The 288358-nt window shown below is 38.2% G+C and overlaps 3 protein-coding genes and 1 pseudogene across 5 annotated transcripts; 1 reads left to right on the top strand and 3 right to left on the bottom strand.

Annotated features, from left to right (window-relative positions):
• LOC110257894 (gamma-taxilin-like) lies at positions 18132-66015 on the bottom strand. 3 transcript variants are annotated; one of them, XM_021080891.1, is made up of 10 exons: positions 65827-66015; positions 57465-57768; positions 55339-55430; positions 33517-33687; positions 31617-31811; positions 29572-29691; positions 28558-28632; positions 25960-26052; positions 23991-24086; positions 18132-23041 (listed from the first exon to the last, which is right to left on the bottom strand). In XM_021080891.1, exons 2-10 carry the CDS (start codon positions 57751-57753, stop codon positions 22739-22741), a joined length of 1434 nt encoding a protein of 477 aa, XP_020936550.1. In that variant the 5' UTR covers positions 57754-57768; positions 65827-66015; the 3' UTR covers positions 18132-22738. The 3 variants fall into 3 exon arrangements, with proteins under 3 accessions (XP_020936550.1, XP_020936551.1, XP_020936552.1); XM_021080892.1 differs by lacking the exon at positions 65827-66015 and adding an exon at positions 65446-65675; XM_021080893.1 differs by lacking the exon at positions 65827-66015 and adding an exon at positions 64955-65439.
• Positions 133004-200030, top strand: LOC110257970 (BCL-6 corepressor-like). Its single transcript, XM_021080977.1, has 13 exons — positions 133004-133025; positions 133115-133400; positions 177493-180271; positions 181649-181823; positions 185492-185743; positions 186173-186490; positions 187116-187444; positions 187792-188046; positions 190941-191107; positions 193625-193770; positions 197684-197761; positions 197968-198124; positions 199739-200030. The coding sequence occupies exons 1-13, from the start codon at positions 133004-133006 to the stop codon at positions 200028-200030; spliced, it is 5256 nt and encodes a 1751-aa protein (XP_020936636.1).
• LOC110257969 lies at positions 203805-216060 on the bottom strand (annotated as a pseudogene).
• LOC110257883 (lysine-specific demethylase 5D-like) lies at positions 224753-274323 on the bottom strand. Its single transcript, XM_021080883.1, is given in 30 exon segments — positions 224753-225611; positions 225721-225920; positions 226042-226120; positions 226396-226511; positions 226514-226762; positions 226765-226993; positions 227100-227237; positions 227400-227579; positions 228006-228144; positions 228959-229317; positions 229764-229860; positions 231285-231432; positions 231578-231702; positions 231786-231967; positions 232222-232416; positions 232534-232653; positions 237279-237441; positions 237537-237718; positions 262484-262642; positions 262756-262875; positions 263253-263411; positions 264724-264881; positions 265015-265138; positions 269408-269539; positions 270706-270876; positions 271316-271438; positions 272429-272494; positions 272496-272507; positions 273612-273780; positions 273905-274323. Coding segments are annotated over 29 exon segments (4629 nt in total). The 5' UTR covers positions 273762-273780; positions 273905-274323; the 3' UTR covers positions 224753-225257.

Raw genomic sequence — 288358 nt, 5'->3', positions numbered from 1 at the left:
GATATAATACCCAAAAAGATACCCTAAAATGGGGGAGAAAACTTTCACTCAAATCTAGAAAGCACAGAGAATCTGATTAGCATAAACCCAAGGTGGAACACACTGAAATGCATATAATCAGTCTGACGAAAGTATAGGGAGGGAGAATAATATTAAGAGCAATGAGGGAAAAGAAACAGATAATATACTTGGGTAAGCCCTCCCCCATATTAGCTGATTTTCAAGCAGATAATCTGCAAGCCAGAAAGTGGTAGAATGATACATTTTTTTCAACTGATGAAAAAGAAAAAAAAATATACAACAAAGAATACCCTACCTTAGAGTTCTCTTGTGGCACAGTCTGGTAAGGATCTGACATTATCAATGCAGAATTTTGGGTCGATGCTGTGGCATGGAATCTTGTCCCGGGAACTTCTATATGAAAAGGGTATGGCTGAAGGAAAAAAAAAGGAATAAAATATCCTTAGAGAATCTTTCATTCACACTAGATAGAGAAATTAAAACCATTACAGATAAGCCAAAGTAAGAATTCAGCACCATCAAACCACCTTTATTATAAATGCTATAAGAACTTCTCTAGGAGGAAAAGAAAAGGCCACAACTAGAAAAGAAAGTAAATTAGAAATGAGAAAAATCACCAATAAGTGGAAATGGATGGTGAAGCAGACAATCACCCACATACAAATAGGAAATCAAAATAGCAATTTAAGAGGAAAGAGTATAATTGCAGGATATTGGAAATATAATTGAAGTTAAGAGAATAATAACTGAAAACAATCTTGTGTATGTATATATATTTATGTTCTCATATACCAAAACCTCATGGAAACCACAAAAAAAAAAAAAAATCCCTATACTTCAAACAAAAAGAAAAGCACTCCAAAAACAACATGAAAAATAGTCATTGAATCACAAGAAGAAAGGGGAAAAAAAAAGGGAATGGAAAAAACAAAGACCTACAAAAACAAATCCAAAATAACTAACAAAATGATAATAAGAACGTGTATGTTGATAATTATATTAAGTGTAAATATATTAAATGCTTCAACTAAAAGACATGCCCTGGCTGAATGGATATGAAAACATAACCTATATATATTCTGTCTACAAGAGATGTATGTCAGATCTAGGGACAGGTACAGACTAAAAGTTGGGGGATGGGCAAAGTTATTCTATACAGTTGGGGAAAAAAACGAAAGCTAGAGTAGCAATAGTCATGTCAGGCAAAATACATTTAGAATAAAGACTACTCGCATTCCTTTGTGGCTCAGTGGGTTAAGAATGCAAGACAGTGTCTGTGAGGATTTGGATTGGATACCTGGCCTCATTTAGTGGGTTAAGGATCTGGGATTGTGGCCAGCTGTGCCATAGGTTACAGGTGTGGCTCAGATCCAATATGGCTGTGGTTCTCAAATAGGCAGAAACTGCTGCTCTGATTTAACTCCTAGCCTGGGAATTTTCATATGCCACAGGTATGGCCCTAATAATAATAATAACTAGTATTATTATGAATAATTAAAGACTGTTACAAGAGACAGAGATGGATACTACCTAATGATCAATCTAAGAAAATACAACAGTTTAGGTATATAAGGTAAATGGTACAGCCATAAGGGAGGAATAAACAGTAATACAATAACATCAAGGGAATTTAACACCACACTTACAGCAGTGGACAGGTCTTCCAAAGAGAAGAACAATAAGGAAACAGGCATGTAAAAATACATGATACCAGATGGACTTAACTGACATTTATAGAACACTTTATCCAAAAGCAGCAGGATACACTTTATTCTCAATTGCAATATTCTCCAGAATATATCATGTCTTGGGCCACAAAACAAGCCTGGATGATATTAAGGACATTGAAATCAGTTTATGTACCCCTTTCTGACCACAACACTATGGGATTAGAAATCATTCAACCACAAAAAAAAAAAAACCCACAAACAAAAACAAAAAAATGCATTAAGTTCCCATCATGGCTTAGCAGAAGCATATCTGATTAGTATCCATGAAGATGAAGGTTTGATCTCTGGCCTCATTCAGTAGAGTAAGTGTCCACATCATTTTGGCTGTGGTATAGGTCACAGACAGGGCTTGGATCTGGTGTTGCTGTGGGTGTGGTATAGGCCAGGAACTGCAGCTGTGTTTGGACCCCTAATCTTAACCTGGGAATCTCCATGTGCTGCAGGTGCAGCCCTAAAACGACAAAACAAAGAAATAAAATGTGGCTGTGAAGCAATATGCTACATCACTGAAGAAATGAAAGAGGAAATAAAAAATTACCTGGATAAAAATAATAATGAAAACAGGATAAACAAAAGCTATGAGACACATAAAAAGCAGTTCTAAGAAGGAAGTTTATAGCCATACAAGCTTAGCTTAGGAAACAAGAAAAAGCCTAAGTCAACATTTTAAACTGAACTTAACGCAACCAAGAAAGAACAAATAAAACCCAAAGGAAACAGAGATAAAGAAAACAATAGAAAAGATCAATGAAACGAAAAGCTAGTTCTTTGAAAATATTACCAAAATTGATAAACTTCTGGTAAGACTAATCAAGAAAATAAAGGAGTTGAGAAGACTCACATCAATACAATTAGAAGTAAAAAAGGAGAGGTTACTCTGGACATCACAGGGGAAAAAAAAGTGTCATTAAGAGACTAAGGAGTTCCAGTCATGACTCAGTGGGTAACAAACCTGAGTAGCATCCATGAGGACATGGGTTTGACACTTGGCATCTCTCAGTGGGTTAAGGATCCAGTGTTGCCATGAGCTGTGGTGTAGGTCACAGATGCGGCTCAGATCCCACCTTACTCTGGCTCTGGCATAAGCCAACAGCTACATATCCGATTTGATCCCTAGACTGGGAACCTCCACATGCTACAGATGTGGCCCTAAAGAAGACAAAAAAAAAAAAAAAGACTATTACAAGAAATTATGTTGATAAAATGATTACTTGGAAGAAACGGAGAATTTTTTTTTTTTATGTCTTTTTAGGGCCGCAGCTGCAGCATAAGGAAGTACTCAGGCTAGGAGTTGAATCAGAGCTGTAGCTACTGGCCTACACCACAGCCATGACAATGCCAGATCAGAGCTTAGTCTGCAATCTACTACAGAGCTCACAGCAACACTGGACCCTTAACCCACTGAGCAAGGCCAGGGATCGAACCTGTGTCCTCATGGATACTAGTCAGATTTGTTTCTGTTGAGCCACAATGGGAACTCCCTGGACAAATACTTAAAAGATCCAAATTTCCAAAACTGAACCAGAAAGAAATAGAAAGTAGGAACAAACCAATCACAAATAATGAGATTGAAATCATGAGTTAAAAGCTTTCAACACAGGGAGGAGAGAAGATGTTGAAATAGTTGGACATGAGGCTCACCTTCTCCTAAATATACTTTGGGAACGCATCTACCTTTTGAACTGTTCACACAGAAAATTTGGTCAATGTTGACAAAAGACCTCAGACTCTGATTGAGCAATAAAAACTTCATGAAACAAACAAAAGAATAAAGAAAGGTAATGAGAAAGTGGGATGGGACCTGTTCCCTGAGGATGGAGCTGGAAAGAGGAAAAGCTCCTGCAACCTGGGGAAGGCAGGGGAGTAAGTGGGATAGATGGGCAATTTGGGGTTCATAGATGCAAATGATTATATTTAGAATGGATGAGCAGCAAAGTTCTATTGTACAGACCAGAAAATATTATCCAGTTTCTTGGGATAGAAGAGAATGGAAGAGAGTATGACAAAAAGAATGAGTGAGTGTGTGTGTGTGTGTGTGTGTGTGTGTGTGTGTGTGTGTACATGACTGGGTCACTATGGGGTTCAGCAGAAATTGAAACAACACTGTGGATCAATTATACTCTAATAAAGATGTTTTAAAAAGTTTAAAAAGCAGTTAAATTAATAAGATGGAATATCATTAATCCATTAAAAGAAGTTCTGCTATTTGGAGCAATGTGAATGGACGTAGAAAATATTATGCTTGGTGAAATAAGTCAGACAGAGAAAGGCAAATACTGTATACTACCTATGTGTTTATAATCTCTAAAATAATACACATGATTGTGTATGCAAAACAGATTCATGGGTACAGAAAAAAAAAAAAACTTCTTGTTACCAAAGGAAAAAGAGGTTGTTGGGGGGATAAATTAGGGATTAAGAGATTGAAATGACTAGGTATAAATAGATAAGGAATAAGAATATTCTGTATAGCATAGGGAATTATATCCATTATCTTATAAGTATCTTGTAATAACATATAATGGATTATCATATGCAAAATACTGAATCACTATGCTGTATACTTGAAATGAATATAATATTTAAATCAACAATACTTTAACAAATTAAATAAATAAATTTTTTAAATAAAAAAATAAAATCTTCCAAAAAGCAAAAGCCCAGTACTAGATGGCTTCATAGGTGAATTATATCACATTTAAAAAAAGAGTTAGCACCTATCTTCTGAAACATTTCCAAAAATTTGCAAAGGTAGGGAACACTCCCAAGCTCACCTATGAGACCACCATTACCCTGATACCAAAACAAGACAAAGACAGCATGCAAAGAAAGAAAATTTACGGGACAATATGACTGATGAACATAGAAACAACCGTCCTCAACAAGATGCTGGCAAACTGGGTGCAACAATACATTAGAAGACTCATACACCATATTCAAAAGGGAGTCATCCCAGAAGTGAAAAGATTCTTCAGTATTCACAAATCAGTCTATGTGATACACCACATTAACAAACTGAAGAGTAAAAAAGCATAATCAATGTCAATACATGCAGAAAAAAACTCTTGACAAAATTCAATACCCATTTATGATTAAAAAAAAAGAAAAAAAAAAACCTCTTCACAAGGTGGGCATAGAGGGAACCAACCTCTACATAACAAAAGCCATATATGACAAAACCACCACTAACATTATTCTACAAAGTGAAAAGCAGAATGCATTTCCTTTAAGATCCCGAACAAGGCTAGGATAGCCATTCTCACTACACTTATTCAACATAATTTTGAAAGTACTAACCATGGCAATCATGGAAGAAAAAGAAATAAAAGGAGCCCAAACTGGAGAAGAATGAAAACAGCCGCTATTGCCAGATGACATGATACTGTAACACACAAAATCCTGAAGAGGCTATCAGAACACTTTAAGAGCTCATCAATGGGAGTTCCCGTTTTTTTTTTTGTTTTTTTTTTTTTGTCTTTTTGTCATTTCTTGGGCCGCTCCTGTGGCACATGGAGGTTCCCAGGCTAGGGACTGAATCGGAGCTGTAGCTGCCGGCTTATGCCAGAGCCACAGCAATACGGGAACCTAGCCGTGTCTGCAACCTACACCACAGCTCACAGCAACGCTGGATTGTTACCCCACTGAGCAAGGGCAGGGATCGAACCCGCAACCTCATGGTTCCTAGTCGGATTCGTTAACCACTCGCCACAACGGGAACTCCAGAACTCCCATTTTAATTTTAAATGATTAAATACCCAAATAGATATTTCCCAAATGAAAACATACAAAGGCCAATAAATGTGAAAGATTCAGTTAGACCTAAGCACATTAAAAAAATAAAAGATTTAAGTTATTGGAGTAGAAAATAAAAGTGGAGCATTCTTACAGTACTTATAGAATTATAACAGATTGTGAGGACTTGATATACACAGAAGCTACCAAAAGTGACCAGCAAAATGGAAAATTTGAACACACTTATGATTGTATTAGCAACAAAAACCTTTGAACACAGAAACTCCCCAGTTAAGATTGCTGAAAATTTTACACATGCATTTTTTTCCTAGTTCTTCTGAAATTCTTTCCAAAAAAATGGAATAGGATTACCCACTTTCTAACTCATTCTACTGAGCCAAGTTCAATAGCTCTGCCAAATAAATAATTCATAAGTAAGAAAATTACTAAAATAGAAGTAAAATCATGGAAAAATCCAGTAGCACACTGAAAATTTTAATCAGCATTATCAAGTGAGTTTATACAGTTTCAAGAGTGGATCAACATATTATCAAAAATTTAACTTACCACGTTAATATAAGGAGAAAAAGAGTGGGAAAAGTAAGCAGAGGAAGAATCTGACAAAATACAACACCGTGTAGTGATGAAATGCTTTTGTTTTTCTGATCAAGAGGAATAATAAGACTAGTATTCTACTTTTCCCAATTCTGTTCAACACTGTACTAGAAATTTTAACTATAGAAATAACGAAGAATAGAAAAATCACTTAATTTTCAAAGATTAACATCATTTAATGATGTATACATAAAAAATGCTAATTCTTTTTTAATTAGAGCAAATAAGTTCATCAAAAACAGGATATAAGGGAGTTCCTGTTGTGGCACAGTGGGAACAAATTCAACTAGTATCCATGAGGATTTGGATTCTATCCCTGGCTTCACTCATTGGGTTGGGGATCTGGTGTTGCGGTGAGCTGTGGTGTAGGTCACAAGCATGGCTTAGATCCTGTGTTGCTATGGCTGTGCTGTAGGCCAGCAGCTATAGGTCAGGTTCAACCCCTGGCCTGGGAACTTATGCCTCAGGTGCAGCCCTAAAAAGAAAAGAAAAGAAGAAGAAAAAAAAAAGGATATAAGGTCAGCATGAAACAACCACTTACTTTTCTACGTACCAATAATGAAAACCCCAGAAAAATCATTAAAGGGTAAATTCCAACTAAGTTCAAGAGCATAAAAAATATTGATTTGATGTGTGTGCATGTCTCATATCTTGAGCAAAGTTTTAGTGTACTTTTATTATTTTATTTCCTGTTCCTTTTTTGTCTCATTTTATCCGTAAGGAAAATGATAGTTGTGCAAGGAGAATTGAATTTATTTTTCCAAAGTACAAGATGATGTAAGAGTCTCCTAATCTAAAGGTGGAAATGGAGAAGAAATATGTGGTATTTTGGAGGTTGTTAGGTAATCAATTTAGAATTGCTTCAAGTTAAACTTTGACCGCTGTTTTTTCTTTCCTTTGAGGTGATATTCACATAACGTTAAGTTAAAATTATAATTAATGTTTAAATTTAAGTGGGATTTAATAGATTCACCATATTATACAAATAACATCTATATTTAGTTCTGCAATATTGTCATCACCTCAACATTAAATTCTGTGCTTATGAAGATGTCACACATTCCATCTCCTCATCTCCCCTGGAAAATATCAATATGACTTGGGTCACTAACATTATGTCCAATTCAGGTATTTGTGTTTCAAAACTATTTAATTATAGTGAGGCCAACGGATTAGGGTATAGTTGCCATTGAAAAGATAGTTTGTTATACTCACAGATCCCAAAAGAAGGCACACAATGAGGGTGCCACATGAGGGAGCACCAAGACCGGTCAAGAGTCAGGAGTGGCGGAAGGTGGGCTGGAGCCTTCACTGTATTTCTGTATAAAGGGACAGGTGAAACAGTGTAAATAGGCTTAGGTTTGCCTAATTTCAACAGCTTCCATGGGCTCTGGAGCATATGGGCATATTCTTAGATGCTCCTAAACCCCAGGGTATTTAGAGTACAGAGGTAGTGACCCAGAGTGTGAGAAGTTTTTGAGTAAGTGAGCTCTGGATTTCTTATTTCAGTGTCTTAAGAACTAGCTTACCCTGGGAGGAATAATCTCTCCAGCATCAGAAAACTCAAGATGTCAAATTATCAAAGCTGAAAAAGTAAAGATTTATTATATAATTTGAAATAAATAGAATCATGTAACTTTCCTAATGCAGCTTCTCTGACAGAATAATCTATAGAGGGGGTGCTCATTGATCAGCAGGTATTTTTCCTACGGAAGTGTTATGTTTCATCATCCCAGAAAAAATTCAGAAATGAGACAGAAATTGGGAAAGTAAAGAGAGGGTTTATTTAAATGAGAAATACACCGCTTAAAAACAGGGAGGCAAAGAGATGAGCAGAGGCCCTGTGTTTTTTGGTATGTCAGTTATGCATGGAATACAAATGGATGGGCAGAATATTCATTGAGAAGGAGAGGCTTTGGGGTCATATTCCCAGATTTTCATTCCAGCTCCATTTCCTAGAGGGAGGAAGGGTTTTTTATCTTATTCAGCTTTGATCAGATGTGTCATGGGATCGGTGTATGGTGGGTACTTCTTATCTACAAGGGTATCTACTCATTTTATTGTAATGAGGCCGTAAGAGAAATAGGTTACATTTAGATATTGGAAATTTTCATCTTTATCTTTCTTTGTCTCTTAGGCACTTATCCCCACCCCACCTCCCCAAAAAGTGTGGTTTCCTGTCAATCTAGAGGTTCCTACTTTTCTTTGTCTGCCCTCAATCCCACAGTTTACATGATGCGTGGTTTTCTGCCACCTGGCCCCATGCCCTAACCCTTTTCTAGCCATCTGCCTGCCATAATAATATTAGTACCTTACTCTTACATCTGAATAGTGCATCACTATGGCTAAGTCAGAATGTGCTTAATCACTTATTTGATGAAATGAGACCTCTCTCTTTTTGTCTCCTGTGAGCAGTGATGTGAACATGTGTGTACATGCATGTGTACCTTTTCCAGTTTTCTTGATTGTAGAGTTGAATTATTCTATCATAAAATTCTAAAATTTTTTTCCGATCATTCTAAAAATAATTAACTCAAACATTTTGAGAAGTAATTGCTATACTCACTCTATAAGTTTAAAACATACAAGATAGGTTTATTTGTATTATAAAATGATTATCACAATAAATCCACATCCATTTTCTCATATATATATATATATATATATATATATATATATATACAATAAGAAGAAAAGAAAGAAAAAAAGAAAAAAGTCTTCATGATGAAAACTTTCAAGAGTTACTCTCTTAATAACCTTCCAATATACCATTGTCATTATATATCTGCATATAGTCATTGTGTGGTATCCTATACCCCTAGTGCTTACTTATATTAAACTAGAAGTTTGTACCTTTTTATCACGTTCCTCCTATTCCTTTTGGTCCCTATCTCTGACTCTAGCATTCACATATCTGATTCTCTTCTTTTCTTTTCTTTTTATGGGCTCACTTGTGGCCTATGGACATTGTTGGGGCTAGGGGTTGAATCAGAGCTGCTACTGCTGGCCTGTGCCACAGCCATAGCAACTCAGGATCCAAGCCACATCTACTATGTATGCTGTAGCTTGTGGCAATGCTGGATCCTTAACCCACTGGGAGAGGCCAAATATTGAACCCACATCCTCACTAATGCTATGTTGGGTTCCTAACTCACTGAGCAACAACAAGAGCTCTAATATCTGTCTTTATTAGTTTTTTTGTTTTAATATATGAGAAATATCACAGAGTATTTATCTTGTCTTACTTATTTCACCAAGTGTAATGAGTTCAAGTTCTACCCAATTTGCCAGAAATGGTAGGATTGCCTCCTTTTACAGCTAAATAATATTCCATATATATGTAGTCCATTGTGCATTATATATTCTATGTATTTTTATATATCTGTTGTATTATATACAGTATGATCTATCATATCACATATTCACATAAACAATATATATTGTTTATGTAAACCACATATTCATTTTTATTATGTTGTATTAGAGGATAGTCGATTTACACTGTTGTATCAATTTCTGCTGTACAGCATACTGACCCAGTCATATACATATATATTCATTTTTTTCTTATAATATCCTCCATCATATTCTATTTGAAGAGATTGGATACAGTTTGTTGTGCTGTACAGTAGGACCTCATTGATTATCTACTGTAATGTATACTTTGCATGTACCAACCCCAACTCTCCCTCCATCCCTCTGCTGCCCTCTATCCTTGGTGACAAGTCTGTTCTCTCTGTCTGTAAGTCTGTTTCTGTTTTGTAGATAGGTTTGTTTATGCCATATTTTAGATTCCACATATAAGTGATATCATATCGTATTTGTCTTTCTATTTCTGACTTGCATCATTTAGTCTGAGAATCTCGGGTTGCATCCATGTTGCTGCAAATGACATTATTTTGAACTTTTTATGGTTAAGTATTATTCCATTGTCTGTGTGTGTGTGTCTGTGTGTGTGTGTCTGTGTGAGTCTGTGTGCATGCACGTGTGTGCGTGTGTGTGGTATGTATGAGTTCTTAATGCATTCATCTGTTGATGGTCATTTAGGTTATTTCCATGTCTTGGCTATTTTGAGCAGTGCTGCCATTAATATATGGGTGCATGCATTTTTTTTGAATGAAAGGTTTGTTCAGATGTATGCTCAAGAGTGTGATTGCTGGATCATATACAGTTTATCAGTCCTTACCTTTAGTTTTTGTGGAACCTCCATACTGTTTTCCATGATTGTTCCCATTTAACATCCCTAACAGCAATGAAGAACATTTCGCTTTTCTCCACAATCTCTCCAGCAGTTATTCTTTGTAGACTTGTTAAGGATGGCCATACAGATACATGTGAAGTGGTACCCCATTGTAGTTTTGATTTGCATTTCTCTAATAATTAATGATGTTAAGTGTTTTTTCATATGCATACTGGCCCTCCCCATATCTTCTTTGGGGAAATGTCTATTTAGTTATTCTGTCATTTTTGATGAGTTTTTTTTAGGTGTTTTGTTTCGTTTTGTTTGGTTTGGTTTGGTTTGGTTTGTTTTGTTGGTGGCTGAGTTCTATGAGTTGCATGTAGATTTCAGATTAAGCCCTTATCAGTTGCATTCTTTGCAAAGATTTTCTCCCAATCTGTAATTTGCCATTTCTTTAAAAATGATTTCCTTTGCTTTGCAAAAAAATTTTGAGTTTCATTAGGTCTTGTTATTTTATGTTTGTTTTTATTGTCATGACGCTAGGAGATGGATCAAATAACATCCTGGTGTGATTTGTGGCAAAGAGCGTTCTGCCTATGTTTTCTTCCATGAGTTTTATGGTATCTGGCCTTATGCTGATCTTTAATCCATTTTGAGTTTTCTTTTGTGTGTAGCGTTAGAGTGTTCTAATTTTGTTCTTTTACATGTAGCTGTCCAGTTGTCCCAGCACCTCTTATTGAAGACACTCTTTTTCTTCCACTGTATGTTCTTGCTGCCTTTGTCATAGGTCAGTTGACCATAGGTGCTTGGGTTTATTCTTGGACATTTTATCCTGTTCCATTTATCTTTATTTCAGTTGTTGTACCAGTACCATACTGTTTTTGATGACTATTGTTTTGCAATATACTCTATAAAGTCAAGGAGCCTGATTCTTCCAGTTCTGGTTTCTTTTTTAATTTTGTTTTGTCTATTTGGGGGTCTTTTGTGTTTCTGTACAATTTTAAAATATTTTCTTCTAGTTCTGTCAGAATATCACTGGTAATTTCTTAGGGGTTGCATTGAATATGTAGCTTGTCTTTTGTGTGGGTAATATAGTCATTTTGACAATACGGGTTCTTCCAATCAAAGAGTATGGTAAATCTTTCCATCTAGGTCATCTTTGATTTCTTTCATCAGCACCTTATAGATGTCAGAATACAGGTCTTTTGTATCCTTAAGTAGGTTTATTCCTAGGTATTTTATTTTTTGATGCAGTAGTAAATGAGATGATTTCCCTAATTTCTTTTTCTTATTTTCGTTGTCAGTATATAGAAGTGCATTCTATTTCTGTGCATTAATTTTGTATCCTGTGACTTTGCCAAATTCATGGATGAGCTCTAACAGTTTTCTGGTAGTGTCTTTAGGATATTCCATGTGGGTTTATCATGGAATTTGCAAGCAGTGATAGTTTTACTTCTTTTCCAATTTCAATTCCTGTTCTTTTTCTTCTCTGATTGCCATGTATAGGACTCCCTAAAAAAAACCATGTTGAAAGGTAGTGGTGAAAATGGACTTCCTTGTCTTGGTCCTAATCTTAGTAGAAATGCTTTCAGGTTTCCACCATTGAGAATGGTGTTAGCTGTGTGTTTCCATATATGGCTATTATATTGAGGTACATTCCCTCTATGCCTACTTTCTGTTGAATTTTTTTTTAATCAGAAATCGATTTTGAATTTTGTCAAAAGCTTTTTCCATGCCTGTTGAGATGATCATATATTTTTCATTTTTCAATTCCTACATATGGTGTAACATAGTCTTTGATTTGTAGAAACTGAAGGATCCTCACACCCCTGGGATAAATCCCACTTGAAAATAGAGTATGATCCTTTTAATATATATGTTGAATTTGGGTTGCTAATAGTTTGTTGAGGGTTTTTGCTTCTATGTTCATCAACAAACAGAAATGAACTGTAATCTTATTTTTTTGTGGTATCTTTTTCTGCTTTTGAAGGTGATGGAGGCCTCATAAAACAGCTTGAAAGTGTTCCTCTGCAATTTTTTGGAAGAGTTTCAGAAGAATAAGTGTTAACTCTAAATGATTGGTAGAATTCATCTGGGATGCCATCAGGTCCCAGAATTTTGTTGTTAAGAGGTTTTTTGAATAACATTTTTAATGTCAGCATTCATGATTAGTCTCTCTGTATTTCTGTTTCTTCCTGGTTCAGTCTTGGGAGGTGGTACCTTTCTAAGAATCTGTCCATTTCTTCTAGCTTGTCTATTTTATTGAAATATAGTTGCTTATAATAGTCTCTTGTGATCTTTGTTTTTCTTGGGTGTCAGATGTAATTTCTCCCTTTTCATTTCTAATTTCATTTATTTCAGCCCTTTCCCTTCTTTTTTCTTGATGAACCTGACTAAAGTTTTATAGCTTTCTTGATATTTCCTAATAATTTTTGGTTTGAGTGATCTCTATTTTTTTCTGTCTTGAGTTCATTTATTTCTGTGCTAATCTTTATGATTTATTTCCTTGTACTGACTTTGGGCTTTGTGCGTTCTTCCTTCCCTAGGTGTTTTAGGTATAAGTTTAGGTTGTTTACTTGAGATTTTTCTTGTTTCTTGAAATAAGATTGTATGTCTTTAAACTTCCCTCTCAGGACAGCTTTTGCTGTGTCCCATAGGTTTGAGTCTGTAATATCTTCACTGTCACTTTTTTCCTAAGAATCTTTGGATTTAAGGATTCCTTCAGTTATCCATTTGCAGTTTAGTAGCATTTTGTTTAGCTTCCTGGAGTTTGTGGATTTTGCTCTTTATTTCTTGTAGTTGATTTCTAGTCTCATAGAATCAGTGTCAGAGAAAATGACTGAAATAATTTCAAATTTTTTTTATTTTATTATCAAGCCTTGAGCTGTGGCCCAAGATGTGATCTATCCTAGAGAATGTTGCATGGACACTTGAGAAGAATGTATATATCTACTACTTGGGAATGGAATGTTCTATCAATATCAGTTAAGTCTATCTGGTCAAGGGTGTCATTTAAGGCCTTTCTTTGCTGATTTTCTGTCTGGATGATCTGTCCATTGATATGAGTAGGGTGTTAAATTCCCAACTGCTATTTCATTACTACCCATTTCTCTTCATATGGCTGTTAGCAGTTGTCTTACATATTATGGGGCTCTCTGTTGGGTGCATGTATATTTAAAATTGTTATATGTTCTTTTTTGGTTTGATCCTTTGGTCATTATGCAGGCTTCTTCTTTGTCTCTTTTTGCCCTTCTTTAAGTCTATGTTATCCGATATGTGTATTACTATGCCTATTTCCCTTTGATATACATTTGCATGCCATACTTTTCTACACCCTCACCTTCAGTCTGTATGTTTACTTTGGTTTGAGGTAGATGTCTTGTAAACACCATATATATGGGTCCTGTTTTTGTATCCACTCTTCCAGTCTGTATCTTTCAATTGGAGAATGTAATCCATTTACATTCGATGTAATTATGGATAAATATACACTTACTGCCATTCCTTTAAGTGTTTTGGATTTTTCTTTGGGGTCTTTCTCCTTCCCTTCTTCTTGTGTTGCCTGCTTGTGTGATTTGCTGTCTTTTTTAGTCTGTGTTTGGATTGCTTTTCCTTTTTTATGTGTGTGTCCATCATCATTTTTTTGCTTTGTAGTTCCTCCCATTAGGTATTGACATAATCATCAGTATGTGTACAGAAATATTTTTGGTTGCTGGCTTCTTAATTTCAAATGCATTTTTAATATTCTGCATTTGTCCTGTCCTCTTCAAATACTTGCTGGTTTTGTTATCATATTTTAAGAGGGTGAATGTCTAGTTTTATATTGTCTTTGCCTTTACCAGTGGGCTGTCTCATTTATAACCTTCTTGTTTCAAATTTCAGCTTTTTATTTTCTGCCTAGAGGAGTTCCTTTAAGTATTATTGTAGAGCTAGTTTGGAGGTGCTGAATTCTATTAGCCTGTGCTGGCCTGGAAAGCTTTTTATCTCTCCATCAAATCGAGTGAGAACCTTGCTGGCTAGAGTATCTTGGTTATAGGTTTCTCCCCTTCAGCACCTTAAATATATCTTGCCACTCTCTTCTAAGTTGCAGAGTTTCTGGTGGAAAAAAAAAATCAGCTGGTACCCTTATGGGGTTCCTTTTTTATGTTATTTGTTGCTTTTCCCTTGTGGCTTTTAATGTTTTTTCTTTGTATTTAATTTTTGTCAGTTTGATAAGTCTGTGTCCTGCTGTGTTTTCCCCTGGGAATATCATTATGTGATTTTCTGTGCCTCCTTAACTTGAGTCTCCTCAAATATTAAGGAAATTTTTGGCTATCACCTCTTTAAATATTTTTCTGACATTTTCTCTCTCCCTTTTCCTTCTGAAACCAGTATTATGCAGATGTTTATGTTTTAGTTATCCCAGGGGTCTGTTAGACACTCTTCAGTTTGTTGTTTGTTTTCTTTTTTCTTTATTCTTTTCTGTGGCAGTGATTTCCACCATGGGCTGTCTTCCACCTCATTTATCCATTCTTCTGCCTCAGCTTTCCTGCTATTTATTCCTTCGAGTATTCTTTTTTTTTCAGATACTGTGCTATTCATGTTACTTTTCTTGTTTTTAAATCCTCTCACTCTTCGTTAAAATTTTCTTTTAACTTATCTGTATTTCCATTCATGTTCCAATTATCTTGGATTATCTTTATTATCATTATTCTGAAGCTTTTTCCGGTAGATTACCTATCTTCATTTAATTGTTTTTGTGTGTTGGACTTTTTCTTTCTCATTTCATATTGTCCAACTTTCAATGTTTATTGTCACCTTTCCAGCAGGTGTATAGGACCAGCAGCTGCTGAGCAACCCTGAGTATCAGGAGTGGCTGCGTCTCATATTTACCCAGAGCACGTGATGGGAGCTGCAGTACCTTTCCTGACCTAGGTGGCTGCTGGGGATGGGCTCTCTGAGGAAGGTTTTTCAGTTCATGGGGTTACATTTGTAACAGGAGGGCAGCAGTGGCTCATGTGGCCTCTCCTGCTACCAGGTATCTCTAGGGACAATTTCCTGTGGCTGGCAATGTCAGCACCTGCTCCTGCAGTCTCTCCCTTTTCTGGGGAGGCTCTCAGGACTACTCTCTGTAGATGTGAGGGCTGTCACCATTCTGCAGGCACTTCCTTTGTTTGGCCACTCTAGCGAGCACAATTTCTAGCCCCAAGAATGGGGGCTGCTCCCTAACTGTTGCTAAAAACCTCTCTCTGTAACTGTGGAATGTGTGTCTTTCCCAAGTTTCCTCCTCCTGTCAGGCCACTGGTAGAAGTGCTCTTTTTAGCTGATTGGAGTGGAACATGAACCAATAGGCCTCTGGCAGCTCCTTTGAGCAGCCATGCAATGTGTGCTCCTCCATCAGCCACCTACTGCGACACTGGAAGGAGCTACTGAGCTTGTGCTATTAGTCTTTGTAGCCCTAGGGTGATGACTATTCCTCAGCTGTGGCTAGGCACCTGCTGCTCCAGATGTGACTCCTAGATCTGGAGCAGCTGGTCTCTTGCAACCTGGGAGTTCACACAGGGAATAAGACTGTAGTGGTGAATCCCTCAGTTTGCTTCCTGTACCCCCAGTGTGTGTGTCTGCACTCACTACATCTGTGAATGCAATCTCCCTAGACTCTAGTCCCTCCAGGCTGTTTCTGTGCAGCCAATCCCAACTTTCCCACATACCAAGCCCCAGCTTTCTGAGTCGGATCTCCAGAGCCAGAATGTCATTTCCTGACCACTGTTCATATCAGCCTGTTTGTCAAATGCAGGACAGTAGCATTGACTTCTTATAGAGGACTGTTTCTGTTTTAACTGCTTCACACCAATTGTTGTGTTACCCTACACTAGTAGAGTTCCTCCTCTGTCCTGGCTGTTCTCCTTGTCATTTGGGGCTGGTGTGTGTGTGTGGAGACTATCCAGGTTTCAGATTTTCTTTGTACCTAGCTCCCTCCTAAGGGTGCAGGTCCTGTCCCACTTCATTTCTTATTTTCTCTTTTTCTTTTGTCCTACCCTGTTTTGTGAAGATTTTCTTGTTTTATCCAAGTCCTGGCCTTGTTTTTGTCATTGTTCAGCAATTTTCTGTGAGAATAATTCCACATGTAGATGCAATCTCAATGTATTTGTGGGACTAGATGAGACTCACACCCTACAACTTTGTCACTTTCTCCTTTCCTCTAACCACATATTATGCATGTATTATGACAGACTCTTAGGTAATTTCATGACTTGTCTATTGTAAATAAAGCTGCAAAGGTGGTGCAGAAATCTTTTTGAGTTAGTGTTCTCATTTTCTTAGGATATATTCCCTAAAGTGAAATATCAGGATCCTATGTTGCATAATATTTTGAGGATCTTCCATAATGTGTTCCATAGAAGCTACAACAATTTACAAGCCCATCAAGCATGCACAAGTGTTCCTTTTTCTCCACCTACTCATCATCAGCATTTGCTCTTACTTTTTTTTTTTTTTTTTTTTTGGTCTTTTCATCTTATTGGGGCCACACCCGAGGCATATGGAGGTTCCCAGGCCAGGGGTCTAATTGGAGCTGTTGCCACCAGCCTACACCAGAGCCATAGCAGCAAAGGATCCAAGCCGCGTCTTCAATCTACACCACAGCTCATGGCAACACCAGATCCTTAACCCACTGAGCAAGGCCAGGGATCGAACCTGAAACCTCATGGTTCCTAGTTGGATTCGTTAACCACTACACCACGACGGCAACTCCCCTCTTGCCTTTTTATACTGACCATTCTAACAGGTGAGGTGATATCTCACTCTTAATTTACACTTTCCTAGTAACTAGTAATCTTGAGCATTTTTCATGTTATCACACACACACACACACACACACACACAAACACACACACACACACAGACTCTCTTAGGTCTTTCCCCATTTTTCATTTAGGGTGTTTTTGCTATTGAGTTCTTTATATTTTGGGATTAAAAACCCCTAATCAGACAAGTTATATGTTTTGCAAGCTTTTTCTTTTTTCCATTTCATTTGCTGTCTGTCACTTTACAAGTGTTGGGCTCATGGTGGTTATCTTACCATACAGAAGTTTTTAGTTTTATGTAGTCTGACTTGCTTTTTGTTGATTTTTTTGCTTGTGCTTTAAGTGTCATATCCAAAATGCTTACTACCAAGGTTCATGTAAAGTAGTTGCAGCTGCAGTTTTTCGTTTGAGGATTTCTACAGTGTCAGGTCTATACTTAGGTCTTTAATTAATTTTAAGTTATTTTTTGTAAGTAGTGTAAGATATTGGTCAAGTTTTATTCTTTACATGTCCATACCCAGTTATTCCAGCACCAGTTATTAGAGGGCCCATCTTTATGTACCAGGGGTTCTTGGCTCTCTTGTCAAATGTCTGTTAATCATAGATACTTGGGCTGATTTCTTCACCTTCAATTCTGTCCCATTAGCCCATTTTTGTTTCTATACCAGTACTGTGGTATAAGTTTTATGACCATGTATTTTCATAGAATAGCTTAAAATCTGAAAGTATGGTACCTCATTCTTTGTCCTAGTTTAAAGATTTCTTTGGGCTTTTAAGTCATTTGTCAGTCCATACGAACTTTAGAAGTACTTTTCTACTCCTGTAAAAATTGCCTGTTGAATTTTGAACAGGAATGCATTGAACCTAGAAACGGCTTTTGGTAATATTGGCATTTTTACAGATAATAATTCTTCTTAGCCATAACAAGAAGATACCTTTCCATCTGGCTTCACTGATTTTTTCTTTTCATTAATGTCTCCTAGTTGTCAACACAAGAGATTTCTCTCCTCCTTTGCTAAATTTCTGAAAGAAATTAGCAGTGTACACACATGATGTTTTGTATGTTAATTTTTACCGCTAAACTCTACAAAATTATGATTATCAGGTTTTTTTTTTTTTCTGGTTGAATCATTAAGATTTCTGTATGTAAACCCTTGTCCCTTGCAATTACTGTTTTACTCCTTGCTTCCAATTATGATATTTTTAATTTCTGTTTCTTGCCTGATTGCTATGGTCAGGACTTCCAACACTGCTGAATGGATGTGGTGAGAATGGGCATTTTTGACTTGTTTCTAATATTTGAGGATTTTCCAGCCTTTCACCATTGAATGATGCTAGATGTTCATTTGTCCTGTATGACATTTATTAGGCTGAGGTGTTTTTTTTTGTCTCTGATTTGTTGAGGCTTTTGTAAGAAATCATGAATTTTATCAAATGCCCTTTCTGTATCTATTAAATGATAAAACCTTTTCTCTTACCCTGTTAAAAATCTATCACATTGATTGAGTCATGTGGATACAAGGATCCACTTGATCATGGTAATGATCATTTCAAGGTGCTGGTGAATTTGATTTACTAGTTTGCTGAGAATTTTTGCATCTATATTCACCAGGGATACGCTCTATACTTTTCTATTAGCTTTCTTACTAGGCCAAGTCTGGCACTGTCAAATGAGTATGGGAGTATTCCTTCCTCTTCAAAGTTTTAGAAGATTTTCAGATACATTTAGTGGTAAATTTTCTTTAAATATTTGATAAAATTCCACCATCAAAGACATTTGATCCTGGACTTTTCTTCATTGGGAAAATTTTATTACTAATTTCATCTCTGTCTCTTCAGAGTTTCTGTTTCATCCTGATTCAGTCTAAGTGGTATGTTTCTAAGAATTATTCCATTTTTTCCTAAACTGTTCATTTTCTTAGTTTAAAGTTGTTCACAGTAGCCTATTGTGATCCTTTGTATTTCTATGATATAAATTATGTTTCATTTCCATGTATAATTTTGTTAATTTCAGTCCTCTTTTTTTTTCTTGGTCAGTCTAGCTAACAAATGATGTGTCAATTCGATTTACCTTTTCAAAGAAGAAACTCAGTTTGGTTTTTCTGCCGTGTTGCATTTTGTTTTAATCTTTATTATGTCCTTCCTTTTGCTGACTTTGGGCTCAATTTGTTTTTTTCCTAGTTCCTTAAGGCATAAAGATAGTTAATTCTATTTTTTCTTGCTTCTTAAGGCAATCCCCCCCCCAAAAAAAAACAAAAAACAAACAAACAAAAAGCATTATGGCATGTTTTACCAAGAACCTCCCAATTAGAACTGCTTTTGCTGCATCCCATAAGTTCTGGTATGTTGTTTTACAGTTCTGCTTGTCTCTAGAAACTTTAAAATTTTCCTTTTAATTTCATTTTTGAACCATTGGTCTTGGGGGCAGAGGATTGTTTAATTTCTATGTGTTCCTGGTTTGTCCAGTTTCCTCTTATTACAGATTTATACTATCATATCATTGTGCTATGTCTTAAAGAAGATCTTTGGTATTACCTTAGTCTTGTATTTGCAAAGAAGACTGTTTTGTTGCTTAACATATTGTCTCAAAAATGTGCCACGTGCTCTTCAGAAAAATGTGCACCCTGCTGCTCTTGGATAGAATGTTCTATATGTCTTAATAGACATGTCTCGAAAGAAGGTATACAATAAGTTAGGTACAGAAAATGAAGATATCATTTCAGGATATGCAAATGAAATTCATGAAATACCTCTTGATTTTCCCATATTTTTATTGTTGTCTTTTTGTTGTTGAGTTGTAAGAATGCTCTCATATATACTGCTTAGTATATCCTCTTGAGACATATGATTTAGAAATGTTTTCTCTCATTTTATAATTACCTTTTCATTTTCTAGAAAATATTCTTCAATGTAAAAAGTTTGTAATTGTTTATCGTTTCAATAGAGAAGCTGATTCTTGGATTTTCCACAACATTATTCTTGCTCTCTACTCTATTGTTAATGCCTTAACTGGATGAACCGGTACTTAACTAGATGCATCAGGTTGTTCAACAAAAATATAAGGTTTGCTTAAATGAACTTTTGCTTATCAACAACCAATTTAATGAAAAGACCCAGAAATTCCATATACAAAGTATCCTTTTCTAAGTCACCTAAGAATAGAGAAATTCATAGTCCTTGCAGTTTTTTAAAGCCTCGGGAGAAGTTACACTATAGACATTTTCCAGAACACCTATTTTAAAATAAAAATAAAAATAAATAAATAATGCTAACTAAACTCTGGCTGAATAAAATGACTTCTGCCAACCAATCAGGGGGTGGTCTCTTTCATATCCTTTTTATTTATACTGTGCAGTAATTACGTATGTTCCCAAGTCCTGAGAAATCCACCTCTTACAATTTTTTGAACCTGATTTATCGCTTAGCAAGTCCATTAAGTGTAAAGAATAAACAGAGACTATTAAATTACTTATTATTCATTTACTCAACCATAACAAGAGTAGATAATATAAGATTCACATTTATGAAAAATCTACAAAATGTCTTTGAAAAGCAAAATATGACTGCCACCTTAATGTATTTATCTTCAGAAAAACACGTGAGCTGTAAAAATAAAGCAGTGTATTTAGCACTACATCATTTATAGTTTGAAAGAGGTAGATATTTCTATAAACCTGAGAAATGAACTAACCAACTCAAATAAGGTAGTTTCATTAGTAAGTAAAAAATACTGGTCTTGTAATCACAAAATATCTTCCTACCCATCTGAAAATAAAATGGTAGGTTACCCTATATCCTCGTTTTTTTCTATATCATGGATATAGCCTGACACTATGGATTTTATAATTCTAGAAGATCCACAACATGGTGCAACAAGCACAGTTTAACTCATTACAACATTTAAACTTTCTCCTGGTGCACCAAAGTGTCTTGAAAACAGGGTTGAGAAACAAGGGTCAGATAATAACAATTAGCCAGAGAAAAAATTCTGAAGGAAAACCAACTTCATCCCAAACAGAATCCAGATATTTGAGTATCTATATCACTTAACACAATATCTACTATACCAGGTACACCCAAAAGGGTAACTAAATGCTGCCATCCAGTTCACTTTCGGCCCAAGATTTACTTTCTACATCAAACAAGAGCCACAAGAAGTGCAGTGGGTCACAGAACCACTTTCACAAATGTTAAGAGTTTAACTGCAGGAGGGTTCTGGTGAAATATGATCACAATTTTAAGGCAAATTCTTATTTCTGACATCTTTATTTCTCCTTGGAAGAGGGCCCACTATTTCATTTAGTAACTAAAAGAAATACTTATAAAAAAAGTTGTTGGGGTTTTGGTTGATTTTGCTAGTTCTGGCAGTGTAATCAGTCAAACTTCATGTATGTTCTTTTCCCTCCAATGTTTGGATTCTTGATCATCAAGGTCAGTGATAGAAGTGGAAGTTTATGAGGATCATATAATGTGGGCTCTCTTTTGTATTAGGTAATTCAATTTCCAAGTCATTTTAGATCATAAACACTACAGGGACATATAACGATTATTCAGCTTTTAGACACTGAACTAACAAAGGAAAGTAACAAAAATCAAATTTCAGAAATTTCCCCATTCCAAATGTAGAGATCTAAATACCACTTTTTAATATTCAAACATCAGTTCCAACCTGAAACTAAAGCAATACAAATAGCTTTAGTCATATAAATATTCAGCCTACTAGACCAATGACTTGTCTGCATATAATGCTTTCTTTACAAATGACATCTTCATATACATACATATACCATCGCAACTTTTGAGGGAGTCAAAACTTGGCAGTTATGTCAGTTTGTCAAGTGATGAAAATATTATCAAAAACTAATCTGAATCAAATATGCTGTGTTTTCTTTACTTTTTATTTAATTTTTTTTTTCTTTTTTTAGTCTTTTTGTCTTTTCTAGGGCCACTCCCTCAGCATATGGAGGTTCCCAGGCTAGGGGTCAAATCGGAGCTGTAGCCACCAGCCTACACCAGAGCCACAGCCACAGGATCGATCCAAGCTGTGTCTGCAACCTACACCAGCACTCACGGCAATGCTGAGCTTAACCCAGCTTAACCCAGTGAGCGATGCCAGGGATCAAACGTGCAACCTCATGGATTTGTTAACCACTGAACCATGAGGGGAACTCCTGCTGTGCTTTCTTTATATCCCATACTTAACTTGTCATTTAAATGAGCTACTAGACAAAACTAATCAGCTTTATATTTTCTCTTTTATAGTAAAGAACTACAGTTTAAATTTGTTTTGTTTTTACATGGAGGAGCCATTATGAGACCAAGTCTCAATTTAATTCTGCTAATCATATGCAAGAATAAGAAACAGAAACTGAGCAGACAAGCAGATACATTAAAATAACAAGGCAATGAACACATGCATTGCAATGAAGGAAAAATAAAGCAAGTGTAAAATACAGCCATGGAAAATGCATACAGTAAAACAACACAAGACTGCTAAGCAGCCCCCTGTACCATCTGGTCCAATAGCTAAGAAAATACAGATATGGTAGAAAAAGTATGAAAATTTTCATCACAAAAGGAACAGTAACTACTTCAGAAAAGTTATACACAAAATAGAGTTCTCAATATAGTGATCACACTTGAACTTAGTCAACTAAATTAATATCCACAAGAGATTATGTGGAAAGGGTATTCTGAGCTGCATTTTGGTCACTTGTTCCTTTAGACTCAGCGTCCAGGTTGCCTCCTGGGGCTCTTTTAGATGGGGCGGTCAATGCTTTCTGAGCCTCAAAAGCAGTGCAGGGCTGTATCACAGGTGTTGTCAAATCTAAATCTGCTGCTTTTACGGATACTTGCTCTTTCAAGACTTCCACCTTATCATTAAGCTCATTTCTTTCCACCTGAAGAGCTCTGCACAGCTTCTCTAACCGTTCCAGTTTTATCTGAAAGGCCTTGTACTCTTTATCACAAATAGTTTTCTGAGGAAAAAAAAAAGGCAAAATTTATGGAAACTTTCTGTAAATAAATTCAAGTTAGATTACTGTATCTGTAACTAACTGGAGCAAATCTGTAAACCACTTTTTAATCATTACTATATTTAAATGTATTTAAAATATTTACAGTTATTCCAGAACAATGCAAGAATTAAGTTGTCTTTTCATACTTTTTAGGGCAAGCAAAGTTCTTTTCTTAGCTTTGTATTAAGTTGACTTAGTAAAGTATTACGGAAATTTAGGATCTTAATTTGACATATTAAGAGACTATATTAAAATTTTTATTTCTATATGTTTTTCTTTCCTTCCACCATTTTTGAGTGCTAAAACTTTCTCCTGTGAAATATTATAAACCATTCTTTATCAAGTAAAGTAAGAAATTTAGTCATCGCAAATGGAATACATTTCAGATTTATTTACAGCAAAACAGACAAATAGTACCACACTTAACTGTGGGAAATAATAAGTCGAGATAGAAAAGCAGCAGTTATAAGGATGTGATCTCTCCAAAATAAGTAAATATTAATAAACAAACAAACAAACAAACAGCTGTGTTCCCCCCACCTAAAAAGCAGGGTTCTCATGTTCCAGCTTTCCAACCAGCACATCAGCATTACCTAAATACTTATCAGAAAAAAAAATTCTTGGGCCACACCCCAGGTCTAATTAATCAAAACTGCAAGAGAGGAGCACATAACCAGGTTTAACAAATGTTAATAAAGAAAAGCTGAAGTTTACCATAGAAAAAAGCAAAACTTAGACATTTCACAGCGATCTACAACACAAACCTGAGCCAACCAAATAAGGAAAAAAGTTTAAACACCTCTCTGAGGACAATCTAAAAGCCTCAGTTACTAACCAAACCCCCACAAGTTGTAGCCTGCCTTAATACTGAAGTAAATGAGCACTGCTATTCAGTCTTATAAAACCTCACCTCTTCAGCCATTTGAAGAAGTATTTTATTATTATTTTCCCATTTGGTACGCCATACTGTCACTTCTTTTTCCAGTTTTTTAGTTTTCCTTGTCATCTGTTAACCAAAATAGTCACAAATTTAAATTCTAAATTGCCTGACTCACCACAAAAACATTTTATAATATTCTTCCCCTCTGTTAACACTACACTTGCCTCCAGCATCTCATAGCTTTATTATGTTTTTATAAAAGTGACTATGCCAGGCTGCTGCTAGCAGAGCTAACAGAAGCCCCTGTGGTAGAGCAGTAAGAGTGAAAGTTGAGAGATGCATATTATAAGAAAAACAAATTTGAGCTCCTCAGTTTCAGAAAAACTGGCAGCACATGTAAACTTCAGTTACCACATTCTGAATTCTCTCAAGGCTGGAATACAATTCATCCCAAGTGGAGATAGCAAAAGAAGAGTTGTAGGGGAAAAAAAAAAAGAAGAAAAAGAAGGCCATGTTGTTCAGTTTTCTGTAGAGGTTGTTATAATACATTAATTAATCGTATCCTTGGAAGGATAGAGAGTATTAGCCCCAAACAGATTATCCCATGCTGCAAAATCCCAGTTTTCAGAAATTCAGAGTAAGATTCAGGTATGCTGGTCAATCAGCCTTGTTTCTAATACCACATTATTGTTGGTAGGCATGTCAGCTCTGTTGCACCGAGTCAGACACTGCTGAGGGAAACAAGGATAAGACAGAGCCAACGGCCTGTGCCACAGATAATTACCCCAAATACCACAACAAAGAGTGAGACAAGGCTGTGAGGCTGAGAGCAGTTCCATAGTGATCTTTACAGCTGCCAGCAGAGAGAAATGTGTTCCAAACCAGAAGACTCTACAGGAGGAAGCAATGTGAAGTCCCTCTCTTGAACTCCACAGGTACTGGAGTCCAACTAACATTTTCAGTGTGTACCTTGACTGCAGCCTAAACTGAGAGGACTGGCAGGCAGAACCAATCTGCTGCCCACTGAATTCTCCACATTACCGGGGCTTAAAAACCTGAGGCGGTAAACAGCGCACTTAACATGGCCAAGCACTGCTTGAAATACTTCTGTTACTTTCATTTTTAAAAAGAAAAGAAAAGAAAGACATAGGAAGGTTACATAATTTGTCCATGGTCTACAAAAATGATACAAGTTTAAATTTGACAACTACTGTGAATGTAAGATTTTAAAATATTCAGATTATAACTACAATGACTACTATCTATCAAATACTTATTACAAAATACCAAGGCCTACAATTACTATTGTCCATTGACCAGGTTTTAAAAAAAATTTCCCAATTTTAAAGTGGACATGCCAAGCTAAATAGCTTTCCCCAGGGAATATACACATAGGAAGGAACAAATCTCAGTTCCAGGTCCCATGTTCCAAACCAAGGTGCTCCCTTATTTTTGGGAAAGAGGCAGATAATCATACACTTTAAAATTGCCCTTGACCCATATTCTGAACTGGAATGATCCAAAACATTTCCATGCCAAATTTTAACTACTAAATTTTATAATGATGTTTCTCTGTATTGTATGCATAAAGACCAAATTTAAAAGACTGAAAACATTCTGGGCAAGACCAAGGTCCCTCACAATTAATAAGTTTCAACCAAAATACATTATTGCTTTCCTTGGCCTAGAGTTTTAATAATTTACAAACATTTGGTGAAAGTACTGGGAGTGATCATCTGAAGTGATACTTTTTTAAAGAAATCTACTTTAAGATTTAAGATTAAGAAGTCTACTTCTATTTGACTTTAGTACAAAAATTTTCTTTTGACAATAGTAGACTTCTGAGAGTATCAAGATCATTAGCAACTTCTGGTGATTTCAGAGCAAAATTCAATAATAGTGTGCTCAGACCAATGTAAACTACATCCAAATAATAATTATGTTTTCAACAACCTTTTGTAAATTTACTAGTGACATTCTACTAGAAATTTGTAAATACCTTTTCCATTTCCTGTCTGAAGGTTGTAAAAAGTTCATTGCTTTTTGCCATGGTGGTCTGGAATTCTTCAAATTTATCCATATAAAGAGAAAGCTATAGAAAAAAGTACCAAATACTGAGTTCCAAGCAAGGAATATAAAATGGCAAGGACTATTCAAATAACATGATATGGCTAAACATCAGTTATTAGTTTTAAACAAAAAATAACGGCAAATGCATATTAAATTTCTGAGTAACAGAAATGTTGAAAATTCTTGTAACCCACGAAATGCATTGAGGCTTATGACCTCTTTATATATGAAAAACTGTCCTTGGAAAAAGATTATTCTTTTAGAGTACTACCTGCATGCTTACTAGCTTGATGTCAAAGTCTATGTCCTTCCTTAACCTAGACAGGAAAATAAAAGCCAGAGAATAGTTCATCTGAAGGAAAAATAATATAGTGGGAGGTAAGAAAAAGAACATTTAAAGGAGACAGAAATACCACTTTTTATTTGAACTCCTACCCTCAAGACTTTTCAGTCTAGTTGGGAAAATAACGGTGACAAGCCCCAAAAGAACAAAGAATGCTGTCACCTCTTCCTCCCCAAACAACACAAGTTTGGTTGGGGAGGAGGGCACTGGAAGAACACAGCAGCATCCACAACAGAAAGCTTCATATAGGTGAGCCCTCAGAGAGGCCTCAAGGATCAGACAGAATTATTTCATTTCAACAAGAAGAGAACTCTTTAGAAACCATATGAGGAAATAGACGCCCAGAAGAATAAAGTGTTTTGCCAAAGAAAGGTAGGAAAGAATGAAAGACAGAGGGCAAGAAATAGCATTAAGTGATAGAGCTCCACCTGCATTAGCGCTGCATTAGAAATATTCAATAGGAGTTCCCGTCGTGGCGCAGTGGTTAACGAATCCGACTAGGAACCAGGAGGTTGCGGGTTCGGTCCCTGCCCTTGCTCAGTGGGTTAACGATCCGGCGTTGCCGTGAGCTGTGGTGTAGGTTGCAGACGCGGCTCGGATCCCGCGTTGCTGTGGCTCTGGCGTAGGCCGGTGGCTACAGCTCCGTTTGGACCCCTAGCCTGGGAACCTCCATATGCCGTGGGAGCGGCCCAAGAAATAGCAACAACAATAACAACAACAACAAAAGACAAAAAAAAAAAAAAAAAAAAAAAGAAATATTCAATAGGTCCATGTGAACAGGATGGAGAGAGAGTAGGACTCCTGAGGCAGATCAGAAGTTCTGGCAGTTTTAGCATGGTCTATTTTTAATGAAAATGGACTACCCAAGTGGAGGCTCCGACATGAGAGTTCAGTGATGGTCAATACTGAGTCAAGAGCAAATGTTAACTACCACATACCTGGGTTTCGGTGCTTGGATTACAGACGAGTAATTAAGACACACTATGAAACACTTTGAAATCAACAAATGCTGGAAACTGACATGGTGAGGATGATACCATGACACCAAAACTTGGGAAGCACACCAACATATAAGGAGCAGGAAAAGAAAGAGGTGGCAGCAAAGGAAACAACTAATGATTACAAATGAAGGCTCCTGCATAAGTGATGATAGAAACTGCACTGATAACATTACAACAGAATCAGGGCTTGCCCATGAGCTTGAAAAATAGGTCCTCTGACGATTTACTACTGGAGCAATTATCAACGACTCCCACCTTAAAGAACATTTTCCAAAGCAAATACAGAATTTTTTACACTCTCCACATCAGTTGTCTTATCTACTTAAATGGAGCACTGATTAGACAGAACTAATAAGCTAGAAGCATGCTAGCACGATCATAACTTACAGTGGAAAATTCAACACACCTCTTTGATTTGATTCCTCTTCAATTTTCACTGTAAGTTAGTCTGGCTTTACAAATATCACTATAAAATACTGCCAAAGAAAAGCAGCACTCAAGAGGGTTGCACATGAACATGCATGCCACTCTTAATGTTTTAAAACAGGTAATATCATTTTCAGCACAATGTAACCTAGTTAACGTAAAAGAGCATTAGTAAACATTCAGATATGGGAAGTGCAATCTTTCCTGTATCATTTCTTTAAACCAGGGTGAAGCATTTGCTCCCTGTATTCCACATAAACTAACCAAACTAAGGATTGGAATAGGACAACATAAGAGAGATAAAGTGAAAAATGGGGAAAATCCAAACAAAAAAATAAATAAATATATAAAAAATAATAATAATTAAAAACAAGGGAAAATCCCAATTCTTTTTAAAAAGTACAAACACACTACCTTATGTAGAAGTGGACCTACAGCTACCCATAAAATAAAATATGTGCTTTCCGATTGCTTTATTTTCCCCATAGAACAAATTCAAAATATAGCGGAGCAAAATATCCAAGATAGTATGAAGGAGACACTGAAAGCAGCCTGAGCAGCCAGTCATCCCAGTTTGCCTAAAACTGAAGAGTTTCTTGGGACATGGTACTTCCAGAGATAAAACTGAGAAAAGTTCTAGACAAAACATGGTTAAGTTGGTCACCCTAACTGAATGAGGACAAAAGATCCATTCAGTTCTGGTTCTAGCTGGGAACCAGGAGACTCACAAATTTGCTAACCTCTGCCGTCAAGTTACCTGCTGTCTTAATTGCACTTCTTGCTGTTTCATTTCTTCACATTTGTACCTTGATTCTGTTGCTTCTTTTAACAGCTAGAAAACAGAAACATTCTGGCAGAATACTAATAATAATATTACACATATGACTAAAATGTCAAATGACCAGATATGAGGGTTTTAGCCTTTCATCATTTTAGGAAGAATCATGGATCGATGGCTAAAGAAAAAATTGAAAATGGGTCTATGCTATAAAAAAAAATGCATCTCTCTAAACCGTACACTTGAACTAGTTAGGAATTGTTCACATCATGAGAAAAACAGAGGAATACTCATGGTATGAGTATGTCAGGGCTTATGCTAGTCGAGTAAAATCCAGGATGGAACAGTCCACATTATTATAATCACTTCTCAGTTTATTAATTTAAGTTTAGCATATATAACTATATATTTGCGTATGATAAGCATGATATTTCACTATGTTCACAATTACTGACAACCAAAATAGTATATGCAGATTTGGGCAACTGTGCTGTATGATTATCAGAAAATTATACCAGAGTGATTAAAAAAATAGTTTACCTATCTTCAAGTTACTTATTTATAACAGAGAATGTAGGAGACCAAGACCCATATTTGAAAAACTTGGTATGAAATTTAATTGCTCTAAACTCTTAAGGCCTAACTTGCCAATAACTGGCACAAATTTTCAACCTTGTCATGACCACTACCTAAAAATCAAGATAACATTCCATACATAGAAAAATGAAATATGTGCAAGTATTTCCACCATACCTATGTGGTGTAATTGTTCCAACATCTTTTCAATATGAAAATTTCATCAGATATAACCATATATATTCTAACATTTCTCAGTCTAGAAAGTAAAGGAACAAACTGTGTGCCCCAAGAGCTATGTAAATTGTCAACTAAGTTTAAGACCTTTAAGTGGCTTTGGTAACAATTTTGACCACACACACACACACACACACACACACACACACACACGTATGTATATCTTAAAATAGAACTTACAAAGTCTCTTTCTCGTTGATGTTTTTCATCAGCTTCCTTTATGAGTTGTGTTGTTTGCTGAAGCTTGGCATCTACAAGCTGTTGTTGTAGTTCCTTATGTTTGAACACTTTATCAACGTGCTATGTGGAAAACAAAATTTCTTACATTATTTAAGGAAAAAGGAGACTCACTGGTGAGGAGACGTAACACAAGTTACAGTTAACCTCCCTGCAGTACTGAGTTTTTTCCCTGCTGTTCCTAGAAATACTGTGATAGGTAAGAGAAGAAGTCATTATTGTTTCCAAACTAAACTGTTAAGTGGTATTTATGTACAATAAAGTCATCAGAACAAACTTCTCAGATGGAGAAATGGTAACTCTTTTAGTTATAACATTCCATGACATAGGAAGAAAGACTGCTTGACCTAATGAACATTTGAGGATTGTACCAGATCTTTCAGCTATACATATTTTGATAGTAAATTTTATTCTTACCCAAAGGAAGAGAAAATTCTGTAAGACCTAAAACTAAATGATGTACAAGTAATATGATTTGAACACACACGTTCTAAATTGGCAGCATTAAGAGACAGGTAGACTGTCATTCTTAAAAACTACAAAATAAATTTAAAGACTCTTTTACAAAATGATGACACGATAAAAATACATCTAAGAAAAAAGAAAATTCACTGTGTAGGCCTAAAAAGTCTTGTCAATAAACACAATGCAAGGAGAGAAAAAAAGAGAGCGGGAAACCTACACATTATAAACACTTGAGACATAACAACCAATAAACTGTATAAACTCTGTTTAGTCCCAATTCAAGCAATCTTATAAAATTGAGGACAAAGAAATATGAACAGTGATAAAGTATCTGATTAGGTAGCTGTTGTTAAATTTTTAGTTATGAAAATTAAATTGTGTGCTGCCTCGAAGAGCCCTGTCTTTAGAGAAATGCAAACAGCAGAATGGAATCATAGATTTGCTTAAACAAAGATAAAATAAGAGTTAACTAGACACAAAAGTAAGTAACTGCTTAAGATAAGTGATGTATTCTAGTTTTGTTTCAAACTATGGAAGTTCGAAAACTGGTAAAAGATGGAATGGCATGGTTTGGAAAATACTCAAAACCTTAAAAATATTTTCAAACACTATACACAACACTGAAGTTGAAACAATCCAAAACCTGAACTGAAAACTGGACACATGCCACAATGGTGTTTTTGTTTGTGTTTGTTTGTTTGTTTGTTTTGGGGGGTAAAATATGTACAAAGTTTACGATCTTTAACCATTTCAATTGCACACAATCTTTTTTCTTAGCAATTTTAATCCATATAAACGGTACATAATACATTATTTTTCTCTTTTCACTAGCTTAAAGGACCTTATAGGCAGGCCATGTACCCTCTAGAAGACCCAAAGCCTTTATCCTATATGTTTGACCACTGAAAGTAATGAAAACTGAATGAGCAGGTTATCACCAATTTACTTTTAAGTATCACCCAACTTCCAGACTAACCTGCAAAGTTACTGAAAGGATAGATTTTTCAGCCACATATCATTCCTATAAGATTTTCACTTCTCTGGCTACGTAGCACCAACCAGACTGACAGACGGGTTATTTTCTTGTCCCCAAAACAGCACAGGAGGCAGAAAAAAATGGTACTGGACATTGTGCACATTATTATAGAACCCTGAGATACTGAGTATTTGTGTGCCAAATATTTAATTACTGTTATGTGAAACATGGGAAAAATAATCTGTATGCTAAAATCACATTCTTCCAGTATCATACGGGAAAGAAGTAATACTTAACACGTCTCCTAGGAATTAACTCACATATCCAAATCCACTGCCTCCCAGGATATCAAGCGATGATCCCAATTAGTCCTAAGTTCACATGGTTCCTAATCTTTTCCTAACAAATGCTGAACTTCTTTTACACCTACGCAGAAGTTCGAAAATTGTACTGTGACAAAAGCTTTAAATTTGCATGAAGTGGCAAAAGGTTTGTCTAAATAACAAAATATCTAAACATTAAAAAAAAAAAAAAAAAAAGCCTTTACCTCCTCCCTCAGTGCATACTGTTCAATGAGCTTCTTCAGTTTCTCTCCCAGTTCAATGTTTTCCTGGCGGAGTTTGGCATTGTGGACATCGTGTTCTTGTAGTTGTCCCTGGATTTCACTCAAAGTAAACTGGAAATGTGCAGTTGCTTCTTTACGTCTTTCTTCTTCTTCTCTTGCCTGCTGCATATTTTCTTCCTTATTACCCAAAATAATTTTTGTTAATAGTGTAAAATTACATATAGCTAAAATGCTCAAAATAAGATGGTGCTGCTAAATGGGTTCATATAAATCGGTCCAAAATGCTGCTCATAACCACAATGTATTCTCCTTTCTGGTCCATGACCAGAAATCTTTCACTGAAAATCAAGCAGATTTTCCAAAGTAGACAGAGAAATCAGAGAGAAGTGAACTGCCCTGCTTTACATAAAGTATTATTTGACCATCCAGATATTTACTCTGCTAATGTACAGTCATTACTGTCGCCACAGAGTTAGATTTGTCCATAGTCTTTTCCCAAATATGCTTTGCACTGGTTAGGCTCAGCCTCTTCTTGGATCAGCATGAAGAGATATAGCCCATCTAGCAGCTTACTTCCCCTTCCCCTCCCCACTGTACAGCAAGGGGATCCAGTTATCCTTACACATATACATTACAATTACATTTTCTTTCCCCACCCTTTGTTCTGTTGCAATATGAGTATCTAGACATAGTTCTCAATGCTACTCAGCAGGATCTCCTTGTAAATCTATTCTAAACTGTGTCTGATAAGCCCAAGTTCTTGATTCCTCCCACTTCCTCCCTCTCACATCTGGCAGCCACAGGCCTATTCTCCAGCAGCTTACTTTTTGAGTCACATCTTCCATTCCCTGGATGGTAAGGGATAAATGGAATTTTTATCTTTGAAGTCTTGCTTACAACTGTTTCTAGGATACAAATGCAAACATAGCTCTACCTAAACAATAACTAGTCCATGCTGACTCATTATTAAAAGAAAAAAAAATCTATTACTATCCAAATCTAAGGTTTCAAAAGAAAAAGAGGGGAAAAATACACACAGTAAGTGAGGATTCATTTCATGAACTATCCTATATTCTAGATCCTTTGGAGTTTCCAACAGAGAGGTAATCAGAGATCATCCATGCTCAATCAAAATCATTCTTCACTGTACCACCTCATCTACTGTTAAAGATAGATATGGTCCCATCACAGAAGGTGGATTCTTTCTAGAGCCTCATCTGTCCTTCTCCTACTAATACAAATTTTGACACCTGCTCCCTCTGCCTTTACTATCAGCTCAGGTTTAAGTACTACTCTAAGGTATTTATCAACTGAATACCTGAAAATATACAGAGAGAAGTGAACTATCCAATTGGCATCCATACAGAGCAACCTGTTTCTCTGTCAAACTCAATCTGACTAAAATCCATAGTTCCTTTATTCTGACCAAGTACTTCATTCCCTATCCAAGGAAGATGTGGCAATCAACTATATTGAAGATCTGAGGAATATACAGCAACCTTGAACTTCCTAAGCAGGGGTAAATTTGACATAAAACATCAATACCTTCTAGATACCCTGTGATCAAGTATGAGGTACATTAAGGAGCTCTTTCTTGACCCCAAACCAAATGTTGCATGGAAAGAGTTTGATTTACAGTGATGCCACACACAGTATGAGCACAAGTAAATAAAAAGGAACGCAGTTTATCTCTGAGCAAATTGCTCTCTGCTCAGGAATCTCATCTATGAGAGCAACTATACTCAGGGTTACCAACCAGCAGCCATTTTGCAACTAACTCCCACTAAAGCAAATGATTTTAAGGGCTTACTTTAAATAGCTACATGGAGAGTATAAAATCAGCCTAAGTCCCACCTTAGAACAAAAAAATAAACCAACTCACCTTTAACGTCTTGTTGTGACGCTGAAGTTCCCTGCAAAGAGACTCAAGTTTGCTTCTTGCCAAGATGGCCTTGCTGTGTTCACTCTGCAACTGTACCTTTTCTTTCACAATCTGGGCTTGCTTCTTCTGCAGAATTTTCACTTGCTTCTGAACGTTCCTGCTCTCCTCCAGCTAAAATTAATAAGTACTTCACATTTAGAAGTGCGGTGAAAACACTTACTCCATTACAGTTGTGACAACCCTACAATCAGAAAACCTTTTCTGCTATCCTCTTATTCAGTTGTGATAGAAAAGTATGCAAATAATTTAAGCAGAAAGCCAAATTTCTATATTTCTATAGCCAAAAATATATATACCTCTTAGGAAAGCTTATGAATAAACATCATCTAGTTTTACTTTCATTTTTTCCTGCCTGTTAATAGTTTACCTGCAGCATATGGAAGTTCCAAGTCCAGGGGGTTGAATCGGAGCTGCAGCTGCCAGCTTATACCACAACCACAGCAACGCCAGATCCTCAATCCACTGACTGAGGCCAGGGATCGAACCCACATCCCCACAGACACTATTGTCACCTTCTTAACCTGCTGAGCCACACAACAGGAGCTCCTGGTTTTGCTTTTCTGTAAGAACCCTCAAAAGGTACTTTGCAGAAGCAGGCAACACTCAAAAGTCTCTTGTGAGCGACGAATGCAATTTTAAAGCTAGCTCAAATTCTTCTATTTTATACTAACGAATTAAAATCTTAGGCTTGGTGACATTTCAATAAATATTTGAAGAAGAATAAATGTTCACACTTTGAACACTTCAAAATAAAAAATGACACGTCCAAGAAAACTATCAAGCTTCCTTCAGGCAAAATATTGACAGCTGTTAAAAACCACCTTTACTTAAATTTGCTTTGATCTCTTACAATGAATTTATGAGCAGAGACCACTTAAAATTACCTACAGTTTCTGCCAATTACCTGTAACTAAACCTCTTTCTTTCCCTACTCCAAAGTTTTCAAATACCAGAGGGTGAGTAAAAGCACTACCATGCCTCTTGCAATTACACTTTTAAGTGCTAACAGTAATAATGGAAATAGTGGTATTGCAGCTCAGAATCCTGAACTATTGCACCAAAGGGGATATATTATGCTCAACTGATGAGGGGCCCATACACTGAAATAATAAACACTAAAGACTGAAAAAGTTGAACAGGAGACTTGAGAAAATGGTCATCAATGCAATAAAATTAATATACTTGATGCAGACACTGACAGATTTATGGTTTCTCTATCCTCTAAGAAACAAAAGGCACAGTCCTGTGCTGCAGACAGAGGTAAAGAGAAGTTGAGGATTAATATTTAACAAAAAGGGTACCTAAGGCCGTGCTACTTTTATGATCGTGACTGTGGATAAAGAGATACTGAAATGAACAAACCGCAATGAAGACCCAGTTTCATTTTCATCTGCCTAGCTTCATATTTAGGTACCTAGAGTCGGCATTATGCCAGGCAGGTGGAATGAACAAAGGGGATGGAGGTATTTTCAAAGAGACTGATATCACAGCAAATGAAACTTAATGGGGAAAAAAAAAAAAAAAAAAAACAGGCATAAATACAGAAGGTAGCATGGGCAAAGACAAAGTAGAAGGTAATATAGTGGTGGTTATAGCAGTCACAGAAAACAAATGCAGAGGGAATCCTTCAATAAGTGTGCTGGGCCAATGGTCAAGAGTATAAATCAAATACCTGTACTTGTGACTTAGGGTCCTCTGTTTCATAAGGTAATCAGAGCAAAGTGTAGCCAGGATGGTGCAATGTATCAGGTAGTCAAGGGACAAGAAATCAGGCTTACCTGAAGTGATATGAAGTAAGATGCACAGTGGACAAAACCAGGAATCTGTCTCTGCACTGTCTGAACTGACAAAAAGTAACAGAACTACTTTGGAACTTGGAAGTCTATTGAAAGGCTTGCAACTTTCAGGTAAATTCTTGGTTGGTAAACTGTGATTAATTTTAGTTCAATGAAACCAATAGCACTGTCGGCACTACTTACTCTTGCATGTTGTAGCTCCATGACAAGTGGTCATACTAAAATTCCTGGACTGGTTTACATGAGCCATGGTAGGCAATAAAGACTCACACCTCCATATGCCAGGGATCTGTGTTCTGATTTCAGATTTACAGATACATGTGACTAAGAAGGGACAGAGACAGCAGTGGGCCACCAATATTCCCATGCCTTCATGTGAAGATGAGTGTTAAGTAAACAAAATGAAATAATTTTGTTATTTTCCCCTTCATTTACCCTTTTTTATCCCCTTTGGAGAGCCAGACATTTAAGCAATAGAACATTCAAAAACAACCCACCTAGTGAGATTTAGAAAATTACCATGCAAGTCCGGGATCAAAGATGACCTGAGAAGACCTTAAGTCTGCATCTCAGGCTGATTGCTGAGCAACAGACATTCTACAACAGTAACAAAACAAAGTAAAACAAAAATAACAAACTGTGGTAAAAGGAGAGACTCTAATATCCAGAGTTACCACAGTATAAATCATCAACCAAAGAAAAAAAAAAATACAAAGCAATAAAAAAGTATAGCCTATTCAAAGGAAAAAGAGCAATCAACCAAACTACCCCAGAAGAAGACCAGATGGTACAATTACCAAAGACTTTAAAATACAGTATTTAAAATAAATGAAAATTTATAAAAAGATGTGGACAAAGTCAGGGAAAAAACACAAGTAAAATGAAAAGACAAAGCAAAATCATGAAAAGGAACCAAAAGAAAAAATTCTGGAGTTAAAAAAACTACAACTGGGAGTTCCCCTCGTGGCGCAGTCATTAACGAATCCAACTAGGAACCATGAGGCTGCGGGTTCAGTCTCTGGCCCCACTCAGTGGGTTAAGTATCCGGGATTGCCGTGAGCTGTGGTGTAGGTCGAAGACGTGGCTCGGATCCCGCATTGTTGTGGCTCTGGTGTAGGCCAGTGGCTACAGCTCCGATTCAACCCCTAGCCTGGGAACCGCCATATGCCATAGGAGCAGCCCTAGAAGAAGCAAAAAGACAAAAAAAAAAAAAAAAAAAAACTACAACTGAAATGAGAAATTGACTAGAAGGGTTCAAAATCTGATTTGGGCACACAGAATAAAGAATCAGGAAAACTGCGGAACAATAGAAATGATTAACTTAGGGAAATAGAAATAGATTAAGGAACAATCTAAGACCCCAGGGATCTGTGGAACACCTTCAAACGAACCAACACAGGCATTGAAGAAGACCAAGAACAGAAGAGATAGAACGGCAGAAACATTATCTGAAGAAGTAATGGTCAAAAAAACCCGACCAAATTAAAACTTGGTTCCAAGATATGAAGGCACAAGTCCCAAACTCCAAGGACAATAAACTTATGACACTCACGCTGAGACACACTGTAATAAAACTTCCAATACCAAAAACAAAAAGATCCTGAAAGCAACAAGAGGGAAAACAACTCATCAAATACAAAGGACCCTCATTAAAATAATCAGCAAATTTCTCAGCATTAATATTGGAGGATATAGCCAGCAGCTTTTAGAATGCTAGAGGAGGAAAAACACACCTTTAAGTGAGAATCTTATATCTGGCAAAAGTGCCCTTTGAAAATAAGACATTAAGCCATTCTCAAGGTAAACAAAAGTTAAAGGACGCTATGACTACTACAATACCTGTCCTACAAGAAATGCTGAAGGGATTCCTACAGGGTGAAGTGAAGGAACACTAGATAATACGTCAATGTAATATGAATAAACATCTCCATTAAAGATAAATACATGGACAACTATAAAAACCAGATTTACTCTAATTGTAGTTTGGACTCAACCTGTACTTCCATGTGAATTAAGAGATAATGCTTTGGGCACATTTTTTTTTCCCCTGCACCTAAGGCATATGCAAATTCCTGAGCTAGGGCTCAAATCCAAGCCACAGCTGTGACCTGCGCCGCAGCTTCAGCAACATCAGATCCTTACCCCACTGCACCACAGTTGGAACTCCACGACACATCATTTAATAATTTAAAGTAGGTGGTGACAGAGCTCCAGAGGGGAATTCTTGTATACTTTGCTTAACAGTGTGAATAACCTCACAATGTTAAATACAACTGTCCTGGTAAACCCCCCCCCCCCCCCACACACACACCGGCTACAGAATACATTATGAATGAAATAAGGGAATTAAAATGTTTTACTACAAAAAAAAAAAAAAAAAACCCACAACTAAACACAAAAGAGCGATACAGAAAACAGTAAAGTAGTAAAAGTCAGTCTTTCTTATTAATAGTTTATTTTAATGTAAGTGGATGAAACTCTCATAACAAAATGAGAAACTGGCAGAATGGGCTAAAAACATGATCCAGGGAGTTCCCATCGTGGCGCAGCGGAAACAAATCTGACTAGGAACCATGAGGTTGCGGGTTTGATCCCCGGCCTCACTCAGTGGGTTAAGGATCTGGTGTTGCCTTGATCTGTGGTGTAGGTCACAAACGTTGCTCGGATCTGGCATTGCTGTGGCTCTGGCAAAAGCCAGTAGCAACAGCTCTAATTAGAACCCTAGTCTGGGAACCGCCATGTGCCGCGGGTGCAACACTTAAAAAAAAGGACAAAAACAAAAATAATAATAATAATAATAATCATACAAACATGATACACTTTTATCTAAAGTTAAGAGTTAGTAGAAAGCCTTTATCAGAATGAAGGTCTTCTGGCTGGTGCCAGTGCCTTTACTCTGCAGCATTAGGGTTCTCGTTCAAGATGGAGACAAAGAAGAATGCCAACTTCACCTCCTCCAACGGACGCACTGGATCTACAATTACATACTGGAACTTCTGGCACCCCAACTTTTTAAGATTTTCTTCTGAGAGAGTAATTCATAAAACTTTAAGATTTGAATGTCAATGGGGCTTACATCCAAGAGACCACCTTTTGGAACAGGAAAATGGTTCCTAAAGACCTCACATAGATGACTAACCAACCTGAGGGTCCAACCAGCTCAGGGTCAGCAGACAGAAAAGCCCAATTTATCTGGGAGAGAGCGCTATAAAGGTTATATTCATGGCTGTGAGCTGAGGTGGAGACTTCTTAATAAACACACATCTAAGTGCTATTATAATCTTTTCCAGAGACCTTGGGGGTGGGTGCTATCTTTTTTGTTCTTCCTCTGCAGCATTCAGAGTGCTTGGAACCCCCTGAGGGGAACTGTAAATATGGGCCTGGGGCCCTTGTTTTTATTTCTGGTGCCATATTTGTATGACTATTGTCCCTAGAAGACACCTACTGACACTCCTTGAAACACACTTGCTGGCACCGGAACTTAAGTCTGAGGGTTTGGCATACATCCACCTAGGGCCCACTGAGATGCCCTAAAGGGATGAGGCCTGTGAACCTACCTTTTTGTCCTCTCTCTCTGCTTTGCATATGTTCACCAGTATCTCCCAAAGGGGAGACCACCTAGTCTTATTTTTGTGTCTGTCACCCAAAGCATGACCCATTACTGTCTAGCCCTTGAAACCAGTAGGGCTGATACTCATGAGTCCTGCGGGGCTGTTACTAGTGGAGAAATTGTTCTTGTTGGCTAATTCCCTAACCTGAGCACATCAAAGAGACAACCGCCTAACTAAATACAATCTATCTCCCTGTGAAACAGACCTAAGAGCGTATCTTCAAAGCTCTAGCCAGGAATATACACCTAAGGGCCGACTACAATCCTCTCCAGAGACATGGGAGGGTAGCAGGCACCATCATCATGATTTCCCTGACACAGCCCAAAATCTTGTGTACACATCTGGTGTCCCAGTTTTTGTGGATGTTGCCCAGCCAAACCACCCCTTGGTGGCCAGCGGAACTTATGTTCAAAGGATGGATTGAAAAAAGGAAAAAGAGTTCTTAGCCAGCTATCATCACAGGGCTCAGGGCTTCATGCACAAAGGGCACACAGAAACACCCATGTCCAATCTTCTGAAAGATGTGTATCTGCATGCATTCAAAGCTGCTACCTGAGGGTCTGGCTTCCAATCACCCTGATTCTAGGTGAGGACTGAAATCCAAAACTTTTGAGAAGACGACAGATTTTGGCACATCTCAACTACTGAGAGCCACTCAGAATAATGTAGGCTAGGTTTGGTTTTGAAATCTTTCAGTTCATTGCTATTTTGTAAGTTCTAACATAACAACAGGGAAACTTGGGTGGTTGGGAAGGTAAATTACAAGGTTAGGAGTGATAATATATGCACTACATGTAAAATAGATAGATAGCAAGGACCTACTGTCTAGCACAGGTAAATCCACTCAATATTGTGTAATAATCCATGCAGGAAAAGAATCTGCAAAAGAATGAATAAGTGTATATGTATAACTGATTCCCTTTGTGGCACACCTGAATCTAACACAGCACAGTAAGTCAACTATATTCTAATAAAATTTTTTAATGAACAAATAAAAATAAATGTTTAAAAATTTCTTGAAAAAAGTAATGTAGGCCATTTGGACAATTACAAACATTTGAGAGACAACCAAGAGCTGAGGAAGAGTTGAATGACAGCGTTTATCTCCTACATGAAGCCATTTATTCAACAGTAGGAGAGTTGGTCGCACATAAACCAACACAGAGTCAAGAAAAGTGAAGAAAGAGAGGAACACATTCCAAATACAAAAAAAAAAGAAAGAAAAGCCTTCAGATAATAAACCTTACTGAAATAAACATAATTAATTTACCTGGTAAAATGTTTAAAATAACACTTATAGAGATGCTTACTGAGCTCTGGAAAAAAAAGGATAAATGAAATGAAAATTTCAACAGAGGTTAAAAAAAATCTAAATAAGTATCAGAGAGAAAACACAGCTGAAAAATACAGTAATTAAAACATAATAGAAAGGTCAGCAGCAAATTCAACGAGAGGAAAGGATAACTGAACTCAAACAGAGGTATTGGATTCCAAAAAAAACCAAAAAGTTCTTTGGGGCCTACAAGGAAATACAGCTACCTTTAAGGACACAGACTTGAAAATGAAGGAATGAAAAAAGATAATACATGAAAATGGAAACCAAAAGAAATCTAGAGCAGCTATTTTATATCAGAGGAAAAAAAAACAGACTTTAAAGCAAACTGTTTTAAGTGACAAGAGGGTTATCATGTAATGATTAAGCAGTCAATCCAACTGAAAATACAGTATATGCAATATTTATGCATCCAAATTAGAAGCAACTAAATATAAAAAGGAAATATTGAGAGACCTAAAGGGATAAATAGGAATAAAATAATAGTAAGAAATTTTAATACTCCATTTTCATCAACAGGCAGATCATCAAGACATGATAAGGAAAAAAAAGACTTAAAACATTGGATGGAAAATCCTCAACAGACATCTACCAAACATTCTAAGCAAAGCTGCAGAACCAAAGTTCTCCAACTGCACCTAGAACACTCCCCAAGATAGATCATACAATGAAGTGTAAAACAAGTCATGATAAATTCCAGGTATGATAATCATGACACACGATACTATATGAGGTATCTTTTACAAACACTATGTTATGAAGTTGGAAATCAATGATAAGAAGAAAATTCTCCAATGTGTGGAAATCAGACCCAATGTACAGAACAACCAATGGGTCAATGAAAAAATCAAAGGAGAAATTAAAAAAAAAAATCTTGGGACAAACGAAAATGTAAAAACATTCCGACACTTATCAAATGCAGGAAAAACGCCTGTCGAGGGATCGTCACAAGAAAAGATTCCATTGTATGTATGCACCGCATCTTCTTTATCCATTTAGGTTGTTTCCATTTTCTGGTTATTGTAAACAGTGCTGCAGTGAACACTGGGCTGCATGTATCTTTTCAAATTACAGTTTTATCTGCATATATGCCCAGGAGTGGGACTGCTAAATTATATGGCAGTTTTCTTTTTACTTGTTTAAGGACCCTCCATACTGTTTTCCACAGTGGCTGCACCAATTTATATTCCCACCAACAGTGTTAAGAGGGATTCCCTTTTCTCCAAACCCTCTCTAGCACTTACAGTTTAGAGACTTTCTAATGATGGAATAAACTCACAGACATCAAAAGCAAACCTGGGGTTACAGAGGGGAAAGAAATCATGATGTGGAGGGAGGACTGGGAGGATGGGAGTAACTTAAACACAGTACTGTATAGAACAGATGGGACCCTACTGAAAAGTGCAGGACACCCAATCGAGTTTGTAATAACCTACGTGCAAAAAAAAAAAAGAAAGTATATAAAATACTGCCAATTAAGTTTGCTGTATACATGAAACTAATACCACTGTAAGTCAATTATACTCCAATAACTATTTTTTAAAAATAGGGAAAATTTCAAATAAACAAACTAACATTATACCTCAAGGAACTAGGGGAAAATAAAGCCCGGAAAGTAGGAACAAGAAGGAAGATCAGAGTGGAGAGTGGAAATTGGAAATGGAAACCAAAAAGACTACAGAAAATTTCAATAAAATGATTTTTTTTAACAGATAAATAGAACTGAAAAAGGTTTAGCATGACTCACCATGAAAAAAAATCACAACTCATATAATCAAAACTGGAAATGAAAGAGTAGACTTTACAAGTAATATCATATAAATATAATGGCTTACCAGAGACTACCATGAACAATTATACGACAGTATTGGACAATCTAGAATAAATGGTTAAATTCATAAGAATATTCAACCTAAAAGGAGATCCATTTAAAAAAATCAATCTGACTACATCGATTACAAGTAAGAAAACTGAATCAGTAATGAAAATCATCCAAAGGTTTTAACTCCACAAATAATTAGACTATACACTTGTCTGTTTTATTTAATTTAGCATTGAAGTTCTCATGCTATCCATACGAATGGCCAGATTTAATCCCTGATTGGTGATCAAGACTGAATATTTTGTTGTGTATATCTGTATGGAAAATACTATATTTATATATAAAAATATATTTTATTATTTATATATAAAAATATAATTTTATAAAAATATATATTTCCCACATCTTTTTTTAAACCTAATTTTATCAATGTACACATAAGGTGTCTCACATCTTGGCTATTATCAATAATGCTCCTGTGAACACTTAACTTTTCAAATCAGAATTTGCATTTTCTTTGGAGAAAAACCCAGAAGAAAAATGTTTGGTCATATGGTAAACTTGCTTTTAATTTTGTCAATGCCCCTCCGCAATGTATTTACACTCCCATCAACAGTGCACAAGGGTTCCTTTGTCAACATCCTCATTGGTATTTGCTATCTCATGTCTTGACAGCCACACTAATAAATGATGACTAACAGACAGATCAAAACATCTCTCCTCTCAGGAGTTCCTATTATGGCTCAATGGTAACAAAGCTGACTAGATCCATGAGGAGTCAGGTTCAACCCCTGGCCCTGCTTAGTGCATTAAGGATCCAGGCCTTGCCATGAGCAGAGGTGTAAGTCACAGATATGGCTCGGATCCTGTGTTTCTGGGGCTGTGGCAGTAGTGTACCTAGAGCTGCTGGCCTGTGGACTTCCATAGGCCAAGTGTACAGACCTTTTAAAAAAAAAAAAAAAAAAGAAGTTTCCTTTTATTCTTTCATATGTGGCTGTCCAGTTTTTCTCAAGACAGTTTATGGAGAAGACTGTCCTTTCTCGATCATATACTTTTGGGTTTTTAAACATTAAGTAACCATATATGCATATGTTTATTTCTGGGCTCTTTAATCAAATTCACTGATTTACATGCCTAGTTTTATGACAAAACCATACCATTGGATTACTACAGCTTTGTAATTTTATTTGAAATTAGGGAGCAAGATATCTCTAGCATGTTTTTTTTTCTTTTCGAGTTTGATTTAACTACTCAAGGTCTTTTGTGGTTACAGAAAAAAATAGGACTGTTTATTTCTGTAAAAAAAATGCTACTGGTATTTTCATAGTGATTCTATTTTATTTTATTTTATTTTTTACATGAACACTTTATTCATTAAACCGAAAATGAGAAACAATCACAATATCCATCAATCAGTGTCATAGTGATTTTAAACAACCTGTAGGCAGAGCAAGATGGTGGAGGAGTAAGAAATCATGCTCAACCTCTCCCACAAACACATCAAAAAAACCAACAAACAAAAAAACGTATCTACATGTAAAACGACTCACACAGAACATAACTGAATGCTGGCAGAAGAACTTAAACCTCCAAAAAAGGGCAAGAAACTCCAGACATAACTGAGTAGAACAAAAGAAAAAAGAGAGGGAGAGAAAAGGAATCAGGATGGCGTTAGCATTCCAGAGAGGGAGCTGTGAAGGAGAAAAGGAACACACACCCTTGGAAGCCACCTAATGGACAGAAAGATCCGTCGAGCCAGAGGGACCTCAAAGTTGCTGAGAAAAGCACAGCAGTTGGACCGAGAATGGAAAAGTAAGGTGACAGCCGCTTAGATCATCTGAACCACCAGCCCAGAAACCACAACTTTGGGTTGGGTGCTGAGCATTGAGACTTAGACTCTGGAGGCCAGTCCCCAGGAAAGGGCTGGGGTTGGCAATGTGGTGACAGCCTAAGGGGATAAGAAGCAGTGCACCATGGGCAGGGGAGCAGTACACCACAGGCTTGGGAGTAGGACACCACAGCAGAGGGAACCCTGTAGATGATTAGCACACATAGGAGAGGCAAGGTGCCATGGTTGGGGAGGGAGAGAGGAGGAGGGACAGACCGCCATAGGCAACTCCTTGCACCAGAGCATGCACAACTCCATGCCAGGCACCTCTAGTGTGGGCTAAGGGAATCAGGGGGCAAAGTGTGACAATGTGCCCACCAAACACCATACACTGTTGTTCTCACTCCCCTGGGAACACACCGGACCTGCACCTGCCACTGCCAAAAGCTCTGGCTGGCACCCAGACACTTGGTCACTCCCCTTTCCCAAGACCATGAAACTAGGAGCAGCAGGTGCAGCACCTCTTGTGTGGTCTAAGTGGGGCAGGGGGCTTCCTGTGTGGCAAACCACCAGAGTTATCACTGACTCCAGAGGTGGGCGTGGCCTACCGCAACAGGGAATACCTGAACAATAATCACCTGCAGCCCCAACCACCTCAGAGGGCACCACTGAGAAGGACATTATGACAGAACACCACCTGTTATTGCTTTTGCTACCCTGGGAGCACACCCACCTTACTGCTGCCACTACCAAATGCTCTTGGCAAAGCCCAGACACTTGATCACTGTCCCTTCCCAGGAACCTGCAACTAAGTGGGAGCTAAACAGGATGAGATGCTTCTTTGCATGGCAGTTATCTCTGGCTCCAGAGGTGGGAGTGGCCTGCCACCATTAGGGGTCCATGAACAGACACCACTTGAAGCCTCATTCACATCCAAGTCACCACACAGGAGAGTTTTGTGACCAAACACCACATGTTGGTGCTCTCACCCCTAGAAAACACACCAGCCATCCTGAAGGCTCAAGGCAGTACCAATATGCCAGATCTCTGTCACTTCCCAGAATTCTGCAGCTAGGAAGGGTCTGTGCAGCATCTCCTATGTGGGCTAAGGGGGATGGGTTGCTTCTTGCAAGGTCTAAAGGTGGTGGAAGCAAACCACCACAGTTATCACTGATGCTAGAAATGGTCATGGCCCGTTTCCGATGGGGGTCCCTGACAGGCACCCCCTGAGGTTCCAATCACCTCACAGGAGGGCACTGCAATCAAAACTCACACACCCTGCTGCTTATACTGCCTAATGCTCTGGTCACCTTGCAGATTCTCCTAGGGCTCATTCCACTTCCCAGGGCCCAGCAACTAGGAATTAGCCAGTGCCACCTTCCTGCAGGTCCTTGCTGCTGATGAGAGCCCAATGAGCAGGCATTGACTGCTGGCCCTACGCACTGCCGCCTTCTCTCTGAAAACACACAGAGCATCCTGGGGATAGCAGCCTGCTCACACCCAAGAAAGAAACAGCAAATATTCAAACTCCCACACCAGAAATAAACAGTAACCCCCACAAAATACAAAGGGATACTCTTGTAGAAACATCCTTACAAGACTACAGTTTGGCTTCCTCAAACTCACAGAAAAGAAAAAAACAAAAGCAAGATAAAGAAGCTCAGAAACCATTCCCAGTTAAAGGAACAAGAGAACTCACCTAAAGCAGTCAACAATGAAGCAGACCTCTGCAGTCTGACAGGCTTTGAGTTCACAAGGGAGATAGTGACAGTACTGAAGGAATTAAAGAGAGGATCTGAACAGTAATGCAGATTCCCTCAGAAAGGAACTAGAAAATATAAGGAGGAACCCAGAAAACCTAGAAAATTCATTTGCAGAGATACAAACTGAGCTAAAGGCAATAAAGACCAGAATGAATAATGTAGAAGAATGAATTATTGATGTGAAAGATAGAATAATGGAAATCACCCAATCAGGACAGCAGACAGGAATCTAAATGAAAAAGCATGAAATCAATATGAGAGACCTATGGGATGATATAAAGTGCACGATAGGAATTCCAGAAAGAGAAAAAAAAGAAAAAGGGATGGAAAATATATTTGAAGAAATTATCGCTGGAAACTCTCCAAATCTAAAGGATACTGAGTTCAAGATACAGGAAGCACAGAGGACCCCAAACAAGTAGAACCCAAACAGGCCCATGCCAAGACATATTTAAAAAAATGGCAAAAGTTCAAGATAAAGAGAAGATTCTAAAAGCAACAAGAGAAAAGCAAAGCATTAAATATAAGGGAACCCCATAGGGTTATCCAATGATTTTTCTACAGAAACACTACAGGCCAGAAGGGAGTAGCAGGATATATTTCAAATGCTGAAAAGAAAAAATCTTCAACCTAGAATATTGTATCCAGCAAGAATATCATTTAAAATAAAGGGGAAATAAAGAATTTCTCCAGCAAACAAAAGCTAAAGGAGTACCACACTACTAAACCCTTTCTAAAAGAAAACTGCTTCTCTAAATTAAAAAAAAAAAAAAAAAAAAAGCAGAAGAAGAAGAACTAGGGTGGAGGAAATCACAATTAGAAAGCAGTGAAATAAATAGGCCAGCATACAGATCTGAACATGAAAATGTTAAAAAAAAAAAAAATCAAAATCATACAATTTGGGGAAGAAAAGTTAAGAGAATATAGATTTTTTTTTTTTTTTAATTTGAATGATGTGTTTGAACCTATATGACTACCAGGCTAAAGCAAGCAGATATACAGAAGGGGTAACATGCTTAAAAACCAGGGCAACCACAAATCAAAACTGAACATTACCTTTACAAAACTGAAAAGTACTCAAGCAAAAGATAAATGGAAACCATCCCACCAAAAAAAAAAAAAGAAAGAAGAAAAGGGAAACAGAGAATCAACTGGAAAACAAGGTTTAAAATGGCAATAAATAAACACCCATCAATAATCATCTTTAGAGAGTTCCCGTCGGGGCGCAGTGGTTAATGAACCTGATTAGGAACCAGGAGTTTGCAGGTTCGATCCCTGGCCATGTTCAATGGGTTAAGGATCTGGCGTTGCTGTGAGCTGTGGTGTAGGTTGCAGACATGGCTTGGATCTGGCGTTGCTGTGACTCTGGCATAGGCCGGCAGTTCCAACTCCGAATGGACCCCTTGCCTGGGAACCTCCATGTGCCAGGGGAGTGGCCCTAGAAAAAAGCAAAAAGACCAAAAAAAAAAAAAAAAAAAAAAAATCTTAAATGTCAAAGGACTGAATGCTCCAATCAAAGACACACATTGGCAGGTTGGATAAAAAAGCAAAAACATTCAATCTGCTGCCTACAAGAGACTCACCTTAGGGCAAAGGCATATATAGATTGAAAGTGATGGGTTCGAAAAGATACTTCATGCCAAAGGACAAGAGAGGAAAGCAGGAGTTGCAATACTCATATCAGATCAAATAGACATTAAAACTGAGGCCATAAAGAAAGACAAAGTAGAACACTATTTAATGGTAAAATTGTCCATTCAAGAAGAGGATAGTACAATTGTCAGTATACATGCCCCTAATATAGGAGCACCCAATTTCCTACAGCAATTACTAACAGACATAAAAGCAGAAATAGATGGGAATACAACAACAGTAGGAGAATTTAACAACCCACTCACATCAATGGACAGATCCTCTAGAAAGAGAATCAACAAGGCAAGAGAGCTCCTAAAGGACAAAATAGAAAAGTTAGACCTAATCGACATTTTCAGAACACTGCATCCAAAAAAATCAGAATATACACTCTTCGCGAGAGCACATGGAACATTCTCAGGGATAGATCACATGATGGGGCATCAATCTAACCTCAACAAATTTAAGAGTATAGAAATGATTCATGTCATCATCTTCTATCACGACAATCATGAAACCAGAAATCAACCACAGAAAAATATGAAAAAAAAACCACACACCATGGAGACTAACCAATGTGCTATTAAAAAACCAATTGGTCAATGAGGAAATCCAAAAGGAAATCAAAAAATACCTCAAGCCGCACTCCTGAGGAATAGCTGCTCAGCACCACCAGCCGCTGGAGGAGCCCCCACAGCCCAGACAAGGCTAGAACAAGCTTGGCAAGGCCGTGAAAAGATCTGCCTAATTCTCGGACAGTCCTTCTGAGTCGGGCTGCCTTGGGGAAGAGCCTCTTGGGTTCTCAGTGACCCAGACAGCTAGCTGCTCCAGTGCTGGGGCAGGGGCCGAACTCCCATGGAACAGCTGCCCAGCACCACCAGCCCCCTGCAAGAACCCCACAGCCCAAAAACACCAGAGAAAGCTCTGCCAGGCCATATGAAATCTGCTCCCATCGTGGTGTGGACCTCCCAGTCCTGTGTGCCCTCAGGAAGTCCTCCTTTGCTTCAGAGAGACCCCCTCAGCACCACCAACACTCCAGAAAATCCACACTGCCTCAAAAAAGACTGACCAACAACACCAGCCCTCAGGAAACATTCCATAGCAGTGACAAGGCAAACACTGCCCGGCCACAGAGAGTACAACTCCCCCAGGAAAAAGAAAACAGCAAGCAAGATGAAGAAGCTGAGAAACCACCCCCAGTCAAACCAACAGGAGAACTCACCTAAAACAGACAACAATGAAACAGATCTTGGCAGTCTGACAGACCTGGAGTTCAAAAGAGAAATAGTGAAAATACTGAAGGAATTAAGACAAGATAGGAACAGTAATGCAGATACCCTCAGAAAGGAACTAGAAAATATAAGGAGGAGCCAAGAAAAACTAGAACATTCATTGGCAGAGATACAAACTGAGCTAAGGGCAGTAAAAACCAGAATGAATAATGCAGAAGAACGAATCAGTGATATAGAAGACAGAATAATGGAAATCACCCAATCAGGTCAGCAGACAGAAAACCAAATCAAAAAACAGGAAAGCAATATAAGAGACCTTTATGGGATAACATAAAGCGGGCTAATCTTTGCATAATAGGAATTCCAGAAGGAGTAGAAAAAGATAAGGGGATGGAAAATATATTTGAAGAAATTATCGATGGAAACTTCCCAAATCTAAAGGATACTGAGTTCAGGATACAGGAAGCACAGAGGGCCCCAAACAGGTTGAACCCAAATAGACCCACACCAAGACACATCATAATAAAAATGGCAAAAGTTAGTAATAAAGAGAGGATCCTAAAGGCAGAAAGAGAAAAGCAGAATGTTCCCTACAAGGGAACCCCCATAAGGTTATCAGCTGATTTCTCTAAAGAAACTCTACAGGCCAGGAGGGAATGGCAAGAGATATTTAAAGTGCTCAAAGGAAAAACTATGCAACCTAGAATACTCTATCCAGCAAGAATATCATTTAAAATAGAAGGGGAAATAAATATTTTTTTCCAACAAACAAAAGCTAAAAGAATACAGCAATACAAACCCAGGCTAGAAGACATATTGAAAGGGTTTTTTCCTAAACCAAAAAGAAAGGAAGGAAAGAAAGGAAGGATAAAAAAATGAAAGAAGAAGAGGAGGAAGTACTAGGATTGAGGAAACCACAATCAGAGAGAAGCCACACAAATAAGCCAGCATACAGATTTAATCATGAACTTCTTTCAAAAAAAATAAAATTAAAAAGAAAAAAAAAAAAGAAGTCATCAAAATCATAAAATGTGGGCAAGGGATATGAGGAGATACATTCTCTTTTTTAAAATGTTTTTCTTTTCTTTCTTTTTTTTTTGATATGTGTTTCTCTTCTTAATTTTAGTATAGTAATGAAGTGTTTGAACTTACAGGACCATCAGGCTAAAACACACAATTATGGGAAGGGGTTAGCATACTTAAAAAACAGGGCAACCACAAGCCAAAACCAAATATTGCATTTGCAAAAAAGGAAAAAAAATACACTCAAGCAGATAATAACTGGAGACCATCCAACCAAAAAAAAGAAAGGAAGAATGAAGAACCATAGAATCAACTGGAACACGAGGTTCAAAATGGAAATAAATAATCACCTATCAATTATCAATTTAAATGTCAATGGACCAAATGCCCCAATCAAAAGACACAGAGTGACTGAGTGGATAAAAAGGCAAAAATCTTCAATATGCTGCCTACAAGAAACTCACCTTAGGACAAAAGATACATATAGATTGAAAGTGAAAGGGTGGGGACAAATATTTCACGCCAATAGACATGACAGAAAAGCAGGAGTCGCAACACTCATATCAGACAAAATAGACTTTAAAACAAAAGACATAAAGAAAGACAAAGAAGGACACTATTTAATGATTAAGGGATCCATCCAAGGAGAGGATGTTACTATCATCAACATATATGCCCCAAACATAGGAGCACCCAGATACAGACAACAAATATTAACAGACATAAAGGGAGATATTGATGAAAATACAATCATAGTAGGAGACCTAAAAACCCCCCTCACATCAATGGACAGATCCTCTAGATAGAAAACCAATAAAGCAACAGAGATCCTAAAGGAAACAATAGAAAAGTTAGACTTCATTGATATCTTCAGGACACTACATCCAAAAAAATCAGAATACACATTCTTCTCAAATGCTCATGGAACATTCTCAAGAATCGACCACATATTGGGACACAAAGCGAATCTCAATAAATTTAGGAGCATGGAAAGCATCTCAAGTATCTTCTCTGACCACAACACCATGAAATTAGAAATCAACCACAGCAAAAGAAATGAGAGAAAAACCTACCACATGGAGACTAAACAACATGCTACTAAAAAACCAATGGGTCAATGAGGAAATCAAGAAGGAACTTAAAAAACCCACCTGGAGACAAATGATAATGAAGACACAACCTCTCAAAATCTATGGGATGCTGCGAAAGAAGTGCGCAGAGGGAAATTTATAGCGATACAGGCCTTCCACAAACAATAAGAAAGAGCCCACACGCACAACTTAACCGTCCACCTTAACGAATTAGAAAAAGAAGAGCAAAAAAGACCTAGAGTCAGCAGAAGGAAGGAAATTATAAAGATCAAAGAAGAAATCAATAAAATAGAGACAAAAAACGAAACAGAAAATTAATGAACCCAAGAGCTGGTTCTTTGAAAAGGTAAATAAAATTGACAAACCCCTGGCCAAACTCACTAAAAAGAGGAGAGAAAGAACCCAAATAAACAAAAGTATAAATGAAAAAGGAGAAATCACAACGGATACAGCAGAAATACAAAAAACCATAAGAGAATACTATGAACAACTGTATGGCAACAAGTTTGACAATCTGGAAGAAATGGACCGTTTTCTAGAATCTTACAGCCTGCCAAAACTGAATCAAGAAGAAACAGACCAACTGAACAGACCCATCACTAGAAATGAAATTGAAGAGGTCATAAAATCACTCCCTACAAATAAAAGTCCAGGACCAGATGGCTTCACAGGTGAATTCTATCAAACATATAAAGAGGAATTGGTGCCCATCCTCCTTAAACTCTTTCAAAAGGTTGAAGAAGAAGGAATACTCCCAAAGACATTCTATGATGCCACCATCACCCTCATTCCAAAACCAAACAGAAATACCACCAAATTGAAAACTCTCTGCCAATATCCTAGATGAATATAAATGAAAAATTCTCAACAAAATCTTAGCCAACCGAATCCAACAACATATCAAAAAACTCATACACCATGACCAGGTAGGGTTCAACCCAGGTTCTCAAGGATGGTTCCACATACGCAAATCAATCAACGTCATACACCACATTAACAAAAGAAAGGTCAAAAATCATATGATCCTCTCAATAGATGCAGAAAAAGCATTTGACAAAGTCCAACATCCATTCATGATCATGACCCTCACCAAAGTGGGTATAGAGGGAACATTCCTGAACATAAACAAAGCCATTTATGACAAACCCACAGCCAATGTAATACTCAATGGGGAAAAATGGGAAGCCTTCTCACTCCAATCTGGAACAAGACAGGGATGCCCACCCTCACCACTGCTCTTCAACATACTTTTGGAAGTCCTAGCCACCAGCAATTAGACACACAAAAGAAATAAAAGGCATCCATATGGGAAGAGAAGAGAAATAAAACTGTCATTGTACGGAAATGACATAATACTATACATAGAAAACCCTAAGGACTCAACCCAAAAACTGCTTGAACTGATTAATAAATTCAGCAAAGAAGCAGGCTATAAGATTAACATGCAGAAGTCAGCCGCATTTCTGTCTACCAACAATAAAATATTAGAAAATGTATACAAAAACACAATACTTTTCAAACTGCACCTCAAAAAATCAAATACCTGTAATCAAAGAAATCAAAGAAGATGTAAAGAAATGGAAAGATATACCATGTTCCTGGATTGGAAAAATCAATACTGTAAAAATGGCCATACTACCCAAGGCAATCTACAGATTCAATGCAATCCCTATCAAATTCCCCAGGACATTCTTCACAGAACAAGAACAAACAATCAATCCACAATAGACCCAGAATCGCCAAAGCAATCCTGAGAAACAAAAACCAAGCAGGAGGCATAATTCTCCCAGACTTCAGGCAATATTACAAAGCCACAGTCATCAAAACAGTGTGGTACTGGTATCGAAACACACAGACAGACCAATGGAACAGAATAGAGAACCCGAAAAAAACCCTGACACCTATGGCCAATTAATCTTTGACAAGGGAGGCAAGAACATAAACTGGGAAAAAGAAAGTCTATTCAGCAAGCATTGCTGGGAAACCTGGATAGCTGCATGCAAAGCAATGAAACTAGAACACACCCTCACACCATGCACAAAAATAAACTCCAAATGGCTGAAAGACTTAAATAGAGGACAAGACACCATCAAATTCCAGAAGAAAACACAGGCAAAACACTCTCTGACATCAACATCATGAATATTTTCTCAGGTCAGTCTCCCAAAGCAATAGACGTAAGAGCAAAAATAAACCCATGGGACCTAATCAAACTGACAAGCTTGTGCACAGCAAAGGAAACCCAAAAGAAAACAAAACGACAACTGACAGAATGGGAGAAAATAGTTTCAAACAATGCAAGGATAAGGGCTTAATCTCTAGAATATATAAACAACTTATACAACCCAACAGCAAAAAAGCCAAACATCCAATGGAAAAATGGGCAAAAGACCTGAATAGACTGTTCTCCAAGGAAGATATACAGATGGCCAGCAAACACATGAAGAAAGCCTCAACATCGCTGATCATAAGAGAAAAGCAAATCAAAACTACCAGGAGAGACCACCTCACATCACTCAGAATGGCCATCATTAATAAATCCACAAATAGCAAGTGCTGGAGGGGCTGTGGAGAAAAGGGAACCCTCCTGCATTGTTGGCTGGAATACAAACTGGTACAGCCACTATGGAGAACAGTTTGGAGACACCTTAGAAATCTGTGCATAGAACTTCCATATGACCCTGCAATCCCACTCTTGGGCACATATCCAGACAAAACTCTCCTTAAAAGAGACACATGCACCCGCAGGTTCATTGCAGCACTATTCACAATAGCCAGGACATGGAAACAACCCAAATGTCCATTGACAGAGGACTGGATTCAGAAGATGTGGTATATATACACAAAGGAATACTACTCAGCCATGAAGAAGAATGACATAATGCCATTTGCAGCAACATGGAACTAGAGACTCTTATACTGAGTGGAATGCGCCAGAAAGAGAAAGACAAATACCGTATGATTTCACTTACAACTGCAATCAAATATACAGCACAAATCAACATCCCCACAGAAAAGAAAATCATGGTCCTGGAGAATAGACTTGTGGCTGCCTGGCGGGGAGAGGGAAGGAGTGGGAGGGATGGGGAGCTTGGGGTTATTGGCTATAACTTGGAATGGATTTTCAATGAGATCCTGCTGAGTAGCATCAAGAACTATGTCTAGATACTTATAACACAATAAAGGGTGGGAAAAAAAATGTATATTTGTAAGTATATCTTGGCCCCCATGCCGTACACCTGAAAAATAAATTAATTAATAAAAATACCTAAATAAATAAATAAAACATAACTTGATTCTTGTTTCTCAAAGTCTAATTCCTGAACCAGCAGCTTTGGCTATCACCTGGGAATCTGCAGAATACCATCTATCTTAGTCCCCCTCCCATTCTCACTTAAAATCTAATTGCAAACTCTCTTTTGCATCTCCTGACTTAAAATCTGTAATTTGGTAAGACGCCTACACGATATGCATTGATTTGAGACAGACTGCCCTAGACCACTATGCTATTTGATTTCTTTCTTCCCTCATCTTCTCATGGCTGGCTGCTGCTGTCACATTAGCAAACAAACCTAACCTTCTATTCTGCTGTTTTTCTAAGCCGAATTTCATTCTTTACTTAATTTTTTTCCCGTTTTCTTTTTCTCACTTAATTTCTATCATGTGACTATATTATTGGTGAGTTTGACATCCAGTGGAAGCTTTCCTTTCTTGAGCCCAGCAATGCAACGATTGCTGCCATCTCTGCATGCAGACAGCTCAAGGTCACTTTCATAGATACTCCTGTTTCTCAGAGTATCAGAAGCCTGATAAGTGGGGGACATGTGTATGGAAGGAAGAAACAGCAGTATGTTCCAGCTTTGTTCTTAGAACCACTTATTGACAAAACACAGTAATGTTTATGGTGCATAACAGTTGCTTTAATAACAAATGAAAGTGATACTTTATATATATGCTTCAGAAAATGCAAGAATTTTGGCATTTACATTATAGCCAACTACTCTGAAAATTTTTCCACAACTGTTCTTCCAAGGGTTCTATGAGTTTTCCATTGTTCACTTTTAAAAGGACAGCAGGGGTCCCATGCTGAGAGTACTTCATAATTCAAAAAAAAAAAAAAAAAAAGACAGCTACTTGAAACAACATTGGTTAGAAAACAAAATCTTCCGTGAGTCAGTTTCTCTGGAAGGTAGAAAAGGGAACAATGTTTGGCATATAGCAGATGTTCAGTAAATATTTCCTGAAAAATAGCACTGTTCTCATGTAACTCCCAATTTCAATCAAAATGTATAAGCTTTAATCTTAAGGATTCCTTTTATGACTTGAACTTCTGAATTTAAACATAGAAATCACTCCCTCCCAACTGTGAGGCTGCTGAACATAAAAACAAAAATGCTCATCTACAAATGCTGGGGTTGATTTAGGAAATCAATTTGACATCTCAGAAAACACTGTAATGGTTCCACATAGCGTTTCACACTATTAGGCCATACATTCAACACAAGGCCCAATAAATGTAATTTTCCCTTCAAGTGTGCAATAAAATATAATTTTACATGTAAACTGTATCATAAAAATATTTTTAAACATTTTGCCATACTATATGTGGGCCTTGCTCCCTTAATACTCACGAGATCTGCGTATTTCTTACAAAGAGCAGCCAGCTTCTCCTCTGGAGTTGAAAGTGTGTTTAAGGCTTGCATTAATAATAATACTTCTTTTCCTGGTGAATAATTAAAAAAAAAAGTAGCAAAAAGATGGCATTAATTCAACCTGTAAATTCTACAGAAAACTGATATTGATATTTAGAATATAATTTAAGGCTGTAGTGAGAGACAGCAAGTCACCTGCTATTTCAAGAAGCCATATAGTTAAAGTTGTAGAAACTCTTTTCAATACTTTTTTTTTTTTTTTTGCCTTTTGCCTTTTCTAGGGCTGCTTCCCGCGGCATATGGAAGTTCCCAGGCTAGGGGTCAAATCAGAGCTGTAGCCACTGACTGACACCACATCCACAGCAATGCGGGATCCCAGCTGCATCTGCAACCTACACCACAGCTCACAGCAATGCTGGATCCCTAACCCACTGAGCAAGGCCAGGGATGGAATCCACAACCTCAAGTTCCTAGTCGGATTCATTAACCACTGAGCCACGACGAGAACTCCTTCAATACTTTTTATTAGCTGCAACATCACCCAAATTTCTTCACTTACCAACAGTGCTAGCTGTTACCTATTTAGCACTTAAACAGTAACAAGAACACTTTTGAAGGTTTAGAATTCTTAACTAAACCACTGATTTCAAGACCTTTTACAAAGGGTAGAATGTTTTTCAAGTATTCCTCCTCACCAAGTGAAAACATACAGCAAAGCTCAAAAAGCATTCACACAGTACACACTGTCTATCTAAAATGCACGGGGTGACACATAACATTACCTACAACCAAAGAGGTATGATTGTTTCCTCATTATTCGCTGAGCATATTCTGCATGTTAACCAAATTTAGTGGCAGGAAAAAAAGACAAAGTAGCTCTTCCCTTGCAAGAAGGAGTTTCAGAACAGAATAACTTTGGCAGAGAAAGCAGATGACTAAGACAGGAAGTATGAATGACACTTTAAAGTAAGAAATATTGTTGTATTTCTTACCCTGAGATTACTTTTTATTTTCTAAAATGTTAACTCTCATATACAGAATATTTGACTTAAAACTGTGATGAGAACTTTGATATTTGACATACTTTACAGAACTTCTATGGGAATGAAAGAGAAGAAACAGGCCAACATCAAAAAGAATAACTTTGTTATCTACTAAAACTTCTCCTTCAGTTCAGGATGATACAGAAAAGGGGGAAATATAATGATTAAATGAATAGAAGTAACAGTGACGTAAACTTCAATTTGTGAAGATTTTAAACAACAACTTTAAACAATTTTAACCCAGAGCTACATTTTATGTATTAGTGCTGTGACTATTGATTCTGAAGATATTTGTCAGTTTGTAAGGAATTATAAATACTTTTCATACCCCTATAAATTTTATTAAGTTTAAAAAAGTAGTGAAAAGTGGTTTAAGAAAGAAAATTTCAAGTTGTAGGCTTATGCAGAAATCACTCAAATCAAATATGGTAAACGTTAGGTACAATAGGAATGAAAAATCAAGTGGCAACCAGGAAAGTGAAATAAGAGTTTCAGGTTTCAGCCATGAAATTTAACATATCACATTCTTACTCCTAATTGTCAAACTAACTAAGGGAGATAAAACATGTTCTAAAGATCAATCTTATTAACCTACTTTCTAAACTACAAATAAATACTTATACATATTATGTATATATTATTATATATTATATATAATTCTGAAACTTCAGAGAATAGTCTTCAATAAGCTGAGCTAACACATAGTTTTCACTGTACTTATTAGTCAGACTACCTTAAATGATCAAACAATAAGGCAAATCAAATACCACTTCTGCCAAACTGGCCACAATTCTTTTCTAGAAAACAGTTCTTAATTATTCAGAGAGAAAGAACCAAGGCATCCAAAACCAACCACTTATTTCTGCTGTTTTCACTTCCTGCATATAACTGCAGCAGGGAGGCATAGTGACCTGACCAAAGAAACTAGGTGTTATTAGCTAAACATGTACCTCAACACTGGGCATGCTCCATAATTACCTGTACTGCAGAAACAAACAAACAAAAACACAAGTTAAACAAGCAGCATGTGAAAATGTCCAACCCCTAAGCAGAGAGTATTACCTAAGGTTTTTTCTTCATTTCTGTGGCCCTCTGAATCTTGCTGACAATCAGAAGAATTTGCTCCAGCTTCTGGCCCTTGGGATTCCTCTCTTGATTCTTGTGTGCAGAATACTGGGCTCAGCAAATTCCTGTTCTTTGCTATAAAGCTACTGCTTTCATCTTCTTCCAGTGATTTCTTGTTAGTTGTGCTACCATAATTCGAGTCATGTTGTTGAGGAGTATCATTCAATTGGGAGTTATGCAACAAATCTACTTTTACTCCTAGTCTGCAAATGCTAGAGTCTTCCATTGTGCCAACCACAAGCTAGAGGAAAAGAGCAGAAAAAAATAGGAAAAAAAGGAGTTATACCAAATGCAATCAAGGGAGGAAAACATATGCAGTAGGTAAAAATTCAGTTTTCCATCCCACTTTGCTCATGTTTAAATCAGTTTTTACTTTTTGGACATGGTACAATCATTTGACAGTATTATTCTTTTCCCTTTCATAGTAGTTTATAAAACAGCAATAATTCTTAGAATCAAAGGGGGGGGAGAGGACTACTTTAACAATGGAAATGGAAAAATCCAAGGCTATATCCCTCCAATAACTAATATGCTGGCAAAATCTATCAGAGTCAACTGCTGCAGAACTATGGTACCTACTAAAAGTTAAAGAAAGAAAATTAAAAATCATAGCCCAAGTGAAGGCTTAGTGACTACACAAAAGTTGGAGAGCACAGTCAGATTTTAGACTTCCTTTGTTTGTTTGTTTGTTTGTTTCAGGGTTACACCTGAGGCATGTGGAAGTTCCCAGGCTCGGGGTCGAATCAAAGTTGCAGCTGCTGGCCTATGCCACAGCCAGAACATCAGAAGTGAGCCTCACATTCAACCTACACTGCAGCTCACAACAATGCCCAATCTTTAACACACTGAGGGGGGGAAGGGATTGCATCTGCACTCTCATGGATACCAACTGGGTTCTTAGCCTGCAGAGCCTTAAACTTCTTGTCTACCATTCTCCATGCTATAAGGACAGCAGCCCAGACTCTAAGTGAAGGCTACTGGTTCCAGAGGGAACAATACAGACATTATTTACAAGGATTATGGTCTCATTCAACCTCTTGGGCAGCTCCTTGATAAACCTGTACCCGAGTACATTTCACTCTTGGGGAAGTTGTCTCAGGGACTGGGGCAGCTTCCAGTGTAGCTTTAAATAAAAATATACAAGGCACAAGTATTAATTTCAACAGCCTGAGGTCAAGAACAAAAACCAGCAAAAAGCAGCAGAGAAAAATCTGAGTAGACAGAAAGTGACAGAAGAGAGAACACAGGAATTTAAAAGCTCCCACATTGGACCAATCTTACTATCTCTGCCTGGTCTTCATTCAGCCACTCTGGCCTTCAAGCAAAAGTAAACGCTAGGGTAAGGCTGTAAACAGCCTAGATAAGTAGTGTAAGCTATTCGAAAGTAAAAGAAACAACATGTCTTGCTTACTAATGTGGACTTTCTCTTTCTTTCTTTTTGCAACCCACTTATTTTTCCCTGGATTCCCTGAGTGTTTTAGCCACCTTACACAGAAGTTGGCCAAGATCTCCCCAGCCACAAGTGGAACCGCAGGCCATACACACCCATCCTAGTTTCCTGGGGTTCAGCGGAGAATAGAGGGACTCAAAATTTGGCATACAAGCCACTTATTTTGGGGGAAGGTTCACAACAGTTCAAGGAAGCTAAGATCAATTATTAGCTCTGAGCTGACTCCTATTATTATCCAAATTCTAAATCCAAGCTCTATACCCAAATGTATTGTACAAATGACTATACATATACTGGTTACACATAAAATGCCGTATGCTTCTCCTTAAGCCATCCCACAAGTCCCAGTGGAAATTCTCCTATTTGGGAAAGCCAAAAGTAAGAGTAACATTGGTGAGTACCCTCTGTGGCTCAGAGGAAACATATCTGACCAGCATTCATGAGGATTCAGGTTTGATCCCTGGTGCTGCTCAGTGGGTTAAGGATCCGGAGTTGCCCTGAGCTTTGGTGTAGGTGAGAGATGGGGCTGAGATCCCGTGTTGCTATCGCCAGAGTGTAGGCTGGCATCTGCAGCTACAGCTACAATTTGACCCCTAGCCTGGGAACCTCCATATGCCACAGGTGCAGCCCTAAAAAGACATAACCAACAAACAAAAACAAATAAGAGTAGCTTTGGAACTCACAAACCCTAAAGATGCCTTCATGTCACAAGTCTCTGTGTGACTCATGCCATTGTATCCTCTGAACTGGTGTGTCAAGTGATCAGTTTCTGGATATCTGCTGTCCAAAAATGATACACATTTTACCAAAACAGCCATTAGCAAGGAGGTGATGGTCAAGGTTCTTACAACATTCCTATTCACACTTCCTGTCAGCCACAGGCATCTGGCATTAGGACTGCTTCTCAAAAATCCAGTTAGGAAAGAATCCTGGCATTAACTCCCACACTTCACCTCATCTACACAACTAGGAAAGGCAGGCCGGGCCACTGAATGCAGCTCTTTCCATTGTAGCAACATGGACACAACTGGAGATCCTCATACTAAGTGAAGTAAGTCAGAAAGAGAAAGACAAATACCATATAACACTTATATCTGGAATCTAAAATACGGCACAAATGAAAAAAAAACAAACACTTGTGATTGCCAAGCAGAGCAGGGGGAGGAGGGGAAGGGAGTGGGATGGACTAGGAATCTGGGGTTAGTAGATGTAAACTATTGCATTGGAGTGGCTGAACAATGAGATCCTGCTATACCACACAGGGAAATATATCTGGTCACTTATGATGGAACGTGAGAAAAATAATGTATATGTATGTATGTATGACTCAGTCACTTTGCTCTACAGCAGAAATTGGCAGAACATTGTAAATCAACTATAATTTAAGAAAGTTTTTAAAAAATATCAGATATACAAGACAGATAATAACTTTGGAGTTAAAAGAGCCTAACCTTTGAATACACCACTTACCACTTACAGAGTGGCTGTGAGTAGGGGTCAGTCTTTTAGTTCATCTGTAAAGCTACCTTAGAGAGTTATAAGATTAGATGAGACTATAAACTGCTGGCCCATAAGAGGACAGTTATAATAATTCCTGAATGAGCACATTCTATAAAATGCATGCTACATTAGTTTTCTATGACTGCTATTAAACACTTACCACAAACCTAATGGATTAAAAATTTATATTTATATCTTACAGTTCCAAAGGTCAGAAGCCCAAATGGGTCAGTAGTGCTGTGTTCCCTTTGGAGGCTCTAAGAGAGAATCTCTTTCTTTGCCTTTTCCAGGTTTACAGACAACTGCATGCTCTAGCTTGTCACCTCCTCTCCATCTTCAGAGTGTGCAGCATAACATCTTCAGATCTCTCTGTCCCTACTCACTGACTCTGGTCCTTCTACTTTTCTTTTGTAAGGACCCTTGTGATTATTCTCTGCTCACCTGGATAATCCAGGACAATGTCCCCATCTCAAGATCCTATGTAATCACCAATGAGATTACATAGGATTACATTTGCCACACAGGGTAACACAGTCACAGGTTTCAGAGATCAGGACATGAGCAAATTGCCAGGGGTGGGAGTGGGGAGAGATCACATGCTTTTTTTTTTTTTTTTTTTTTTTTGCCATTTCTAGGGCCGCTCCCATGGCATATGCAGGTTCTCAGGCTAGGGGTCAAATCAGAGCTGTGGCCGCCGGCCTATGCCAGAGCCACAGCAACACGGGATCTGAGCGCATCTGCAACCTACACCACAGCTCACAGCAATGCTGGATCCTTAACCCACTGAGCAAGGGCAGGGATCGAACCTGCAACCTCATGGTTCCTGGTCAGATTCATTAACCACTGAGCCATGACGGGAACTCCTTGCTTTATTTTTTCTACCACACATGTTATTACATTAACATGGTCCACACTTCAATTCTTAAAGAAGAAATCATCTTCCAAACTACTGGTATAGCTTCATGAACTATTCCCCACTAAATGATTCTACCTTATAGGAACAGGAAATCAAGTATCACTTTAGCAAGTAAGTATTACTAATGGCTGATTAAAGGGCAAAAGTGGGGAGAGAGAGGGTTACTGTGAGGACACTTTAGGAAAACTACTTGGGATTCAAACCAACACACAAGACAATAAATATTAACTGAATTATTCGGTAACACACATAGACAGCAGAGATCATTTGGAACATCTTTTCCAACAAGTCCAAGAATTTATGGAAGTTCACAAAAAATAAATTCAACTGGGAAGTGAACTTAATGTTAAAAACAGAATCTCAGGGTCTGAATGAAACTTAAAGATCACCTAGTACTCTCCTGAAAATGCCACAAATGGGAAAATTTTAAACATAGTTGATGGTCAATATTAATTTTTTTTAATACTTTAGGTATGTCAAATACTATCACATTCATTATATTACCTCAAAGTAAATCATTAGGAGCAAAGGAAAAGGAACTGGTGTGAAGGAAGAAAAAGGAAGCAAAGGACTTTATCTAGGACATTAATGCGAATCTTATTTTACATAAACAAAACTGTCCACGTAACTTGCCCTATCAATTACACAATCATGTTAATTATAAATAAATATTTCTCCAGGAGCTATTCCTTTAGACAAGTTTTTAATCTTTATCAGATGTGTTTTTTAATCTATGACAAAGCAGGCAAGGAAATACAAAGGAGAAAAGATAGTCTTGTCAATAACGGATAGGAATTACAAATCAACAGCTATTTGTAAAACTCCGATATTAGCACATTTTCTAACACCATATACACATATAAATTTAAAATGGATTAAAGACCTAAAAGTAAGACCAGAAACCACAAAATTCCTTGAACACGCCTGTACACTTCGTGACATAAACCCTAATGAGATATGTATACATGTGTGTGTATGTATGTGTATATACACATATACATACATATATACATATATATACACATATACACATATACATACATATATACACATATACATACATATATACATATATATACACATATATATACACGTATATGTATACATATATATATATATATATATATCGTTTTTTTTTTTTTGGTCTGTCACCTAAAGCAAAGGAAGCAAAAGCAAAATTAAACAATGGGACCTAATTAAAACTTTAAAATTTCTGCACAGCAACAAAACAAAAGGACAGCCTACTGGATGGGAGAAAATATTTGCAAATTTCATGACTGGTAAGGGATCAACATTCAAGATAGACACTCCCATCATGGCTCAGCAGAAACGGATCTGACTAGTAACCTTAAGTGCGCAGGTTCAATCCCGGCCTCACTTAGTAGGTTAAGGATCCAGCCTTGCCCTGAGCTGCGGTGTATGTTGCATATGCAGCTCGGATCCTGTGTTGCTATGGTTGTGGCATAGGCCAGCAGCTGTACCTCCAATTTGACCCCTAGCCTGGGAACCTCCATATGCCATGGGCGTGGCCCTAGAAAGACCAAAAAAAGAAAAAAGAAAAAATTCAAGATATATGACCAGCTCATACAACCCAACATAAATAAAACAAACAACCCAACTAAAAGATAGGCAAAAGATCTGAATAGACATTTCCTAAGGACCTACAGAGCAAGAGGCACTTGTTTAATCATCAGAGAAATGCAAATTAAAACCACAATGAGGTATCACCACACACCTATCTGAATGGCTATCATCAAATAAACCACAAATAAATCCCTGGCCAACGGCACAGGCAGAAAAATTTTAAAAAAGCAAAAAGAAGTTTCCTAAAAAAGACTGCAAAGAAAAAATATTGACAAGAACATGAAAAGAGAATACTTCTAGATACTGTTGGTGGAGTGCAGCCACTATAGAAAATGATATGGCGGTTTCTCAAAAACTAAAAATTGAACTATCACATGACTCAACCACTCTACTCCTAAGAATATATTTGAAAAAAAAAATACTAACTCAAAAATATATATGCACCCCAATTTTCACAGCAGCATTGTTTACAACAGCCAAAATATAAAGTTGCCTTGTACACACACAATGCAATATTGTTCAGTGATTAAAAAAAGAAATATTGCCATTTGCAGCACTACAGACAGGCTTAGAAAGTATTAAAAGTGAAATGAACCACAGAAACACATGCTGTATATCATTTATAGGTGGAATCTAAATTAAGTACAAGGATGTACTGTACAGCACAGGGAATACAGTCAATATTTTATAATTACAAATGGAGTATAACTTTTAAAAATTGAAAACCACTATGCTGTACACCCTAATCTTACATAATATTGTATATAACTATAACTAAACTTTTCAAAAAAAATTTTTAAAGGAGAAAATAGTAAGATAGAAACCTCCAGCAACCACATCTGCAGTGAAGCAACAATTAAGTTGGCAAAAATCAATGTTCTTCAAACTCTAGAAAATCGTTAAAGCCAACAACCAAACAGTTACTTAAAGAAGAACATTCTAAGTTTTTAATTCACCTGCCTACAATACCCCAACCTCAACACAGAAGCAGCTATCATTTCTCATGCAGCTTGCTGGTGCAAGAATGGGTAAGAGACCTTGTTCGTAAGATTTCTGACAGTGGGCTTTGACCTATATAGCAGCTAACAACAAAAACACAAAAAAATACAAACAAAAATAAATAGAATTAAAATTAAAGAGAAACAGGCTGTTCTGAATTAAGAGAACCAAATAAAACATCTCCTTGACTAAAACAGTGACTGAAGAGTCACATTCCTCTTAACTTCCTAAATAATTTAAAAATAAAAGAATCATACAGTACATTATTTTTGCTTCCTAAAAAAAAAAAGAGAGAGAGAGAAGCAAAGCTTAGCTCAGGTGCCATAAAAGCACAAGCAAAGAAAAGAGGAATGTAAACTGAGTTCACACAAATGAGATGGTAGAAAAACTATGACTATTCATATCCAGCTATTAAGCAGAATCCATTCCTTAAAGGGTCTAATATTTACCTTTTAACTTAATCATTTAAAAAGCTGGTTAACATTTTTGTTCTTAATTCAACAACATTCCCCATCCCAGGAAATATAAACAGAACTTATGTTCTAAACTGCAGTGGTGCTTTTTTTTTTTTTTTTTTTTTAAATCACAGCTGTCCCTACGTGAGTATATGAAGCCATAATTTTGATTTGATAGAGTAAGAGGCATCCAGTTTTTTGTTTGTTTTAAACCCCCAGATACCGGAACTTTCTTCCAGAAATCATAGAGAAAAAGAAAGCTGTGAAGCATTAACACCTTCATACAGAAAAGTCACAATATCTGACGTCACAAACAGGTCAAAAAAAGTTCATTCTTGAGACTTTGCTCATACGTAAACTGGACCTTTTGAAGCTTACCTTACAGGTTAAAAAAAATATTTTATAGCTTCATACAGAAGTGAACCCTTCAATATGTTCAAAAGAACATAGAAAGAAAAAGGGTTTCTACTATGCCAGGCCCTCTGCCTGCAATTTCAACTTCAGGGCTCCCAAAACCATATACCTGTATGGATCCAGGTCGTTGTGTAAACTTTGTAATTCTACAAACTCGGCCCAGAACAAGTGGGATTTTTGCATTCTGAAGGAGATCTCGATTCTCTGCAACCAGTTAGACAAGGAAAAGCACTTTAAGCAAGACAAGTAAAGGCAGCGTTTGGGAGGAGCTCAAGCAAAAACCAAAGTCAAAGAAAAGAGGAAGGAAGATGGTTTAAAAAACAAAAAAGAAATAGACAAGTTGATGCCTAGGCATCAACTCCGCATCCCGATTGCCGAGCTTTGCTGTGGTTGGTGATGCTGAGTGGAAGCTCCAGAACCAGGCAGCTCCTAGAGGTCCGCCACTGCTACCCACTAAGAGCCCGGGGGCGAGCAGCAAAGGAAGGTATGGGAAAGGGAGGTGCATCTCAGCCTTAGTCCGCAAGCCATTATCTAACTACGCAAGAGTCCTGCCTGCTCAGCCCTAACTCACACAGCAGAGCAACCTGTATGTACACTCACCAAAACCGAAGAGGACGAGTCTTCGTCCCCAGTCTACCGAGGGTGGCGCCCCACGCAGCGAGCACTGGGACCTCGGAGGCTGGTAGAGAAGACTTCAGGCTCCCGCGAACCCCTAGGCGCCCCGTGCACGTGGTTGTCATGCCTAGGGCACTAAGGCATCCCACCCACTGGATCATAGACATGATTACCCTTCCTACGCCGTCTATTCCCCCAAGCCACGCAACCCAAACCCCACTTCCCCTCCATCACTTTATTCGAATACGGACCTCCTCCTCCCACATAAACTATACCTCCCCCACTGTCGTCACCCCCCTCAGCCCCCGGAGAAAACGCCGAATGTCTGTCCCTCGATTAAAGTAACCGAAGAGTGAACAGGCAAACCTGTACAGGTTATACTTTCCCTCACGCTCCGCCGCCGCCACCGCCACCAGAGCCTAGTGTCAACTCTGATTTGCTTTGGGTTGCGTAAGCGTCCTTCCAGCCCGGCCTCAACCATTTGCTGAGCGCCGGCTAAGCTACTTCCACCCCGCGCTGGCTACTCGCGTCGCCAAAATGTGACGAAAGCATTCAAATCCGCCAGTATGACCCGCAAGACGGAAGCTTGGAAGCTAACAAGTCCCAGAGCCAATCGCTGAAGTAGCGCTCTCCACGTGACGGGATCTGCGCAGAGAGGTCAAGAGAGATGGGGGTGGGGAGCATCGGAGGTTGGTACAGGCTTCCGGACCAAAAGGCAAAGAAAAATATCCCCGCCCTCCCACCCCTACCTAGGCTCCTCCCCGTGAGTTTGCGCAGGAGTGGATAATGAACCACCCTGTCACAAACTGTTCAATGATAGTTTACCGGCCAGGTTTGGGTTGAAGGCAGAGGGTAGCATTCTGAGAACAGGAGAGTATGATGGTGGTTGTGCTTTGCAGTTTGATGGGACTTGTAGTTTTCTATAGGCGATTTACTACTCTATGCCCGAGAGCTTTTATAAAGCATTCTACTGTTTAAAAAGGCAAAATTCAGGATCAGGTGAGAATAGTTGTACGTCCTGTTTTGCTCTTCTTCGTATGTCTTTTTAGTGGCCTTATCTCTTATTGTTCTTAAATTACCAGGGCAGTGCAGGTATACCTTGTTTTATTGTGCTTCACAGATATTTCATCTTTTTACAAATTGAAGGTTTGTGGCATTCTTGCACCCGACAAATTATTGGCACTGTTTTCCAACATAATTTGCTCTCATCTTGCCTTCTGTGATTTAAAAAAAAGTAATAATAAACAGAAACCTCAATTAAGTGGAATTACAGACTGCAAAGGAAAGCCCTCACATCTTGAGACCACACCAAAAGCCAAGTGGGAAGAAGGGAGTCCTCTTTCCTAGCGAATAGGCAACCATGAATGAAAACCTATGGACTGTTTCCCAACTTGTTTTTCCTCTCTGTAAAAGTGTCCTCCTCCTGCTATGGAGCCACTCGTGTCTCACCCATGATTGCGATTGTGAATAGCAATTCTTCACTAATGTGTGCTGAAGAAATAATGGGGTTCGACTTGCATCAGGTGAATACTCAACCAATTTCAATGTTTCTATTTTTTTTTGTGATTATCAGTGGTCAATTAGCTTTGATATTACTACTACAACTTGGTGCATACAATTATTAGCATAATTTAGCAGAAAAAAATTTTAATTAATGATCATACATTGAGTTTTAGATGTAATGGAACTGGACACTTAAGCCACAATATAGAGTAAATAAATTTAATCACAATGGGAAACAAACAAAAAATGTCTGTGACTTCCTTTAGTGCTAGCCTTACTATATTTCAATGATTTGGAATAAAACTAGCAGGATCTCTGAGGTACGTATGTACTTTGCAAAAAGCAAAAGAGTATTGGCTTTCAGAATTTGAGTTTTCTGGCTGCAACACCTGTGCAGAATTCTGCCCCTTCACCAGAACTTTGACCATTGTTTAACTGTTCAGAGATACTGTGCTTTGGGTCCAAACACTGTTCACTTTGGTTGACCTGCCTGTTGTTTACTGTAACTTTGCAGAATTCATTTATTAGCTGATGTTCCTGTTCCTTATTATCTTCTATATACAGGAGTATGTCTTGCAAATAGCAGTACTTCATCCTTTGCAAATCTGGATGCTTCCTATTACTGTTTCTCCAGAATTAGATCCTCACCTGCAGAGGCTTTTGGAGGAATGCTTCCAATGAAATAACTCTAGCCTAACTTTCCAAGGAAAAAGTAACACAACCATGATAAGAAACTAAAGGAATGACTATTTAGGCCTTTGTTAAAGCTAAGTTCTCAAGACTCTTGCTGGGTGAAGGAGCCATCAGTAAAGACATTAACAAAACTCCTTTCCCCCAACCTCCTCCCCACCACCTTTCTAGCACTGGCAGTCAGGAAATAAATTACCGGAACCCCTTACTGCCTGGTGCCAAAACAGCAGGGATATATATACCATTAAAGCAACTCCTTTGTGGGCCCCACCTTGGGCTCCTTTCTGTTCAGAACCAGGGATCTGCAGTAAAACCCCAGTTCTCATTCTAAGATAGGGACAACTAGTTTCAAGATATTTACACTTACTGATTTCCTTTATATCCACGCCCCTTGCACATACACACAAACTGTGTGTGGCACCTAGGAAAAGTGGGAGAAAGGCCACAGTGTCCTCCTCCACAGGTTTAGCATGAATGCTGACTCCCAGTGGCCAGCAACTGGATCAAATTCAAACACGTCACTTAAAGCCTCATCTTCAGCATCCTGCTTCTCTGGTCCTGGAGGGTTTGCCAAAACATTATATCCAGCCGTATCATCTGGTTCTAATGAAGAAAGAGAGAAAAGAGTCAGTAGGCTCTATCAAAATTCCAACTGTCAATAATTAAACAATTCTGAATAAAAATAGATAATTTCCTGATGATCCCTGCTTACAGCACCCACAACCCATCACCCCCTCACACATACTAGGAAGAAGTGTTCTGTAACTCATTCACTTTGCAAGGAAATGGAAAAGGTCAATGTTTCTCACCACATACAGAGCTTCCATAGAACTCCCAAGGGCCATTAAGTTCAGCATCATTGTGTCTCTGTAGGTTGTTTAAATAATCCAGAGAGGGAGAAATTAAAAGATTTTTTAACTTTTAATATTTTTAAAATTTTTTCATTAAAGTTTAGTTGATTTAGAATGTTATGACAATGTCTACTGTACAGCAAAGTAACCCAGTCATACAAATAAATACATACATTCTTTTTCTTGTATTATCTTCCATCATGATCTATCCGAGGAGATTGGACAGAGTTCCCTGTGCTGTACAATAGGACCTCATAGCTTATCTATTCTAAATGTAATAGTTTGCATCTAGTAACCTTAAAATCCCCATCCATCCCACTCCCTCCCCCTCCCATTTGGCAAACACAAGTCAGTTCTCTATGTCTATTTATTAATTCCTCCCTCTGTTGTAGCTCTTTATTCTATAAAATTCAAATAAGCAGATGAGCAAAGGCACACAAAACTGTACTTTTCGTGGGAAAACTGGTCTTTCAGGACTCCACAATACTGGGTGTCCTGTGGCTCCTTGCATTCTTCTACAATCAGGGTGATGTACTGAGATCCAGGACCACACAATTGAGTTTCCATGCAGACCTAAAAATATCTTTAAATTTACTGGGAAGGGTAATATTTACTGATGAGACATTCAGACCTCCCTGTTCCCATTCATTTCCAATGAGAATTATATCTATCATGGGGGATTCCAGGATCCATACCAGGACAAATCCTGCTCTCCCTTCAGGAATTAACTCCCTTACATATCCATAAAACTCTTGCAGCAGGCCAGCAAGTCTGTGTGCAAGAATGTTTTAAAATTGGTCTCCCTGCAAAATATTAACATTTGAAAGATATAGCCCCTGAATTTCCAGGCTATGCAAGTAACTGCCTAAGAATGTGTGCTGGCTCATCAAAGTACAATTGGAATTTTAAGTAAAGAGATCTCAGAAAAGGATGCAATAGTTCATGTCATTGACCTACATGGCAACCAGAGGCAGAAGGGAGCTAGTTTCATGTGGCTTCCAACCAAGTTCATCAAGGAAAACTAGCTTCCTGAAACTTTATTATGAAGAGTCACCTAATATATATAGCATATATAAAATGAGAATAAAACCTTTATCCTGTGTTTCTGGTGTTTCTTTCCTGTGTTACCTTTTTTTTTTTTTTTAATTAAAGTGTTCTCTCTGTGAGTCTGTTTCTGTTTTGTAGATAGTTTCACTTACACCTATTTTTTATTCCACATATGAGATATATGGTATTTATCTTTCTCTTTCTGCATTACTTCTCCTAATATGAGAATTTCTAGTTGTATCCATGTTGCTACAAATAGTATTATATCTTTCCTTTTTATGGCTGAGTAATATTCCATTGTACATATGTATCACATTTTCTTCATCCAGACCTTTAGGTTGACCTTTAGGTTGTTTCTGTGTCTTAACTATTGTGAGTAGTGATGCAATGAACACAGTGGTGCGTGTATCTTTTTGAATGAAAGTTTTGTCTGGATACATGACCAGGTGTGGGATTACTGAATCATGCAGTGGTTCTGTATTTAATTTTCTGAGGAACTTCTATACTGTTTTCCACCAACAGTGTAAGAGTGTTCCCTTTTTTCCACACCCTTTTCAGAATTTGTTATTTGTTGCCTTATTAATGATGCCCACTCTAACTGCTGTGAGTAGCTCATTGTAGTTCTGATTTGCATTTCTCTAATAATTAGTGATTGCAAGCATTTTTTTTCATGTTCCTACTGGCTATCCATATGGCTTCTTTGAATAAATGTCTGTTAAATCTTCTGCCCTTTTTTTGATTGGGTTGTTTGTTTTTGTTGTTTGTATATTCTAGAGATTAAGAATGTATCAGTTGCATTGTTTAAAAAGATGTTCCCTTATTCTGTGGGCTTTTTGTTTTTCTATTGTTTCCTTTCCTGTGCAAAAACTTTTGAGTTTATTTAGATACCCTTGGTTTATTTTTGTTTTTATTATCATTATTCTAGGAGATGGATCAAACAAGCTGTTGCTGTGTTTTACGCCAAAGAGTGTTCCCCCTATGTTTTCTTCTAGGAGTTTCATAGTATAAGGCATTATATTTAGACCTTTAATCCATTTTTAGTTTACTTTTGGGTATGGTGTTAAAAAGTGTTCTAATTTCATTCTTTTATATGTAGGTGTCCAGTTTTCCCAACACCACTTGTTGAAAAGACTATTTCCTCCACTGTATGTTTTTACCCTATTGTTGTAGATTGGTTGACCATAGGTCCTTGGGCTTATTTATTTCCATCCTATTCCATTTATCTTTATTTCTTTTTTGTTCCAGTACCATACTGTTTTGAATACTGTATCTGTGTAGTTTAGTCTGAAGTCGGGAGCCTGATGCCTCCATTTGCATTTTTCTTTTGCTATGTTGTTCTGGCTGTTCAGGGTCCTTTCTGTTTCCAAACAAATTTTAATATTTTTTCTAGTTATGTGAAGAATGTAATTGGTAATTTGATGGGAACTGCATTGAATGTGTAGATTGCTTTAGGCAATATAGTCATTTAGAAAATTTGGATTCCTCAAATCCAAGAGTATTGTAAATATTTCCATCTGTTTGTGTCACCTTTGATTTCTTTCTTCAATGTCAAAATTTTCAGAGTACAAATTTTTACCTCTCTTTTTATTTATTTATTTTTTATTTTTTGTCTTTTTAGGGTCGCACCCACAGCATATTGAGGTTCCCAGGTTAGGGGTCCATTTGGATCTCCAGCTGCCAGCCTACACCACAGCCACAGGAATGCATGATCCAAGCTGTGTCTGTGACCCAAACCACAGGTCACAAAAATGCCAGACCCTTAACCCACTGAGTAAGACCAGGGATCAAACCCACATCTTCATGGATACTAGTCAAGTTTGTTTCCACTGAGCCATGATGCCAGGTTTTTAATCTCTTTTTATGTAGGTTGATTCTGAGGAATTTTCTTCTTTTTGATGTGATAGTAAATGGGATGGTTTCATTAATTTATCTTTCTAATCTCTCATTGTTAATATATAGAAGTGCAAAAGACTTCTGTGTATTAATTTTGTATCCTACAACTTCACCAAATTCACTGATAAACTCTTAACAGTTTTTTGATAATGTATTTAGGATTTTCTAGGTGTATTTTCATATCATCTATGAACAGTGATAATTTTACTTCTTTTCCAATTTGGATTAATTGACTAATTTTTATTGCTTTTCTTTCTCTGATTGTCATGGTAGGACTTCCAAAACTATGTTCAATAACAGTGGTGAAAGTGGACATCCTTTTCTTGTTCCTATTCTTAGCAGAAATGAGTTCAGTTTTTCACCATTGAGAATGATGTAAGTTATAAGTTTGTCATATATGCCTTTTTACTGTATTGAAGTATGCTTGTGCTATGCACAATTTCTGGAGGGTTTTTTTATATATCAGAAATGGGTGTTAGAGTTTGTTAAAAGCTTTTTCTGCATCTATTGAGATGATCATATGGTTTTTATTCTTCTGTTTATTGATTTGGTGTATCACAGTGATTGATCTGCAGACATTGAAGAAAACTTGCATTCCTGGTATAAAACACAGTTGATCACAGTATATAATCATTTTAATATAGAGTTGGATTTAATTTACTAATATTTTCTTGAGGACTTTTGCATCAATTTTCATCAATGATATTGGCCTGTAATTTTATTTTTTGTGGTATCTTTGATTTTGGGATAGGATGTTGGTGGCCTTATAGAATAAGGTTTGGAGTGTTCCTCTGCAATTTTCTGGAAGAGTTTCCAAGTGATAAGTATTAATTATTCTCTAAATGTTTAATATTTTCCTGTGAAGCCATTAGGTCCTGTAGCTTTGGGGGATTTTTATGGAAGTTTTTAATTATTATTTCAATTTCAAGTCTTGTGATTGGTCTATTTATATTTTCTATTACTTCCTGTTTCAGTTTAGTTGGTGGTACTTTTATGAAAATCTGTTTCTTCTATGTTTTCCATTTTCTTGACATATACTTGCTTGTAGTATTCTCTTGTGATCCTTTGCATTTCTGTGGTGTCAGTTGTATCTTCTCCTTTTTCATTTTTAACTTTATTGGTTTCAGCCCTTTCCCTTTTTTTCTTGAAGAATCTGGCTAAATATTTGTCTATTTTATTGATCTTTTCAAAGAACCAAATTTTAGTTTCATGAATCTTGATTTTCTTTGTCTCTATTTCATTTATTTCTGTTCTGATAGTGATGATTTCTTTCCTTCTACTAATTTTGGGCTTTGTCTGTTCTTCCTGCTCTAGATGTTTTAGGTGTAAGGTTACCTTGTTGATTTGAGTGTTGTCTTAGTTCCTGAGATAACTTGTATTGCTATAAACTTCCTTCTCAGAATTTCTTTCACTTTGTCCCATGAGATTTGGATTTTGCTGTCTTCATTGTCATTTGTCTCTAAGTATCTTTTGATGTCCTTTTGATTTCTTCAGTGATCCATTGTTTGTTTAGTAGCATATTGTTAGGCTTCCAGGAGTTTATGTTTTTTGCTGTTTGTTTCTTATGTTTGCTTTCTAGTATAATAGCCTTGTGTTCAGAGACAATGCTTGAAAGAATTCCAGTTTTTTAAAAATTCAGCAAGGCTTTGTTGTGGTCCAAGATATGATTTATCTTAGAGAATGTTTCATGTACAGTGGAGAGGAATTATATTCTGCTGCTTTGGGATGTTAAGTTCCATAAATATCAGTTAAATCTATCTATTCTAATGTGTCACTAAAGGACTGTGTTACCTTAGTGATATACTGTCTGGATGATCTGTCCATTGCTGTAACTGGGATGTTAAATTCCCCCACCATTATTGTATTACTATCCATATCTCCTATTCTGGAGAAATTATCTTATTCGTATACATATATATATGAATATATATACTGATTTGTATATATAAATCACCATATTCATTTATATATATTATATATTATTTTTTCATATTTATGTATATAAAATGGGAGCATATAAATTTACAGTTGTTCTATCTTCTTCCTGTAGTGATCCTTTGAAATTCAGTAGTGTCCTTCCTTGACTCTTGTGACTTTATTTTAAAAATTATTTTGGGAGTTCCCGTCGTGGCGCAGTGGTTAATAAATCCGACTAGGAACCATGAGGTTTTGGGTTCGATCCCTGCCCTTGCTCAGTGGGTTAACGATCCGGCATTGCCGTGAGCTGTGGTGTAGGCCGCAGACGCAATCGGATCCCGTGTTGCTGTGGCTCTGGTGTAGGCCGGCAGCGACAGCTCCGATTCAATCCCTAGCCTGGGAACCTCCATATGCCGCGGGAGTGGCCCAAGAAATAGCAAAAAGACAAAATAAAAATAAAAATTAAAAAAAAACTATTTTGACTGATATGACTATATTAGTACTTCTTTCCTTTGATCCCCTTTTGCATGTAATATCTTTTTCCATCCCTTGGCATTCAGTATGTATGTAGGTATTTTGTAAATAGTGTGTACATAGGTCTTGTTTTTGTATCCATTCAGCTAATCTGTGTCTTTCATTTGGAGCATTTAACATTTACATTTAATGTAATTATGGATGAGTATGTATTTACTGCTATTTTCTTAATTGTTTTAGTTTTTTTTTTTTTTTGGTCTTTCTTTTTTCATCCCCTCCTCAATTGTTGTCTTCTTTTGTGATTTGCTAACTACCAGTAGTGTTGTATTTGGCTTGCTTTTCCTTTTTTATGCGTCTGTCCTTTGTTTTTTTGGTTTATCGTTCCCATTAGATGTTGATAGAACCATCTGTATGTGTACAGAAGTATTTTTGGTTGCTGGTCTCTTAATTTCATGTTCATTTTCAATGTTCTGCATCTGTCCTCTTCTCATGCTTACTAGTTTTGATATATATTTGTCAGTTGGTGAATTCCTACTTTTATGTTATTTTTGTCTTTAGTAGTGAGCTTTCTCACTTGCAATTTTTCTAACTCTGGCCTTTTTTTTTTCTGCCTAGAGGATTTCCTTTAGTAGTTGTTGTAAAGCTAGTTTGGAGGTACTGAATTCTCTTACATTTTGCTTCTCTGGAAAACTTTTGATCTCTCCATCAAATCTGAGTAAGAGCTTTACTGTGTAGAGTATTCCTCCCTTCTTTCACTTTAAATATATCTTGACACTCCCTTCTATCTTGCAGAGTTTCTGCTAAAAAAAAAAAAAAAAAAAAAAGCAGTTGATATCTCTAGCAGATTTCCCTTTTGTGTTATTTGTTGCTTTCCCCTTGTGGCTTCTAATGCTTTTTCTTTACATTTCATTTGTGTCAGTTTGATTAGTATGTCTTGCTGTGTTTCTCCTAGGGTGTATCCTGTATGTGATTCTCTGTGTTTCCTCAACTTGAGTGAGTTTTTCCTTTCCCATATTAGGGAAGCTTTGGGCTATAATCTCTTCACATATTCTCTGTGGCCCTTTCTCTGTCTCTTCTCCCTCTGGAACCCCAATGATGTTAATGTTAGTAAGTTTAATGTTGTCCCAGAAGTCCCTCAGATTCTCCTTAGTCTTTTTCATTCTTTTTTCTTTATGCTTTTCTGTGGTAGTGATTTCCACCACTCTGTCTGCATTTTTCTGCCTCAGGTATCCTGCTATTGATTCCTTGTAGTGTATTTTTTTATTTCAGATATTCTATTTATCATAGTTTCCTTGGTCTTTAAATCCTCTAGTTCTTTGTTAAACAATTCTTGTAACTTCTTGATGTGTGTCTCAATTCTCTTTCTGATCTCTGGATTTGAGCTTTATTACCATCATTTTGATTTTTTTTTTCAGGTAGATTGCCTATTTCCTCATCATTTAGTTGTTTTTGAGGGGTTTTGTCTCATTCCTTGTTCCTATTTCTTTGTAATTTCATATTATCTAACTTGGTCTATGTTTATCATCATCTTAAGGTGTGAAGATGCAGCAGCTCAAGTCCAATCCTGGAGTTTCTGGGGTGGGTGGCTGCTCACATGTACCCAGAGCACACAATGGGAGCAGTAGTATCACAATACTTCTCCAAGAGCAGGGTGGCTGCTCAGGATGGTATCTGTGAAGGAGGTGGTGTTGGTTCATGGTTCACATGATTGCACTTCTAGCAAAGGGGGCAGCAGTGGCTCCTGCAACTCCTTCTGTTATTGGGCAGTTCTAAGGACCAATTTCTGTAGCTGCCATTGTCAGCATTTGCTCTTACAGTCTGTCCCTTTGTGAGGGAGGCACTAGAGACTGCTCCCTGTAGCCAAGGGGATAGATGCTTTTCCCTCACGCCTTCATTTGCTGGGCAGTTTGTGGGGTAGCTGTCAGGACAAGTGCTGTTCCTGAAGTCATTCCCTTTCTTTGGTGGGTTCAGGAGAACTCTTTCTGTAGTTCCAAGGGGGTGGTGGGCTCCTTCATAGTTATTGCCAGGCAGCACTCTGTAGCAATGGGGGTGTGCATTGTTTCCCCAGTCACTCCCTTGCCTGATCTCTCAAGGGAGAACTCTCTGCAGTCCCAGAGGCTCTGCTGTTCCTTGGTCCTTCCCTTTGCTGGGCAGTTTGTGAGACAGATATTTGTAGGCATGGGTTTAAATGCCATTCCCTGCCACTTGCATGAATTCCCTCTGTAGCTGCAGGGTACATGCCAGTCCCTCTGCTAGACTGCTTTCAGGACTACTTTCTGTAGCTCTAAGTGTGGGGGGGTCACTCCTCAGCTGTTGCTAGGCAGCAGCAGCTCCAGGAATGGCTCCTGGAGCTAGAGCAAGTGGTGTCCTTCAACCTGAGAGTGTGTGCAGGTTACAAGGCTCTAGTGGTGTATCCCACTCCGTCCCTCCAGCACCCCAAAATGCCTCCTGGCCTCCAAGCCCAATTTGATTTTCTCAGCTTATACCCTCAAATGTGATCTCCCTAGACTTTAGTCCCTTCAGGCTGTTTCCACACAGCCAACCTATTTTTTTTTTCCCCAGGTATTCAGCCCCATCTCTCTCTGAGTCTCATATTCAGAGCTGGAGTTTCAGTTCCCAACCCCTGCTTCTAGCAGCATATGGGATTGGGAAGTGCAAGGCTATAGCACAAGACCCCTTCTGAAGGATTATTTCCATTTTAACTGCTTCACACCAATTACTGTGTTCTCCTCCAGCACTCTGGAATTCCTTCTCTGTGCCCACTGATCTCCTTACTGGTGGGATACTGCCCAGGGTTAAGGATTTTTTTCTATTTCTACCTCCATCCTGGAGATGTAGGTCCCATCCTGATTCCTTTCTCATTTTCCTTCTCTCTCTTTTTTCTTCTTTCTTTTGTCCTACCAAGTTTCATAAAGTTTTTCTTGCTCTGTCAGAATCCTGAGGTCTTTTGCCAGCATTCAGTACATTTTCTGTGAGAATAATTCCATACGTAGATGCATTGTCCAAGTATTTTGAGGGGAAGATAAGCTTCATGTCCTACAATGGCCTTCATCTTTTCATCCCCGCTTCAATGGTCTTTTCAATTGACTTTTTTTTTCTCTTTTTGGTCTTTTTAGGGCCACACCAGGGAATATGGAGTTTCCCAGGCTAGAATTCGAATCGGAGCTGTAGCCACTGGCCTGCACCACAGCCACAGGAACACTGGATCTGAGCAGTGTCTGAAACCTCCACCACAGCTCACAGCAACTCTGGATCTTTAACCCACTGAGCAAGGCCAGGGATGGAATCCTCATCCTCATGGGTACTAGTCATTTTGTTTAACCACTGATCCACAATGGGAATGCCTCAATTGACTTTTTAGTCTCTATTTCACTTACTTTTGCTCAGATATTTGTAATTTACTTTCTTCTATTAATTTGGAGGTTTGTTTATTCTTATTTTTTAGTTTCCTGAGGTGTAAAATTAGATCCTTCATTTGCGATCTTTCTTGTATTTTCATGTAGGGATTTATTACTATGAACTTGTGTCTTTCAAATGCTTCTGCTGCATTTCAAAAATTATTGTATGCATTTTAATTTTAATTTGCCTTAAGATATTTTGCTTTCTCTTGATTTTTTTCTTTGATTCATTATTCATTCAGTAGCATATTGCTTAGTCTCCACATATTTGTGGGGGTTTTTTGTTTGTTTGTTTGTTTGTTATAATTAACTTCTATTTTCATAACACTGTGGTTGGAAAATATGCTTGAAGCTATTTTCATCTTCTGAATTAGGACTTATTTTGGGACCTAACATATCATCATCTATCTTGGAAAATGAACCACAGTTCCTTAAAAAGAATTTGCTGATTTTGGATAACTATTCTATAAATATCTGTCCAATGTGTCATGTAAGTCATTTTCATGTCTCCTTATTGAGTGAAGCATTAAAATTCCCTGCTATTAATCTATAGCTATTTCCCCTTTAGATCTGTATTTGCTTCATATATTTAGTGCTCCTATATGGGGCTCACAAATATTTAGAAATGTAACATCCTCTAATTTGATTGACTTTTATAATTATATAATAACCTTCTTTGTCTCATTATCATTTGCTCTAAAGCCTAGTTTGTCTGATCTAATTGTAGCTATTCCAAATTTTTTTTTTTTTTTTGGTTTCCATTTGCATGGATCCTAACCTTTACTTTCAGTCTACGTGTCCTGAAACTGAAGGAAGCCCTTTATAGCCTGCATATAGTGGGTCTTATTTTTTAATCCATTTAACCACACTATGCTTTTCATTAGAAAATTGGTCCACTTATACTTAAAGTAATTATTGATAGAATATTTACTGCCCTTTTTTTCTGGCTGTGTTGTCATTCCTTTGTTCCTTTTTTCCTCCCTTTCTCTATCCTTTGTGATTTAATGATTTTTCTCTAGTGTAATGCTTAGATTCCTTTTTATTTTACTTTTGTGTATTCATTACAGGTTTTTGTTTTGTAATTACCATGAGATATACATAAAAAGCATATATTTATGCCTATTTTAAGTTAATAACAACTTTCATTCAAATAAATATTCTCTACATTTTTCCTCCAAACTTGTTTTTTTTTTTTTTTGGCAGCTCTCTTGGAGGACATGGAAGTTCCGGGGAGGTGTTGAACCCACACAGAGCAGTGACACCATATCCTTAACCAACTAGGCCACCAGGGAACTATGTCATATTTTATTTTTTTGGTGTCACAATTTATACCAATTTATTTTGTGTATCCAAATTACTATTATGGTTGTTTTGATTACATTTGTCTTTTACACTTCATACTAGATTTTATAAGTGATTAACATACCTCAAGCACATCAGTAGATTACTCTCAAGGCAGATTTTTCTTGATCAGTGCATCCTTGGTTCCCATAAACTTTGACTATTTACCAGAGCTTGTATGAGGTTAATTTATCAGTTTTCTGCTTTTTAAAAATATTAACATTTAAAAATAACGTGGAGCTTCCAATTCCAGTGTTCTATTTTCTTTCATTCTCTTTGGCATCAATTAATCTCAAGACCAAACTATTGGCCAAAGTGTTTGCTTCTCTCCTATAAGTCTGCTTGCCTGAAACTCAACTTTCATGCACAAACCATTTAAACTAAGCTGTAACTGAACCCACTATTTTAGCTAATTCTCATATCAAACAAATATTTCCCCTAGCAATACCAGATAGAAATTAACAAGAGACCACCCCTGGAGCTTAGAGCTGTCTAGAATTAGTCAAACTAGCTAATTCTAAACAATTGTTTTGCTTTCTCTTGCCTTTTCTACATAAACTCAATAAAAATTCTCTGCCTTCCCATTGATCCTATGTTTTGTCTCCTAACCTTTGTGATATTTACCCTGGCTTACCAAGTCTCTTTATATTAATATAAATAATAAGTTCTTTCAGTGACATTAATTTCTCTTTATGTTGTCACTCAGTCACATCTGTGAGTTAAATTCCTATAAGCACAAATGAGACAGACATTCACCATTCTGATTATTTCATTTTTAAGTATTTATTTTTTAATTATTTTGGCCAAGCCTGCAGCATGTGGAAGTTCCTGGGTCAGAGACCAGACCCACACCATAACAGTGACAATACCAGATACTTAACCCACTGTGCCAGAAAGGAATTCTTTCTCATGCACTTTAAAATTCAGTTTTTTAAGTGTATAAAGAGTTGTAATGTTTATGTACTATAGATTAATTGATTTTATTATGAAATTACCTTCTTTATCCCTTTTACTTTCAAAGTCATATTTTATATTTAAGCATATATGTTTCCTGTAATCGACATGCAAGTAGGTCTTGTTTTTTAAAGCATAATGTGAAAGTATCTGCCTTTTAATTGGGATGTTTAGAACACTTGTGTTTAACATAGCTGGCAATATGTTTAACTTTGAGTGTGTCTATGTATTGCGTGTTTCTATTTCCTATCTGGTTTTTTTCTTTACTATTTCTCATTCTCTGATTTCTTTCAGATTACAGCATCTTGTGACTATTTCAATGTATTTTCTTTTTTTGCCTTAATTTTATTTTAAGAATTGCTTTACAAATTTGACTTGTTAATAGTTTGAAGTATCTGGAAGTCCTTTTTTAGGTTCAGAGGTTCAGAGACATTTCTGTTTTGAACAAACTCTGGGCTGTAACTTCTTGAAAAGACTTTAGGCAAACATTATGCAAAACCTTGGTTTCCAGATTCTCAAACAGCTGTAAATTAATTATTAATAATTTTAAATATGAAAAAACTGAACAGGTGTTACAGTAAGAATACGCAATTGAAAAAGGAAATGTGTTATTTCTGCAGCATAAAAATAAAGTTAATAAAGATAATAAAATAAAGACAAGAAAACATTTTAAGACAAAATATCTATAAAGGAAATGATTAAGCCTGTTTTCAAGTTCAGTGAAAGCTACCTCTGAGTTATAAACATAGATTAATGTACGTTTTTCAGAACAAATATTAAAAAAGAGTATAATTTGTAATACATCTGAGACATAATATGCAGTATGTGGTAAATATATCAGGAATGTCAATGAAGAAATTTAGCAATGCTGAAGGATTGCTAAGTTTCATAAATACATTTGATGTGCATGCCAAGTGAAAAACAGTGGTGTAGAAGATGCTGGATTCAAATTAAAGAAGCAAAGTTGTAAACACTTAAAATAGTAACTAAATTGTTACTTTAAGCACTGTATTGTTATTGCCAAATATCCTCCTAAAAAGCACTGAGAGACTCTGACAGAGAAAAATGTAACAGAAACTAATTAATTTATAGAAGATTTGACAAGGCCTGCTCCTCAACCCAGGTCCTGAAGTCAGCGGTGCCACAGAATAAGAAGAAAGAGACACAGAAATAGAGTGAGGATCAAGGGGCCACAGCATTCAAGAGGCAGTAGCAACCCTCTGAGCCAACTCATGGTTTTTATTCACTATTTTCTACTTCCTTGTACATGTAGGGGATACATCAGTATTTTACTTCAAATTTATTTACGGAAGCAGGATATGCTAGGACACTCATTCCTAAGCACATAAAGTAATCATAGATGTTTTAGCCCTCCCAGGCCAAAATTTGTTGTCTGCGTCAAGCCATCTATGGCCTCTCTCAAAAATCCCCCAAGCAAGGCTCCAGTCCTGAGAATGTCGGAGCTGATGGTTTTCCATCAGCAACATCAGTGCTTCAGCAGTCTTGTTTTCAAGATGCCATTCTTTGATGTTGTTCTCATTTGTTTTGCCTCAAGGGTCATGAGAGAGTCACAAGACTATGTAAAGTATAGACTGACCTCTACGGCCACTCTATGGTGCCAGTCTTTTCTTTCCATTCTTTGTCAGTCGCATATTCATGCCTCCAACAGAGATTTAATTAAGGTTTTTTTGAACATAAAAAGTGATGACACTGACAAATCTCTTGAACTTCCTTGCATAATTGCATAACTATACAGTTTCTGAAATTAAAAAAGTTCTTCACAGAAAATAAAATATTTAACTTGCATTTACAGCAATAAATTTAACATAGTGAAGACTCAGTGTTTCATTTGATTTGAAAATTCCCTTATGCAATTCTTTACTAGAAACCTATAAAATAAACATAGATTTATAGTACCTCTCTTTTTATAATATGGAAGAACAAATCTCTATAATTTTTAAGGGGCACTCAGGTTACTCTAAGATAGTTTCTGGTATTAAAGATATTCTGAAAAAAATTTTTTTTCTGTGCTTAGGATATCTTTGGAAGGCAAAAACCAGAAAAGTTTTCTAAGGAGAATTTGACTTGATTAAAATTAGTTAGTTGATACCTGATAATAAATATTATTACCTATTTAATTAAACTGTGGTAAATAAATACTTTTAAAATAAACATAGAAGTAGCATGACTATAAATAAAACAAGCTCTTGTCTAAGTGATGAAAAAAATTGTTTTCTTTTTTACTTAATAAAAAAAAAGTAACCTAAAGCACAGAAATTTTTCCAGTAATTCACAAATCTATATTATGTAGGCAAATAATATAAAAAGTTCAGAAAATCCTTCCAGGGAGTTTCTACTATGGCTCATCAAGTTAAGAACCCTACTAGTATCCATGAGGATGCAAGTTAGATCTCTGGTGAGTGGGTTAAGGATGTGATGTTGCCAGGAGCTGCTGTGTAGCACAGAGTGGGCTTGGATCTGGGATCACGTGGCTGTAGTGTAGGCTAGTAGCTGCAGCTCCAATTTGATCCCTAGCCTGCAAACATCCAAGTTCCCCAGGTGCAGCAATAAATAAAATAAATCAGTTATAAAATGTCTATTTTACTACTGATAATTATAAGTCATACAAAGAAAAATATTTTGGTGTCTTCAATAAGACTTAACACAGTGTAATGAGATCCAGACACCAAACAACAAGAAGAACAACAAAATAACAAATCTTTGAAAATCTGTTAGTTTTTTTTCCTATCTCAATTAAAATGTAAGAATTTTAACTTATTATTTGTATGGTTAGAAATCCTCAATTTAGGAGGAGAGGAGGAAATGCTCTTCTTGTAGGAAATAACTCAGAAGAGTTGTGAAATTCAAATTCACACTTTTAGGTAATTTTTTCCAGTAAGGTCAACCATTTTGATTTAATAAAAACAACTTTGTATTCTCTGATTAACATTGTTAAGTAAAATATAAGCATACATTTTTATCGTATTTGGGTATGTATTTGCCAGGTTTACTGATAAATTTGCTAAAAATTATCTCCATTTGATGTAAAGCTTATAAAGAAAGTAAATCTGTTTTTAACCAAATTGAATCATTGTTATGACAAAAGTAGTCCCATGTTGTAATATCTACATTGAATGATTATTTTCCAAGAAATTTAGGTAACTAAAAATGTTGGACTGAAAACAAATTGAAAATTGAGTAGATTAATGTTGTTTGCTTAATTTCTAGATAACTTCAAAGACTGAGTATCAATAAATCAATTACTAAGCATAATTTTAAAACTAAATATTTTTGCTTCTATTTTTTTTTTTTTTTTTTTTTGCCTTTTTGCCTTTTTGCCTTTTCCATGGCTGCTCCTGCAGCATGTGGAGATTCCCAGGCTAGGGGTCCAATGGGAGCTGTAGCTGCCAGCCTACGCCATAGCCACAGCAACACAGGATCCAAGCCGCGTCTGCAACCGACGCCACAGCTTGCAACAACACTGGATCCTTAATCCACTGAGTAAGGCCAGGGATCGAACCCACGACCTCATGGTTCCTAGTCAGATTTGTTAACCACTGCGCCACAACAGGAACACCTGCTTCTAATTCTTTTATGCTACATAGAAGCTATATATGTGAGTCTGTTAGTAATTATCTTCATACCACTTTGAGAAGTAAAAGTGATGTGTGTAGCTGTAAAAAATTGTGTTCTGTGTTTTCATGGTCTCAGTAAAAGTGCTGATGTGTGGAAGTTGACAATTAGGCAACTTTTGCAGTCCCTCTGAAAAACAGAAGTTACATTAGCGAAAAGTTTTGACTAATATAAGCAGTTGAGATTGCATACTAGGAGCCATAATGACAGGAATACAATTGTGCACATCTGTCTGCTTTTCATTCATGTTGCTGCAAATGGCATTATTTTGTTCTTTTTAGGGCTGAGAAATATTCAATGGTGTATGTGTACCACATCTTTTTAATCCATTCATCTGTTGAAGGACATTTAGGTTTTTTCTATATCTTGGCTAGTGAATACTGCTGCAATGAATTTTATGTATTTTTTCCAATGAAAGTTTTGTCCAGATATATGCCCAGCAGTGGGATTGCTGGATCATATAGTAGTTCTATACTTACTTTTCTGAGATCCTCCATACTGTTTTCAATTTACATTCCCACCAAGAGTGAGAGTGTTCCCCATTCTCCACAGTCTCTCCAGCATTTGTTATTTGCTGACTTGTTAATGATGGCCATTCTGAGCAGTGTGATGTAGTAGCTCCTTTTAGTTTTGAATTGCATATCTCTAATAATTAGTGATGGAGAGCAGTTTTTCATGTGCCTATTGGCCATTTGCATATCTTCTTCGGAGAAATGTCTATTCAGGTCTTCTGCCTATTTATCAATTAGGTTGTTTTTTTATACTGAGTTATAGAAGCTGTTTGGATATTTTAGAGATTAAACCTTTGTCAGTTGCATCATTTGAAAATATTTTATGCCATTCCTGACTTTTTTTATGGTTTCTTTTGCTGTGCAAAACCTTTTATGTTTGATTAGGTCCCACTGATTTATTGTTGTTTTTATTTCTATTGCCTTGGAAGACTCACCTAAGAAAAACTGTGTACAGTTGATGTCAGAGAATGTTACCTATGTTCTCTTCTAGGAATGGTATCTTATTTTGTCTATGTTTAAGTCTTTAAGCTATTTTGAGTTTATTTTTGTGCATGGTGCAAGGGTGTGTTCTGGTTTCATTGAATTACATGCAGCTGTCTAGTTTCCCAGTACCACTTACTGAAGAAACTGTCTTTTGCTCATTTTAAATTCTTACATCCTTTGTCAAAGATTAATTGACCAGAGGTGTCTAGGTTTATTTCTCATTCTCTATTGTGTTCCATTTGTCAGTATATCTTTTTTTTGAACTAGTAAACTGTGTGGATTGATGTTGCTTTGTGATAAAGTTTGAAGTCTGGGATAGTGAAGCCTCTTGCTTTTTCCCCCACACCCCACCCATCAGAATTGCTTAAGCAATTCTGGTTCTTTCATGCCTCCATACACATTTTGGATTATTTGTTCCAGTTCTGTGAAAAATTTCATGGGTAATTTGATAGGAATTACATTGAAATTGTAGATTGCTTTGGGTGATATGACCTTTTTAACAATATTAAGGTTTCCAATGCTGGAGCACATAATATCATTCTTTTCTTTAAATTTGTTTTAATTTCCTTGATTAATGGTTTATAGTTCACAGCATATAAGTCCTTTGGCTTCTTGGTCAGGTATATTCACAGGTATTTAATATTTTTGGTTTGATTTTTAAAAATATTTTAAATTTATATTACTTTTCTAATCTTTCATCCTTAGTATATCGAAAATACCAAAAGAAGAAAATATATTCCCAAAGTTAGCAGAAATAAGCAAATAATACAAGGTAAGTCAATGATATAGAGACCAAGAAACAAATGTAAATCAATGTAATCAAAAATTTGTTTTGTGATTCAACAATCAAAATTAACACATCCACAGCATATATCAAGAAAAGAAGACAAAAAGACACACAAACACACAATATATATATACACAGACCAAAAAACTAAAAAAAGATCTAGTAATTTATGCCTCATATATTAAAAAAAAGAACATTTTATGAAAAATTATGTAGAACAAAAGCATAATATAAAAATAGAGAGTTTTAGACTCAAATATTCTGCCAAAACTAAGTAACAATGAAGCCAAGGATTGAATAATGAAACTACTAGATGTGAAACATAAACTGTATTAAAAACTTTCCTGCCAAAAAATTTTTTAAAAATGTCCAGGGCCACATGGATTACCATGAAATTTTCACCAACATACAATGTATAATGTTATATCAATCATTTCATACTCCTAAGGAAATAACTGATATTTTTAAACACTCACAAATTTATTTGTGTGGCCACAATTACCATGATGACAAATTCAAACATTATAATACAAAAAATTACATTCTATATCCTTGATATAAAAATTTAAAAATCTACAAAAAATTGGCATATCTAATCTAAAAATGTATGAAAATAGATCATATACAATAATGAATCTGTTTTAATTCCATTGTTGCATGGAATATAAAACCTATAAACATCAAAGTGATACAACACATTAGCAAAAGCAATGACAAAAAATATGACAACATCAACTGAAAAAAAAAATTTCACAACATTCAATACCATTCTGGGTAAAATCTTTCATAAAAGTAGGATTTAAAATATATCTCAGCTAATTATATCCATTTTAAAAATCTAAAGAAAACTAATAATCCTTAGTGAATATTCTGAAAGCATCCCAACTGAAATCACAAGACTATGGTTATCCACAGCAGTTACTTCTATTCATCTCAGATTGGAATAGTTAGCATGAGCAAGCAGAACAAGAGATAAAGAGTGAGAAGGAAGGGAGGGAGGGAAGGAGGAAGGAAGGGAGGGGAAAGAAAGAGACAGAGAGATATTTTAAGATATATAAATTGTAAGGAAAGAAGTAAATCTGTCATATGTTGATGGCATGTTATTCTACACAGACATACCTAAAGATGCTAAACACAATTATTAAAATTAATAAAGCCAACAAGTACCAAAATATAAATGTTTATGCAGAAAATCTCCTGTATTTCTTTACACTAATAAAAATATCAGGAGAGAGGAAAAAAAAGCAGAAGAGAAGGGGGACACACCCACCCTCTCCCACAAATACAACAACAACAACAACAAAACACATCTACAGGTTAAACGACTTGCACAGAATAGCAATTAATTGCTGGCCGAAGAACCTAAACTCCAATAACAGCAAGAAACTCATGACATAACTGGGTAAAATGAGTAAGGAGGAGGGTGAGAGAAGGGGAATCAGAGTTGAATGGGTGCTCCTGAAAGGGAACTTAGCAGGAGAAAGGGATCCCACACCCTGGAAAGTCACCTACTCAAGGGAAAGATCAACCAAGTTGGAGGGATCTCCAGATACAGAGAAGAGAGCAGCAGTAAGTCTGAGTTCTGAAGAGCAGAGTGAGAACTGAAGAGATCATCTGAACTACTGGCACAGTCATCAAAAGCCGAGATGCTTCGGTGGGGGCTGGGCACCCAGACTTGGCTCCAGAGGTTATTCCCCAAGAACGAGCTGGGGTGGGTGGTGTGGAGACTGCTTGGGAGGTGGAGGAACTGGTCTGAAAAGTTTGATGGGGCAGAGACTGCCTGGGAGACTAGGAAGCAGAGCGTAGCAAGGGGGAAGGAGCAATACGCTAAGGGCAGGGAAGTGGAAAGCCACATCAGAGGGAACCTGGGAGAAGAGCTGGATCTTCAGGAGAGACAAGGTGCCAGGGTTGGGGAGGGAAGAGGAGGAGGGGTGGGTTGCCATAGAATTCTCCCCACACCACAGCGAGCTCACTGGCCCACCAGCTATCAGAAAGCTGTGCTTCCCAGTGCATCCCCCCTCCCCCTCCCCTGTGCGCACCTGCGGACCTGAGGCTGCCTGCCATCCTGGAGGGCTGGCCTCACCATCTGCAGGAAGCCAACCACTGCAGGGGCTTTCCCTGCCCTGGCCTGCCTGCGCTCTGGAGGGGCTACACCCCCACAGAGCACCACCCAGCACCGCCAGCCCCTGATAAAAGGCCCGCAGCCCAGACAAGCTAGCACAAGCTCAGCCTGGCCATGCAAATCTGCCTCCATTGTCGTGTGATCCTGCCAATCCCTGCTGCCCTGGGGAAGAGCCCCTTGTGTTCTCAGTGGCCCAGCTGGCAGCTCCCACCCTTGGGGGTGCTGCACTCCTGTGGAACAGCGAACCAGCACTGCCAGCCCCCTAGAAGAGCCCCATAGCCCAGTAACACCAGAGCAAGCTCTGCCCAGCTGCGTGAAATCTGCTTCTATCACAGTGCATACCTCCCAGTCCTGTCTGCCCTCAGGAAGTCCTCCTTTGCTTCAGAGAGACCGTCTCAGCCCTGCCCACCCTCAGGAAAACGCACACTGCCTCAAAGAAGACGACCAACAACACCAGCCCCCAGGAAATATTCCACAGCAGGGCCAAGGAAAACCCTGCCTGGCCACAGGGAGTGCAAATCCACCAAGAAAAAGAAAACAACGAGCAAGATGAAGAAGCTGAGAAACCACCCCCAGTCAAACCAACAGGAGAACTCACCTAAAACAGTCAAGAATGAAACAGACCTCTGCAGTCTGATGGACATGGAGTTCAAAAGGGAAACAGGGAAAATACTGAACGAATTAAAGAGAAGATAGGAACAGAAATGCAGACACCCTCAGAAAGGAACTAGAACATATAAGGAGGAGCCAAGAAAAACTAGAACACTCATTGGCAGAGATACAAACTGAGCTAAGGGCAGTAAAAACCAGAAGGAATAATGCAGAAGAACGAATCAGTGATATGGAAGACAGAATAATGGAAATCACCCAATCAGGTCAGCAGACAGAAAACCAAATCAAAAAACTGGAAAGCAATATAAGAGACCTTTATGGGATAACATAAAGCAGGCCAATCTTTGCATAATAGGAATTCCAGAAGGAGTAGAAAAAGATAAGGGGATGGAAAATATATTTGAAGAAATTATCGATGGAAACTTCCCAAATCTAAAGGATACTGAGTTCAGGATACAGGAAGCACAGAGAGTTCCAAACAAGTTGAACCCAAATAGACCCACACCAAGACACATTATAACAAAAATGGCAAAAGTTAGTGATAAAGAGAAGATCCCAAAGGCAGCAAGAGAAAAGCAAAATGTTCCCTACAAGGGAACCCCCATAAGGTTATCAGCTGATTTCTCTAGAGAAACTCTACAGGCCAGGAGGGAATGGCAAGAGATATTTAAAGTGCTAAAAGGAAAAACTATGCAACCTAGAATACTCTATCCAGCAAGAATATCATTTAAAATAGAAGGGGAGTGTGAAGGAGTATCAAAGGAAACAAAAAATAAAAACCAAAAAGTCAACTGACAGAATGGGAGAAAATAGTTTCAAACAATCCAAGGATAAGGGCTTAACCTCTAGAATATATAAACAACTTATACAACCCAACAGCAAAAAAGCCAAACATCCAATGGAAAAATGGGCAAAAGACCTGAATAGACTGTTCTCCAAGGAAGATATACAGATGGCCAGCAAACACATGAAGAAAGCCTCAACATCGCTGATCATAAGAGAAAAGCAAATCAAAACTACCAGGAGAGACCACCTCACACCACTCAGAATGGCCATCATTAATAAATCCACAAATAGCAAGTGCTGGAGGGGCTGTGGAGAAAAGGGAACCCTCCTGCATTGTTGGCTGGAATACAAACTGGTACAGCCACTATGGAGAACAGTTTGGAGACACCTTAGAAATCTGTGCATAGAACTTCCATATGACCCTGCAATCCCACTCTTGGGCACATATCCAGACAAAACTCTCCTTAAAAGAGACACATGCACCCGCAGGTTCATTGCAGCACTATTCACAATAGCCAGGACATGGAAACAACCCAAATGTCCATTGACAGAGGACTGGATTCAGAAGATGTGGTATATATACACAAAGGAATACTACTCAGCCATGAAGAAGAATGACATAATGCCATTTGCAGCAACATGGAACTAGAGACTCTTATACTGAGTAGAATGCGCCAGAAAGAGAAAGACAAATACCGTATGATTTCACTTACAACTGCAATCAAACATACAGCACAAATCAACATCCCCACAGAAAAGAAAATCATGGTCCTGGAGAATAGACTTGTGGCTGCCCGGAGGGGAGAGGGAAGGAGTGGGAAGGATGGGAGCTTGGGGTTATTGGCTACAACTTGGAATGGATTTTCAATGAGATCCTGCTGAGTAGCATCGAGAACTATGTCTAGATACATATAATGTAACAGAACAAAAGTGGGGAAAAAATGTATACATGTAAGAGTAACTTGGTCCCCATGCTATACAGCGGAAAAAAATTAAAGTAATAAAATGTGAAAAAAAAATTTTTTTAATTTAAAAAAATCAGAAATGGGGGGGCATCTTTTTGTCTTTTGGGGCCTCATCTGTGACATATGTGGGTTCCCAGGCTAGAGGTCCAATAGGACCTGTAGCTGTCGGACTATGCCAGAACTACAGCAATGTCAAATCTGAACCTCGTCTGACCACAGCCATTTCACACCAATGCCAGATCCAAAATTCACTGAGCAAGGCCAGGGAACAAACCTGCATCCTCATGGATGATAGGCAGCTTCACCAACCACTGAGCCACAATGGGAATTCCAAAAATTATCAGAAATTAAAAAAAAAAAAACTATTTAAAATTGTGTCTGGAGTTCCCGTCATGGCGCACTGGTTAACAAATCTGACTAGGAACCATGAGGTTGCGGGTTTGATCCCTGGCCTCGCTCAGTGGGTTAAGGATCTGGTATTGCCATGAGCTGTGGTGTAGGTCCAGATGTGGCTCAGATCTGGCATTGCTGTGGCTCTGCCGTAGGCCAGCGGCTACAGCTCCAATTAGACCCCTAGTCTGGGAACCTCCATATGCCACGGGTGCAGCCCTAGAAAAGAAACAAACAAAAAAATCTTGTCAATTTTCAAAAGCCTTAAAAGAAAAGTTTTTTTTCTCCTTGGCTACACTTCACATATACAGTTCCCAAGATAGGGATCTTAAGTCACCTTTGTGACTTAAGCCACCACTGCAGCAACGACAGATCCTTAACCCTCTGTAACAGGCTCAAATCTCCATCTCAGTGTACTCAAATTCCAGCAGATCCTGTTGCACCATGCTACAGGAAACACTAAAGTATATTTAATCTACTCTCAGTGAAAACACCAAATCCAAAAAAAAAATTAAAAAATTGAAGATAATTTCAAGAAATGGAAAGGTAGCCCATGCTTTTCGATAGGAAGAATTAATTTTTTCTTGTCTTTTTGTCATTTTTAGGGCAGCTCCCGTGGCATATGGAGATTCCCAGGCTAGGGGTCGAATCAGAGCTGTAGCTGCTGGCCTATGCCAGAACCACAGCAATATGGGATCCGAGCTGCATCTGCAACCTACACACAGCTCACGGCAATGCCAGATCCTTAACCCAATGAGCAAGGCCAGGGATAGAACCCACAACCTCATGGTTCCTAGTTGGATTCATTAACCACTGAGCCACAATGGGAACTCCAGAATTAATATTTTTAAAGTGGTCATACTACTAAAATAAATCTACAGATTTAACAAAATCCTTATCAAATTACCTGACACTTCAACAAACTGAAATAAACATATGTAAAATTTTTATGGAATCACAAAATACCTATAATTGTCAAAACCATCTAGAGAAACAATAAAAAAAGTAGCAATAAGCCCCTTCCAGACTTACAAAGCTACAGTAAGTAAAACAGCCTGTTACTGGTACAAAAAGTGACTCATAAAATAATGGAACATAAGACAGAGTCTGGAAACAAATATATTCATATGGTCAAGTAATACAACAACAATGCAAGATTATAGAGTGAAGGATAGACAATCTCTAGAGAAAGTTGTGTTGTAAATCAATGAAATTAAAACATTTCCTCACACCATAAACAAAACAAACTATAAATTTTTAAAAGATAATATGTAAAAATTGACACCATAAATGTCCTGGAATAAAACGTGGGCCAAAATCTCTTTGATAAAATCATAGCACTATTTCTTACATCAGTCTCCCAAAGCTAAGAAGGAAAATAGGATTTTATCAAATTTTGCATAGCCACCACCTAAATGGATTAGAAAAAGAAGAACAAGCAAAACCTGAAGTCAGCAGGAGGAAGGAAATCATAAAGATCAAAGAAAAAATCAATAAAACAGAGTTTCAAAAACTAATAGACAAAATCAATCAAACCAAGAGCTGGTTCTTTGAAAACGTAAACCAAATTGACAAACCTCTGGCTAGACTCCCCAAGAACATGAGAGAAAAAACCCAAATAAACAAAATAAGAAATGAAAAAGGAGAAGTCACAATGGATACTACAGAAATACCAAAAACCATGAGAGAATACTATTGGTAGTTATATGCCAACGAATTGACAACCTAGAAGAAAAGGACAACTTTCTAGAGACTTACAGCCTGCCAAAATTGAACGAAGAAGAGATAGATCAACTGAACAGACAATCCCTAGAAATGAAATTGAGTATGTCATAACAACACTCCCTACAAATACAAGTGCACGACCCGATGGACTCACAGGCGAATTCTACCAAATAAACAAAGAGGATCTGGTGGCCATCCCCCTTAAACTGTTCCAAAAGGCTGAAGAAGAAAGAACACTCCCAAAGACATCCTATGATGCCACCATCACCCTAATTCCAAAACCAGACAATGATACCACCAAAAAACGGCAAATATAGGCCAGTATCTTTGATAAATATCGTTGCAAAAAGTCTCAACAAAATTTTGGCCAAATCCAACAACATATCAAAAGGATCGTATAGCACAACCAGGTGGGATTCATTCCAGGTTCACAAGGATGGTGTCAATCAATGTCATATACCACATTAACAAAAGAACAGTCAGAAACCACATGATCATCTCAATAGATGCAGAGAAAGCATTTGACAAAGTCCAACATCCCTGCATGATAAAAACTCTTACCACAGTGGGCATAGAGGGAACATTCCTTAACATAAACAAAGCCATTTATGACACCCACTGCAAATATAATACTCAATGGACAAAAGATGAAAGACTCTCATCACTGTTATTCAACATAGAACTGGAAGTCCTAGCAACAGCAATCAGATAAACAAAAGAAATAAAAGGCATCCAAATAGGACAAGAAGAGGTAAAACTGCCACTGAGTGCAGATGACGTGATATATACATAGAAAACCCTAAGGACTCAACCCAAAAACTACTTGAACCGATGAACAAATTCAGCAAGTAGCAGGATATAAGATTAACATTCAGAAATCAGTTGCATTTCTGTATACTAACAATGAAATATTAGAAAAGGAATACAAAAACACAATACCCTTTAAAACTGCACCCCAAAACATCAAATACCTGGGTATACACCTGACAAAGGAGGTGAAAGACTTATATGCTGAGAATTATAAAACACTAATCAAGAAAATTAAAGAAGATGTAAAGAAATGCAAAGATATTCCATGCTCCTGGATGCGAAAAATTAATATTGTAAAAATGGCCACACTACCCAAAGCAATCTACAAATTCAATGCAATCCCTATCAAATTACCCAGGACATTCTTCACAGAACTAGAACAAACCATCCAAAAATTTATATGGAACCACAGAAGACCCATAATTGCCAAAGCAATCCTGAGAAACAAAAACCAAACAGGAGGCATGTCTCTCCCAGATTTTGGGCACTATTACAAAGCCACAGTCATCAAGACACTATGGTACTGGTACAAAAACAGACAGACAGACCAATGGAACAGAAGAGAGAACCCGGAAATAAACCCCAACACCTATGATCAACTAATCTTTGACGAGGGAAGCAAGAACATAAAATGGGAAAAGACAGTCTTTGCAGCAAGTATTGCTGGGAAACCTGGACAGCTGCATGCAAATCAATGAAACTAGAACACACCCTCATACCATGCACAAAAATAAACTCAAAATGGCTGAAAGACTTCAAAGGAAAGCCATCAAAGTCCTACAAGAGAACATAGGCAAAACATTCTCTGACATCAACCTTACAAATGTTTTCTCAGGTCAGTCTCCCCAAGCAACAGACATTAAGAGCAAAACTAAACCAATGGGACCTAATCAAAGTGAAAAGCTTTTGCATGGCAGAGGAAACCCAAAAGAAAACAAAACGACAACTGACAGAATGGGGGAAAATAGTTTCAAATGATGCCACCGAGAAGGGCCTAATCTCTAAAATATACAAACGAGTTACACAACTCAACAGCGAAAAAGGCAAAAACCCAGTTGAAAAATGGGCAAAAGACCTGAATAGACATTTCTCCAAGGAAGTTATACAGATGGCCCACAAGCACTTGAAAAAATGCTCAACATCCCTGATTATCAGAGAAATGCACATCAAAACTGCCATGAGGAGTTCCCGTCGTGGCGCAGTGGTTAATGAATCCGACTAGGAACCATGAGGTTGCGGGTTCGGTCCCTGCCCTTGCTCAGTGGGTTAACGATCCGGCGTTGCCGTGAGCTGCGGTGTAGGTTGCAGACGCAGCTCGGATCCCGCGTTGCTGTGGCTCTGGCGTAGGCCGGTGGCTACAGCTCCGTTTGGACCCCTAGCCTGGGAACCTCCATATGCCGTGGGAGCGGCCCAAGAAATAGCAACAACAACAACAACAACAAAAAAGACAAAAAAAAAAAAAAAAAAGACAAAAAAGACAAAAAAAAAAAAGAAAAAAAAAAAACTGCCATGAGATACCACCAGTCAGAATGGCCATCATTCATAAGTCCACAAATGACAAGTGCTGGAGGGGGTGTGGGGAAAAGGGAACCCTCCTGCACTGTTGGTGGGAATGTAAGCTGGGTCACCCACTATGGAGAACAGTTTGGAGGGACCTTAGGAAACTATACATAAAAGTACCACATGACCCCGCAATCCCACTCTTGGACATATATCCAGACAAAACTCTCCTTAAAAAATACACACACACCCACATGTTCATTGCAGCTCTATTCACAATAGCCAAGACAGGAAAGCTACCCAAATGTCTACTGATAATGACTGGATTAGGAAGAAGTGGTATATACACACAATGGAATACGACTCAGACATAAAAAAGAATGAAATAATGCCATTTGCAGCAACCTGGATGGAACCAGAGACTCTCATCCTGCGTGAAGTCAGTCAGAAAGAGAAAGACAAATACCATATGATATCACTTATAGCTGGAATATAAAATACGGCACAAAGGAACTTGTCCACAGAAAAGAAAATCATGGACGTGGAGAACAGACTTGTGGTTGCCAAGAGGGAGGGAGAGGGAGTGGGATGGACTGGGAGCTTAGGATAAACAGATGCAGACCGTTGCCTTCAGGATGGATTAGCAATGGGATCCTGCCGTGTAGCACTGGGTACTCTATCAGTCACTTGTGACAGAACACGTAATGTGAGAAAAAAGAATGTACACATGTAAGTGTAATTGGGTCACCATGCTGTACAGTAGCAAAAAATAATAAAAAAGTTTAAAAAAAAGAAATCCTCAATTTATAATTTCTTTGTTGTGTATTCTAAATCATTAACACTTTTCAGAGATTAAAAAAAAAGTTACAAACACAAAATGAGAGGTACTTATTGAATTACAGAGGGACGCTGTGGAAGAAGGAAAGTTCACATCTTTAGTTAACATTCTAATTACAACGAAAGTAAACATAAAAACACATAGGCAAAGCCCACATCATTCCAAATATCAAACACCTATTATTCTCTTTTTTCATAGAGTGACAAATTCTTAATTAATTTGAATTAAAATAGAGACTAACAAATTATATTCTTTTATATAATCAGATCTCCATAAAACTTGAATTCTTTTATAGAGAATATCATATGATCTAATTACACAATTAAATTCCCAATCATTGCTCATGGGGAATAATATCACTATTTATAAATGAGTTAAAGCCCATCCAATAATGAAGTCAACATTAAGAGAAAGGGGAAAGAAATAGAGAAACTGACACCCACACAAGTCCTATTACAGCTTGAAATGCACTTCTGGGAGCTAATAAAAAATGGGACGTGGTGTTTGAAGTGTCCACTTCCCACATAACTGACTTTGAAAAGCATGAAGCTATTGTACAATCTCCCAGGGAACCTGCAAAACCATTAAAAACTTTAGGTTTAAGAGGGAGTATGGGAGTTGCCTTTTGGCTCAGTGAAAATGAACGCAACTAGTATCCATGAGGAAGCAGGTTCCATCCCTGGCCTCACTCACTGGGTCAGAAGCCAATGTTTCCATGAGCTGTAGTATAGGTTCCAGGTGCACTGGGATCTGGATCTGTCATTGCAGTGGCTGTTGTGTAGGCCAGCAGCTGCAGCTCTGATATGACCCCTATCTTGGGAACTTCGGCCACAGGTTTTAAAAAAACAAACAAAGACAGTGTAATTGTGACTTTCAGAAAGTTTTGGGCAAGTAGAATGATCCCTACCACCATCAAAGTAAAGAGTTAAGCCTCTTCCTGGATTTGAATACAGTATCCCCATGACTAGAAGTCTTGCAACCTCAATCTATGTAATTCCTGGTTGTCCTGTGTAGCAAAATATTATTATCCACATCTAATTGTCACTGAGCCATGTGACAACTCTGCAAAGCTTAGAAAAAAGAAATGGACCAGCCATATTTCTCCATTTTCTCCCCACTTCTACTACCTTTGCTGCCTATTTTTGCCTTTTCTGCTCCCATGTCCTGCTTTCCAAAGAAACTTGGACCTCTTGTGTCCTTGAGAGATGGAATTCACCAGGAAGATTAAACCACCACTGAGTTGAGTGATTAATTTGCCATATTAAAAGGGACTACCTTCCCAGGTAAGCAGTTCCATCTTGACTCTACCTGACAATAAATCGGGTGCAGTTAGCAAAAGGTCAAGACTCTGTGCTCTTCACCACAGTTCCAGACTCTCTCCTATCCCACCCTTCTACTTAATTCCCAGCACAGACCTGAACACCAGGAAGGCACTCTTCTCTTTCACCTTCAGTGGCTGCAGCCTGGGAATCAAGAGCTGTGTCCTCCAACTTATGCTCCCCATAATCCCTATCCACCGCCCACCACCAAGCTACACCAATCGCTTTGCAGTGTCTTTGGTCTAGGCGGCCCACAACCCAAAAGAAGCTCTGGTAGCTATCTGGCGCCGCCTCCCCAGCTGCACGGGTACTTTCGCCACAGTTACCAGTCCCCCAGGCTGCCTCCCTCCAAGCTGCACGCTTATCCTCAGGTTGCTCTCCCCCAAGCTTTTAGGAGCAGGGGCGGGGGTCGTTAAAGGAAGTTGGAAACCAGATCTAGGTCTGAACTTTCAAAGCATAAGGGGAACGCCCTTCGACGGTGGGCAGAGCCTGGACGCTCTCCCTTTTCTTAGAGTGGGAAGAGCGATGTTAGGGTTGGTATTTGGAGGTGGAGAGCTAAAGATTCCAGGTCTGCTTTTGCCTGTCGCCCTTAAGGGCTTGTAACTGTCAGAGTGGAACTGACCCGCCCCCAAAGAAAGGTAGAGCCAAAACCAGCAAAGGAACTTCTCTGGCTTATCTTCCTTGAAAGAGTTCATTCAAAAACATCTCAGACCTAGGACTGTCACCCAATTTCAGGGTGAGTGAGCTCCCTAGGTCTTTACTTTCTTCAACTTCTCAGGCTCTCCAAGGTTGAAAACTGTTCAGTGTTTTCTCCTGGAACATAGAGTTTAAACATCTGTTGATAAAGCAAAAAATTCACATCATTATTACCTACATAAGAGAGCTCACTGTCTCAACAGGTCATCAAGTATTAATAGGAAGTAAAAGGGACAGGAAAGGGCAAAATTTGGAAATAATTTAGAAGATACAACCTTTCAGTTAAGACTACTCTTTCAGCTGGGACTGGGGTTCTTGTTTGGTTAGGAAGGGGTTAAAGATCATAACAAAATAATGGAAAGTTGATGGGTACAAAAATAGGAAAATTTTCCCAGAGGGTACTCCAAGGAACTTTTGGGATATAATCTCTGATTTGATGCTTCAATGGAGTAGTCTTGGGTTTTTTGGGGGTTTTTTTGTTTTTTTGGGGTTTTTTTGTCTTTTGCGTTTTGTTGTTGTTGCTATTTCTTGGGCCGCTCCCACGGCATATGGAGGTTCCCAGGCTAGGGGTCCAAACGGAGCTGTAGCCACCGGCCTACGCCAGAGCCACAGCAACACGGGATCCGAGCTGTGTCTGCAACCTACACCACAGCTCAGGGCAACGCCGGATCGTTAACCCACTGAGCAAGGGCAAGGACCGAACCCGCAACCTCATGGTTCCTAGTCGGATTCGTTAACCACTGCACCACGACAGGAACTCCCCACCTATTCTCTGACGCACCCCACTCCCAGCATTCTATAGTTCTTCTCCCTTCGGACAATATCTCACAACCTCACTTACCCCTGCTCAATCTGACCTGTGTATAGGCCTCCATTATTTGCTCCTTTTCTGGATACCAGAGGAACCACTGATCAATCTGGGGCAGTGGTCAACCCCCTATGTCTCCAGAGCTGTCAGAAAGTTGAATGTAGTTGAAATGGGCAGCATGTAAATCCCAGGAGTGCTCTAAGAATCCACCGAACATCAAGGACTGCCATGTTTTCTATATTCCCAGGGGGAAAGGATATGGAAAGAACATACCCAAAATTTGCCCCAAATATTATGTGTACTATATGGGTGCACTGTGACTGCCTTCTATCCTGGAACTCCGAGAACAACTTTCTTGAAGCTTTAAGTTATTTTAAGAATTATAAAAAAATTAAATAGGATTATGTGTGTGGAGGTGGTGGGGTGGGTGGGGGGTTTGAGGGAGATCAATGAACCTCCCTTGCCCAAGGTATGCATTTCTAGAGGGAAGAATGATTTTTGCACTTCTGTTATTTCTCTAAATTTACAAAGGTGAGAAATAGCTGAGAAAAAAGAAAGGCTCAAAACACCTATAGATAAATGTAAGCATATACTGTAATTTGCATATTTTTACTGCAAATATGTATTGTTCCTACTGAGTTCTTCTTAAATCTCAAAGTTGAAACTGCTTTGCTAAAAGTTTTCATAAGGAATCTCAGATTGCATTTAAAAGTCTCTAAGGTTAGGAAGCAAAATCCAAGAACTGCTTTCAGATTTTATTTGTAACACGTATATGTTTGGGTGAAATCTTCTATTTTTGAGGTTCCCAAATACTCTAAGTTTACTGGACCTTCTAGGAAGTGACCTCCTGGGAGACTGTATACCTAGAACTTTTAAATCAGGTACCACTCTAGTTTTCCCAAGACAGTTCTGTGAGCATTGACTCCACAAGGTCAACCTTAGTTTCCTGAAAGTACCTGGTCATATGTTTGTTTTTGTTTTTTGTTTTTTTCCTACCCAGACACATCATGTCTGGCTTCCTGTGGAGTAGCACTGGAGAAGTCAAAAATTCAGTGGTGTTTTCTTTTAGACTTTGAACTATACATTGGACCTGTGGGCAGTAGTTCCCAACCCTGGCAGATTTTCCTGGAATGATTTGATATTAAATAAGTATCATTTTAAAATATAACATTCCAGGCAAGGCCTTTGTTACATAACCAGTGTTTCCAATTATATCCTATTGACAAGATGGATGGGTTCTTACTAAATCTATGCAAATAGCTATATATATCCATGAAAATGTGAAGACTTAATAAATTTCTGATCCTTAAGAAAAGTCAGGCAGGGAGAATAAATATTCTTTATAAATATTTAATTTTACTTTATAAAAACAGAATGAATCTACTAAGTTGTTATGAATTATAGATAGCTTAGAGAGAGAGTAACTTCCTTTACAACCAAAATATAACCTCAAAACAGTATTAACACTATATTCCCATGAATTAGCCCTATATACTTAATTCAGGTTCTGTTGCATCTTGGGTTAATTTTACTATGAACCTGTCTGCTTCTCTACTAAAAAGAGTTCTGGATATCTTGATTCTGTCCATTGATAGGGCCACAATATTTTCTAAACTATATTGGCTAAATTATATTACCAGAAGTCTGTACCCAACAATATATTTGAAATGACAGTAGTTTGAAGGGTCATGGGGTCGGAGACAATACTTTCTTGGGAAGATGAAGTATTCTGCCCTGAAGCAGATTGCAGGTTGATGATGATGATGATGATGATTATATATTGTAATATTATAGTGTAGTTGTTTTACAATTCTGTGCCAATATCTGCTGTACAGAATAGTGATTCAGTCATACCTACATATACATTCTCTTTCTTACATTATCTTCCATCATGTTCTATCTGCTGTGCACTAGGACCTCATAGCTTATTCATTCTAAATGTAATAGTTTGTTTGCATCCATGATGCCAGTACTTTTAAGGAAGCAAACAAACAGATATCTACAGATATCTAAAGACTTGAAACTGCTATGGTTAAATTATTACTGATAATTTTCAAATATTAAAAATTTGATGACAGCTAATAATGAATATTGCAACTGATAAAGAAATTTGGTTGCTTCTGTGGCCTGAAGCTAACAAAGCTAACTCATAAAATTTTAAAGAAAATGTCCATAAAGTAATAATATGGCCACTTTTAAAGAAGGCAGTACACAATATATTTTGGATAAAAATAAGCAAAATTTTGCAGAGGAAAATCTTGCAATAAAACATAATTCTAAGAAATGTGCATAATATCCAATGAGGATAACAAAAATATTAATACTATGCCAAGGATTTGTTAAGAATATACTAAGAACATCAAATGGATAAAATAACTAGGTCTGAAAGAACTCATAATCATCTATAAATAAATAAATTTTGATAGGTAGATATTATATTCATCCCAATTGAAAATTATTGCCCTAAAAGATGCTGTATTCAATTAAAGAAGTAGGGCTGTAATCAAGTTAACACTGAAAACACTAAAAAAAAACCCTGAAATTATTACTGATTACATTGCATTGTTTTTGTCTATTATCAGACAAAAGAAAAGCAGATTCTAATAGTGAAAACACTGTGAGCAGCAACAAGGTGAACAAATAGGCATGAGCTTTGAGTAAAGTGTACAAGTTATGAACCATTTTATATTAATAACTGTTTTCCCATTCAAATTTAACACAGTATAGGTTGAACATACCTTCTGATTTGATTACATGTTCCATGAAGCTCTTCAACAGCAGCATATCAAATAAATAATGATTTCCAGCAGCTTTTGTTTTCCTAAATGTGAAATGGGGTTATCCATCAGTCAAATCTAAAGATAATTTTATGTGTAAAATATTTCATGAAAGTTTTATTTTATTTTATTTTAAAGTTTGAAAAGCAAAAATCAAAAAATCTGTCAGGGACTATTTGTACATTTTATTGAGATATAGTCATGGATGTTTCTGAAACAGTACATGGCCATCTACCTAAGTAGCTAATAAAACACATAAAAATAAATACAGAGGTTTTTACACAACTATAAAAATATTACAATTTCATAAGTGAGAAAATTTTCTTCCCATTTTTTCCTTCAAATGTTAAGGACATAAGAAAGACAAAAAAGGGCCTTGTCCTGCAAGATGCAGGCAACCCTGGCTGCAGAGGAAGATGGGATTAATATGGCAGAATAGAAGGACTAGAGCTCAACTTCTCTCCTAAAAACAGCAAAATTTACAACCAAATGGACCAGAAACTTTCAAAAAGATATCCCACTCCAGAAGACAAAAGGACACAACAAGAGGTAGGAGGGGTGATTACATGAAATAAGCAACCCCATACCTCCCAGGTGAGAAGCCCCACAGACTGAAAACTGACTGATTCACAGAGACTGACCTAGAGGAGTGAGAGCTCTGAGCCCCACATCAAACCCCCATGGGGATCTGGCACTGGGAGAAAGAGCCCCTGGAGCATCTGGCATTGAAGGCCAGTGGGGCTTGTGTGCAGGAGCTCCATGGGACTCGGGGAAACAGAGACCCCATTCTTAAAAGGCGCACACAGACTTTCAGGTGCACTGGCTCCCATGGCAAAGCAAAGTCTCCATAGGAATCTGGGTCAAAACTGACTGCAGTTCTTGGAGGATATCCTAGGAAAAGAGGGGTGAATGTGGCTTGTTGTGGGGGAAGGACATTGGAAGCAAAGCTCTTGGGAATATTCATCACCATGCCTTTCTTTGCAGTTGGCCATTTTGGGAAAACCTGGCCCCACCCAAACAATAATCCAGGTGGGATCACAGCCGTGCCCAACTACCTTTCTTTGCAGTAGGCCATTTTGGAAAAATCTGGCCCCAAGCCAAACAATAATCCAGGTGGGATCACATCTGTGCCCATCAGTAAACAGGCTGCCTAAAGACCCCCCAGGCACATGGCCACCTCTAATCTCAAGCAGAGAAAGAGCCCCATCCACCAGAGGAATAGGAATTAGCTCCAGCTACTAGTGGGAGCTCCACCTCCCATCAGGAAGCCTACAGCAAGCCCCCATATCATCTTCATCCACAAGGGGGGCAGACACCAGAAGTAAGAGAGGCTACAACTCTACTATCTGTAAGAAGGTCACCACACCAAAAACCAATAAAAATGAAGAGGCAGAGAACTATAACTCAGATTGGGGATAAAGAAAAAACCTCATAAAAACAGTTAAGTGATCAAGAGATTCTCAGCCTCCAGGAAAAAGACTTTAGACTGTTGATGCCGAAGATGATGCAAGACTTTGGAAATAAACTGGAGGCAAAGATGGATAACTTACAGGAAACACTGAGCAAAGAGATACAAGACATAAAACTTAAGCAAGAGAGGCAAAATATAGTAACTGAAGTAAAAAATTCATTAGAAGCAGCCAACAGCAGAATACAGGAGACAGCAAGGTGGAGGCAAATTAGTGGAAATCACTAATATGGAACAGAAAAGAGAAAAAAGACTGAAAAGAAATGAAGAGAGTCTCAGAGAACTCTGGGACAACATTAAAAACACCAACATTCATATTATAGGGGTGCCAGAAGAAAAAGAGAGAAGGAAAAGGGTCAGAAAAAATATTCAAAGAGATAATAGCTGAAAACTTCCCAATCATGGGAAAGGAACTACTCAAATCCAGGAAGTGCAATGAGTACCATATATAATAAACCCAAGGAAGACTACCCCATGACACATATTAATCAAACTGACCAAAATTAAAGACAGAGAGAAAATCTTGAAAGCAGCTAGGGAAAAGAAACAAATAACATACAAGGGAACCCTGATAAGGTTACCAACAGATTTTTCAGCAGAAACACTGCAAGTCAGAAGGGAGTGGCATGATAGACTTAATGTGATGAAAGGAAAAAAACCTCCAACCAAGATTACTTTACCCAGCAAGACTCTCATTCAGATTTGAAGAAGAAATCAAAAGATTCACACATAAGCAAAAGCTGAGAGAATTCAGCAACAGCAAACCAGCCTTACAACAAATACTAAAGGAACTTCTCTAGGCAGAAAAGAAAAGACCGCAACAGGAAACTAAAATTCCATGAAAAATGACAAGGCTCATCAGTAAAAGTATATATATAATAAAGATACAAAATCATCCAGTCGCAATTATGAAACCAAAATCAGAAATCGTAAGAAGAGGAGGGTACAAATGCAAGACACTGGAGATGAACTTGGAATTAGGAGAACAGCTTAAAACAATCTCAGTATATATATATATCTATACACACATACCCTTATATCAAAACTTCAGAATAACTCAAACCAAATATCTACAATTGATACACAAATGAATAAGGTAAAATCAATTCAAATACAACACTAAAGACAGGCATCAAACCACAAGAGGAGAGAATAAGAGAAGGGAAGAAAAAAGAGCAACAAAAACTAATCCAAAGCAATTAATAAAATGGCAGTAAGAACATACATATCAATAATTACCTTAAATGTTAATGGACTAAACGACCCAACCAAAAGACACAGACTGGCTGAATGGATATAAAAACAAGACCTGTATGTACTCTCTCTTAAAGAAACCCATTTCACTTCTAGGGACACATATGAATTGAAAGTGAGACAATGAAAGAAAATATTCCATGCAAACAGGAATCAAAAGAAATCTAGAATTGCAATACTCATAACAGACAAAACAGACTTTAAAATGAAGAATATTTTAAGGGACAAGGGAGGTCAGTACCTAATGATCAAAGGATCAATCCAAGAAGAAGCTATAGCAATTTTAAATATCTACGCACCCAACATAGGTTCACCACACTACATAAGGCAACTGCTAGCAACTTTAAAAGGACAAATCTACAGTAACACAATATTGGTGGGAGATTTTAACACCCCCACTTACAGCAATGGACAGATCAACCAGACAGAAAATAAATAAGGAAACACAGGCCCTGAATGAAGCATTAGACCAGAGGGACTTAATAGATATTTATAGGACATTCCATCCAAAAGCAACAGAATACACATTCTTCTCAAGTGTACATAGAACATTGTCTAAGATTGAGCACATCCTGGGCTACAAATCAAACTTTGGTAACTTTAAGAAAATTAAAATCATATCAAGCATCTTTTCCAACCAAAAGGTACACAAACTGGACAACAACAACAAGAAAAAAACTGTAAAAAACACAAACACATGGAGACTAAACAACATGCTACTGAACTACCAATGGATCACTGAAGAAATCAAAGAGGAAATTAAAAAATACCTAGAAGCAAATGACAATGAAGATATGACACTCCAAAACCTATGGGATGTAGCAAAAGCCATTCTAAGAGGAAAGTTTTTAGCAATACAAGCCTACCTCAGGAAATAAGAAAAAGCTCAAATAAACAAACAAACTTTACATCTAAAATAACTAGGGAGAGAGGAACAGACAAGACCTAAAGGTAGAAGAAGGAAAGAAATCATAAAGATCAGAGCAGAAATCAATGAAATATAAACAAAGAAAACCATAGAAAAGATCAATGAAAAAAAAAAAGCTGGTACTTTGAAAAGATCAACAAAACTTGCAAACCGTAGCCAGACTTATCAAGACAGAGAGAGAAGACTCAAATCAATAAAATTAGAAATGAAAAAGGAGGCATTACCACAGACATAACAGAAGTACAAAGGACCGTAAGAGACCACTATATGCAACTATACACCAATAAAATGGAAAACCTAGAAGAAATGGACAAATTCTTAGAAAAGCACAATCTTCCAAGACTAAACCAAGATGAAATAGAAAAGATGAATGGACAAATCACAAGTACTGAAATTGAAACTGTGATTAAAAAACTTCCAACCAACAAAAGTCCAGGACCAGATGGTTTCACAGGTGAATTCTAACAAACATTTAGAGAAGAGCTAACACCTCTCCTTCTGAAACTATTTCAAAAAAATTGCAGAGGAAGGGATACTCCCAAACTCATTCTATGAGGCCACCATCACCCTGATACCAAAACCAGACAAAGATTCCACAAAAAAAGAAAACTACAGGCCAATTTCACTGATGAACATCAACGCAAAAATCCTCCACAAAATACCAGCAAACTGCATCCAACAATACATTAAAAGGACTGTACATCATTAACAAGTGGGATTCATTCCAGGGATGCAAGAATTCTTCAATATCCACAAATCAGTCTGTGAGATACACCACATTAACAAACTGAAGAATAAAAACCACATGATCCTCTCAATAGATGCGGAAAAACACTCTGACAAAATCCAACACCCATTTCTGATAAAAACCCTTCAGAAGGTGGACATAGAGGGAACCTACCTCAACATGATAAAGGCCATATATGGCAAACTCACAGCAAACATTCTCAATGGCAAAAAGCTGAAAGAATTCCCGTTGAGATCAGGAACAAGACAAGGATGTCCACTCTCACCACTACTCTTCAACATTGTTCTGGAAGTCCTAGCCACGGCAATCAGAGAAGTAAAAGAAATAAAAGGAATCCAAATTGGAAAGGAAGAAGTAAAACTGTCACTATTTGCAGATGACATGATACTATACCTAGAGAATCCTAAAGACTCTACCAGAAAACTGTTAGAGCTCATCCACCAAATTGGCAAAGTCGCAGGATACAAAATCAATACACAGAAATCAACAGCATTTCTATATACTAACAATGAAAGAGCAGAAAGAGAAATTAGGGAAGCAATCCTGTTTACCGTCACATCCAAAAGAATCAAATACCTAGGAATAAACCTACCTAATGAGACAAAAGACTTGTACTATGAAAACAATAAGACACTGATGAAAGAAATCAAAGATGACACAAACAGATGGAAAGACCTACCATGCTCTTGAATTGGAAGAGTTAATATTATCAAAATGACTATACAATCTACTAGGCAATCTACAGATTCAATGCAATCCCTATCAAAGTACCAAGGACATTTTTCACAGAACTCAAATAAAATATTTCAAAGTTTGTTTGGAAGCACAAAATACCCAGAATAGCCAAATACATCCTGAATAAGAAAAATTGAGCTGGAGGAATCAGGCTCCCCAACTTCAGGCTATACTACAAAGCAACAATCATCAAAACCATATGGTACTGGCACAAAGACAGAAATGTAGATCAATGGAACAGGATAGAAAGCCCAGAATTACACCCATGCACCTACAGCCAACTAATCCATGACAAAGGAGGGAAGAATATACAATGGATAAAAGAGCCTGTTCAATAAGTGGTGCTGGGAAAATTGGACAGCCATATGGAAAAGCATGAAATTAGAACACTCCCTAACACCATACACAAAAATAAACTCCAAATGGATTAAAGACCTAAATATAAGGCCAGATACTATCAGACTCCTAGAGGAAAACATAGGCCAAACACTCTCTGACGTAAACCACAGCAACATCTTCTCAGATCCACCTCTTAGAGTTATGACAGTAAAAACAAAAATGTACAAATGGGACCTAATCAAACTTAAAAGTTTCTGCACAGCAAAGGAAACCCTAAACAAAATGAAAAGACAACACACAGAATGGGAGAAAATCTTTCCAAGTGAATCGATGGACAATGGATTAATCTCCAAAATTTATAGACACCTTCTGCAGCTCCATGCCAAAAAAACAACCCCATCCAAAAATGGGCTGAAGATCTAAACAGACAGTTCTCCAAAGAAGACATACAGATGGCCAAGAAACACATGAAAAGGTGTTCAACATCACTCATTATTAGAGAGATGCAAATCAAAACCATGATGAGGTACCACCTTACACCAGCCAGAATGGCCATCATCCAAAAGTCTACAAACAGTAAGTACTGGAGAGGGTGTGGAGAAAAAGGAACCCTAGTACACTGTTGGTGGGATTGTTAATTGGTGCAACCTCTATGGAAAACAGTATGGAGATTCCTCAGAAAACTAAACATAGAACTACCTTTTGATCCAGCAATCCCACTTCTGGGCTTTAATCTGGAGAAAACCATGACTCATAAAGACACATGTACTCCAATGCTCATTGCAGAACTATTTGCAATAGCCAAGGCATGGAAACAACCTAAATTTCCATCAATGGAGGAGTGGCTGAAGAAGATGTGGTACATACACACAATGGAATATTACTCAGCCATTAAAGGAGTGAAATTTTTAGCAACATGGATGGACCTAGAAATTATCATGCTAAGTGAAGTCAGTCAGACAATGAGACACCAACATCAAATGCTATGACTCACATGTGGAATCTGAAAAAAAGGACAAAATGAACTTCTTTGCAGAACAGATACTGACTCTCAGACTTTGAAAAACTTATGATTTCTAAAGGAGACAGTTTCGGGGATGTGCTGGGGGTGTGGGATGGAAATCGTATAAAATTGAATTGTGATGGTCACTGTACAACTATAAAGACAATAAATTCATTGGGTAATAAAAAAGTATAAAAATAGAAAGCCAAAAAAAAATAGAAATTATTCTAATGCTCAGAATCTTTTTTAGCATATTATGCAGGGGAAAAATATCATTATTGAAGGTGAAATTGAGCAGAATTTTAAGAAATGAGCCTATCAAAACAAGCAACCTTTGCTAAGATGAAATCTCTAAACATTACATAGCTTCACAAATTCAAACCAAATTTGCTTTCAGAGTTTTTCTTTCATTTTTAAAATTATCTAGAACAAAGTAATACTTTAGAGGACTTTAAAGAGAATGTGCCTCTCAGGGTAACTACTTGAGATACTCTGCCTTTGGTCCAAACAGTGGGGTGTGCAGGAGAAGGACATCTATCGGAAGCCTAACAGCACCTGCTGAAGGCTATTGGTAGTGAAAGAATAGTTACTGTATAGCAATATTTGCCCTAGAATTTTCTTTACTCTGAAGGATTTCATTTTTTTTATAAGTTCTTGTGGTCCTCAGAGATGAACTTCACAAAAATAGGTGAACCTCAGCCTTGAAATCCTTAAATAGGAATTTAGGGAATGGCTAAACACAGGTTCCTGCATTGGGTTAAATGATCTGGATTGCCACAACTCTGGCTTGATCTTTGTCCAGGAACTTCCTTATGCAAGTGTGGCCAAAAAAAAAAAAAACAAAAAGAGAGAGAGAGAAAGAGAGAGCGAGAGGGTGGGTGTGGGTAGGGAGGAGGAGAAAGGAAAAAAGAAAGAAGGAAAGAAAGAAGAGTAATGCCTAAACAACACCTACGGGCTGCTAGGTCTAAAAGTAAGTCAGTAGCAGTCTGTGGCCATTACCTTCTTGTGCACCTTCAAAGAAGAATGCTTTAACTGATTGGTAGAATCTGAAAAAAGGACAGACTGAACTTTGCAGAACAGATGCTGACTCAGACATTGAAAAACTTACGGTCTCCGGACAAGACAGTTTGGGGGTAGGGGGTATGCTTGGACTGTGGGATGGAAATCATGTGAAATCAGATTGTTATGATCATTATACAACTACAGATGTGATAAATTCCTTTGAGTAATTTAAAAAAAAAAGAAAAAAAAAGAATGGCAGTTCTCTTTTCTCTGACAGACATTACTAGATGAAGAGTCACATATGTACTGTTATTTCCCAACATGTCTTCTTTTTTCTCTAATATTTAATCAAATCATTATTGCCACATATTTCTTAGATGATTTCTCAATCTGTCATAACCAGGGCAAGATTTCCAAGTCAATTCATATTGCCTTCAATCTATGATAAAAGAAGGGGGTCTATAAAATTAAGATTATAACTTGGGGTCTAGGATGGCACTTCAGTGAGTAACGTTAACCATTATTTTTGCATCTGAAATCCTTAATTTCTCTTCTTTTCCTTGGAATGGAAGAAAATTTATTTTTTCTCCTTCAGCTATATCCCATAAGTGTATGAGTGTCTTGCTTTTAAGGGCAAGGGAAAGTGCATTTTAATATTTTTATTAAGAAAATAATTTGTTTATGACTACATAGATAGTTATATGTAAGCATAATTATGATGCTGCTTTGCTTTTATGCAAAATCATTCTTTCTTTTTGATTCTGTTATGGTAGTAGTGTCTAGACACCCAAGTTTCTTCCTTCTCTTACCTGTCATCTTCTAGCTATCACCAAGAACCAAAACCCATTCTTTGGTTTCCTTGCACTCTGGCAGAGATTTTAAAAGAATGAGAGTAATATGTGCATGTGTTAGGGTGGGTGCATCCTGCACATTTTAAATAAGATTGTTCCTTTTTTTGTTATTGCATTGTTTCAATTCTTAATATATTTTGGCTATTAACCTCTTATCAGATATATATAGTTTGAAAATACTTTCTCTCAATTCAAAGATTGCTTTTTAATTTTGTTTATGGCTTTCATTTACTGTGCAGAAGAAGTTTTTTAGCTTGAAGTAGTCTGTTTATTTTTGCCTTTGCTGTCTTTGCTTTTGGTGTCCAATCCAAAAACAAAAAAACAAAGAAAAACTGCCAAGTCCAGTGTCAAGGACATTGTCACCTATGTTTTCTTATAGGAGTTTTATGGTTTTAGTTCTTATATTGGACTTTAATACATTTTAGTTGGGTTTTTTAGCTGTCCAATTTTTTCAACACCATTGATTGAAGAGATTCTCCTTTCCTTACACCATATTCTTGGTTCCTTTGTTGTAAATTAATTAGCCAAAAATGTGTTGTTTTACTTCAGGGCTTTCAATTTTGCACTTATCATTTGTGTGTCTTTTTCTTTTTCTTTCCTATTTGCTCTGCTTAGAACTCCCATAATATGCTGAATTGAAGTGGTGAAAGTAGACATCCTTACATTTTCCTGTTCTTTCAGTCTTTAATCATTGAGTATAATGTTCACTGTGTATGACTTTTATTATGAGCTTTTTAAAAATCACTAAATAGTGCTGAATTTTGTCAAATGTTATTCTGCATCAGTTGAGATCATTTTGTGTGTGTGTGTGTGTGTGTGTGTGTGTGCGTGCGTGCGTGTGTATCTGTGTGTGTGTCTGTGTCTGTGTGTCTGTGTTTTCTTCCCCATCATTCTGTTAGTATGGTATATTACATTGACTGATTTTCTTATTTTGAACCATTCTTACAGTTCAAGACTAATCCTAGTTTGTCAGGCTGTATAATTTTAGTTACTGTTGAATCCAGTTTGCATGTAGTTTGCTGAGGATTTTTGCATCCAACATTTATAAAGGCTATTGTTCTATATTTTCTTTTATGGTAGTACATTTTACTGGCTTTAGTATCAGGGTAATTCTGGCCTCATTGAATTAGTTAGGAAGTGTTTTCTCCACTTCAATATTTTGGAAAAGTATGAGTATTGATATTGGTCTTCTATTAATGTTTGGTAAAATACACCAGTGAATGTTTCATGTCCAGGGCTTATCTTCATTGAGAGGTTTTTTTGATAGTGGTTCAATTGCCTTATTAATTATATGTCTATTCACATATGAATTTTTCATGATTTAATCTTGGTAGGTTTTAAATTTCTAGAATTTTATTCACTCAAGTAAGTTATCTAATTTTTTGGCATATGCTTGTTCACAGTACTCTTTATAATATTTTTTATTTCTGTAGAGTCAGTTGTAGTGTCCCCATTTTCATGTCTGATTTTAGTAATTTGAATCTTTCTTCTTTTTCTTGGTCCATATAGCTAAAATTTTATCAACTCTGTTATTCTTTTGGGGGAAAAAATGAAGTATAGTTTATTTGCAATACTGAAGTATAGTTTATTTGCAATACTGGTGAGTATCCACTGTACAGCATACTAATTTGGGGCTACTTTCAGGTTATGTTCCATTGTAGGTTATTACAAGACATTGGACATAATTCCCTGTGCTATGCAGTAAATCCTAAAACAAATTTCTAATTACATCAATTTTCTGTTATTTTCCTATTCTCTATTTTCATTTATCCATGTAGTAATCATTATTTGCTTCATTCTGAATGTTTGGTTTAGTTCATTATTGTTCAGATTTTTTAATTTGTAAATTTGCGTATTTGACGTCTTTCAGGTTGGCCATAGCTATGCCACAGTTGTGGCAATGCCAGATCTTTATTTAACCCACTGCATTGGGCAAGGGATTGAACCAGCACCTTCTCAGAGTCAATGCTGGATCTTTAACATGCTGTAACACAGCAGGCACTCCAATGTACTTCTTGTTTTTTAGGATAAGAATTTATAGCTATAAAATTTCCCCTTACTTAGCACTGCTTTCATTGTGTCCTCTAAGTTTTGACATATTGTGTGTTTAATTTCATTCATCTCTAAGTATTTTCTAATTTTCCTTGTGATTTATTCTTTGATTCATTGGCTGCTTAAAAATTTGTGTAATTCTCCCAATCTTATGAATTTTCCATTATTTTCTGATACAGATTTCTAACTTCCTTCTGGTTGGAGAAAGATACTTCCTGTGATATGTATGTTTCAATAACTATTGAGGCTTAATTTATGGCCTATATCATCTACTCTGGAAATGTCCCTTTTGTACTTGAGAAGAATATGTGTTTTGTTGGTTTTGGATAGTGTTCTGCATATGTCTGTAAGATCTTGTTGGTTTATAGTTTTAAATTCTCTGTTTTCTTACTTGTATTCTGCCCACTTTTTTAGCTAGTATTGCAAATAGGGTATTGAAATTTTTGCTATTAGTATAGAATTGTTTATTTTCCCTTTCATGTTATCAATTTACGCTTCATATATTTTGGGGATCCATTATGTGCATAATGTTTATAGTTGTTACATCTTCTTGATATTTGAAACTTTTCTTAAAATATAGTGTCCTTAATTATCTCTCGTAAACTGTTTTGAAACAAATTGTACTTTGTCTAATGTTAGTACATCCATCCCTGCTCTCTTTTGAACAGTAGTTGGATAGCTTTCTATGCTTTCATTTTCAACCATTTTGTGTGTTTGTATCTAAAGAGCTGAAATTGACCAAAACTACCTGCATATCACCATCTAAGTCTTTTGGAAATTGCCAGTCCTATAGTTGTGTAGGTAAGGAGACAGATTCCTGGTGCTTTCTTACTCCACCAGAAATCCCAGAATCCTCTGAAGAAGTTAACTCCTTATTTGGATAACAAATTCTATAAATTCTCATGTACTATGGTGAACAGAACAGATTATCTAAGACCTGCAGAAAGAAACAAATTTATATTGTGGTATTTACCATAGTTATCATGTTACCAGGATGATCTATAAGTACATAATTATAAAAATTGATCCCAGAAAGAGTTTAAGTTTTGAAGGAATAGTGATAATACATGGAAGCAAACAATAGACTGTACTGGAGAGATCTTAAGTTTGGCATCAGGTAGAATCTTGCTATATAAGAGTTTTGTGATCTTTCTAAAGGATCCTGCTAAATACACTTTGGGACTAACTGTAAAAGCTAAGTTTTTTCCATTATAAAAATGTAGACTCTAATACCTAGCCAGCAGGGTTACTTGGAGATTAACTGCAATAGCAAAATACGATTGAATAATAAGACTTATAACACTGAAAGTCCTCATGTAGAAATTATTCATAATTAAGAAAGACCTTTTACTATTGAATGCATTGTGGACATACTATTACTCTTAGAGTCAAAGGGCATAAGTTAAAAGTACTCCAGTCACCCAAAGGTCAACTATAATTAGAACTCACTTCTGGTTTTTGAAGGTCACAAGGAAAAAGACAGTCTTGGTTTTCTGCAATCAAGTAAGGACGTAATACTTGGCAACAGGCACAGTATTATAACAAGATTTTAATTTTTTGGCTTCATTTTGCTTTTTGGCTAGGGTGTATACTCATTTTTTGGTCATGATAATCTGCAATAAAAAGCAAGAGTAGGACTTAACAAGGCAACATATAGTCCCATGGATGTCCCTTGGGACTTTTCCAGAATATAATTGATCTTCTGGCCTCAAAATTCACTTTTCTACTGTTTTGGGTTTTTTGTTTCTTTATTTGTTTTTTGCTTTAAAACTCTCCAGAACTACAAAGCCTCTACCTACAAATCCAGACATTCCTCTTTTCCTTTTGCACATACAACTAACTTTTCCCCTGACAATCAGTTACTCCTCTGTCCAGGAGGCTTTAGCAATAGATAACATTTAAAGTTGTAGAGATAGTTGTGGGGAGAAGGGGAGGACCTAGGCCCAAAACAATGGGTAGAATTCAGAGAAGTGTAAGAAAGAAATTGGGAGTTTCAGAAACGCAGGACACTGAATTTAAGATAATCCTACTTCCAAATTTTGTAGTAAGCCTACTTGTCTGCATTCTCTCATTAGATATCCATAATTATTATTCCAGTTGGTTTCTGCATCTTCCTCCTTAAGTCATCCTGCACAGGGAAACTAGAAAGAGCTTTTAAAAACCTGTCACATATCATTGTTGCACAGTGCCCATTGCATTAGAAACAAAATCCCAAATTCTTAACAAGGTGTACAACCTCTGCTACTTCTGTACTTTCCTTACTCTGCAAGAGCCAGTCATGCCAGCCACTTCTCAGCTCTTTAAAAGGCTCTGAGCAGTCCTTTCAACAACTGCCATGACCAGCTCAGCAGGTGAGGGCTGAAGAATGAATGGATGTTGTGAAACTTAAGAAAAAGTTAAAATAAAACAAGACAAAAAGACATTTGCCTTAAATAAAGGTAGGGACCCAGGGACTCAAGGTCTCAGGGAGCAAGAGCATCACCTCAAGAAACTACACTGCTTTTCTTGTGCTCTTTAGAATTACATCAAATGAGGAGGGGGTTTAGGTATAGGTTTAGGATTAAATCAAGTGAGGAGGGGGTTGTAGGTGCAGGACATAGGTCTTTTGTTATTTGAAAAGTTCTTTTATTATTTTAAAAGTCACATAGCTGGTAGCTGGTTAAGCTATTATTGTGACCTTTAGGCATTTAACAATCATTAGCATTGAGGAAGCCTGGCTGTAGCTATCTATGCATAGCAGCTAAAGAGTCATCATTGTGCTTCTGTAGATGGCATGACTATCTGAGGCAACCAGGCTTGCTAGGTTTATACCTCATTCTCCTTCCTGATGCATATTCTGCTAATGATGGCTCATAAACTCACTGGGCCATGAGATTCCTCTTTCTCGTATTTTAACAGGACATATCATGCTGTGCAAAGAGCATGCCAATCTGCACTGGTCTCACAAGCCTAGACCAATGCATTATGTCCTCATGCCACTGACCACATGAAAAAGTTTGGCCTTTTGGTCTTTGTTCTTAAACTTAAGTTAATTACCAGCACTGCAACTGATTTTCAAGCAGGAATATGGGTAAAGTAAGGCAGGACAAGATGGAGTTTTCACATAGAAAATAGAAACAAAGAAGCTAAGAAAAGATTGTAGAAACAACTCTCCCAATAACCAACAGGATTGTATGTACTCCTCAAAAAGGGCAGGGCTGTGTCTGAAGCCAAGAGAATCAAATAATTTATGGAAGCAATGGTATATTGGGTGTTCCTGAAAGGCCAAGTAAGGAGAGCTGTGACAAATGCCCACTATTTCTAAAAACAAGACAACTTGAGTACTGCCTGCAGAATGGGGTGGAAAGGTGGAGGAGTTAGTTGAAACTGAGGTATCTATCCTACCTTGAAGTTCTGTGAGCCCTGACAAAGCTATGTTGTAAGATATGTCCACAAATTTCATAGATTAGGTACAAAATAGCAGCAGTAAGTTCTCATTTATGAAAATAGAGGGAGAAACATGACTTCCTGCTGTAGGTATACTGTTATTGAGGGAAGGCTGCAGAGAAACCCTGCCTCTATTCTTGCTTCAGGGTCTTCCAGATCCAATTTCTTGCTTATTTCAGTGAGATACATAGAACATATTTTAGGAAGTTTCCTGGTAGTCTAGTGGTTAGGGATCTGCACTTTCACCCCTGGTGGCCATGGTTCAATCTCTGGTCTGGGAATTGAGATCCCACATCAAGCCCTATTCCATACCACAGCAAACAAACAAACAAAAGCAAATAAAACAAAACCAAGAAAACCCACCCTCTTTTAGGTATATATGTACCCCTCCCTCCACCCCCATATACCTATATAAGCATATATGTATATATGTATGACTGGGTCATTATGCTATCCAGGAGAAATTGCCACAACAGTGTAAATCAACTATACCTCAATTAATTAAATTTCAAATTTATTTAAATTTTTTAAAAGCTAGAGAATACTCCTTTGTATAATGTAATAATTGCTGTATAGGTTTGTTCATTCTAATTTTATGTTGTAGCAAAACTGATCTGGACATTCTTTTGTGAGTATCTTATAATAACTTTAATTCAAAAATATAGGTGTGGTGGGGACAGCAAACAAACTACAAAGCCAGGGGCACCTTCTTAATGTTCAAGACTGCCCTTTGGCATAGCAGTAAACTGACCTGTCAAACAAGGTGAGGTGTGGAGTTGAAACACCAGTAAAACTGCAGTTCCTGGAAGAAATTCAATGCTCTGGTAGGACATGTGCTCTCCCTTCGGGGTCCCAGTTTGTTGTATTCCTTGAGGCTACCAATCCATGGAGGGTCCATATCCTGACTCTGATGATGATTTGTCTGTTATAGCAGCTTACTCCTTTGGCAATGCTTGATGGGGGTTAATGATTGATTACTAGCTTCAAGGAGCCTCCCAGCTTTTTGTCCAGAGGGGTCACTGGAAAGAAGCAAAAAGACTGGGAGAGCTGGAGGGATGTAATGAGGAATGCGAGGAAGGTGGAAGGGGTCCAGAAGTGAAGCTACCACAGAGGAAAATGAGCCTGGCTGCTAACTGAAGTGATTGCAAGGTGTGTAATTAGCTCAATTTCCTATGACATAAAATTTAAATCCACAGATGAAACTCTTTAAGCTCTTTACTGCCATGTCATATTCTGATCCCAGGGAGTAGAAAGCCATTTGGACATCTCAAACTTTTAATCCTGAAATCCATCAGTGGATATCAAACACTGGTCCTGGCCTGGAACCCATTTGGAGGCCAGGACCAGAAAAAAGGAGTATTGGCAAGTGCCACAGGGGTTGGTAACTGGTAGGTCACACATACATTAGAGTCCTAATGGACTACCCACCTGCCCCTCACTTCCTGCCCCTGTGGATGTAGCCCTGACAGGATCCAGAAGATGTACAGTTCTGCGTCATGCAGCACAGGATACCCTGGGGTAACGGCACTCCTCTCATTTCTCCCCAAGGGCAATGCAAACACCCTAAACTCTTTCTAACAGCCAAAATCTCCAAATTGGAGGTATCAATAAGGAAGCTTTCCTCTTTGGTGCCATGCTCTAAATCCTTCTACTTTTATGCAAATGACTCCAGGAAGAGGGATGGGAGGATGAAAAGACACCGATGCCCCTGGTAAGAAAAGAAAATGAAGTCAGAGTTGCCAACTGGCACTTCGAAACTCTTGCCCACCCTGGAGTAGCAGAATGCAAAAGCACTGGTCAATAGTCAAGCCAGGTTGGCCCTATCATTCCACTATCACTGCCAAAATGGTGCAGATCTGACAAACAGCAGAGGTGGATTAGGGAATTAGCAAAGTCAAGTGACGTAAGTGCTCCAGACTGGAGTTCCAAGACCATATTCAACTGACAGGACACAAAGTAGTACAGGAAAAGGGACACCTTGCCTAATAGCAAGTGTGCCTTAGACAGAGTAGAACTGCAACAGGAGGAGTCCCACATGCCAGGCATTTGATGGGGGGTTGGCATCTCCTACATGGGGATCCTGGTCCCTCACTTACCCCTCTGACCCAACCAAAGTACTGAGTTGAATGTGCCGATATGATCCAGCCCTGAGAACTAGATTTCAGCCTCTTACTCTTTTAACCACATTTTCTTTTTAAGGTACTGTAAATAAAGCGATGAAGTTAGGTAAAAAGAATGCTGACAAATCCTCAAAATCTTGTACCTGAAACTTTTCCTTTTCCACTGACAAATATAAGGCTGGAGTGGCCAGTTACCCTGAGTAGTCAAAATATCTTGAAAGATAACAATGTTGGAGGTCTCACACTTAGTGATTTCAAAACATATTGCAAATCTATAGTAATCAAAACAAGTTGGATTGGCATAAAGACAGACAATAGATGAAGAGACTAGAAAATCCAGAAATAAACCCTCACAAATATGGTCAAATTATCTTCTACAAGATACTCTCTATTCATAAAACTAGATATATATTCAGAAAAGAATGACATTGAACCCTAACCTTACACCACATCAATAATTAACTCAGAGGTGATCAAAGACCTATAAGCTGAAACTATAACACTCCTAGAAAAAAATAGAGGAAAAAGCCTTATGACATTGGGTTTGGCAAAGATTTCCAGAATCTGCCATCAAAATCATTGTCAACCAAAAAAAAAAAAAAATAGTCACATTACACTTAAAAACTTTTCTTCATAAAAACCACAGTAAACACAGTGAAAAGACAAGCTACAGAAAAGGAAAAAAGATGTTTGTAAATCATACATCTGATAAGGGGTTAATGTGCAGAATATATAAGAAACTCCTACAATTCAACAATAAATAACCAGAACAACAAATAATTTAAAACAGGTAAACAGATATATCTTCTAAATAACATATGAAGACTCAACACATGAAAACATGGTATGCATCACTAATCATAAGGGAAATAAATTTCAAAACTACAATGAAATGCTATTTCACATTACTATTTTAAAAGAAAAGAAAATAATAAGCATTTATGAGGCTAAGGGGAACTTGGAAACTTATGCAACATTGTTGAGAATATAAATTGGTACAGTTGGAAACAGTATGGCATTTCATTTAACTAAAAATAGAACTATAACATGGTATAGGAATTCTGACTCTAAGAATTCAAAGTGGAGTTTGAGAAGTTATGTGTAAAGTCATGTTCATTACAGCATAATATCTAAAATATGGAAGTATCCCCTCATGGATGAACACACACACAGACACACACAAATACACACATACTGTTGTATTATTCCTTTTTTTGAGGTACTTAGCATGATCAAAATCAGAGACAGAAAGTGGAGTAGGCATCAGAGGATGAGGAAGAGGGGAGATGGAGAGCTATTGTTTAATGGGTATAGAAAAATTTCTATTTTATGAAATCAAAGAGTCTGGGGTTTGATGTGGTATGGTAGTAAACTGTGTTTGTGTTTAATATTTCTGAACTGTCTGTTTTACATGTTATGTATATTTTACCAAAATTAAAATTGGGGTAAATAAATATTTTTGTAAACACATATGTATGCACACACACTTAAGAGCTGAGATTTTTAGGACATGATTACACATCATAATCTGAGTATAATTCCTCTGAAATTTCCAATTTTCTTTGGTTTATGAAGATTATATTAAAAAGTTTTGGATATTGGTTGCTCAAGAGTGTGGATATTGTTAACACTGCAGAACTATACACTTTGAAATTGTTTGGATGGTATATTTTGCTATGCATTTAAAAAAATCCACAATTATAAATAAACAAAAATGACTTGCAATTAAAAAAAACTCTGGCCTCCATTTAGTGATCAGAGTTACTTCTGGGCTAATAGGATTTCTCAAGGAAGAAGTGAAAGAGAAAAAGTTAATGTATTTTTGTTGAAGGTCTATGTCTATATACCTAAGGGCAGATAGGAAAGTGGTTAATTTGTGTTTTCTACACTCTGGTGCTGTCCAAACTTCCCCTGACAAACTTTTTGTTTTAGGAGAGATCAGGACAAAAGCAGACATTTTATGCAGCTTCCAAACAATGGTAGAAAATATGTCAAATCTTCAGGGAAGTCGAAATCAAAGTGTTAAAATTGAAAATCTTAGTTGGTCTGGCGGGATACAGATGCAAGCAACTCATCTGCAGAGGATTGTCTCTGCTGAACTCCCCTAGTTCCTCCATTACAGGAAAGCAGGCAGTAGTGTGGCAGATAAGATAGTGTGCACAGTGAACAAAGAATGAGGATAGGGAGTATACACACTAATGTTTTTCCTCCACAAGCTGAATGTTCTCAGATGATATCAGTGCTTCCATGACTTTAGCCAAGCTCCATGTTGGAGCTTAGTTTGAGATCTAAGGTGAATATGAACATGCTGTTTTGTGGAAATAGAAGACTCCCACAGAAGGTTTCTGCTCAGTTTAGAATGATCTCAGATCTTATAGTCTGATTTTGAGGCACCATGTCCTCAACCCTCAGAAGGAGACTTGTATCAATAGGAAGCAAGCTGGTTTGGATCTGGATAAACCAGATAGTGATGTGGCAGGCTGAGGTGTGGCTTCCCTCCACCTAGAGTTTTAGAGCACTACTTTCTCTTCTATGAGCTGTGCCATTTCTGCTGGCTGTGTGTCACCACGTGTGTTGCTTAGAATCTAGTAGCCCTGTTGCTTAGATCTAGTAGATCCTACTAGATCTAGTAGCCCTTAGGATCTAGTAGCCCTGTTGCTTAGGATCTAGTAGCCCTGTCACCTCCCAGCTTTGAAGCTTTTTAGAGGGGGCTGAACATTGGAGTATGATGAAAGGAGATAATATGATGAAAATGCTTGTTGTGGCAGATGGAAGTCTCCTGTTGAGGGTTTAAGTGGGAATGGGGCTGTTGCCTAAGGCCCTAGGGGTGTTGCGTGGATAACCTGAGGGCCAGCTCTTGGTGGCAAAAGTGCTTATTGTTCTCTTAACTACACCCCAGGAAGCCTAGAATTTTGGGACGGGGGCCAATGGCAAAGACCAGCACCCTCTCTTGGCTACAGTCAGGCCATATCTCTTGGAGCAGTGCTTGAGGAAGTGCTCACTGACAGGCAGTGCTTTGCTCTGCTTGTCTGGAGGCTCAAAAAAAAAGAACCAACATGGACAGGCTGCATGGTGGTTTCTGTCAAATTCCCAGCAGGGAGGAAGAATTGCAGGCTAGAGATTCTATTGGAGTTGTGCATCTGTCCTGGTCTGCTCTCCTCATCACCACTGCTTGCTATATCTATCTAGAGCTTAACAGCAGCACCTGTGAGCTTTTGTGCCATCAGAGAGACCTGTCACACTGGCTTGGATCACTCACCAGACCACAAACCCTGAAACTAATCCAGCATCCCAAATACCACTTTCTCTCACTTAATCCTAAAGCACTTCTCCAGAAGAGAATTGTGTCTAATGGAAAGGGTGTGAGTCTCACATGAGGGTCCACACTCAGCCTCTAGCAAAACTTAATTTACGTCAGTTTTTTCCTCAAAGGTCAAGGGGGTGAGGGGGTTTCCAGGCTTGGAGGTTTGGGCTAATCTGGGACAATCTAGACTCAGATGCTCTGAATTTTGGATCTTGCATTCTGCCTAGGAGGAGGTAGATTGGTGTATGTAAGACTCCATGGTAGGACCCAAGATTACGGGTAAAGGGGTTTCTGCCTCTATGCTCTCAGAGGAGGTATGCAGAGGGCCTTCAGCTCAGCATAGGAACATAGTCTTGATACTTCTGTCTTGGACACATGCTACTGACATGTTACCCTGAAGGCCTGGAGTCCAATACTAATATTGTACTCTTTAACAAGTACAATCTCTGGAGTATCACTTTTGTAAGTTCTTGTGTATAACTTCGGACAGTTGGGTTCAGTTTGTTCCCTGATTTAGGGAGTGATGCCTAAATATGTAAAATACAAAAGCCAGGAGTTTATCTTATACAACACTCATGCACACACACTCATCAGTTCCATACTCAAGCTGATGTTAAGTATCCTGTGCCATTCACCTCTGTGACTTACTCAGAGGCCTGACAAGTTTCTATTAGCTGTCTCCTAACCACAGTCCCAGGAGAGGCTGAGGATGTGGGGCTGGCAGAGAACTCTCTATTTCTCCAGTCCCAGGGTAGTACTGACTAGGAGTCTAGGGATGGTGCCTCAGGAAGGGGCCCTGAGGAAGCAGAAGAGCAACTATGCTTAGCTAGAGTTAACTGCTCATTGTCCTGAGGTTCCCCTTTTACTGCCCTAAGTCTACTAAAGGGGTTTTGGTCTGAGTATAACAGATTCCAGAAGCTATGTTGAGCACAAATCATTGCCTCATCAGCCTCTCCATGCTAAATCCCTGTGAACCTTTATTTATATCCATTTGGATGATACTAATACTCTTGGCTGATCCTACAGTATTGAAACTAAGTCACTTACTGGTCCCTTAATTTGGAGGAACTAAAGGCCTGACACTAAACTAAGCCCAGACCAAAGATTCTGACATAATATTAGTGATACCATGTTGAGTCCTCCCTTTAGGTCCTCCCCTCTAAAATGCTCAATACTCTTCAAAAAGGACAAACAGAAAGAGCAGCCATCTTCTCCCCTAGAGTCCCTCTGATTCCAATAGTTTCATTCTCTGTGCCCCATATCTAAGCTCTAGAGTGGATAGGTTTGCCAGGAAAGCAATGACCTATGGTAACTTCTGATACAGAAATCCCTGAGAAAGAGATAGATCTTCAAATATTGCATTATTTAGAATGGAAGGAAGGCAAACAAATATGTGTTCTGTGCTTGAAGGTAGGTGGTATGAAGGAGGAAGACCTTGGGTCTGTCAATGTTTTAGTCCTATTCAATAACTTAAAAAATGATTGCAAGACTTTCAGTGTGTTTGTGCTATCTTGTATTACTATTTTATGTGAACTACTTTATGTTATGCAAAGTGAAACAACAGTATCTATAACCACCCAAATCCTCCTGATGAACTACTAGTGTCTCAGGGCCCAGAGTAAATCTTCTGGAAAGGATGGCTAGAAGCCAGGGGGCTTGTCTACTGCAAATCAACCCCAAGACAATGTTGGGAGATAATAGTTTCCCATACATATAGGATAAGAGCCTTGCCACTGGTATAATTGCCTTTCCCTTTCACCTGAGAGGAGCATAATGGCCCTGGAAGTTCTGGCAATGTCAGTCTTGTGTGACATGAGTAACCAGGACAGAGAGGACAGAGAGGCCCACATATGTGTATCAGGCAGTGGGAAGGCCCTTCCGAGAACAAAGGGAAGACAACATGCAACATCAGCACCTGTGTGCACATGCACAGTTCTGTAACAATGTAACATAACCTGAATCCATGGGCCCATGGGTATCTATAACTGTCCACTCAGAAATTACAGAATGCATGTTACCTTATGAGGGGGACAAAGGGAGAAGTGCAAAAGAAAAAGTAATGTAGCATTTATAAGATAGCACCCTGCTGTGTTTGGGGCTCAGCCTTTGGAGATGAATCTGCTGAGCCAGTGCCAGCTTGAATAAACACTGCTTCCTGGAAAGCAGGCCTTGGTGTCCTGTCTGCCTGATGTAAGATCAGCAGCATTTCTTGTAGGCTCATCTGCGATTCAGAGATGGTGATTTCACCTCTCTTGTCATGGGGTACAACACCTGGGATGCCGAGACAGTTGACCTCCGCTGGCACCAGCAAACCAATTGATCTCTAGGGGACTAGCCCTCCCGGTGTGCCAGAGCAAGGACCCCAGGAGCACAATGGAACCCATTGAGGCCCTGGAACCAGCCAAACGAGCGCTGTCCATCAAACTGGCAAGAACACAGGTTCAGTTTGGGGCCCCACCCCTGTGAGGCATCAGAGGAACCTGATCACCTTGCAGAGTTGCCCTAGTAGTCTCACAGGAGCTCTTGTACAGGAGACAGGAGACAAAACTGCAACTTGAGGCACTGGGTGGCTAGTCGTAGATGTTTTGTGAATGCAACTGAATGAGACGGATCACAGGAGAGTTCCAACACGACCACACAGGCCGAAGCAAGTGTTGAGTCCCAGTCCACAGTTCCGTCCACAGATCCTCACATGGCTTATGGTGGCCTTCTTCAGAGAGGTCCTGACCTTGGGCTTTATACATTCCCACCAATGCTAAGAGGCACCTGAAATATTTCCCGGGGGAGCAGCCAGAGATGGACAAAGCAATCATTACTACGTCCCTTTCCCCTCTTTGTGTGTAACTGCCGTCTTTTAGGGGAGAGAACGGGTGGCAAACAGAGTAACCGTCCACCCTTGGAGTGTATGATAAAGAATTTCAAGAAGGGACATTCGGGAGATTGCAGTACCAAGTTGACTCCAGGAAAACTCCAGACGTTCTGTGAGATAGACTGACCTTTGTTTGGGGTAGGTTGGCCTTCCGAGATAAAGAACTAAGTAACAAAGTGTTTAGAGTTGTCACGAGCAACCCAGGACACCCAGAGAAGTTCCCTTGCATTGACTGATGGCAAGATATGGTCCTTTCTCAGTTACCTTGGCTAAAAGTCTGTCTGGAAGAAAACTGCAAAATCATGATGGCTCAGATATAAAAGCCCCCTCAAAACGCCAATCAGAAGCCCCAAAGCCTGTTTTATCTGAGGAACCAGAGGAAATTCCCCCACCTTATGCACCATTGTCCACTCCACTGCCGCCAGTACTTCCAGCAGCCAACGCTGTACTGGAGGTATCTGCCTCCGCTGAGAGCAGCCCCTCCCAGACTCATCTATGACGTTATCAGTAGCAGCCTCTCCCGAGCCTCCAGTGTTAACCTCGTATACTCTGGCCAGAAGGCAACCGAAAAGCCGAGTCAGCAGGGATGGCCCCCTCTCCACCACGGTGCCAGGGGGCCCTGCAGATGCCACTGAGAGAGACCAGAGAGCCTGTTAATTTTAATCAAGAGACTCAAATTTGAGGAGGCCAATGTGTTTTTGTGTATCAACCCTTCACACCACTGACCTTTTCAACTGGAAAAATCATACTCCCTCCTACACCGAGAAGCCCCAAGCTATGATAGATCTAGTGCAGTCCATCATTCAAACCCACGAGCCTACCTGGACTGATTGCTGGCAGATTCTTCTAATTCTATTTAACATTGAAGAATGACACCAAATTATTCAGGCAGCTTTAAGATGGCTAGAGGAACACGCCCCAGCTGGGATAGCAGATCCCCGGACTTACACCTGGGCCCATTTCCCTGAGGAAAAATCCCCAATGGGACCCTAATAATGTCTGGGGATTTCAAATGCTGGAGCACCACCAAGAGGCTTTTTTTAAACAACATGAAGGAAAAAGGCTAAAAACACGGCAAAACCCCAGAGGTGCTCCAGGGGCCCGATGAGAGCCCAAGTTGATTCTGTGAGAGGCTATGTGAGGTGTTCCACCTCTATACACCCTTTGACCAAGAAACAACTGAAAGCCAGTGGATGGTCAGTGCATCCTTCATGAGCCAGGCACAAGGGAACATCTAACGCAAGCTCCAGAAGTTAGAGGGCTTTGCAGGCATGAATGCTAGTCAAGTGCCAGGAATAACAAGCAAAGTATTTGTCAGCTGTGACCAGAAAGCACTAAAGGCTGAACACACACACACACACACACACACACACACACACACACACTACAAAAAAAGAAAAAACCTACCTTGGTAAAGCAAACAGAAGTTCTCCCACAGGGCTGGGGCCAAAAAACAAAAACAAAAACAAAAACAAAAAACAAAATGTGGGCTGACAAAAAGGATGGCCATTTTGCCCAGCGCCAAAATGGATAGAACCAATGTGCCTACTGTCATCAGGCAAGCCACTGGGAAAAAGAGTGCCCCCAACTGTCAGATGATTCCCAACTGAGACCCAAGCAGATGGGACGAGGCGAGGAGGTCTGGGGCCAATATCAGCCAGCCCAACAGCCACATGCGATCCATGAAAATGATTTTGTAGGGCTGGCCACTGTGGGAAACTATGAGGAGAACTAAGACCAGGCTTCATTCTGTTAGGCCTCAAGAGCCTATGGTCCAAGTGAATGTAGGGGACAGTCAATTGACTTCACAATTGATGCTGGGGCAGAACACACAGTGGTAATTCAGCCTGTGGACCCATTCTTGCAGAGGCAAGCCACCATGGTAGGGGCCACAGGCAACCAAACATGGTGCCCCTTTCTGCTGCCTTGATGAGGCACTTTGGGAGGCCATGAAGTCATTCACTAATTTCCATACCTCCCCAACTGTCCTGTGGCCTTGATGAGTCAGGATTTATTGGGAAAGCTAGAGGCCCAGATCTATCAAGAAAAAGTTAAATACCTTGGCTCTCACATATCCCAGGGACAATGTCAACTCAGCCCTGAGAGAAAGCAGGCTGTCTGCTCAATCCTGGTTCCCTCCACCTGACACCCAGGTTCAGGAATTTCTCGGAGCCACAGCTTTGTACAGGATGTGGACACCTGCTTTCTCCATTTTGACAAAACCCCTATATGAGGCCACAAAGAGGGGAGAACAGGAAACTTCCTTGTGGGAACAGGTGAAACAAAAGACCTTTAAAAAAAATTAGGGAGGCCCTCACCAGTGCAACTGGCCTAGGGCTCCAGGACATAGCCAAGTCTTTTCCCTGTATGTACATGAGAGGAGCGATGTTGCAGTGGGGGTCTTAACTCAGATGCTGAGATCATGGCATCGTCCAATGACATACCTTTCCAAACAACCTGACTCTGGTACCCAAGGATGGCCACCCTGCCTGTGGGCACTTGTGGTCACAGCCCTTCAGTGTCGGAAGCTGATAAACTGACATGGGACAAGAGTTAACAGTTTGAGTGCCACACTTGCTACTAACATTAAAGGAATATAAGGGAGAATACTGGCTTACTCACCCTGGATGGTTAAATATCAGGGGATGTAATGTAAAAACCCACATATTCACATAGAAATAATGAGGATTCTAAACCCTACAACCCTGCTGCAGATCAGGCCAGGTCAACCAGATGATGATTGTATTAAAGTCATGGATAAAGTATTCTCTAGTTGACTTGATTTAACAGACCAGCATTTGTGGTGAAAATAGTGTGATTTGTGGCAAAGGGATTAAAAATCGCCTGGAAGGTGGACACAGAGTGTTGGCTCCAGAGCTCCAGAAAGGTGTAATGGATGAATTGGACTCTGAAACTGCAATTAAGCAAATTGTGCTAGGGGATGCACCTGGATTGGGACCAGCTGTTGCCAGTAGCCTTGCTAAAAATTAGGTGTGACCCCAGTGAGCAGACTGGGTTTTCTTTTTTTTTTTTTTGTCTTTTTGCCTTTTCTAGGGCTGCTCCTGTGGCATATGGAGGTTCCCAGGCTAGGGGTCCAATCAGAGCTGTAGCTGCTGGCCTACGCCAGAGCCACAGCAACGTGGGATCTGAGCCATGTCTGCGACCTACACCACAGCTCACAGCAACACCAGATCCTTAACCCACTGAGCAAGGCCAGGGATTGAACCTGCGACCTCATGGTTCCTAGTTGGATTTGTTAACCACTGAGCCACGACGGGAACTCCTGGGTTTTCTCCTAATGAAATCCTCTCTGGGCATCCCCACATAAGAGTATAAGGAAAGACTTAAAGGAACTAGTGAACCTCACCCTAAGGAAGCAGGTGCAGGCACTAGGTTCCACTCTGGCCACCCTCCATCAGTGGGTTAGGGAACGGTTACTTGAAAGCTTTCACAGGGATGCCATATGGATAAAAGCGTAGCATGTCCAGCCATTAAAACCTCTTTCAAGGGACCCATTTACTGCCATTTTATCCACCCCTACTGCAGTAAAGGTAACAGAAGTGGCTCCTTGGGTCCACCACAGCACAGTAAAACCAGCAGCAGAGACTGGGAGTGCATCCCTGATCCCTTAACACCATGCAAGATACTCATCTGAAAGTAGCAAGCTGCAGCGCCAGAGGCCCATGAGGAGAGAGCACTGCTCTAGCCACTCTGGAGGCTGACTGGTTTATGCACGAGGGAAGCTTGAGGAATCAGCAACCAAAGGGGATAAATAGACCGTTTCAGTTCCCCATTTTGGTCCCCTTATTGTGATGCACTGCCACCCCTTGTACCTGTCTGGTATTATGGTCACTGTCCTAATCTTTGCACAGCTGACAGAAACTGCTCTAGCTGAATGGAAGTGTGGCAAAAGATTGCTGCTCATGCTCTGCTTCCTCTTAAGGGTAGAAGGTTTTGTTGTTATTGTTTATGTTTGGTCTGGGCCCTTTTTACCTCTCTTGTAGACTCAAATTCCACCTCTTGTGACAAGTATATGGGGAAGATTTGGTATCGGGAAATGTTGGAATGTCCTTCACCTCCTATGCCTACCAACCAGTGCTTCTTATCGAGGTACCACCCGACCCTTTGCACATGTAGTGCTAAAAGGTATTGGATGGGATGAATAAAGACAAAATACCTAGAGGGGTACAACTGCCAGGACCAAAGAAAGGGGGAACAGGGGCTTGGGTCTGTTGGTCATAGAGCTGACATTAGGGCATGGCCGATGGAGGGGGAATTCAGGATCATGCCCAGGCCCAGCTGGCCATAGAAACTATGCAAAGGATAAAACAACAGGCAGGCCCAAGGCCCCCAAAGTCAGAGTCCAGCCTGATCTATGGGCAGCTCAGGAAGGACCTGGGGCCAGACCAGAACTTGCCCACCCTGCACAAGAACCTTTTCATTGACCTAGCTGAAAGGATTGTCCATGAGTTCAATGTCACTGACTGTTGGATCTGGGCAATGGTCCTTATGAGTGAAAAATGGCCTTGGAAGGGGACCAGCCTAACTGCACTCCATTTGCTTCAATGGAATCATTCCATAGCAGACAGAGAAAACAACTGGCCCCAAACTTGGGTCTTAGCCTCAGGGGTGATTGGAAAAGTGTGCATTAGCAGAACAGGGTCCAGTTATACACAATGGGTAGAAGGAACCCCATGCAAATGAAAGCTTTCTTGGGACTCTACTGAGTCATGGCCAAACACTCCTACCTGGCATTGGGCCCTGGTTTCTGCTGTTAACACCTCCCAGTGCTAGTCCTCTCCCTGTCAAGCCATAGTCAACTATACTAGACACACCGAGAAGGAGGCCAAGCCATTCTGTGACATACCTGAAATTAGCGAACGCTGGGCCAACTTCACACTCCTAGCCACCCCGAACACTGGAGGGCACCTGATGGGCTGTTTTGAATGTGCGGAAAAAACACATATACAACTCCCCATTTGGTGGAAAGGAAGCTGCGCCATTGGCATAGTCCAACTGGGATTTTTCCTCCCGCCTAACTAGGAGGGAGAGAAATTAGGGGTTCTCCTTTATCAGAGCCCAAAGGTTAGGACCAGAAAGGAGTCCTGTGATAGGTGGACAACAAAGATGGGGGGACAGGCGTGGCTGCCCCAGAAATTGTTGAGACATATGGTCCCACCACTTGGGCACAAGATGGGAGTTGGGGCTACTGAACTTCTACATACATGCTCAATCGAATGATCAGGTTATGGGTGGTACTGGAAATTATTACTAACCAAACAGCCATGACCCTGCAACTCACAGCCTTGGCAAAACCAGTCACAAATGCATGCAGCTATTTACGAGAACCGCCTAGCCTTAGACTATGTATTAGCAGAAGAAGGAGGGGTATGTGGAAAATTTAATCTGACTGCTGCCTCCAGATAGATGACAATGGCCAGGCCATGACTAATAGCCACAAACATCAGAAAACTGGCTCATGTCCCCATATGGGCCCTGGAGAGCTATTTGCGGGATGGTTTTCAATCTTTGGGGGATTCAAAACCCTCATAGGTGTTGTGCTTATGATTGTGAGAGGCTGTTGATCTTAACCTGTCTGGCTGCTCTAGTTATAAGATCTGTCTCTGGTCTCATTGAGGCCATGATCAAAAGGAAAATGGCCAGCCATGTGATGATGCTATGGAAATATATATCCCTAGCCCATGATGATGCTCTTTGACCCTGAGAGAGGGATCAGAGCATCAAAGAGGGGAATGTGTGGGGAGGGGGAAAAGTGGGGGACGGCCCTCCCCAGAACAAAGGGAAGGCAACCCCCAACATCAGCACCTGTGTGCACATGCACAGTTCTGTAACAATGTCACATAACCTGAACCCACTGGCCAAAGCTTGTCTAAAGCTGTCCACTCAGAAATTACAGAATGTATGTTACCTTATAAGGGGGCAAAGGGATTTACATGTAGCAGAAAACTAATGGGGGTATATAAGACGACACCCCACTATGTTCGGGGCTCAGCCTTTGCATATGAATACGCTGAGTCAGTGCCCAAACAAATGCTTCTTCCTGGCAAAAACACCTCAGTGTCCTGTCTCCCTGTAGGTAAGTACTGCAACATATGGAAGCATTAAGCAGACTATAATAAAGTTAAGAGACTGAACAAGTCTGTATCAGGAAAGTGCCTTAAATGGAGCCATGTTTTATAACCATAGGATCTTCTTCCTGGGAACTCTCTAACGTTTCTTTTTTCTTCTACTGTCTGATGCCATCCAGTCCCTCAGTTTTGCTTTCTAGTTATTGCTCCTTCAATTTCATTAATATTTTCCCCTTGCAGAGTGTCAACTATATTGGTTTGATCACTCTCTCAGCTTTTAAGATGCTAGCAGAAGATTAAGGATATAGAAGGAGAAAGGGAGAAGAAAAGTCTGGTCACACAGCACAATAAGTAGGCTATAAGGCAATAATGAAGAAGCGCAGCCTCAATTCCTTGTAAGCAGTAGTGATGGTTGAGGAAGATGTATACACTTGTATTTTTCTCTTACAGCTTTGTGATTTTTTTCTCCTAAACACTTTCACCTAACCAGATTCAGGACTAACTAAAAACTTGAAATATATGAAATAGATGAATAAAATCTTATATTTTAATTTCCATTAAATCCTGTTAACTCCTCTTTAGAATTTCTCTTAAACTCATTTAAAACTCTTTAGGATATAGTTGGGTTCCTTTACAATGATATTTTTTTTCCCCACTGTACAGCAAGGGGATCAAGTTATCCTTACATGTATACATTACAATTACAGTTTTTTCCCCACCCTTTATTCTGTTGCAGCATGAGTATCTAGACAAAGTTCTCAATGCTACTCAGCAGGATCTCCTTGTAAATCTATTCTAAGTTGTGTCTGATAAGCCCAAGCTCCCGATCCTTCCCACTCCCTCCCCCTCCCATCAGGCAGCCACAAGTCTCTTCTCCAAGTCCATGATTTTCTTTTCTGAGGAGATGTTCATTTGTGCTGGATATTAGATTCCAGTTATACGTGATATCATATGGTATTTGTCTTTGTTTTTCTGACTCATTTCACTCAGTATGAGATTCTCTAGTTCCATCCATGTTGCTGTAAATGGCATTATGTCATTCTTTTTTACGGCTGAGTAGTATTCCATTGTGTATATATACCACATCTTCCGAATCCAGTCATCTGTTGATGGACATTTGGGCTGTTTCCATGTCCTGGCTATACAATGATATTTTAAATAGCCAGTGGAATTTGAAAATATATTCCTTAGAGATAGAAAATGAACCCTTTTAATTCCACCAGCCGAAACAGAATATAATGGAGCCAGGATCACCTTTAAAAAGGATAGATTCAAAGAGTAAATTCCCTCAAAGGCAAATTTACTGGCCTGTTTATCTCTAGTAACAGTTTTTCCCCAGTCAGCTCTCCTCACAGCCTTTCCTCCTTTAAATACCCCTCCCTATCCACTTTAAATCCAGGACTTTGACAGACAAACACGTCCCCTTGTCAGATGACCATTACCCACATGCCTAGAGGCCATAGGACTCAGAGAAGCAGGCCCCAAACTCTTGCTCAGTTGTTTTTCCTGTGACTTGTATTTCTGGGGGAAACCTGTGACTTGAAGAAGGAGTTGTGGATGCAAGTGGTGGAGGAAGAAGTTTTCTGCACCTCAATAGTACAGTCTAATCCAGCTGGAAGTGGCTGGCATGACCTATGTTCACCCAGGCCATCACACCCCTGTAGTGCTCAGAAGGAAAGAACCTCTTTAGTGGAAGGGCACACTCAGAGGGTTTCATCAAAAATTTCCAACTCAGGCATACAATTATTTTATCCTTGTTTTGGCAGAAAAGGAGATGCTTCAAAAATAAAGCCTTTTCTGTGCCTATAATTCACTTGTATTCATCTAACAACCTTCAATATTTGGACATAAATGTCTTTAAAACCTAAGCTGTCAAAATGAAAAAAAACCAAAAAAAAACAAAAAAACTCTTAGCTTTCTGGTTATGAGGGATTAAAAAAAAATTGTTTAGGACAGATTTCAGAAATATTCACCCCCCCCCCCCAACCAAGGAAGGAAAAATGAAAACTGTGCATTCTCTCCTGCCTTCTTGCTAAAAGTGTGCTTAATTACCTGCACTGGGAGTTCAACCCAAGCTGGATTAAAGCAACTGTTTAAATGTATTTTGCATCAGTGGTTACAAGCAGCTGAGTTAAAGCAACTGCTTAAATGTATTTTGCATCAGTGGTTACAAGCAGCTTTGGACCATGAAGATCTACTTGTGCCTTAAGTTAGTTTCAACAGGAGAGATGTTTCATTTCTATTCTAAAAGACTTGTTATAATTACATACTGAGAAGTAAGCAGAAGGACTATTGCCTAATGTTATTTTTGTAGTATTATCAACACTACTTGTTTTTTAGAGGTAAATATTGGTTGATTAGAGCTGATTTTGGTCTTGAACTTGATTTAGCAATCAACTTGATAACTTTTAGAATGAGGATTTTGAAGAACATTTAAAACTTTCTTTGTGGATTTAAAAATTACTTCCATTTCAGATATATATTCTCATCGATACTGCATAATCATGTCCCTAGGCAGGAAGAGAGTTTCCAGCATCAGTGTAAACAGACTTTATGGAGAAGAGTGGGATACTTGTCAGTGATGTCCTATCCTGCTGTTTTTGTAGCTTAAACTGGAACATTCCTCCTCCATCCTATAATTCCATCTGTCTTAAAAAACCCAGATTACTCTTTTGGCCTTAGATTCTTGTGCAGAGGAGGGAATACTGCTTCCCAGTTTTCAGCTCCCACCTTCCTGCTCCTGCTTTTGCTCCTCCCTGGGAGTGGCTGGGTGTGCAGGAGGGACTCAATACCTGCCAATTGAAACTAATCTGCAAGGGGCACAACCTATACCCCCAGGTCAGGTCAGCATCACCATCCCAGAGCAGGTATCCAGTCAACCTTGTAAACCTGAAATTACTCCCTACCAAGAAAAATAAAACCCCTGAAGGAAATCTCTGAAGCAAGGGGACAGCAACAAAGAAAATCCACCAACCATCTGAGGTGCCTTCAAATGGCTGGAAATTAAAGCAAATCTCTGCTACTCTGTCTTCCCCTTAGCTTGCTCACCTTTCCTCCCCAGCTCTTTAAACAATTACTGTATGATGGAAACACTCGAGGTATTCTGGCATCGAGTTCAAACCAAGTGGCTATTTTCCAGATGGTGTAGTATGAATGGACTCCTCTGCGAGGAAGCAGACCGGAAGTGCGGATGCGTTTCGAGAACTGGCCCGGTTCTCACTAATTTCACAGAGGAGATTTAGTTTGGAGGCGTTGAGAGATGCAGGTGCAGGGATTTAAGAACTTTGATTTAGAACAGTACTGGGTGAGTTATAGCAGCTGTATTCTTTACAGGCCTTCTACATAGCAATGGGAGTCTTGGCCGACTAGGAACGTCACCCCCACTATTCCTGCAGCTCAGCCTTCCAGGGTCAGCTCTCGCCTACACTGCCCAAGTTGGTCTCTAGCTTACCCAGGATGCACCGAGTGCGGTGAGTGCAAATAACCGTGCATAAGTGGGGAAGAGGAAGGCAGGAAGTAAGAGAAGTTATGCCCCTAAGTGGCCGGGGATTCTTATCCCAGAAGCAAAATCGATGGTGGGCGAGCTCAAAAGTGAAACTGTAGGCAGAGGTGGCCAGATGTTTGTGTCTGCGGCTGGTAGGAAGGAGGGCAAAGAGTGCAAAGAACTTTTGAGGAAGACGCACTGGGATCGTGGCATGCCTGAAGTCCAGGTCTGCATACAGGTGAGGCAGAAATGCCTTATTTGTTGAATGCGGACCGAGCTTCGCAGCTTCATGAAAGGTGCGCTGGGCTTCAGGCAGCGACCAAGAGCTGGAAAGGTGGTAGCTGGTGAGCCCTTGGGGCTTCTTCGAGCGGATGGGGCCAGTTGGGTCAGGTAGGGTTAGGCAATTTGCTTAAAAGGCAGAAGCTCGCTTATTTTCAAGTCCCAAAGCCCAAGCCGCTACAGAGTAGACCTGACGGCAACCAACTAAAACACATACATGAAAGAGGTGAATGCAACACTGGGCAACGTTAGATGGCAAACTTAAGCTTCTCCTGACTCTTCTTCGGCAATCTCCTATACTTTTCAATCTCCCGTTCCCCGTTCACTCTTACAAACCTCTCCTTAGTCAACGCATTTGCCCTCTCGCGCCATTTTTGCACGTCAGCCCTCAGAAAAAGTTAAAAATGCTGATTATCAGATTATCACTCCACTCCCCAGCTGAGGTCTTCAGATTTTCGCCAGAATCCTCTCACTTAGTGGGCGAATAAGATGTCGTCAGTGGACAGGAGAACCGCGGAGTCTACTTAGACTCTTTGGACTCTACTTAGACTTCCTTTGGACTCTGCAGAGGTTTGTCATTGAATTCCTTATGAATTCTGCGAAGCTCTAGCCTTCGTGCTTTCTCTTTGGTATTGCTCAGTTTCGTTTTTATTTCATAGCTATAAGTAATCAAAAGTGTAGCCAATCTAAGCAGCAGGGGGTACCAAGGCAAGGAGGCAGAGTATGAAAGGAGACCCCACCCTGGGCCGGGGATTGGGTCGATGGAGATGTTTGGGACAGTTGGTAACTATGAAGCTCTGCTCATTTAGGTGGCGCGACGACGAAAAGGAGGGCCATGTAGCTCTACTTGCATGCTTTTGGAACTTCTGTAGTTCTGCGAAAACTCGCGCTACCACCACCGCCGCCTTCACGTTACCTCTCCGGCGGATGGATAGTTCCTTCTAATATTTGCTACTGCGCGTGTGCTAGATTCTGTGGTGACCGTCGGGAGCTTGGCGGATGGAGACCTACTGAAGCCATCCGCCTTTTACAGCGTCCTGAGCCGGCTTTCTCCCGCATTTCCCAAAATGCGGCTCTGATAACTGAAGAAGTCAACGGCCAGGGACCAAATCAAAGGATTTCAAACTCGGTTGCTATGCTGTCGGGTTACATGTGTTGGTAAGTAAAAACTGTCTTAAGTTTGTCTCCACCCTCAGACGCTGCCGTTTTGGATTTTCAGTTATAAGCTCCCAGAAATGGAGGTAGAATATATGTGGGTGGGAGAAGTAATACTTAGACCCCACCCTTCGCTGTGTAGAGTGGGTGGCTGGATGCAAGCTTCATTCAGGCTCTCTTCCCTCCTTCCACTAATTAGACTGGTCACGTTCTTTTGTGTGTGTGTTTCTTTTTAGGGTGCACTGGCAACATGTGAAGTTTCCCAGGCTAGGGGTCTAATTGGAGCTGAAGTCACCACAGCTCAGGGCAACGTGGACTCCTGAACCCACTGAAAGGCCAGAGATCAAACCTACATCCTCATGGATGCTAATCAGATTCATTTCTCTGAGCCATGATAGGAATTCCTAGACTGGTCACATTCAGGGTGTTGTTCAGACATCCCCCTGCCATACCTTGTAGGCTTGAAGCCCTGCTTAACTTACCGTTAAATAATTTTTTTTCCTCCGAGAAAGTTCTTGATCTGCAGCTCGATGCTGGCTGTCTTAACTTACCTAGGCACCTGAAGGGTGTCCCTGGGAAAACCGTCGAGGTAGAAAAGAGAAAGCAGAATAATTTGTTAAAGAAGTTTATTTAAATAGGAGGAAGAATGTATTTTAAAAACAAACCTTACATTCCGGAGCACTTAAAGTAGGTATTTGTAGAGAGTAAACAAGACAACTCTGTTTTAGAGCTTACCCTCCACCCTGCCTCCTGTTTTGGGAGAAGACTCAGAGAAACTAGTGTTTTATGATTCCTGGTGAAACTTCTTTTTTCTTTTTCTTTTCTTTTTTGTTTTGTTTTGTTTTGTTTTGTTTTGTCATTTTGCCTTTTCTAAGGCTATTACCGTGGTACATTTAGGCTCCCAGGCTAGGGGTCTAATTGGAGCTGTAGCTGCCAGCCTGCACCACAACCACAGCAACAGTGGATCTAAGCCATGTCTGTGACCTACATCACAGCTCTGGAAACACCAGATCCTTAACCTCCTGAGCAAGCCAGGGGTTGAGCCCGAAACCTCATGGTTTGTAGTCGGATTCTTTGACCACTGAGCCAGAACAGGAACTCCGATTCCTGGTGAAACTTCTTGACATCACAGTAAAAATTAGGTAGGAACACCGTCATGCCAGAAGGTGTGGTGTGGTGGGTGGCCAGTACAGATAGATTCAGTGTTTTTGGTCACATGACCCTGACTCCTGAGGGTGGATACTGGCTAGTTGGTTCCTTTTCTGTGACAGAATTCCGTATGTGGAGCTTTAAACAGAAGTTTGTTAAATAGATTGGAGTTTTGAATGGTATTGCAATTCTCCATGCTTCTCATCTCTTCTCTATGTTTCTCCTATTTATTTTGCTGCTTTTTATTTATTTTGGAGACCCATTTCATGAAATGCAATGCCATGAAATAACACTTATTAACATACCATCAGTGTTTATTCCAAGACTGGAGTCCCTTCTGTAAGTATATACTACTCCGCAATGGAATTACCTGGGTTTGGAAGTAGGTTCTCAGTGTTTTCTCGTGCTTTAGACACTGGAACTGAGTGGGCCACAGTGTGTTAATTACTAAGTGTTTCCATGAATGAGTTCCACAAGTTATTGGGGCAGGGCAGGTCTCTGCCTCCCCCACAGTATGGGCTTCTGAGGCCTGGGTTGAGAACAGAACCAGTGGAGGGGCTGGCAAGGAGGGCAGTCATGAAGGTATTCTCACTTAGCTCAGGATCAAGTTCTATGTTGCACCTAGAAGCCAACACTCTGCTCTTTGCTCCTACTCTTGGTCACATGAAATGTCTGACTTGCTCCAGGTTTCCTACCCCACTGATACTCCTCCTTATCTTTCGCACTAATCTCTCCTTCTCTAAGGATGACAAGGCAAGTAAATAGACAAATTTTATACATAGAACGTGTGTGTGTGTGTGTGTGTGTGTGTGTGTGTGTGTGTGTATCCCAGAATGCAGAGCTTGACTGCACATGCACCATGGCTGCCCTGAACGAAAAGAACCAGGAAGGACTACTTATCTACTAATGATAGTTCTTGTGTGTGTATGTCCCCAAACTGGTCTCCACTATGCAGATGTCATCACACTGTCTGAGTTTTCTTCAGGGTGAATGACCACATGACCTGGATGGTATTGTTGTTGCAGATTGGTCCAGAAAGAAACAGAGCCTTCTTTCTACCTGAAAAAGGGGAGAGGCATAAGGCATAAGCTGGGGGAAGGGTGAGGTGTGGAGGCAGTAGCCAGCACCCATGAGCAGGGATTTTGGAAGCCAGCATTTTAGATCTTGTAAGAAACTGGAAGGAAGGCTACTGGGGTTTCCTTCCTCTTAACCCTGTAAAGGTAGTGAGAATTATATTATGGACAAGTTGGGGGTAACAAAGCCTGTATATATTCCTGGTGGCAGAGTATCCTTCATGGGCAAAAGGATGGCAATCTGACCCTACTCCTTTCTTTTCTGTCCACATTCTGGTGCTTGGGGATTGATTCTTTGACATTCTAAAAGCAGGTGCTAGCCTGTCTAGTTCGACTAGTCAATCTTAGTAGGAGAACTGTTTACATACACATGCCCTCTTTAGGAACTGAATTTGGCAGGCTATCCTCAGTTTTCTCAGAGAGGATTAATGTTTTGGTTCAAATATAGGAAAGTCCACTTACAGCTGTGTGGTTTCATGGAGTCCCTCACCAAGGTTTATCCAAAGGAAGACCTAAGCCTAAAATACCGGACCAGTATGTGCAGGTAGCTACTGGAAACAGCAGAGGGGTTTGTGTGAATAAATATACCTTCAACCATGAACTTGTGTGGGAAAGAGAATGAGAAATGTAAAGGGAGACAACCTCCAAAAGATTTGGAGACTTATGTGTTAATAATGCTTTGGACTAATATTGAATAGGTATAAAAGCTTAATATACAACTGCAGATATTTGTCTGTTTTTTCCAAAACTTGATATTGGTAAGTGGATTACAAGTCACACTTTTTATACCCTAGAAATAAACATTGCTAATTCTTGAATCTCTTCTTCTCTCTTTTCCCCTTGCAAACCTTTGTTGCTCTGACTTGGAAATTTGTCATACATTACACTCAATAGGCAGAGCAAAAAGGCCATAAGGACATAGGAAGCTATACGGATTAAAAGTTTTAGATTAAGAAATGACCCCTAGAGTTCCTGTCATGGCTCCGTGGTAATGAACCTGACAAGTACATACGAGGACTAGTCATATCCTTTATTTTGCTTATTATTTGATGATTATTTCTGATTAGTGGGTTCAGTCCTTGGCCTTGCTCAGTGGGTTAAATGATTCAGCATTGCCAAGAGCTGTGGTGAAGGTTGAAGATGTGGCTTGGATCTGGCGTTGCTATACCTGTGGTATAGGTCAGCAGCTACAGTTCTCTTTCAACCCCTAGCCTGGGTACCTCCATTTGCCATATGCCAACGATGTGGACCTAAAAAGACATAAATAAAACAAGTGCTCCTGATTAGCATGTACTTAGACAAATCAAGACAGTTGAATTAAACTGTCCTATAAAACTAGAGACAAGGCACAGTCACCAAAAATTGAGACGCCTGGGTGGGGGCTGGGCACCGAATCCTCGGCTCCAGAGGTTAGTCCCCGGGAAAGGGCCGGGGGACGCCTGGGTGGGGGCTGGGCACCGAGACCTCAGCTCTGAAGGTTGGTCCCCGAGAGGGGGCCGGGGGACGCCTGGGTTGGGGCTGGGCACCGAGACCTCGCCTCCGAAGGTTAGTCCCCAAGAAAGGGCCGGGGGACGCCTGGGGGGGGGGCTGGGCACCGAGACCTCGGCTCCAGAGATTAGTCCCCGGGCTAGGGGGGCGGGGCAGAGCGGAAACTGCTTGGGAGGTCTCTAAACCATTTGACGGGGCAGAGACTGCCTGGGAGACTAGAAAACAAAGCTGTCGCAGAGGAAGGGAGCAATACTCTAGGGGCGGGGAAGTGGAAAGCCGCCTCAGAGGGAACCTGGGAGAAGAGCCTGGTCTGCGCCCGTGCTGGGGAGGGGAGAGAAGAAGGGGTGGGTCCCCATAGAATACCCCCCACGCCACAGCAAGCTTACAGGCCCGCTAGCTAGCAGAAAGCTGTGCTTCCCAGTGCATTCCCTCCCCCCACCCCCCCCACCCCCTACGCTCTCGCCGAACCTGGGGCTGCCTGCCATCCAGGAGGGCTGGCCTCAACAATTGCCTGAAGCCTACCACCGCAGGGGCTCTCCCTGCACAGGCCTGCTTGCCCTTTGGAGGGGCTACACTTCCACAGAGCAGCACCAAACACCACCAGCCCCCTAGAAAAGGCCAGCAGCCCAGAAAAGCTAGAACAAGCCTAGCCAGGCCGTGAATAGATCGAACTAATTCTCCGACGGTTTTTCTGAGACGGGCTCCCCCGGGGAGGAGCCTCTTGAGTCTCCAAGGGCCCTGCTACCCGCCCAAGACCCCAAGGGGTGCTGAGACCTAGTGGACCAGCTGCATAGGACTGCCAGCTCCAGGCAGGACCCCCCTGCAGCCCAGAAAAGCTGCAACAAGCCTGGCCGAATCGGGAAAAGATCTCAGACGGTCTTTCTGAGTCGGGCTGTCCTGGGGAGGAGCCTCTTGAGTCTCCAAGGGCCCTGCTACCCGCCCAAGACCCCAAGGGGTGCTGAGACCTAGTGGACCAGCTGCATAGGACTGCCAGCTCCAGGCAGGACCCCCCTGCAGCCCAGAAAAGCTGCAACAAGCCTGGCCGAATCGGGAAAAGATCTCAGACGGTCTTTCTGAGTCGGGCTGTCCTGGGGAGGAGCCTCTTGAGTCTCCAAGGGCCCTGCTACCCGCCCAAGACCCCAGGGGGTGCTGAGAACCAAGTGAAATCTGCTACCATCGTGGGGTGGACCTCCCAGTCCTGTCTGCCCTCAGGAAGTCCTCCTTTGCTTCAAAGAAACACTGTTAGTCCCATCAACACTCCAGAAAAGCCACACTGCCTCAAAAAAGACTGACCAACAACGACAGCCCTCAGGAAATATTCCAGGGCAGTGACAAGGCAAACACTACCCGATAAAGGAGAGTACAACTCCCTCAGGAGAAAGAAGACAACAAGCAAGATGAAGAAGCTGAGAAACCACCCCCAGTCAAACCAACAGGAGAACTCACCTAAAACAGTCAACAATGAAACTGATCTCTGCAGTCTGACAGACCTGGAGTTCAAAAGAGAAATAGTGAAAATACTGAAGGAATTAAGAGAAGATATGAACAGCAATGCAGATACCCTCAGAAAGGAGCTAGAAAATATAAGGAGGAGCCAAGAAAAACTAGAACATTCATTTGCAGAGATGCAAACTGAACTAGGGGCAGTAAAAACCAGAATGAATAATGCAGAAGAACGAATCAGTGATATGGAAGATAGAATAATGGAAATCACTCAATCTGGTCAACAGACAGAAAACCGAATCAAAAAACTGGAAAGCAATATAAGAGACCTATGGGATAATATAAAACGGGCCAATCTACGCATAATAGGAATTCCAGAAGGAGTAGAAAAAGATAAGGGAATGGAAAATATATTTGAAGAAATTATCGCTGGAAACTTCCCAAATCTAAAGGATACTGGATTCAAGATACAAGAAGCACAGAGGGCCCCAAACAAACTGAACCCAAACAGACCCACACCAAGACACATCATAATAAAAATGGCAAAAGTTAGTGATAAAGAGAGGATCCTAAAGGCAGCAAGAGAAAAGCAAAATGTTACCTACAAGGGAACCCCCATAAGAATATCAGCTGATTTCTCTACAGAAACACTACAGGCCAGGAGGGAATGGCAAGAGATATTTAAAGTGCTCAAAGGAAAAAATATGCAACCTAGAATACTTTATCCAGCAAGAATATCATTTCAAATAGAACGGGAAATAAAAATTTTTCCCAACAAACAAAAACTTAAAGAATACAGCAACACAAAACCCAGGTTCAAGGAAATATTGAAAGGGCTTCTCTAAACCAAAAAGAAAGGAAGGAAAGGGAAGAAAAAAGAAAAGAAAAAAAAAAAAAAGAAGAAGAAGAAGAGGAAGAACTAGGACTGAGGAAGATGCAATCAGAGAGCAGTCACTCAAATAAGCCAGCATACAGATTTAATCATGAACATGCTTCAAACAAAATAAAATTAAAAAGAAAAAAATAAAAGAGTCATCAAAACCATAAAATGTGGGCAAGGGATGTTAGGAGGTAAATAATCCTTTTTGTTTGTATGTATGTCTCTCTTCTTAATTTTAATATAATAATGAAGTGTTTGAACTTACAGGACCATCAGACTAAAACACACAATTATGGGAAGGGGTTAGCATACTTAAAAAACAGGGCAACCACAAGCCAAAACCAAATATTGCATTTGCAAAAAATGAAAAAAAAAATACACTCAAGCAGATAATAACAGGAGACCATCCAACCAAAAAAAAAAAAAAAAAAAAAGAAGAATGGAGAACCATAGAATCAACTGGAACACGAGGATCAAATGGCAATAAATAATCATCTATCAATTATCACCTTAAATGGCAATGGACTGAATGCCCCAATCAAAAGACACAGAATGGCTGAGTGGATAAAACGGCAAAAACCTTCAATATGCTGCCTACAAGAAACTCACCTTAGGACAAAAGATACATATAGATTGAAAGTGAAAGGCTGGGGAAAAGTATTTCATGCCAATAGACATGACAGAAAAGCAGGAGTTGCAACGCTCATATCAGACAAAATAGACTTTAAAACAAAAGACATAAAGAAAGACAAAGAAGGACACTATTTAATGATTAAGGGATCCATCCAAGGAGAGGATGTTACTATCATCAACATATATGCCCCAAACATAGGAGCACCCGGATACATACAACAAATATTAACAGACATAAAGGGAGATATTGATGAGAATACAATCATAGTAGGAGACCTTAATACCCCCCTCACATCAATGGACAGATCCTCTAGACAGAAAACCAATAAAGCAACAGAGATCCTAAAGGAAACAATAGAAAAGTTAGACTTCATTGATATCTTCAGGACACTACATCCAAAAAAATCAGAATACACATTCTTCTCAAATGCTCATGGAACATTCTCAAGAATCGACCACATATTGGGACATAAAGCGAATCTCAATAAATTTAGGAGCATAGAAATTATCTCAAGTATCTTCTCTGACCACAATGCCATGCAATTAGAAATCAACCATGGGAAAAGCAAAGAGAAAAAACCTACTCCATGGAGGCTAAACAACATGCTACTAAAAAACCAATGGGTCAATGAGGAAATCAAGAAGGAAATTAAAAACTATCTTGAAACAAATGATAATGAAGACACAACCTCTCAAAATCTATGGGATGCTGCGAAAGCAGTGCTCAGAGGGAAATTTATAGCAATCCAGGCCTTTCTCAAAAAAGAAGAAAGATCCCAAATTGACAACTTAACCCTCCACCTAAATGAATTAGAAAAAGAAGAACAAAGAAGTCCTAAAGTCAGCAGAAGGAAGGAAATTATAAAGATCAAAGAAGAAATCAATAAAATAGAGACTCAAAAAACAATAGAGAAAATTAATAAAACCAAGAGCTGGTTCTTTGAAAAGGTGAACAAAATTGACAAACCCCTGGCCAGACTCACTAAAAAGAGGAGAGAAAGAACCCAAATCACCAAAATTATAAATGAAAAAGGAGAAATCACAACGGATACAGCAGAAATACAAAAAACCATAAGAGAATACTATGAACAACTATATGGCAATAAGTTTGACAATCTGGAAGAAATGGACAATTTTCTAGAATCTTACAGCTTGCCAAAACTGAATCAAGCAGAAACAGACCAACTGAACAGACCAATCACTAGAAATGAAATTGAAGAGGTCATAAAATCACTCCCTACAAATAAAAGCCCAGGACCAGATGGCTTCACAGGTGAATTCTATCAAACATATAAAGAGGAATTGGTGCCCATCCTCCTTAAACTCTTTCAAAAGGTTGAAGAAGAAGGAATACTCCCAAAGACATTCTATGAGGCCACCATCACCCTCATTCCAAAACCAGGCAGAGATACCACCAAAAAAGAAAACTATCGCCCAATATCATTGATGAATATAGATGCAAAAATTCTCAACAAAATCTTAGCCAACCGAATCCAACAACATATCAAAAAAATTATACACCATGACCAGGTTGGGTTCATCCCAGGTTCACAAGGATAGTTCAACATACGCAAATCAATCAACATCATACACCACATTACCAAAAAAAAAGTCAAAAATCATATGATCATCTCAATAGATGCAGAAAAAGCATTTGACAAAGTTCAACATCCATTCATGATGAAGACCCTCGCCAAAGTGGGTATAGAGGGAACATTCCTGAATATAATCAAAGCCATTTATGATAAACCCACAGCAAATATAATCCTCAATGGGGAAAAACTGAAAGCCTTCTCACTCAAATCTGGAACAAGACAGGGATGCCCACTCTCACCACTGCTCTTCAACATAGTTTTGGAAGTCTTAGCCACAGCAATTAGACAAACAAAAGAAATCAAAGGCATCCATATAGGAAGAGAAGAGATCAAACTGTCACTGTATGCAGATGACATGATTCTATACCTAGAAAACCCTAAGGACTCAACCCCAAAACTCCTTGAACTGATTAATAAATTCAGCAAAGTGGCAGGATATAAGATTAACATTCAGAAGTCAGTTGCATTTCTGTATACCAGCAATGAAACATTAGAAAAGGAATACAAAAATACGATACCTTTTAAAATTGTACCTCACAAAATCAAATACCTCGGAATACACCTAACCAAAGAGGTAAAGGACCTATATGCCGAGAACTATAAAACCTTAATCAAAGAAATCAAAGAAGATGTAAAAAAATGGAAAGATATTCCATGTTCCTGGATTGGAAAAATCAATATTGTGAAAATGGCCATCCTACCCAAAGCAATCTACAGATTCAATGCAATCCCTATCAAATTACCCAGGACATTTTTCACAGAACTAGAACAAACAATCCAAACATTTATATGGAACCACAAAAGACCCAGAATCGCCAAAGCAATCCTGAGAAACAAAAACCAAGCAGGAGGCATCACTCTCCCAGACTTCAAGAAATACTACAAAGCCACAGTCATCAAAACAGTGTGGTACTGGTATCAAAACAGACAGACAGACCAATGGAACAGAATAGAGAATCTGGAAATTAACCCTGACACCTATGGTCAATTAATCTTTGACAAGGGAGGCAAGAACATAAAATGGGAAAAGGAAAGTCTATTCAGCAAGCATTGCTGGGAAACCTGGACAGCTGCATGCAAAGCAATGAAACTAGAACACACCCTCACACCATGCACAAAAATAAACTCCAAATGGCTGAAAGACTTAAATATACGACAGGACACCATCAAACTCCTAGAAGAAAACATAGGCAAAACACTCTCTGACATCAACATCATGAATATTTTCTCAGGTCAGTCTCCCAAAGCAATCGAAATTAGAGCAAAAATAAACCCATGGGACCTCATCAAACTGAAAAGCTTTTGCACAGCAAAGGAAACCCAAAAGAAAACAAAAAGACAACTTTCAGAATGGGAGAAAATAGTTCCAAATGATGCAACGGACAAGGGCTTGATCTCTAGAATATATAAGCAACGTATACAACTCCACAGCATAAAAACCAATCAATCAATGGAAAAATGGGCAAAAGACCTGAATAGACATTTATCCAAAGAAGATATACAGATGGCCAACAAACACATGAAAAAATGCTCAACATCGCTGATTATAAGAGAAATGCAAATCAAAACTACCATGAGATACCACCTCACACCAGTCAGAATGGCCATCATTAATAAATCCACAAATAACAAGTGCTGGAGGGGCTGTGGAGAAAAGGGAACCCTCCTGCACTGTTGGTGGGAATGTAAACTGGTACAGCCACTATGGAGAACAGTTTGGAGATACCTTAGAAATCTATACATAGAACTTCCATATGACCCTGCAATCCCACTCTTGGGCATCTATCCGGACAAAGCTCTACTTAAAAGAGACACATGCACCCGCATGTTCATTGCAGCCCTATTCACAATAGCCAGGACATGGAAACAATCCAAATGTCCATCGACAGAGGATTGGATTCGGAAGATGTGGTATATATACACGATGGAATACTACTCAGCCATAAAAAAGGATGACATCATGCCATTTGCAGCAACATGGATGGAACTAGAGAATCTCATACTGAGTGAAATGAGCCAGAAAGACAAAGACAAATACCATATGACATCACTTATAACTGGAATCTAATATCCAGCACAAATGAACATCTCCTCAAAAAAGAAAATCAATCATGGACTTGGAGAAGAGACTTGTGGTTGCCTGATGGGAGGGGGAGGGAGTGGGAGGGATCGGGAGCTTGGGCTTATCAGTCACAACGTAGAATAGATTTACAAGGAGATCCCGCTGAATAACATTGAGAACTATGTCTAGATACTCATGTTGCAACAGAAGAAATGGTGGGGAAAAACTGTAATTGTAATGTATACATGTAAGGATGACCTGACCCCCTTGCTGTACAGTGGGAAAATAAAATTAAAAAAAAAATAAATAAATAAACAAATAGTCCTTGTCCTTAAAAAAAAAAAAAAAATAAAAAAAAAAAATAAAACTAGAGACAACTGGCCAACTGAAAAGCAAACATGGTTGTATAAATAGAGGAGATAAAGTATTCTGTATCTTAAGAGAAAATACAGGATTTTGTTGAATTGGAAACTGGGCAGAATTTTTGTAAGATATTTTAGAGACAAAAATTCTTTTAAAGTTATTAAGAATGTCACTTGGAAGTATAAAAATCATTTGTATACTAATATTCATTTTTTGATGCATAATATGAATGACCAAAAACTCCTAGTGCTTTAGGAAAATGTTCCTGCTTAGTGAAGGCAACATAGGAGGGGAAGCTTCCACCCAAGCAGTCACTCACAAATTCACTTAAAGTGAAGTAATTCATCTTCACTAGAAGGAAACTAAGGGCAAATTGGCCTAGCTAAGTGTGTATGACCCTCAATGTTAGGATTGCTTTTGATTATATTTTTTGCTTTCAAGTTGGGGATAAGGGTATGTGTTAATTATAATGCAAAATTTCTAAGAGTTATTGCCTTGAGTGGATGAATGATGGAAAAAGAGGACTATCTTTCTACTTTTTTGTTGTTTTTGTTTTTTGTTTTTTTCCAGGGCCACACTTCACCTATGGAGAGTCCCAGGCTAGGGGTATAGTCAGAGCTGTAGTCTCTGGCCTACACCATAGCCACAGCAATGCCAGATCGGAGCCTCATCTTTGACTTACACCACAGCTCATGGCAACACGGATCCTTAACCCACTGATCAAGGCCAGGGATCAAACCTGCAACTTCAAGATTTTTAACCACTGAGCCCCAACAGGAACTCCCTCTACATTGCTGTTGAGGGGAGTGGGTATTGCTTGTTGCTCAGGTGGAGCAGGGCCTAGTGCACAAAAGGGGATGGAACTGAAAGAAATGCTTCTCTTAGTAATTGCACTTTAATTTGAGATGCTCTGTTTTCTTCTGGGGAGACTAAGGGAGTATGTAGCATGGATTAGCAGGTACCCAATAACCAAAGAGGCACAGTTAAATTCTAGCTCATGTTTGGTTTGTCTCAGTGTCTGTTTACCTTCATTTGAGTCCATCCTAGCATTCTAGTTTTTTATTGGGAGGATCACACAGGCGTATGGGCAGAGCTTGTGCAAATCCAGCATGGCATGGCTGAGTGGGATGCACTGCTGCCCAAACCCCAATTGGTCCTTCCAATATGCAGCAACCTTGACATTGCTTCTTTGGGAGTTTCAAAGAGGACATGGGGTCCTTCCTATCCCCAGCTATCCCTGCCAGCCCAAGGAGGAGAGATGCTGAGAGTCCCTTTGTTTGTTAGGCCTCAGGGTCACACCTGTGCTCTAGGAGCTTTAGAATTGCATGGAGTGGTGCTTTCTGAAGTTACACATGGCTCTAGTCGTTCCATTACAGGGTTCAGGTGTGAAAGGGAGGCAGATGCTGCCTCAACTCACCCCAGTTTCTTTGCTGCAGTTGTGGCCTGTGGGATTCTGTTTTTTTGGTTTTTTTTGTTTTTTTTTTTTGTTTTTTTTTGTTTTTGTTTTTTGTTTTTTTTTGCAAAGCTACCTACCTTGGTGATTCTTAGGTGGCTGCCTCCAGAATGAGAAGCATCTGGGGCTGGAGTGGATGGACTCCTAAGTTTGCACTGGGAGCTGAGTTATCTCAGGTCAGGCTTGTGGTTGTCTTCAGGATATTCCTTGGAAAAGGATATCTGATTTTATGTTGAGTAAGAGTTCATTGAGAATATTAGAAAGTAGAATGTTCTTTATTGTGTTTCCTATTCTAACACTGCCACTGAGCACCTCTGATTTCCATACCCAGTGATTAAGAGACATAGGCTTGAAGAAGGTCCTGAGAGGATAAAATATAATTTGTGAGGTAAAATACCAGTTTACATTGACTTGAGGTTGGGCCAGGTGAGAATTTAGATGGGGTCTGCCATATTGACTTATATGCAGATGTAGTCCTGCCTAAATTAAGGACTGTAACTTAAATTAAATTTATTTAGGTGCAAACCAGAGGGGGTGAAGGATTCCGATTAGGATGCCAGGGCAGGGAGTTCCTGTCGTGGCTCAGTGGTTAATGAATCCAGCTAGGAACCATGAGGTTGTGGGTTCTATCCCTGGCCTTGCTCAGTGGGTTAAGGATCCGGCATTGCTGTGAGCTGTGGTGTAGGTTGCAGATGAGGCTCTGATCCCATGTTGCTGTGGCTCTGGCGTAGGCCGGCATCTATAGCTCCAATTAGACCTCTGGCCTGGGAACCTCCATATGCTGCAGGAGCAGCCCTAGAAAAGGCAAAAAAAAAAAAAAAAAAAAAACAAAAAAGAAAAAGAAAAAAAAAGCCAGGGCAGAGCAAGTGAGAGCTCCAGGAGCTTTTGGAGGTTACAACTTTGGGGATAATCTTTGCCTTTGTGTTAGTATTGGGGGAGGGGGTGTTTATATGATCCTAGGTCGTTCTGTAGTATTTCTGACACTTGCCTTGCCCAACCTAATTTCTGTTGTTCTGCTGAGTGTTCAGAAGATACCAAATACTTTTATCCTAAAAGTTAAATTTTAAATTTTCAAAAATCAGCCACTTCCTCTTACTGCTTCCTGATCCCCACCCCCCTGCCTCACCCATGCCTCCCAAAGTGTAAGATCTTAAGAATACAGTGCAGTATGCTAAAGTACACACTGCATGCTCACAATATACGCAAGCTCCGCAGGCTTGAATTGTTGGAGGCTAGGGGAGTTTATCCCCTCAGGAGCAGAGATTGTAAGGTAGGCCAGACAGAGTTCACTTTAGGAAGCAACTGTCTCCAGGTGGCCCAAGTGGAATTCTGAGTACGTACCAACTTGTAATGCAGTGAGGGTAGGGAGTGGACTACCCTGGAAACCAAAGGGGCCAGTACGTAGTAGTATAGGGGTGCTGGAAGCTCTGCCTGAATTGCCAAGAGAGAAAAGTTTTAAAAACCACCAGTAGCCAGAGACTGCCTGGCCACAGGGGTATGCTTATCTGGCCAAGGGGTTGAGGACCTAAAATTGCTATTACCTCTGATCATGGATTCCCTTATGGAGTCAGACCTGTTACCCTGTGGACCTGATCACTCTGTGGACCCACTTTACCTATCTTTACTCAAGTGGTGGCATCTCCAGCACCAAGAGATACAGCAAATGTCACTGCCCTTACTCAGTAAACTTTGAGCCAGTCCTTAGCTTTGGAGTTTGCAGCTTTGGGAGTGGGCATCAGAAAGTCTAGGAAGGGATTAGCTGGGAGGAGAGATCAGGCACCATCAAGTATTTTTTTGATTCCGTCATCATTTATTGATTCCTGGGATGCAAGATTGGGGAAAAGAAGGTATATCTCAGCTTGTTCCAGGTTTTGGCTCTTTGTGTAGACATGCAGTGGCCCTGCAGGTCGTAACATCTTTGAACCTATTTCTTGTCTAATGTGCCCACCCCTCATCTTCCCCCTTGCTTTTATTTAAGTTATAGAAAGGCATGGGATCTCTTTCAAAGGGCTTTTGCTATTGGGCATTATTTTTTTATGTGCCAAAAGTGGATTGGCAGAACCTACCTGTTGCTTAGGAGGAGGTCTGAAAGTAGCTGACCTGCCTGCCCCAGCCTATATTGGGTTGCTATGGGGGGAGAAAGTGGAGTTTTATTGGGAGCATTGACTTCAGACCAGGTTACTTCACAGTAAGAAGAGTGTAGCATGTAGGAGAAAATTATGAAAGACTTGAAATGGAAGAAAATTACTGGATATAGAAGAAAGTGGATTTAAAACTTACTGTGGACTGAATTGCTAGGACTTATATTAACATAGTTTTATCCTGAATTTAGGTAACAGAATTAAAAAGGTCCTTGGGGGCAAATTATTTGTGGCCATCAAGATTCACTAAGTTTTGTCATTTGCGTGATGGGAAATAATTATTTCAACTGAGAAAACAGTAGTAGATTAATACATGACCCTAAGAATAATTTCTTCGATTGATGCCTCATATTCCAGTAGATTGCTTCTCTATTATTCCCTGGTTCTTTAATTCCCTGAGATTGCTTAGTCTGGTTAAACTCAGTCTGATTAGTTTAAGCTCTACCTTGAGCATATTCCTTTGGGTTTGCCTCTTCACCTTTGTTATAGTCCTTTGTAGTCATTCTAAAGGATTATACATGAAAGACTTTTTCTCTATGTGAGATCATCATATGTTAGAAATTGATTACAAGACTGTTTCTAGGTGCTCTGTCTTTCTGGCATTATTTCAGGGGAAGGGATCAGCAGAAGCTAGAGGGTATAGACCTGGATGGAAGAAGAGATGGCCTATTGCAGAAGCCAGAGTACTGTGGTTAGTTTGATAAGGAATAAATATGGATACTAGGATGACTCAGTATGATTTTCAGTAAAGTCTGCCAGAGATTGATGTTATATTAATTGGTATTTTTAAAAGCGTTATTAGCATGAAAAGAAAATATAGCCTGTATTCTTTGAAAATTACCAATGACTCTTGGGCAGACTGTTGTGAAAACTACTTAATTCAGGAATGGAGACTTAGACCAGCAAACACTTTCTAACTGCACAGCTTTTCTTCCTGATAGGTACTAGGAAAGAAAGAGGGAATTTCTTCATTCAAATAACTACTTTTGTCTACTATTTCTACTTAGGTAGTAGAGGTAATACTCAAATGCTAGTTATCTTTACCCAACTAAAGAGATTTTTCCAACAACAAGGCTCTTCTGTATGATACTTCCTCCCCTCCCATCCCTTTTCTATCTCTCATTGGGCTGAGATTCTTAGCGCAAAGCAGGAGACGGTGTTTGTTTAATGTGTTGTAAAATGCTGTTGATAAAACAGTAAATACAAAGGAGGAAGGCTTCCATGAGCATTTGACTGGAATTACTTTGACACAGGTACTTCATTTATGGGAGTGCAGACTACTCTAAGATTTGCTCAGTTTGGACGTTTCTCTCCAGATTTCATTTAATTCCTAAATGATGTAGGCCTAAAGAGATTCAAATATTCGTTGGTAAGGACTGAATTTTATTTTATTTTTAAATTTTTAAGTACTGTTGATTTACAGTGTTTTAACAGGTTCTGTTATACAGCACAGTGACCCAATCACACACATTTCCCTGCGCTGTACAGAAAGATCCCTTTACCCATCCATTCCAGATATAACAGTTTTCATCCCCCAAACCTCCAAAAGCCCATCACTCCTACTCCCTCCCCTTTTCCCCACAGGAACCCCAAGTCTGCTCTTCTTGGCCATGCTCTGTTTCTGTTTTTTGTTTATTATTTTTAGATAGGACCATCTGTTCCGTATTTCAGATTCCACAAATAAGTGATATCATATGGTATTTGTCTTTCTCTTTCTGACTTACTTCACTTAGAATGAGAGTCTCTCTCCATCCCTGTTGTTACAAATGGCATTATTTTGTCTTTTTATGGTTGAGTAATGTTCCATTATATATGTGTACCACATTTTCTTTTTTTTTTCCATCTAGCCATTAATCAACATTTATTTATTAATTACCTACTGTGTGCCAAGTTCTGTGAGAGATCTTAGGTTTCTTTTATTTTTTAACTTTTATTTATATGTATTTTTTTCTACCATGCAGGATGGTGACCCAATTACACTTACATGTGTACATTCTTTTTTCTCACATTACGTGTTCTGTCACAAGTGACTGATAGAGTACCCAGTGCTACACGGCAGGATCCCATTGCTAATCCATCCTGAAGGCAACGGTCTGCATCTGTTTATCCTAAGCTCCCAGTCCATCCCACTCCCTCTCCCTCCCTCTTGGCAACCACAAGTCTGTTCTCCACGTCCATGATTTTCTTTTCTGTGGACAAGTTCCTTTGTGCCGTATTTTATATTCCAGCTATAAGTGATATCATATGGTATTTGTCTTTCTCTTTCTGACTGACTTCACGCAGGATGAGAGTCTCTGGTTCCATCCAGGTTGCTGCAAATGGCATTATTTCATTCTTTTTTATGTCTGAGTCGTATTCCATTGTGTGTATATACCACTTCTTCCTAATCCAGTCATTATCAGTAGACATTTGGGTAGCTTTCCTGTCTTGGCTATTGTGAATAGAGCTGCAATGAACATGTGGGTGTGTGTGTATTTTTTAAGGAGAGTTTTGTCTGGATATATGTCCAAGAGTGGGATTGCGGGGTCATGTGGTACTTTTATGTATAGTTTCCTAAGGTCCCTCCAAACTGTTCTCCATAGTGGGTGACCCAGCTTACATTCCCACCAACAGTGCAGGAGGGTTCCCTTTTCCCCACACCCCCTCCAGCACTTGTCATTTGTGGACTTATGAATGATGGCCATTCTGACTGGTGGTATCTCATGGCAGTTTTTTTTTTTTCTTTTTCTTTTTTTTTTTTGTCTTTTTTGTCTTTTTTTTTTTTTTTTTGTCTTTTTTGTTGTTGTTGTTGTTGTTGCTATTTCTTGGGCCGCTCCCACGGCATATGGAGGTTCCCAGGCTAGGGGTCCAAACGGAGCTGTAGCCACCGGCCTACGCCAGAGCCACAGCAACGCGGGATCCGAGCTGCGTCTGCAACCTACACCGCAGCTCACGGCAACGCCGGATCGTTAACCCACTGAGCAAGGGCAGGGACCGAACCCGCAACCTCATGGTTCCTAGTCGGATTCATTAACCACTGCGCCACGACGGGAACTCCTCATGGCAGTTTTGATGTGCATTTCTCTGATAATCAGGGATGTTGAGCATTTTTTCAAGTGCTTGTGGGCCATCTGTATAACTTCCTTGGAGAAATGTCTATTCAGGTCTTTTGCCCATTTTTCAACTGGGTTTTTGCCTTTTTCGCTGTTGAGTTGTGTAACTCGTTTGTATATTTTAGAGATTAGGCCCTTCTCGGTGGCATCATTTGAAACTATTTTCCCCCATTCTGTCAGTTGTCGTTTTGTTTTCTTTTGGGTTTCCTCTGCCATGCAAAAGCTTTTCACTTTGATTAGGTCCCATTGGTTTAGTTTTGCTCTTAATGTCTGTTGCTTGGGGAGACTGACCTGAGAAAACATTTGTAAGGTTGATGTCAGAGAATGTTTTGCCTATGTTCTCTTGTAGGACTTTGATGGCTTTCCTTTGAAGTCTTTCAGCCATTTTGAGTTTATTTTTGTGCATGGTATGAGGGTGTGTTCTAGTTTCATTGATTTGCATGCAGCTGTCCAGGTTTCCCAGCAATACTTGCTGCAAAGACTGTCTTTTCCCATTTTATGTTCTTGCTTCCCTCGTCAAAGATTAGTTGATCATAGGTGTTGGGGTTTATTTCCGGGTTCTCTCTTCTGTTCCATTGGTCTGTCTGTCTGTTTTTGTACCAGTACCATAGTGTCTTGATGACTGTGGCTTTGTAATAGTGCCCAAAATCTGGGAGAGACATGCCTCCTGTTTGGTTTTTGTTTCTCAGGATTGCTTTGGCAATTATGGGTCTTCTGTGGCTCCATATAAATTTTTGGATGGTTTGTTCTAGTTCTGTGAAGAATGTCCTGGGTAATTTGATAGGGATTGCATTGAATTTGTAGATTGCTTTGGGTAGTGTGGCCATTTTTACAATATTAATTTTTCGCATCCAGGAGCATGGAATATCTTTGCATTTCTTTACATCTTCTTTAATTTTCTTGATTAGTGTTTTATAATTCTCAGCATATAAGTCTTTCACCTCCTTTGTCAGGTGTATACCCAGGTATTTGATGTTTTGGGGTGCAGTTTTAAAGGGTATTGTGTTTTTGTATTCCTTTTCTAATATTTCATTGTTAGTATACAGAAATGCAACTGATTTCTGAATGTTAATCTTATATCCTGCTACTTGCTGAATTTGTTCATCGGTTCAAGTAGTTTTTGGTTGAGTCCTTAGGGTTTTCTATGTATATATCACGTCATCTGCACTCAGTGGCAGTTTTACCTCTTCTTGTCCTATTTGGATGCCTTTTATTTCTTTTGTTTATCTGATTGCTGTTGCTAGGACTTCCAGTTCTATGTTGAATAACAGTGATGAGAGTCTTTCATCTTTTGTCCATTGAGTATTATATTTGCAGTGGGTGTCATAAATGGCTTTGTTTATGTTAAGGAATGTTCCCTCTATGCCCACTGTGGTAAGAGTTTTTATCATGCAGGGATGTTGGACTTTGTCAAATGCTTTCTCTGCATCTATTGAGATGATCATGTGGTTTCTGACTGTTCTTTTGTTAATGTGGTATATGACATTGATTGACACCATCCTTGTGAACCTGGAATGAATCCCACCTGGTTGTGCTATACGATCCTTTTGATATGTTGTTGGATTTGGCCAAAATTTTGTTGAGACTTTTTGCAACGATATTTATCAAAGATACTGGCCTATATTTGCCGTTTTTTGGTGGTATCATTGTCTGGTTTTGGAATTAGGGTGATGGTGGCATCATAGGATGTCTTTGGGAGTGTTCTTTCTTCTTCAGCCTTTTGGAACAGTTTAAGGGGGATGGCCACCAGATCCTCTTTGTTTATTTGGTAGAATTCGCCTGTGAGTCCATCGGGTCGTGCACTTGTATTTGTAGGGAGTGTTGTTATGACATACTCAATTTCATTTCTAGGGATTGTCTGTTCAGTTGATCTATCTCTTCTTCGTTCAATTTTGGCAGGCTGTAAGTCTCTAGAAAGTTGTCCTTTTCTTCTAGGTTGTCAATTCGTTGGCATATAACTACCAATAGTATTCTCTCATGGTTTTTGGTATTTCTGTAGTATCCATTGTGACTTCTCCTTTTTCATTTCTTATTTTGTTTATTTGGGTTTTTTCTCTCATGTTCTTGGGGAGTCTAGCCAGAGGTTTGTCAATTTGGTTTACGTTTTCAAAGAACCAGCTCTTGGTTTGATTGATTTTGTCTATTAGTTTTTGAAACTCTGTTTTATTGATTTTTTCTTTGATCTTTATGATTTCCTTCCTCCTGCTGACTTCAGGTTTTGCTTGTTCTTCTTTTTCTAATCCATTTAGGTGGTGGGTTAAGTTGTCGGTTTGAGATTTTTCTTCTTTTTTGAGAAATGCCTGTATTGCTGTGAACTTCCCTCCAAGCAGTGCTTTTTCAGCGTCCCACAGATTCTGAGTGGTTGTGTCTTCATTATCATTTGTCTCAAGGTATTTTTTAATTTCCTTACTGACGCATTCGTTTTTTAATAGCATGTTGTTTAGTCTCCATGTAGTAGGTTTTTTCTCACTTCTTTTCCTGTGGTTTATTTCTAGTTTCATGCCATTGTGGTCAGAGAAGATACTTGAAATAGTTTCTGTACTCCTAAATTTTTTGAGGTTAGCTTTGTGCCCCAATATGTGATCAATTCTTGAGGATGTTTCATGTGCATTTGAGAAGAATGTATATTCTGAATTTTTTGGATATAATGTCCTGAAGATATCAATTATGTCTAATTTTTCCATGGTGTCTCTGGGATCTCTGTTGCCTTATTGATTTTCTCTCTAGAGGATCTGTCTGTTGGTCTGAGTCCATTTCTGTCTAGAGGATCTGTCTAGAGGATCTGTCCATTGATGTGAGAGGGGTTTTTTTTTAATTATAATTTTTATTATAGTATGTCTTTTATTGTAGTATGTCTTCGTGTGGGCCTGTTTAGGTTTAACTTGTTTGGGGCCCTCTGTGCTTCCTGTATCTTGATTTCTGTATCCTTTAGATTTGGAGAGTTTTCAGACATAATTTATTCCAATATATTTTCAATCCCCTTTTCTTTTTCTTCTCCTTCTGGAATTCCTATTATGTGTAGATTGGCCTGCTTTATATTATCCCATAGGTCTCTTATATTGCTTTCATGTTTTTTCATTTGGTTTTCTGTCTGCTGTCCTGTTTGGGTGATGTCCATTATTCTATCTTCCACGTCACTAATTGATTCCTCTGTGTTATTCATTCTGGTCTTTATTTCCTTTAGCTCAGTTTGTATCTGAGAGGGGAGCTGGCTAGGGGCGAGTGGGCTTGGTAGGGCACGCCTCTGTGGTGGGGCGCTTCCCACAGTCTGGTGGAGGTTGGCCAGATCATGCCGCATTGGCAGTGCATTTCCCGAGGGCAGTGGGGCCAGTCCATGGCAGATAGGAGGTGGATTATGGCTGCTGTGGTAGGGTGGGGGTGTGGGATGCGCTGGGAAGGTTCTGTTTTCTGCTAGCTGGCGGGTAAATGTGCACACTGGGGCACGCAAGGCATTTTCTGTGGAAGCCCGTCCCTCTTCCACTCCCCTCCCCAACAATGGTGCCTTGTCTCTCCTGCAGCCCTGGATCTTTTCCCAGGTTCCCTCTATTGTGGCTTTCCACTCCCAGTCCTTAGTGTATTGCTCCCCCTGCCTGGGGCACACTGCTTCCTAATCCCTTAAGCTGTCTCCACACTGCCAACACCAGCTTGCTCCCAGGGACTGACCTCTGGAGCCAAAGTCTCAGGGCCTAGCCCCCACTGATTGTCTAAGTCTTTGGTGTCTGTGCCAGTGGTTCAGATGATCTGTACGTCTCTCACTCTGCTTTTCAGATCTCAGACCTGATGCTGTGATTTTCTCCATGTCTGGAGATCCCTCCAACTCCATTGATCTTTCTGTCAGTTAGGTGGCTTCCTAGGGTGTGGGTTCCCTTTTTCCTTCACAGCTCCCTCTTGGGAGTGCTAGTTCAGTCCTGATTCCCATTCTCTCTCTCTTCTCTCTTTTCTTGGTCTACCCAGTTATGTCAGGAGATTCTTGCTGTTTTTGGAGGTTTAAATTCTTCTGCCAGCATTCAGCTGGTATTCTGTGCGAGTCATTTTACGTGTAGATATATGGAGTTTTTTTGTTGTGTTTGTGGGAGAGGGCGAGAGTGTCCCCCTACTTTTCCACCATCTTGCCCCCCCTCAGCATATTCTTAATCCAGTCATTGGTTGATGGACATTTAGGTTTGTTTCCATGTCTTGGCTGTTGTGCCTAATGCTGCTGTAAACATAGGAGTACACGTATCTTTTTCAGTGAAAGTTTGGTATGGATATATGCCCAGCAGTGGAATTTCTGTATTATATGGTGCCTCTGTATTTAGTTTTCTGAGGTACCTCCATATTGTTTTCCACAGTGGTTGTACCAGTTTACACCCCCACCAACAGAGTTAATGATTGGCATTCTGACTGACGTGAGGGGGTATCTCATTGTATTGTTGCTTTGCATTTCTCTGATAATTAGTAAAATTGAGAATTTTTTCATATGCATGTTGTCCATCCATATGTCTTCTTAGGTTTATTTAGGTGTTCTGCCCATTTTTCAATTGAGTTGGTTTTTTTTGTTGTTGAGTTGAACGAGTTACAGAACTGAACTTTTAAGTCACACCAAAAGTTGGAACATTTTCTGATTTATTGCCTCTGCCTCTGTTACTAGAGAAAACAAATAAGGCTCTTGATTAGAAGTAATCACTGTTGATTGGAAATAATCAAATGAGACTCTTGATTGGAAGCAAGTACTTGCACTGCTTACTTTCACCCCCTCTGAGGGCACCTGAGCAAAGTTAAGATAAGCCAGGCTACACGCTGTAGAAATCATGCAGCTACATAATGTTCATACACTACCTATTTTGGTTAAAATAGACCAAAAACGGGTCAGTTAAAACTCACTATTCAAAAACATTTAAGGCTATATATTCTTCAGAGAGGTACCATGGATTTATTCCATTCTTCTAATGGAAAGTTTATAATGAAAAGTATTGCATTTTAAGTTGTAAAAGAGCCTTGTATAATTATTTAGTTAAAAATCTGTTTAGGGATTGATTAATCGTGAAATGCGTACTAATTATGGTTGTTGAAATGCTCACCTCAGTAAAAAAATCCTGAAGGAGACATGATTTGTGAGATCACCGGTGTGTATTCAGAGAGATTTACAAGTTTAAGAGCTATTATACTGAGAGCTATAGACAGACATAAGTACCTGGCTTCTGTGACATGGCATACATAGAGAGCTTCAGGCCTGTCTCCTCCCAGCTCAACGATGAGGGTAAACCAACTCCTACTCTACTGAGTTCAGAGATCAATTTTGGAAGTCTAAACCACTCTTTTTCTCACCTGAGGAAATAGAATGGGGAAAAGTTTTTCTCCAAGTTACCAGAAAGAGAATTGTTTGAGGGAAGGCCAGTAAGCCCACCTAAAAATATTGGGAAATAGTGGTGTTCTTTTTTTCTTTTTAATGTATTTTTTAAATTTTTTTGTTTTTCTAGGGTCATATTTGCAGCATATGGAAGTTCCCAGGCTGGGGTGGAATCAGAGCTGCAGCTGCCAGCCTACACCACAGCCACAGCAATGCCAGATCCAAGCTACTTCTGTGACATCACAGCTGATGGAAACACCGGATCCTTACTAATCCACTGAGCAAGACCAGGAATCAAACCCTTGTCCTTATGGTTGTCAGGCTAGTTCCTACCAATGGGAGCTCCTAGTGGTACTCTTTTGCTTTTGCTTTCTTGACTAGCCTTGTCTGGAGGCTTGTATGGATCAGGGCACAGTCCTACTGTTCATGAGAAACCTAGCTGGTGAGCTGGGCTAGATGGGAACTGCTATTATTTTCCAATCTCTAAAACTATATTGTTATTTCTGTATGTTATATTGTATGTGATAAGAAGGGAATGTAAATGTTGTTTAAAGTGAGTACAAATAGTGTAATAGTTGGTGCACAAGTAGGGTTTTTTTTTTTTTTTCCACAGGCTAGGGGCTGAATCAGAGCTATAGCTGCCAACCTGCACCACAGTCACAGCAACATCAGATCTAAGCCTTGATTACAACCTACACCACAGCTCATGGCAACACTGGATCGTTAACCGACTGAGCAAGGCCAGGGATCGAACCTGCATCCTCATGGATACTGGTCAGATTCATTTCCACTGAACTATGGACAGGACTCTAGTGTGATGGTTTTTGATGCAGGATCAGTAGTATGCCTCCTCTACTTGGCACTTAAACAAACCACTCATATGCAGCATGGATTAGCTGTGGAGATGTCTGCCACTTTTTGATAAGAGCATTCGCTTATGAGAGAAACCTCAACTCAGACCTGTTTATGGTTTCCCAGTATTGTGGTGGAGGATTGTGATAGTTAGTGGGTTGTAGTTTAAGAAACTTGTAAAGATGGAGGAAAAAGCCCCACCTGGTCATATTACTGTATGGAGAGGTTTGGGTAGGATTCATTGACCTGGGTCCTCAGGTGCTTATGATTGAGTTTCTGAGATTTGGAAAGATAACTTTCAGTGCCAAGTAAGTTTGTTGGAAAAATGTGTTATTAACTAATAGCTTTCTGGAAATTGCATAGGCTCTAGGCGCCATTGTTCACTTCTGAAATGGCCCTGGAATTTAGACAAGATTAAAACTGGTGTGTGCTGTGTTCTATGTACTTGGCATAGTTTCCCAGATTGGAAAGGCAAGGTGTGTAGGTGTAGTACCCAAATGAGATTTGAAATGAAGGGGTATTAATTGGATTTTGACTATCTGCCTCCTTTCTTAACCTTCTCATTTTTAAGAGTACATTAACCTTCATTTTAGGATTCATATGTACAGTCCTGAGGTCAACATACTGTTCCACCTACTCAGTGACATATAAACTAGATTTTCATAGCACTGTAGGCTAGGAACTTAGCCCTGTCTCTGGGATGTTCTGCAGCAAGCTATGTATAAATACTCACTGGGATGAGGCCCAGTGTTGAAGACTCCATATACCTGGCTCCTGGATTTATGGGATCATTTAGGAATGACTTAATTCTCTATCTTGCCCTTTGTATGACTTGGCTCCTGGGTTAATAACCAGCAAGATGCTTGCAAGTCCTCATGTCTAACCCACTCTTCACATCTAGCCCCTTGGAGTTTTACTGTGAATTTCCACATTCTTGGTTTAGTTCCCTAGTGGGTAGTTAGGAGATGCTCCTTGAGTGCCTTATGTATGTTGGTGCCACTTGTATAAATAGGTCTCTTTTTATTGTGTGTCACCTTCTGTAGGAAGGTTACTTGGAAAAGGTGGAAAGATAACTCTACAGATTTAAAGCAAATGTAGTTCTAGGATTAGATTTGTAAGAAAGGAGTCATGTTGACTTATTTTTCCTCAAGAAAAAGCAAACTAGACAAAAATAATTTAATGGCAGATACTTTTACACTTGCTATTAACTCCCTCACATCTGATTTTTACTGTTTGAAGCATTTTAACCTGTATTGCAGTCCTATGGAACAAGCAGGAAATTAAATTCTGAATAACTACAAAAGTTTATGGGTCCCACTTGTTTCATGGCTTTGTTTTAGGTGTTCAGAGTTCCAAGAGTGAATAGCAGACATGTGGGTCCTATTTTTTGTTAAGAAAATGGGTATAATGTTATCAGCAGCCTTCACTGGACTCCCAGATGCCACATAACATTCTAGCAACCTTTGTGGAGATTGCAGAACTCCTGCACAGAAAGTGGCTGTATGTTTCTGTGTATCTTAATAATACCTGTTGTTACGAGGTTTATGGTAGAGCTTTTTCCTTTATCTTGGATGGAGATGCATATTAAATGCCTTTTTTATTCCAACAGACCCCTGGTAAAGATTGAAATGCTTTGATAGTACCGAGGTGTTATTTTGGATCTGCCTGTTCTGAGTCTCTGTTCTTCTCCTCCCTCCTTTGTATACTTTCAGTGTGGAACCAGCTCTGTAGGGACCAGATCCAAAGATATGTGCCTGTTTGCATTTTTGAAGTATTGCTCATTGATCAAGTTTGATAAATATTTCCTGTAATGGGACATTGTCTGTTGAGGGAGTGCCACTCCCAAATGCCTTCAGTCTAAAATGTGTTGCTTGTTTCCTCACTCTCTGGTATGTGGCACAACATAATACAAATGAAGAGGATAATGCAGTTACCAGTTTTTTTTTTATGATTAGCCAGGAAAAGTGGAACTTCCTCAGTGTTACATGAGAGGCTCCAGTCTAGGAGGTGCCACTAGGCCACTCCAGTTTGGAAGTAGCTCTTTCACCAGATTTCAACTAGTACCTTTCACCCAGAACTTTCTAGATCTCCCACCCACACCAGTTGATCTGTATTTCATTGGTGTCCATGGGGAGAAAGACTTCAATCTGGTAGAAAAGGAATGCAGGATGATGGTGGCAAGGGTTCTGCAGAGCCTATTTAATTTGGTGGGCCTGGTGGGATTACCCAGCAGATCTTGCATTATACAGCTGTCTTTGTGTGACTATATGTGTGGGCTTGCATCACCATCCACCTAAAGTTTATTTTTGTCAGGTATTCTGGTGGAGACTTTGGGGGGAAAAAACTTGAATTTTAAAGGCTGGTTGTGATGTGCTAGGTGTTGGGAAAACTAGGCCTGGATGGGGAGGGAGAACGAGGAAGGAAGGAGAGAGCAGGGTAGACTCCCCTTCTCTTACTCACCCCTACCGAGTGCCAAGTTTACTCTCAACTATGGTTACTTCTCTGCTATAGTATCCAATATTCTCTTGTTCCATCCCTCTTACTCTAGTTCTGTTTGTTATGATTAAAAAATTTATGCTTGGTTTTGGACTGTTGGTGTTACTGGCAAGAATATGTGGTGAGCCATCTTAGTGGTTTCCCTTAGCAGTTCCCCATAGCTACACAGAGGACCTGATAGGCAACGTTGCAGTCTTCTACCAGGTAAAATTATGAAGAATGCTCTACCTTCCAGAGATTCTTTTTCTGATTCCCTTCCACTCCACAAATAGTCTAATTGATCTTGCTGTGGAGAATGGAATGATTTTTATTTGTTTGATGTGGTGTTGTTTAGGACATTTTCCATTGTGTTGGTAGTACTTGAACATCATGGTATACAGGCTTTTAATGGGTGACTCAGTGGATTGTTCATCAGAGTATCTACAGAGTAACTGGAGGCATTGGAAAACATTCTGGTACCAGCAGTGTCTAGGTGCCTCTTATTTGCTATCCTTAGTAACCTGTTCCCTCTACCACTTTGCTCTCTCTGTTCCTCTCTTCCATGTTTTAAAGTACAAAAGCACATGTTCGGGTATTTGTCTTACTAACAAAGGAAATACATTGACTTAAGAAATAACGGGACTTATTTAAACTGTGAAGGAGGAGAAAGAAAGTTTTCATACAATTCGATCTCCATACTGTTTACTTTATACTGTGTTTTGGTCCTCAGTGAAAACAATGCAAGAAGGGTGTGTTTCTGAGCAGGCAGTTGCTAAAGGTGGTTTGTCCTAGGTGTTAAAAGCCCTTCTGGTTATTGAAACTACCATTTAGAAGCAGAACATGGCCTTAAGCACACTGAAAATGATTATGTCTCATAATAAATGATTATACCTCAAAAAAAGCAATTAAAATCCTACATGCACCATCATAATCCTATTAATAAGAAAGCATCATGCAGCAACCTAATTGGTGATGTGGTTAAGGCCTATGGACATGGAAAATGCAAAGGGGAGGGAAGAGAGATAGTCTTGGCTACTTTGCCTGGCCAGCCTTCCCCTTGAAACGAGTGGAAATGGGTGACTTTTTCCCACTTTTTATGTGCAAACAGCTCAACCTATTAGTTTGGACTACTTAAGACTTCTCTCTAACGATTTCATGCTCCCAGGCAAAACCAGTCAGGTTTGGCACTTAATCTAATCCAGGTTTTGGCTCAGTTAACTCACCAAGCCACTGATTCTTTTAAATCCACAATCTGTAAATTATGTGCTTGAGGAGTGTAGAATGCATTTGACCTCAGATTTCCTGACATTCTGACTATTGTATATTCCACCTCTCACTGGTTCTGCAAGAAGAGTCAGTGTCTGCATGCCTATGAATCCCTGAGATCTGGCAACATACACTTTAAAATGTATTCATTCCTAAAAGACTGGAAAAGGCAAAGGAGTGGAGAGCAGGTGGGGTAATATTTGCTGTACCTTAGATTATATTGCATGTTGTTGTTTTAAAAATCTCCCCACCCTAAGTACCTCTAGCCAGAGAGGTTACATTTAGTTCTCCCATTTACATTTGGGCTTGATATGTTCCTTTGCTCCTGGACATTCCTAGATCATGAAGCATTGTTTGCTTTGGTATGCATTTTGTATGAATTGCTCAGAAAGATTTTTATTTCCCTGTTTGGATCTTCTTTACTTAACATCCTATAACTTTTTAAAAAGACCAATCCATTAAAAGATGCTATCAAGAAATTGGACATGTTTTCAGGAACTCCTTGAAGGGCAACATCACAGGTAGGTAAACAGTTATAAAGGTCTGCATGTGTAGGATGAGGAATCTGCTTATGTGGTAGGAGCTTTCTTCTCCTTGTAAATACTGAATACTGAAGTGTAACCTACCTTCTCACAACCACAGTGAACCCAGAAAGGATGAGGGGGGATATCTCCATCTAGCTGCCGACCCTAGATTTATGGTGCAAATAAAAGTTGGTTCAGGTTAGCATTGTGCCACTTTAAAAGATTTAACCCCTACAGGGACCTTTCAGTTCACTTGGTTGTTAACTTGCCATTTTGTATTTATGTATGAGGATAACAGTATATAAGTGAAATAATAAATATATGTTCTTTTCTAACTAGCTTTAGTTACTATTTTTATGATTTTTAAGGTTTCATCACACTATAGCATGTATCACTACTTCAGTTTATTTAATGACTCGGTTTTATTCTATTTAGCATAGATATATAGCATATTTGTTTATTTCATTCAGGATGAATATTTGGCTTTTGGGGCTTTTTCAAATAATGTCGCTAATGAACATTAGTGTACGTGTATTTGTTTGAACACCTGGTTTCAATTCTTTTGCACATATGCATACTGGTAGAGTTGTTGCTTTACATAGTAATTCTGTGTTTAGTATTTCAAGGAACTCTCAGCATCTTTTCCACAGTCCCTACAATATTTTATACCTTCACCAGTAATCAAAAGGCTCCAGTATTTCTACAGCCTTTCCTTGATTTTTGTTTTTTTGGTGTGGTAAAATATGTACTAAAATAAAATTTAGATGTACTAAATACATTTTAACCATTTAGACATACTGTTCTATGCCATTTGATTCACTTACATTATTATACAATCATTATTTATCTACAGAATTTTTACCTTCCCCAACAAAAACTCTTGTAATGATTGCACACTAACATCCTCCGATGACAACCACCATTCTATTTGTAGCTGTAGAGTATTTTAGTTACCAGATGTATGTGGAATTGTGCATTCATTGCATGCATCTATTGTATTTTGTTTACCTGTTCATTCATTGATGGAGATTTGTGTTCTTTGCACCATTTATTTATTTATTTATTTAAATTATTTATTTATTCACTTACTTAATTTTTCTTTTTAGGGTTGCACCTGCACATATCAAACTTCCCAGGCTAGAGATTGAATTGGAGCTGCAGCTGCCAGCCTACACCACAGCCACAGCAATATGGGATCCAGGCCACATCTTTGACCAACAGCACAGCTCACAGCAATCCGGATCCTTAACCCAGGGATCAAAGCTGTATCCTTATGGGTGTCAGTCAGGTTTGGGTTTGTTGCTGCTGAGCCACAGCAGGAATACCCTCTTTGTACCTTTTAGCTCATTGAATACTGTTGGTATAAATGTTGGTGCACAAATATCTCTTCCTGTCTCCTTTAAATTATTTTGTGATTTACTCATAGTAGAGTTAGTTGGTAGACCAAATTATAATTGTATTTAATTTTTTGAGGATGTGCTTTGCTATTTTCCACAATGGCTACATTATTTTATGTTCCCCAGAACAATAAAAGTCCTAATTTTCCCACATTATTGACATATTTTTAAAAATAATAGCCATTCTAAAGTGAAGTAGCACATTTTGGCTCTAATTTGGATTTCCCTAATGATTGGTGATTTTGAGCATATTTTCATGAGTTTATTGGTTTATTTTCTTAGGAGAAATATCTGTTCATCCCCCTTACCCATTTTTAAATTGAAATATAATTGTTATATAACATTATATAATTTTAAGCTATAAACACTATTATTTAACATTTGATACATTAAAAAGCATACATCAAAGGTCTTGTTACCATTCATCATGGTATAATTGACTACCTTTTACCCCTATTGCCTCCAACACCATTTCCCTCTGCTAACCTATTAACTCTTTATCTGTGGGTTTGTTTTTGTTTTGTTTTGTCTATTACTAGGTTCGTATTACTAGGTTCGCTTACATTCCACATGAGTATTTGCCTTTTACCAACTGACTTAATTCACTTAACATAGTACCTACCCTCAAAATCCAGTCATACCCAGATGGCAAGTTTCATTTTTTTTGAATGGCCGTGTTCTATCATATATGTCAATAATAGTATTCTGTCACATATTGTACATATACACATACCACGTCTTTCTTCATGCAACATTATATGGACACTTAGGTTGTTTCTGTGCCTTGGCAATTGTAAGTAATTCTGTAGTGAACATAGGGGCTCCATGTAGCCTTTCTGATTAGTGTTTTGGAATTTGGGAAGATAAATACCTAAAAGTATTTTCTGGATCATAGCATAGGTCTAGTCTTAATTTTTTAAGGAGTCCATACTATCTTCAGTGGTGAATAAACTTACATTCATGCCAACAATGTATGAGGGTTTCTTGTTCTTCACATCTTCTCCATTGCTTATTATTTCTTGTCTCTTTGATAATAGCCATTCTCACAGGTATGAAATAGAATCTCATTGTGGATTTGATGTGCAGTTCCCTAAGAATTAGATGTGGAGCATCTTGTCACATGTCTGTTATTATGTGTTCTTTAAGAGAATGTCTGTTCAGGTTCTGCCAGTTTTAAAAGTCAGGTTATTTGGGTTTTTGGTGTTAAGTTATGAGTTCTTTATTTTGGACATTAAGCCTTTATGGTTATACAGCTTTCAGATGTCTTCTCCCATATACTAGGTTGCCTTTCCATTTTGATGATAGTTTCTTTTGCTGCACAGAAGCATTTCATTTTGCTGAGGCTCATTTGTTTATGCTTTTGCTTCCCTTGCCTTTGGAGTCATATACATATATAAGAACATTTCTGAGACTGATAGAAGGAATCTTACCATACCTGTTTTATTTAGGAATTATATGATTTCAGGTCTTACTTTCCAGTCTTTAAACTATTTTGAGTTAAATTTTGATATGGAAAGAGATAGTGATCTAATTTCATTTTTTTGCATGTGACCATTCAGTTTTCCCAATACCATACATATATTAAAGAGATGTCCTTTCTCTATTATATGTTTTTGGCTGCCTTCTTATAAATTGTCTGTATTTATGTGGATTTATTTCTGGCTTAGCTCTGATGAATTGATCTTTATCTATTTTTTTTTTTGCCAGTACTTTATTACCATAACTTGTAATATAGTTTGAAACCAGGGAGTATGACGTCTAGAGCTGTATTCTTTCTCAAGATTGTTTTGGTATTTGAGATACTTTCTTGTTCTATATAGTTTTAGAATTAATTGTTATAATTCTGTGAAAAATAACATTGGAATTTTGATAGGGTTGCATTGAATCTGTAGATTTCTTTGGGTTATGGACATTTTAACAGTACTAATTCTTAATACCCATAAGTAAGAAATATCTTTCCATTTAATGTGTTGTCTTCAATGTCTTCCATCAATGTCTTATAGTTTTTAGAGTATGGGTCTTTCACCCCTGGATTAAATTTATTCGCAAATGTTTTATTCTTTCTGATACAATTGCAAGTGGCATTTTCCTAATTTTTTTCTTATAGTTTGTGTTTGGTTTATGAAAATGTCACAGATTTCTGTCTATTTTGTTTTGTATTCTGCAGCCTTACTGAATGCATTTATTTTAAAATTTTTTTGATGGAGTCTTTAGGGTTTTCTATATGTGGTATCATGTCAACTGCAGATACTGAAAGTTTTACTTCTGTCTTTCTAATTTGGATACCTTTTACTTCTTTTTTCTTGCTATGTTGCTCTGGCTAGGACTTCCAATTCTATTTGAATAAAGGTGAGAGTGGGCGCTCAGCTTGTTTCTGCTCTTACAGAAAAAGTTTTCAGTTTTTCCACATAAAGTATGATATTAACTATGGGTTTGCCATATGTGACATTTATTTTCTTTTTTTTTTTTAATATTGTGATATAGTTGACCCATAGTGTTGTGATAGTTTCAGGTGTACAGCAAAGTGAATCATATACATATATCCATTCTTTTTCAGATTCTTTACCTACATACATCATTACAGAGTATTGAGTAGATTTCTTGTGCTGTATGGTATGACATTGTTAACTTTTCGATTTTGTGTATAATAGTATGTATATGCCACTTCCATCCTCCCAGTTTACCCCCTCTCTAGTGTTTCCTCTTCTATAACCCTAGGTTTGGCTGCAAAACCTTTGAGTGTGTTTCTCTTTTCTGAATAAGTTCTTTTATATTGTTTTTTATTAGATGTCACATATTAGTGATCTCATGTGATATTTGTCTTTCTCTGATTTTCCTCACTTACTGTGATAATATCTAGGTGCATCCATGTGACTGGAAATGACATTATTTTGTCCTTTCTTATGGCAGAGTAGTAATCCATTTTATATAGGTACTATATCTTCTTTATTCAATTTTCTGTTATGGACATTTAGGCGATTTCTGTGTCTTGGGTATTGTAAATAATATTACAGTGAGCACTGGGGTGCATGTATCTTTCCACATTATAGTTTTCTCTGGATATATGGGGGATTTCTGGATCATATGTAGTTTTTTATGGGAACTCCATACTCTTCTCCATAGTGATTGTACCAATTTACATTCCCACCAGCGGTGTAGGAGGGTTCCCTTTTCTTCAAACCCTCTTTACCTTTTATTGTTTGCAGAATTTTCAATGGTGGACATTCTGACTAGCGTGAAGTGACATCTTATTGTAGTTTGGATATGCATTTTTCAAATAGTGATGCTGAACATCTTTCATGTACTTATTGGACATCTGTTTGTTATCTGTGGAGAAATGTCTGTTTAGATCCTCTGACTTTTTTTTTTTCTTTTTTTTTTTTTTTTGGTTTTTAAGGCTGCACCCATGGCATATGGAAGTTCACAGGCTAGCGTCAAATCAAATCGCAGCTACAGCGGCTGGCCTGCAGCTCAGCCACAGCAGTGTGGGATCTGACACCAATCTGCAACTTAACAGTATAGCTCATGACCATACTGGATCCCCGACCCACTGAGTGAGGCTGGAGATTGAACTCACATTTTCACAGATACTAGTCAGATTTGTTTCTGCTGTGCCACAACAGGAACTCCTTTTGCCAATTTTTTGACTGGGTTGTTAGGTTTTTGATATAAAGCATAAGAAATGTTTGTGTATTTTGGAGATTAATCCCTTGTTGATTGCATCATTTTCAGATATTTTCTCCCATTCTCTGTGTTGTCTTTTTGTTTTGTTTATGGTCTCCTGTGCTTTGCAAAGCTTTTATGTTTAATTTGGTCCAGTGTGTTTATTTTTTGTTTTTATTTTTATTACTCTAGAATATGGATCAAAAATAATTTCTGTGATTTGTGTGAAAGAATGTTATGCCTAGTTTTCCTGAAGGAGTTTTGTATTATCTTCCATTTAGATCTTTAATCCAGTTTGAGTTTATTTCTGTGTATGATGTTCTGATTTCATTCTTTTTTTTTTCCTTTAGGGCCACAGCTATGGCATGTGGAAGTTCCCAAGCTAGGGATCAAATTGGAGCTACCCCTGCTGGCCTGGACCACAGACATAGCAATGAGGGATCTGAGCCATATATATGTCCTGTACCACAGCTCATGGCAATGCTGGATCCTTAACCCACTGAGCAAGGCTGGGGATAGAACCTCCATCCTCATGGATCCTAAATGGGTTCGTTAACCACTGAGCCATGAAGGGAACACCCTGATTTTATTCTTTTATGTGTACTTGTCTAGTTTTTCCAGCACCACTTACTGAAAAGACTGTTTTTTCTTTATTGTGTATTCATGCCACCTTTGTCATAGCTTAATTGATCATAGGTTTGTGGGTTTATTACTGGGCTTTCTACCCTGTTCCAGTCATCTGTAGTTACGCTTTTGTGTCAGTACATAATGTTTTGATGACTGTAGCTTTGTAGTATAGTCTGAAGTCAGGAAGCTCCATTCCTCCAGCTCTGGTTTTCTTCATCAAAACTGCTTTGGCTGTTTGGGATCTTTTGTGTTTCTATACACATTTTTAAATTTTTTCTTCTAGTCTTATGAAAAATGACAATGGTAGGTTGGTAGGCATTACGTTGACTTTGTAGATTATCTTGGGTAGTATAGACATTTTGACAGTGTTCATTCTTCTAACCTATGAACATTGTGTATCTTTCTGTCTTTGTCATCTTTCATTTCTTTCATCAGTGTCTAATAGTTTTCAGAGTACAGGTCTTTTTGTTTGTCTAGATAGGTTTATTTTTAAGTGCTTTATTAATTGTAATGCAAGGGTAAATGTGATTATTTTCTTAATTTCTTTTTCTGATCTTTAGTTGTTAGTATATAAGTATGAAAGAGATTTTGGGGTATTAATTTTGTGTCCTGCAGGTTTCCAAAATTCATTTATGAGTTCTAGTACTTTTCTGGTAGCATCTTCATGATTTTCTCCATATCCTGTCATTTGCATAGAGTGACAGTTTTCCTTCTTCTTTCCCAGTTTGGATTCCTTTTATTTCTTTTTCTTCTCTGATTGCTGTGGCTATGACTTCTAAAACTATGTTAAATAAAAGTAGTAAGAATGGACATCCTTGTTCCTGAGCTTAGTGAAAATGATTTCATCTTTTTGCCATTGATAATGATATTAGCTGTGGGTTTGTCATATATGGCATTTATTATGTTTAAGTAGGTTTGCATTTTGCCCACTTTTTGGAGAGTTTTTATCATAAATTGGTGTTAAATATTGTCAGAACTTTTGTAGCATCTACTGAGATGACTCTGTGGTTTTTGTTCTTTAAGTTTGTTCATGTTTTATTACATTGACTAATTTGTGTGTATTAAAGAATCTTTGCATCTCTGAGATAAATCCTACTTGATCATGGTGTATAATCCTTTTGACATGCTGTATTCTGTTCACTCATATTTTATTGAGGATTTTGCATCCACATTCACCAGTGATATTGGCCTATAATTTTCTCTCTTTTTTGTGGTATCTGCCTGGTTTTGGTATCAGGATGATGGTGGCCTCATAAAATGAACTTGGTGGCCTCATAAAGTATTCATTTATCTTTATCTGTAGTTTTTTGGAAGAGTTTCAGAAGAAAAGGTCTTAATTTTTCTCTACATCATTGATAGAATTTGCCTGTGAAGGCATCTGGTCCTAGACTTTTTTTTTTTTTTTTTAAGCTTTCTTGTTTTTGTTTTTGTTGGCTGTACCTGCAGAATGCAGAAGTTTCTGGGCTAGGTATCAAACTTGTCCCACTGCAGCGATCTAAGCCACAGCAGTGACAATATGGGATCCTTAACACAAAGTGCCACCAGGGGACTCCAGTTTTTTTTAAGATTTTTAATCAGTTTCAATTGCGGTACTTGTGATTTGTCTGCTTATAGTTTCTTTTTCTTCCTGGTTCAGTTTTGTAAGGTCGTACCTTTGTGCTGATTTGTTCATTTCTTCTAGGTTCATTTTATTGGCATATAGTTGCTTGTAGTAGTCTCTTGGAATCCTTTGTGTTTCTGTGGTGCCAGTTTAATTTCTTATTTTTCAATTCTAATTGTACTGATTTGAGCTCTGTCTTTTTTTTCTGGATGAGTCTTGCTATCAATTTTATTGCTCTTTTTAAAGAACAGCTTTTTGTTTCATTGATCTTTTCTGTTGCTTTATTCATCTTGATTTACTCCATTTCTGGTGTGATTGTTATGATTTATTTTCCCTTCTGTAATTGCTGTAGTATAAGGTTTTGTTTCTTATTTGGAATTTTTCTTATTTCCTGAGGTAAGCTTGTATTGCTATCAACTTGTCTATCAGAACTGCTTTTACTGATTCCCATAGGTTTTGGGTCAGTGTGTCTTCATTGTCGTTTGTCTCCACTTATTTTTTTATTTACTCTTTGAGTCTTCAGTGAACTGTGGTTGTTTAATAGTATGCTATTGTTTAGCCTCCCTTTGCTTTTGTTTTCTGAAGTTTTTTTCTTGTAATTAATGTCTAGTCTTTTAGCGTTGTGGTCAGAAAAAATGCTTGATATGATCTCAGTTTTCTTAAAGTCACTGACGCTTGTTTTGTGACCCAAGATGTGATCTATCTTAGAGAATGTTCTTTGTGCACTTTAGAAGAAACTATATTTTTTGCTTTCTATGAAATGTTCTGTAAATATCAGTTAATCTTGTCTGGTCTGATGTATCACTTAAGGCCGATGTTTCTTTGTTGATTTTCTGTCTGAATGATTTGTCCATTGCTGAAAGTGGAATGTTAAAGTGCTTCACTGTTACCGAGTTATGTTGATTTCTCTTTTAATGGCTATTAGCATTTGCCTTATATAATGTGGTACTCCTCTGTTGTGTGCCTATATATTTACAATTTTTTTATCTCCTTCTTGAATTGATCCTTTGATCATTGTGCAGTGTTCTTCCTTGTCTTTTGAAACTCTGTTTACTTTAAAGTCTATTCTGGGAGTTCCCATCATGGCACAGTGGTTAATGAATCTGACTAGGAACCATGAGGTTGCAGCTTCAGTCCCTGGCCTTAATCCTCAGTGGGTCAAGGATCCAGCTTTGCTGTGAGCTGAGGTAGGTTGCAGATGCGGCTCGGATCCCACTTTGCTGTGGCTCTGGCGTAGGCCGGCAGCCACATCTCTGATTTAACGACCCTCCATATACCTCGGGAGTGGTCCTAGAAAAGGCAAAAAGATAAAAAAATAAAAATAAAAATATAGTCTATTCTCTATCTTATGTGCACTCCTGCAGCTTACTTTTAATTTCCATTTCCATGAAATATCGTTCATTCTCTGATTTGCAGTATGTATGTGTCCCTAGATCTGAAATAAATCTCTTTTAGACAGATACGTACATGTCTTTTTTCCTATCCATTCAGCTAGTCTGTGTCTTTTGATTGGAGCATTTAATCCATTTACGTTCAAGGTAATTATCATTATATATGTGTTTATTGCCATTTTCTTAATTGATATTAGCTGATTTTTAATTTTTTCTTCTTTCCCTCTTTTGTTCTTTTCTTTGATGACTTATCTTTAATAATTTATTTTTTTAATGTGTATATATTGTAAGGTTTTTTTTGTTTTTGGTTATCATGTTTTCAAATAGCAGTTTGTATATGTACAAAACTGTTTTAAGTTGCTGGTCTGTTAATTTCAAATGTGTTTCCTATATTGTGCATTCATCCTCTCCTTTTCTCATGTTTGCTTGTTTGAGATCATGTTTTCCTGTGGGTGATTTCTTAGTTTGATTGTATTTTGCCTTTCAGCCTTCCCATTTGTAGTTTTCTTGTTTCTAGGTGTGGTCTTTTCTATTTCATCTAGAGAACTTCCTTAGCATTTGTTATAAAACTGGTTTGATGGTGCTTAATTCTTTTAGCATTTTCTTGTTCATAAAGCTTTTAACATATCAAATATCAAGGCTTGGTACATAGAGTATTCTTGGTTTTTCCCTTTTATCACTTTAAATTTATCAATCCACTGTCTTCTGGCCTGCAGGGTTTTTGCTGAAAAATCAGCTGGGTAGTCTTACAGGGGTTCCCTTGTATTTTATTTGTTGCTTTTCTCTTGTTGTTTTTGTGATCTTTTTCTTTGTATTTAATTTTTGTCGGCTTGATAATATATCTCACTCTGTTCCTCCTTGGGTTTATCCTGTATGGGATTCTCTGTGCTTCCTCTGTTTGATCAGGTGTTTCTTTTTCCATGTTATGGAGGTTTTCAGCTCTAGTCTCTTTATGTATTTTCTCAGGCGCCTTCTCTCTCTTTATTCTGGGCCTCCCCCCACCACAAATTATGCAAATCTTGGTATATTTAAGTTTTCCCAGACATCTCTTAGGCCATCCTTATTTCTTTCTATTTATTCTTTTTGTGGCAGTGATTTCCACATTCTGTCTTCCAGCTCACTTATTTGATCTTCTGTCTCTGTTATGCTGCCACTGAATTTTTTCAAGAGGTTTTTTTATGAGATTTTATTTGTTTGTTTGTTTGTTTTGCTTTTTTTGGACCACAGAGTTTCTGCTGAAAATCTGCAGCATATGGAAGTTACCAAGTTAGGGGTCAAATTGGAGCTGCAGCTGCTGGCCATGGCCACAGCCACAGCAACATAGGATCTGAGCCATGTCTGACCTACACCACAGCTCACAGTGACACTGGATCCTTCACTTACTGAGTGAGGCCAGGATTGAACCTGCATCCTTATGGATACTCTATCATGTTCTTAACCTGCTAAGCAATAATGGGAACTCTCTCATATATTTTTTTATTTTAATTATTTTGTTGCTTTGTTCTTTAAGTCTTCTACCTCTTTGTTAAATATTTCTTATAACTTCTCAATCTGTGTCTCCATTCTTTTTCTGAGATCTTGAATCATCCTTATTGTCATTATTCTGAATTTTTTTTCAGGTAGACAGTCTCTTCATTTAGTTGTTTTTGTGGGTTTCTATCATATTTCTTCATCTGAAACATATTTCTCTGTTGTTCCATTTTGTCTGAGTTTCTATATTTGTAGTCTTCTCTCCATGGGTGAAGGATTTTAAGGTTAAGAATTTGAGGTTAGTCCAGGGGCTTTTGCAGGCTTCCTGATGGGAGGTGCTGATGCCTCTCCAGTGGTGGGTGGTGCTGGGATTTGTCCCTGTGGTGGGCCAGACCTTGACAAGATAGCTGTGGGCTCAGTATAACTTAAGGCAGCTTGTCTGAGTTTAATTTTTTGTTGGTGGTATAATGGCTGTTTTTAGTTTGGATGCTTGCCACCACTTTCTTCAGTGTGCTGACCATTGTTCCCTTGAGAGTAGTTGTGCAGGTATGGCAGCTAGTTCCAGGGCCTGGAATTCTCCATAGTGGTAGTGGCTCATGTGTGGACCCAAAACACATTTTGGGAACAGCAAGGGCTCATTACTGCTCCTGGAGCTGGATGCTAGCTCAGAATGGAGTCCTCAAGAGAGGTCACAGTAGATTATGAGACAGTGGCTCATGTGACACACCCCTGCCCTGGGAGACAGGCAGCAGAAAGAGAAGGAGTCTGGGGAGGAGGGGACAGTTGTGGCTTGTACAACTCCTCCTGGAGCCCAACACTGGGTAGCCTTGGCAGCTGGTCAGAGGCCTTTTGTCAGAGGTAGTGGGTTGAATGTATCTTTCTCCATTCCCTCACATTCAGTCATTAAGTGTTTTTACTTACGAAGCAAGTCTCTTGTAGGCAGCATATATATGGGTCTAATTTTTCTTTTAGCCATTCAGCCATTCTTGGTCTTTTAGTTGGAGGTTTAGTTTATGTGTATTTAACATTACTAGTGATATATGTGTACCTATTTTATCATCATTTTGGTTAGTTATTTTTATAGTTCCTTTCTATTCCTTCCTCTCTTTCTGTCTTCCATTGTGGCTTTAGTGGTTTTCTTTAGTGTTATGTTTAGGTTCCTTTGTAATTTATTTTAGCAGTTTTTTAAAAATTGAAGTTTAGTTAACTTACACTGTTGTATAGTTCCAGATGTACAGCAAAATGATTCAGTTATTAGTATGTAACTGAATATGTATAATTGAATATACGTGTATGTTTACATATATACATATACACACACATACACATACATATATGTTCAGGTTGGGAAGCCAGCATTTTTAGTGGCCCTAGGGGAAGGACAAGAGATAGGGCCCACTCCCAGTGCTTGGAAACCCTATTGATTCTTCTAGCAGACTAGAGAGTTTGTGTGGAACTTGCCTGTCCTACCCAAAACCACCCAGAGAAGACCACCCAGGATACCAGCTGGAAGCCAGAGGTTTTCTGGAAGCCTCACCCAGGACTCTGAATTTCCAAGGCCACATCGTGACTTGTGTTCACCACTCTTCCCAGTGCAGATATAGCAGCCCCAGATTAAGGCCTGGTAGGCGGGAGGGCTAAGGGGCCTGTCTGTAAACACTTTACCTCTTGGTTGGGGAATTAAGGCAGAAGTGGTATATACAAACACACACAGAGATACATACATACACATATACATATATATGCATAATATACACATATTTTTTTCAGATTATTTTCCATTAGATTATTACAAGATACTGAATATCGTTCTTTGTGCTATATGATAGGTGCTTGTTTATCTATTTTATCTTTAGTAGTGTGTATCTGTTAATCTCAGATTTCTAATTTATCCTCCCCCCACACTGTTTTACCTTTTGGTACCATAAAATTGTTTTCAGTGTGCATCTATTTCTATTTTGTAAATACGTTTATTTTATCATTTTTTAAGATTCCACATATAAGAGATATCGTATGATATTTGTCATTCTGAGTTACTTTACTTCGTATCACCATTTCTAGATGTTTCTGCAAATGGTGTCATTTCATTCCCTTTAATGGCTGAGTGATGTTCAGTTGTAATCAATGTACACGTACATTTTCTTATATGTTCCTCTGTTGATGGACACTTGAGTTGCTTTCCTGTCTTGGCTATTTTAAATAGTGCTACTGTAAACATTGGGGTTCATATATATCTTTTTGAAATAGTGTTTTAATTTTCTTCAGATGTGTATACCCAGGGTGGAATTGGAGTTAGGTTTTTCTGCATAGAAGATTAGTCATCTGTGAACAGAGAAATTACATTGATTGAGTTTCATATGTTGAACCATTCTGGCATCCAAGAATACATCTCATGTAATTTGTCAGCTCGCACAATACATTGAAAATGTCATCAAACTGTTAGATAATGTTTTGTTGAATTTTTTTGTGTAGCTATTCACTGGGGATATTTGTAGTTTTTATTTTTGTAATGTCTTTTTGTCTCGTGTGAGACCATGTTAATATAATAGAATGAATTTAGAAGTCTTTCCTTCTCTTCAGCCTTTTGGTTTGAGCCGGATTGGTATGAATTCTTTTAAAATTGTTTGGTAGAATTTTCCAGGCCGAGTGATCCTGGGTTTTTCTTGATGCTGAAGTTTTTGATTCTTGATTCAGTCTCTTAATTGGTTACATATTGTTCATATTTTCTGTTTCTTCATTAGAAAGATTGGTGCATTTGCATGTATTCTCTTATAGTTTTTTTTATTTCTCTAACAGTAGTTACAATGTTCACTTCCATTTGGTTTTGGTTGATTTAAATCTGTTTTTTTCCTAATAAATCTAGCTGTCACTTTTGTTGATACTTCAAAAAAGTGAAAGCTTAGTTTCATTGACTTTTTCCTATTGTTTTTCTGTTCTGGTTTCATTGATCTCTACTCTGATATTTATCATTTCCTTTCTTCTGCTAGCTTTAGGTTTAGTTCTTAATTTTCTTGAGGTATCAAATTAAGTTATTGATTTGAAGTTATGTACTATAACTTCAAATAGTTATGTACTATAAAGGTTTTGTTGCATAAGTTTTGATATATTGTGTTTTCATTTTCACTTGTTTCTGGGTATTTTCACATTTTTTGTAATTTCTTCTTTGACCTGTATTTCTGTTTTGTCAATAAGTTCATTTTTATCATTTTTTAAGACAGATGTTTAATGGTTTGTGGACTTTTCAGTTTTCTTCTGATGTTCTGATTTCATTTTTTTGTGGTCCAGAAATATGTTTGGTATGACTTCTCTCTTTTTAAACTTAGTAAGACTTGGTTTGTGTATGAATGTATATATTCTGTCATGGACCATGTTCTCATGCTCTGTGTGCACATGGGGAAAATGTGTGACATTTCTTCCTGAGCCTTTTGAATTGACCCTCTTGCCATCATATAATGTAGTTCTTTGTTTCTTTTGACAACTTTTTGTTTTGTTTTATCTCTAAAGTTTTTTTTTTTTTTTCCTGATACTGGTTTAGCCAGCCCTCCTCTTCCCTGGCTACTCTTTCCATGGTGTATCTTTCTATGTTTTCACTTTCAACCCATGAGTGTCTTAAAGTGAGTCTGTTTGATTTTTTTTTAATTTTTTGCTTTTTAGAGCTGCACCTGCGGCATATGGAAGTTCCCTGGCTGGGAGTCAAATCAGAACCACAGCTGCTCTCCTGTATCACAGCCACAGCTCACAGCTACACTAGATCTGAGCTGCATCTGTGACCTACACCATAGCTCACGGCAATGCTGGATCTTTAACCCACTGAGTGAGACCAGGGATTGAACCTGCATCCTTGTGGATAATAGTTGGGTTTGTTACCGCTGAGCCACAAAGGGAACACCCTAAAGTTAAGGCTCTTTTAGACTGCATATAGTTAGATCCTGTGTTTTATCAAACCAGTCAATATATTTATTTTGATTGGACTGTAGTAATTTACATTTGAAAAAATTACTGATAGGGAAGAACTTACTATTACCGTTTATCGTCTTCTGCATATCTTGACTATTTTGGGCCCTCATGCCTTCTCATTATATTACTTTGTTTTGTTGACTTTTTGTAGTGATGTGTTTTGATTCCATTCTTATTTGTTTTGTATATAGTCTATATATTTTTTCCTTTTGTATATGGTCTATATATATTTTCTTTGTGGTTGCTATGGAGATTATGTGAAACATCTTTCAGTTGTTAATAATCTATTTTACACTGGTAATAGCTATTGGATATAAAAATTACATATTTTTATGCTAACTTTCCCCATATAGATGTCAAAAATTATATCTTCACGTATTTTGTACCCATTAAAGTGTTTTTACTTTTTTACCTTGAAAATTAGAATTAAAAAGTAGGATTGCCCATTGTGGTACAGTGGTAATGAAACCTGCTAGTATCCATAAGGACATGGGTTCTATCCCTGGCCTCGCTCAGTGGATTAAGGATCTGGCGTTGCCACAAGCTGTGGTGTAGCAGATGTGGCCCAGCTCTGGCATTGCTGTGGCTGTGGCATAGGCTGGCAGCTGTAGCTCTGATTCGACTATTACTTTGGGAACTTAAATAGGCTGTGGGTGTGACCCTAAAAAAAGACAATACAAAAAAAAAAAAGTAGATTTATGGACCTAAATTGCAATAGTACCTGGTTCTCTATCTTACAACTTTGTGTTTCTGTGGAGCATCTTTCTTTTTCAACTTGAATTTTTTGTAGGGGTTGTTTTGTGATAACTCCTTTAGTGTTTTGCTTTAACTGGGAAAAGTCTTAATTTCTCTTCCAGTTTTGAAGGACAGTTTTACTGTTGTTATATTCTTGTTTAACAAATATTTTCTTTCATGCTTATAATTTATTATCTACTGCCTTCTTGCCCACAGTATTTCTTCTAAGAAATCTGTTAGTTTTCTTAAAGAGGTCATGTATGTGATGAGTGACTTATCTCTCACGCTTTTAAGATTCTCTCCTTATCTTTGTCTGTGCTCCCAGCTGGATGGATTTCTATCCTTCAGGAAGACCCCAGTGATTTACCTTTTTCCAATGAAATATGGAATAGAGGACCATCTTCAGATACAGAAAGGAAAACAAAAGATGCAACCACAGTTTCACCCTTAGAAACTCAAATGAGATAGCTCAAACATATGCTGTGTTCCAGTTTTCCCATGAAAGAATATTTTTGGTTATATTAAATCATGCCTACCTAGTGTGAGTTCTGTATCCAAGCAAGTAGTGCAAAGTGTTGGAGATGCTGTCTTTTCAACTGTAATGTTGAAATTTGCTTAGGAGATGATATTTTCAGAGTTAATAGATTAATTAATATTAAGTCTAAAGGGAAAAACATTTTATGTGCTTTTAGAATGCTATTGGGCAGACGGGTCAAGAAAGCAGGCAGCAGGGAGTTCCCATCATGGCACAGAGGAAACAAATACCTCTAGGAACCATGAGGTTGTGGGTTCCATCCCTGGCTTTGCTCAGTGGGTTAAGGATCTGGCATTGCCATGAGTTGTGATGTAGGTTGCAGATGCAGCTTGGATCTGCTGTTGCTGTGGCTCTGGTGTAGACCGATGGCAGCAGCTCCGATTAGACCCCTACCCTGGAAACCTCCATATGTCGCAGGTGTGAAAAAAAAGAAAGAAAAAGCAACATCAGATTTTACTACCCTGAGATAGGGTTTGAATACAGCTTGTATTCATCTTTGTGAGTACTTTTTTTTTTTTTTTGTCTTTTTGGGGCTTCACCCATGGCATGGAAATTCCCAGGCTAGGGCTTAAATCAGAGCTATAGTTGCAGGCCTACACCACAGCCATAGCAGCACAGGATCTGAGCCACATTTGTGACCTGCAGTACAGCTTATGGTAGTGTTAGATCCTTACCCTAATGAGTGAGGCTGGGGATTGAACCTGCGTCCTCATGGATGCCAGTTCATTACTGCTGAGCCATGGCAGGAACTCTAACCCCATTTATATTTAATTTTTAGTTCATCTTGAACCGTATCAGCTGTAATGCTGGGCTTCTGTCACTATCTACTAATTTGTTGTTCCTTTCTTGCTGCTTTTAAGAAATATTAAGTAACATCAATATTTTTTTTTCTGTAAAGGCAGGTGTGACTACTGCCGTATTGATGGTGTGACAGTCCTGAGTATGGACCACAGTGGCTTGATCCAGGAAGGGCTTTGTGTACCTGAGAACATTGTATCTTCTAGCGTGTGTGGACTGGGCTCAGATAAAGGTCAGGAGACTGCCATGAACTCTTTAGGTGGCCTTGAGTTTTCTTCAGAAAAAAATCCAGAGATGCAGTTCGAAGTGAATAAAACTGAGGTGGTGGAGACTTCTTCTGTATATGGAAAACCCCTAGATAACTTCAGTACTGTTCACAAAAGTCCACCTGGAGTACAGAAAAGTTGTATACCTGCAGTAGAAGCTGTGGCCTTAGATAGGTCTTCCAGGGACAAACAGAGTACTCTCAACATCAATGGTCTTAGCTACCTACAGCTGCCCTGGGCCAGTCCTTACATGAAAGGTGCCATGCCAGCCACTTACCCTTTACTTGATTCACCAAGTATGTATTCACTGAAAACATACCAGGCCTTGCCACCTCAGCAATCCTGCAGCTTGACCCAGCCTCTGAATTCTCCAGTCTGCACAAATGAAAAGCACTTTCTCTACCTGCCAACATCTCACTCTGTCAGTCCCCACATTCTGTCCTCTCTGGTTTCACCTGTGAGACTCTCAATACCTTCAGCCTCCGTAGTTGTTCCACGTTTGGTCCGCTGTATAGAGAAAAGCCTGCCCTGGAAGATTGGCGTCAGTCCTTGGAACAGTATTGATTCCCATGCTGCTCCCTGCATCCAGGACAGTGAACAGTTTAGGATGCCCTCTACTGAAGTAGTCACCAGTGGTATCCCTGGAGATACAGGTCTCCTTTTGCCCCTTTCATCTTGGCCATCACCAAAGGTCCGTTTCCCTTCCCAGCCCACCCCAGACAGCTACTCCACATTCCATAAACACTGTTCTGTGATCTCCACCTCTCCATCCAACACCCTGCCAAACTCATGCATGACAGCCAGCAGTGAGTTCCCTATGTCCAGGTTCCTGAAAAGCAAGTATCTGAGGGATCCAGAAGGAGCCCAGAGTGCTCATCCAGTTCCTGAGCACATTGGGAAAACAGGAGGTCAAGATAGAAGAGATGGCAGCTCATATCCTCTGTTGGAAAAGCAGATGGTTACCAAAGATGTCACCAGTAAGTCACTGGACTTGTCTTCTGAAGTAGTGATTGTAGACACTTCCAAAGTTGACCACATGAAAAAGATGGCTCCTATGGTCCTGGTTAACAGCAGAACGGGAAATGGCTTAGTGCTCCCTGAGAGTGACATTCTGAAACAAAGTTCATCTCTTTCAGGAAATGGATATTCTGTCTATAGATCTGAGATTAGCATAGCTCCCTCATCATGGGTGGTGCCTGGGCCAAGTCGTAATGAGGAAAAAAATGGCAAAGGCCTGTCACTGAAAAACAAAGACTCAGCCCAGGTAATACTGCAGCAGCAACCCAGTTGTTTGTTTCCCTGCATGGGCGTCACAGACACCACGGCTACTGTTTGGGGGTCTAAGTTGGACATGAGACATCCAGCTGTTGTGTTGCCAGTTGCAAATGCCAGTGCAGATGACATTAAGGCTAGGATGAACTCCATGGATACTACAGCATGTGTTAGTCAACACATGGGCCAGCCCCTGACCACACCTACCATAAATAGCAGTGGCACCAGCAGCAGGGATAGCAAAGCCAGCAATCCAGAACCAAGTCTCAAAGCAAATGAGAATGGATTCAGACCAAGCTCAGTATTTCTGTCTCCAAATGAGATGTTCATGTCCCCACCAATTACCTACTCTAGGAGTTACTTCCCTTACGCAGCACCTGAAAGCACTCCTCTCAGTCCCCTCTCTTTACCTGGCAAGAGATCTCTTTGCCCTCACTCAATTTCCTTACCAAATAGTACTCTGTTCCCTGGGCATCTTTTCCCAAAGCTCAGACTGCCCTACATGGGCCAGCCACAGTTTGTGACCTATCAAGACTCAGGCATGGGCTATCCCATTATGCCCATAGAGATCACTAAAGAGGAGAAGCCACAGAAATGTTCCTGTTCCCATCACAGAGCCTGTTATGAGGACCCAACCCTTCAGAATCACTTTCCTCAGAAGTTGGAATCTAGCAGCACCAAGTTACATTCAGAAGTCTCCACTGAGAACCTAAATTCAAGCTGTATGTGGAATCAAGGAGGAAATGTTGCCAGGAGTGGCAACCTTGTCTATGTAGACCTTCTGGAAAAGTCATATGCTACAACTGATACAGACATATTCAAACATGCATTGGCAGCTGAGAGTGTTTGTCAGAGTGATGAGCCCACCAAGCCCCCAACTGACACAGCCCTACAGCCACAGGATTTTATCCCTCTAAGTGAGGAGACAAGGCACAGCAGTGACTTCCATGAACCCCATACATTCAGACAGGCTGTAGGCTTAAGCAAGAAGAATGTTTCAGCAGGAACCAACAAGGAGAACCTGGCCATGCCAGTTTTGACTCCATTCCTTGAGCCAACTCTAGGGAATGATGGCCCTTCTGTAACTTCTGGTAAAACCAAAGAGAATCCCAAACCATTTTGCATGGGTGGTGCCCCACCAAGTGTGGATATCACCCCCACTTATACCAAAGATGGAGTTGATGAGGCAGAATCAAACAATGGCAAAGTTCTGAAACCGAAGCCATCTAAGCTGGTAAAAAGAATGGCAAACTCTGCTGGTTATCTGGGTGACCAGTTCAAGTGTGTCACTACAGAGCTGTACGCAGATTCAAGTCAGCTCAACCGGGAGCAGCGGGCTTTACAGGTGAGCCCCCTCCACCCAAATTTTAGGAGCTTGACCAATTGTCATTTTTTTTAATGTGTAAAGAGGACTGGGTGGGAGGGTGGGGCAGATAGGATCAAATAGGAAACCAGACAGATTTGATTAATGAAGCTTGTGATAATGTTTGAAATGTGTCCAAGAAGGATATGTCAGTGATAGCACTTAGAGAAGATTTGTGTATCTGGATACTTCAAGTTATTCTGTAAATTGTGAAAGAACTCTCACGTGCTAATGCCAGAAATTTTAATTATTTCAAAGAATATCTAAAGACTGCATTTTGTTTAATAGTTCTTTGATTTCTCTTCTGTTGATTTATGTTAACAATTACATCTAGAATTGCTGTTTAGAACGCCCTATGTGATTGATACTTGGTGGGAGTGTGTTAATTGCATGTCTCTAGGATTCACGCAGTCTTGACATGCAGACACAAACACGCCCTTTGCATAATGGGATGTATATAGTATGTAACAATGATTCATATAGAAATTTTTCAAGATTTTATCATTATTTAAAAGATGAATAAAGCCAAATTATTTGAAATGTCATGAAAAAAGTTCATGTTAAAAAATGAAGTTATCTAAATGACCCATTGAGTGTTCACCTTTATTACATAAATGGAAGAATTATAAAAGGACAGCATGTTATAGCTAACTACTGCTCAGCATCAGCTAGTTCCAGAGGTTTCTTTTTTCAATTACTTTTACTAAAATATCACATAGGAGTTCCCATGATGGCTCAGTGGAAATGAATCTGACTAGTATCCATGAGGACCCAGATTTGATACCTGGCCTTACTCAGTGGATTAAGGATCCAGTGTTGCCATGAGTTGTAGTGTAGGTCACAGATGGGTCAGATCCCACGTCACAGATGGGTCAGATCCCACGTTGCTATGGCTGTGCTGTAGGCCAATGGCTACCACTCTCATTTGACCCCAAGTCTGGCAACCTACATATGCTGTGGGTATGGCCATAAAAGGACAAAAATAAGGATGAAATGATATGAAATAAAATGAAATATCACATAAACCTTTGGAACCTTAAATTTTGCTACTAAATATTTGAAGGGAAGCTTATAGTCTTGGTCATCTTTCTTCATTGTGCATCTCCTCTTCCTCCTCTGTTTTGTTTATCAAAAAATTTTATTTTATTGTTTGTGTTTATTTCTAAAAGTGATTATCTCTTTGCAGCCATGTAGTCATGAATATACATAATATAACATATATGCCTGCAGTGCAGACTTTATGAAAACAATATAGTAAAGGCAAACTTTTTTTGGAAATACTTCCCTTTAAGGTAAGGCAACTACAATAGCTCTGATAGTAAGTAAAGTGTCTTTTTTTCACATCTGTTCTGTTTCTAGAATGCAATGATGCGCTTCTCAGAGTTGGAGATGAAAGAAAGAAAATGTGCAGCTAAACACTCTGAGGTATGTAAATTTAACTCTACTGACCGGCGAAGGCTGAAGGGAAATCAAGATAAAAAACCAAAGTTGGTGGCATTGGAGGCTGTTGCCGACCAGAGCAACCGTGAAAGATGTAAGTAGCTTTTTTGTTAGAGAAATAGGCCCTTCTTTCCATCTGCAGTGTGAAGGGGCATCCAGAAATGAGGCACCAAGGGTGGATTATTTCTTGAGACACATCTTCTTTTTCAAAGAAGCACTATCACTGAAGTTAGAAATAATGTAATATATTTTAGAGGTGGGTGTGTAGCTCTGGCAATGGTCTACAAAAGTGAACTAACAGAGTTCCCTCCCTGGTGGGTCAGCTGGTTAAGGATCCATCATTATCACTGCAGTGTCTTGGGTTCAGTCCTTGGCCCAGAAACTTCCATGTGCTGTGGGCATAGCCAAAAAAGGTGAACTAACTGGAAAATGCTTGTCAGGATTTTTATTTATTCTTTAATAGTACAGGCAGCTGAGTTTTCACTTTAAAGATGTCATTAGATGATTAGGTTCCCTAAAGTAGGAGGTTCATTAATAGGAACCATCATTTGGAGGGAAAAGGAAGTATTTTTCCTTCTTCCTCAAACATGCAGTGACAGTGTGGCAGTAGTTTGGCTGGGGCATATCTTGGGCTTCTTAATGGAAATGACTGGGCAAGATTAGGGAAAACCTAAAACAAAAGGCTTTCTGAAGCTCTTTAAGAAAGGAAAGTCTCTTCCCCAGAGCATCTGTATGTTTTGTTAGCTATTTTGAATTTGGAACAGAGGTTCCCCAGGCCTCTTTTATAGAGGAAGTAAATTGTATCAAGGTTAGCTTCTGCTGGAGATTCTATAATTACCTGTAATAGAATTTTAATCATTGGCAAATCTTAATCAATAACTTGTCCTTTTGTTTAAGGCAAAGTGAACATGACTGAAAAGTAGAGAGGTTGCTTTGTTGTGATGATGACTTGTAAATGTTGCCATGGTGATGCTTTTGTGAGGTAATGCTGTGGCACAAGATGATACATTATGGGATGAATGTGCTGTGAGCCATGTGACTCCTGAAGGCAGCAGGTGTTAAACATAGCTATGGTCACATCTGCCTAGACTGCATGACAAAGAACATGTGCTTTCTGCTTTTAGAAAAGTAGCAATGATGGTGGACCACAATGGTCAGTACTTTTCTTTATATCTCTACCTTCTTTTTCCTAAAGGGCAATCATTTGAGTAGTGCTTGAAATGATGTCATTTACAAAAGACTGAATTGAGATCTGCAGGAAAGTGTTGTGTAGGTGTGGCTTCTCGCTCCTGAACATTAGTCAGTGTATCCTGGACAGTCATAGGTATTCTTCACAAAGATAGTGATGACTGTCTTGGGAGGGCTTCACTTTAAGACAATCAGACTCTTTGCTCTGAGAGGCAGTACTGAAAATGTCTCATCTTGCTTTCTTTTTTCTCATCAAGTCTTGAGTGGGTTCTTGCAGGGGAAGGGTAAATGGATCTAGTTTTAGGAAAAGATCCTCCTGTATGTAGTTTAGTGATTTCATTGAACTCTGACTTCAGCAGTGGAAGTTTTCTGATAATTAGTTCAGGATGAAGAATCATAAATATCACATTCTGGGATCCCTAGGGATCCCCATCCTGGCTTAATGGGATTGGTGACACGTATGGTACATACAACTCTCAAACCAAGTGGGTGAAGGGAAACTCTGTATAACCAGGCAACTTTTTACCAGATTAGGAGCCTGTGTGAGACAGGAAGGGCTCATTTTGTATGCGTGCTGTCAGTCAGTGAGGAGCAGGAAAACAAAGTACCTATTCAATCACGCCTAGCTGACATCTGTGAAGTAAATCATTACAAGTCTTCCAGGTAGTTTACTGTAGGCCAAAGATGCTGGCCAAAAAAATCAGGTGAGTGAGATATAAACAAATTTTATTTTTTCAAAGTTTGCATGAGGGTGAAAGCTTAAATAGAAAACATTCTTCTTGAGAATGACACCTATTTACAAATGGTCAAAACTGTTAAAGATACAGCTGACTACATCAGACCTGGAGTTACAGTAAAATGTGGACTTGGAATATGACACACTTGGACAAAAACATTGATTAATCTGACCTTAAGATGTGTGGCAAGTAAAATAGGCAGGGTCCAATCTGTTAAAGAACTCTTCTGTTATGCATCTGGAAGGCACCCATTGTCAGTAAGCTAGTCTGCCTTCAAACCTCTTGATTTGAGCAGTATGTATAAAACAAGGCTTACAATGAAAGAGATTTCATTTTGTCTTTGTAATGCCCTAAGATACTTGCATCTGAAGGAAGGTGTGAAGATAGAATGGCAGGTGGGTAATATAGCCATGGATGTACATAGATAGCATCACTGAGGTGTTGGAAACTCAGGGGCCTTCCTCCTAGACAAGAAATGGGAGAATTTCCTTAGCTTCAGTATATAATTTTCCCTCCAGTGTGTGAAAGAAAGGATATAGAAGAATTTGTAGTAATCATATTTACCTCTTTGCAATTGCCTCTGAACCCTGTGCATAAACTAAGAAATTTTAGTAAAAGTTGCCACTTCCTAGTGCCCTTGATCTTCCCAGATTTCTTGCTTTCCTCTACTCATCTTGCAGGTTGCAGCAATGGGCGGCATGTTAGGTTTAGCACCAAAGTTCCCTTCGTGGTTCAGCAGAAACGAATCTGACTAGCATCCATGAGGATGCAGGTTCAACCCTTGGCCTCAACTCAGTGGGTTAAAGATCTGGCATTGCCGTGAGTTGTGGTGTAGGTCACAGATGTAGCTCAGATCTGGCATGGCTGTGGCTGTGGTGCAGGCTGGCAGCTGGGAACCTCCATATGCTGCAGGTGCAGCCGTAAAAAGCAAATAAGTAAAAATAAAAATAAATAAAATAAATCCAGCACCGCTTAGGGAGAGATCACCACTTTAGCCAATAAAGGACCTATGCTGTATTTCACCACTTTGTTTCCTTTTTCTCTGTCTGATTTATCATTTACACTTTTGACCCAAGTGAAAATTTGTCCTTTTCTTTTTGTAGGTGATATTTGAGGTACTTGGTTTCTGATATAGTATGATGTGATATGATGTTTTACTTATTTTTTGTTGCTGTTTAGGGCTGTACCCGTGGCATAGCAAATTCCCAGGCTAGGGGTCTAATCAGGTCACAGATGCAGCTTGAATCCCAAGCTGCTGTGGCTGTGGTGTAGACCGGTAGCTGTAGCTCTGATCAGACCCCTATCCTGGGAACTTACATATGCCACAGTATATCCTTAAAAATCAGAAAATAAAAATGAATAATTTCCACTTATTTCAAAATATGGACTTCAGCACACATGTTTGTAGAAATTTTTAGATCAGCTTTGGTTTGGTTGGATTTTGCTACCAAAAGAAAAGACCATATATGATTAAAAGAAATAGTGTTGATGTATTATCTCTTTTGTCATCTTCATTCTTGTTTCTTTAATGCCCCCAACTATAAAAAGATAAAATTATGAATCCATTAAGTAAGGAAGATAAGGCATTTGTGTTTGAACAGTATCAGATCATGGTTGCTGCTTTACTTGCTTATTGCTTTCAGCTGCCCTTCCTTTGAAAAATGCTGTATGTGGGAGGAGTTTCTACTTCCAGTGTGTAAGGTCCCAGATACCATAGAATAATCTGTTAATATCAGATTACCTTGATTACATGAAGGTTCCACTTGCATCCCAAATCCTGTATTCTCGTGATGACCTTTGGAGCTCTGTTTCTTTATTATTGTGTCTGTTCCCCTAGACAAGTATAGTGCTGGAAACAAACAGGATCCTTTCAAAGCCCCAGAGAACAAAGAATTTCCTATGGAAAAGTGCTTCATGGACAAGCAGTCTGTAAGTGAGCCACCTTCTGACCAAGTAGCTTCAGACATACCAGACGGCTGCAGCCTTTGTTGGCTGGACAAAAAATGTGTCTTGGGCACCAGCAACCACACTGTAGAAGAGATGCCAAAAGTCCCTGTGCTAAAAGCCAAGCAGAGACGGGTCTCCAAAGGTGAGCTCAGTTGGCTTTGATTGCCTGCTTAGTGGCTTGAGTAGGAGGTCAAGAGTGAACTGAAGGAGGCATGTTGATTATTCTAGTCTTAGGACTAGAGCAGTGTAGGTTTCTGCTTTCATACCGCTGAAAGGGAAGTCTTAGTGTAGAGCAGTGGAGGTTTCAGCTTTCATACTACTTCAAGAGCAGATTGGTAAATGATTGCTTACATCCCAATGGCCCTGGGGAAGGTGTTCCTACTTCCCATTCCCCATTGACAGATGATGCTCAAGCTCCAGGATGGCTGAAGATAAATAGATCTTCTCCCAAGAGTTGATAACAAATTAAAGTGGGGAGAGTAATGACTCATCCTCCCATCCTGTACTGCCATTAATGATGTGTGAACCCCAAGGAGACTTTTTGATTAATTTGCAGTTATTTCTCCATTAGGTGACTGGCCTAAGAAGGAAATGAGTTTGTCTGACCACTTAGAAGACTCACATCATAGTGAGCCGACTAAGCTAAAAGTATGCATTGAATTAACAGGGCTCCATCCCAAAAAACAGTGCCACTTGCTGCACCTTAAAGAACAATGGCAGCAGCAGGTGTCAGCAGCAGAGAGCAAACCTGGCCAGTGGGACAGGAAGGAAGTGACCCAGGGCAGTAACATTTCTGAAGAGAAACCCAGGAGAAAAAGGACAGTGGCCAAAGGCAATAGGAGCTGCTCAGAGAAGTCCCTGAAATCTAGTGGCAATGAACAAGGTACGCTGGGGACCCCCTCCTGGCGGTTGAGTCAACACCTTCTTTGGGAGAAGGCCTGAAAGATACCTGAACACTATCAAAGTTTGCTGAATAGCATGTGACAGGTAGGGAGTTCACCAAAGGCGTCCTTTTTTCATCCACACTTACTTCTGGAACGTTTAGAGAAAACTTATGAGAAGGGAGCTTTATTCTTTGGTTGTTCTTTGCCCAGACCAAGGCTGATCAGGAAGCAAAGACTTGGTGACCCTTACGGCTTCACCAAGTGCCCTCATCTCAGACTCTTAATTTATCTATTTGCTGATTGTCTTTGACTGGAAAGTTCCTACATTTGTGCTGAATATGTGTGTATGTGTGGTGGGGGTGAGGTGGGGGCTGAAAGCAAGCATTGCTGGCTCCTCCCATCTTGTCATGGCCTTTTGAACAAACTTGACATTTGTCATTTTGTGGGTTAACTTATTTTCTCTTTGAATGTGACCTTATTAAAATATTAAGGCTTTGAAACATAATTAATATATCTTTTAGTACTGCAGTCACCCCTGTGTTCATTGTTAACCACAGGATTTTCTTTCTGTATTAGGTACAACTGGGTAACTCCTGCTTCTTCTCCTTCTCCTACCCCATACCCATCCATCTCTCCTTTTAGGCTCTCCTAGACAATGTATGAAGAGCCTTTTATCTACCATCACAAGTCACCAAATGCACAACCAGCCACGGTGCACATCATGTTCAAGAGTGCATATGAAACAGCAGAAAGTTAAAGAAAGCCAGAAAACATATGTACTATGTAGAGACGAAGAAGAGGATTACTATCCTGCTGCCATCTCACTTCAGAAATATACTGACAACATTGAGAAACCATCTGGGAAAAGATTGTGTAAAACAAAGCACTTGATCCCTCAAGTACCCAGGCAGGCCTCCTCAGTGACAGGGGACTGCCATGTGGACAATGCAGATGGCAAGGTACCTTTTGACATTACCTTTTGAATCAGGCTTGTGGAGCTACTCCACCAATTACTCCTTGCCCATTTGTTTCCTTTTTCTAAAGTACAAAGCTTTCTTTCAACTGAACTCCTTCCCCAAATTCATTTCCTATTCTTAAGGGCCATGTGCCCTAGGTTGTGATGAAGTTTCAACCTATTCAAAATTAAATCATTTCTCCCAGTGCTCTCTGATAACCCCTCTCTCCTCTAAATAAACTAAAATGAAAAGGTTCCTCCCATCATAGAGGTATGTAACTTGGAAAGGAGGGGATTAATAAGCTGTTGGAAGTTGATCTTAAATGTATGCACTCCCTGGTTTTGTAATAGGTGACTATCCAGAGATTTAGAAATCACCCTGCACCCAGTTCTGACTGTGATCAGTCACCAGACAGGAAGGGCCAAAAGCCCTTCAACCATTTGCAACAGTTGCTGCTGGCTTCCAAATCGTCACAGCCACCAAGCTCAAGCTCTGCTCCGCAAATGACCAAGTCACACCATTTGCAGCTGGAGGCACGGAGACTTATTGTCAGTAAGAATGCTGGAGAGACTCTCCTGCAGCGGGCTGCCCGACTTGGTTATGAGGTAAGTGTCTTTATGGGTGCTTAGATTCAGACACCACCAGTTTGTAGCTGCCTATATTCATAAATCACTGGCTACTGCTCTTTGACATGGACTGGAAGGGTGCACTAACTGGAACCAGGGCAGGTTAGGAGATGGGACTCAGAACCCATACCCTTTCACATTAGGGACTGGGTTAGGTGTTCCACAGTGATGCTTGTACTAGCCCTACTGGTTGACATTGGAGCAGCAGCTGTGGGCCAATGCCCCAGCAACACCAGATTTAAGCCGCATGTGTGACCAGCACTGCAGTTCATTGCAACACCAGATCCTTAACCCACTGAGCAGGGCCAGGGATTGAACCTGAGTCCTCATGGATACTAGTTGTGTTCGTTACTACTGAGCCACAACAGAAACTCCCGGTGCTGCCCTCCTGTTGGTGACTTGTTCAGATGAGTTGTTTAAGCAGGTAGGTTGCTTTGGCATCCTCTGGTCTCACTTACTTACCTCTGATATAAAATCTGACGTAACCCAGATGTGGAAATGAACTCTTTTGGCTTCTAGCAAGGGGAAGAGAACTTTTTAGGTCAGTTTTTAGTTGCTTGTGAAAAGGTACACATGGAGGTGAGCTGATGGGCATTATATGAACAGGGTAGTTACTGAGGACATGGAGCTTCAGAAATGGATGGGGATAGGAGTTCCTGATATATTTCAGTGGATTAAGGACCAGACTAGTATCCATGAGGATGCAGGTTTGATCCCTGGCCTTGCTCAGTGAGTTAAGGATCTGGTGTTGCTGTGAGCTGTGGTGTAGGTCACAGATGCAGCTCACATCCTGCATTGCTGTGGCTGTGGTATAGGCCAGTGGCTACAGCTCTGATTCAACCTTTAGCCTAGGAACTTCATATGCTGCAGATGTGGCCCAAAAAAGGTAAAAAAAAAAGAAGATTGTGGTAACTCTTCTCACCCTTTCAGCCTTTGCATGTAGTAGTAATTAATATTAACCTGATTTCAGATGGGGAAACAGAGTGCTAGAGGTATTAAATAATGTTTGTGGAGATAGCTGTCTACCAGTCTGGCTCCAAGGCCAAGACTCTCATGTTCCCTCTCTCCCTTATTCCATTCCTTTCCAAGGGTTGGCTCCCATTGGAACTGCCCTTTTTACAATTCAGAATCTCTTGAGATGAATTGCTTTCTTTATGCTTTGCATCTTTATTACTTCACTTGTTAGTTAAAATTGTAATATAATAGACATCATTTTTAAAGCTTGCTTTAGTGATCTGGGAGTTTAATGGTGAGAACAAGGGTCAGAAGGAGAGTGTGGAGGTGTGGATGAGTGCCAGGGTAAAAGTGATGCTGGCCTAGGATCAGGTGAGGGCTCATGGGATTTGGCTGAAAGTTCAGGTATTCACTCAACTCTAGTTACTAAGGAACTGCTAAAAAAGCAGCTTCAGGTGCTATCCTTATTAAGTAAGCAGGCATTCAGGGCACTGATGACTATGTTTACCAGCCTCCCACATTAGGTTCACAGGATTAGCAAATGGAATGTTAACTCCCAAGTGAGTGGTCACCTTTGGCTGATGTGTCATTGAAAGGGCCTAAAAGGCTTCTCACATTCTACCTCGTATCTGAGTGGGTAGAATGACTCCTGTTTTAGGTTTAACAGGTGAGTTATGTAACAGTTGTCATATGGAGACCTGTTGTGACTCCATTGAGCTTCCCCTTCCTTACCAAGTATTGGGGACACTGTAGACTGTACCTTACTTCCTTTCCCTCCCCATTCTTAGAATATGACAGCTCTCTGCTGAGCAGAACTTGTAGGAAATATGTAACTTGTTTTATGGTGGCAAATATTATTCTATATATTTGAAATCTTCTCCCCCCAGATCCTGTTATAAAATTCTTGCTACAATTCATCTGTCAATAATGATGCAGTGAAGTTCCCCTTGTAGCTCAGCGGACTTAAATCCGACTAGTATCCATGAGGTTGAGGGTTTGATCCCTGGCCTCACTAAGTGAATTAAGGATCTGGTGTTGCCTTGAGCTGTGGTGTAGGTTGCAGACATAGCTCATTTCCAGCATTTCTGTGGTTGTGGTGTAGGCTGATGGCTATAGCTCCAATTTGATCCCCATGCTGGGAACCTCAATATGTTGTGGGTGTGGCCCTAAAAAGAAAAAAAAATTTAAATAAATAAAAATAATGATAGAGTATTAGTAACTTAAGTCCATAGTTCTCATTAAAGTTAGGTCTTTATTTTCTACAGGCTCAGCTTTTGATTAACTTTTAATATTTTAACATATCAAAGAACATTAGTAATGGTGATTCTAATGCAAAGTGTTCATACAAAACAGATTTTGAAAAGAAGGAATATTACAATTTTACTTAATATCTGAAATGTATACAGTGATTTTTGTTATTAATACAAGTAAATATGAAAATAATATATTGATTCAACTCCAGGTGGGGTGGGGAATGAACCATTTGTTTCCCAGGATCTGATCTTTACAGGAGCATCAGGATCTGGCCAATCTGATAGATGTCCCTCCCTCTTTAAGTTTAGGGGTATTCTTTAGCTTTAATCTCTTCTAGTGAGTTATTATTTTAACTTTTATGTAAACTTGCTTTGTCATCCACAACCACCTAACTGAATACACCCATCAAATGGGAATGTCTTGTACTTATCAGTGCATCATCTAAGGTATTAACAGTCCTTGACAACATTGTCTCCAACACTAAGACTTAACACATGTCCTTGTCCTTTTCACCAGGAAAAATATTCCTTGCCTATGCTGCAGTGGGGTATCGGGCCTGAGGATAGATGTCTCTTCAAAGCAGAGACTGCCAGCCTATGGAGAGCTTATCATTATCAGGTTCATTATGTATAATCTGATGGTATCACCTTTTCTCATCTGCATAGGACTTGGTCTTGTACTGCCTGGAAAACAAGGTTTGTGATGTGAATCATCAGGACAATGCAGGTTACTGTGCCCTCCATGAAGCTTGTGCAGGAGGTTGGTTCCTCATTGCTCAACACCTTCTTAAACATGGTGCTGACGTTAACTGCAGTGCCCACGATGGGACCAGGTTAGTGGCATATCTTTCTGGGACACTAGCAGCAGTTCTCAGGTATGTAGGAAACACTTAAAGAACAATGAGTAAGTACCCTGATGTCAAAATCCACCAGAACTGAATCAAATGGATATTTCTGACCAAGTACATGTTGCTATAGTTTTCAAATTTTTCTTCAGAATTGAAATATGTATATGGATATATATTGAATTTATATAGTTCACTGTATTGAATATACTTCCATGTAATTCCTTATTGTTTACTTATTTTATACATAGAAGTGTGTATGTGTTAATCTCAAACTTCTAATTTACCCTTTCCTCTGTTATTTCCTTTGGTAAGTTTGTTTTCTGTGTCCGTGAGTCTGTTTCTGTTTTGTAAATGGGTTCATTCATTTGTATCATTTTTATTTTATCCCACATATAAGTGGAATCATATAGTATTTGACTTACTTCATCACTAGGTCCATCCATTTTGCTGCCAGTGATATTATTTCATTCTTTTTTATAGCTAAGTCACAGAATACTTTTCCTGTTGATACTCCTGAGAAGTGACTGAAATGATTTTAACTAGGTGTATGTACTGTCTCAGAGGGCATCATTTTGAACTGAAATGATAGGGTGGTATATAATTACATGATTTTGAATTTCAAGTCTCTCAGGTTTGGAAAGATCTTGGCCATTCATTCATCAGAGTAGAGTAGAGTATAACCACCTGTAGTGCTAGAACATTTGACAAACTAAATTTTACTCTTGTCTTTCCCTCTGAATGCAGAAGCTGGTAATTTTTTTCTTCATTATGCCTACATTATGTTGAGTATGGTATGGGGATACTATCACTTTAAATGTGACAAACATTACCTGCTTCATCTACGTGTTTTACATAGGTATTAATCCAGAGTGAAGATGCCTGCCTTCTCTGTGAAGTCTTAGGTCCTCATATCCCCACCTAGAGATACTAATTTAGCAACAATACGAACCTGATGTGGCATGCTGGTAAACATAGTCATCAGTACACTGAAGCCCTGGTTACTGTTCTGATTTCAGAGTATACCACAAAGCTATAGTAGAAAAAAAAAATGCACTACTAGCCTGAAAACAGATGTATTTTCCAGCGGAATAAAATACAGAACCCAGAAACAAACTATTATGTATATGGTCAAATGACCCTCTACAAAATGTGCCTAAATCACTCCTCAAATGGATACATTTCTTCAACTTATTGTCCAAGGAAACCTACATATTCACAGGATTAGCAAGAGAATGTTAACTCCCAAGTGAGTGGTCACCTCTGATTGAGGTGTCATTGAAAGGTCCTAAAAGGCTTCTCACATCCTACCGTGAGAAGTGGGTAGAATGACCCGTGTTTTAGGTTTAACAGGTGAGTTATTTGACAGTTGTCATACGGAGACCTGCTGTGGCAGGGAGAAAAAATAGCCAAAAAAAGGTCCCACTGGCCCAATCTGAAATGTATCTTATTTTTTTTATCAGTTTTTACCAGTAGGTAAGATAATAGGGCTATCCTAAAAGTTATAAAATAAGCAAAACTGGAGTTTCCGTTGTGGCTTATTGGTTAAGGAATCTGACTAGGAACCATGAGGTTGCAGGTTTGATCCCTGGCCTCACTCACTGGGTTATGGATTCAGTGTTGCCCTGAGCTGTGGTGTAGGTTGCAGACAAGGCTCGGATCCCGGGTTGCTGTGGCTCTGGTGTAGGGTGGTGGCTACAGCTCTGATTAGACTCCCAGCCGGGGAACCTCCATAGGCTGCAGAAGCAGCCCTAGACAAGGCGATAAGTAAATAAATAAATAAATAAATAAATAAAATAAGCAAAACTGAAATGTGTGTAATTTCATAGTTTTAGAGTAGTACTCATTATTCAGGCTGTGAATGCAAGCATCATTTCATCTTGCAGTAGAAATGGATGTAAAGGACTCTACGTCCTGATGAAAACTGATTCTAAAAAGTCTGGTTCTAGGCTGACTCTGAGCACTGTTTCTTCTCTCCACATCATTCCCTGAAGTTCTGTCATTAATCTCTGTAAGTTCCTAGGGCCCAAGAGTTTCCAAGAGGAAGTTTCATTAATCACTGATCTTTGCACACTGGCTCTTTTTTAAATAGGTATTTTTAAAAATTGTGTAAGAATTGATAGTTGTCTTGGCTTCTTTTCCCCTTATCTTTATACAGTCTGTCACTAGTTATGTTCCTTAAAAATATTTTTATTTTTCCCTTGTATTAGGTCTGAATTAAAATAGATTTGAATTTTAGAATTATTTTTGAAATTGTTCACCTGTCCTATAAACAACTGGTATAGAAGTAACAATAATTTATTGCTTAATCTTGGATCAGTCAACATGCCTCAGTTTCTTTGTCTGTAAACTTTTTGAAAGTACATGCTTTTCTTGGTGAAATATTGCTTGTAGGAGGCTTATGAACACATGGTACACACAATCTATTTTGCTTATTGTTTAGGAAACTACTCCAGAAACAAGTATGTGTAAACATGTTTAATCCTACTGCACATCTCTTCCTAGGCCTCTTCATGATGCAGTTGAGAATAATTACTTGGAGATTGTTCGCCTGCTTCTTTCATATGGTGCTGACCCTACTTTGGCTACATACTCAGGTAGAACCATCACAAATATGACTCATAGCAGGCTTATGGAAATATTTCTGGCAGGTAGGTCCCTTCAAGGAACAGAAATGACAGTGTTCAACACATGTTTTTAAATATCAGATGATAGTTAGCAACGGTTCCCATTGCTCTAGATCCTTACTAAGACCCATTCTTTTTTTGTACTAATACATGTGAGGTCCCATCTTCTTATACTTTTTATGTGTATTTTGCTAATGATTAATGATACTGAGTATGTTTTCATGTGCTCAATGGCTATTTATATATCTTCTTTGGAAAAGTTTATTTTTTGTTCATATTTTAAAGTTTTCTTGAAGTATAATTCATTTAGAATATTGTGTGTATGCTGCACAACACAGTGATTCAGTTATACATGTACACACGTTCATTCTCTTTCAGATTCTTTTCCCACCTAGGTTATCACAGAATATTGAGTAGAGTTCTCTGTGCTGTACAGCAGGTCCTCATTGGCTAATAATTCCATAAACCTCAGATGATGTTTGTCTTTCACTCACTTAGTATGATAATCTTTAGGTTCATGTTGTAGCAAATGGCATTATTTCATTCATTTTCATGGCTGAATAACATTACACACACACACACACACACACACACACACACACACATCTTTTTTATCCAAAGGTCTGATGGACCTTTAGGTTGCTTCCTGTCTTTGCAATTGTAGATAATGCTACATTGAACATTGGCTGCATTTATCTTTTCAAATTACGGTTTTCTCTGGATAGATGCCCAGGAGTTGGATCCCCAGGTCATATGGTAGTTCTATTTTTAGTTTTCTGAGGAACCTCCATACTGTTTTCCACAGTGGTTGTACCTGTTTGCTTTCCCATCAACAGCGTGAGAGTGTTCCAGGGTTCCATTTTTCTCTAATAATTAGTGATGGTGAGCATCTTTTCATGTGCCTATTGGCCTTATGTCTGTCTTCTATATTCTGTTTAGATCTTCTGCCCAATTTTTGATTGGGTTGTTTGGTGTTTTGATATCCAACTGCAGGAGATTTTTTTTTAAATGTTTTTTTTTTCCATTAGAGTTTACAGCAGTCTGTCAGTTTTCTACTACACAGGAAAGTGACCCAATCACACATACATATATACATTCTTTTTTTCCCACATTATCCTCCATCATTCTCCATCACAATTGACTAGTGCTGTACAGCAGGATCTCATTGCTTATCCATTCCAAATGCAATAGTTTGGATCTATCAACTCCAGATACCCAGTCTATCCCACTCCCTCCCCCTCGCCAACCACAAGTCTGTTCTCCCAAGTCCATGATTCTTTTCTTGGAAAGGTTTGTTCGTGCCATATATTAGATTCCTGGTATATGTGATTGCATATGGTATTTGTCTTTCTCTTCTGACTTACTTCACCTAGCATGAGAGTCCGTTGATAAGAGATGTTTATATATTTTGCAGATTTATCCCTTGTCAGTTGTTTCTTTGCAAATATTTTCCCTCATTCTGTGAGCTGTCTTTTTTGTCTTGTTTATGGTTTCTTTTAAGTTTAACTGGGTCTTTTTGTTTCTTTTTGTTGGTATTTTCATTACTGTAGTAGGTGGATCTGAGAAGATACTACTGCCATTTATGTCAGAGAGTATTCTGCCTATGTTTTCCTCCAAGGGTTTATAGTGTCTGGTCTTACGTTTAGGCCTTTAATCCATTTCAAGTTTATTTTTGTATATAGTGTTAGAGAATGTTCTAATTTCATTCTTTCAGACATAGCTGTCCAGTTTTACCAGTACCACTTTTTGCAGAAACTGTCTTTTCTCCATTGTGTATTTTTGCCTCCTTTGTTGTAGGTCAATTAACCATGAGTGTGTGGGTTTATTTCTGAGCTTTCTATCTTGTTCCACTGATCCAAAACCCATTTCTGATAAAAACTCTCCAGAAGGTGGGCATAGAAGCAACCTGACTCAACATAGTAAAGGCCACATATAACAAACCCACAGTAACTTCATTCTTCTCAGTGGTGAAAAGATGAAAGCATTTTCTCCAAGATCAGGAACAAGACAAGGATGTCCACTTTCATCGCTTTTATTCAGCATAGTTTTGGAAGACCTAGCAGTGACAAAGGAGAGCAAAGAGAAGAAAAAATAAAGGAATCCAAATTGAAAAAGAAGTAAAACTATCACTGTTTTCAGATGATATGAATCCATACATAGAAAATCCTAAAGATGCCGCCAACAAAGTGCTAGAGGTCATCAATGAATCTGATAAAGTTACAGGATACAAAATTAAGAGAGAAGTCTGTTGCATTCCTATACACTAACAGTGAAAAATAAGAAAAAGTCAAACAGTCCCTTTTGCCACACATCAAAAAGAATAAAATATGAGGGAATAAATTTACCTAAAGAAACAAAAGACCTGTACTCTGAAAACTGTGCACAAATTGATGGAAAGATGCACCATGCTCTTAGATTGGAAGAATCAATATTGTCAAAATGACTGTACTACCCAAGGCAATCTACAGGTTCAATGCAATCTTTATCAAATTACTATTGACATTCTCACAAAATTAAACCAAAAAAATTTTTAATTTTGGAAACACAACAGACAATAGGCAAAGCAAAATTGAAAATGAAAAATGGAACTGGAAGAGTCAAGGTTCCTTGACTTCCAATTATGTTACAAAGCTATAGTCATCAAAGCATTGTGGTACTGGCCAAAAACAGAAATATAAGTCAATGGAACAGGATGGAGAAATGTTTATTCAAGTTCTTGGCCTGTTTTAAAATTAGGTTATTTGCTTTTTGTCAAGTTTCAGGAGTTCCTTACATATTCTGGGTATAAACTCCAAAAAGTTATGTGATTTGCAGTATTCTCTTCCATCTTGTAGGTTGTCTTTTCAATCTTTTTCCTTTAAGGCACAAAATTTTTTTTTAGTTTGATACCAGATTTATCACATATGTTCTTGTTGCCTGTTATTTTGGTATCATATACAAGAAATTATTGTCAAATGTCATTATGCTTTCCTCTTGTGTTTTATGGCTTTAGGTCTTGTTTATGAATTTTGATCCATTTTGTATTAATTTTTGCATTTTGTGTAATGTGTCTGTCTTAATTCTTTTCCTTTGTGTAGTTTTCACAGCACCTAAAGCTTCTTAGGTTTGTTTTTAGCAAAGTTTTATAGTTTCAGTGTACAAGTCTTTTGTAACCTTGATTTTAAGTTTATCTTTAAGTATTTATTGTTTCAAATGTTAATGTGAGATTGTTTAATTTCCTTTTTGGATTGTTTATTATTAGTGTAAAGAATTGCAATTTATTGTTGTATGTTGAGTACATGTCCCACAGTTCTGCTGAAATCAATTTATTACTTTTAACAGTAAGAAAAAAAACCTTTACACAGACACACAGACACACAAACATGCAGACACACACACTCACACAGACACACACACACACACACACACACACAATGGGCTATTACTTAGCCATAAAAAAGAATGGAATGATGCCATTTGCAGCAACATGAGTACAACTAGAGATTCTCATATCTCATATTAAGTGAAGTAAGGCAAAGAAAAAGACAAATACCATATAATGTCTCTTCTATGTGGAATCAAAATTATGGCACAAATGAACCTGTCTGTAAAACAGAAACAGCTCACACAGAGAACAGACTTGTGGTTGCCAAGGGGAAGGGGGAGGGAGTGGGATGGATGGGGATTTTAAGGTTACTAGATGCAAAATATTACATTTAGAATAGATAAGCTATGAGGTCCTACTGTACAGCACAGGGAACTCTGTCCAATCTCCTGGGATAGACCAAGATGGAAGATAATATGAGAAAAAGTATGTATTTATATGTATGACTGGGTTTTTTTGCTGTACAGCAGAAATTGGCACAACAGTCTAAATCAACTAAACTTCAATGAAAAGTTTTCAAAAACATTGAAAAATTAAAAAATTTTAAAAATGTTTTAATTTTTCCCTCTCTAGAGTATTTAAACGACTTACAGAGACACAATGATGCTGAACTTAATGGCGCTTGGGAGTTCTATGGAAGCTCTGTATGTGGTGAGAAACATTGACCTTTTCCATTTCCTTGCAAAGTGAATGAGTTACAGAACACTTCTTCCTAGTATGTGTGAGGGGGTGATGGGTTGTGGGTGCTGTAAGCAGGGATCATCAGGAAATTATCTATTTTTATTCAGAATTGTTTAATTATTGACAGTTGGAATTCTGATAGAGCCTACTGACTCTTTTCTCTCTTTCTTCATTAGAACCAGATGATACAGCTGGATATAATGTTTTGGCAAACCCTCCAGGACCAGAGAAGCAGGATGCTGAAGATGAGGCTTTAAGTGACGTGTTTGAATTTGAGTTTTCAGATACTCCTCTCTTACCATGTTATAACATCCAAGTATCTGTTGCTCAGAGGTAAGGATGGATATCATGTCGTTGAAAAATATCTTGGTGTATTTTGGGGGGAAGCAGGACCTAAAATCCTGCTTAAGCAGATAAGTGTGGGTGAGTCATTTTGTATTTGTCACTTAATGAATCTCACTTAATGAAATTTTCTTGAAAAGATAAATTTATACACAATGGGGATCAAACTCATTGCACAGTGAAATTCTAAACAGGATACTACCAAGGCACATAAAATCCCAGAGCCCAAATAATCACTTACTGGAATGTCACAGAATAGTTGATTCCTGAATCTTTGTGACAGAATGTAGGGAGTTTTTTGGGTACATGAACTAAAAATGACCATGTACTGATAATCTCCCTCATCATGTGTGATTAGAAAAGTCATTATTCTTGACTCCTGAATAATTACTGAGCATAATATGTTATATTCAGCATTATTTATTATTACATTTGGCTAGATACAGTCTTATCCCTGTTATTAAGGCACTGTTAACCAAATCTGTTGACCAATTCTCTGTTGCTAATCATGTAAGAAACCAGATTCTCTGCTATATATGTTAAGAAGGTTCTTAATAATGTCCTTCTTAATCTCTGAAGTTATAAAAATTATAAGCTGAAATTTTATTAGTAATAGAAATCCTAGCTCTATTGCAGTCCGTATATAAAGACTGTCAAAATTTTCTTTTAAAAAACATCAGTCCTAAAAGAGATTGACGTTGGAGATGAAGATGTGTGAAAGAAAAGATAGTATAAAATAACTCTTTAAAATGTGTTCTTTTGTGGTGGAAGAAGGGATCAAAAAGGTGTTCCTAGAAGTTCCCATTGTGGCTCAGGGTTAATAAACCTGACTAGTACCCATGGGGATGTGGGTTTGAGCCCTGGCCTTGCTTAGTGGGTTAAGGATCCATCATTGCCATGAGCTGTGGTGTAGCTTTCAGACATGGCTTGGATTCCATGTTGCTGTGGCTGTGACATAGGCTGGCAGCTGCAGCTCTGATTCAGCCCCTAGCCTGGGAACTTCACATATTGTGCAGGTGAAACCCCGAAAAGCTTTTAAAAAGTATTTGTAATCAGTTCTCTTACCTTGGGATACAGACTTCCCACAGTGACTGTAGTGGGACACATATAGAGTTATAACTTGAATGATCCCAGCTGAGAGAATAGGACTTAACCTCTTTTTATTAGCCAGGTGAGCAATAAAGAGGATATTTGATGACTCTCATTAAGGTATTCCTCTCCTTTCTAAAAGTCAGATGGTCTTCTCTGTTTTTATTTTTTGTTTTTTTTTATTGCCATGCCTATGGCACATGGAAGTTACTGATCTAGGGATCAAACCTGTGCCACAGCAGTGACAATGCCAGATCCTTAACCCTCTGAACCACCAGGAAACTTCTGTAGATATTCTCTTAAAGCCACATGAGTCCAGAGTTACTCCCAGTATAGTTAAACACTGCCTTATCTCAAAAAGATAACATTGGCCAATGATGAGAAATGGCAGGGAGAATGAAAGTCAAAGCCCTGGCGGTTGTTATGGCTATAGAATGGTTTCTTCAGGATGGTAATTAATTATTGGCAGCACCTTTAATTTTGCCAGAAATTTTAAAACACTGTTTTATTTTGCAGGCCACGAAACTGGTTATTGCTTTCAGATGTGCTTAAAAAATTAAAAATGTCATCCTGTACGTTTCGATGCAACTTTCCGAATATGGAAATAGTTAGAATTGCAGAGGCAGAGTTTTATAGGCAGGTGTCAGCAAGTTTCTTATTCTCTTGCTCCCAAGACCTGCAATCCTTTAATCCTGAAAGCAGAGAACTATTAGATTTAGTTGAATTCACAAATGAACTTCAGATTCTGCTTGGCTCCTCTGTGGAAAGGTTAAATCCCAGCAATGTGGCCCTTGAGGACCACTGGTGAGCATTCTAGTCCTAGTGTGTACACTGTATTATTCTGCTAATCTTATGCATAATTGTTCTAAGTATAACTATTTCTATAAAGAAGGGACATTCTTACATATGAAAATATGCTTTAGTTTTCTCTAAAACTCCAGTTGAAGGATTTATAAGCTTGTCTTTCTTTTTAGTTTTTATAAAATTTAACTGTTTTACTTTCAACTGTACATAGGCCACTTTGGAATAAGGTTTTTTTTTTTTATGTGGAGCATTTTCTTTTTCTCTTTTTTTAAGGAAATTATAATAGATCTTCATCCATTGAATTTTTTTTATACAAAGCACTGATGACAGAGGCAGTTATATGAGGTCATCAAAATGGAGAAGATATTTGGGAGAATTTCTTGTTTTCTTTAGAGAGTATATGCTAATGGGTGTATGCTTTTGAATATAATTAAAATTAAAACTACATGTACACACAACTAATTGTATGATCTTTATATTATAACATTGTTTTCATGCCTCAACAGGATGTTTTATGTAATCTCTTATCTTGTTTAAAGATTTTCAGCCCTATTTCTGTCTACTGTATAGAATGCTGAAAATTATTCTTAGTGAACTCTCCTTAAAATGTATAAAAAACTGAATTTTTTTGATTTGTATTTTCAACTTGCATTTAAGTTTATAAGTGAATTATCTGCCCTTTAAATAATTTTACAAAAATGTTCTGAAAAGGCAATAAAACTGTTGAAGTGAGACAAGTGAAGTATCTATGTCGTATGTATGTTCCTAAAATATATGGCTTTTATTGCCATTTTTAAAAAGTTGATCAAATTTCTGTAGTTATATCCCTTTATAAATATATGGTCTTTATAAACCAAATGAAACGAGATTTCAGAGGAAATATAATCTGTGTTCTAGATGCCTGTTCTGTAATCTCAACTCTTAGGAGTGTGTGTGTACTTATGAAGATCCATAGACTGACATGTTATTTTACATAAAGTTTATTTATTCATTCTAATTTTTTTATCATGGTGAAAATCACATACTGTCAAATTTAGCGTTTTTTTTTTTTTTTTTTTTGTCTTTTAGGGCTGTACCCACAGCATATGGACGTTCTCAGGCTATGAGTCAAATCAGAGCTGTGGCTGCTGGCCTACACCACAGCCACAGCAATGCCAGATCTGAGTTTGAGTCTGTGACCTACAGCACAGCTCATGGCAATGCTGGATCCTTAACCCACTTATTGAGGCCGTGGATCAAACCTGAGAGCTCATTGATGCTGGTCAGATTGTTTCCCCTGAGCCATGATGGGAACTCCCATCTTAATTAGTTTTAAATGTGCAGTTTGTTAAATATAGTGGTGTTAAATACATTCATAGTGTTGTGCTACTATCTCTACAATCCATCTCTATTACACTTTTCATCTTGTAAAAATGAGACTTTATGCATTAAGTAATAATTGTTCTACCCCGTCCTATTCCTTGAAAACCACTGTGATTTTGATTCCCTGCACCTCATAAAGAAAGAAAGTATTTGTGAGTGACTTATTTCCATTAGCTTAATATCTTCAAGTTTCATCAATGTTGTAGTGTATTTCAGAATTTCATTTTAAAGGCTAAATAATGTTTCATAGTATGCATATATCACGTCTTGATTGGTACATTCACTGGTTGATGGAACTTAGGCTGCTTCTTAGTTATTATGAATAACATGAACATTGATGTAAAAGTATTTCTTTACAACCCTTTCTTTTTTCTTTTTCTTTCCTTCTTTTTTTTTTTTCTTTCTTTTTTTTTTTGCTTCTTAGGGCCACACCTGCAGCATATGGAAGTTCCCAGGCTAGGAGTCCAGTCAGAGCTGCAGCTGCCAACCTATACCATAGCCAGATCTGACCCACATCTGCAACCTACACCGCAGCTCACCACAACACCAGCAACACCAGATCCTTAACCTCCTGAGAGAGGCCAGGGCTCAAACTTGCATCTCATGGATACTAGTTGGTTTAGTTACCACTGAGCCACAATGGGAACTCTCTGTAATTTTTTTCTTAATTTGTGTGTAGAAATGAAAAAGATTTTATCTTGTTTGCTGAATTTATTAATTAGTTCCAATACACTCTTCGGTAGAAACTTTAGGGTTTTCTACACATAAGATTTTTCTGATAATAGATAATTTTACTTTTCTTTTATAATTTGGTGCTTTTTATAGCTTAATTGTTGTCTGGGACTTCAATAATAAGTCTTGTGTTATTCAACTTGTATTGAATAAAAGTGATGAGAGAGGACATAATTATCTTATTCTTGATGTTTTTTTGTTTGTTTTGTCTTTTTAGGGCCACACCCGAGGCATATGGAGGTTCCCAGGTTAGGGGTCTAATCAGAGCTGCAGCTGCTGGCCTACGCCAGAGCCACAGCAGTGCAGGATCCAAGCCACATCTTCAACCTACACCACAGCTCATGGCAATGCCAGATCCTTCACCCACTGATTGAGGACAGGGATTGAATCCACAACCTCATGGTTCCTAGTTGGATTCGTTTCCACTGCGCCACAATGGGAACTCCTCTTATTCTTGATGTTAAGGAGTTAGCTTTTAGTCTTTCAATATTGAATATGATGATCACCTGGTTTTCTCATACTCAGCTTTTGTTGTGTTGAGGCGGTTTACTTCTCTTTCTGTTTTGTTTGGTTTTTATCATGAGAGTGTGTTGTTTTGTTTTTTTGTTTTTTGTTTTTTGCCAAGATAAACAATTTATTATAGAGAGAAGAAAAATTTCTCATCCAAAATATAGAAATCTGTACAACTTTTCCACAGTCAATATACATGAACTGTACAAATTTACACCAGTTCATAATTTACCAAATAAAAGATGACTAACAAAGTTCACAAACTAGATGGTGGTTTGTAGAAAAAGACTTTTACCCAATTAAGTACAAGGAAAGTTACAAACCAGACCTCCACTTTCTAAAAATAAGAAGTTGGGAGTTCCCTTCATGGCACAGTAGTTAACGAATCCGACTAGGACCCACGAGGTCGCAGGTTCAATCCCTGGCCTTGCTCAGTGGGTTAACGATCCGCTGTTGCTGTGAGCTGTGGTGTAGGTGGCAGACATGGCTCGGATCCCGCGTTGCTCTGGCTGTGGTGTAGGCCAGCAGCTACAGCTCCTATTAGACCCTTAGCCCAGGAACCTCCATATGCCGTGGGAGCGGCCGAAGAAATGGCAAAAAAAATTTTTTTTAAATAAAAATAAAATTAAGTTTACCAGTCTTAGAAAACTACAAGCTAGCAAATGTACAGAGAGCTGGCACAGTTGAGACAGTGTCTTTTTAAGGTCTTATTTAAATCCTGTTGCCATGGCAGATTCTGCTCACTTGCTACTTTCAAGGCCAAAAACATAATACAAGGTCTGACCATTTCCCCAGGTCATGCTTACTAGCTTTGTGTGTTATGTACATTTATACATATTTAAGTGCTAGGTAAAAGTCTCGTTATAAAATCTCTACTACTACCATATTTAAAATGTTGCGCTTTCCTATCGAGCTGACAAAAAGGATAACAATTTAAGTGTAATAGTGCATATTTCCTCTGCCAAGTTCTACTGCAGAGAAAGGTTTTTTGAAATATGGATTTGTGTTAAAGGGACTGATGTAAAAATTTAGGTATCATGTCCAGGAGAAACTGAAACCACCCTATAGGACTTCACTCCCTAGCAAATAAAGTGATTGATTTACTTGGACTCTGAAGCTATTAAGTCATTGAAAGGTACTGTCCAAACTATGGCACTGTCACTTAAAAAAAAAATTTACCACTCTTCTCTTGTGCCATATCTTCACAGCTGTGACATGGTTTAAATTCCATAATCCATCCCCAAGAGGAGCCCACCCAAAGCAAAAATCAAATTTATCCATCCATTATAAGAGGATCCATCCATAGACTATATCTTAACCTGATACAGTCATCATATTGTAGCTTTTGGAAGGGCTTGTTCTGCCCAAGAAAAGTTCCTCCTTACAGCTGATTCTGCTGTCTACCATTTGCACGTTGGTGCTGTTTTGGGTGCTACCTCCTGCTGGTGAGGCTTCCTACAGCACACAGATGGAACCATCCTCTCCAATTCTGTAGGACACTTCGTAAGGGTCAACCCAGAGAGTGAGTTCACTTGGGAGAAGCCTGAACAGCTCCTGACTGCTCAGTCCAATCCGCTGTGCTGCCGGTACAATCAGAGGATCCATTTTACGGTTGAGGCGAATACAGTGCTAACCTGATCCTTTGCACAGCTCTTCTGGGAACCAATGATGTTTATAATGTTCTGCCAGCAGCTCCTGCAGGCTCTGGCAGAAGGTCTGCAGCTGTCGCTCGTGAGACCCTCGGTGCAGAGAAACTCGCGATGAAGCACAAGCGGCGGCGATCTCATCTATCATGGTGGCGGCGGCCCGGGTGTGGAGGGGATGCGGGGGTAGGGGGCGGGAGGCTTGGGGCGGCACAGACTGCGGAACGGCCACCCCGGGCTCCCTCACTGGTCATTGGGCTGAGAGGGAGAGAGAGCATGAGCGGCGGGCGGCTGCTTTTTTCTTCTTTCGTTATAGTAAAAAGTTATTTTCGAGACAGGAGGCGGCAGGAGAGAGTAAGAGACGAGCTACGGCGGACTGGTCACATCACTCAGACCACCCCAGCCGCCTCCATCTCCAGCTTCGCAGCCTCCGAGCGCCAAACACTTGCATTTCCACCTCAGACGGACCGAGTTTTGTTAATAATGTGTTTCCTTTTTAACAGTTTAGATGATTATGTGATTTTTCTTCATTCTCTTTAATGTAATATACTGCCTTTCAATTTTTCAACTATCCTTGCTTTCCAGGAATAAATTCCATCTATTTACAGTATAAAATCTGCTGCTAAATTCACTTTGCCAGTATTTTGTTGAGGCTGTTGGCACCCGTATTTGTAAGAAATCTGGTTTGTGGTTTCTTTATAGTGTTTTAATTTGGTGTTGTTATCAGGGTAGTATATTTCCCTCTTATTTCCAAGAGTTTTGAAGTATTTTGGTATTCTTTAAATATTTTGTTGATTTTAGTAATGAAGCATCAGGTCCAGGGCTTTTCTTTGTTGGGAGTGTTTTGGTTACTGACTTAATCTTCTTAAAACGTCTGTTTAGTCTTGGTTAGTTTTCTGTTTCTAGAAATTTGTCCATTTCATCTAGGTTTTGAAATAGTATAGTGGTGTACATTTGTTCCATAGTGCTCTCGTACAATCCTTTTTTATTTCTATATATTCAGTACTAATGTCCCCATTTCACTTTTGATTTTAATAATTTGAGTTTTTACTATCATTTTAACAATTATTTAAATGTCCGCTTTAACTTTTCTTTGTGATTTGAGATTTATATTCTAAAAACAACCCTACAAGTTAATGTTACAACTTTTTGTCTGTAACTAAATGTTTTGTTCTACATAATTTGACAGTAATACATTTAAAAGAATGTCAGTGTATGTTTCTATGCACAGAAATAAAATTAATTTTATGATATCAAAACTTGAAAGGAGTTGGGATGGAGCTATGTGGGAATAGAGTTTTCTCATGTTATTGAAACTGAACTGGTATAAATCTTTAGGATATTAAGTGAAATCTCCATTATGAATGCAGATAAAATTGTTACAGAGTACAAAGGAAGTGGGAAAGGAATTTCAACTGCATTTTACTGCAAAAAAAAGAAAAATCCAGCTAAACCAAAAGAGAACAGTAATAAAGGAAAAGAGGGTTCAAAAAAAAAATCTAAAACAAAAGAAAATAGTATAATGACCAAAATAAATCTTTCTTATCAGTAATTACTTTTATTTTTAAATTTTAATTTATTTTAAAAATTGAACAATGATGATGAGTAATTATTTTTAAGTGTAAGTGGATTAAATTCTCATCAAAGGGTAGACTGGTAGAATGAATTAAAACATGATCCAATTATATGCTTTCTACATATAGATTCATTTTAGATCCAAAGACACAGAAAAGTTAAAAGGTGAGAGTGTGGACTAATCAGCCTTGAAAAAGAATGAAATCCTGCCATCTGTGATGATATAGAAAACCTTGTGTGCATTATGCTAAGTGAAATAAGTGAGACAGAGAGAAGTACTGTATGATCTTAATATTACATAAAATCTGAAAAGGCTGAATTTATAAAAATAGTAGATTCATGGTTTCTATAACATAGAGGGTGGAGACGTTGGGGAGATGTTAAAAAGTACAAACTTGAAACTAGTATATAAATTAGTCCTGGAGAGCTCAGAGACAGATTGTGATTATAGACAATAATACTGTCTTATAAACTTCAAAGTTGCTAGGAGATTAGATCTTAATTGTTATTATCACCAAAAAGGAATGAAAATGAGATGATGTGATCGAGTTGTAAGCTAATGCTATAGTTATAACCATATTATAATATATAAATATGTCAAATTAGTCTTAAAATGTGCCTCATAGACCTTAAACTTACACAATGTTATATGTCAGTTATGTCTCAGTTTATAATGCTCCTGAACATGCTTCTTTGAAAAGACTGTATTTCAAGGGATGGATGTTATAGCTATTCTGAACAAGTACAGAAGGGTTTAAAAACACATATAATAAAGCTGATTGTAATGAAAAAAAAGTAAAAGGATGGAAGAAGACATTCCATAGAAAAAGCAACCAAACTAGAGCAGAGGTGAGTATATTATCAGGAAAGGTACATTTTAAATTATGAAACATAAAATGACAGAAAGAAAGGTTGAAAAAGACAGTTCTGCAGTAATAGTAATCATTGAAAACTTCAGTACCCCACTTCAAGTTCTGGATAGACCACCCAGTCAGGATTGTTAGAAGTAGCAAGGGTAGAAAGAGGTAGATAGGAGCAATGAGATCTCAAGCAGGTCTGTCTACCAACAGAGTGGTAGGAGCACAGAGCGAAGAGAACTCAGGCTTGCAGCAGCTGAGATACAGGAAAAGGGGTAATTTCTCTTTTTAGTGCATTCTGTTTTTAGCACAGTTTGGTTATGGTGTAAGAAACAGGGAAGATAACAAGTTATATTGTTATAATTTAGCAGTTCTGCAGCCTTTTTTGTCTTACAGCTTTGTGTTTTCATTTTGAACAATTAGCACCTATCAAGGATAAGTAAGAAAATATCTAAGTTTACAAAGACAGTAAACCAACTAGATCTTAACAGGCATATGTAACACATTCTACTCAATAGCAGCACACCTATTCTTCTCAAGGGCATATCAGATATTTTCCAGGATTAACAATCTATAATATCACAAATTAAGTCTCAATATATTTTAAAGAATAGATGGCAAAGTATTGCCTCCCACCACAATAAAGTTAGAAAAACTGGAAAATTCTCAAACCTGTGAAAAAAGCACCTTCTTAACCATTGACTAGATCATGAGGAAAATTACAAGAGATATTAGAAGATACTTAGAGAACCTCCATATGCTGCAGGTGCAGCCCTAGAAAAGACACACACACACACAAAAGATATTTAGAGGAAAATGAAAACAAAGGCAAGTCAATAGACACAACACTGTAAGTTAACTGTAATAGTTTTTTTTTTAATGATAAGGCCACTGAAAATAATGGAAGGGGGTAAATTATAAATATCTACATTAAAACATAAGAAAAGTTTCAGACAAAGCTAGCAGAAGAAAAGATTAGAACTAAGAGAAATGAAATAGAGAATATGAAAACAATAGAGAAATCATAAAACCGAAAGTCTGAAAAGATCAACAAAATTGATAAAACTTTAAATATTTATTTTTTGAGATGTAATTCACATGTAATGAAATTCACCATGTGAATGAAAATTTAGTTCATCAAAAAGAAAAGGAATTTCATCCAAACCAAACTGTGAATCATAACCAGGAGATAGACTGTCAGAAGCTCTGAGAACTGCTGCATTGTTAGAAGTCCAAGCTACAATCATATATATTTTCTAGACAAACCATTATACATCAAAGTGATTCACTGATATTTAACAAAATTTTATGTACATATATAAACATGTATATGTATACACACACACACACACACACACACACACACACAAACATTTTAAACCAAGAGTACATATGCCAGGTAAGCACATATAAAATGATCCTCAAGTTACCATGACCCCCTACAGAGCTGGTAAAGAGAAACTTTTTTTTTTTTGCTTTTAAAAAAATGATTATCTTTTAATGCTAGGGAGTTCTGTTTTATACTTGCTTTACTCGGGATTTTTTATGATAGTGTATTTCTGCCAATCCCAAACTCCTAATTTATCTCTCACCACTCCCCTTTGGAGATACTAATTTATTGTCTGTCTATGAGTATGTTTCTGTTTTGTAAATAAGCTCATTTGTATCACATCTTAGATTCCACATATAAATAATATGGTATTTGTGGTTTTCTTTCTGACTTCACTTAGTGTGCTAATCTCTAGGTCCATACATGTTACCATAAATGGGCATTACTTCATTCTTTTTTTATGGCTGAGTAATATCCCATTTTATATATGTACCACATCTTCTTTATCTATTCTTCTGTCATTGGACATTTAGGTTGCTTCCATGTCTTGACTATTGTGAATATTGTTGCTGTTATTTAAAATATGGGTGCATTTATCTTTCTGAATTATAGTTTTTCTGGATATATGCCCAGGAGTGGGATAGCTTAATCATATGGTAATTCTATATTTACTTTTCAAGAGCCTCAATACTGTTCTTTACAGTGGCTGCACCAAATTACATCCCCACCAGTAGAAGTAAATGTTGGCAAGAATGTGGAGAAATAGGAATCTTCAATATGTTACCGTTGGGAATATAAAATGGTATAGGCACTGTGGAAAACATTTTGGAAGTTTCTCCAGAAGATAGAGATATAGTTTTGTCTAGGAAATTCCACTTCTTTGAATATAATCAAGAGTAGAAAACAGGAGTTAAGACCTAATGTTTTACACAAATACACTTTTTTTTTTTTTTTTTGCTTTTTAGGGCCACATCTGTGGCATGTGGAGATTCCCAGGCCAGGGGTTGAATTGGAGCTGTAGCCGCTGGCATACACCACAGCCATAGCAATGCAGGATTTCTGCAGCCCACACCACAGCTCATGGCAAGGCTGGTGATTGAACCTGTGTCCTCATGGATGCTAGTCAGATTCATTAACTGCTGAGCCATGACAGGAACTATTACACAAATATTCTTAAAAGGACTATTCACAATGATGTTGTGACACATGTCGCAACATACATGAACCTTGAAAACCCTTACATTAAGTAAGCAAAGAGTACCAGATATCATAAGACTTCTTTTATGAGATGTCGAGGCAAAGCTGTAGAGAGTGCAGGTTTGTAGTTAGTTGGGAAGATACCAGAATGTGAGTGATTGCTTAGCAGTTACACTGGTTTCATTCTGGTTGATGGAGACTTCTACAGCTAGAATATGATTATGCTTAACAAGATTATAAATATACTAAATGTCATTTAATTGGACACAAAATTAAGATGATAAATTTTGTGTTTGGGGTATTTTTCCACAATTTTTAAAAAAAGGAGTAAAGTGTTTAGATAATCAGGTTCTTATCTGCATTCAAAAGAGAACAGTGACCACATAAGGCAAGTTAACATCAGTAACTAAAAGGAAAATCTTAGCATTTATAGTCATAAAAGTCTTAGTATATTGAGAGAAGTTCAGAATTAATGTAAGCAAAGATGTCTAGCAGTTATATAGGCACAATTCATATCCATTTTAAAGGAAAGTAAGATTTATTTGGCAAGTATTTCATATCTATATTCTAGAAAGGGCCACAGATTAAAATAAGGGGAGTTCTTGTTGTGGCTCATCAGTAATGAGTCCAACTAGTATCCATGAGGATGCAGGTTCAATCCCTGGCCTTACTCACAGTGTTAAGTATACAGCATTGACATGAGCTGTGGTATAGGTTGCAGATGTTGCTCAGATCTGGTGTTGGCTGTGACTGTGATACAGGCTGGCAGCTACTGTTCTGATTCAGCCCTAGCCTGGGAATTTTCATATGACTTGGGCACAGCCCTAAAAATATGTGTGTGTGTGTGTGTGTGTGTGTATTAAGTAAATACATACTCTAAAGAAGTAGCCAGTGGATCATGAATGTGGGAAATTTGCTTTAGTAGTTTCCCAGTGCCTTCCCAAAATGGATTTAAAATTCAGGAAGCTGGTATCATGTAGAAGAGGGTAGGATATCAAATTTTATGCTGTTAGGAAAGGAAGTTCATATAGTTTTCAAAGAGAGGTATTCAGTTTTGTACAGTAAGGAAGCTGTGATCCACATAAAGGAGTAGGTCAAAGTTTATATACACACAAGTGCTCAAAATGGTAATATAGAGAGGAAGCCCTAGGAATATACATACAGAAAATAATATATTTCCAGATAGAAGTACTCCATGATTACGCAGCTAGACTATAATCTCTTGTATTCTAGGAAGAGGTAGGCTATGAAATACACATAATGGATATTTCCAGCCATTCCAGGTAAAAGGTATTTGGGTTAATGCAGTTGGATAGCTCACTCTTTATCCAAGAATGCATTCTGTTAATCTGATATAGCTAGGAAGTTCTCTTAAAGATTAAAAAAAAAAAAAAAGTTCTGGTTTGTGCATCTAGAAAGCTCATTTCTAAATCTGAAAGCGTGAGGTAATCATTTATGTTATGTGACAGCTCAAAAGTAATGAAGTCCAGGAGCATGTCAATAAAAAGAAGCGTGGAAATCCAGGGGTCATCCCACATCCCACCCTACTTCATCAATGCTGGGAAATTGATAGAATCAATTTTATTAGAACTCTTGAGACAGTCAAAATTTTATAGCAACTAAACAAATGTTGAATTAGAACAAGAGCCAGTGAAACACGTTAAGGAAGATTTGGTACATTTTAAATTACCCTTGTGCCACCTCCCTCCCCAGTGTGGTGAGAATCTTGAAGATAATAGCCCATATTTTTACTTCTGGAGGGAGCAGAGTAATCTTGTTCTGAAGAAAATGAGTTTATCTATTTAGCACTGTCTGGAATCTCCTTGAAGCACCAACACCAGATTCTTTCAGAGTCATAAAGTAGACACACAGGATATTATCTGAAATATTGAAAAGCAAATGAATAAGTCACCATCTATATGGCGCAAAAAATAACAGGAAACAATATGAAAGCCTAGGAGGAAAATCAAGGAATAAGATACTTTGCAGAATTACAATCTTGAAAATACCCCCAATTTATCAGGAATTTAGAAAGCCTAATAGACGTCCAGGTCTGGATGCAAACTCAGTTGACATGAGAAGGCCATAAGCTTTCATGATGATATTTTGGCTTTGTCAATGTAGGACAAAGTAAAGTCCAAGGATAGTGAATATTTGAAGCTAAGCATTAGAGCTATTCCAAAATAGAGCCAACCTCCAAAGACTCAGTAATACATATTTTTACCCCAGAGTTGATTTGATCTCTATGTTAAGTGACCAGTTTATAACTAAGCTAAAGGAAGAGACTTCAGTGCCATAACAGGACCAGAGTGTTTACTGCCCCTCAAGCCAGTTTTGCAGTCCTAAACATTATTTCTTCTAACGTCATTCGGTGGGGGCTGGAATGCAAACATTGAGCCAGTCTAAGAGGGCCCTCCTTGCTGCTTGTTCTAAGGTAAGGAACATTGGAGAAACTTGATTGCAGCTAGTCTTCCAAGCTTAGACATTCTAACTTGGCTCCCAAGATCCTAGGAGATCTGACAAGTTCATGTGCATATGCCTCCATCCATCAGCATAGCCAGTCCTATATACCCTGCTGTTTGATCATGCCTCCCTGTCACTGGCATATCCCAGACAGAAGCTCAGCACCTGTATGCATTCCTCAGAATCGTGCTTGTCTTCCTCTTCTTCCCCCTTTCCACCAAAAATCCAGACAAGGACCCTACTTGCGTGCACCCACAGTGGAAAAATAAGAGCTTCTGAAGGAGATGGACAGGTGAAGAACTTTGTAGCTCACCAGACAGGGGGTTGGTGGTGATGATTTGTATTAGCTGGTTTATAAAAACATGCCCTGTGCCTGGCATTCACTCCCTGGACCCAGGAAATGCAATGAAGATCTGAAACCTAGTCATATCTGATTCTTGCTGACAGGGTTCAAGGGGAACTAATGTCTCCCCAATGTGTACTTATTTTTCTTTCTCTGCACAAGATCTTGCATTTACACAAAAGTGCCTTTTCCTTTCCTGATAGTTAAAACAAGCATGGAATTGGAACTAAGTCCCCAGTAGAGATCTGCTCCCCATTTCAGGGCCAAGTTGTGACACTCTTCCTCAGTATCCCTCAGGCCACGTACCTCAGCAAACTCTTTTCCTTGCTCCTTCAGGCAGCAGGAAACAAGTGAACTGAAGGAGTTGCTGATGAGGAAAACTTCCCCGCAAAACAGGTGAAGGCTGCTTCCACTTGAATAGGATTCCAGCACTGAGATGCTGCTTCCTGAGTGTGTTTTAGAGGCTGACAATTTTGACTTCAGAACTTTGCTTAGAAGGGTTGGAGGGCCAGGAATCAAACCATCGCACTCTCAGGTAAAAAAGCCCCCACCCTGTCCCTTGTCTCATTTCAACTGCCTCCACTCCCTTCGCTATCTTTGCTTGCAAGAAGACAGGTGACAAGGGTCCTCCAACAGGCTGCATTCCCAGCTGTCTCCCATTGGTGGCCCTCAACTGGTTTTCAGCATTTTAAGAGTCCCAGAAGGTTCAAAAGAGTGTGATCAGAGCCTTAGATCCCCTTACATATATTTGGCTAAGCCTGGTCCAACCCTTGTCTACCCTTCTTACCCTTTCTCAACTGGACCCAACCACCCAGAACAAATGCTGCCAATACAGTGTGCCAGTGCCCATCTGTTGCCCTTCTGAATTCCCCCAAATAATAGGCCTCTTATGAGAATATCCTTGTGTGGAAAAGAAGAAAGTCTCATATGAAGATGGCAATTCCCAAGTGAGGGGTGGTACTGCAGTAAAAAAATAGGATGGACCAATTAATGGAATTGATATTGCCTGATTTATGTAAAGTGGTCCTGGAAACTGAGGAAGTACAGAGTGACTGACTAGGCAGGAATAAGAATAGAAGTGTTCAGGCCTATGATGGAGCTGAGCTGGTATGATGCTTGTAGGAGACTGAGAGAGCTCATGGGGATCGCTTGGGACTTGGACAAATAAAAAGAGAAATGACAACAGAGGCGTAATACACTCTTTAATAGGTGGCACTTACAATTTGATGAGAATAAGCAACCTTCATACCATGAGAATTAGGGCTCAGAAGCCACCATCTAAATGCTGACTGATATAATTCCAAAGGAGCCACGCTTAGATGATTTTGTTCACAATTCTGCAGGTATTCTCTCGGTCAGGAAGTTTCAAAAGTCAGTCGCGGCCCAGGAACTTTTTAACCACAAGTTTTCTATTTTTACCACCCAGCAAATGCAGTATTGCAGTATCTGCAAATCAGAACAATTTATATGGCTAAATCTAAAAGCTAACTAGATGTATATAAGTTTGACTCAGGTGCCAAATTATTGTTAGAGCAGGGTTTTGAGCTACTGTAGTGGAGAAACAAAGTAGGGGTCAAAGCACAAAGAACATTTTTGGTTCATTTACGTAACAGTGTGTTCTTGGAAGTGATATAAGAAACAGAATGGTCAGGGCTGGGATAGAGGACATGAGTAGAAGAGGATAAACAGCATGATCAAAGTTATGATGGAGAAAAAAGAGTTGTAGAAACTGGAAGACAATGCAGAGGCAGATTTAAGCTTTTACTATATATGGATAAATAGAAGGCACAGTTTAAAACACAAGCTAAAAAGACAGACATTTTTAGAGAATGGGAAAAATTGAGAAGCAACTACTAACAGCAAGGAAAATATATATTTCAATTGCAAGTAATAATAACCATCTAAAAAAGATGCACAGAAAAATGTATGATTAATAAAAAAAGATGAAGGACCAAGTTCCAATACAAAACTCTCAAACCCAAAATAGCCCAGTGGTCCTAATAAAAGACACTAAAAGACAATATAGCACAAAGCAGAAAGTGGGAATTTAGTCCTTTGAGAAAAGTTCAGCTAGATTTAATTATTGTTAGAGCAGACCAGGGGACCAACAGACAAAGGCCAAAGCCACTCCGCTGTTTTTGTTTTTTGGGTTTGTTTTTTTTGGACTTTTTGCTTTTTTAGGCCCACAATTGTGGCATATGGAGGTTCCGAGGCTAGGGGTCTAATGGGAGCTGTAGTCACCAGCCAATGCTACAGCAACGCCAGATCTGAGTCACATCTATGAACTACACCACAGCTCACAGCAATACCCTAACCACTGAGCAAGGCCAGGGATCAAACCCACAACCTCATGGTTCCTAGTCAGTTTCACTTCCACTGCACCATGATGGGAACTCTAGGTTAGCTGTTTTTAACGTTTTCTTTTTTGCCTGTACTGGCAGCATGTGGAAGTTCCCAGGGCAAGGGTCAAATGTGAGCTAGAGCTGCAACCCATGCCACAGCCATAGCAATGTTATATCCATAACCCACTGTATTGGGCCAGGAATTGAATGAGTGTCTCCAGGGACAAGCTGGATCATTAACCCTGTGTCACAGCAAGAACTCCTGTTTTTCCATTTTTAAGTGGTTGGGAGAAAATCTTTTGTGTAATATGAAAACATGATGAAATTACACTGGAATCCAGACATATGCATTCTTTTTCATGTGGAGAGCTGAGTGGTTATTTTAGTGTATGATGCTCTGTACCTTTGCAAAGCTGTGAAGTAAGGCAGTTATTAGTGTTTTGAGTGCCATATGTATTGCTATATGCTTCAGTTTGCTTTTAAATTATTTATTACTGCAGTATGTTTATTCATCACAAAAAGAAAAGTGGACGTTGAATATAAGGCATGATGAGGACATGTGCATGCCTGCGTTATTGAATTAGATAGCAAAACATGGTTTATGATACAATAATAAAATAGATGTTAAAAGAAAACCATATATGTTGGTGTTACCAGATTAAGGACTCATTATTTCTACCAAAAAGAAAACAAGTCACGAAAAGTAGAAAACTTAAAATAGAATACAGCATCATAGGAAAATTCCTTCATTAAACTATAAAAGATTATCAGGATGATCATAATCAAGTAACAAGATGGTGGAATAGAAGGATGCAAAGCTCACTTCTTTCCACAAATACATCAAAAACACATTACATGTGGGATGCTTCTCACAGAACACTTAACTAGGAGAAGACCACAGAAACCCAAGCAAGAAAGATTGCCACATAACCAAGTGGAACAAGGGAAAAAAACAAAAAAGAAGTGGGATAGGACCTGCACTCCTGGAAAGGAACTGTGAAAAGGGAAATGGTCCCACACCCTGGGAAGTCCCCTTATTAGTGGGGCAGAACAGCTGGGACAGAAATGGGGTCTGAGACTCAGAGTGCACACATATGGCAGGCAGAAGAGACCAGTGAAGAAGATCACTGCTACCTCACTGTGCTCTCCTGCCCAAGATGGTGCCTTTTGGTATATATGGGGTCTTGGTGCTAAAATTGAGGCTTTGAGAGGACAGATCCTAGCAGAGAACTGGGGTTAGCTATGTGAAAACAGTCTAAGAGGCTGGAGTGTGGTACAGGCTTCAACCAGTGCTGCCATACAAGCAAAGCTTCTTTGCTAAAGTGTGGGAAAAGGAAGGGGAAGGGCCTTCCACAGCAGCCTTTCTTGGCACTGCCTCTACAGCCTCTGCGAAAGGGACAATAGGTGCTCCAGTGGCTGGGGACAGATCCATCCATAGAAGCTGTGGGCCTTGAGACATGTGCACCTGGAGAGTGAGCTGGCATCTGGGCTGTTTTCATAGCTCCCATGGTAAATCCAGGTGTGTGACTACTACAGTTCTTGTACCTGACCAGTCAGTTTGAGCTGGTATATCTGCTTTGGTGGTATTGTGAACACAGTACCTGAGGAATACCAGGGTTGACTGCCTACATTCCCACAGTGGAGGTGTTCAATGGCAGTGCCAACAATAGTGTACTTCATGACCCCACATAACAGGTTTTAGGTGACAGTATAGAGTGCATTCCCCAGAATAATGAGTGGATTGCCTCCCAATGGCAGCAACCTAGTTAAATCTACATAACACCACAGCTCAGAAACACATCTGGGGGCTTCTACTCAAACAGCTAGGGAGCAGGCCCTGTCCCCTGATAGGGTGGTGACCACCAGAGAGCAAGAGGCCCTGCTCAAAAACCAGTGTGGGCTTTCTGGTCACCACAACAGCAGCCACATCCTCTAATCAAGGGCATAATGGGCAGCACACATAGAGGAAAGAAGCAGGTGTTCAAACTAAAACAGTTCCTGCACCAAAAATATCAAATCCACACAGGTTACACAGGGATGTTTCCAAATACAAAAAGCCCTTCAAGGTCACAATGAGTAACTGTTTCTCCTAAACTCATAGAGTAATAGTAAAACAAAGAAGTGGCAGGATCACATCCAATTACAAGATCAAGAGAAGTCCTGTGAAAGAACAAAAAAACAGACCAAAGTTCAAAAAGAAGATAATGAAATTACTGAAGGAATTAAGAATAGCTATTGATAGAAATGCAGATTGCTGTAAAAAGGGACTAGAAAATATAAATGGCGCCATGAAAAATTAGAAAACTAATTCATAAAGAATGAAAGCTCATCCGAAAGCAAGCAATGAACAGCAGAGGAATGCGTAAGTGATCTGGAAGACAGAGTAATAGAAATCACCCAATCATGACAGCAGACAGAAAGCCAAATGGAAGGGGTGTGTGTGTGTGTGTGTGTGTGTGTGTAAAGCATGACAATAAAAGGGAAGCCAAATGGAAGGGGTGTGTGTGTGTGTGTGTGTGTGTGTGTGTGTGTATGTGTGTAAAGCATGACAATAAAAGGGACCCAGAATGAGAAAAAAGAAAAAAAGGGGGTCAAAAGATTTATTTCAAAATTATGGAAAACTTCCCAAATCTAAAGAAGGAAAGAGGTAACCAGACACAGGAAGTACAGAGGGTTCAAAATGAAAGGAACCCAAATAGACCCACACCAGGACATACTGTAATTAAAATGGTGAAGTTAAAGACAGGATTCTAAAGGCAGCAAGAGAAAAACAGAAGTTAATCTCAAGGCTACCATAAAGCTATCAGCTTTTTTTCTCTACAGAAACATCAGACTACAAGGGAGTGGAAAGATACAGTGAAAGTCCTGGAAGATAAAAACTTCCAACTGAGGATACACTACCCATTTAGCCAGAAAGATTATCCTTTAGAATAGAAGGAGAGATAAAGAATTTCTCAAAGTAAAGAAATACAGCAAAACTAAACCTATCCTAAAGGAAATATTCAAAGGTCTTCCCTAAATATAAAGGAAGCAGAAGTCCAAAGGAAAAAGAAAATCAACGTGTGAGAGTAGATCACTTAAATAAGCCACTACACAATTAAAAAAAAAAAAAAAAGTTCTGTGAAAGCAATGATAACAACAGCAAAAGGATGAACATAAAGATGTAAATGAGAACATCAAAATTTATAATATTGAAGGGGAGAGTATAAGAATGTAGAATTTTATTTTCCTTCCCCCAGAATGCATTTGAGCCTACATGACTACCACAATAAGACAAGGAGTTTTAGGAAAGGTTTAATGTTCTTGAAAAAGACAGTAACTACAGTAAATCAGAAACATACAACAGATTTACAAAAAATAAAGATGTGTTGCTGTGGCTGTGGTGTAGGCTGGCAGCTACAGCTTTAATTTGAGCCCTAGCCTGAGAATTTTCATATGCCATGGGAGTGGCCCTAAAAAGACAAAAAATAAAATAAAATAAAAAATAAAATAAAGTCACAAACAATACAAAAGAAAATAATCAAACCATAAAAAGAAAAGCAAAGAAAAAATAAAGAAGAAATATGATATCAAAAATTTAAACAAGGAGTTCCCGTCATGGCTCAGTGGTTAACGAATCTGGCTAGGAACCATGAAGTTGCGGGTTCGATCCCTAGCCTTGCTCAGTGGGTTAGGGATCTGGCATTGCCGTGAGCTGTGGTGTAGGTTGCAGACACAGCTCCGATCCTGTGTTGCTGTGTCTGTGGTGTAGGCTGGTGGCCACAGCTCTGATTAGATCCCTAGCCTGGGAACTCCATATGCCGTGGGAGAAGTCCTAGAAAAGGCAAAAATAAATAAATAAATAAATAAATAAATAAAACAAGATTTAAAGTGGCAATAAATACATTTCTATTCAAAATTACCTTAAATGTCAATGGACTGAATGTTCCAATCAAAAGACAGACTGGATAAAACAAACAAGAAGAGTCCCCGTTGTGGCTTAGCAGTTAAGGAACTGGACTAGTATCCATGATGACATAGGTTCGATCCCTAGCCTTGCTCAGTGGGTTAAGGATCTGGCTTCACCATGAGCTGTGGTGAAGACCACAGACACAATTTGGATCCCGCATTGCTGTGGCTGTGGTGTAGGTAGGCAGCTGTATCTCTGATTTGACTCCCAGCCTGGGAACCTTCATGTGCCATGGCTGTGGCCCTGAAAAGACCAAAAGAAAAGAAAAGAAAAGAAAAAAGAAACAAGAGCCAAGAACCTATAGTATCCCATTTTAGGTTGAAGGGACACACAGAGACTGAAAATGAGAGGATGAAAAAACGATATTTCATGCAAATGGAAATGTCAAGAAAGTCAAAGTACTCATACTACACAAAACAGACTTTAAAACAAAGGCCATAAAGAAAGAGAAACACTATTTAATGATAAAGGGATCAATTTAAGAGGATATTACACTCATTACCATATATACACTTAACATATGAGCAACCAACATGCTTGAAACAGACACTAACAGACATAAAGGGAGAAAATGATGGGAATATACTAACAGTAGAAACGTCAATGCACAGATCTACACAGAAAACCATGAGGCCATGGAGATCCTAAATGATAACAAGAGAGCAGTTAGTTAACAGACACTTTTAGGTCATTACACCCAAAAAATTATTTTCAAGTGCATCTGGAATGTTCTCTAGGACTGAACACATACTAAGGCATTAAAATAAGCCTCAACATATTAAAGAGTATGGCATTTATTTCAACCATCTTCTCTGACCCAATCAGCATGAAATTTAGAAATCAACCACAAAAAAAGATGAGAGAAAAAAAATACATGGAAACTAAATACCATACTACTAAAAAAACCATTAAGTCAATGAGGAAATCAAAGAGGAAATTTAAAAATACTATGAGACGAATGAAAACACAAGTCATTCAAAATCTATGGCATGCAGCAAAGGCAGTTCTTTGAAGTTCACAGCAATACAAACCTTCTTTACGAAACAAGAAAAAAATCTTAAACAATCTAACCCACCATCTAAAACAATTAGAAAAAGAACAAAACCTAAATTTTGCAAAAGGAAGGAGGTAATAATGATCAGAGGAAATAAAACAGTCAAAAACAAATGAAAATAACCAAGATTCTTGGATTTTGAAATGGTAAACAAAATGACAAACCTCTGGTAGGCTCATGAAAGAAATGAGAGAGAACCCAAATAAACAAAATACAAAATCTCAATTGACAATGCAAGAAAAAAAAAACAAAAACAAAAACAAAACAAAACAAAACAAAACAAAAAAGAAAACAAAAAACCACAGAAACTATGGGCAATTACATGCCAATAAACTTGATAAACTAGAAGAAATGGAATGTAGAAGTGAAAGGGAATCTGTACTTTAAAAACTCCCTACAAACAAAAGTCCAGGACCAGATGGGTTCACAGAGGACTTCTAACCAAAATAATTTAGACCAATTCTTCTCAAACAATTAGAAAAGACTGAAGAGGAGGGGACACTCCAAAGACAGTCTATGAAGCCACCATCAATCACCCTGATACCAAAACCACGGTCACCACAAAAGAAAATTAAAGACATCAATGAAATTGTTACAAAAATATTCTGGACAAAATATAAGCAAACTGAATCTAACACACACATGACCAAGCTGGAGTCATACCAGGTTTACAAGGATGGTTCAACATATGCAAATTAATCAATGTAATACACCACATAAATAAAAGACAAAAACTGATTATCTTAATACATGAAAAAAAAGCATTTGATAAAATTCAATATCCATTCATGATAAAAAAAAACCCTTAAAAAATGGGTATAAGGAGAACATATCTCAACATAACAAAAGCCATTTACGACAAACCCTTCAAAGTGGAAAACTGAAACCCTTCCTGATAAAAACACGGGATAAGGATGCACCACTCTCACAACCTCTTAGAAGAGGTTCTTCTAAGTTCAAAAGAATCAAATTCTAGCCGCAGCAATCAGACAAGAAAAAGGTATGAGGTATTAAAATTGATAGTGAAGAGGTAAAACTGTAATTATATATAGCTGCCATACTACATACAGAAAACCCAGACTCCATACAAAACTACTGGAACTGCTAAGTTCAGCAAAGCAGCAGGATAAAAGATTATTATACAGAAATCAATTGCATTTCTGAACACTAACAATGAAATATCAGAAAGGGAATGCAAACAAAGAATCCCTTTCAAAACTGCATTAAAAAGACCACTTAAGAATAAGCCTGACCACTGAGGTCAAAGACTTATATGCTGAGAACTACATAACATTACAAAAATAAATCAAAATGGTTTAAAGATTTAAATAAGAGACATGACATCATAAAACTATAAGACAGCACAGGCAAAACATTTTGACATAAATCGCATTAAATCATTTTCTTAGGTCTCCCAAGGCAATAGAAATAAGAGCAAAAATAAATAAATGGATGTAATCAAACAAGCTTCTGCACAGTAAAGGAAACCATAAACAAAAGGAAAGTTCGGCTTATGGACTGGGAGAAAATATTTTCAAACAATGTGACCAAAAAGCTCTCAATATCTAAAATAGTCAAACAACTCAAAAACTTCTACGAACAAAGCTCTAAATGAGCCAATCAAAAAATGGGCGGAAGACCTAAATAGACATTTCTCCAAAGAGGTCACAGAGACCAAAAGGGACACGAAAAGATGCTGAATGTCACTAGAGAAATGCAAGTTAAAACGAGTCACCATTTCACACTAGTCAGAATGACAATCATTAAAAAAGTCTACAAATAGCACATGCTGGAGACTGGAGAAAAGGGAACCTTCCTAAACTGTTGAGGGGATGTTAGGTTGGTGCAACTACCATGGAAAAAGTCTGGAGATTCCTCAAAAAACTAAATACTGAAGTATTGCAACATCCAAAAATTTCACTGCTGGGCATATGTCTAGACAGAATCTTCATCAAAATGATACATATACTGCCATGTTTGCAGCACTATTTATCATAGCCAAGACATGGAAATAACTTAAATGTGCACTGACAGTCAAATGGATACAGAAATGGTGGGCATATGTACGGCCATGGCTAGGTACATCCATATACACAACAGTTATCACTCAAGCCCCCCAAAACGATGAAATAACACCATCTGCAAAAACATGGATGGATGTTGAGATATCATAGTAAATAAAATTACTCAGAAACAATTACTCTGTCACTTAAATGTGGAATCTAAACATGACAAAAATGAACATATTTACAAACTAGATACAGACACAGAGAACAGACTTGTAGTTGACAAGAGGAAGGTGGGGAGGAAAAGACTGAAATTTTGGGACAAGCAGATGCAAACTACTATACACAGGATGGATAAACAAAAAAGAGATACTGTAGAACATAGCAAGCTATACAGAATGTGTTGTGTTAAACCATAATGAAAAAGTATATTAAAAACCTAACCACTGCTGCACAGCAGAAATTAATACAATATACTTCAATAAAATTTAAAAACAAACAAACTAAGTTTTCCAAATGTCTCATTTGTTAGCCATTTAGGTCATTTACCAATGTTGTGTTTGATAACAGCAGCAAAAAATATGTTCAGAGAAAATAAGCTTTAGGTAATTGTCCCAGAAAGGCGTTGAGGACACTGTGAGCATCAAGTCAATTAAAATAAACAGACTATTTCAAGGGGACATATCATCACTACTAATTGGGTGTTGAGAAACCAGTGTCAAATTGTAGGTAACTGGGGTTTCAACAATTATTAAGTCTGTATGGTACAGTTATGAGTAAAAGCATTTTTAGACTAGCTGAGAAAACACAAATTCAGTGAAACATAAGTTGTTACATATGCTAAGATGTGGTACAACTGGTGGTGATTAAAATGTGTGGAGCAAATTCACAAAGCTCTTTTATTTTTATTTATTTTTTTTTGTCTTTTGTCTTTTTTGTTGTTGTTGTTGTTGCTATTTCTTGGGCCGCTCCCGCGGCATATGGAGGTTCCCAGGCTAGGGGTTGAATCGGAGCTGTAGCCACCGGCCTACGCCAGAGCCACAGCAACGCGGGATCCGAGCCGCGTCTGTAACCTACACCACAGCTCACGGCAACGCCGGATCGTTAACCCACTGAGCAAGGGCAGGGACCGAACCCGCAACCTCATGGTTCCTAGTCGGATTCGTTAACCACTGCGCCATGACGGGAACTCCTCACAAAGCTCTTTTAAAATAAAGGGTTTGAAGTCATTGGTTATTCACTGGATTACTTGTTTGCAGGTACTATGCAGATTTTAACCTATCATGAGTTTGTGTGCCAGTAATGTTAATGGTGACGCTTACTCCCATAAATTAGATCAAAAATATAAACTGTATGTCTATTTGCTGTACCACATAGAAGTTAACGGCTTACCACTGGTAAAATTTTAGTTTTTTTTTTTGAGTTCAAGATCAACATTAAATTTCTCCTGAAAGAGAATGACCCTGGAGCTCCTGCTATGGCCCAGAGGGTTAATGATTCAGCTGGTCTCTATGGAGCTGCAGATTCCATGCCAGGCCCAGTGCAGTGGGTTAAGCATCTGATATTGCTGCAGCAGCTATGGCAAAGATCACAGATGAACCTGGATTTAATCCCTGACCCAGGAATTCCATATGCCATGAGTGCACCAAAACCAAAAAAACCCAAAAACCAAAAACAATGACCTTAAATCATTATTACAGAATGGCTTTGTAAATTAAGTTTTTGCTGCAGATCTGATTTTGTTTTCTTAATGAAATCAATCTATAATCACAGTTAATTTAGTACTGACATTAAAATCTAATGTTGCATGTTTGATTTCAATTGTTAGAACTTGCACATCAAATAAAACAAATATAGCTCAAATAACGGAGATGACCTAAAAAAGACCCATAACTGTCTGCCTTTAAATTGCTGTTTCTGGTGAAGAGGTAGAATTTTTCACTAATCACTTAGTGAGATTTATTGTTTTAGGGTAGCACCCATGACATACGGGTGGTTCTCAGGCTAGGGGTGAAATCGGAGCTATAGATGCCAGGCTATACCACAGCCATAGCAATGCAGGATCAGAGCCGTGTCTGCAACCTACACCACAGCTCACGGAAACACCAGATCCTTAACCCACTGAGTGAGGCCAGGGATCAAACACACTACCTCATAGTTCCTTGTCAGATTCATTTCTGATGCACCACGATGGGAAGTCCTTTGTGAGATTATTATGGTCAGATGCTCAATTCTTCCAAAACATCATCAGAGTTTCCACTAAACAATAATTCTCAAATGGTAAGGTACAGATATAAACTCTGAGGGAACAAATACAGGAGAAAATGCTGTATTTAAAAGATATTCCTCACAATAAAAAATTTTACATGACCCACTGAAAGTCAGGCCCTTTTTCTTTACTGTAAGGAAGAAAACGTAAGTTTAGGAAATCATTCAGGGAAAAGCACTAATTTAAGAGATTCAAATCAGGCTGACAGAATCTGATTACTGAAAAAGACTGACATTAGGTATAAGAGTCTGTATGATTGGACCACTTGGACACAAGAAAAGAAAAAAATTAATGGTTTTGTGCTGATCTTGCTTGAAATATTTACACATTGACCTCCCTGATTTCTTACAAAGAGTAAGAAATTTTTTTTTCTTCTCTTTTTTGGCTGTTCCCACAGAATATGGAAGTTACTGGGCTGAGGAAGCTGAGACCTACAGCACAAGCTGCTGCAACAATGCCAGATCCTTAACCTACTGCGCTGGTCCAAGGCTTGAACCTACACCTCCACAGTTATCTAAGCCACTGGAGAGTCAACAGGGGATTCTTAATCCACTGGGCCACAGTAGAACTTCTCCATCTGTCATATTGGAAAAGGAATATTCTAATAGGAATATATCAAGTAGAAAGCTGAATAAGTAAGTAACCTGTTTAAGATCAAATGTACCAGATACAGAATTTAAAGCCAACTGCATGTGGAAATATACAGATGAGTACTGGGCAACTAAAACTATCTGGAAAAAAAAAAAAAAAAGTAGAGAGAACTGCTATACCTTATTGTATAAAACTTAATAAAATCCAATTAAGACAATGGAATGTTGCCAAAGGAGGAACAAACAGCTCAAGATGTAGACACATCAACATAATTTTCACAAAATGATAACAGAACAAGAAAGAAAATAAGTTTTTCATAAATAATCCTGACACAACTGGCACCCATTAGGAAAAAAAAAAAAAAACCTTGACTTGTCTTACACGAATTAATAGTTCACCCTCACCAAAAAAGATACCATGAATTTTAAAATTGTTTTTACATTCCCCAAACTTAGTCCTTCATTTCTATATTCCTGAAAGTGAAAATAAGGTCCACAGTTATAAAATACACCCAATGGTGTTTTATTGTTATGGAATCAAGTTAAAGAAAGAAAAGTTGGAAGCAAGAACTTTTTTTTTTTCTCTATTACTTTGCCCTTAACAAATATTTACATCAAAAATGTTTTTTATTACAATGTGAACCAAGGTGAAAAAAGAAAAGGAGGTGAACTGCTGGTGGAAGAAGTCTTTAGGTACCAAAATATGTACGTGCCATAAGGAAAAGCAAAAAAAAAATAGAATATAGGAAGAAAAATGAAATCAAATACATTCACCTTTCTCAAGTTTTATTGGATGTAGTCTAGGAAACAACTAGATTAGGAAATCACCCTCTGTATGCTAGTCTCAATAATGTTGCTGGGAAGAGGCATAAATGCACTGTATGAAGGAAGTGAGTTTTAAAACATCAGCTTCCCAAACTCTCTGAAGGAACAAATATTAGAAAAGAAGGTATAGGACCTACAAAGATGCAAGACACAGTGGCGTTAAATATAAATTTTTGTGTTGCTGTCATAACTCTTGCTCCTCAGGGTAGGACAGGTGTAACAAAGGGGTTAAAGAAGGTAAAGATGTTGTAGGAGATGAAACCTCCTCTTGTAAATTATTTTGGTTCCCTTTCAGGATGAGGTTATGCTCTGGAGGGGGTGTTAAAAATGTATCTTCATGGTTTGTTTCCTCTTCAAACCCTTCTTCCTCTTCGCCCACCTCAGGCTTGATCTCTGAGCATCGGGTCTTTTTTGACTTCACCTCTTCTTGAAAGATACATTCAGTCTTTCTACATAAATCTACACTCTGATGCCAGTGCCGTCGCTTCTCCAGTACCTGGCCTCTTAATCGACTTCCCTGATGCTCAGGTTTCTCCAGCTATAATCATACATAGACAAGCACAAAGTTCTGGGTCAGTGGCTAGGCCTACATTTCCTGCCTACTTAGCCTGATATCCTTGGTCTGCCCACCACTCTCACCCTCTCACCTCCAGAAGTGTGTGGATCCGTGCTATATCTGGAGGCTGCCCAGCCTGCAACAGCTGCCAAATGCTGTGGTTCTCATCTAGAGTCACCTCAAGCAGATCCCCCTCCAACATTAGCTCCTCCAGGGGGGCTTTAGTTGCTTCAGGCAGCTCCAACACAGGGCCAGTCAACCGGGGCAGTAACGAGGATAGCTGCTCCAGGTCTGGGTTGTGGAGACAGGTTGGGTTAGAGAATGCCCCTAGTCTTCTCCTCAACACTTTAAGAAAGGCATAGACCACATGCCTGTAGTATTAAGTCAATAACCTATGCACATTTAAACATACCTTTCATAACTGAGCCCTGTCCAGGGGGTACCTTCTCAATACTTTTTATACTGTCTCTGTTCTCTAGCAATCCTTGGACCTGTCAGGAAAAGAAAGAACAGCATGGGTAGGAGTTAAGAGAAGAATCATGCTGTATTCTCCCTCAAAAGCAAATACAGGATCCTCCACCTTTTGGAAGAGGGAAGTAGCAAGCTGACAGAAATGGATACTTTGGAAATCTGGAAAAAAAAGAAGAATGGGGCAAGGAGGCTAAGGCAAGTGAGACTGAAAATTAGAGAACAAAGACAGGGGTGGGCCCAGGGTAGGGAGAGGAAATTAAAATTTAAGGACAAGAGATGGTGCTGGGCTTCTAACCTTACTGATATCCTTGCCACTTCCTTCTCTGAGAGGGTAAGAGGCAGGGGTTGAAAGGTACATAGTGGACTCCGCAGGCCTGCGTTCAGCCTGAAGCCATTGGCGAAGCTCAGCAGCTGTTCCAACAGGTGAGTCACCTCCTTAGAAGCCAAAGCTTGTCTGGCACGACCTTGCCAACCAATGGCCCTCTCTGTGAGGCACTGCAGGGCCTCACCCTCAGGAAGCCGTACAGGTAGCTTCTGCAGTGCTACCAGGAGTGCAAGGATGGTCTCCAGGCGTGGGTGCCGTGAGCGCAGGCAGAGTGGACACAAGAATTTGGTATCCCACTCCCACCAAGCCAGCAGTGGGGATGAGGCAGCACTGGGCCTGGGGAACTGAGGAGGTGGGGTACTGACACACACTGCCCATGGAACCAGTCATGACACAGGTCACACTGCAGAGCTCCCACCCCGGCTGGCACCTGTCCACACACACAGATGGAGGGTGCAGAGGAAGCTGTGCTTGATGATGCCAAAAGGCTGGGCTTGGTGGAGTTAATATGTCGCAGCTCTAAGATTCCCTCCTTCTCCTTCTGTTCCCTGTCTTTGAAGGCCATGATCTGCCATATCCAATAAAGAATGAAAGGAGATCCACCCCTTCCCTCTAATAGTGCCATTAACATCTGAAATCAGGTTCTTCACACCCTCTGTGCCAAGGTTGCTTACCACAGAGCCTGGGTCCCTGAGGTCCTGTGCAGAAAGTCCCAGCAGCTCTGTATCAGATTTGTGTAACTTCAGTTCCTTTTTCAGCCACCGGTTGTGCTTGGTCCTGCCTAAACCAGTGTCTGCACTTGGGCAGAGCACCTGAGGCAGAGAGGCAGAGAAGTCATGGTCAAGATACCCATACCTCACAGCTGCTCTCCTCTCTTTCCAGTAACCCCCAAACCCCTATCTGCTCCTGTGAATCATCTCACATCAGACAGGACAGGAACAAAAGAGATTGTGAATGAGGACCCCAGGTCTCACCTCTAACAGTGTGAAGCATGAATTCTTCTTCAGGAAGGTCTTGGAGGCCTTTGCTCTCCAGGAGTGTGCTGTTAATACCTGCAACTCCAGCTGTCTCAATTCCTCCAGCCCTACAGGTAGGTCACGGCCCACAGCGACCAAGCCCTCCAAGTCATCCAAGCATGCTTAGTGGTCACCATTCTGGGACAGGTACAAAAGAAACCTCACCTTAGTACTGCCAGAAATTATCAAGTCTAGATATTCTGAGCAATCCTGAGTTTCAAGAAACATGGTCATGAAGAAAATCTATAGATTATTGTGAAGGAAAAAAATGGGATAGGAACTACTTTTCTATAAGAACTCCTACTTTCACTGGTCCAGAAAAAAAAAAAAATCCACTGAACAGTTCACTTATTGTTCTGCTTTGCTGTCTAGCTCCTTCCATGTTGATACTCTGTGCTCTGCTTCTCCTTCCACTTATGCTTTATGCTGATATCCTTAGTTTCTTCACAACTCCCTTCAATATGCAGCTTTCACTTTCTAGCACAACCCAACTAAACTGTCTAAAAAAAACCTGTCCTTCTAGCTGTATATTTCCAGTGCAAAAGAAGGATATAAGGTCCTCACTTGGATTTCATTCACATCAGCAATCCAAGCCTGAGCCTTGGTCAGAGCCTCTTTGAGTGCCTGGATATTAGGGAGGTGAACAGGAATGTTTTCTGCCTCACGAATTATGGCTTCCAATGTAGATGGTGGATGCTTCTGCCTAAAAATTTTATGGAAAAAACAAATCCATCATTAACATTAATGTGTATATACATATATATATGTGTGTGTATATATCATCATTAAACATTAATTTGTATATATATACGTGTGTGTACATATGTTTATATATATATAAACAAATCCATCCTTAAACATTAATACACATATATGTGTATATATATGTATATATATTATATGGATTATATATGTATATATACACATATATTTTTATATATATGTATTTTATATATATATAAAACCGTATTTTTTTTTGCTCTGGGTTTGACAAAATCATAAGCAATAATAAGTTTGACAGAGAAAGTGAGCCTCAATTCCTCAATTCTGAATGATTCTCTAAACACTGAAGTAGATATGTAACTGTCATGCCCAGCATCTCTGCTTGGCAAAGTAACTCAACTCAGGAGTATTTCAACTACCTTTAAATAGCAGTATGTAATGGAACAGGATGATATGTCATCATATTTCTCCCCCCAGTGGATTTTATTTATTTATTTATTTATTTTTTGTCTTTTTGCCTTTTTCTAGGGCAGCTCCTGCACGGCATATGGAGGTTCCCGGGCTAGGGATCGAATCAGAGCCATAGCCACCGGCCTACACCAGAGTCATGGCAACGTGGGATCTGAGCCGCATCTGCAACCTACACCACAGCTCACGGCAACACTGGATCATTAACCTACTGAGCAGGGCCAAGGATCGAACCTGCAACCCCATGGTTCCTAGTCAGATTTGTTAACCACTGAGCCACGACGGGAACTCCTCATCAATTCTTTATAGTTTATCAGATGCTCCACCTGGACTCCAGGCAGAAATGAGCCTTTTCTTCCCAGTGCTCTGCAATGGTCAGCAGCTCCTGAAGCTCAGCACGCACCTTGTCTACAGAAGGGCTGGAAGCTACTTTGGTACCTGTAACCAACAGCCCCTGCATGATGACAAGAGATCCCCTTTGAGCTGAAGGGGCCAGAGCTTGCTTCACTTCATCTAGCCATCCTGCTTGCTCCACACACTGCTGAAGCTGATGGGCTTCAGGGACCTCCACACCCAGCTGCCGCCCTCTCTCCAACAGGGACCGCAATAGTCCCAGACTTGGGGTCAGTGAGGTCAGGGCCTCCCGGGCCTCAGCTTGGTAGGCCTCCACTTGCTGCAGGAAATCCTGCAGAGAGAATGAAGAATAAATTTTTAGCCATTTATATACTTAACACATGTTTTTGATCTGCTCCCCATCTTCCCTCATAGGTAGACTTATACTTACCTTCAGAAGACATGATCTACTTGATGTCAAAAGGCATTTATTTACCATAAACACCATACTTCTTGGTTAATTATATGAAATATCATTTTAACCTTCTAGAAGCTTCTTGAAACTTTAAAGTCTTAAAAAAAAAATCTTTACACCCTCTTTGATTTTTCAATTCCAAAAGTCAACCTTGTATGTATCTGTATACTTAGCATCAAAGCGTCCAAGAAAGATGTATTACATCTTCTCAGAAAGATGTATTATAGAATTACTCAGAACAATCAGTTCTCAAACTTTCCTAGAATCTCATACTTGGCTGGTATCTGATGTTAACAAGAATTCCATTCCAGGTCCCTCTTCACCTTTATAGCCCCAATTTCACGCATGGCACAGGGGAGGCTGTGCATCTGCTCAAGAAGGACCTGGAGCTCAGTCAGTGTCAGCTGTGGTGTTTCAATCCTGCAGGAGTCAGGGAGAAAAGATTCACTTAGTGAACCTCCTAAGGCCATACCTCATGCATTTTGAAAAATCCATCATTCTTATTTCTCTTCCATGATAATAGAAACATCTTCAAAAGTCATTTTCTAAGTTCAGGGACTCTGAATCAATTAAGGTTAAGATGAAAAAGATCTGAGGATATTTGACAGTCTTCTTTTATAGAAATTGTTAAAGAAGAGACTGAAGATACTGACATGAGAGAACCCAAGTCTTTGAGGAAATTTAATAGACTGTCATTAATTAGAAAAATAAAAATAACAGATTTTTTTTTAATAGCCTATGAGATGGTCCCTAGATAACTTATTTTTTTGTAGTTATCAGTGAAGACATACAAATAGTCCAAAATGAAGAGAAAATAAAAGTAAACAGCCAACAGCATATAACAGATGAAGCTAAAGATAATAATTCAATTAGTTATAATCAAAATAGAGTATCCACATTTTAAAGCAAAAGACATGGAAGGATTAAGTAGTAAGAAGTGTTATGATACATAAGGATCAAATAATAATAGGTACTCTATTCTTAAGAGTTCACTGTGTCAGAAATTGACAGTTCCAAATGATGACTAAGAGTTCTTTGATTAAAACTGACTATAAGAGAATGAACTAAAGAAGGCCAGGAAGTTTCAGGGGTGAGAACCCAAGACAGACTGTGATCATGAGCCACTGAAGATGAGTATCTTTGGCTAAAGTGGAAAAGTTTTCATTCTTTTGAAGTAGAGAAAAGCAAGTTGTCTATTTAAGGGGAATTCACTACAACTACCACACTAAATTTAAAGAATTAATTTTTTCTTTAATTCTTTAAATTTAGAAAATGACTTTAATATTCTGATTAACAGCACTTGCTATACTTTCTTTATGTAAAATTTATAAAGTGTCCATATGTAAATAAATAATCACTCAGTTAATTTTTCAGTCTAAAGAGATGAACTATTCTCATACATTTTTGACAACCAATAGGTAAATCTTATCTGAGAACTTTCACCAAACTCTAAAACTGTATCTACCTACATAGCTAAAAATAAATTTACATAAATTCTGATGGTTGAGTATTTTTATAAAATTTGCCAACCAGCAGTGCATGACAACAATTTTTTTACTGTATCTTGTTACCACTGCCATTTGTGGTTGAAAGTTTGAACTACATCTTACATTTCAAATTGTCCACTTTCAGTGGTTTGCTGTTCCTATTACATTGTTTCCATTTGTTAATAACCTCTCACTATAAGTTATCCTGTGTTGAATCTATGCTTCTTCAACTAGGTACTACATTAAGTACTGGTCACCACCACATAAAGTATTTACTTTTTTGATAAATGGGTTATCTACAATCTACTCATTTATTTCTTAGTGATTTTCACATATTGCCATAACTTTGTTACATACCTGACTCCCTGACCACTGACCAGGCCCAAGACTTGGGAAACACAAGCCTCTGCTTTATTTAAGCAGTTAGTTAACTGCTGAAGCAGCTCATTGTCAGGAAACCTTCTTTCGCGGGCCTCAGTCTCTAGTGCTCTTAGCTCTTCAAAGCCTGGAGAGAAAGGAAGTTGCAAGAGGTAGGCAGTGTTTTGAAAACCTAAGGAAGAGTGGTTGAGTGTGCTAAGGAAGAGTGGTTGAGTGTGCTTAAGGAAAAAAACAGAGCATGCACCTAGGTTCTCCCAACTTATATTACTTACTCCGCTTTTGGCCATCCTGCACCTCCAGAGCCATTCGCACTTTGTTGGCCCAGGTGTCAAAGGACTCAGCCCGAACCTTCAGATTATGTAACATGGCAGGGAGCTCATCCAAGGTGTACCGATACCTGGAGGAAGGGGAGGCAAAAAAAAGTACATCTGGCCCAGCTCCATAATCGCTCTGTGTTCTCCAATTAGGCCTCATGCTCACCGCAGGTACTGCCGACTACTGGAACATTTGCATAGGTCATTGATGTGGGAAAGGCAGACAAGGCCATCTGGGCAGTCACAGCAGGCCAGGGCTGATAGGAAGCACGTGGTCTTGCACTTGATGCACTGGCGTTCGTCATCTGGGAGCAGCTCAAAAGCCTCTCGCTCAGCCTCCGTGATGCCCTGGGGGTGTTCAACCCACATATACTGTAAAGACTAAGAGCAGGGTTGTTGCCACCCCACCTCAGCCAACACTGAGCCCTGATGGGGGCTCAATCTTGTAAGGATAGCTGTAGAGAAATTGGAAGAAAAAAACATAAACAAGTATACTTTCTTTCAACTTCAAAGTATATGACTTAGAGATGAGGCAGAGTGCATTTCTGTCTGAGTCTATAGTCTATTTGACTGAATCCCAAGTTCTACTACCCACCACCCACCTTTTCCAAAAGGGCCTTTCGTAAACGTCGCTCCTCCTGCACCATAATGAACATCTCTTTGTGCACAGCCACAGCCAGATTTAGGTCTAACTTCTCTGGAAAGGCTGCCATCTTGCATATGAGCTCCTCATGGGAAAACACACAGTAGCGCCAAAGCTGGCGATAGTGTTCAACACACTGGCGTCCAGCAGGTAGCTGCAAGTAGTTCAAGAATGTGTGTGTGGCAATCTGCAGACTAGAGTGCTTAGCTTCTCCACAATAACCTCCACTCTTTATGCCTTTCTATCCAAATCTACCACATCCCGCACTCACCCAGTCAGCAGTACAAAAGTTGACAGCCTCTGCAAAGTTGTACCCTTGGTTAAATCCACTGTGGTAAGCACGAGGGAAAGTGATAACAAATTCTCCTGCATACTGGTTTGTGCGGACAACCTGAGATGTAGAGAGAATACAGCGTAGGTCAGGAGTAATGACTGAATGTAGACTTAAAAATGCCTCTTGGAGTTCCCGTCGTGGCGCAGTGGTTAACGAATCTGACTAGAAACCATGAGGTTGCGGGTTCGGTCCCTGCCCTTGCTCAGTGGGTTAATGATCCGGTGTTGCCGTGAGCTGTGGTGTAGGTTGCAGACGCGGCTTGGATCCTGAGTTGCTGTGGCTCTGGTGTAGGCCGGTGGCTACAGTTCCGACTCGACCCCTAGCCTGGGAACCTCCATATGCCGTGGGAGCGGCCCAAGAAATATCAAAAAGACAAAAAAAAAAAAAAAAAAGCCTCTTACATAGACTCCATCTGCATTTATGTGCTTTGAAAGAGAAAATGAGAGTGTAAGATTTAAAACATATTCTGAGAAAAGTACATTAAAAAGTATAATTAAAGAAAAAATTAAAAGAATCATCCATGATATATGAAGCAAATTCATAACTTCTTCAATAAATAGAGAAATGTCAACTTAAAATGTCAGGAAATGATGGAAGGAGAACTCCAAATCCTCTAATGATGAAATTGGCAAAATGCGTAAAAGTATTTTCAAAACTCTGTAATAAAAACAGAAACTATTAAGCCAATAACTAAAAAAAAAGCAAAGAAAAAAAAGAAAAAGATATTCAAAAATTTTTGTAAAAGTGACTGACAGTATCATAATTTCTCTACCTATAATCCCTCCACCCAATCTCAACAGCTACCTTAAGGACAACAGTTTAAGATCGTGATGCAGCTTTCTGATGCCATGTAGCACAGTGTGAATATTGGTTTCAAAGAACAGAGTTCTATTTTTTGACCTGTCATATGGCTCCTTAAAAAGTCAGGTCAAGGATCTGCCCTTATTTCATCTGCCTGAGAAGTGGCTTTCCATGTGCTGTTGAAAGCATGCAAATAAAATGTTAGACATGCCACCTGAAGTAAGAGAAAATATACTTAACAAAAAATAAATTCTAAAATGCCTGGGAAGGAAAAGTCAGGGGAAAGAGATATTTGGGGAAAAGAGGCCCTGAAAAGCTCCCACTTATTTCCAGAAATTGAGAAGGCTACACGCATGCTACAAAAAAAAACCTGTGAAAACCATAAGCTCCCACCTCTGCCTGACTTTCAGGCATCACCAAAGTAGAAGGTGAAAGCTGAATCAGTTTTAAACTAAGCACTGAAAAAGAGCCCCTAGACAGAGCCAATTAAGGAAGACTTGGAAGATATTTCTCTCTCTGGTTAAAGGAAAAACACTTTTGGTAGATGAGCATCACACTAATCAGAACAGAGAAAAAGAACAATTTCAAAACTAGGCAGAGGTGGTAGCTGCATAATACTGTGACTGTAATGAACTGTCACTTTATCTCAACACCCACATCTCCAAAAAGCCATTGGAAAAGTCACTGAACAGTCTCTACCACAAAAAGCAGCAATAACAAATACTGAAAGGACACAGTTAACGGCACAACCCATCAGAAACACAATACTTAAAAGCCCTATTTTTTCCCCCTCTCTTCCTTCTTTCCTTCGTTTCCTTTCACTCTGCCTTCCTTCCTCCCTCCTTCACCTTCTTGTCTTTTCAGGGCCCTACCCAAGGCATATGGAGGTTCCCAGGCTAGGGGTCCAATGAGAGCTGTAGCTGCTGGCCTACACCACAGCCACAACAATGCCAGATCTGAGCCACATCTGCAACCCACACCACAGCTCAGGGTAATGCTGGATCCTTAACCCACTGAGTGAGTCCAGGGATCAAATCTGCATCCTCAAGGATACTAGTCAGATTTGTTTCTGCTAAGCCACCATGGGAACTCCCCAAAGCTCCATTTTTCAAAACAATATTAGGAGGCATATGAAAAAAAAGTATGAATAAGAATATGGCTTATTCAACAAAAGCATCCCTGAGATACCCTAAAAACTGAAGTTGACAAAGACTGAAAATCAACTGCTTAAATTGGCTGAAACAGTTAAAGAAATACTGTTCAAACAAGAAAAACATGAGAAATAACGTCTCTCCTTACAATAGATAATTTCAGTAAAGATAATAATAATAAAAAGGAAATGGGTATTTTTAAGCTAAAAAGGACTACAACAAAAGTAAGAAATTCAGTGGAGGATTTCAATAGATTTGAGCAGGTTGAAGAAAGAATCAGAAAGCTTTAAAATAGACTGAGATTATCTTCTCAGAAAAGCAGTGGAAAAATCACTCACACAGAAAAACACAGAACATAAAACGTGTGAGATAGGAATAATTACACCAATAATGACTGAACAATTTCTAAATTTCAGGAAAAAATGTGCACATCCCAAAAGCTCAATCCATAGTACACAGAATAAATTTTAAAAAACACGGTATAACCAATCTGTCAAAAGCTGAGGAAAAGACAGAATCAAGAGTGTAAGAGAAAAGCAATTCTTAGTATATCATAGATCTTTAATGAGACTATCAACAGATTTCTCATCAAAAATCAGGGATGCCAAAGGTTGGGATAACATATTTACGGTGATTAAAGGGAAAAAAAAGGACAAATAAAGGTATTTCTAGAGAATTAAAAGCTGAGGAAGTCTCCAGTAGACATGCTCTGCAAGAAGTACTATAGAGTCTTTCAGAGTGAAATTAAAGGACACTACAAGCATATAACTAGATCAATGCAAAGAAAGAAGACTGAAAAAGCATCTATACTGACAAAGCCAATATAATATTGAGTAACTGCACTTTTTACAACTTCTATTCTATGAAATGAGAAGTTGATGAAATGATAATTACAAAACCATGTTGATAAGCAAACAATAAATGATACCGAAAATGTAATTTGTAACAATAATAACATGAAGGGGGACAGAGCTGCAGAGGAATGAAACTTAATTTTATCTTGTTTACAAGAAACTCACATACAAAGACATGAACAGGCTATAAGTGAAAGGATAGAGACATATAATCCTGGTTAATAGTGACCAAAAGAAAGCAGGTAAGGCTGTAGTAATACCAGGCAAAATAGCCTTTGAATAAAACATGGTCATGGAATGAAGGGCATTTTATATTTACAAAAGGTCAATGTCTCTCACATACACAAAAAAAAGGGATCTGGAATTTCCGTTGTGGCTCAGTGGAAACCAACCCGACTAGTATCCATAAGGATGAAGGTTTGATCCCTGGCCTTGCTTGGTGGGTTAAGATCTGGCATTGCCATGAGCTGTGGTGTAGATCACAGACACTGCTCTGATCCAGTGTTGCTGTGGCAGAGGCCAGAGGCTACAGCTCTGATTCGACCCCTCGCATGCAAACTTCCATATGCTGCCAAATGTGGTCCTAAAAATACAAAAAAAAAAAAAAAAAAAAGGAAGAAGAAAAAAGGCAATCAACAAAAGCAAAAGTTAGTCTCTTAAAATGGTTAACAAAATTAACATTTAGCTATAGAGTATGACAAGAGAATATTCAAATGATTAAAATGAGAAATGAGGAGTTCCCGTAGTGGCACAGTCGTTAATGAATCTGACTAGGAACCATGAGGTTGCAGGTTCAATCCCTGGCCTTGCTCAGTGGGTTAAGGATCTGGCGTCCGTGAGCTGTGGTGTAGGTTGCAGACATGGCTCAGATACCAAGTTGCTGTGGCTCTGGCATAGGACGGCGGCTACAGCTCCGATTGGACCCCTAGCCTGGGAACCTCCATATGCTGCGGGAGCGGCCCAAGAAATAGCAAAAACACACACACACAAAAAAAGAGAGAAATGAAAGTGGCATTACTACTAACATTACAGAAATAAAAAGGATAAGAAAATACTTATGAATAACTACATAAGTAAATGAGATAATCTAGATGAAATGAACAAACTCCAGTCAAATATAACTAGGAGTGTGTACTGACTATATAAGAGAAAAATTAAGCAAGAATCAAGAGGCAATACAAATGGCAGAACTAGATAGAACTGATTTCATTATAATCAGTATTCAGGCTGCTTTAAAATGAGACAATACTGATGTTAGCAAAGAAGGAAAAAGTTCAAAGAAGAACTTTTAAAATGTCAAAACTGGAAAGGAGCCTTGATGATGCCAAGTCCACTTTATGCAGATGGAAACACTAAGGGAGGTGGACTTCACTTATGAAAATGTTGTGTGGTGGTTAATTGAACTCTAATAAAAGCTCAAATGAAAAAATGTGAAGTGTGTTGCAGAGATAGTGTGCTACTTTATCTCCTACAAACTGCTGGCTTAGTAACGTCTACTAAACAGGCTGATACCAATTAATCATGGAACCTTTCAAGTCTGAAATCCATCCGAACACTGTTTTAGCTTTGTAATGTTAGAATTTATGCCCAGTAAACAGAAAAATTACAAACGAGGTGTTACATTCTAAGTCCAGAATCTAGATTTTAAATTTTATGTTGTTAAATAATTATCTAATTTCTTTTCTCTTCCACTTAAGGATACTCTACCCTAGAAATCTACAATGGATTGAAAGCTTGACAGTAGCATATAAAGTGAAAGAGGGATATGATGTTAAATCTAGTCTCCACACTGGAATGCGTATTTCAAAACTAACTTCTTCCTACCCAACCTAAGGCAAACATCAAACCCACTGGCCTGTCATTTCTAGGTACTCACCGGTACACCATGAGACATGAGGGTATTTGGATTCATGAGGGTGACAAGTTGGTGTAAAAGGTCAGGCTGGCTATCAAACAGTTCAGGCGTCACACTCTTCATCACCTCCTCCAAGTGCTCTGCTGCCCGTGATGGTACCCCATACCAGGTCTTTGGCTCACCCCTGCTCAGGTACAGAGGAGACATATAAAATCAAGAAATATTTTGGCATACTGATGGAGTTTAAATGTGCATCTCAACCATTTTGACCCCACTCACCAGTGCAGGTAATTAATCGAGTAACTCCAGTGATCCTCAATATGCCAACAAAATGTGGAGAACACCATGCCCACATATAGCCAGGGAACCTTCATGCCTGATATGTCTGCATTTATGTGGCAGAAAACAGACTGATCCAACAGTGGCAGCACATTCAGGTTCCAACCACTAGTTGCATACTCCTGTCAGGTCAGAGATTTGCTAGAGTGAGTAAGGGAGCAGTTACGTTAAGAAAGGCAAAGTAAGCTAGGCTTACAGAAGTAAACTGTGTTCACAGGCCATATTGCTTGCTCTAATGTGGGAGTAAAAACAGTAATCACAGTCCCTCAAGAAACCCACTGTGATTTCAAAATGCAAAAATATCTTTTCTCCCAGGGACAGAAAGAATTCTAAGTCAAAATACTAACCATTTACAATGAATATTAAGATATATCTGCCTCTGAAAGTAACAAACTCTTTTCATAAATGTTCTTTTTTAAATTTTTTTTTGTGTTTTTGCCATTTCTTGGGCTGCTCCTGCAGCATATGGAAGTTCCCAGGCTAGGGGTCCAAAAGGAGCTGTAGCCACCAGCCAATGCCACAGCCACAGCAATGCAGGATCCAAGCCGTGTCTAGGACCTACACTACAGCTCACGGCAACGCCGGATCCTTAACCCACTGAGCAAGGCCAGGAATCGAACCTGAAACCTCATGGTTAACCCCTGAGCCATGATGGGAACGCCCATAAATGTTCTTTGATATCACTTACCCCACTTATACTTCCGGCATTAAGCCCTTAATGAAAATCTACACACAACGATGTCTATAAATTATTTATATCTTTAATGATTTACATCTTTAATAATTATTTACATCTTAAATTTGTATCTTCAAAATATCACAATCATATTTTCATTTTATATACCTTTGTATTATTTGTACAAAAGAAACAAACACACAGATAACAAAAAAACCAACAAAAATAGGTTATACTCTAAATCTTACCCAGACCTTAGTACTACACTGTGTATTTTCTACACGATATGTTACGCTACCTCTTACTTTCAAACTATTAGATTATTCATCTCATCCTATTTACTTTTTCAGACTTAAATTATTAATACATTTTTGGGAGCACCAAAGACGAGTGAAATCTCAGATGAGGAAATTAAGGGCCCATCTCTTCAAAGGAACACTAAGAAAACTGGCAAAAATTACCAGATTCATTTTATCAGAATTCTGAATAATTTTGTCTGCACAAGTTTACTGCAACCAAAAGACAACACAATTATGAGAAAAAAAAAAAACAACAAAAAACAGTAAACACAGCAGAAAGTTTGCTTTATATTTTAACTTATCCTTACCCACCCCCAACCCTGTAGCTCAGTGGTAATCTTGAAAACAGCAGCCATATTGCTGGTACCATGAGTATTCCTGGTACTAGGAAGAACAAAAGAGACCTAGTCTAGAACAAATGTGTTTCTTTTGACCTGTTTCAGAATATACTGAAGAACTAATGCCAAAGGTGTATCTTTATTTTGCCTAACTCAGAACTATCTCAGAATTAAGAATTAGCTATGAAGGAAATTTCTGAAAAATACTAAAAAGCAAATGAACTAAACAAACCTCTAATAATAGAGGAAAAGAACAGCAAATAACAGTTGGGTCAAACAATAGATACCATAATACATCTACAAAGCAAAACTGAAAGTAAGATGTTTGAGGCATTAAAGTTTTGAAAACTCCCTTTACTCTAACTGGATATTCGAGTTTTGCTCAAGTTGAAAGTAAGAGTTCGAGGCAATGCTGTAAACAACATATCTAAGTATTGACACATCATACTCTGAGTCAATCTGCAAAGAATGAAAGAGTATTCAGAGATTTGACAAAAAACTTAAGTCTTTTGCAAAACTGTTTAGAAAGTCACTTAAAAGAAAAATAACCCCAAGAACCAGCGACAATAAACACAAAGGGAAGGAGAATCCGATATCCAGAGTTGCCACATTAAAATACTCAAAATGCGCAGTTGTTGCAAAAAATTAGGAGGCATGCAAAAACAATAAAACCCAGGAAACCTGACCAATTCAATGAGAAAGAAATATTTAAAAAAAGAGAACAAAGAAATTGTCAGACAGCAGAGACAGTGGACTTATTAAAAAATACCTCTCAGTATCTTAAATATGCTTAAAAAGCTTAAGAAAACCGTAGAAAAAGAACTAAAGGAAACCAGAATTAAGTATCCTCAAACAGGCTCAAAAGAGAGAAAGAAAATAAAATTGTCTCAAGTACAAACGCTGGTGCTGCAAAGTATCATAAATAAAAGCAAAAAATTCACTAGAGGAGTTCAAAAGATTCCAAAAGGCAGAACTACATTCAGGAAACGTGAAGGCAGTTCGATTGAAGTTATTCACAATGAGGAGCAAAAATTTTTAATAACAGAGGAAAACAAACAGAGCCTAACGCAGCTGTGGGACACAATCAACATACATAGAATAGGACATCTAAAGAGAGAGAAAATAAAGGGATACATAGACTATTTCAAGAAAAAATGGCTGAAAACTTCCTAAAAGGTGTCAAAATCTACACATCTAACAGGCCTAATGCAATCTAATTATGGACATAAAAAAATCCACACTGAGACATATCACAGACAAATTTTTGGAAGCTAAAAGAGACTCTTATAAGCTGTAAGACAGAAGCGGCATCTCTCCTACAAGGTATCTTCAGTATGATTAACATCCTATTTCTCCTTAGAAACTAAGGGTACCATTAAAACCAGGAAAGAAAAAAAGATAAATCAAAAATTCTGTAACTGATAAAATCATCCTTCAAAAATGAAGGACAAATTGACACTCTAAACCAAAACTGAGGAAACTGCACTAAAAGAAACAGTAAATAGAATTATTTAGGCAGTTCAAAAATCACCAGACCGCAATTCAAAGGTATATAAGAAAATATGGTAAAGATAATTACACGTAAACATGAAAGCTGATACTATTATTTTTTTTATTTTGAGATTTTTTTTCCCCTTATAACATAACCACAAATGTATAATTATAACTCTGTTACTGGGTACACAATTTATAAAGATGTAATTTACTACAATAACAAAAGGATACAGAAGACTTTTATAACATTTTTTGGATATAATTGAAACTAAGGTGGTATTAATTCAAAATAGTGTAACATATTAGTTGTCTATGAAAAAACTAATACACAAAAAAAGAAAATAACATACTGAGAAAAGTCAATTAAGGAATCAAACAAAAGATGAGCAAGTAATAAAGGAAAAAATAACCAATTAAAAAATTAAGAAAAAATGGGAGTTCCTGTCATGGCTCAATGGTTAATGAACATGACTAGTATTCATGAGGACAATGGTTTGATCACTGGCCTTGCTGAGTGGGTTAAGGATCCAGTGTTGCTGTGAGCTCTGGTGTAGGTTGTAGATGCAACTTAGACCCTAAGTTGCTGTGGCTGTGATGTAGGCTGGTGGCTATAGCTCTGATACGACCCCTAGCCTGGGAACCTCCATGTGCTGAAGGTATGGCCTTAAAAAGCCAAAAAAAAAAAAAAAAAAAAAAGAGTAATATGGGAACTGAGAAGAAAAATGATATGACAGAAAAAAATAGAATGAAGTTCTTCATTATCAGTAAATATCTTAAATGTAAATGGATTAAACTCTGATTAAAAGGAAGAGATTGTCAGAATAAAACAAGACATGATCTATTATAAAGTAGGACTTGAAGAGACTCAAATTAAAACCCCAAACATGAACAAGCTAAAAGAAAAAAAACTGAAAAACTTACTTTGTGCAAATACTAAATAAAGTAGAGATGGGGTAATTAAAGCATCAGACAAGACACACTTCCAAAATTATCCAAGACAAAAAGATATTACATATTGATTAAGAATGGTCAACCCATCAAAAAGGTAAAGTAACTATATATACACGTATAAAACCTAATGCCAATATAAAAGAAGCAAATTTACAGAATTAAGCAGATAGACAATTCTACAATAATGATCAAAGATTTAAATACTGCTATGTCAACAATGGATAGAAAAAATCAGAGCAGTTATCAATAGGAAAGTAGGAAACTTGAACAACAGTACAAACCAGATACACCAGAGTAGATATAGACAATTCCATCTATCCAACAATAGCAGAATTCATACTTCTCAGAACTATAAAACAGAACACTCCCCAGGATAAAACATGTAAAGGTATAAAATACAGAACTATAAAAACAGAACACTCCCCAGGATAAAACATGTGAAGGTATAAAATACACCTGAATGAAGTATAAAAAAACTGAAATCATAAGGTCTTTTCCTACAACAAAAAAATAAAACCAAAGGAATTCCCATAATGGTGCACTGGAAAAGAATACGACTAGGAACCATGAGGTTGTGGATTCGCTTTCTGGCCTCACTCAGTGGGTTAAGAATCTGGCACTGCCTCAGTGAGCTGTGGTGTAGGTCACAGATGTGGCTCAGATCCTATGTTACTGTGGCTGTAGCATAGGCTGGTAGCTGTAGTTCTGATTTGACCCCTAGCCTGGAAACGTCCATATGCCTTGGGTGCAGCCCTAAAAAACCAAAAAAAAAAAAAAAAAAGAAGAAGAAGAAAGGAAGGAAATAAAGGAGATAAAGGAAAGAGAGAGAGAGGAAGGGAGGAAGGAAGGAAAGAAAGAAAGAAAAAAAGGAGAAAGAAAGAAAAAGAAAACTAAAAATAGAAGTTACTGATGTGGTACAGTGGAAACAAATCTAACTAGTATCCACGAGGATGTAGGCTAGATCCCTGGCCTAGCATAGCGGGTTGGGGATCCTGCGTTGCCATGAGCTGTGGTGTAGGCCGGGAGCTGCAGCTCCAGTTCAACCCCTGGTCTGGGAATTTCCATATGCCATGGGTATGACCCTAAAAATAAAAAAAAAAAAAAACTGAAAAAATAAAAAAAGAAAAATTTTTGACCCTAAAGATAAACAACAAATGAAAACCTAAAAAATTCACAAATATGTGAAAATTAAACTATACACTTCAAAAACCATTAGTCAAAGCTGAAATCGCAAAGGAAAAAAGACACTTTGAGACAAATGAATAACACAACTGAAAAAGTTTCTCTAGCCTAAGAAAAAGACAGAAGCTCAAATGACTAAAATAAGAAACACAAATGGGTACATTACTACAAACCTCACAGAAAAAGGTTAATGAAATGACCAAACTACTAAAAAAAAGGTTATAACCTCCACAAACTGACTCAAGAAATAAAATATTTGTAGATTGATTACCATATAAAAGATTTAATTAGTAATCTAAAACTTTTCAGTACAGAAATACTCAGAGTCAGATGTATTCACCAATGAATTCTATCAAATACTTATATACGAATTACACCAATCTGACTCGAATTCACTGAAAAACCAAAAAGGACTGAACCCTCTTAAGTTTTTATTTTATGAGATCAAAGTCAGAGAAAGACAGCATAAGAAAACTACAGATACGTTATAAATATACAGAGGCAATCAAAATACTAACAAACCAAATCTAGTCTTCTGGTAAAATGATTTTATACATCATGATCCAGTGAAATTATCCCAGGAATGAGGAATGGGTCAAATGAAAAATCAATGACCTGCTGCATCTGCAGCATACAGAAGTTCCCAAACTAGGGGCTGAATAAGAGCTGTAGCTGAGGCCTACACCACAGACACAGCAACACTGGATCTGAGCCACATCTGCAACCTACACCATAGCTCATGGCGATGCTGGATCCTTAACCCACAAAGTGAGGTCAGGGACTGAATCCACTTCATCAAATATACTATGATGGATCTGTAACCCTCTGAGTCATGAAAGTAACTTGAAGCCAATCTTAATATTTTACTGTAATATAAAATTTCAAGTTATCCCAAATAGCCACTTTTCAAAAAGAACAAAGTTGTAGGACTCATAGTTTCAAATTTCTAAATATACCACAAGGCCACAGTAACCAAAACAGGGTTAGTATTTATACCAATGGAATAGAAATGATAGGTCACAAATAAACACACATTTCTATGATCAATTAATTTTGACAAGGATGCCAAAACCATTTAGTGGAGAAAGAACAGTCTCTTCAACAAATGGTGCTATGATTACTGGATATCTACCTTCAAAAGAATGTAAATGAAAAGTAAAACAAAATGGATCAAAGGTCTAAAAGTAAGAAAATACAGAGGTAAACTGCACAGCTTTGAATTTGGTTAACTGACATCAGGAGGACAGAGGACAAAAGAAAAAAAAAACATATTTTTAAAAAATGAAGACTGCTGTGAAAAGAACACTATCAAAATTCCTGTAAGGTGATATAAAGATCCTTGTAATTCTACAATCCCACTCCTAGGCATATAACCACGCAAAACCATAATTCAACAAGATACATGCACCCATATAATTCATAGCAGTACTATTCACAATAGTGAAGACATACAAACAACCTAAGTGTCCATCAACAGATGAAGGGATTAAGAGGTGATACATAAATAAAATGGAATACTACTCAGTCATCAAAAAGAATGAATTAATGCCATTTGCAGCAACATGGATGAAACTAGAGTTTCCCATACTAAGAGAAGTACGTCAGAAAGAAAAAGACAAATAGTATATGATGTCACTTAATTGTGGAAACTAAAATGCAGCACAAATGAATATATCCACACAACAGAAACAGACTTAGACATGGAGAATAGACCTGTGATTGCCAAGCAAAAGGGGGGGGGGGAGTAGGAAGGACACGAAGTTTGGGTTAGTAGATACAAACTATGACATTCAGAATGGATAAGCCGTGAAGTCCTATATAGCACAGGCAACTCTATTCAGTCTCTTGGGACAGACTATGATGGAAGATAATATAAGAAAAGGAATGTATATATGGGTATGACTGGGTCACTGTGCTGTACAGAAGAAACTGGCATGACATTGTAAATCATCTATAATATAATTAATAAATAAAAATTCTTGTAAATCATCTATTTGGTAAAGGTCTCATACTTCAAATAAATAAGAACTCCTATTAAAAAAAACAGTAATGTCAAAAAAGTATTGGCTAACATAATTCAGCAACAGAGTAGAAGGATAACACTTCATGTACAAATGGTCCAACATACAAAAATTAATGAATGTAAACCTTTCATTTGTTATGCAAACATTTCATAAGATGGAGAGGGAAAAATACAATTATCTTAGGTTATTCCAAAACAGCACATTTCCCAAAATTCAATGACTCTTCCTGATAAAAACAAGAAATGGAAAATGATAAAGAGTACAATATGAAAGATATATAACTACTCATTATTGAAATATTGAAAACTTTGCCCCAAAGATCAGAAACAGGCAAACAAGACCTCCGTCACTATTTCTGTTCAATACATAATTAGAAGTTCTACACAGAACAACAGGACAAGGGGGAAAAAAAGCCCTTAAATTTGAAAACAGAAGGTAAAATAAATCACCTGTTTTCAGACAACAGTATCCTATATGTGGACAACCTTTAAAATCTATCCAAACCCTGTCAGAACAAACAAACTTTTTAAAGTTGCATGTTACAAACCAGCCTACAAAAATCAGCTGCATTTTTGTAATACAATTAACAATCCAAAAAACACTAAAAACTACAAAATGTTGCTTAAAGACATTAAAGACAAAGAGAAGAACATGTGTGTTCATGAACTGTAAGACTTGAAATGTCAATACTAACAAAGTGTTCTACAGATTCAATGCAATCCTTATTAAAATTCAAGGAACACTGTAGAAATGTTTTAAAAAATTCCATCCTTAAATTTTTCTGATATAGAAAAACTCATTCTAAATTTCACACGGAATCTCAAAAACAACAAAGAGCCAAAACAATCTTGAAACAGTACAAAGCTGAAGGGATCACACTTCAGGAAGCTAAAGAAATCAGCATGACAAACTACAGACAAAAAGAACAGTAAGGCAGGCCAGAAATAAATTATTGCAAATACAGTCAAATAATTTCAACAACCGTCACGAGCACTTAACAGAGAAGGACTTTTCAATAAATAGAAAATATGGAAATCCACAAGCAAAATAATTGTACAAGGCTGGACCATGTACAAAATTCAACTCCAAATGAGTCAATGACATATACACACAGGGCTAAAATTTTAAAGAGCTAAAATCACAAGGCTCTTAATGCATTTCAGCAAAAATGGCAGTTAAGTACTTTAACAGATTTTTAAACCCTGAATCATCTAGGCAAATGCAAATCCAAACACAAGACAGTAGTCTAATTTCACACATTAGGATTACTATTATCAAAACAAAAAACAAACCAAAACGCAAAAGACAAAAAGAAAATATATGTTGAGTTATAAATGGAGAAACTGGAAACCTGGTTGCTGGCTAGAATATGAAATGGTACAGCTGCTATAAAAAACATATGCTGGCTTCTCAAAAAGTTAAAACACTATGGACTCCAGCAATTCTAGTTTAAGACTATAACCAAAATAACTAAAAGCAAGAACTCAAAAACAAAGAGTATAACAATGTTCACAAAAGCATTATCACAATAGCAAAAAGTTGCAAAAAATCCAAATGTCCAAAAACTTGTGAACAAACAAAACATGTTATATATATGTAAAGGAATATTATTCAGCTTTAGAACAGAATGAAATTCTGATACATGTTGCAATATTGATGAACCTTAAAGATACTATGCTAAATGAATTAATAAGCAAAATGAAATAGGCAAGACACAAAATATGACTCCATTTACATAACATATATAGAGTGGTCAAATCCAAAGGCAGAAAACAACAGTGGTTACTAGGGAGTGAAGGGAGAGGGGAATGAGAAGTGCTGTTTTGTTTTTTGTTTTTTTTTCATTTTCTTTCATTTTTTTTTTTTTTTAATTTTTCATTTTTAGGGCCATACGCACGGCATATGGAGGTTCCAAGGCTAGGGGTCTAATCAGAGCTACAGCTGCTGACATACACCACCGCCATAGCAACACAGGATCTGAGCTGCATCTTCGACCTATACACCACAGCTCGTGCCGACACCAGATCCTTGACCCACTGAAGCAAGGACAGGGATTGAACCCACAACCTCATGGTTCCTAGTTGAATTCGTTTCCACTGCACCATGGTGATGGGAACTCCGAGAAGTTATTCAATACACAAAGATTACATTTGAGATGATAAAAAATGGATGACTGTTAATATACTTAATGCCACTCAAGTATACAATTAAAAATGATTATTACAGTAAATTTAATATCATTTATATCAATATTATTTAAAAAATAAAAGACAAAAAATTCATTTAAAATAGTAAAGCATCTAAATAGCTATTTCTACAAAGAAGTTACATAAGCAGTCAACACACACATAAGAATATGTTTCTCAGTACTTATTAGAATAATACAAACCAGGAGTTTCTGTCATGGCGCAGTGGTTAACGAATCTGACTAGGAACCATGAGGTTGAGGGTTTGATCCCTGGCCTTGCTCAGTGGGTTAATGATCCAGTGTTGCCGTGAGCTGTGGTGTACGTCGCAGACCGGGCTCGGATCCTGTGTTGTTGTGCCTCTGGCGCAGGCTGGTGGCTATGGCTGCAATTAGACCCCTAGCCTGGGAACCTCCATGTGCCACGGAAGCAGCCCAAGAAAAGACAAAAAAAAAGAATAATACAAATCAAATTCACAATGAGACAATACTGTGCCTTGACCACAACCACAGAAACAGTAAATAATACGCTTACTTAAACATGTAGAAATTAGAACCCTCACTTATTAGTGGTGATATAAGTTTTGGTGATTGCTTAACAATTTAAATACAGACTAACACATGATACAGTAATTCCATTCCTAAATACGTATTTAAGAAAATCAGAAACGGTTGTTCAGCCAAAAGCATACAGGATTGTTCACATGAGAAAATTCAACACTTTCATGATAAACACATCCACTGAACCAGCAACAGAAGGGAAATACCTCAAATAAAATATATAAGGTAAAACCTATAGCTAATTTCACAATCAGTAGCGAAAGATTGAAAGCTCTTCCTTTGAAGATTACAAACAAAAATAAGAAGGCATAAACTTAATAATGAGAAAGGCACTGGACTGATTTCTGGTGGAAATGTCAAATGACACAACCACTGTGAAAAAATGGTATGGCTGCTCCTCAAAAGATTATGTTTCAGAAATCCCAGTTCCGACTATACTATTCTCCCCTCCCCCCGCAAAGTGAAGCATATAGATATTTATAGGCTGTATTTACAGCAGCACTCTTCAATACAGCCAGAAAAACAGAAGCAAATGTCCATCAAGCAGTGAACAGACAATCAAATACAAGAAATTATGACACATGCTACAATACATAAACAGTTTATAAACTATGAAAACACTACACTAGGTAAAATACACCTGCAATAGAGAACAAATATGTATAAGGATCAAAAGCCAGTCAAATTCAGAGACAGTAAAGGTACAATTGTAGTTGTCAGGGGTTAAAGGTGGAGGGGAAGTGGATAAGTATTAAATGTTTGCTGAATATGCTTTCAATGTGGCAGGATAAAAATTATGGAGACAGGTGATGGTGGTAGTTGTAGAACAATGTCATTGTACTCAATGCCACAGAGCTGTACACTTAAAACAGTTAAAATGGTAAATTTTATGTTAAGTATGTTTACCACTGTAAAAAATAAAGGCCAGGACATTGTTCCCTAATATGTCTCCATGTTTACAAAGCATTTTTCATATTAAGGTGTATTACATATAAGAGATAAATACTTTTAATAGCAAAAAAATATTTGAGAGACCTATGGGAAATAGCATTAAACATTAAATTTCACTAAAATTAAAACAAAGTTAATAGTTCACATAAAGAGGAACTCAACATCAACCCCATACATCACAGAAACATTAAGTCACAAGTAATGAAATAACTAGTTGTAAGCAGGTAACTTTAAAACTGAAAAACAACAGAAAACTCTGAGATCTAGGTTTACACTGAGTTATTATTTTTTAATTTTTATATATAGATTGTTTAGCGCCACACCCACAAAATATGGAGGCTCCCAGGTAGGAGGCTGAGTCAATTACAGCTGCAAGCGTACGCCACAGTCACAGTAACACAAGACCCAAGCAATAGCTTCTACATATATTGCAGCTCAGGGTTAACAAAGCCAGGGATCAAACCAGCATCTTCATATATATTAACTGGGTTTGTAACCTGCTGAGCCACAATGAGAACTCCTACAAGAGTTTTTAGAAATGGCATCAAAACCAAGATCCATAAAAGAAGAGAACAGACAGATTAGTTCTAGGCACAGAATGGAAGACAATGTTTGCAAATCACAAACATTACTTAGAATATATAAAGAATTCTCTACTTTAAAGAGTAGCAACCCAAATTTTTAAAAAAGGGCAAGGAATCTAAAGAATATTAAAGAAAAAAATACAAGCATGTAGTACTTCGTTCAGCAGTAATCTGAACTTCATCAATCAGTAATCTGAAAAAAGCACATAAAACCACAATGAAATTATTAAAATAAATATGTAAGGTATAGCCTCTCTGGCAAATGGTTTGGCAGTTTCTTATAAAGTCAAAAAAAAAAAATCCCTAAAGTGACTCTAACCTGTTATTTATTTATCCAAACAAATGTCTGATACAAAGACCCATAAAATGAAGGTTTATCAAAGCTCTATGTCAAAACAGAAATGTCTTTCAATTTACTAACAGGTAAGTGTGGTGTATCAATTTGAATCAACACATGAATATCTATTCTCATCTGACCCACCAGTACCACCTACTACTCATTGTTTTCCTGTCATTTCAGGGCCACACCCATGGTATATGGGTTAGGGGTCAAATCTGAGCTGCAGCTGCCAGCCTATGCCACAGCTACGGCAATACAGGATCCAAACTACATCTGCAACCTACACCACAGCTCATAGCAACACTGGGTCCTTAACACAATGAGTAAGGCCAGGGATTGAAACTGTATCCTCATGGATATTGATTGGGTTTGCTGCATTACTGCTGAGACATGATGGGAACCCCTAATCTTGCATTCGTAAGATCTTTTTCTTGTCTTGAAGAATTGTACTCATTATCAATTTTTTCCTCCAGGCTAGGGGCTGAACTGGAGCCACAGCTACTTGTCTACACCACAGCCACAACATCACAGGATCCGAGCCATGTCTGCAACCTATACCACAGCCCGTGGCAATGCCAGATCCTTAATCCACTAAGCAAGGCCAGGGATTGAACCAGCATCCTCATGGATACTAGTCAGGTTCATTTCTGCTGGGCCACAGTGGGAATTTATCTACTCACTACCTTGATTGTTCTAGCTATACTCATTCCTTGGAGATCTTATTTAGATTTCCTGCTTTAATACTACACATGTACCAATGACAAATTTATAAGATTAGATGAAGTCTTCCTTTGAAAACCAGTCTGATTTACATACACTGCCTCCTTAAATAAACACTACATATCAGATATCTCAAGGTTAGCAAAATCAAACCAAGCATTGTAGACTTTGCTTCAAATTTCCTGTCCTGTTTAGGACAACTTCCTAAATTCTTGCTATCTCTCACATCTTCCATGCACCCTGCAACTTACATATCTTCATAACTGACTTCAATCAGTTTTGGTCTTAGTTTGGAACTATAATTCTGTGGGAAGACAAACTATGTACTCCGCTTTCTTTGTCAAAGTTAAAACAAAACAAAACCACATTACTTTTTCAGTGGATTCCTGTTCTCTCCACCTGAGACTAAAATTTATTTAACAGTTGGAAAGAAGAAACAAAAAAATACAACTTAAGTTCTTAATTTCCTAATATTACTTTTCCATACACCACGCAGATTAGTAAATACATAGGAAATTCCTTTTTTTTTTAAATGCTTTTTATGGCTGCACCTGTAGGATATGGAAGTTTCCAAGCCAAGTAAAGTGTAACTATGGTTGCCAGCCTATGCCACAGCCACAAAGTGGGATCTGTGCTACATCTGCCATCTGCGATCCATTGCACAGCTGACAGGAATGCCAGATCCTTAACCCACTGAGCAAGGCCAAGGAGCAAACCCACATCTTGACATAATAGTTGGATTTGTTTCTACTGAGCCACAATGGAACTCCCGAGGCATTCTTAATACGTATTATAACATCTTTGAGAATCAGGGCTTTATAAAAATCTCTTAACTCTTGATCTTATTTTACAAGTTGAGAGACAAGGGCCTATTTTTTTTGGCCACACCCACAGCATATGGAAGTTTCCAGGTGATGAATCAAACTCACACTACAACAGTGGCCCAAGACAGAGTAGTGAGAAGACTGGATCCCTAACTGGCTGAGGTATAAAGGAACCCTCCATACTGACAAATATTTCAGACAACCACATCTTACCCATGATCTCGTTTAGGTTTCTTTACTTTTCTCTGTTCAATTATTTGATTTCTAACTTGGAAACAAGAGCAAACAGTGTTGCTGTACTGTCACTGACTGGCAGTACACTTTGGGAGGAAATACATGTGTTAATAGGATGCTCTATGCTTTGGACAAGCAGGCCCCTTAGATACTTAAGATGCAAATCTAAGGAAGTATTTCACTGACTCCAGGTTACTGTATCCTGGCTAAAATCACTGCCTTAGGATGTCTAATCTTTGTGTCTAGCAGTAATCTTAAGCAAGATGTATGCTTGATTACCCATATTCCTAGCCAAAAATCTCATATGAACTGGACTCGCCCTACCTCTTTAGAGCAGCTTCCTTGAAACTACTAAGGAATTATCCTTGGGAAGTCCCTAAATAAAACTTGAAATTCACAATTCTTATGCTGTGCAGTCTTCTTTCAATTGACAGCAAATAAATGCATATTTAATTATAACTTAAGACCACAAAAGAAAATATCAGCAGAACTAAGAACTAAAAAATATCCTATGTGCTATAGAATATGAAATCAAAGTTTGTTACAGACAGGCAAAATAAACAAAAAATCAAATTTTGCTACCAGACAGGAAAAACAAAAAATTGGATAAAATTGGTTAAGTATAATCAAGACAATTTGAATTACATATGCACACTTACTTAAAACATTTTTTAAATAGTTAAGAAGAAAGATTCCTTAATATGTTAAAAAATAAATGCACTATATTCAATGCTGAACAGAGCAGATTTATACACAACTTTATTATTGTTTAAGAGCCATTATCTCAGAAAATTAGGAAATTAGAAAATATCAGAAAACTGACATGATTACACTCATCACCAGTATTCTTCAACAATATACCACAAAACTTCCGGGTTATAAAATTCAATATACATAACTTCGATTTTCTACTACAGTACAGTCAGACATTGAAAGAAATCATAAAGTATCTCAAGATGCCTTCTAAGAAAATAAGAAAACTTCTTAGAGAATAAAACCTGTAACAATGAAACAAAAGTTCTGAAGCTGTGTTTGACTTCTATCACCTATAATTTTAATGGCCAAAACTTAAGATATAAAATAAAATTTGAGTTAGAGACTTCAACATTAAGATATGCCATTTCCCACCAAGTCTAGGTTTTGGGCAGTAAAAGTGAAAAGGGTAAAATGTATGTAAAGATAAAAATGTGCAATATTCCTCCCCTACCTACGTCTGTAAGAGAAGGAAACAAAATAAATGTCTTAAGAGCTTTTGTCCAACCAAGACTACTGGCCAGAAATCAGTGACTTGAAAATGTCTAACTTTTAAATTTACACAGTCTTGCACTGTAATGTTCTTAAGCATTTTACAGAAACATTACAACTATTCTTAAGTAGAATATATTTAAATCGAGGCTTTAGAAAAAAGCCCCACACACATAATTCAAAAAAACATAAATTCATAATAAATGAACAAAAGCCAAAAAGACAAGGGAGTAGGAGTGAAGAGTGTAAATTTGTTCAGAAACAGACCTAATAATAATAGACAGTATAATCAGTAGATATAACTATAAAATCAATACAATAAAAAAGTGGTTAAAAAGGCTTAAGAAAAATTTCCTTAATATTGACTAGAAAAATCTGAAAAATAATCAGAAACTCTAAAAACAAAACATATAATGTTAGAAATCTGAAATTCAAGAAGTGGTTTTAATAGTAATTATCTTAGGACAGCTGACAGAATTAAAAAAAAAATACGTCAGGTTAAGAATTATGAAGATAAAGTCAGAATAAAAGCTCCAGTTTAGGAGTATTCATCATGGCTCAGTAGAAATGAATCTGACTAGTACCCGTGAGGACACAGGTTCAATCTGTGGCCTCACTCAGTGGTTAAGGATGTGGCATTCCGTGAGCTGTGGTGCAGTTCACAGACATGGCTTGGAACCCATGCTGCTGTGGCTGTGTTGTAGACCAGAAGATGTAGCTCAGATTCAGGCCCTAGCCTGAGAGCCTCCATATGCCTCAGGTGCAGCCTAAAAAGACCAAAAAAAAAAAAAAAAAAAAAAGTCCAGATTATAGGATTTTATGAAAGATTGGAGAAAAGGGTTCACTAAAATGGTTGATAGCTAAAGTTTCCAGAATGAATGGAAGTTGAATTTTCAGATTTAAGCAGTACTATGAATCTCCAGTATGTTAAACTGAAAAGTCACATCTCATACATCAAGAAAAATGCAGTAAGCCACAAGAAAGAGCTCTAACAGCAGCCAGAGAGGAAAAGCAAATTATTCATAAATGAATGTCATATTCACAAAATAACTTTCAAGCTTGATTTGTATATATCAGAAAAACGTTTCTTTAAAAAAAAGTGTAAAAAATACATTTTTGATGAAGAGTAAAGAAACTACATAATACCTCTATTTAAGCAATTTCTAAAGAATTTACTTCAGAAAAAAGAAATACAGCCCACATGAAAAGATCTGAGTTTCAAGAAAGATAAACAAAAATGAAAAAAAGGTACACAGGTACATATATCTATATTAAACCTGAAAATATTAAACAATAAAAGCAAAGACAGAAATTTTACACATGTCAGAAGGGAGTGGAAAAGAACAGTTAATATTCTACACTGATGGGAAGGATATCCAATTTAAATGCTAAGTTACATTTACAAAAAAGTATATACATATACATGGACTTCCTGCTATGGTGCAGTGGGTTAAGGATCCAGGACTGTTGCACCTGTGGCACAGGTTGTAGCTACAGCTCAGATTTGATCCTTGGCCTGGTTCCACATGCCCTGGGTGCAGCCAAAAAAGAAAACAGTAACAACAGTAAAAGAAAAAACTCCAAAGGATATACACAGGTATGAGTGTGTTATGTATGTGTGTTTATACATACATATATATTCACATGCTGTAACTGCCACACTGAGGTTATTAAAAATGGAATGAGAAAAAAAAGTTAAAAAAAATGAAGAAAACCTAAAAGTTAAATTAAGAGCCAAATTAGTAAAAACAGCTCCAAATCTTAAGTAATTAGAATATGTGAAAACCAAATGACTTTAGTTGAAGATAAAAATCCTTCACTTGCATTTTTTAAAAAATCAAGTTCTATGTTAATTATAAGGAACACACCTAAAACTTAAGTACAAAGAAAGATAGGTACTGAGTAAAAAAGTGACCTAGGTCCTGAAAGAAACTAATAGGCATGGAATTCAGTAGCAGGAAGAAACCACTATTTATTTTATTAAATTTATAAAATTAATGAGGCTATAATCCCATCACGAAGGGGGATATTATATACAGATTTACTGCATGTACTCATGTATCATACACATAAAACACATACACATACACTTAAGCTTTTACTATGTGTTACAAATAGTTAGGGACTTATACTAATAGTTTATAAACAATATGAATTGTATAGTTTAGAAATCAACAGTTTGAAATACCTCATGAAAAAAGTGGTAAAATGGATGAAGACATGAATTGCTAAATTTTCTCGGTTTGATGTAACTTGGCAGACCCTACTGAATCTACTTCCAAATACATAACCTAGAAATTCTTGCTTCAAAAGACACATTAAACAGTGCTCAGACACTGTTAAAAATAGCCAAATAGTGGGAGCAAACCAACAGAAAAACTGATAAACTATAGTATCATCTTATAATAAAATATAGAGTACTAAAAACCAGATGAATTAAAACATAAGCATACAAATGATTTTTCAAAGCATGATATTGACTGAAAAAGGTAAGGCAGATGTAGACACAGCATAACATTTATAAAGGGAAAAAACTAAGCAATGTGCTTTTTAGAAATACATACATATGTAATTATGGGAAGACACTGGAGATACTGGGGTTCTGGTTCCAGAACACTGCAATAAAGTGAATACCACAATAAAGTGCAATAAAATTCATACATTTTTTGTTTGTTTTCCAGTGCACATAAAACTTATGTTTTACTATACCATTATCTATCAAGTATGCAACAGGATTACGTCTAAAAAAAGAACATACTTAAATTAAGAGACACTCTTAAGAGTTCCCATTGTGGCTCAACGGGTTAAAAACCTAGTATCAATGAGGATACAGGTTTGCTCAATGAATTAACGATATGGTGTTTCTGTTAGCTGTGGTGTAGATTAGAAATGTGGCTTGGATCTGGTGTTGCTATGGCTGTAGTGATGGCTGGCAGCTGCAGCTCTAATCTGGCATATGGAATATGGTTATTTCCATACGCCAGTGCAAACCTTAAAAAAAGACACTCTTGCAAAAACATGCTAACCATCACTCAGCCTTCGGTGAACTGTAATATTCTTTTTTTGCAATAGTAACATCAAGTATCAGTGACCATTTATCATAATAATGGAAAACTCTGAAATATTGTGAGAATGACCAAAATGTGACAGAGACATGAAGAACACAAATGCTGTTGGAAAAATGGTGATGTTCCCACATATCTTCAGTATGTTAAAAACACACTATCTGTGGAGCATAAAACAAGGTATGCCTATAATCACTGAAAAACTGCAAGAAAACTACAACTACAAAAGTCATTACTGTCTCCGTTTTTGAGTTACTGAGGGCAGGCATGGAGATATATGGAAAGAGATGAAGCTGTATCAGAAATGTCAGTCATAGATTAAAATTCTGGGTTCAAGGACATTATTTAATGTGAAGTTAAAATATCAAAATATCACAATTAATTTTTGCAACTTACAAAAAGCAATATGCAGTATGAATATCAAATTGTTAATAAGGGAAGATATGGGTGCTTCTTTTTTCATTTTTTTTTAACCACCTCACCCAGAATAATTTTGTCTCTGCAACAAAGGAGGAATTTCTAACAGGACTTAGATGGGAGATGGGATTAAGATGGCAGAATAGAAGGACTGAAGCTCAACTCCTCTCCTAAAAACAACAAAATTCACAACTAAAGGCTGAGCAATCTTCAACCAAATGGACCAGAAACCTTAAAAAAGATATCCTACTCCAGAAGAAAAAGAGGACACATCAAGAGGTAGGAGGGGTGATTTCATGATATAAACAACCTGATACCTCCCAGGTGGGAAGCTCCACAGACTGGAAACTAACTGGTTCACAGACACTCACCTACAGGAGTGAGAGTTCTGAGCCACACATTAAACTCTCACATGTGGGGATCTGGCACTGGGAGAAAGAAGAATCTGGCATTGAAGGCGAGTAGGGCTTGTGTGCAAGAGCTCCACAGGACTGGGGGAAACGGAGACCCCATTCTTAAAAGGCGCACACAGACTTTCACGTGCACTGAGTCCAGGGCAAAGCAAAGTCTCCAAGGGAATCTGGGTCACACGTGACTGCAGTTCTTGGAGGATCTCCTGGGAAAACGGGTGAACGTGGCTTGTTGTGAGGGGAGGACGTTGAAAGCAAAGCTCTTGGGAATATTCAGCAGCCACACCTTTCTCTGGAGGGGGCCATTTTGGGAAAATGACAGGCCCCAACAGTCAGTCAGCTGCTGAGAGGCCCCAGGGCAGACGCCAGAAGCTAGAGCAGCTACAACTCTATTATCTGTAAAAAGTCACCACACCAAAAACCTATAAAAATGAAAAGACAGAGAAAAATAACTTTGATGAGGGAGATAGGGCAACCTCAGAAAATCACCTCAGTGATGAGGAGATTCTCAGCCTCCAGGAGAAAGACTTTATAGATTGTTGATGCGGAAGATGATGCAAGACATTGGAAATAAACTGGAGGCCAAGATGGATAACTTACAGGACACACGGAGAAAAGAGATACAAGACATCAACATAAACCAGAGGAGATGCAAAATGCATAACTGAAATAAGAAATTCACTAGAAGCAGCTAACAGCGGAATACAGGAGGCAGAAGAACGAATAAGTGAGGTGGAGGACAGATTAGTAGAAATTATGGGTGCAGAACAGACAAGAGAAGAAAGACTGAAAACAAATGAAGAGTCTCAGAGAACTGTGGGACAACATTAAACACACTAATATCTCTATTAGAGGGGTGCCAGACGGAGAAGAGAGAGAGAAGGTGAGAGAAAAATATTCCAAGAGATAATAGCCGAGAACTTCCCTGACATGGGGAAGGAATCACTCACTCAAATCCAGAAAGCACAAGGAGTATCATATAAAATAATCCCAAGGAGGAATACACCGAGACACATATTAATCAAACTGACCAAAATTAAACACAAAGAGAAAAATTTGAAAGCAGCTAGGGAAAAAAAAACAAGTAACATAACAAGGGGACCCCGACCAGGTTATTGGCAGATTTTTCAGCAGAATCTCTGCAGTCCAGAAGGGAGTGGCATGATATACTTCACGTGATGAAAGGAAAATACCTCCAAGATTACTCTACCCAGCAAGGCTCTCATTCAGATTTGAAGGAGAAATCAAAACCTTCACAGATAAGCAAAAGCTGAGAGAATTCAGCAACACTAAACCAGCCTTACAACAAATACTAAAGGAACTTCAGTAGGCAGAAAAGAAAAGACAGCAACACGAAAAAAAAAAACTCCACAAATGACAAGGCTCACCAGTAAAGGTATATACACAGTAAAGATATGAAATCATCCATGCACAATTATGCCACCAAAATCAGAAATCACGAGAAGAGGTGGGTACAAACCAAGACATTGGAGATGAGCTTGGAATTAGGAGAATTAGGAGAACAACTTAAAACAATCTCATATACATATAGACTCATATCAAAACTTCAAAATAACTGCAAACAAAAAGTCTACAACTGATACACAAAGTAAAATCAACTCAAATGCAGCACTAAAGACAGTCCTCAAACCAGAAGAGGAGAGAACAAGAGAAGGAAAGAAAAAAGAGCAAGAAAAACAAATCCAAAGCAATTAATAAAATGGCAATAAGAACATGCATATCAATAATTACCTTAAATGTGAATGGACTAAACACCCCAGCCAAAAGACATAGACTGGCTGAATGGATACAAAAACAAGACCCATATATATGCTAACTTCAAGAGACCCACTTCACTTCTAGGGACACATACAAATTGAAAGTGAGAGGATGGAAGAAATTATTTCATGCAAACGGGTATCAAAAGAAAGCTTGAGTAGCCATACTCATATCAGACAAACTAGACGTTAAAATGAAGAATATTTTAAGGGACAAGAAAGGATATTACATAATGACCAAAGGATCAATCCAAGAAGAAGATATAACAATTTTAAATTATCTACGCACCCAACATAGGTTCACCACAATATATAAGGCAACTGCTAACAACCTTAAAAGGACAAATCGACAATAACACAATACAGTGGGGGACTTTAACACCCCACTCACAGCAATGGACCGATCAACCAGACAGAAAATCAATAAGGACACACAGGCCCTGAATGAAGCATTAAACCAGATGGACTTAATCAACATTTATAGGACATTCCATCCAAAAGCAACAGAATACATATTCTTCTCAAGTGCACATGGAACATTCTCTAAGATTGATCATATCCTGGGCTACAAATACAACCTCAGCAACTTTAAGAAAATTGAAATCATATCAAGCATCTTTTCCGACCACAAATGCTATATGACTGGAAATCAACAAGAAAAAAACTGCAAAAAACACAAACACGTGGAGACAAAACAACATGCTACTAAACAACCAATGGATCACTGAAGAAATCAAAGAGGAAATTAAAAAATACCTAGAAGCAAATAACAACAAAGATATGACACTCCAAAAGCTGTGGGATGCAGCAAAAGCCATTCTAAGAGGCAAGTTTATAGCAATAAAGGCCCACCTCAGGGAACAAGAAAAAGCTCAAATAATGAAGCTAACTTTACATCTAAAGCAGCTCCAGAGAGAAAAACAGATAAGACCTACAGTTACTAGAAAGAAAGAAATCATAAAAATCACAGTAGAAATCAATGTAACAGAAACAAAGAAAACTACAGAAAAGATCAATGAAACAATAAGCTGGTTCTTTAAAAGATCAACAAAATTAATAAAACCCTAGCCAGATTTATCAAGGAAAAAAAAAAATCAGTAAAATAGAAATGAAAAAGGAGAGGTAACAACAGACATCACAGAAATACAAAGGATCATAAGAGAATACTATATGCAAATATACGCCAATAAAATGGAAAACCTAGTGGAAATGGACAAATTCTTAGAAAGGTACAATCTTCCAATAGTAAAACAAGATGAAACAGAAAGGAAGGATGGACCAATCACAAGAACTGAAATTGAAACGGTGATTAAAAAACTTCCAACCAACAAAAGTCCAGGACCAGATGGTTTCGTAGGCAAAACAACAAAAGTCCAGGACCAGATGGCTTCACAGGCAAATTCCAACAAACATTTAGAGAAAAGCTAACACCTCTTCTTCTGAAACTATTTCAAAAAATTGCAGAGGAAGGGATACTCCCAAACTTATTCTATGAGGCCACCATCACCCTGATACCAAAACCAGACAAAGATACCACACACACAATAAAAAACCACAGGCCAATTTCACTGATGAACACCAACGCAAAAATCCTCAACAAAATACTAGCAAACTGCATCCAACAATACATTAAAAGGACTGTACATTATGACCAAGTGGGATTTATCCCAGGGATGCAAGGGTTCTTCAATATCTGCAAATCTATCAGTGTGATACACCACATTAACAAACTGAAGAACAAAAATCATTATGATCCCCTCAATAGACGTGGAAAAGCCTTTGACAAAATCCAACACCCATTTCTGATAAAAACCCTTCAGAAGGTGGGCACAGAGGGAACCTACCTCAACATGATAAAGGCCATGTGTGACAAACCCACAGTGAATATCAATCTCAATGGTGAAAAGCTGAAAGAATTCCTGCTGAGATCAGGAACAAGCCAAGGATGTCCGTTCTCACCACTACTCTTCAACATAGCTTTGGAAGTCCTAGCCATGGCAATCAGAGAAGTGAAAGAGATAAAAGGAATCCAAACTGGAAAGGAAGAGGTAAAACTATCCCTGTTTGCAGATGACATGATACTATACCTAGAGAATCCTAAAGACGCTACCAGAAAACTTTTAGAGCTTATCCACAAATTTGGCAAAGTTGTAGGATACAAAATTAATACAAAGAAATCAATGGCATTTCTATACACTAACAATGTAGGGAAGCAAATCCGTTTCCCATCACATCCAAAAGAATAAATTACCTAGGAGTAAACAAACCTACCTAGAGAGACAAAAGACCTGTACTCTGAAAACTATAAGATACTGATGAAAGAAATCAAAGGTGACACAAACAGATGGAAAGAAATACCACGTTCGTGGACTGGAAGAGTTAATATTATCAAAATGACTACACTACCTAAGCCAATCTACAGATTCAATGCAATCCCTATCAAAGTACCAAGGACAGTTTTCACAGAACTCGAACAAAATATTGTAAAGTTTGTGTGGAAGCACAAAAGACCCAGAATAGCCAAAGACATCCTGAAAAAGAAAAATGGAGCTGGAAGAATCAGGCTCCCGGACTGACAAAGCAACAATCATCAAAACTGTATGGCAGTGGCACAAAGACAGAAATGTAGATCAGTGGAACTGGACAGAAAGCCCAGAATTAAACCCACACACCTACAGCCAACTCATCTATGACAAAGGAGGCAAAAACATACAATGGAGAAAGGACAGCTTGTTCAATAAGTGGTGCTGGGAAAAATGGACAGCCACATGGAAAAGAATGAAATTAGAACACTCCCTAACACCATACACAAAAATGAACTCCAAATGGATTAAAGACCTAGATATAAGACCAGACACTATAAAACTCTTAGAGGAAAACATAGGCCAAACACTCTGACAGAAACAACAGTAACATCTTCTCAGATCCACCTCTTAAGAGTATTAACAATAAAAGAAAAATAAACAAATGGGACCTAATCAAACCTAAAAGTTTCTGCACAGCAAAGGAAACCCTAAACAAAACAAAAAGACAACCCACAGAATGGGAGAAAATCTTTGCAAGTGAATCGACTGACAAGGGATTCATCTCCAAATTTATAAACAACTTCTGCAGCTCCATACCAAAAAAACAAACAACCTCATCAAAAAATGGGCAGATCTAAACAGACAGTTCTCCAAAGAAGACATACAGATGGCCCCAAAAAACACATGAAAAGGTGTTCAACATCACTCATTATTAGAGAGATGCAAATCGAAACCTCTCTGAGGTACCACCCTACACCAGCCAGAATGGCCATCATCCAAAAGTCTACAAACAGTAAGTACTGGAGAGGGTGTGGAGAAAAAGGAACCCTAAGATATGGTTGGTGGGATTGAAAATTGGTGCAACCACTATGAAAAGCTGTATGGAGATTCCTCAGAAAACTAAACATAGAACTACCATTTGATTCAGCAATCCCACTCCTGGGCATCTATCCAGAGAAAACCCCAACTCGCAAAAACACACGTACTCCAATGCTCACTTCAGCACTATTTGCAAGAACCAAAACATGGAAACAACCTAAATGTCCATCAACAGAGGAGTGGCTGAAGAAGATGTGGTACATACACACAATGGAATATTACTCAGCCATTAAGAGGAACAAAATACCAGAATTTTTAGCAACACGGATGGACCTAGAAATTATCATGCTAAGTGAAGTCAGCCATGCAATGAGACACCCACATCAAATGCTTTCACTGACATGTGGAATCTGAAAAAAAGACAGACTGAACTTCTTTGCAGAACAGACCAAAGCTGACTCACAGACATTGAAAAGCTCATGGTCTCCAAAGGATACAGTTTGGGGGATAGGGGGATATGCTTGGGTTGTAAGATGGAAATCCTGTGAAATTGGATTGTTATGATCATTATATAACTACAGATGTGATAAATTCATTTGAGAAAAAATAATAAAATAAATAAATAAGTAAATTGGTCTCTGACTATGTAAGGTATCACCCTGTATTTTAAGAAAAAATTTGCGATTTCTATGCCACTGGAGTAATATACACAATACACAAACTGTATTTGTGAAAGCTCAATGACATTTATTGATAACCCTCCTACTTCTTTCAAACTATACCTATGAATAACCTGACCAAAGTATTTGTTTTTCAATCATTCAGATAACCAAAAGACAGTAAACTTCTAATATTTACAGGAAGGTGCAAGATGGACCACTGTGGTTCCCAACTGGTAACTGCAATATATCCTACTATGGTCCTTAAATGACCCCTCCTAGCCATGTTCTTTTTGTTTTTCGTGTTCCCATTTTTACTGGAGAAATGTCTTTCCTCGTGTTTGTCCTCACAGTCTAAGACAAAACTGAATTTCTGTCTTTTTAGGGCTGCACCCACAGCATATGGAAGTTCCCAGGCTAGAGGTCACTTCAGAGCTACATCTGCCTGCCTACACCACAACCACAGCAACACCAGATCCTTTAACCCACTAAGCAAGGCCAGGGATTGAAAACTCATTGTCATGTATGCTAGTTGGGTTCTTAATCCACTGAAGCACAATGGGAGTGCCCATATTGTTAATTAATATGAATTACCAACCATATTACCTCCTCCTCAGGGGAAAGGTTCTCTTTGCTATTGCAGAAAGGAAAACCACTGCCAAATTCTTGAGAATCAATGTCTGCTCCATACTCAACTGTCACATCCTCCTCAATGCTGCTCACCAGCCTCCAGAATTCTTTCTCCACAAGTTCTGAAGGTACCATCAGTAATAATAGTATGAAAGATGATCACAGCCCATTGTACTCTGCCTCATATATCCACAATGACTAAAACTTTTAGACATAAATCCCTATGTCCCCATTCCACAATCATATACATGAACAGGCATGTTGAAGTAGTCCGACTTGAAGGAATCAGCCATTTCACCAAAGCTCTGCAAAGTGTACTCCTGGGTAGCCTGCTCAAAGCCAAAGGCTTCAGGGGGTCTCTTACACTCCTGAAATACAAAATGTCTCAGCAAGACAGAATCAACAAAGAACAATCCCCATCCTCCAAAATCAACTAGAGATAATTCTTGTTTTCTCAGGTAGAATAGTTTCTTTAATATCAACTAAACATTTATTTTTATTTCTTTCATTTATAACATCTGAATTACAGTTCTTCCTCTCTGTCTTAAGTCTCTGCCATTCTACAGCTGATCCATCCAACCATTCTCTCACTTACTATGTCACTAACAGCAGCCATTTAAAACCTAACAGAAATACTAACCTAGAAAACAAGAGGAACCTGCTCTATTTTCCCCAATCAAGAGGTTCGATTAAAAAAACAACAACCAAGAACTAAATCTGAAACATCTATGGTGGACAATCTTACCTCCATGATACACTTTGGACACCTCCAGGCCCCTCTGGGGATTTCAGGAAGGGGTGACAATAGGCAGAAGATGTGGTAACTATCGTCACAGCCACCACAGAGAAGACGTTTATCATCTTCATCCCCCTGGGAGCACATTCGACAAACATATGAGTCAATCTACCAGGAAAAATAAAATAAGAGTATAAGCTGCTTGTGCCATGAAAATACACTCCAGGATTCTAAATCATTTGTTTTACACACCTGTGTCAGAAAACTATGCAATGTTTCAATCATGACTTCACTCAGAAGTTCATTATCTTGTGAAAAACATAACAAGACTAAATGATGTTAAGAAATAAAGCATAATTAACGTCTTTGGGGAGCAATAAAGAGTAGAATTTATTATAAAACAGTGTACATTGAATAATAATGAATCTTTACTGTAAGAATCAATGGTACAAAATCAAATCATTACCACAGAAACTAGCATGGCTCATTCAAAGAAGGACACGTAATTAGTAATCACTGGTAGAATCTACAAGTTGAATATAAATAGGTCAGATGATCCACTATACATTTATACTTGCTGTTCTAATATAAGGTTTAACTGCTTTCCATTTCATTCTAAAGTGTCTTCAGAAACAAACAGGTCTTTCACATAATTTATATTTAATCGTATCATCTCCTTCCATTGTGAGATGTAATGGTTCAGAAAATGCTCATCACCAGATTTGAAAACAGCAGTTTGGAGGAAACTGCTGTTTCTATGGCCATACCCATGGCCTATGGAGGTTCCCCAAGCTAGGGGGTTGAATGTGAGCTCTAGCTGCAGGTCTACACCACAGCAACAACACCACCATATTTGAGCAGTGTCTGCAACCTACATTACAACTCACAGGAGCGCCAGATCCTTAACCAAATGAGCAAGCCCAGAGATTGAACCCACATCCTCAAGGACACTACGTCAGGTTCTTAACCCACTGAGCCACAATAGGAACTCCTGCAAGAAAGTTCTAAGAGTATATGAATACTGCTCTGACTACGATGTTTAAATATGCTCTTTTCCCCTCTTGGCCGTCAGCTTCTCTGTATATAAAGGTGTCAAAAGTAAACTTAAGGAAGGAGAAACTAAGACAGGATAAAATAACATTAGCATCCATTTAGTCCTGATAGTTCATAAACAATGTTAAGAGTGCTCACAGGAGTTCCCATCATGGCTCCGTGGTTAACGAATCTGACTAGGAACCCTGAGGTTGCGGGTTCGATCCCTGGCCTTGCTCAGTGGATTAAGGATCCAGTGTTTCCGTGAGCTGTGGTGCAGGTCACAGACACAGCTCAGATCCCTGTGTTGCCGTGGCTCCAGTGTAGGCTGGCGGCTACAGCTCCAATTTGACCCCTAGCCTGGGAACCTCCATATGCTGCAGGAGCAGCCCTAGAAATGGCAAAAAGACAAAAAGAAAAAAGAAAAAAAGAAAAGAAAAGAGCTTACAAATTGGGTACTGCTGTGATTTTCTCTTAGCTGCATGGTCATCTTGGGGCAGGGCTCTAGGCTGTGACTCAAGTCCTCCTTTGGCAGTGTTGACATCACTTTCCTATTCCCACTAGGTTCCTTCTTCATTGTAACAGTGGAGGGGCATATGACCCCTTCTCCATCTAGGGGAGTCAGATACAAACCTGAAACAAGTAAATCCACCTTCCATCAAAATTAACAAAACAATCTCCTTAGTACCCTCTTTAGTACTTTACCCATCACTTTGCTCCTCAGCCTATTAGGCTTTACTTTTCTTCCTAAAAGTCTTCTCCTTGGCCACAAGGCCCAAGCCCATCATCTTGGGGCCAGCCCCAAAGATCTGTAACTTCTTCAGCTCTGGATTTTTCTCAATGTCTTCTTCTGTGGGCTCTGGCTATTGAAAAAATTTCAGAGAAGGAAGTTAGTTTTACTTAAACAGGCTTTTTAGGCAAGATCTAGATTTTAAAATTTGTTAAAACAGTCTGGCTGTAAAAAGGTCACAGAGATTAAAATCAGTTAGCCTCCAACCTGTTTTTGCCCATTTTTTTCTTTTTTTTGGGGGGGTGGCATGGCACATGGAGCTCTCTAAAGAGGGATCCTATTTGAGCCACAGTTGTGATCTACACCACAGCTGCAGCAATACCAGATCCTTTCAACCACTGTGCCAGGTTGGGGATTGATGTGTCCTGGCACTGCAGAGACACTATAAACCTCACTATACCACAGTGAGATCTCTCCCACCCTATTTACTGATAACATATTTTTATCTACGAATAAGGTATGATCAGGCAAGAACAAATAAATATAGACATCTAGGAGGTAATATCCTTCCTCAATTTTTGGAGGGTGGGGGGTGGGGAAGCTGTGACCATACCACATGGAAGTCCAGGGCCTAGGATCAAACTTGCACCAAAGCAATTACAAACCCAAACCCACTGTGCTATGAGGGAACCCCTCTCCATTTTTTTAATGCTACAAAGGAAATGAGAGTACTTGGGTACTTACTAGGCTAGTTAAGCTTAATTGCAAAAGGCACACTAAAGAATTCAATAAATAAACTGTGAATAAGCTCCTTTCAGCAACTGAGTTGAGGAAACAAATGGGAAAACAGGACTCCTCCTATTTTACTGTTTTGTTGGGAACTCAAATCATGAGTACTAACTCCTTTCTCTCAATGTAATCAAAGACCCACATGTCACAAAATACACACATCTTATATCATTTAAGTACATAGCTCTTTCTAGTAAAACTTTTAATCAACTATTTCAGTTTTTGCTCTACTTTTAAATATAATCTCTATTACATTTTTCCTTCCCAAATAAAGTCTGAGGTTTTATAAATTTTATTCTACATATACATGTAAACATGCATAATGTATTTTCTTGTTTTATTTCTAAAATAATTTACGCAGAAAATATGCAACATCACACCATCTATGACACACACAGGGTCAACTAGGGATAAAATGGTAGCAAAGATTATATCTCAGTGATCAGGCAGAAATGATTAAAAGATACAGAGGAATTTGGAGCTCAAAACAGAAGATACATCAACATATCTATCTGTCCTAGACCTTATTATTCTATTATAATGTCATGTCAAAGAAAATTTAACCTACTCATTTTAAATTTTCTATATTTTGACATCTTTCGATGGTTCTTCCTGACTAGGAAGATTGCATTTGCCAGGGCTAGCACATTTTTTAGAAGTATCAAATAACTTGTAGGTAAGTTTGCCCATCATATACAAACTAATTAATCCCATGTTTATACCTTCAACAATCTCCCTATGTGACATCCACAAAGACAGTCCTTCCTTTTCCCTAAATCAATCCCTGGCCTGATACCAAACAACTAGGAAAAAAGTCCCTATACCCTAAAGCCTACTGTGATCACAGCAATTAGCCAATCCAAAGGTGTTTATCCTACTGTGCCTTGCCTTTCCTAATTCAGTAAAGGCAGTGGCCTACGCCTTTCTCCATGCTCCCTTCTGCCTCCTCACAGACACTTACGTTTCCTCCTACGGCCCTGTATCACATGGTACTCCTCTTGTTTCTAGGACAGCTGTAACATCAAAACTTTTCTTTCAATTTTCTTCACATTGTCATTCAGGTATTTTTATAAACTAAAAATTGGGCACAATTGATTATTATTCACGTCTACCTCCATTGCATTCTGAAATATTAATAGAGTTAAAACAAGAGGGCATTCTTTATCCTTGACATATTTAGAGTTTTTGCCATTCAGTAATATAAAAAAAAATACACAGCTATTTTGTATATTCAATTTATAAGCTATTTTGGATTTTTCAATTTATAAGGCTAAACATTTAATTGATTATTCAGTATGGCTGGAATGCCCATTTAATTGATTATCCAGTGCTGCACTGGAAAGGAATCCGGCTAATATCCATGAGAATGAAGGTTCTATCCCTGGCCTTCAGTGGGTGGGGATCCTCAGGGGGTGGGGATCTGGTGTTGCTGTGAGCTGTAGTATAGGTCACAGACATGGCTGGAATCCCACATTGCTGTAGCTGTGACACAGGCTGGCAGTTGCAGCTCCAATTCAACCCCTAGCCTGGCAACTTCCATATGCTGCAGATACAGTACTAAGAAGCAAAAATTAAAAAAAAAAAAAATTAAATAGGGTCAATATAAAAAGTTTGAAGACAGGCTGTGTTTTTCAGAAATTTCCATCAGCTTTGGAGGCGTGGCACTCTTAGGTGTGTTATACATTTATAATTTTCCCTTATTTATATAGTTTATTTTATTGTATATTTATAGTAACAATAATTTATATCATTTTAGAAAATGAAACTTATATTTAAAATATAAAATACATATGAAAATATACATATTATATATTTATAATAATACAAAATATCATTAATTATATGATTTACACTACATACTATGACATACTATCTTAATGTCATACTACCTAGGTGACTGCTAGCAAGGCACATACCTTTTAAATGAGCTAATACTTGTTTTATAACATGAATTAACACACATAACTCTTAATCTTTTAGCTCTCTTACTATGAATTCCTATACAAACACTTATGCATGAAACGGAAAACGTCATCTATAAATCCTCACAATTTACCCCTAAAGAAATCTGTTTTCTTCTCTGATTTATGCAGAATTCATCTGTATAATCTTTCTGGTAATATTTTGGAAGTACAACCCCATTATGTCTTTTAGTAATCATACAATTTAAAAGAATTTTTAAAACTTTCCAGCAAAGTGGATAATTCCACTCTTAAGAAAAAAATGTCTATAGTGTCTGATTTTGAAAAATTGTTGCACTCTTTGGTTGGTGCTCAACTTTCAAATAAATGTATATGTTTCCGAGTTATTACATGTTCATTTCTTCTTGTTCAATTTTTCAGATAATTCTCACTATAAAGAACTAAAATTCTAGTGCAAAATTCACTTGAATTTCAATAACCTGAACAATACTATTTCTCATCTCTTCATTCTATAATCTAATGTTAAAATATTTTAACACTTAGAATTAGGATCACTGGAGTTCCCATTGTGGTGCAGCGGAAATGAATCTGACTAGGAACCATGAGGTTGTGGGTTCACTCCCTGGCCTTGCTCACTGGATTAAGGATCTGCTGCTGCTGTGAGCTGTGGTGTAGGTTACAGATGTGGCTTCGATCTGGTGTTGCTGTGGCTGTGGCCTAGGCCAGGAGCAACAGCTCTGTTAGACCCCTAGCCTAGGAACCTCCATATGCTGTGGGTGTGGCCCCAAAAAGACCAAAAAAAAAAAAAAAATAGGATCATTTATAAGAAGGATACATAACCTTACCCTAATTTAAGATATTTTAGAAGTAGAAACATGGAAATGTTATGAAAATGAATGCAAACATACAAAACAGGCTAAGCAAGGCAAGACAGTAAGATTCCTGTATATCATGTTTGACATCCTGAAAATTTTTCTAGCTAGGGAGAGACTGCCTTTCCCAGGCTACCAATTCTTCAAGATAGCAAAGCATTCAGTAGAAAACACACCTGTGAAATGCACACTAACCAATCCACAGTTACATCTCCCATGTTTGGCTCATGGACTCTAGGAAACAATACTTCTGTTTTAATACAAGGCCATATGCCAGGAAATTAGGAAATCACCCTGTAGATTAAAGCTCATCAGAATTGTTAACAAGCCAATCCTAACAGGTTAAACTGCCTTGCACTTCCTGTGGAAACCCCAATTAATGCTGTGGATTAGGCTCACCCCTCATTCCTGCCCCATGCTCGTGCTTTCTGCCGTGTCTCCTGAGTATAATGTATTTTTTTTTCCTGAGTCTTATGTCACTGCTTATGGCAGCATCTGACCATCTCATAAAAGAATACAGAAGGAAAACAAACAGGTCAAAAAACTGTACAGTATCTTCCTAAAAACCAACCCAAGACTGATAAAAGTAACCTCTAAAACATTAATTTGCTTCTAAAATGTGTAAAACGAAAACTGTCAAAACAATCACAACCCATACCCATGAAACAAAGTCAGTCATTCATTTTCAATTGATTCAACCATGAACCAGTTATAAGTTAAAAAAAAAAAAAAATGGAAGTCTTACAGAAATGAACTATCCCCAAAAGCAAGTCACAGATAAATTCCAGCACTTTTTGGAAGAAAAAAAGAGGTACTTACATCAGGCTGTAGTCTTTTTGCCCACCAACTACAGGTGAATTTGGAAGGCTGCACAGACTGTCTAAAGGGAATGCCGTGGGGTTTATACTCCTTGTCTTTTTCCTCACTGTCAAATGGATGAGTGTTACACTGCTGGGGGCAGGGGACAATGGAACATCAGGAATCAAGTCATACTCACAATCAGAAAATTACCAAGGAATTTCTTCATCTTAAATCTCTGGCAACAAAAGCTGTACTTCTAAATTATACAAACCTACCTCTTTTGTCCTTTGGGTTGACAGAATATATTATGAAAATACTCCTACATCTCTGTTTATGTATACAAAGACCCACAATCTCTTTAGTGAGACTGCTAGGTTTGAACCTGGAGTTTTACCCTTAATTTCTATATGCCTTGTGCAAATACAATGGACTTCCCTTTATGTTCTAATTCCCTTTTCTGACAAAGGGATAATAAAAAACCATCAAATCTAATATAAATGTGTTGATTAAATATGTTTATACACATAGATACATATAATTTTAAAAGCGCTTTGCAGATAAAAGAACCTATAAACATTATCTAAGATATCAAGCTAAATCAATTCTCACTGTTTGAATTAAGCTTAAGTAACATCAGCGTTTTATTCCTAAACTCTTTTTATGTGAACTACCCTCAAGAAGTTTAGCAAATTTGTAACTATTTCATGAGGAATAACTAAAATAAGAACTAATTTTAGAGTTCCTGTCACGGCTCAGTGGTTAACGAATCCAACTAGGAACCATGAGGTTGCGGGTTCAATCCTTGGCCTTGCTCAGTGGGTAGGGATCCGGCGTTGCCATGAACTGTGGTGTAGGTTGCATGAACGTGGCTTGGATCCCTGCATTGCTGTGGCTGTGGCATAGATCTAGAGCTCCAATTCGACCCCTAGCCTGGGAACCTCCATATGCCATGGGAGCGGCCCAAGAAATGGCAAAGACAAAAAAAAAAAAAAAAAAAGAACTAATTTTGTTTCACGTTTACTTTAACAACTTGATTATAAAAGGATCACAAATAGATACCAACGCTGTAATATGCAGGGAAGGAACAGTCCAGTTCCCAACTATCTAACCTAGAAGGTATAAACTTCTTCATACAGCTACAAAATACTTCACAAAACTAATTCTTTTATTTTTTTAATTGCATCTTTTAATTTTGTCAATGAACTTAAGATTCTTCAAACCTTGACTACTCATGAGAAAGTTCAACCCAAAAAAGCTAAAGTAAGAGCAAAAAGAACAAAACAACATAAGGCTTCAAACCAGCTTAGGGGCCTCACCACAAGGTTAGCTCCAGACTGAAACATTTCATAAGGGTAAATGATACGTTCATAGTGAGATCTTAAAAGGTAGCCAGTGTTTTTATCTGGTGGGTAGTAGAGGCGCTGCGCAACTCGGGCCCACCGACGGTCCTTGCAGATGGCTTCATAACCACCTTCCTCCACCACAATCTGAAAGGATAAAGGGTATGATTAATTGTGCACACACTGTAAACCTAAAAAACTGCAGTGAGGCTTAAAATACCCCCAATACTGGTCATTCTAGAACTCAAAGACTGGGTCAAGAAATGCTGGCAACACTAGATCCCAAGTGACACTTCAAACACCCAAAGCAAGGCTGTCATCTTTAAGACTGAGTCATAATCCACCTGCTTTAATATGGATTGGTACAGGAAGTCCCTTCAGAATAAAAATCTTCATGGAACAACTGGCTCTCCCTAAAACCTGGTTTCTCTATAATAACCTAATAATCACTACTGAGAGGGAAAAAATGTTGGCAGGCTTCATGTTCTCTCCATGGTGTCTACTCATCTTGATACAATGTTCAACCAGAGGGTCTCCAAAGGAAGGCTTTTTGCTGTTTTCTTTTTAAAAGCCAAAGTGTCCTTACCTTACTAAGGCTGTAGAGGTCTAAGATCCTCCGTTCCACACTGGGGATTTTTAATGAAGAACCTTGAATTTCCCAGAATTTTGCAATCTGGTCCAAATAGTTCAATTTCACTCTGGCCTGGGCCTAGAGAATAGACAGCCCTATGATATAGCCTTATTCCAACTTTGTTTCGGTGTGAAATGAATGAGCAAATATTATTCTGTGTTTTCCACAGCTTTCTGTGAGGCTGGAACCTGGCTACCATGCCTATCTATAAAAAGCCTAAATAAGCTCATTCTTTAAGCTGAGAGAGCAGTTCGGAAAATGATGCATTGGTGTCAAAATATTTCCTGTCTAAATTTAAAGCATTATCTCTGGGCTTAATGAGGACTGAATAAGACCATTACTTAGACTCAATCTAATATATTCCTCAAGATCCCCATCTAGCATCTGCAGAAACACAACTGAAGGTAATAAAACATTTTTCCTTTCTGTATCAAAAGTTTTGACATGAAACCAGTTTCTCAATTATCATTCTCTTATCCTAACTTATTCTGGAGTTTTCAGCCACTGACCACAATCAAAATTTTAATAGAAAAGAGAATCCCAAACCATTCATAAGTTTTCCAAAAATACTACTAAACTGAATGTACACACTCTTGACTATTTTAAAAACACAGCTTTCTTCTCCTACTTACTCTAATGCACTTCTAATTACAATCATAAATATACTACCTGCTTTAAGGTAGAAATTTAGGGAACCATATTTCTGTCCAAATTTTTGTTTCTGTAAAGAAATCAGGGAAAATCCAAAATGATAATATAGGGAGAAAAAACATGGGGAATTACAGTTTTTTAATGTGCATCATCTTTAAGAAGTTTAGTCATTGTCTTAGTAAGTTTAGTTTTAGACTAGTCTACAGCAAAAAATATGTCACTCATCTCCAGAAATTTAAAGTTCCCTTCATGTCCTGTTATTTTGCATACGACTTTCTCCAAGATCAGTATTTTGGGAAATAATGAAGCTGGTGTTAGAATCAAAAATGTATTCAATTTCAAAACCTAAGCTCTTAACTACATTAAAGTAAGACTGGAGTTCAGATTCCACTTTAAGAGAGTGACTTTCCATTTTACCTCTAGTTCACTTAGCCTCTGGATGCGTGGAGTAAATCTGAAGTTGTTCACTTCTACTGCAAAAGGGAGGCTGCCAGTCCTAGAAGAATCTGGCCATTACGGCAAAGCAAAGCATAAAGAAAAATTTGTTCGCAACATCATTATCTCTCCATTTTAAAACTGATTAAAATTTTCGACTGCAAAAGTTTCAAATTGTTCCTTCTTTAAGTTCAGATAACTGCAGGGGGGAAAAAAAGAGTTCTCTGTGGTATAACTCCTCCAAAAGAAGACAAAAAACAAAACAAAATCCCAAACTGCCACAATCTGAGGCATAAAAGCTGACTTTAAAACAAATAAGAGAGAAAAGTTATGAGAAAGATTGTTAATGAAATGAAGATAAAGCCAATATGGATAAGAAACTGTTTAGCTTTCAAGATCAGAACATTATGTTTTCCTATTCTTTGCAGTGTATCAAAGAAGAGTAGATAAATTACTACTATGGGGGGTGGGGGACAACATTCAAACAGAAAGAAAATAATGCTGTCAGGCTGAAGATGAACAGCATGTTGCACAGTAAGTGGACATATAACCTCGACATTGTGTTAGTTGTTTAGTATACACTGTTAATAAGCTATTTCAGTTTGCATACAGAATTCAGGCAAACAAAACAGCATTACAAATGTGCAGTTTTCTGTATACCATAGCAAGAGGGAAGGCCTCCAAACGAAATAAGAGCACTTTAACTGGTGGTAGGGAGTCACACTGGCTAGTATTTTAAAGTATCATTTTTACAGACATGGCACAAGATGCACCAGAAAATGAAAACCACGAAGGCCCGGTAGCATGAATTCACGTAACTTCTTAAGACCTTCAGTTACATCTGAAATACTTCTAAATACATTAAAACGTCCTTCAAGGCAAGTATAAAAGACAAATAGTACAAAAAGTCCTAATTTTCGCAAAGCCCAGAACCAAAATTTAATCGGCTCTTTTTGCTATTAAAATACATATTTATTAGTTCATGGGGTCTGCCAACAGTAAGTTTTCAGACTACATGTTTTGGTAAGACATTTACAACATAAAAAATTAGCAGCTACGTAGAGGATTCACTTAATTTTAAAGTAAGGGCTTGTTAACACAGCAAACTGACCCTGCGCTCAATATAAAAAGAACTTTCACTCTAAATTTTGCATCACAGGCTTACCGCGGGTGGGCGGATCTTGCAAATACCCGACTTCTCAGCGATGGGCCTGATTTTAGCGATGTAGCCAAGCGGGTCACTGAACTCTGTCCAGGTAGGCTCGAACACCGGGCACTCCGGAGGGGGGAGGAAGTTGTACGCGCCAGGTTCCATGTTCGTTCCGAAAGCTAATCTGTAAAATACGGTTTGGTATTTTTCCAATGTTGCATAGGTCCTTCCTAGGTAAAAGCTATCTCCCAAAGACACGTTATTTTCTTCCAAACTCCAGAGTTATTTTAACCTAAGTAGCCCCTTACCAATCGTCAACGCTGCGTTTTACAACCACCATCTTGGCCTCGAGCTTTTCCGGTTCCTCTACGTACTGTCTTACTCCGCGCACGAATTCTTCAGGCGTTGCGGTTATCTCCAAATCTTAAAGATGTTCTGAATGCCAAGAAAAAGTTTAGATTGGAGGAGTCATTTCACTACCATAAAGTCAACATGCGCTAGCCTCTTGGTGTGATATTAAAAAATTCAAAAATTTTAAAGGAAACAGCCAATTACCAGGAAAGCTGCCGGATCTTTTAAAATTGTCTCTGCTGCGCATGTTACGCCCGCGCATTAGCTGACAATGTCTGCAAGCAGGTTTTCTTTGGGAAGGATTTCTTCCAAAAATCCAACGCTATGCTCCGCCTTCTCCTTAACTCTGGAAACCCTGAGGACTGGAATGCGAGAACTAAAACATGTTTCTGGAACCTTAGTACATTATCAGTTACGTGTCTGACATTAGCTTAATAGGTAGTTAACCCGTAAACGATTTTACAGTGCTCAAACAGTATAAATTATCTTCATGAACATTGCTCAGTCACGACACGTCTTCTGCGCACATTTTTAACTACTGGATTTTTGCAAAAGGAATTTTTTTCCTTCATGACCAAAAAAAAAAAAAAAAAAAAAAACTCAAAGCCAGAAAAGAACTTCTAAATGTTTTCATAAAATTTTTACCAAATATGCGAATCCTAAAAGCTATTAAGGAAGACGCTCAACTAAAAAACGATTTCAAACACAAACTGAGATAATGTCTTTACCCCTTCGTTGCAGCACTTTAAACTATCCACCCTATCAACTGAAGGAAACATGACAAAAGTTCTTAAGACTGATATGTTTACAAAGAAATAAAAACTGGTTGCTTTCTCTTAAAGCACACAGACTTCTTGAAAAAAATACACTGACCAAGTATACAAGGGTACTGAATGCTAAAGAACAAATAAAATATCTTCTCCCATTTCTCAAATTAATCCTATATTGGTAAGGAAATATAACTGCAAACTCTCATTATAAACCTCTGAAAAGCCTAGTTTTAAGGGGTTCCTGAGATCACAAAAACCTGCCGCTTTTTTTTTTGTGTTACTCTTTCACTGGATAGCATTATTATGGTCAATTTTCTTTACAAACCTTTCTTTTTTCGCAATGAATTTTATTACATTTATAGTTGTATAATGATCATCACAACCCAATTTTATAGCATGTCCATCCCAAACCCCCAGCCCATCCCTCCACCCCCAACCTGTCTTCTCCAGAAACCTCAAGTTTTTCAAAGCATGTGAGTCAGCATTGTTCTGCAAAGAAGCACTATTCACAGTAAATTAAAAGGAGAATCAACCCACTAGCCCAACAAAAGATGGATGGAATGTTTTTAAATGTGCTCACAATAGAATATATAGGTCTAAAAAGGAATGTGCAGATACATGAATAAACCTCAAAAATATTATGCTAAGAGATGACTGGAACAAATGCACACTGTGAAAGTTATAAGCTAAGTTTTTATTTAGGGAAAAATTAGGACTATAGAACAGGAGGAAGCATTTCATGTAGCTCTGAAATACCACTCCAAAGAGGAAGTGGGGGAAGGTCAGTTCATACATGATTTTGATGGAGGGGGAAGTGACTGCAACCAAGCAATCATGCTGCTAGGGTCCTGAAGCTTTCTGCTAGTCACAAGGAGAAGATGTCACCATTTAGTGATTTTTCTAGGAACAAGATATAAGAATCTCTAAAATTTTTGCAAAACTATAGTATAATATTTCAGACAGGAAACTGATATGAATATAACCCACTTATTTTGTTGTTTCATATTTATTATATATATATATATTTAATTTTATTGGAATGTAGGTGATTTACAATGTTGTGTTAGTTTCAGATGTACAGCAAATTGATTCAATTATGTACATCATATATTATTCTTTTTAAGATTCTTTTCCCATATAGGTTATTAAACAATACTGAATACAATTCCATGTGCTATATTTAGATACGTGTTGGTTATCTATTTTATATGGGTAATTTGATAAAGATTGCACTGAATCTGTAGACTGCCTTGGGTATATAGTCATTTTAACAATATTGATTCTTCCAAATCAGGAACATGTTTTATATTGTCATCTTTGATTTCTTTCATTAATGTCTTATAGTTTTCAGAGTTTAGGTCTTTTCCTCTCTAGAAAGATTTGTTCCTAGGTGTATTATTAATTTTGCTGTGATGGTGCATAGGATTGTTTCATTAATTTCCCTTTCTCATCTTTCATGGTTAGTGCATAGGAATGCAAGAGATTTCTATGTATTAATTTTGTATCCTGAATTTTTACCAAATTCATGGATGAGCTCTAGTAGTTTTCCAATAGCATCTTTAGGTGTAGTATCATGTCATTTGCAAAGAATGACAGTTTTCATTTTTCTTTTCCAATTTGGATTCCTTTTATTCCTGATTGCCATGGCTAGAACTTCCAAAACTATGTTGAATGAAAGTGGCAAGACTGGACATCCTCGTCTTGTTCCTGATCTTAGAGGAAATGTTTTCAGCTTTTCACCATTGAGGATGATGTTAGATCTGGGTTTGTTATATCTGGCTTTTACTACATTGAGGTAGATTACCTCTCTGCTCACTTTCTGGAGAGTTTTTATCAGAAATGGGTGTTGAATCAAATAAATTCAGTTTTATCTTAAAATGGAAAATACAATTTCATGCTATATGGGTTTAATATGACTACAGAAAACTTGAAAGTTTTCAAAAATCTCTTAAAAGCTTATTTGTAAATGTTGTATGCAATGGCAATCTTTTCCTTCCTTTGTATTCTGTAGAAATGAGAAGAGTACTTGAATGTATGGTGTTTCTCAAGGTAGCCACCGATTTGCATATTACCTGTCTTGAAAAATTAAAAAAAAAATGCTCATGGAACACTTAAGGTATTTATAATATTAATATCAAATTCCATATTTGAAGAAAGCACATGAATACCATTCATTTTTTAAAGTGCTTGGAAATATATACAGCATTAGATAAAGGTAAACTCATAACATCTGCAATTCCTACAACATAACTCAGTTTAATGCAGTGAAGTCAACAGTATAACATCTCAGAATCAGAGATACTTGGCTTTTCTTCTACCTATAATAGTTACATAGTGACCAAGATAGGACCTTTCAGCCATTAATTTTTCATCTTTTTCACCCCCTTCTTTTACTTTTTAAGTGGAGCACAAGAGGCCATTTGCGTTATTGGATTTTTCTTTAGATTTATAGTCTGAAGCATCCTATAATAGGGAAAAAAAATTAGATAAAATAGATGCTGTCAATAAGGACTAAAAAAAGCACAACCTAGAAGCTGAAAATTATGTTTTCTTTCGGGACCTTACTGACCACTATTGCCTAGAAGACAAGACTCTTAAGTACCTCTGAGGAACTGCCCCAAAGGCATAAGGAAGGAGCCAAGATATATAGGATTTTTTTGCTGAAATGGAAAACAAAAAAAAAACCCAAAACCATTCAGTTGAACGTCAAACATTATTGTTAATAACAAATAGCTGTTTTAATTTAATGATTTTAGCACTTTTCCATGTTTGGGAAGATGCAAAGGCTAGAGTTCATTGAAATCTTTCTTTATCTGAGTCTTAACTACCTAGGGCCAGTTTCTTATTTTTCCCCATTCTGAATTCCCCTGAAAGCAGCTACAGTGTCTAATGACTTGATGGCAGCAACATACTTTGTTTACTGAGGTGGCAGGCTATATTTTTGTTTGTTTGTTTTTGGTCCCAGATAGAAATTGTTAGTTATTTACATCTAGTGTTTGAATGACAACAACAAAAATATTTTGAATTCCAAGAATTTATTTAATTTGGGGAGAACGAATAAAATTAAATACAAATTATTATAAGTTTATTCCTTAAATATTCATTTCAATGTACTTCCTGTTGTGGCTCAGTGGGTTAAGAACCTGACATAGTGTCTATGAGGCTGTGGATACAATCCTTGACCTTACTCAATGGGTAAGGCTCTGATGTTGTCCAACCCCACAAACTGCAGTGTCAGTCTCAAATGTATCTTGGATCCTGTGTTGCTGTGGCTGTGGTGTAGGCCAGCATCTGTATCTCTAACTTGATCCCTAACCTGAGAACTTCTATATGCTGCAAGCGTGGCCTTAAAATTTTAAATAAATAAATAATTAAAAAGGAAAAAGATTCATTTTGAGGTGGTGAATTTCAAATCCATGGTGTGGTGGTTGTCTAAGTTTTTTACCTTTTCAAGGCAAAGAGAGCTCTTGTCTATCATAAAATTAATAAAAGTTATATAAAAAGTTCTATGATGAAGTTTTAGGATGAAAAATAAATGTATGAAACCCAAAGTATATAAGCAATTGTAATAGTAGGAAAGAGAAGGACAGTGAGAGAAATATATCCAAAGGGAACAGAGAGGGAATAAATTATTTCCCTCTGGAATATGCCTAATGGAGTTGAGCACTATGGTAGGCTTTGAGGACAGAATAAATACTTAAATATTCAGCTACTGTATACAATCAGAACCCCCCCCAAATTACTTATTTTTTCATATTTAAAAGTTTTATTAAAATATAATTGACTTATAATGTTCTGGTAATTTCTGTTGTACAACAGTGATTCAGTTGCATATGTACACACAAGCACACACATGCATTCTCTTTCAGATTATGTTCCCATATAGATGATCACAGGATATTGGATAGAATTCCCTGTTCTAGACAGCAGGTCCCCATTGGCAATTATTCCATATACCTCAGTGTGCATGTGCCAATCCCAAACCACAATTTCATCCCTTCCCCCAATCTGTTCCATTTGGTAACCAAAAGTTTCTCAAAGTCTGTTTCTGTTCTACAAATAATTTCATTTGTATCTTTTTTTTTTAGATTCTATATATGTGATATCATATGCTTATCTTTTACTGTCTAATTTCATTTAGCATGATAAACTCTAAGTCCACCCATGTTTCTGCAAATGGCATTATTTCATTCTGATTTAGGCTGGGTAATATACCACTGTATTATGTACCACATCTTCTTTATCCATTCCTCTGCTGATGGACTTTTAGGATGATTCTATGTCTGTTCACGTGAATAATGCTGCTGTGACCATTGGGGTGCATGGATTTTTTCAAATTATGGTTTTCTCTGGATAGATGCCCAGAAGTGAGATTGCTGGATCAGTGTATTTTTTTGAGGAACTTCCATAGTTTTTCCTCCATACACTTTTGGTGCATTTGTTGCACTAATTTACATTCCCACCAATAGTGTAGGAGGGTTCTCTTTTCTCCACACTCTCTCTAGCATTTATTATTTGAAGACTTGTTGATAATGGCCATTCTGGCTGATATGAGGTGTTACCTCATAGTAGTTTGGGTTTGCATTTCTCTAATAATTAGTGTTGTAATATTAGATGATCCATATATCTCTTCTTTGGAGAACTGTCTATTTAGATCTTCTCCCCATTTTTTTTTTCTTTTGATTGGGTTTTTTTCCATATATCTCTTCTTTAGAGAACTCTATGTTTAGATCTTCTCCCCATTTTTTTTTTTTTGATTGGGATTTGTTGATTGGGTTTTTTGATTGGGTTGTTGTTGTTTTGACAATCAGCTACAGGAGATGTTGAATATTTTGGAGATAAGACCTTGTCAGTAGCTTCATTTGCAAATATTTTTCTCCCATTCTGTGTATTGTCTTTTCATTTTGGTTATAGTTTTCTTTGAGTGCAAACCTTCTAATTTTAATTAGGTCCCATTAGTCTATTTTTGTTTTTATGATCATTACTCTAGGAAGTGAATTTGAGAAGCTATTGCTGAAGTTTATTTCAGAGAATTTCAGCTGTGTTTTCTTCTGAGAGTATCATATTATCAGGCCTTACATTTAGATCTTTATTTCATTTCCAGTTTATTTTTCTATATGGTGTTAAGAAGTGTTCTAATTTCATTCTTTTACATGTAGCTGTCCAATTTTCCCAGCACCACTTGTTGAAGAGACAATCTTTTCTCCATTGCATATTCTTGCTTCCTTTGTCATAGATTAGTTGACCATAAATACTCAGGTTTAATTCTGGCCTTTCTATCCTGTTCCATTGATCTATGTCTATTTTAATGACAGTACCATACTGTTTTGATGTCTGTAGCTTTGTAGTATAGTCTTCAGTCAGGGAGCCTAATTCCTCCAGCTAAATTTTTCTTTCTCTGTGTTGGTTTGGCTATTTAGAATCTTTTGTGTTTCCATACAAATTTAAATTTTTCCTGTTATAGTTCTGTGAAAATGCCATTGGTAATTTGATAGGGATTTTGTTGAATCTGTAGATTGCCTTGCCTTGCCTATTATAGTCATTTTGATACTTACAGTTTTGATTGTAATGGCAAGCACTTGACTGCAGTTTTAAAAAAGGAACTATGTCAAGTTCTTATTTTCTTTTTGTCTTTTTTTTTTTTTTTTTTTCCGGTGGCGGAGGAGTCTGCACCTGCTGCATATGGAAGTTCCTACATCAGGGACTGAAACCAAGCCACAGCTGCGGAAATGCTGGATCCTCTAACATGCTGTGCCAGTCTGGGGATTGAACCTGCACCTCTGCATCAACCTGAGCTGCTGCACTGGGAATGTTAATCCACTGTGTCACAGCAGGAACCCCACAAAACTCCTATTTTATGATGTGTTTTTTAAAAAATAAAATTCTTGGCGATCCCATTGCTGTGCAGTGGAAATGAATCTGAGTAGGAACTGTGAGGTTGTGAGTTCAATCCCTGGCCTCGCTCAGTGGGTTAAGAATCTGGTGTTACCATGAACTGCAGTATAGGTTGCAGACATGGCTCAGATCCTGAATTGCTGTGGCTGTGGTGTAGGTCAGCAGATGTAGTTCCGATTCAACCCCTAGCCTGGGAAATTCCATATGCCACAGGTGTAGCCCTAAAAAAGCAATAAATAAAATAAAATAATTAAATTAAATTAAATTAAATTTTCATTACAGTAAAATTTAACAAGCATTTAATTCCACCACCAAAATTTATTTTTTTTCAACCAAAATTATAGTAATTCTCAACTATATTTTTGCTGTCATTTTTCATTTTGTGCTTACATTTAATGTTTCATCGTTCTGTAAATAAAGACATAGATACAAGAAAACATAAAGATATGGTAACAAAATTGTTTTGTTAGTAGCCCAGAGGCTACTTGAATGAGTACAATATTGAACACATCTACCTTCTCCTCAGAGCTTCCTAGTCCTTAAGACACAACAATATTGAAAGTAGGCCAATTAATAATCCTATTTCGGCCTCTATATGTTCAAGCAAAAAGTAGAATCACACATTTCTTACATAAATAAAAAGCTAGAAATGATTATGTTTAATGAGGAAGTCATCTTGAAAGCTGAAATAGGGTGAAAGCCAATCCTTTCATGCCAGTTACCCAAGCTATGAATGCAAAGGAAGATTTTTTGAAGGAAATTAAAAGTGCTACTCCAGTGAACACACACATAATAAGAAAGTAGAACAGCCTTTTTGCTGATAGGGAGAAAGTTTTAACAGTCTGGATAGAAGATCACAGCAGTCACAATAGTGTCCTAATTGTTTAGTTATTAGCCCAGAGGCTACTTGAATGAGTACATATTGGAAAAATAAACTAGACTGAATTTTATACACTGAAGATTTGTGAAAACTCAGTGCAGAGGAACCTTAACTCTCTTTGGCTAAGAGAGGTGAGCAAGCGGCAAAAGAGAAGTTTGGAGTTAGCAGACATTAGTTCATGAGATTTAAGGAAAGAAGCCACTTCCATAACATAAAAGTGCAATGTGGGGAGTTCCCGCTTTGGCTTAGCAGGTTAAGAACTTGACATAGTGCCTGTGAGGAGGCAGGTTCTGTCCCTGGCCTTGCTCAGTGTGTTAAGGATCTGGCATTGCCACAAGTGGCATAGCTCATAGATGCAGCCCAGATCCAGTGTTTTTTGGCTGTGGTGTAGGCCAGCCTCTGTAGCTCTGAATCTTCCCCAGCCTTGGAACTTCTGTATGCTGGGGTACAGCCCTAAAACAAACAAACAAGTGCAATGTGATGCAACAAGTGCTGATAAAAAGCTAAAGCAAGTTATGCAGAAGATCTAGCTAAGATTATTCAAGAAGGTGACTATGCAAAACAAGAAATATTCGTGTAGATGGAACAGCCTTCTTTGGAAAAAGATACCACGTATCTTCATATTTTAATGAGAGAAGAGATGTCAATGCCTGGCCTCAAATTTAAGAAGATAGGTTGACTTTCTCATTAGACTCTAGTGACTTTAAGTTGAAGTCGCCAGCTGGTGACTTTACATTGAAGCTAGTGCTCACTTACTATTCTGAAAATCCTAGGGCCCTGAAGAATTATGTTAAATCTACACTCTCTGCTCTATGAAATAGAACAAGAAATCCTGGATGACAGCACATCTATTATAAGAACATTTTTATTAAATGCTTTAGGCTCACACATAAGACCTACTGCTCAGAAAAAGAAACTGCTTTCAAAATATGCACCTGATCACCCAAGATCTGTGAGGAAGATATGCAATGAAATTCATTCAGTTTTGATGCCTGCTGAAACAACATCCATTCAGTAGTCCATGGATCAAGGAGAGTTTTGAATTTCAAATCCTACTATCAAAGAAATAAATTTTAAAAAGTTCAAACTCACACACACACACACACACACACACACACACATATATGCACACACACACACACACATATGTATGTATATATATAGGCACTGCCTCCTCACGGGCACTATGTCAGATTCTTTATAGAGCCATGAAAGGAATATATATATAAATTCCTTTCATGGCTCTGTATAAATCAAATTGAAAATTTTCTAGAAATAATTCATCATATTTGATGCAATTTTATGACTTTGGGGAAGAAAAACTAACAACATTCACAGGAGTTTGAAAGAAGTTTTTTCCTGGCCTCATGGAGGATTTTGAGGTGTTTAGGACTTCAACGGAAAAAGTAACTGCAGATGTGGTGGAAATGTGAAGAAAACTAGAATTAGAAGTAGAGCCTGAAGACAGATTTGCTGCAGACTCAGGTCAAAACTTTAACAGAGGAGGAGTTTCTTCTTATGGATAAGCCAGGGAGGTGGCTTCTTGAGATGGAATCCACTCCTGGTGAAGGTGCTGTGATTTTGTTACAGTGGAACAAAAGATTTAGAATACTACATAGAAATTATATTAACTAAGTTGATAAAGCTGTCCCATAGTTTGAAAGAACTGACTCCAATCTTGAAAGAAGTTCTACTGTGATTAAAATGCTATCAAACAGCAATGCCACAGAGAAATCATTGGTGAAAGGAAGATCAAACAATGTGGTGAACCTCACTGTTGTTTTATTTTTTAAAATTTCCACATCCACTCTGATTTTAATCAAACATGACCCAGATCAGTCAACAGCCGTCAAGATCAAGGGAAGACCCTTTACCAGCAAGGAGATTATGACTCAGTAAAGTCTTAGATGTTGGTTAGCCCTTTTTAGCAATAAAGCGTTTTATAATTAGGATGTTTACACTATCAACACAATGTTATTGCACACCTAAAAGACTACAGTATAGTATAAACATAATTTTTATATGCAATGGGAAGTTAAAAATTTGTGTGCCTCACTTTACTGCAGTGGTCTTGTAACTGGAAACTTCCAAGGCATGCCTGTACATAACTACCCATGAGTTTGTGTCAGTTAAATGAAAGGGCTCTTTCAATAATTTTATAAATTCATTCCACTTTTAAGTCTATGAGTGCTCAAAAACTACATTTTATTCATAAAATTGTTTAAAACGGCCCTTAATAACCAAATATGGACTGAATATTTGAGGTTTTATTCATACAATATTTCTTAGATATTTAATAAATAAAAAGCACTTATCACATTGAAAAGAATAATTGCTATGACTTTTAAATTTTTACTAATTATTGCCTTTTACTTTACAAAACAAATGTGACAGATAACTCTCTCATTAACAATATATACAGATGTTATTTCCAGCTACCCTCACAGGTCTTCATTATATATTTAGCATGCTTCTAAAATGCTTTCCTTTTTTTCTTTAAGTTTACTTTTTATTTTTTTTACTTATTACTACAAACATAAATTACAATATTTTAGAGTCTTAGTTCAGAAAACTTAAAAAAAGTGTATAAAAATCCATGTACATTGAAGCACAGGCACAAAGATAACTGTACAAAAATAATTTTTGACCCACAGGAAAATATAAAGTAGCCTAAACTGTAGGTAGATTAAATCTCAGAAACTCAGAAAAAAAAAAAGACAAAAATTAATTAAATAAATAATGGCCAATGCTGTTATACATTAGATTAAAAGTAGTTTCAAAAGAAACTTACCTATGAATAAACCTAAATAAAACCACATATGCATCCACAGAAATAAAAATCAAATTGATAGAAACTATTTATAAATATAATGTCTTATAGACAACAAAAACATTAAAGTAAAAGAAGAGTAATAGACTTTGTCAGAAAAAAGTCAATTTGAAATGTAAAAATTAGTATTTTATACTGCTCATGTATGTCTGTACAGGTGCGCACGCGTGCACGCACGCGCGAACACACACACACACACACACACACACACAACCACTGAGTTTACTTTCAAACCTTAAGGCCATCTTTGCTAAATACCAGTTTTCTTTTGGTGCCTGAGAAAATGCTTTTGGCTGATAAAGTTCAGGAAACACATACACTGAATTTGAATGGTATTTCTTTAGGAAAAATATTTTATTTTTTTCTTTCTGCTTTGGAGATAATTTCTTTGCCTTTAGTTTTCAGAAGTGTGTTTATGAGGTGTCTTGGCATAAATTTCTTGCATTATTTCTTTTCTAGGAGATCACTCAGTTTCTTGAATATATAGGATTGTGTTATGCACCATATTTGGAAGTTTCCTGGTGTATTTCTTATGATACTTTCCCAGTCTCACTCTCTTTTTCTCCTTTTGATGATAAAATGTGGGATCTCCTGGATTTGTCCCAAAAGGCCCTCATGACTCTCTTCATTTTTTGAAGGCTATTCTCTCTCTGTCTCTGTTCAGATTGCTGAGTTCTATTCAAATGTATTCAAATTCACTGAGTCTGTCTTCAACACCTCCATTTCCAATAGTTGTTTTTCACTTCTCTGATTTCATTTGGTTCTGTTTAATTTGTTTCTTCTATGGAATTTTATGTTTTTCATTTGTTTTAGGAAATTTTGTGTTTGAATAAGTATCTTTTAATAATGAGTGATTTAAAGTTCTCCCCAGATGATTTTAGCATCTGATTTATTTAAATATTGGCTTCAGCTAATTGTTTTTTCTCATTCACATAATTATATTCTTGGTTATGATGGCTATTTCGTTTACATCCTGGATTTTTTTCTGTTGTCCGAGGAGGGTAGGATTTCAGTTTTAACACACAGGTACTGACCTACTGCTATTGACTTTTGTTTAAAGACCATTTAATTTTCAAGACTTTCAGGACATGTATCAAAGGCAATTTAATTTTCAGACATTTTGGTTCTTGGAGGACTTCCACTGGTTCCTGAGAATGCTATCTCAGGATGGGAGATAGTTCCCCATACTGGGTTGGTATATGTTCCTCAGTGAGAATTTCCCTTGATTGGTTTTTGGAAGAGCAGAAAATCCCCATCTTACTGGAGTTTTCTGGGAAGAATAAATACACCTGTGTTTTGTTATAAACTAGGGGATCAGGAAAGGAGGTAGGTTTGTAAGGATTTTTGTTGGTCTGAAAGATTTGTTCTTCTTCCTGTCAACATTCAGAGCTTTGCTGCATGCATAAAAGTGGCAAACATGGATTCCACTGAAAAATCAACAAAGTTTACAAATTTTTGGCTAGACAGACTGGGGGAAAAGCAGAGAAAATTCAAATTATTTTAAGAATGAAAGACTACCAGCTTTACAGAAATAGAAATAAATTGTAAGGGACATTAAAAATTAGACAATTTATGTGAAAAGTGGAGATAGCTACATAGACATAAACTACCAAAAGTGATTTAAGAGAAATAGAAAATCTTAATAGCCCAATAACAAATAAAATGGCTGAATTACTAAAACAAATTTCCCAGGGAAGAAAAAACATACCTACACAACTTCACTGTGAATTTTACTATACATTGAAATAATAACACTAATCATTACACACTGTTCCAAAAAAAAAAAAAAGAGAGAGAGAAAAAAGAAAGAAAGAAAAAAGAATGGGGACAACTTCTAACCTTATTCTATTAGGCCACTTAGGAAACAGGATAGTAACTCCTCAAAAGTTTAAAAATGGTATTTCCATAAGGCCTGGCAATTCAATTTCTGCGTTTAAATCCAGCAGAATTTAAAGAAATCAAGTTAGTATTCGCATATTCATGTTTATAGCACCATTATTGATAATAGCTAAAAATCACATTTTAAAAAATCCATGTATAAAGAAATTAACAAAATATATCATATATGAAGTGAATGATTATGCAATCTTAAAAAGAGATAAGTACAAATTCATGCTAAATACAAAGACTGAAAAACTGTTGTTAGGGGCTACATGGGGCTCATTGTTAAAATGGCTCTTTATACTGACCATGAAACTGACCACCTTGTGCAGGTGACATCCTGATTTTGCTGCTGGTGCCAACTTTCCCAAGACTACAAGAACCTTGCCCCACTCACTGTGGGACACCACACACTTCTAGCTTTCTCAAGATTATTATACCACCCTATGGAGGGACACCTCCAACATGATGACATGACCACCAGAGTCCAGCTGCAAGCCAAAGACAAACTACCTCCCCTGGCTTCAGGGAATCCAAATTTCCATCTGCAGGGTCTAAGAAGGCTCCATGAGAAGGGTGGGGGGCTGGCTGCTCTCAAGGGTCAGTCACCTGCTCCTTTTCCCTCTAATAAATTTTCTTCTCTTTGCTTGAACAACTGGCTAGTTCTTTTTCTCTGCACTTGCCTTACAACTATGCTAACTGATATTTTTCTGATTTTAGTTAGTGGTTCAAGGATGTACCTGCAGTATGGAAAAAGTCACTCAATTATACACATGGAATGCTTGCAGTTTACTGCATTCCTTTCATATTTACTATATGTCAAATATGATTTATTGAAGATAAACATAGGAGGAGAGAATTAAATGAGAGAAAACATTCAGCAAATGTGGTAAGTGTCATAATGCAACACTGGGAGATCCAACTCTTCCTTTAGTTTTCTTTCTGAGAACCATGTCAGCCTTCTGTAGGCACTGCTTTGGGCTATTAGGAGGCATGGAGCTCAGGCTGCACCACCATTGCCCAGCTCCTGCTGCAATGGGTACCTGCCTTGCTAGTAAACTTCCTTCTCTTGTAGCATTGCTTTTGGCAAACATGGAAATGGTGAAATAGGTAAGCATTGCAGCAGCACAAAAAGAGCCTGCCACTGCCCAGCAGCCTCTGCAGCCAACTGAGAGGTAGTGGCTAGGTTCTTGACAGCAAAGACCAGATCTCTGGGGGTGGCAATAGGGTCAGCTGAAGGTAACAGGGGAGAGAGGAGCAGATGGGCACGCTCTTTTTCGTGGGGAGCAGTGGACTGCTGAAGCCCAGTTCTTTACAGGTGAGAGGGAGGCAAAGAAGGGCACTTGAAGTTGTAGTGAGGGGATGGGAGTAGGGGAGCTGAGCATGGACAAAAAAAGAGTGAGTGAACAGTGGATGACTTAGGAAGTAGAGCAAAGGACTGCATGGGGACTGCCCTAGGGAGGGTGTGACTGGGCATCTGACCCTCCCCCAAAGAGATGGTTCCTGGTAGACTAGACCTGCAATCAGTTGGGATAACAGAATGATCTAGTCTGCTTTTAAAGAAAGGAAGTGAGGGGGGGAGCATGGAGAGGGAGGCACCTGGCAGTAATCTCCATGGAAAAATTAGACCTTTTTGTCTGTTTTCATTGCTTCAACTCTTTCATTTACACTTCAGAACTCTCCTCCTCTTCCTCCTTCTCCTCCATTTAACTCTTTTTGATGACTTCCCTGAGCCTCACAGGTTCCCAGGCACTGCTTATCCTCAGGAGTCCTGATCCATTGCAGAAAGACACTTTGTGAAATCATCTACTTTCTGCTACCTTCCAGAGCAGCAAGCTACAATTGCCCATAAATGTCCCTACTTCCAGTGTTTCCTTCTGTAGCCAGTGGCCAAGGGTCACCTCTGAGTGTCGGAGAGTCTCCTGGCTTACTGAACATTTTTCAGTGGATGCCTATGGGCCACCCTGTGAGGGTGAGGAGAAGAGTGTGGCTAATGAGTACATCACCACTGAAGTAGCAATGAAGATTGAAAATGAGGGGAAAGGGTAAGGCAACCCATGGTGAAATCAGAAAGAAATATCACTTCAACTTTTGGAAATTATTCTATTGTGAAATTGATAGGGATGGAGTAGGCACAGGTAATTGAAGTTCCAGT

Source organism: Sus scrofa, chromosome Y (assembly GCF_000003025.6).
Source record: "Sus scrofa isolate TJ Tabasco breed Duroc chromosome Y, Sscrofa11.1, whole genome shotgun sequence".
Taxonomy (NCBI): domain Eukaryota; kingdom Metazoa; phylum Chordata; class Mammalia; order Artiodactyla; family Suidae; genus Sus; species Sus scrofa.
The sequence above is the reverse complement of the archived record's forward strand: the minus strand, read 5'-3'. Positions and strand labels throughout refer to the sequence as shown.

Excerpts from the sequence above, each read along its gene's own strand:
- LOC110257970 (XM_021080977.1), top strand. The coding sequence starts at position 133,004 with ATGGAGATGTTTGGGACAGTTG. Across the intron at positions 185,744-186,172 it reads GCAGAGACGGGTCTCCAAAG|GTGACTGGCCTAAGAAGGAA; the intron begins GTGAGCTCAGTT and ends TTTCTCCATTAG. Across the intron at positions 187,445-187,791 it reads TGGACAATGCAGATGGCAAG|GTGACTATCCAGAGATTTAG; the intron begins GTACCTTTTGAC and ends GTTTTGTAATAG.
- LOC110257894 (XM_021080891.1), bottom strand. The coding sequence starts at position 57,753 with ATGGAAGACTCTAGCATTTGCAGACTAGGAGTAAAAGTAGATTTGTTG. Across the intron at positions 28,633-29,571 it reads ATCAACGAGAAAGAGACTTT|CTGTTAAAAGAAGCAACAGA; the intron begins GTAAGTTCTATT and ends TCTGTTTTCTAG. Across the intron at positions 24,087-25,959 it reads TCAGACAGGAAATGGAAAAG|ATGACAAGGAAAACTAAAAA; the intron begins GTATTTACAAAT and ends TTTGGTTAACAG.